This window comes from Vulpes lagopus, chromosome 4 (genome assembly GCF_018345385.1).
Source record: "Vulpes lagopus strain Blue_001 chromosome 4, ASM1834538v1, whole genome shotgun sequence".
NCBI classification, from domain to species: domain Eukaryota; kingdom Metazoa; phylum Chordata; class Mammalia; order Carnivora; family Canidae; genus Vulpes; species Vulpes lagopus.
Window position 1 is genome coordinate 147,631,009 of NC_054827.1, and position 288,358 is coordinate 147,919,366.

The following is a 288,358-nucleotide window of genomic DNA, read 5'->3' on the forward strand; positions in this document are numbered from 1 at the left end:
AAATAATGATGACTTTCAAATTTGTATTTACCGCTCCAACCTTTACCCCGAGCCCCAGACTCGTACATCCCACCGCCAAATCAATACCTCCACTTGGATGTCAAAAGGGCCTCTCAAAGTAAACATGCCCAAGACGTTACTCCTGATTTCTTTCTCCCCTTGACAGATTCTTCTCCTCCCAGAGTTGTTTCTAATTCAGGAAATGGCAGTTCCATGTCTCCCGTGGCACTGACCAAAAACCTCCGAGTCATCCTTGACTCTAGTCTTTCTCCCACACCCTCTATCTCGTCCTCAGTAAATATTATTAGTTTGAACTTCAAAATACATCCATTAAGGAGTGCACTTGTGATGAGCACTGGGTTTTGTGCGTAAGTGTTGAATGACTATATTGTATACCTGAAACTAGTATAACTACACTCTGTGTTAACTATACTGGAATTAAAATAAACATCAAAATGTGTACATCCGGAATCTGCAAAAGAAACAAGGCTTTTTGGAACTGCTTAGCACTCCACACCATAAATAGCCATAGAAGTATCAAGAGCCCTCAACAGTATCCCAGAAACATCCTAACTGATCTGTGTCTGTCCTTGACTTCTGTGACAGGCTGCTTCCGACATTGCTCTCAGTGAACCCACCTCCTGGTAACCATGTCCTCCTCTAACCCTCCTCCCCTTGAATGTGGGCTGGACGTAATGACTTGCTCTTAATGAACCAAACATGGTAAAAATGATGGGGATTACTTCTGTGATTAAGATACAAAAGACTCTGACTCTCATCTTGCTGAGATCCTGCTCTCTGTTCTTCATGCTTGGTAGCCCTGATGAAGAAGACTACCTGGAGTGGCACAGAGGACAGCCTCTGGTCATCAGCCAACAAGGATCCAAGGCTGTCGTTCCAATAGCCCGTGAGTAAATCAACTCCACTAACTACCACTCAGTGAGCTTGGAAGCAGATCCTGCCCCAGTAGAACTTGAGGTTACAACCCAGCCCACACCTTGAGAGCAACATTGTGAAGCCCTAAAGCAGAGGCCTCAGTCATGCCTGAATTCTTGATCCATAGAAACTATCTGAAAACAAATGTGTGTGTTTAGCTCACTAAATTTTGAGGCAATTTGTTACAGAGCAGTAGCTTACTAACACACCTCTTCAAATCAATTCTAATATAGCAGTCAAATGACTCTTTTAAAAGTCAAGGCACAGGATCCCTGGGTGATGCAGCGGTTTGGTGCCTGCCTTTGGCCCAGGGCACGATTCTGGAGACCCGGGATCGAATCCCATGTCGGGCTTCCGGTGCATGGAGCCTGCTTCTCCCTCTGCCTATGTCTCTGCCCCCCTCTCTCTCTGTGTGTGACTATCATAAATAAATTAAAAAATAAAAAATAAATAAAAAATAAAAGTCAAGGCACTCCTCTACTTAAAATCATTCAACAGTTTGCAATCTCACTTGGAACATAAGTAAAAATCCTACGACAGCTTCACATCGGCCTCCTGGCTTTTGTTTCTTTTTCAGAATATTTGCACTTACTGATTCACCTGCTTGGAAGACTCTTCTCCAGTAGCCATGGGGTTTGCTCCTTCACTCCTTTTAGTCTCTGCTCAAAAGTCTCCTTATCGGTGTTACTTTCTCTGATTACCCTATATATTATCAATGATTTTTCTCCCTAATACTTCCTATCTTCCTTCCTTACTTATTCTTTCCTGGCATCTGACCTATACCTTTACTAGTGTATTCGGGTATTTCCTCCTCCCCTTACTAAAAGAAAAGCTCCAGGAAGAAAAAGGACTGGGCAGTCCGGGTGGCTCAGCGTTTTAGGGCTGCCTTTGGCCCAGGGTGTGATCCTGGAAACCCAGGATGGAGTCCCATGCCAGGCTCCCTGCATATGGCCTGCTTCTCCTTCTGCCTGTCTCTCTCTCTCTCTCTCTCTCTCTCTCTCTCTCTGTGTGTGTGTCTTTAAATAAATAAAATCTTAAAAAAAAAGAAAAAGGACTAAGTTATTCATTGCTATATACCCAGCACAAGAACAGAGCTTACTACAGATACAGAGTAAGCACTCAGTTTGTCGAACAAATGAATGAACTCCTGGCTCTTTAGAGGTGGAGCTGGTACATTTAAAAGTTGTAAATGTTCAATGGGAGAAAAACAAGAATGGGACCCGGCCCTACTCAGGAGCTATATAGCAAACAACACATAAATAGCCATAGGAATATGAATTGCTATTAACAACCTACCATTGGTTAGGATATGAAGCAAAACTATAATTTAATGCTATTATAAGCTGGTAATTTTTCACATAAAGAAAAAAATCTGTTCCATAATCACAGACTGTACCCCTAACCTTGGCTAATCATCTTGCAAATGCATGCGATTAGTCACAATGGATAATGTGAAAGGGAGTGCCAGTGGCTCAGGCAGCACAATCCATCACCAACACAGGGGAAATAACTCAAATTTCGTGTCCTACTAATGGCGGGTCAGTAGCATCAATTTTGTATTTGAAGGGCAATCCAAACCAAATTCCCTAAAATGCACCAAAATTTTGATAACTACCTTCTGCTAAAATGAACATTATCTAGCAAAATAACAGATTTAACATTGAAAGATTTTGTAGCAATTGGAAAAGCGACTGAATTAAAAGCATAAGAGCAAATCATGCACAGCAATCTTGTTGGTTGTTTTGATAGAACGTCTAAATGTATGGCTATTTAAGGGAACAGTATTTTATCAAAATGTCAGAAAACCTCACTCCTTTTTTATGGAATCTAACAATTTGACTCAAATCACCCTTCGATACAAAAAACACATATTGAAAATGAGTCAAAGGTACAATATATGGCCCTGTGTGGAATTACCATTGCATTAGTCTTATGATAGAATGTTTTAAGACCAGCAGGTGAATATAAAAGAGTAAGAAGAACCTTTAAAAATAGTCGGAAAGGTAAAAAAGCTAAGTAAATTAGGTTATCGAAAGACATTAAAGATGACAGAAAAGGATTTTTCAACTGTTTGGAGCTAGAAAAAAATGAAAGGATAGGCCTACCCTGTAAAGAATATAATGTTAACAGGTTATAGAACACTAAAATATTTCTATTTGGTCTCTTTCGGGTTGAAAAGGTCCAATTTTTAAAAAGGAATTATAGCCCAAGATAGTTGAGAGGATAGTAAAAAGGGCACATGGCCACTTTCAGTGAATTTAAGTCTGCAAGACCAAGCAAATTACATCTTCATAAGCTGAAGGAATTTGTAGATGGAATCTCAGCACCACTGTTTGGTATGAAGAAAGGAGTAGAAGCCAGAAATTGAAGATAGCTCTATGGTGCTCTGTTTTTTCAATAGGAATATTGGAGTGTTTCTGTTTTGTTTTAAGGAGCAGACATAGATTGCAGCCAAATCTAAGAGTGGATTTATTAAGCGTATTCATTTCAAACACCTAGCAAACCACATGGTGATGGTTATACACCAATAAAGGCTTATAAGCACAAAGTTTAACCTAAACTCATTTGCGTTCTTATTTTGCTTCGGGTCTGTTGCTTTTCTTTCTTCTTTTTAGAAGGTTCAGATTCGCTAGAAAGAAGTCCTGAGCATCGTAGGGCAGGGACCTGGATATAGATTGGGATCCTGGCTCTACCCTTTTCTTCCTGGGAAATCATAGGGAATTCTCTCCCTCATTCTCTGTCCTGTTTACTCCTAAGACTGCCTACAAGGGCTATTGCAAAGATCTCATTACAGGCTAATTGAAATAAAGCACCTTGCCCAACTTGGGACACATAGTTGACTTAGTATTATGTGTTAGTGGAAAACCTCCATTTCTCTAGTTCTATATTCCTTTTCTCTTTTGGAACTAGCCTGTTTGAAGGATATGTGCATTAGGGTTGCCTTCTATGCGAGCAGAAACTTATCCAGGCAGTTTCGGTTCCCACGAAGGGGAGCCGGATGATTGCCCAACACTGCCTACGACCAAGTAGATACAAGGATCTAATGTAAGAGGATATCAGAAAGCCCCGGTGGCCACAGATTAAACCACATTCTTCAGTTTTATCGACAAGAAAGCTGATATCCTGATCTCTATCTGACTTTTGCATCTCTGTCTTTAGGGGGGAAATGTGGGGTCTGGGTGAAGAATAAAGTGTACCAGCCAACGAGAACCTCAACGAGATATGACAATGCTGAGGAGAACACTAGGAAATAGAGATAATTCTTAGACATTGTACACTTGGATCTTAGTTCCTTAAATGACAAAACCTTTGACTGCATTCCAATGAAGAAAATGGCTAAATGTACATAGATAGGTAAGCAAAAAACTATATACCAAAAGAACATCAATTAGTAATAGTTAATATTTCCTTAGCCCTTAAAGCCTCTTAAATACTTAGCTAAGAGCTTCATCTTATTCTTCTCAACAGTCATCAGATGCAGATACCGTAATTCTCCATTTTATAACTGAGGAAATCAGACCTCAAAAAGGTTAAGTGATTTGCCCCCAGTCACACAGTTACATAGAAAATAAGGACACAAACTCAAATCTGCATGATTCCAAAACTCATATACCAGCCCAGGGCTTGGCAAGTTACCTCCCTCAGGCCCAATTCAGCCTGTTGCCTGTTTTTGTGAATAAAGCTTTATTGGAACACTCAGGTGTGTTTGTGTACATATTGGTTCTGGCTGCTTCTGCACTACAAGGGCAGAATGGAACCATGTGAAAGAAACCATATGGCCCACAAAGCAAAGAATGTTTACTATCTGTGTCATTATGGCAAAAATTTGCAAACCTCTGCTCTAGTATAAACCATTCTTTCAACTTAATAACTTGAGGGTTTCCATCTCATGCCATAACAATGACTCAAATATGGCCCCTCACTTAACAGGGGGTGATGAGAAAAAAGCTAGGAGTCATTCAGGTGTACTCTTTTATTCAGAAACTGAAATTGAACAAAAGACTCCGTGGCCCCCATACTGTTCTTTTTTACTTTCCCCCCCTCCCTAGAGCTTAAGCATTGTTCTCTAATTACCATAAATTCCTTAAGTGGTATCACTTGACAATACTGGATTTGACCTTTTGGAAGAACTAAGACAGTTCCTAACTGTTACAACTGTTTCAAACTGCATGTGGGTTTTTTTTTTCTCCCACTTTATATTAGGAAAAATTCAAATATAGACAAAGTATACAGAGTGAACAGCATACTAAAATTCTACACATCCATCACTTGGCTTCAAAATTATCACCTTTGAGGCTAATTTTATTTCATCTATAAACTCTACTTCCCCAAGTCCCCACCCCCAAACCATTTGGAACAAATTGCAGACATCATTTCAACCACAAACACTAAAAGTGGTTTTCAACACAGACCAATAGGTTATCAGTGCATAAAAACCACACGCTCCTTAATATCTGCAGACCTGTAACTCTGCTCAAATTCAGATATTTACACTAAGTCTCTGCTTCTAGCATGATAATGTATACTACATTTTCTGTCAAAAAAGGGTCACTTTAAGAGGACATGCTGTTCAAAAATCCATTAGGAAGAGTTCAGAAACCATTCTAGTGGTTCATATCGTGTGGTAGCAGGTGATCTCAATTACTCCACCAGTGCAGCTCCAGGGGGTCACGAATAAGAGTCTATGTAATAAATGAACATGAAGGAAGAAAGAAAGCAATCCCGGTCTTGATGTGCCAACCAAAATAAAAAAATATAACATCTGCCATATATTCTCGAAAGATCCTATCCCTAAGTTCCTGAGACCATTATGTATTTCCCAAGACCTCAATGATGAAACAGCTGTCACTGTTGGAAGCTGTCTTGTAAGTGTGCAGGGAGAAGTTATAATCTATCTTTTAAGGAAGCCAGCACAATTAACCATTTATAGTTGTGCTTGAGAGCTAGAAGTGTAGTTTTGCTCTATGCAAAGCAACTAGAAAAGATCCTCAAATAACCCCATACACAACTGGTGGATAAGACAAAGCAAAATATGTTGCTTATATATTAGCAAAGAACACACCTTTGGTTATGTCTCCATGGGGGAACAGATTCAGAATTAATTGAGAATCAGAGATTTCATTCAGTGTTTCAGTGCAAGGGGGTTTGACATAGGATTAAGAGACCATAGTCCAGGATTGTCAAAAACAGCAGGCAAGGATTTTTGTGGCAAGACATTCAAAAAACTCAGGATGCAAACAGTGTATCGACATTTTCCATGGAAGAATCAATGAGTCTTTTGGAAGTCATATCAGTGAAGACAATGGAGGACAATGGGAGACAATGGACGAGGCATGTTAAAGGAAATGGTTAGCTCAGCTGTGGAGCAGAACAGGCATTTTAATCCCTCAGTGTCCAAACTGTGGGTAAGGGTTGGAAGTTTGAATTCTCCACCTTAATCTTCAAGCCAGAGGAGTTGTCTTCAAATCAGCCATAGATAGGCGAATGAGCTAGACGGTGGATGAATAGATAATCTGTCTATACGTGTATGTTTTTAATATACTGTAATCCATATAGTGTTTAATTGCTCTACCAGGTTTGTGGTCAAGATGCAGTAGAGACTGAAAATGATTCATTAGATACCTTTCTTTTTCTTCATTTTGGAGTTCAACTAATCTTTCTTGTGTTTCCTGAGGCATGGCCCTACTTAACTTTCAATATCCTTAGTCAGAGGTCTCTTAGCAATTCCAGAGAATTTCCAATGTCTGCACATGCAACTGTTCAAAGTTCAGATGCTTAATGCAGACACATCATCAATTGTAATAAAAGTTTGGCCTTTCATTTAATTCTTGCCACTTAATGCTGGCCCCTAGTTACTAAGGACCCACAAATATTTTTTTTTAATTCCTCTGTGTTAGACCTACACATGGCCAACAAGCATGTGAAAAAATGCTCCACATCACTTGGCATCAGGGAAGTACAAATCAAAACCACAATGAGATACCATTTCACATCAGTAAAAATGGCTAAAATTAACAAGACAGAAAACAACAAATGTTGTCAAGGATATGGAGAAAGGGGAACCCTCTCACATTGTTGGTGGCTGCAAGCTGGTGCAGCCACTCTGGGAAAGAGTATGGAGGTTCCTCTAGAAGTTAAACATAGAGCTGTCCTATGACCCAGCAATGGCACTACTGGTTATTAACCCCAAAGATACAGATACAGTGAAACCATAGGACACCTGCACTCCAATGTTCATACAGCAATGTCCACAATAGCCAAACTGTGGAAGGAGCCTCGATGCCCTTTGACAGGTGAATGGATATAGAAGATGTGGTTTATATACACAATGGAATATTACCCAGCCATCAGAAAGGACGGATACTTACCATTTGCATTGATATGGATGGAACTGGAGGGTACTATGCTGAGTGAAATAAGCCAGCAGATATGGACAATCATCATATGGTTTAACTCATATGTGGAATACAAGTAATAGTGAAGGAGACCATAAGGGAAGGGGAGAAACTGAGTGGGGAAAAATTAGAAAGGAAGACAAACCATGAGAGACGCCTGACTCTGGGAAACAAACAAAGGGTTGCAGAAGGGGAGGTAGGTGGGGAGATGGGGTAACTGGGTGATGGACACTGAGAAGGGCACATGATGTGATGAGCACTGGGTGTTATATGCTGGCAAATTGAATTTAAATAATATTAAAAAAATAATTCCTCTGTGTTATGCAGCATTTCTTGGAGGTCATGGACATTAACACTATTAAACCTACCCAAGAGTAGCAGTGTAAGGCATAGAGTTTAGTGCTTCTCCTTCCTAACTTTAATCCAATATTTTTACACCATATTTCTGGTATTCTTGAGATATAGAAGCAGAAAAATGTTCACATTTAGCCCAGAAAGCTGACCTATAGCCTGCAGTGTTCTGATAAAGATCAAATACGTGCTGGTTGCTCCATCCTTAAAGGATCTCATGGCTGCCTCTATATCTCACTGATAGTTAATATCGAATTGAATGACAAGCATCAGAGAAATCTTGACAAAGTAGTTTTCTGAGTGGAAATTTGAAGAAGACATTTATGATCTCCTACTCCCTGCAAGTTCCCTCCCCCTCAAGCACTAAGCATATAACCAATAACCACCAGCTTAGTACCTTAGAACTGTGGCTCTTTCTGCCCTCAGGTCTTGTCCCCATGCTACTCGAATGAACGTAACTAAAGTTGCACTGCAAACGTCTTAAGAATTCTTTCTTGGCTATAGCGCTTGATGACCTCAGCACAGAATCAGCAGATGATGAATTACAGAGACATCTGGGAGGTCCTAAATCATTTTGCAGTTGTAACAGTGGGAAAAATGTGAAAACTTACATTTCCAGTGCCTCTTCCTTAAGCGATAGTAGAAATGTGGCTAGTGTTCACGCATACTGCAAATATTCCCCACCTACCCTCGATGTAAAGAGAAAAACCCAAGTGTTCTTCAGGTTGATAGTGTTTTACTTAGTCCGATTCACCTGGAGGATTTGGTCTCTTAAATCATGGAGAACTAACTCTGGAGGTGAGACTCTTCCTGAACCTTACCCTCAAGGCTCCAGTGCAGTTAGATCCTGGTTAATGTGAACATCTTCCACAGCAGGCCCTCGCAGCTGCCTTACCTGACTGATCCAGCTTTTAGCCTTAACAATCTTCTCCCATTAATAGACCATAGCGTCTCAATTATCTGGCCATCTGTTCTGTGTTTATCTTGTGCAACCCCTCCATCTCCCTGTTAGTCAGACCGTGCTTCCCAACCACCACCATTCTCCTGTTGATTGGATGCCTGGGTCTTGGCTTTCATATTAATGCATCTTCTGTATAAGGGATCACCAACTCTGTTCTTTTCTTGTGTAAGGAAACTGCTTGTCATGAAATCCAAACTCAACTCATCACAAATTGGCAACTCAGATAGAGTATCTGATGGGGAGAGAGGTAGATCTCAAAGACTTTGGACTTGTCCTTGGAGATTTCTCATTAAATTCTTCTGCTACTTAAAGAAGGTGTTACTACCGGGGCACCTGGCTGGATCAGTCAGTAGAGTGTCTGACTCTTGATCTCAGGATTGTGGGTTTGAGCCTCATGTTGGGTGCAGAGATTACTTTAAAAAAAAAGAAGAAAAAGAAGAAGAGGAAGAAGGTGCTTCTTCCACTTTGGAATTTTCTTTCAAGATGAAACACTATGGACTCTCCATAGTGCAGCTAGCCCCACATTGAAAAATTAAAAAAAGAATTTACTGGGTAATTAAGAGTGAGAAGACACTAACAGGGATAGAAATAGCAGAAGTAACCTGCTACAAAATAATCAATTTTACACTATGTAATTTATCTATCTTCTACTGGGAGCTTCTTGCAGAAAGTTCTCCTTGATGGGTTCCTAGTCATTACCTAGCCCCAGATCTGACTCAATGGAGCAAAAGTCATTTTCTCCTGACTATGTGGAAATATACTAATGCATGATCAGACTCTTTGGAGATCAGATGCAGTAACAGTATTTCCAAAGAAAGATGAAATGCTCCTTCCCACCTGCCTGAGCTCTGTCAAAGACAAAAAGTGAACAACTAAAGAGAATGATTTTATTCATCCTATTGCAATAAAGAGGGCATCTAGATCTGAAGATGAGTTCCTCAGTCGGATGGTTTCACCATACACTTTTAAAGGGAGAAGTAGCTAAGTTACAGATGGAGTGATTTACTGTTGAAATGGTTTTGCAATCAGAAGTCTCAGTCCGCTCAATAGGAGATGTTATGTCTGTGTCTCTCTAGTTTCAGGGGACACACATTTTTAATGTTAGCTAATCACTCATGAGACTGAGAGTTAGAAACTGGCTAAGGGCAAAAGGGGAGGGGTCTGTGTCTGGCCTTGTTAGGAGGTTCAGGCAATAGGTGTGTTTGATCTTGTCACACCTCCCTTGCCTCTTACTGAAGACAACCACAAGGTTGTCCTTAAATAGCTACAAGGGAAACAAGGCAATAGGGAATGTCTAGATCTACCCCTTTGTCAGTCCAGATTTGATCTTGGTGTTTACAGCTATCAGCTCAAAATCAGCCTCTGTGTGAGAAGTTAGTTGGAAGTGCAGTTGTTTTGGGGTCGGATGGATCATACACATTGTTGAATCATATTTTGAGGCAATGACTGCATAGTAGCATTTAAGACTGTGGACAGGATGTATCACTTACCTGTATGGCATAAGATTGCAAGCGGAAGGAACAGAATTCTTGCTATATACCTCAAATCCAGGTCCTGTTTTTCTATTTCTCATCCAGAAAAACATGCCTGATAGGCCATTTGGGTCAACTTTAAGAGACCCAAGTAGGCTTTTCCTTGAGTTTAGTGGTCGACTATTCTTGTCTGTGATCTTTATCCAAGTGCAATAAGAAGTATCGGCTATGGAGCAGATACCTCCCTAACTAGCTGGGAAGAAGTTGAGAGCTATGTGATCTCCTGAACAACACTAGCCAGCGAGTTTAGGGTTATTGGTTGTTTCTATGGCAGAAATGGTATCATTTATTACTTCTGCATAGGTTAGGAGAGCTTTCTTTTTCCAAATTGTGTAATTCCCATGGTGGAAATAATGGCCTTTATAGCACACATAAAGAGGCAATTGATAATCCTCTCCCCAGGAGTTCTCCTGAATAGCTTATAGCTGCCTCATTTTGAAGTGACCATTTAAACCTCCAGATGGACACATGACCAACAGGTAGCCTGGTGAATTTAAACAATTGGAAGTCTCAGATAAGATTCCCAAACATGTAGGGAAAAAAATTAGTGTGGGCAAGGCAGGTGCAGGCTTGCTGCCACATAAAAAGTAATATTCTTGGCAGGGGGGCAGAGGCACTTTGGGGGGTGCAGGAATTAATAATAATAGTTGGAGCCCACCATGTGGTAGATCTGGCAGGAGGCCATAGTCATGGCTTAAAATTCAACAAAGACTGCAAGGTTAGTTGAAAAGTAGTGAAGGAGAAGATGGTTATCAGAAATAAAAGTGCTGATGTGTTTGGGTTTTTTTCTTACACCTGTTCCTGAGCAGGTAGAGTCGTGAATTCTGGAGATTTTAAGAGAAGCATTATTTACGCTGGGAATTAAGTTCCAGTTAGAACATGCTGAGAGGCTGAGGTTGATGTAGTGGAGTAGTTCAGTCACCAACATAAACCACGAAGGGGAAAGACTCCTTCGGATGTGTTGAGGTCAATCCTGCTGGTCAGGTGAGGGATGGCTTGAGCACGTAGGGACATTTGGAAAAAATGGAAGAAACTGAAGGAAGGAGCTTTGTTCTCTTTTTGTTTGTAGGCTAGGGCAGGTAAGGACTGAGAACAAAGAGGAGCAAAATCATTTTCAGATATCAAGTGATAAGGGGAACATTGGTTCAAAGATTGACAGACAAGAAGAAGCAACTTGACCAAATGTAGACAAAGATGCCAGGGTGTAAGCAGAGAAACCCTGCAGGGTCTTGTTTGGGCAGCTTGGGTAGAAGCCAACCACTTTGTGATACTGTGTCTCCTTGGTGAGTCTTGGGAAAGCAGCGTACTTCATGCTTGTCTGCTTCCTGGGGCTCTGGAAAGAGCCTCCATTTAAGGCCTTCCGGTAGATCGGTAGATCGGTAGATCGGATCTCTATTCAGAGTGAGGCTGATGTTTTCCTTAATGGTGCAACATGAGCCCAAGGCTGTACTCCCTGCTGCTCTGCAGCAGTCCCGTGGTTAGGGGGACAGAGTCAGGTCCCCTCTACGTGGACTCAGGATCAGATTTTCAGTTCTGTCTTTTCCAGAAAACGAGGTATCCAATTGGAAAACCACGTAAAGTCTGTGCTGAGATGTCTGGGGGAAAACAGAGTTGGCCTGCTGGCGAGAAGCAGGAGTGTGTTTAATCAGACGTTGGCAGCATTTAAGTTTATTGGATTGAATCAAATTAGATCTCCTAAGGTCCAAGAGGCGTAGTGGATCCTCACTGGCCTGCCTGTAATTATTTCATAAAGGCCAAAGTGGGAGAAGCAAATAAGGATCAGAGCTAAAGGCATGACTCTGATCCCAGGCAAACGTGAGTTCTTCAGGGAATTTGGCTGATTTGGCCCATTCCCTTTGTCCAGAGGACTAAGAATGGTAAGAAGAATGTGGAAGTACCTGTTGAACATCCTGAATATCTTACCGGTGAAATGAGCGGCTCTATTGCTAGAGAGGAACAAAAGGGTTGTCCAAGTGGGTCCTCTTAGCTACAATGGTGGCGGTCGCTGTTTGCAGGGAAAAAGCATTCAACCATCTTGCAAATATGAAGACTATGGTTTGGAACATATTCCTATCTGCGAAACATTGAGTTGAATAAAAACCATTTACCAGTGAAGAAATGAGCCAGAAGGAGCTGGCTCTCATCCTTGTCCCACTTTTATATACTTACCAGGATTGTGTTTCTGGTAGATTGAGCAAGTGGAGGTTACTCGCCCCATATGAAGGCAGGTGCACTCCTGCTGATATTTGTGCAGGAGAACTTTACTTCCTCAGTCATGGTGTGTAGTCCCACAGAGGCTGGAAACTAAATTGTAGGCAAGGGAAGAGCACAGACCAACCTGGGTGTCTCCAAAGCTCTTTGGAGTGGGTAAAAATCCACCATTTCCCATTAGCTTTATCAGCTTCAGGTGCTACCAGTCCTTATGCCTTAAACTCCTGGCTGCCTCAGTGGGTAGAGTATGCGACTCTTGATCTCTGCGATGTGAGTTCAAGGCCCATGTTGGGTGTAGAGATTACTTAAAAACAAAACCCCGAAAAAAATTCCTTAAGTGGAATTTCTGTGTCTAAAGGAGAATGAGCAAGGGAGAGAGTCAGTGGTGACTAAGGAAGAAGGTTCCCGGGAAGGAGCTACGTTAGTGTGTTTGTCAGCCAAGGAATTCTCTTTAGCTTCAGGAATCTGGCGACTGACTCATTTGAGGTTTGATTTTGAGAATTCTCCTTGGAATGCTTGGTGATTACAGACTTTTATCTTCCCCTTGCCATCAATGCCTGAGGGCCTCTGAATGTTTATGTCTTTAGGCTGATCCTAATACAGAATTGTCTTTCTAGAAGGTCCCATTTGGTCTCCGTCTCATATTAGGTAAAGAGGGGGAATGTGAAATAAAGACTTGATCCCAAGGCATCACCATGAGTTAGTTTCATATAAAGGATGCGTTCTGTAGAGAAATAATATTGATTTTTTTGACAGGGGGTCATCAGATCATCTTGGGTGTAAAACACATAGAAGAAATTTGCATGACCTCATTGCTTAAATTTAGGCCAGGTGGCCTGGGGGGCAAAAACAGCTAATAATAGACTGTAAAAAGAGTTGTACCACGTTCTGGCCTACTTGATGTTATTGGCCCAAGGTCACTTCAGGCTAAGGGCTCCAGAAGCATTCAAAATGCATTTCAAGAATTCATATTGATTCTGCAGGCTGATACCAAAAGAACTTCTTGGGTTAGACTCTCTCTCAAAATGGCTCTAAGTGCTTATAATTACATTTCAAACATCTGCTGCGACAATCAGCTCTGTGCTAGTTTTTGCAGCGCATGGATTGACAGACACCGTCCTTACTGACAATAGTTCTGATTCAACCTCAGCATGAGTGGTGAGAATTTGTAGCTGGGAACCTTATCTGAGCTGTCACCATTATGTCTTATCAACCCCAAGCAAATGGCCATCCCTGGATGGTGCAGACTACTGAGATTGCCTTAAATAAGAATGTTGGAAGAACTGGACTCCAATATTTGCCAGATTTTTTTTGTCCCCAGGGTTAACATTTTCATTTTCAACAACTGGAATTGAATTTTTTGAATTAATTATTGGGGAGAGGGAAGGAGGGGAGTGACACTTCAAGACCTGCTATGATGGCCTCGTCTAGAGCAGAAGTCGGTCTACCATCTATTCTTACGAAGTCCACAAGCCAAGATGATTTTTGCATTTTTAAATAGGAAAAAGAAATCAAAAGAAGAATAATACCTCGTGACACATGAAAATTATCTGAAATTCCAATTTCTGTGTCCGTAAGTAAAGTTTTCTTGGAACACAGTGGCACTCATTGATTTATGTATCATCTATCACTACTTTTCACCATGGTAGTTGTAAGAGACTCCATAGCTGGCAAAGGCTGAACTATTTCCCACTTGGTTCTTTACAGAAAAAGTTGGCCGACCCCTACTCTAGCTCGCAGATGATAAAGAAAAACTCCCTCTGGAAGTCAGTCCCATATTTTTACCTATTTTTGCCAAAGGGAAAAATTTTGCTGGAGACTATAGAGGACTAGACTAGGTACTTGTCTTTAAAAGACATAAGTGGGCAAAGGGCCCCACTTCAATGGTTGATCAATCAGGTCTTCTTCATTATGACTTGGTGACAACAGTATCCTTAGATGAGCCTCCTTGGGTGCCATCTGGCATGGAATTTTTAGCTCTGTCTTCTAAAAACTGAGCAGAGACACAAAGAAAAAGAAAAGAATAATTTTCCTTGATTCCTGCAATAGCTGCAGAGAAGTCAGCTGGAATTTCCATACTTATTAGTAAAACTCAGAGACACACTCATAAAAAGCTGTACCATAAATGGGAAAAGGACTCTGTTAACTCACTGCTGGTGGGGAGTGGGGGAGGACAGAGTGCAGCAGGTATGGTATGTGGGACAGGTGATTTTGTGCTTTTAGTGTTAGTGCTCTGAGATCCTCTGGTGTTTAAATTGGCGTTCAGCATCCTTTGTATTCCAGAAGGTAATCTAAGAAGGGTTCATTTAAAGTAGATACGGTTCTTGATAAATAACAAATCCCACTTGTTGCTAAGTGGCCTCATTAACTTTGTAAAACAAAGAGACATTAAATGATTATAGGGGCTAATCAGCAATCATTTATTATTATATTATTTGTTTGGGAATGGGTTTATTCTATTTGTCTCTCTTTCTCTGCTGGCAGTTCCTCCCCTTATTCCTTCTCTTCCATCATTTATTTTTTTTTAAGCTTATATATTAATTTATTTGAGAGAGAGCAAGAGAGAACACAGAGGGAGAGGAAGAAGCAGACTCCCCACCAAGCAGGGAGCTCGATGCAGGGCTCAAACCCAGGACCTTGGGATCATGACCCGAGCTGAAGGCAGAAGGCGGACACTTAATGGACTGAGCCACCCGGGTGCCCCTTCTCCCACCATTTAGAAGTTGATTTTCTTTAGGATAGAAGATCACCAATCCCTTTTCCTTTCTCACTTTAATTTTTCGACTTAAGAAATCTTAACCTCTCTTATGCTTCAAATAAAATGTTTATGTGCTGGCTTTTAAGAAAATTAATCTCCAGCCCTTGCTGAAAACTCCAGGCTCTACTGATGCCTACTCAACACTGCCACCTGAATGTTTAAAATGGACTTCAGGAGGGCCTGGGTGGCAGTCAGTTCAGCTCTGACTCTTGGTTTCAGCTCAGGCCATGATGTCGAGGTATTGAGAGCCAGCCCTGTGCAGCTCCATGCTCAGAGCAGAGTCTGCTTGGAGTTTCTCTCTCTTGCTCCCTTGGCCCTCCCCATTGCACTCGTGCTCTCTCTCAGACAAATGCACACATCCTAAACAAATAAAAATAAAATAAGATGGACTTCAATCTCCGCATGTCCAGTGAATGCTCCCGATCCTCCCATGCACACGGGTCTTCCTCTGGGGCTTCCTGTCTCAATGAATGTCATCCCTGTGCAGTTGGGCAAACCCGAACCCTGGGAGTCATCCTTGCCATCGCCCTCTCCCTCATGCCCTCCATCTAAACGACTATAAAAAATGAGTCTTGTAGTTTTTAATATATTGTATCATTCATATATACCCACTTCTCTTCATCTCCATCCCCATCCTCCTCGTTCAAGCTGCCAGAATGATCTCATCTCTGGCTATAGACACCTAGTTGTTCCCCAGAATCTTCCTGCATGCTCTCCATTCCCTTTCCAACCTCTATGGAGGAGCCAAAAGAAGTATATGAGACTGCAACTTCCATGTGTCTTCCTTCTCCTGTAAACCCTTCAGTGCTTCCACACGTTATTTAAGGTGAACAACATCCTCAACTACCAAAGCCACAACCCCTGCAAGATCTGACCTTCGCCTACCTCACCGGTCTCTCTGGATGGCAGTCTTCTCTCTGTTGGAGTCCCTGTCAAAACTGGTCTTTTCTCATTTTCCCAAATGTTCTATTTTCTTGCAGGCTGCAGGAAACTTCCACAGGCAGCTCTCCCTGAGTTTAGCTAAAATGCTTTTTGCAGTAGAACCCTCTGAAGACCACGAAGTCCATCAGAAACAAAAAGCCTGGGGCCTCAGAAGGGTTCTAGTCCTCAAGTCTCCAATCCTAAGCTCCCAGGAATCTCCTTTGTTCTCATGCAAATTTACTCACCTTGTCCTCAAAGGCCTGATCTACATTGGGGGGAATATTCAAAAGAACAGTTTTGTTCAACCCATTAAAAAGGGGGAGAGAGGGGACTCCCTGGCAAATGGATACCTTCTTGCTTTATAGTTTTTACACATGTATCATTAAAGAGTCTTCCTTCAAGATATTCTTCTTGGAACAAATATGATGATGTGTTGTCTACTGCTGCCAAAAAAATCGAAAAATGTATTTACAATGGTTGCTCTCAGTCTATTTTTAAAATCAGTCTTTTTAATAAAAACTAAATGCGTGTATAAAACTTGTAAAAATCAAATAATAAAAAAGCACTACAGTATGAAATGTAAGTTTCTTCACTGCTGATCCCTCTCCCAGAGGTAAGATTTCATTATTTACAGTTTCTTTATATCCTTCCAGAAATACTCAGTAGGCACAGTACAAATGCGCACACACATTTATTTATAGAGGTGGGGATCTACTATATCTCTCTCTTCCCTTAACGAGGAGATCATCCCAGATCACCACATAGGGCTCCTCTCATTCTCTTTCCTCAAGTAATAATTTGAAATGAATGACCTCCATTTGTAGTTTACCGTAACTTATTGAACCGACTCCCTTTTTTTTCAACTTAATAGACATATAGGTTCTTTCCAGTCTTTTGTCATTACCCAAAAAAAAATGCAGCAATGCTCCATGTGTGCTGTCATGTTATAAAGGTGAACAACATGTGGGTCCTGAATCTGAGGGAAGAAGTCCAGGGAATGGAATTGCTAGGTCAAAGGATATTTGCTGTTAACCTTTCTGAGAGATGATCCCAAATTGTCTTATAAAAATGTTGTATCACTAATTTACCACACGGTGATTATAGCTAATAATACTGTATCCTACACTTGAATGTTGCTAAGAAAGTGAATCTTAAATGTTCTCACCACACACATCAAAAAAGGAAATTATGTGATGGGCTGGAAGTGGTAGTTAACACTATGATGACAGTCATTACACAATTCATGGATGTATTCAATTAATAGGCTGACACCTTAATGTATATAATGTTGTGTGTCAGGTACATCTCAATAAATAAAGCCGGGGAAGAAAGCAAAACAAAAACTATGGTATCAATTTATATGGCACATAATCACTTACGTGAATGTTGGCTTCTCAACATTTAGAAGTCACCAAATAATAACTAACTCTGATTTTTTTTTTTTAATTTGAAGGGTAAAAGTTATCATCTTGATTTTTGTTGGTAGGTTGGTTCATTGGCTTGCATTTCTTTAATGATTTAGCAAGGCTAATCATGTGCTCATGTCAGACTTTCATATCATTTTTATTTTTCTCTTTCTGTGAGCTAGCTGTTCATATAGCTCACCTGTTTTTCTTAAATAGTTGAACACTTTTTCTGATTTCTAAGTTTTAAAAATATTTTAATTATTCCTGTACCATATATATTGCAAAGTTTTTTTTCTGTTTTTGTTTTTGTTTTTGTTTTTTTTTAGCAACTTGGCTTTTTATCTTTTATGGTATTTGGGCAGAATTTAAATTTTTATGGGACAAAATGTATCATTTTGAGCTTTGAGTCTTGCAGTGGCATATATGTGGACACACATATCATCTAGATGATGATATACATGCATATAAATATTATTTTTAAACATATTCTATGATTATATTTATACATTTAAATCTTTGATCTCTCTGTTATGAAAGAGGGATTTGGTGATAAGCAGTGAGTAACAATGACTGGTACCTTTTAAATAGTAATTATCCCTTTGCCAAAGGAATTTAATGAGCTCCACAACAGTAATTAAACAAGTACGTGTTTGACATCTCCTCATCTGATAACAAATACCATGATGGTAGTGACCAAGCCTATTTTATTCATTTAATTTGTCCTTAGCGTTCAGAAAAGTGCTTTACACACAGCAGATTCAGGAATTACATTCATTCATTTATTTGATAAAATGAATACATTCCTAAAACAATATTTAATTTTAAATTCATATTAGTAACTCATGGATGCTATAAAAATGGAAAATAACAAACAATATAAAAAGAACTATAAAGAAGACGTTAAAATTTGCTTGCAAGCCTCCCATCCAGAGGTACGTATGACTCACAGTTAGTGAATCGTCCTTCCTATCATTTTCTCTATGTAATATACTATTAGTGGTAAAGATAGCACAGTGGGAAGTTTTCTTTTTCTGCCATCAAACATGTATTTGGGAAACTCACTTTATCCTACACTTGTTCCAGTACATGTATTTTCTTTCTTTCTTTTAAATACGTTGTTCTAAAGCTTGATTTTCTTTCTTCTTTCCTCCCACCTTTCCTCCCTCCCTCCCCTTTCCTTCCTCCCTCCCTCCCTTCTTCCCTCCTTCCTTCCCTCCTGTCTTTCTCTCTCTGTGCTTTCTTTCTTTCCTTATTGAAGTGTAGTTGACCCACATTACATTAGCGTTAGTTGGGGAAGTGTATTTCTAACTCAGGCCAGGTTACAGAGGACTTCTTGCCCCCTCTTTTTTCTTCTCCTGTGACCCACAACAGGCCAACCATATCCCTCACTGGGAATGCTGGGAAAGGGGATTGTTATTTTTATTTTTTACTGGGATTTTACAATGTGAGAATGACGTAAAGGTGGAGCTGTTGGTGGCTTTCCAACTGTAGAGTGAATAAATAGTTTTTGCCAAATAACAAAGCCAACAAAGTGCAAAGAGATGGAAAGGGAGAGAGATCTGGGAAAAACTCCTTCAGCACCTAGATCCACCTATGCCTGAAACAACTTCCTATTTGTATGACCCAATATGCTCCTTTTTGTGTTTCAACTAGTTGGAGTTGTGTTTCTGTCACTCTTACCTGAAATAATTTTGACTAAAATAGGACTTTCATGGTGTAATGGGTAACGACCTACAAACACCTCACTCTTGACTTCCTCCTCTCAGAGTTTTGCAGGGAGAAGGTTAGGGGTACAAATACACAAACAAAAGAAGACAAAAATCAGAAAATACTCTTAGTTGATTGAGTAACAACCCCCAAAGGGATCAAGTAAAGGTAAATCACAGCACTGGACAGTGCCCTAGATGGAATCTCTCTTTTCCCTTAAGACTATATATTGCAATATTAGCTGCCAGAGAGTTTGTTTTTATTATATATCGCCATCAGAAGGGACTGGGTTTTATACAATGAAGATTAGAGAAGCTAATTAAGTGGATTTAGAATTTAATATACAGAGTTTTTACAACCAAACAGGCTTCAAATAGATGGGTAAGTTTTCTTGAAAGGGACAGATGGAGTCAGGCTGCTGGAATTTTATCATTTATAATCTAGCAGTGATAGCATCATATATTGAAATAGGTTTCTTAAAAAATATTTATTTTAGGGAAAGAGAGAGAGAGAGCAAGAGACCATGAGTGTAGGGAGGGCCAGGGAGAAAGGGAGACAGAGAATCCTAAGCAGACTCCATGCTGAGAGTGGAGCCTGACACGGGGCTTGATTTCATGATGCGGAGATCATGATCTGTGCCAAAATCAAGAGTTGGACACTCAACTAACTGAACTACCCAGACACCCCTAATATTCAAATAGTTTAAAGAGGTAAGTTCAAGTATGAGAAATTTCAATACATATTCAACTGAGGTAAGAGTAGAGTTCATAAATAAAATTTTTCTTTGTTACTGTACAGCAACTACCTTGGGGTTATTTGGTCATCATGAAGAGACAGATTAATGAATGGAGAAATGCTATCCATTCTTTTATTTACTTTTTCATTCATTTATTCATTCAACAAATATTCATGGAGAGCCTATGGCATGTTAGGCACTGTCCAGGTGCTAGGGACATAGTAAGAAACAAGACAAAGGCTTTCCCATCATGGAACAGACATTCAGAAGCATTTCAGTTATGTTGAACAGAACTTAGAATGCACAAATATCTGTATGGTGGCGGGTATTCACGTGCAAAGAGATGAGGTCAGTTGAGGTAATTACCTGGACAAAGAGAACTGTAGAAGTCCGTCTGAGTGGAGAATATGGGCTTGCTTTTTCCTGAATTGTGAGTATGATTGCCTCAATTCCCCATCTTGCCTTCCTAGGAGAATCATTGCCCCAGGATGTCCACAGCACTAATTTTCTTGGAATTTAGAGATCTAGAGATGAAAGGAGCCGTACTTAAAATTGCAATGCAGTGTTATTAAAGATGAGATGCTTTTGCAATTTCTACTGTTTATAATGATATGTTATGGTTACACAGAATGTTTTCCTCAGTGATTTCGTCCATGAATTACTTCTTTGCCTTTCCAATATCACTAGAATATAGGGAGTAATTATTAGTCCGTCGATTCTTCAGGTAGGGAAACAGAGATATTTAGTAGGTGACTTAATTTAAGTTATAACTCATGACCAGATTATAAGAAAGTCTGATTACAGGTTTATAAGGGAAACCAGCTCTAGCTGCAGTTTTCCCAGCTTTTCTGTTCTGGCTTTCCCATGAACTAAGGGTATGTCCAGAGTTATGACCTTAGGTACCTTCACATAACCTCTAGGTTTCATGGTCATAACCTTGGTTGTGTGCAAGTCATGTGCCAGGAACTTTCAGTGTTGTCATATTAAATGAAATTAAATTTTAAATTAAATTTAAATTGAACCCCACAACAGGAGCACCTGGGTGGTGCAGGCAGTTAGGTGTCCAGTCATGCTCTCTCTCTCTCTCTAGAGTAAATGAATCTTAAATTAAACCTTACAACAAATGAGAAAATCCAGGCCCCAAGAGGTTAAGTAGCTTTGCCTAAGGGATTCCAACTAAAGGTAGAGTCAATTTATTAATCCAGATCTCCTGACTTCAAAAATCAATGCTTTCTCCTCCAGATTTTTGCATTTCCTATTTCAGCATTCTATGAGGTTATATAAAAATACACATGCTTTTGATTTATCGGCATATAAACTAAAACAATCCCGTGACCCAAAATACATGTAATACCGTGTGAGAAATACTTAACCTATCTAAATTAAAAGTCAAAAATTTAACTAAGTTTACATAACCTAATTTTATGAATTAGCATTATTCAAGGTTCTCGAATATTAGGAGGGTGTTAAAAAATGTTACAAAAATTCAAATACCAAGATTCAGTATGTTATCAATACACTGATTCAGAGGTTGATTCAAAGAAGTGACTACTTTGTTGAGAAATGTATAATTTCAAATACACCTTCCCATTCCATACAACTCGACAAATGGATTTTGGTATGTTAATTGACACTAAGGAAGAAGGAAGCTACTGGGCTTTTAAAACATATTGATGGAGGGTTTTTTTTTTTTTTAAGATTTTATTTATTTTTTTGAGAGAGAGCAAGAGAGCACAGAGGGAGAGGGAGAAGCGGATACCCTGCTGAGCAGGGAGCACAATGAGGGGCTTGATCGATCCCAGGACCCTGAGATCATGACCTGACCTTAACTAACTGAGCCACCCAGGTGCCCTGGAAATTTTTGATTGACATATCTGGTACTTTATCTACAGCTAATAGTTACTAGTTGGTCGATAGATTGTGGTTGCTATTGTTGGTACATAAGACTAAAACTTACAAGAACACAGCTGATATAACAAGACAGGTTATTTACCTTGTCTTTGGGACATACTCAAGCAATACTGCTATTTGGGGAAGCTAGCTACATCTCTGGCGTGCATTAAATTTCTAAATTTCCGTAAAGTCTGTTGTTTCATCTGTCATGTAATGTGTTTTCTGTGTTATTTTAAAATATTTAATTCTGCTATAAAAATAGGAAAAAAAGAAGGGGACTAGATGACAGTAAGTAGAGGAGCAAATAGCTTATGACACATGGTAGACTTTGGGAAAGAAAGTAAGGCACGTGTGTGCTAAACAGATAAAAATGATGGGACAAGTGAGAAAATGACCCATAGGTAGGAAAGGATGGAGGAACCGCTACGCACCAAGTATTGACAGCTCACTAAATACGCATAAGGCATATGAGGCACTCAATATGCATTGGGTTGGAAATCGGCTCTCCATTCGTGATACCCAATCTGGCCCTATGTGTCCTCTGTCCAAGACGCACAAATAAAACCCATGGCCGCTTCTCAGGCAGGTGATAATCATGGTCAGGCACGATGGCCCCTGCATCTAATAGAGCAAGTGAGATGTTGGCCCCAGATACCTTCCGTCTGTTGGATCACCTTGCTCAAACCTCAGCTCTGGTCCTTGCAACCATATCAGCAGTAGGGAAGATTGACGTGTCTGAGTTGGAAGGGAGAGAGACAGATAGATGGACTCAGATAGTTCAAATGAACACCAGGTGGCCCAGTGTGCAGGTGATGTGATCTTTCATCTACATTCCATCCTACGTGGGTTAGCCAACCTCACCTCTTTCCTCTGCTTCTCACCAGGTGCTTTACACGGATGCGATCAACTGGCCGATTTGAGTATCTTTATTTGAACGGTGAGCCCATCTTCTGTTCCACAACCTCTGTGTAACCGGCCGGATCGTGCACTTGGAGGCTACTACTGCGTTGAGGTAATTCCCCATGTGGCACCGCAGGCCAATTCTTGCCTCATATTTCCTCTTTACATTTAGAACTAACGGTGATTACACGGGAGTGGGCAAAGAATATACTGTTTCGGAAAGATATTTGGTCATCCAAAGAGAGCATTTAACTGTCACAGGGATACATTCCAGTAATAGTCTGGCTGCAGCAGACAAACAAAAAGAGAATTCATGGTTGGGCAGAATAAAATCATAGTGAGTAAGAGCTGGTTCTAGTTCAAACTCATTTTGGAAGATAAGATTTAGTGGCTTGTCGAAGATCACTAATTCTAGTAACTAGTCAGTCTGAACGGGAGCCAGTGCTGTCTAAAGAGGCTGGGGGCTTGTTTGAGATGCCACTGCTGTTCCTACCTGGGTCCTGGGTAATGAGCGAGCATGCATTCTAGCGCATGCGACGTAACGACTCAAAATACGAACTACAGCTGTCACATTTAATAGATTAACACTAACTGGTGCAAAAACACACACAGAATGTTTGTTTACTAACAGGGTTTAGAGAGGTGTCGCTGAGACATTTCGAGTGCTGAAAATTGCTCTTCTTTCCTGCTGCCAATTTAATCATGACATTACATGGTGCCCTTTGATTCTCGAAGACTGAACTTCCATCATTCGTCTCAAGTTAGTTGACTTCAGCTGGAAGTTCATGCCCAGTTATCGAAAATATTTAATTCATCAAGGCTTTTTCTCACCAGCTAATATCTGTGAAGAACTGTGTTGGATATTGGGAACTTAAAATGACCAAAATTTAAACTCTGTCAATCAACCAACACTTTGGACTTCCTCGCAACGTCCACTGTTCTAGGAACTAGAAAACCATAACAATGGGGTGTTAAAGCAGAGAATATGCATTAACAATAAAAATGAGTCCACAGGCTCGATTGCCAGCTCAAGTATGATCTCAGTGACCCAAATGGTGGTTTTTGTCCTTCCATTCATTCCTGTTATTTTTGAATTTTCCTTTAGGCTTTTTACCTGGTGGTCACAAAATAACCTGCTTCAGATCCAGATCTCCTGTCCCCACATTATCATCTCCAAAGCAGGGCGGATGGGGGTGGTGGGAGAGATGTCCTCTTGTAAGAGAAAATTTTCTATCTTAAGGCCTCTCTGCAGACTCCCCCTCAGACTGGTGTTGATGAGAAGAGCTTTCTGAGATATTGAAAGTATCCTATAGTTTGCGCCAAAGTATCCTATAGTGGGTCCAAAATGGTACCCACCAGCCACGTATAGTTAGTGGGCACTTGGCTTGTTTACTGTGTTGAAAGGACTGAATTTTTAGTTTTATTTGTCATTAATCTAGACTTAAACACTCACATAAAGCTAACGTCTATCGTATTGCACAGTATAACTTTTGGTTCTTTTTGGCTAGAACGAGGTTGAGGCCACCCACGTTTGCAAAGGAGGCTGGGAAAATGATTAGCTTTTTCAGTCTTTAAGGGAGAAAAGGTTTGGCAATGGCTCTTTGGTAGGAGCAACAGTGTCTGCGATAAAAAGTAGATAAGAGTGTCATAGAGCTGGTGTTGTGGTGTGGGAGGCGAACAACATAAAAATGTAAACAAATAAATTTTAGAAGGTAGCTATCTTCAGGTTTGAACAAGCCATGTTATCTAGACTCAGTCCAGATGATTGGTCTAGATTTTCGAGTAACTTAATGGGGAGTGATTGGAGGTGGGAGTGATTTAAGAAGGCGGTTGGAAAAGCCTCTAGGAGCTCGTGGTAGAGAAAGAAGAAGACAAGCACGTAAACAAGGTGGCATATACGTGTATCACACCCATATTTATTATATTCCTACATACGTAGCTGTACCCTATCCCTAATAGGAGGGACGATGCATTTGGAACGCTTCTCTGGTGTCTCCTACAAGCCTTACATAATACTGCAAGACTAGATTCATAGCATAGAAGCTTTGGAATGTGGTCCATCTACCATCCTTAAAGCAACAGCTGGTGCAACGCAGCTTTCCTGGATGATGTGTACACAAATACGGTTAATGAGGGATTTCTCAAGGTGTTTCTATCGGATGTTCTAACGTGGGACGATCACAAACACGGTGAAAACTCTGAAAGGACCTATTAGGTCCTACAACTTCAAATGCTAGGAGGTTCGCGAAGCCTGAGGGGGTATCAGCAGTAGATGGACCTGTCTGGCAAGAGGCTGTCAGGGCTGGGGCAGCTTAATTAAAGCGAAGTTTCTGATTTCACTGGGGGTACGCAGTCACCCAGAATCATCCTCTGAGGTTTTTCTAAGCGTGGAAAGGATGACGTGCCGCTTTTATGAATCCATACCGGTACAGAAATGAGGATAAAGGAGGGTGGTATGATTCAAAGGATAGAGTGTTGAGAGCTATGCTCTCTAAAGTTCTTTCCGTCTTTCAGATACCACTCTCTCGTGATCTCTAAGGAGTTTTATTTTTCAAAGATAGTATGATTTCTGTGCAAGAATGGCTGAAATTGCCTATACAATAAAACATTTCATCTCTTCCATGTTTCTTCTTGGATTCATGGTACCACCTGAGATTCTTTTTCTTTTTTTTTTTTTCAACTTTTATTTTATTTATTTATTTATTTTTTATTTATTTATGATAGGCACACACAGAGAGAGAGAGAGAGGCAGAGAGAGAGAGGCAGAGACACAGGCGGAGGGAGAAGCAGGCTCCATGCACCGGGAGCCCGACGTGGGATTCGATCCCGGGTCTCCAGGATCGCGCCCTGGGCCAAAGGCAGGCACTAAACCGCTGCGCCACCCAGGGATCCCCTGAGATTCTTTTTCTTATAATTCTATGCTTTATATAACTTTCGTGACGGTAGTGAAGTAAAGAGGATATGTACCTAATTGGTGCTGGTACTCGTGGCACACAAATATCGTAACAGACACGCACAGTTTCAACTATAGGCTGAAATAGAACATGTGAAAATATGCACAGATTCTAAGTTCACATGACGATTTGTAGCCATGATGCTAATAACATGGCTATTGAAAACTTCCATTTTGCTTCTATTTTTTTATAAAGAAAATGGATGATAATGACAATGATAGTTTTGTTAGTGGATAATAACTCTTTACATGAATTCAAGAGAAATCTGAGCAATTTTGCCTACTTAACACAAACATTTATTTTTGCCTTCTAGCTGATTTACAGATTTATGTATTTATTTTTTATTTTTCGTTAGGCTCCACGCCTAAGATGGTGCTTGAACTCCACAACCGTGAGATCAAGAGTCCCATGCTCTTCCGACTGAACCAGCCAGGCACCCCGACTTATAGATTTAAAGCTACTTAATGGTAATGATGATCTCCCATTTTTTCTACCCATTAGTGTGGAGGTCTATGAGGTAGCCATTGGGCCCCTTGGGCTTTTTAAACTCTAAATCAATTAAAATTAAATAAACCAGGGACGCCTGTGTGGCTCAGTGGTTGAGCATCTGCCTTTGGCTCAGGGTGGACCCCGGGGTCCTGGGATCAAGTCCCGCATCTAGTTCCCCGCAGGAAGCCTGCTTCTCCCTCTGCCTGTGTCTCTGCCTCTCTCTGTGTGTCTATTCATGAATAAATAAATAAAATCTTTAAAAAATTAAACTGAAAAATTATCTTACCCCACACTGGCTACCTATCAAGTGTTAAACAGCCACCTGTGGCTGCCATATTGGACAACACAGACCTAGAATATTTCTATCAGAGAAGGTACCATTAGCAATGGTTACTGTTGGGTTGGTTTATGTAGTTGAATCTCAAAAAATGTTGGTCAAAGGAAGTGCTATTTAAATATTAATGCAAGCGGGTACGTTAAATGGAGATTATCTGTTTACTATTGAGAAAATTCTAATCATAGATTCCTGGGAATTGGTCCCTTTGACCAACTCTGCCAAGGCCTCAGGCCCACACAAGAAAGACTCTGCACTGTGCTCTGCATTTTAGAGGGCACCATTTTAGCTCCCCTCTGCAAGAGGTAACATTCTCCAGGGCCAAGGGCTGTGTTCCCCAAGAGCTCGCGTCCCTTTCCTGCTTCTTGCCCTTATCCAATTTACCCAGGACCCAAGAATTCACTGATCAAAGACTCCTGGGGTGCCTGGGTGGCTCCGTGGGTTATGCATCTGACTCTTGGTTTCCACTCAGGTCATGATCTCAGGGGTCATGAGAGAGAGCAGAGTCCCCGTCAAGATCCTTTCCCTTTGCTCCTCCTGTACTTGCCAGCCCTGTGGGCAGGAGAGCTCTATCTCAGATAAATGCATTAATTAAAAAAAAAAAAAAAAATCCCCAGGGTATTTCCAGGTCCTGAGCAGGTCTCTTTCCAGAATCGTCCTCCCAAGGGAAGAGCAGACCACTGCTGTGTGCACTGCTAGGCCGAAGGTGACCATCTGAGGGCCTGGATAGAGGGTGGTTGGGGGGGTGCTCAGGTTGCATACTTGGGCAGAAAGCCCCTCCTGCTGAGGAACAGAGCTGGCCCAGGAAGCAAGCGGCTGGGAGCAAGCGGGAAGGCTGAGCACTGGGGTCTGGGTCTCTCCTGCCCGCTGGGTTTCAGGCTGGAGCTGCAAGGGATCTGTAGTAGACACACTTGGCCTTGGGGTGTGTGTGTGTGTGATTAAGGTGTGCTTCTCGAGGTAAGACAACAGAATAGGTTTTGTTAGCTTGGAGTATTTCTTGTAGTTAAAGGTAGAGTATGTCAGCCCTGGTCTTGCAAACATGGGGAGGGGGGTGGAGCCCTGCATAGAAGAGAGCCGGGTTCAGCTGCGGTTCTTGGCCTGTCTGGCCATTATCACTGCTCTAACTGGTCACAACTCCGGTATCTGCGGGTGTCAGGGGAACGTTTCTTTCAAAGGGGCTGCTGGTCCAGCCACCCCCCCCCCATGCATCCTTCCCAGGGAGCCCAGCTGGAGTTGCTGAAGGCCAGAAGCAGCTCCTGAGAGTCCAGGTTCCAGGAGGGGGGGCCTGTGCCTTGCTCGGGTGCATGTGGGACAAATGAAACTTCGTGTTCCAAGAGAAGGCGTGAAATGCTGGGGGGGGGGCTGCGATGCACCCCGTGAAAGTGTGATTCAACAGCAGGTGGTGCATGAGGCTGGCAGGGGCATCCGTGCCCTGAGGATGCTGGGGGGTGACGGAGAGGGCAGCCCCTGGGGGCAGGACGTGGGGTGCGGAGGTACAGCCCGTCGGGGGCCGTCCCCCCGTCCCGTCCGTCCCCCCGTCCCTCCCGCTCCTCTCAGTCCCGCCCCCGGGGCGGGGGGTGGGGGGCGCACGCGGCGGCTTTGTCCGCGGCGGCGGACGCACGCGAGGGAGGGCGGACACCGTGGCTGGAGTTTGCAGTAGAACTTTCTTCCGCGCTCGGCGCCGGCTCCCGGGCTCCGGCGGGGCGCTCCGGGCTCCCGGCTCCCGACTCCCGCGCGGGCGAGGGCCGGGGCGGGGGCCGGGGCCGGGGCGGGCGAGCTGCGCGGCGGGCCGAGGGGGCCGAGGGGGCCGAGGGGGCGGGGCGTGGGCGGGGCGGCGGGAGGGGGCGTGGCGAGGGGCCCGCGGCGGTGGGAGGTGGGGAGGGGCGTGGCGGCGCCGAGGGGGCGTGGCCAGGAGGGGCGTGGGCGTGGCTGGGGGCGTGGCTGGGGCGTGGCGAGGGCCCGTGGCGGCGGGGAGGAGGGGCGGGCGGCGCCGGGGGCGTGGCTACGAGGGGCGGGGGCGTGGCGAGGGGCGTGGTGAGGGGCGGGGCGGGGCGGGAGGCGGGAGGCGCCGCCGCGGGCAGCGGCCGGGGGAGGCGGCGCCGGCGGAGGACGAGGAGGCGGCGCTCCCGCGGGGCCCGAGAGCGGCCGTGACCCCGCGGCTCCCCCAGGCCGAGCGCGGCCGCGGCGGACAAAGGAGCATGCTGGCGCCGAGGAGGGCCCGTCCTGCGGCCGCCCCGAGGCCCCGGGCGCCGCCGGCCCCGCGCCGCGCCCCCGCCCCCGCCCGCCCGAGCGCCCGCCCGGCCCGCTAGGCCCCGGCCCGCAGCATGGAGCCGCCCGGACGCCGGCGGGGCCGCCCGCTGCCGCTGCCGCTCGCGCTGCTGGCGCTGCTGGCGCTGCCGGGAGGAGGCGGCGGGGCCGCGGCGCTGCCCCCGGGCTGCAAGCACGACGGGCGGCCGCGGGGGGCGGGCAGGGCGGGCGCCGCCGAGGGCAAGGTGGTGTGCAGCAGCCTGGAGCTGGCGCAGGTCCTGCCCCCCGACACGCTGCCCAACCGCACGGTCACCCTGTGAGTAGCGCTCGCGCCGGGCCCTCCCGGGCGCCCCCTCGGAGCGGGGTCCCCGGGCCGCGCTTTGTGCGCTGGCTCCGCCGCGGGGCTCGGCGTCCGCGCGGGCCGGCAGCCCCGGGGCCACGTGAGGATGCCAGGGACGCCGGACCCGCGACGGGGCTCCCGGTCCGCGCCTGGGCTCCCCGAGCGCCGGCCCCGCCCCCCCGCCGGGCCCCGGCCTGCGGGCCCCCACCTGCGGGCCCCCCACCTGCTGCTCCCCACCTGCGGGCCCCCACCTGCAGGAGCCCCACCTGCGGGCCCCCACCTGCGGGCCCCCACCTGCGGGCCCCCCACTTGCGGGAGCCCCACCTGCTGCTCCCCACCTGCGGGCCCCCACCTGCTGCTCCCCACTTGCGGGCCCCCACCTGCTGCTCCCCACCTGCGGGAGCCCCACCTGCGGGCCCCCCACCTGCTGCTCCCCACCTGCGGGCCCCCCACTTGCGGGCCCCCACCTGCTGCTCCCCACCTGCGGGAGCCCCACCTGCGGGCCCCCCACCTGCGGGCCCCCACCTGCTCCCCATCTGCGGGCCCCCACCTGCTGCTCCCCACCTGCGGGCCCCCCACCTGCGGGCCCCCACCTGCTGCTCCCCACCTGCGAGCCCCCCACCTGTGGGTCCCCCACCTGCTGCTCCCCACCTGCGGGCCCCCACCTGCTGCTCCCCACCTGCGAGGCCCCCACCTGCGGGCCCCCCACCTGCGGCCCCCCACCTGCTGCTCCCCACCTGTGGGTCCCCCACCTGCTGCTCCCCACCCGCGGGCCCCCACCTGCAGTGCGCACGACGGGTGACGGGGCGCTCGACCCCCCGCGCCCGCAGCTGCCGGGCCCCTGGGCGCTCCCCGCCTGTCGCTCCCCGCGAAAGCGCCTTTCAACCCGGGGTTGTTCTAAGGGCGAGAAAGGCAGGTGAGCGGGCACCCTCCCGCCCGGGTTTCGTGCGCTCCTGCGCTCCTGTTCGAAAGCCCGAGGACTTTGGGATTGAAACGGGGCTAGTGGATAAGCCTCGCAGCGCGGGGCTGCCTGGTTGTTTCCCACCTGGAAGGAAGCGATTTTGGGCTCGTAACTCCCATTCGTGCCCGGGTTCACGGCCCCGTGTCGCCAGCCGGGCGCCTGGAGGCCTCTTCCCGACGGTGAATCGGGCGGTAAAGTTCGTTTCCGATGGGTCTTTCGTGGAGCTGAGATAGGAGCCCCTCGGCCCTCTGCGTTCTTCTGGCTGGAAAGTTTCCTAAAGAAGAATCAAAAACGCGAAGGCCAGGGGAGCAGGGTGACCCCGGAGAAGCTTAAAACGGGGTTTTTAATGTGACCCCAGTTAAGCAGGATGTATGGGTAGGGGAGGATAAATCTCATTACACCCTCCTTCTCCTCTTTCTTTTTTTTTTTTCTTTTTTTTTTTTTTAATTAAGGAAGGTTCTGAACACAGGAGAACTGTGTTTCTGTCTTTGGAGAAGTGAAAAGGGGTCAGATAGTTTTTGTTTGACTCCTCTACTGACGCTTGACCATTTGGTAGTGGCAGCAGCTGTATTTATTTATTTATTTCGTAGCCGGATTCTTTGAAGTGGAAATTTTGGGGTATGGGACCTTTAATTACAGTCTCAAAAAGAAGAGCCCTGTGTTGGAGGGATCCCTTTATAACTTTGCGGAAATTAGTCATCATGCATTTGGGTTCAGCGGCGCTCCAGCTGATTCAAGTTTAGGTCGAGTTTTTTTTTTTCCCAGAATGTCAACAGTTTCAGCTGTATTCAATCAGCTATCTGTGAATTGGTTTTGCTCTGCAGATTTTTAGGTGGTGGCACAGAAAATCCCTCTTGAGCGTATTATCAGACTATTTGTCAGTGAACTTTTCACGAACGGATTAAAATATAGGTGCCTTTGGAAAGTCACGTTAATCCAATATTTCTTGCCGCCTGAAACCTCTCTAGAGGAAAATGAAATTAATAGAATTTAATGAATGGGAAGGACCTATCGGCGATTTAAGGATCAGCTGATGTTCTGGATTCAGTTGGGTCAGGATAATTCAGACCTGGTACAGGGTCTTCTGGACCAGCCCCCTCATTTTACTAGGGAATAAATCAGAGTCATGCACACTTAAGTGACCCAAGTTCCCAAAGAGATTGAGCGGCAGGTCCATGGCCCTGCTGTGCTGTGTGCAGTTCAGATGCTTTCTCATCTTTCCCCCTGGCCTTCCTCTTTCCTAGTTCCGTGTGTGTGTGTGTGTGTGTGTGTGTGTGTGTGTGTGTGTGTGTGTAGCGTTTCCTAGGTAGCAGGCGGCACTGAGGTTTAGACTAGGTCTTAGTTTCCTCGGAGTGTGGCAAATTACCACACATTTGGTGGCATAAAACAAGAAATTTCTTTTCTCACAGCCCTGGAGGCAGCCCTGGAAGTCACGGGGTCATCAGAGCCGCGCTTTCTGCAAAGGGTCTTTCAGCTTGTGGGATCCCAGTGCCAGGCTCTGCCTCTGTCTTAAGGTGGCTTCTTTCCCGTGAGTCTGTGTTTCAAATATTGTCCTTCCTCTAACAAGGACACCGGTCACTGACTTTAGGGTCGACCCTAAGCCCAGGATGATCTCATCTAAGGACATTTAACTTAATTACATCTGCAGAGACCCTATTTCCAAGTGAGGTCACTTTCAGAGGCACCAGGGGTGAGAACTTTGGGCCTCTCTTGGGGGCATACTCTTCAGCTCACTGTAGAATATAAATAAAAACTTGTTCTTTCTTCAGGAATTACAAGTATTGGGAGAGAAATATTCATGAATTCAGAACAATATGGTAAATGCTCTAATACTGGGGTGGACATGTAGCAAAAGAAACTGAGGTGGGCAAGCCAAGGCCCCTTGGGACATAGTTGTCAGGATCCAGGATCTGAGGATCCTGAGCCAATTCGAGGAGGATGAGATGGGGAACTGTGTACGATTTAGGGGATGGGGGGGAGACCCGCCTCCCCATCCCTCCTATCCCCAGGTGTGCCCACAGGTTTCCAGAGGGCAGTGGTGCTGGCTGTGCTGGGCTGTGCAGTTGACGTTGCTAAGATGTCAAGGGCAAGTGTCCACTGCCTGGAGTGGTCAGAGAGGAGCCTGTAAGGGCCAGGTCAAGGACAGGAAGTCTCTCTGGTTTTAATTTTAATCCCTTGGGTGTGGCCGTGTTCAGCTGAGCTGTGATGTGGCTGCTGCAAAGAAAATGAACGGGACAGAATTTTTCTTTTTCCTTTTTTGTTTAAATAATGGAAATAAGGTCATTTCTACCTAGTGGATGAACTGGACGTCAGCATAGCCAAGAGCTCGGACCCTTCAGCTACCGTAGGGAACAAACAACACGTTACTTTCTTATTTAGCTGTGTTTGTGGGGAGGCCCGGGAGAAATCCTCAGCTTGACCACACTGGTTTCCTAGATCATGTAGTCTTTGGTATTAAAGAATTAAATTCTTTAATTCCTGCCCCCCCCTTTTTTTATACCCAGATTGAATGAAAATTTAACTTTTCAGTGTTTTTGTTCGAAATATAAATTAGTCTTGTGTTTTGAAGTACAGCTCGATATTTTAAGTGTTAACAATTATGAGGACTTCAGTGATACAAAGTTTTACAAATTTAGCCTTGCTTTTCAGAAGTGTGTGAGGGTTCCCCCCACCCCCCATGATGCTGCATAGTGATTCTAGGTAAAGGATTTTTTTTTTAAAGAAATTTATGATTTGTCCAATACTTTAGGGGAAAGTCCAGGTTTTTCTCAGACTGTTCCACACAAAGTGATGTGTGGGTTTTGGTTTTTTACTTTTTAAAAAGCGATACTCTTTTTTTTTTCCCCCCATCGGAGACCTGATCATCATTCCTCAGCCAGCGCATGCACCCGGCTCAGTGTCAGGTAGACGAAAGGGAGTGCTCGGATTGTTTAGAAACCTACACCTAGTTGGAAGGAAGGTCTTGCACAAAGGCAGCATTTAGGGAACAACTGCAGAATGTCTGTAATTAAGCCCTAAATCCTGTGCTGCCGCCTGTTTAAATGCTTTAGGAAGCCTGCAGAGTTGAGGTCGGTGGGAGCTGCGTGTTTCCTGGAGAGGTTCGGGTGAGCACGCCCGAGGGACAGGAAGGCCGGGCCCAGCGCGGGCGTCCGGGGCTGCGGTAGCGGTGCGGGCCGGTGCCCTGAGCCGGGGACCCCGACCGGGCTTTCATGACCAGGTGTGGTGGGGTCAGCTCGGGAGCTGGCGCCGCGGGGACACGCGGGAGGGTCCTCGGAGCCACGGCGTGTGCAGCGCCCAGGGAGGAGCGGGCGCCCCGCTTGGGAGATGCGGAGGGTGGAGATGGAGGGGGGGGCAGGGAGTAGGGGGCCGTGGGGGGAGCAAGCGCAGGTGCAGGTTGTGCAGGCACTGTGGGGCACTGTGCATACTGTGGGGCGCTGTGCATAGTGTAGGGGCTCTGCATACTGTGGGGCACTGTGTATACTGTAGGAGCACTGTGCATACTGTGGGGCGCTATGCATACTGTAGGGGCACTGTGCATATTGTAGGGGTGCTATGCATACTGTGGGGTGCTGTGCATAGTGTAAGGGCACTGTGCATACTGTAGGTACTGTGCATAGTGTAGGGGCGCTGTGCACACTAGGTGCTGTGCACACTGGAGCACTATGCATACTGTAGGCACTGCATACTGTGGGGCACTGCATAGTGTAGGGGCGCTGTGCACACTAGGTGCTGTGCACACTGTGGAGCACTATGCATACTGTAGGCACTGCATACTGTGGGGCACTGCATAGTGTAGGGGCGCTCTGCATACTGTGGGGCACTGTGTATACTGTAGGAGCACTGTGCATACTGTGGGGCGCTATGCATACTGTAGGGGCACTGTGCATATTGTAGGGGTGCTATGCATACTGTGGGGTGCTGTGCATAGTGTAGGGGCACTGTGCATACTGTAGGTACTGTGCATAGTGTAGGGGCTCTGTGCATACTGTGGGCCACTGTGCATATTGTAGGAGTGCTGTGCACACTGGGGTGCTGTGCATACTGTAGGCGCTGTGCATACTGTAGGAGCGCTGTGAATACTGTGGGGCGCTGTGCATACTGTAGGGGTGCTGTGCATATTGTAGGGGTGCTGTGCACACTGTAGAGGCGCTGTGCATACTGTGGGGCACTGCACACTGTGGAGCACTGAGCATACTGTAGGCACTGTGCTTATGGTGGGGCACTGCACACACTGTAGGTGCTGTGCAACTGGGGCGCTGTGCATTCTGTGGGGCACTGCATACTGTGGAGTGCTGTGCATACCCTGGGGTGCTGTGCATACCCTGGGGTGCTGTGCATACTGTAGGCACTATGCTCAGTGCTAAGAGTGTTCAGGGATAAAAATAAGACCAGATTCTTTTCATCTGAGGATCGGTCCTATGGACAAAGTCTCTGCCTAATGCAACGTTCTCGCACCGTCCCCCCAGTAGAGTTTGGGCCGGATTCCCTCGCACCATCCCCCCCAGCAGGTTTGGGCCGGGTTCCCTGTACATCTGGGTAGGTCCCTCACTCTTGCCTGGAGTCCCGATCCTGGTAAATTCTGGGTTCTTCACAATCCAGCTCAACCGCTGTGAGCTTTTCTCTCGCCCTCTGACTTCTGATCCATCCCTTCTCTGAACCTGGGTGGTGTTTACTGTCTGTGCTCCCAGGTCACTTTGTGTGACACTTGGTACTGCTCTCCTCTAAAGTGTGTGCTGATACCCTTGAAGGACCGCGAAACCTGGCGTAGTCCAGTGCCTGGAGTATGGCCGGGAACGTAGCTACTCTACGTGATTGACAAGAATCATACCCACAAAGATGATACCTACCGGATGGTGGGACAAGAGGACAAGTGGAGGGATGGGGGAGGGATGTGAATGCAGATTTTTACTCTGTTATGGCAAATGAGGACAATTCTTTATTTAGGTCAGCATTTCATGGCTGTAGGGTCCCCAGTGCAAGAAGGGTTTATTGTATCTGTTTACAGTTACACTAAAAAAAAAAAAGTTTGTTTAGAGAGAGAGCTCACATGCACAAGTGTGCATAAGTCGGGGGGAGGGGCAAAGAGAGAAGGAGCGAGAGAGTCTCCAGCAACTCTTGCTGAGGGCGGAGCTCGACCCGGGGCTCCGTCCAGGACCCCAAGATCCTGACCTGAGCCAAAATCAAGAGTTGGCAGCTGAACCTACTAAGCCACCAGGTGCCCTTTACAGTTAGTTGGATGTAAGTGATCTTATGTGTGTGGTGACTACACACACACCAGTGTGGAGGCAGGTTGCTCAGAAAGATTGCAGGATTTGGGGCAGACTTAGGCATTTGGTCCATGAATGCAAATCTTAAGTTTTTTCCAATATGATGGGAAGGTTTTACGTGACCCAGCCTCTGAATCTTGTTGCTTCTTGCCTGCTTGGAGTGCTCCAGCATCAGGAGTGTATGAGTGGAGTTGGTGGGTTTGGCAATAAACCAGAAATTAAAATGCCAGGAACAAAAGAACACAGGAGCCTTTGGAGATCCTTGCTCCAGTTCAGCTGCTTTTCCCAGGAGCCTGTAAAGATGGTTTTAAAAAACAGGCAACCCCCACGCCACCCTCCCCCCCCCAAAAAAAAATACAACCAGAAGTAAAAGCTCTTTAAAATAAGTTAGAAATGACAGTGCAAAGTTTTAGTGTAATCAGTGATTTTTTTTTTTTTTTTCTACTTAGCTGCATGTGTGAAAGCCATTGTTTTCTATATTGGCTGTATTCCTGTGGAGGAATCTTAAGTCCAGAGAACACAACTCGTTTATTGTTGTGTCAACATTTTTTTTCCATAAACAGACAAAAATTAGGATACAGAGTCCGTTAAATTTCAGTAGCTTATTAAGTCAGTTTTTGCAAAGACAAGGAAGCGATAGATGCATACTTGGTCAATGAGGTTTTAATTGTTGCTGACTAAATTTATTTTAAAATTTAATGTAATTTTAATGCTTTATGTGTGGTTTGGCTTACATTTATGTTCAAATGCAGACAATTTTAGTCTGAGGAGAGAGTTTTAAAGAAAGTAAGCATCGTTTCCCAAGCCGTGGTTTTCTTTTTTTCTTCACGACTAAACTTTTCAGAAATTTTTCATGCCTGGTAAGGGAATGTCAGCGTGGGGGGAACCGAGATGTGGAGGGCACCTCCCGGAAGGCACGTGTGTGTCTTGGCAGCCTTTAGTACCATGTCGAGCCCATGGGCTCGTCACCCAGGGAAGCATGTCCTGCCCTCAGATCCCTCCTGGACAGGGTCTAAAGGGAACAAAATGAAAGTCTAAGGGATTGGTCTAAGATTATTCAGAACAATTTCCTCCTCTCCCCCACCCCCAACACTCTGGTCCTCTTTTTCCTTTTTTTCCTTTTTGTAAGCTGTAAGCCCAGGCTTAAATCTGTGTTTTCCCACATACAGCAGGGTCTGACCAAAGACCAGAATCTACTGCAGGCATTTACTGTTCTCTAGTGGCATTTCTTTTTCTTTTAATGTTTCTAGTATCCAGCTTTAATAAATTTATCGCATTCTCTTATGGCAGCTAATATTTGGGTTTCATTATTCATTTCATTGGTTTAAAAATACAAAGAAAACTATATAAATTATATATAGGAAGAAACTGTGTTCCCCGATGAACTGTAATCTTATAAATCCTTAATAAAAGGGAAAGTTAAAAAAAAAAAAAACTCGTTGAGGTTAAAATCAGGAAAGAAAAGGAAAAACATACAGCCTTTCAAGATGATCTTGTTTTGAAGAGATATAAAATGGAAAAGTATTTTTCCTAAAGTATTTGATACTCACTGAAGTAGTGTATTTTTTTAAAAAAATAATGTATAGTTTACATGCAATATTAGTTTCAGGTACCCAACATAGTGATTATACAGTTTCATACACTGTGCAGTGCTCAGCGCACTAAGTATAGTGGTAATCGGTCACCAAATTCATTACGATATTGTTGACTATATTCCCTATGCTGTACTTTTCATTTCATGTAATATTTTATAACTGGAAGTTTGTGCCTTTTAATCCCTTTCACCTATTTTGCTCATCCCTCCTCTGGCAACCACCACTTTGTTCTCTGTATTTGAGTCTGTTTCTGTTTTTTTGTTCATTTATTTCTTTTAAATTCCACGTAGGATGAAATCGTATTTGTCTTTCTTTGACTTCACTCAGCATAATACTCTAGGTCCATCCATGTTGCTGTAAATGGCAAAATTTTATTCTTTCTTATGGTCGAGTAATACTTTTTTGTGTATATATACCACATCTTTATCCGTTTGTCTGTTGATGGACAAATTTTAAAATTTTAAAATTTAAAATTTAAAATTTTTAAAAATTTAAAAGTTGCTTCCATGTTGTGACTACTGTAAATAATGCTACAGTAAGCATAGGGGTGCATATATCTTTTTGATTTTGTGTTTTTGTTTTCTTTGGGTAAATACCCAGCAATGGAGTTACTGGATCATATAATATTTCTATTTTTAACATTTTGAGCCACCTCCTGACTGTTTCCATAGTTCCTGCACCATTTTACATTCCTACCAGCTGTGCACAAGGGTTCTCTTTTCTCAGCATCCTTGCCGACACTTATTATATCTTGTCTTTTGATAACTAGCCATTCTGACAGGTGTGAGGTGACATCATGTTGTGTTTCTGATTGCATTCCTTGATGATTAGTCATGTTGAGCATCTTTTCATGTGTTGGCTCTCTGTATGTTTTTCTTTCTTTTTCTTTTTTTTTTTTTTTTTTTTTAAGATTTTACTTATTTATTCATGAGAGAAACAGAGAGGCAGAGACACAGGCAGAGGGAGAAGCAGGCTCCATGCAGGGAGCCCGACATGGGACTTGATCCTGGGTTCCCAGAATCACACCCTGGGCTGAAGGCAGCGCTAAACCGCTGAGCCACCTGGCACCTCCCCCCCCCCCCCCCCCCCCGTATGTTTTCTTTGGAAAAATGCCTACCCAGCTGCTCTGCTCACTTTTAATTGGATTATTAGGTTTTTTTTTTTTTTTTGAGTGTTTTATGAGTTCTTTATATATTTTGGATATTAACCCATTATTGGATATACAATTTGCAAACGTTTCTCCCATTCCGTAGGGTGCCTTTTCACTTTGTAGATGGTTTCCTTTGCTGTACAAAACACTTTTTAGTTTGGTTTAGTTTATTTTTGCTTTTATTTCCCTTGTCTGAGGAGACATATCCAGAAAAATGTTACTAAGACCATTGTCCAAGACATTACTGTCCATGCTTTGTCTTAGGAGTTTTATGGTTTCAGGTCTTATATTTAGATTTTTCTTCCATTTTGAATTTATCTTTGTGTGTGGTGTAAGAAAGCAGTTCAGTTTCATTCTTTTGCATGTAGCTCTCCACCCAGTTTTCCTAATACCGTTTTTTTGAAAAGACTGTCTTTTCCCCATTGTATATTTCTGCCACTTATTTTTGTGGATTAATTGATCTTATAAGGATGGGTTTATTTCTGGGCTTTCTATTCTGTTTCATTGATTTATGTGTATTTTTATGTCAGTATTGTACTCTTCTGATTGCCAAAGTTTTGTAGGATAGTTTTTTAAAAATTTAATTCCAGTATAATTACCGTACAGTATTATATTAGTTTCAGGTGTACAATATAGTGATTCAACAATACTGTAAATCACTCTGCATCTTGTTAAGTGTAGTATGTAGTTTTTCAAAAAATTTATTTTAGAGAGTGTGCATGTGAGCACAAGTGGGGGAGGGGCAGAGGAAGAAGGAGAAAAAGAGAAGCTCAAGCAGACTTCCTCTTGAGCACAGAGCCTGATGTGGGACTCCATCTCACGACCTTGAGATCACGACCCAAGCTGAAACCAAGAGTTGGATGCTTAACTGGCTGAACCACCAGGCGCACCTTGTTCCTGATTTTAGAGGAAAAGCTTTCAGTTCATCACTGAGTATGATGTTCGCTGTGGGTTTGTCATATATGGCCTCCATCGTACTGAGGTGTGTTCCCTCTAAACCCACTTTCTTAATAGTTTTCATCATGAATGGTTATTGTACTTTGCAAATGTTTTTTTCTGCATGTATGGGATGATAATATGAGAGTTCTTGAGAACTTTCCCATCAAGAATTTCGTAGAAGCAGGTATACTTTTATCATTTTGATATTTTTGTTACTGTTTCCAAACAATGTACTTTGAAATCAGAATCACTTCTTGTTCGTTTTCATGTAATTCTCCTGATGCTCTTCATCATACATTAGAGATCAGAAATGAGATGTAATTCCCCAGTCCCTGCCCGTGAGACCTGAGTAGGATTACTGTAAGTTGAAGGGAGTTCTGCCCTAACTCATGGATTGCGCAAGAATGAACTGCTGTTGGGTCTGACTGATTGTAGGTGGGTCGTGGCATGCTGTTCTGGAGGCTATCGAATGCAACTTACAATGCTTAATAAAAATCTTTATTCTTTTAGTATTGGAAAAAAAAAAGAAAAAATACTTTGGGACACAATGAAAGTGGTTCTAAAAACTTTGGGACACAGTGAAAGTGGTTCTAATAGAGAAGTTTACAAGACAGAGGCCCACCTCAAGAAACAAGAAAAATCTCAGATAAATCCAAACCCACACCTGCAGGAACTAGAGAAAACAAAAACAAAAACAAAAAAAAATGTGGTGTATCATGTTCATGTGGTATATCATGTTGATTGAGCTTGTGGATGTTGAACCATCCTTACATTCCTGGAATTTATCCCACTTGATTGCAGTAAATGTACCTTTTAATGAATTGTTCAATCCAGTCTGCTAATTTTGAATTTGTTGAGGATTTTTGTACATGTGTTCATCTAGGATTTGGCCTGTACTTTTCTTTTTCTCTTCCTCCTCTTCCTTCTCCCCCCCCCCCTTTTTTTTTCTCTTTTGTGATGTCTCTGTTTGGTTTTGGTACCAGGATAATGTTGGACTTGTGGAATGAATTTGGAAGCCTTCCTTCCTCTTCTAATTTTAGGAATAGTTTGTGAAGGATAGGTATTAACTCTTTAAATTTTCAGTGGACTATATCTGTTTAACTGTGTGGTCCTGGACATTTGTTTGTTGGGAGTTTTTTGATTACATATTGACTTCTGTTACTAGTACTCTGTTTAGGTTTTCTGTTTCTTCCTGATTCAGTCTTGGAAGGTTGTATGTTTCTAGGAGTTTATCCATTTCTCCTAGGTTTTCCAATTTGTTGGCATATGATTTTTTTTGTCTTAGTTTCTTACAGTCCTTTTTATTCCTGTGATGTTAGTTCTCTCTGATTTCTGATTTTATTTGAGTCCTTTTTTCTTCATGAGTCTTACTAAAGGTTTATCAATTTTCTCAGAGAACTAGGCGGTAGGTTTCATTGATCTTTTCTATTGCCTTTTTCAAATTCTTTCATTTATTTCTACTTTTATCTTCATTATTTCCTTTCTTCTAACTTTGGGCTTTTTTTTTGTTTGTTTTTGTTTTTTTTTTTTTTTTTGTTTTTGTTTTCTCTAGTTCCTTCAGGTGTGGGTTTGGATTTATCTGAGATTTTTCTTTTTTCTTGAAGTGGGCCTGTGTCTTATAAACTTCTCTGTTAGAACCATTGTCACTGTGTCCCAAAGTTTTTAGACCGTTATGTTTCCATTTTCATTTGTCCCCAGTAGTTTTTTGATTTCCTCTTTGATTTCGCCATTGACCCATTGGTAGTTCTGTAGGGGGTTGTGGAGCTCTGGTGGAATTTTTGGTGATTCCTATTACTTTAAAAATTGCTTGGTTTTGCACTCATTCAACAGAGTTATTCAGTCTGCTATGCTTGTTATAGACTTAGGTGGGCTTATGTGACTTTTCATTTCTGGGCATGACTTTTTCTTTAGCCATTAGATCAGTTTTATCCCAGTCTTGTATGCTTGCATTCCTTTCTGGAACTCCAGGTCTTGCCCTTAATCTGACAGTAGCTATCCTACTTTTCCCAGGTTAGACATGACCATCTGGCTCTTTTTGTTATGATTCAACCGGCATCTCACTCTGTTGCTACACTCTGCTAAGAGAGCTAGAGATAGCAGAGGGGTAACTGGTGGATCTGTAGAAATTCTTACAGGTATTTCTAAAGGGAAATTTGTAAGACTGGCTTAGGAAAACCTTGCTAAAGGAGCTGATAGACTTTTTTGTTTAGTGACCATCACTGCTTTCCCTTCACGTCCACTCGCCAGGTACAAAACCTTTACCCAACCTAGTGCGTCTCAGATCTCTTATAGTACATAATCACTTCCATTATTTATGGCAGTTCTTTCTGAGAACTTCCATGCCGTGACCTGTAAAGGCAATGGTCATGTTTGTGTGAATGATGCCCCAGGCCCTGCATCCCATCCCTGGGGGCCGATGGGAGCAGCTGTCTCCACCTTCCTGTATAACCTGGATGGTGAATTTGTTGTTGAGGTTTTCAACCTTGCGTGGAATCACCAGGGAGCATGAAAAGTTCAGATGCCTGGGCCACAGACCTATGCTCTGATTTAATTGTTTCAGAATGAGGCCTGGACGCTGGTGTTTTTCAGAGCTCTGCAGGTGATTCAGATGTCACTTGAGTTGAGAACCTGTTGTCTAGTAGCCTAGTGACCTGAGGGTTAACCATCTTGACCAGCTGTTCTCCACTGTAGCAAAAGTAGAAGAATGAACAGAGGAACAAATTGAGGGCAGCTGCCTCACATGGGAGGGACGGACTGTTTTAAGTGGAGCAAAGATGGATGAAAATCAAGAGATGTTTTTGGGACAGATAGCTGAGAGCTTTAGGGGGCCGTATTTATAGGAGACAAAAAAGATGAACATTTATAAGGTGGCAGGGAGAGTGATGTGCTGAAAGGTGAATTTAATATCTGGTCTTGGGGTTAAGGACAGTAAGGTTTTAGCATTGTATTGTGGCACTGAGTGAACTGAAAGGGCTTAACCGCAGCAAGCATTTGTCCAAACTAGTATTTGAGGGCCTGGTACTGGGGTAGAGCAGGCGACAGATCGCTTAGTGTACCTTAAATCCATTGTTGTGGATTTATTTTTATTTTTTGAAGATTTTATTTATTCATGAGAGACACAGAGAGGCACAGACAGAAGGAGAAGCAGGCTCCCTGTGGGGAACCCGATGTGGGACTTGATACCAGGACTCTGGGATCTCACACCCTGAGCCAAAGGCGCGCTCCACCGCTGAGCCACTCAGGTGCCTCCATTATTTTGGATTTAAATTAGAGATTTCCTGGCAGTCAGTCAGTTGAGTGTCTGACTCTTGATTTTGGCTCAGGTCATGATCTCCTGGTGCCGGGGGATCGAGCCCTGGAACGGACTCTGTGCTCAGCAATGAGTCTGCTTGGGATTCTCTGTCTCCTCTTCCCCTGCATTCTCTTCTTTTAAAGTGAATAAATAAAATAAATATATATATATTTTTTAATTTTTTTTATTTATTTATGATAGTCACAGAGAGAGAGAGAGAGGCAGAGGCACAGGTGGAGGGAGAAGCAGGCTCCATGCACCGGGAGCCTGATGTGGGATTTGATCCGGGGTCTCCAGGATCGCGCCCTGGGCCAAAGGCAGGCGCCAAACTGCTGCGCCACCCAGGGATCCCCCTAAATATTTTTTTAATAATAAATATTTCGTGATCATAATGCATTATTGATCTAAAAGGATGGAGGAAAGTATGAGAGGGCCCAATTTTCCAAGTATATATGTGCTCTGGGAATTTTTTTTTTTTGAAGGGGGGTGGTCTTTACTAGTTTAAAAAAATAGAAAGAGCTTATTTTAATTTGCATTGTGATTTTTAGTGAAGTTTAATATAATTTGGCATGTTTACAAAAGGGTGGTTTGTATTTGACCACCTTCTCTGTACATTATTGCTTTCTAGTCCTTTTTTCTCCCCACTTGATATTGAGATTTTTAGAGACCAGTAATCGTCTGGTAACATTTTAAAAATTATTTTCTTGATGCTCTGGCTCGGACAAAGGATGCCAGTGTGGGCAAACTTGTCATATTCCTGCCTTGATAAGTGACAGGTGTGTTGGGCAGACCAGGATAGATTTTCTCTATTCTAGGTGGTGAGCATGAATCAGCTCGTACAGCGGACCTTTCTAGTTGCTTTTAGCTGTTTATCAATTCAGATGATGGACATTCCTGGTTTAAATAAAATAAAAAAAAATACATCTTTTGCACCCCCTCCTTATTTTGCCTTAAGTTGAAATTACATAGTGTTTGAATTGTGCATATTTGAATTTTTTTTTAGTAGTTCGTAATTTCAAGGGGGGCAGGTCTGCAGAATTATCTATTCTACACAAAGAAAACTAAATTATCCAGACCCTAAGAATCTTTTTAGAATTTTTGTTTGAACTTTTTAGATGACAGTGCCCTGAGCATAAAGGAAATCTTTTGGCAAAATTGCAAGCTCTCCATGAAAAAGCCCCCTTTCCTCCCTATTTGAGAATGGTATTTGCAGGCCAAGATGTCTCCACAGGAGAGGCATAAGCATGCCCCCTCCTGAGGCTGGGGAGCCTTAGGGGATCCCTGGGGTTATCAGAGCCCCCCTAGCCTCCGCTTCCCCCTCCTGCATCTATAGGGAGTAACGCACAGTATGTGGTTGTGAATTATATTCATTCCCTTTGTGAAGATATTTCTGAATTAGGATATATAGTTCCAAATATGTGACCTGGCCTCCTCTGAGATGCCTGTTCCATGGAGGGCAGAAACTGTTTTGCTCCTTCTTGCAACTGTAGCACCTGGAATAGTGACACGTATTTCACAGGCACTTCTGTGATGGCCTCAGAGTGGGAGCTGGACAGAAAGCAGGTTGTAGATTGTGTTGGGGATGACACTTTGGTCTAAACCCTCCTTCAATTTAATCGAAGGAAGCTTAGAGCGGCCTTAGAGGTGTAAGTGTAGTACAGATTCTTTAATGCAACCGTTAAACTTTTCTTTCTTCAAGTCTGCTTGAATCTAAGTCTAATTAAATTGATTCATTTCCCATCAAGATAAGACTTAAAAGCATCCTTTGTTTTATTGTGCAATGTTCCTCAGCTCTTTTCTCAGGAAGAGGCAAAGAGAAATTGAGGAGTGCTGTATTCGTCTCCAGGACCATGTTTAAGACAAATGTGCTTTCTATTAGATTAATCTTTTTTTTTTTTTTTAACCTGCCTTTTGTTTGTGTTTTAAGCAAGACCAAGCATAAACTCTCCCTTAATGGCCAAGACTCGACTAGAATCCTCAAGTCGTGACAATACCATGGGACTTGCAGCCCACCTTGCCCATGCTAGGCCCACTCTTCATTCCTTGCGACTGGGTCCCGCCTCTTGTTTGATCACAGCAGGGCAGCCGTCGTGCTGGTTGGAGCTATTTATAGTCCTCACTCTCTCACCAGATTGTGAACTCTGGATGGTGATATTTATCTCTCTATTTCCAGTGTCTAGCACATAAGCACTCAGTAAATCTTCGTATAAAGAAGTCTCATTTTCCCCACCATTTTTTCTCCCCAGTAGGACTGGGGGAAGAATCCTGGCATCATGCTTAACGAGGGGTGAATTTATCATGGGTGAGTTTGGGGTTCAGCAAAGCAGAGTACCCAAGCTCCAAGGTCAGGGCGTCACCTCCCCCTCTTCATTGGAGAATGAGAAGTGTCTTAGCCACGTTAGAGTTGGCTGGCTGCCTCCCTCCCGCCTTTCCTTGATCCCATCCCCTCCTACCTCTTGAGACACCAGCACTGGTTTTTCTTGTGTTTTTGAGTTTCCTCCCTGGTTTGTGATGTTTCTCCTGGGCATACACAGCCATGCCCTTTTCTCTTCTCTGCAAAATATCCCCGAGTCGCACCGTGTTGGAGGGGTCACTCTTCCTTCATGATAAAGCTTCTTGAAAAATGGCTTGAATCCATTGTCTTCTACTTTTTATTTCAGTTGCAGCCCGTTGCCCGGCTCCCCTGGGGTGTCCCGCCTGCAGTCTGCTCCGTGGCTCGTCCCCCGGCCCTTCTGTCTGATGGCCACCACCCAACGATTGAATCTCGGCTGTTCGGGGTTTGGGCCCAGAAGCTCGGGTAGGGGAATGGCTGGCTTGGCTGCGGGGACATGGCCCGGAGAGCCGTCGCCCCAACTAACGCTTCCCGGGGCCCTGGGAGGGGGTGTGTCCGGGCCGAACCTGTGACCCATCCCGTCCACTTGAGATTACTGCCTGTTTAAAGAACCCGAGAGAGCTGTTCTGCGACTGGATTTTTCAGGGCTCCTTGCTAAAAGAAAGAAAAAAAAAAGAGCTCTGTCTCAGGGGTAAAGTTGAAAAACTTGTCCATTAGCTCAGCTTAGAAGTTGCCAACCACAGATTGGGACCATGAGTGTAAAACCTTTGTCAGACTTTCCCTTGTTTCAGCTTTGTAATGTTCTTAGGTACTTGCATTAGTGTTACCGTCTTTTCCCATTTGAGTGATCATTATTATTATTATTTTTTTAAGATTTTATTTATTTACTCAAGAGAGATGCAGAGGCAGAGGAAGAAGCAGGCTATCTGCTGAGCAGGACGCCCGACTCGGGACTCGATCTCAGAGCCCTGGGATGATGACCTGAGCCAAAGGCAGACACTTAGCCACCCAGGCGCCCCCCACTTGAGTGATTATAAAACCTCTTAAATTGCGGGTGTCCTGTTGACGCTGTGTGAGCAAAGGTGAGGGGGGTTATGGAGGCACTCTGTGTGGCCTCAGCACGTTAAGTGGTAGTAGGTGGCGACAGCTGTCGAATGCAAAGTGTAGGGACCTGCAGCCAGTGAATAGGAGGCTCCCCTTGTGCCTGGAAGATATTTCTGGAAGGTGAGCATCATATTGCTCAAGCGGGTTGTCTCTTGCTCCTTTATATTTCTTTGTTCTGCTGGTCTATGAAACAATGCATGTTTTATTCTGACCCTGAGTGGTTTTATTTTTAGTTTTATTTTTTATTTTTTAAAAATTTTATTTATTCATGAGAGACAGAGAGAGAGAGAGAGAGAGAGGGAGAAGCAGGCTCCATGCAGGGAGCCCAACGTGGATCTCAATCCCGGGACTCCAGGATCACGCCCTGGGCCGAATGCAGGCACTAATCCGCTGAGCCACCTGGGCTGCCTGTTTTTAGTTTGTTTTAGTATAGGTTGGGTTATTTTTTAGGGATGTCTTTCCGTTGGGATGTTGTGGGGTAATAAAATCAACGCAGAGATTCTGGGTGACCTCGTTCTCTTTCAAGAGCATGGGGAAACCCTGCTCAGCCTTCGATGGACACAGTTTGATAGACCCGCCGTTTCCAGTTTTGATATGACTTACAGGATTCATGATCGAGTTCCATGGTTACAGACTGTTTCTCTCGGTGGTTTAACTTTCTCCCTAAACGGGTTTGGTAATTACGTGGAAATACAACGACTGGAGGACCTCAAGCTGTCTATACGGCTCTTTGGCTTTCAGAAGTGACTTTATGTATAAGAACCTTTACCTGATTGAAAAGTCGTAATGGCAGCCAACATTCGGATATCTCTCACGTGCCAGGACCTCTGCCAAATGCCTCGCCTACTGCATCTCAGTCATTGAAACCGCTTCATGGACATGGTGTTGTCCCCATCTGGCAGGTGGGCCAACTGAAGCACGGACAGGCACATTGGCCCTCTCGAGTTACACGTTTTGCAGGCTTCTGCCCCAGGACTGTGACCTCTAGGCCTGTCATTCTCAGCATTATGTCCCTAAAGGACGTAACCGACAATTTAGGTGCTCACTTTGGTGGTGGGGGTGGGGTGACGTCTTTGTGGGACAGAAAGTTATGGGACCTGTTCGCTTTGAACCATTTCTTTAGAGGCAGCTGGCTGATGGGATAACAGGGTAATGAGAATCCTCACCTGGTGCGCCTCATGCCCAAGGAGCTGTCGAAGGAAAGGATTTTAACATCCCATTTTACTGTCGTCGAGTGGTTTGGGAGTGCCTGGGCGGTCACGCTGAGGCCTGCAGCGTAGTATTACTGATGATGAAATGATCGGTCCTTTTCTTGTGTGCGTTCTCGAGGTTGGAAATTTTACCCTGGAATAATAATTGACCCTATCTCAAGCTTAACTGTCCTGTTAAGATGAAAGAAATACTAGCAGCATAGGGAAGCAGTTGCCTTTTGGGTAGGTTTCCATTTTTTAGGGAAGGTTCACACCTCCATGTCACAGTTGTGCTGGATAAGCAGGGAACTGGCATTTTTATGATTTGATAGAGACCAGCAGGAAGGAGGAAATAACAATGAGACTGAATGGATATGGGGGCCTCGAGTTAGCTTCGTTACCAAGAAGAATTGTGACCCTTAGATCAATCATAATTTTCCAGGCCCTCCCCTTCCTCGAGAGTAAAATGGGGGTTTTGCAGGAGATGATCTTTAAGGGACTCTTGAACCTCTAACGTTCTAGGATCTTTATATATCCCACCGAAGCAAACCAAACCCAGTAGGATCACAGAGGCATATTTAAAAATGCACAGACATTACACACACATTTCCTGAAGCTGAAATTGTTTTATTAGAATTGATCCTCTGCACCGTACTGGCAAGTGCAGGGGCAGTTTTCTGGGTGGCGGGGCTGTGGCGTTGGGTCTGTTCAGTCCTTAGCGCCTGGCCTGTGCGATTCCTGAGTCTGTGTGCCTTTTTTCCACCACTTTCGGGCTAATTGCCCCTCACTTACAGGCTGAGACCTGTCCTCAGTCCCTAGGGCTACTCCCAGCACTGGGACCTTGTGCTCCCTTTCTGTTAATTGGATTTCTATTTTATCTCTTGAGGTCCCATCTTTAAGATCTTGGTAGGCTTTTTTAGCATCTGAACTCTATCGTCTCTTTGTATAACCCTATTCTTTGCTACAGAAATACAGATTTTTTTAACCCCCCAGCTCAATGAGTTGGCCAGCTTGTGTGAATCTCTGAGTCTCAGAGGAATTTACAGGGTGCCCATACCATTTGGACACATAGATTTTCTTTTTTCTCTTTAGTATAGGGAAGATGCCCTTCATAACTTTATATGCACAGACCCGTGTTTTTTCCTTTTATCTCCAGACTTAATGGGGATCTTGCAGACGGTGTGTCACACAATTATTTTTCCTGCTGGCGTGGCCCCCTCCCACCCCCGTTTAGGGCTTTGCTGGTCTGACCACATATTTACGACGGATCTTTCGATGCCAGTGTGCTGCCTCGTGCTATTTCACACATTTCCCTGCTCGCCCTTCCCTGACTGCTCCCTAGGAGGCTGGTCAGGCCCTGGTCACGATCCCTCCACCAGTGAATGATAAAAGCACCTTTGGGGGTTCTCAGTTGCCTATGAGAGACTTCTGCCCTAGAACCAGGGTGGCAAGTAGATTTCTGGAACGTCTGCCCCGGAGAGTTGGGAGTAGCGTTGCAGTAGTGTTGTGTGAGCTTATCAGGAAAGAGCTAGGACTGACTCACGACCTGCCTTGGGCACAGGACAGGGAGGTGATGATGGCACACGTGCCATTGTTTGCCGTTCGCCCTGGAAGCCTGTTAATGACTATATTAGTCGTTTCTTTGGTTTTATAGTCTTGGGATCATATGGCTTTTTGTGCATCAGTGTTCTTGACTGTTTGGGAGTTTCAACAGCTACTTTAAAAGAGTGGCTTAGCCACCTAAATTTACAAACGGTCTTGAGAGATTTCTTACCAGGAGAATTATTTAGATTCTATGCTTAGTGGTAAGCTCTATCCTTGTCAAAAATATTGATTCCACTCCTCAGAGTATTTCTAAAATGTGCTTGCCAAATATCTTCTAGTGGAGTGGCTCTTAGCATTTGGACTGGCAGCCTAAGGATTTGGGGAGATTGGGTGGGAAGACAGTGGTGGTTACCATATATTAAGAGCTCCTACAAATTAGTTTAAAAAAAAAAAAAAGCCATGATCTATCAGAAATATGGCCAGTAATGGTAGGTAATGTCTGCTGAGCGTGCCACATCCTGCCTTGTGCTTGAAGAGTTGTACTGGTTAATTCATACACTTCCCTAATGAGATCATTCTAATCGCGATCTGTCTTTTGTGTCTGAGGACGTGGGGCAGAGAAGCCTACTCATGTCCCTGAGGTCACCAGCCAGTGAGCCACGGTACCAGGATTTGGGCGCAGACAGCCTGACTCTAGAGCCCAGACTCGTAGCCAGCGTGTTGCGGTGGACCAAGGACACTCCCAGCGAGGCAACCCAGATTCATAGCTGCAATTTAAAATGCAAATTAAAATTTCCACCCTATGACCCAACAATTGCCCTGCTGGGGATTTACCCCAAAGATACAGATGCAGTGAAATAGCAGGACACCTGCATCCCAATGTTCACAGCAGCCGTGTCCACAATAGCTAGACTGTGGGAGGAGCCTCAGTGTCCATCCACAGATGATGGATAGAGAAGCTGTGGTCTGTGTATGCAGTGGGATATTCCTCAACCATTAGAAACGACAAATACCCACCCACCATTTGCTTCAACGTGGATGGACCTGGAGGGTATGATGCTGCGTGAAGTAAGTCAGTCGGAGAAGGACAAACATTATATGGTCTCGTTTATTTGGGGAATATAAATAATAGTGAAAGGGAATAAAGGGGAAAGGAGAGAAAATGAGTGGGAAATATCAGAAAGGGAGACAGAACATGAGAGACGCCTAACTCTGGGAAGCAAACAAGGGGTAGTGGAAGGGGAGGAAGGCGGGGGGACAGGGTGACTGGGTGATGGGCACTGAGGGGGGCACTTGACGGGATGAGCACTGGGTGTTATGCTATATGTTGGCCAATCGAACTCCAATAAAAAAAATAAAATAAAAAAATAAAAGTTCGAGGTGCCACTTTCCACCCCTCAGGCTGCTAAGACGCGGCCTAGTGGACAGGTGTCCCTGAAGCCTGCGGCCCGAGCAGGGCCCCGCTCCGCCCGAATGGCCTGAGCAAGTGCGTGCCGCACCGCAGGTGCTCACGGCGAGCACTCAGCTTGCGCTGCAGGTTATGCAGCAACAGAAACAGGCCATCGAGGGACATTTATTCTTTGTTTAAAAGGAGTTCCCCCTTCTTTTTTTTTTTTTTTTTTAAAGGAGTTCCCCCTTCTTGCCCGTTCTTTGAATTTCTACTTGCCTTTTTTTTTTTTTTTTTTTTTTAAACAAAGCTCAGAAACCTTTCCCTTAACCATTCTGCATTTCAGCAACATTTAAACTCTGTGTCGGGCACCTGCGTGGCTCAGTGGGTGCAGCATCTGACTCCTGGTGTCGCAAGCCGTGATCTCATGGGTCATGAGATTGAGCCTTGCACCGCGCTCCATGGTCAGCAGGGAGTCTGCTTGAGATTTCCTCCTTCTCCCCCCTCCCCATCTCCGGCCTGTGCGTGTGTGTGCTCTCTCAAATACGCTTAAAAAAAGAAAAAAAAAAAAAACCCTCTCTTTTATTTGGATCCATCATGCATCTGACACTTCAGACCTCAAGGGCTAATACGACGCATGAATCTATCTCTGTGTCCTTGGTGTCATTCCTAGCACACAGTGAGTGCTCAAATATGCTCTCAATTAATACGTAGCAGGTCCATCATGACTTTTAGCTTTAAAAAATCAAAGATTCAAAATTCTGGAAAGACCTCAGCATGGTCCCTGGAGAGCATTCTCTAGTTGATTAAAATGCCAAATAACTTGCTTTTATTGTATCATAAGTATTAAGTGTCCAGTGTTCTTTATGATGTATAGAAACCTTGAAAAATGGGCTCCCCTTTCTCATGGAGCTTGTGTGTTCATAAGATAAGATGAAGCATTCTTTATTAAAGAGTTTTTCATTTTTAGGGATTTCAGACATATATCTAGTATGGTGTAAAAAACCATTTAGTTTTTCTTAACCAAATGCTATTTAAATACACGTAGACTTACTGTTTAATGCCAGAGCAGAAAAATAGATTCTTTCCTTTTTGTTTATGAAACCACTGAATAAAGACTCTGAGATAATTATAAGAAAGAATAGGCCTTAAAAAAACGTCAGGTCTTTGATTAAAAATGCATGGAAACTTGAAAGATTATTTAATGAACCATTTGAATAGTTAAGCATGACCATATGCCCAGGTTGACACCTGTTGTCTTAGTGTAATTATTAATGGCACCTTGTGTTATTCTCAAGTGTCTGTTTGATGATAAATTATATTGTGACCCTGCAATAGTATGCTAGCAGTTGATGTTTTTGACTTGCCGTCTCATTTTAATAATAATTCACGTCACAGAGATTAAAGTTGGAAGTACTATTGCATACAGCTTCAGGAAGGCAGACGAGTTTACTGAACTTCTTCCCTAATTTGCCAAGTCTGTGGAAAAGATATTAAAACCAAATGATAAAAACACTTGCAAGTTTTCATGTCTGTTTGGAAACTTAGAGGGTTTTTATTCTTTATCATTCCAATTCAAACATTTTATTAGAATATTCCTGGGTCTAGGGAGGCCCGGACAGCTTAGCGGTTTAGGGCTGCCTTCAGCCCAGGGCGTGATCCTGGAGACCCGGGATCGAGTCCCACGTCGGGCTCCCTGCATGGAGCCTGCTTCTCCCTCTGCCTGTGTCTCTGCCTCTCTCTCTCTGTGTCTCTCGTGAATAAATAAATAGAATCTTTAAAAAAAAAAAAAAAAGTCTGTTTAAAAAAAAAATATTCCTGGGTGTATGTGGTTTTTGTCTGTTTGTTTTTGTTTTTAAATTAGTTTGCCTGGCATATAGTTTTGTAAGTCTTCAAACAGGAGACCTGCCTCTTTTTTTTTTTTTTTTTGTTTATATACATGTTTCTTAGACATTAATTTTTTTTTATTGTGGTAAAATACCCATAACATTTCACCATTCGTAGGTGTATAATTCAGTAGCGTTAAAGGCCTTTGGAGTGTTGTGTATAAACACCCTCACTACCTGTGCCTACAGCATTTTCGTCGTCTCCAACGTAAATCCTGTACCCACTACATAATAACTCCCTAAACCCTCTTCGTCTGCACCCTGGTGACCTCACTTCTATTTTCTGCAGAGACATTTCCTTTTATTTAATTGTAGCCATTTTTCTAGCAGTTATCTTTTTTTTTTTTTATCTTTTTAAGTAATCTTTCCACCCAATATGGGACTTGAACTCAGAACCCTGAGATCCAGTCCCGTGCTTCACCAGCTGAGCCAGCCAAGCACCCCACTACCTATTCCTTTTCCTTCCTACCTGCCCCCCCCCCCCGCCGCCCCTGGGCTCCTGTTATTTGCGTATACTCCAGATTTTATGATTTGCCTCCCAGCGGTGTCTGTCTTGGCTTCTATCTACTGAATTTGAAAAGTCAGGCCCTATGATCTCACTCATATGTAGAATTTAAGAAACTAAATGAGCAAAGGGGAAAAAAGACAAACCAAAAAACAGACACTTGACTACAGAGAACAAATTGATGGTCACCAGAGGGGAGATGGCTGGGGTGGAGGGGGCATGGGAGCAGGTGATGAGGATTAAGGAGTGCAGTTGTGATGAAAAAATAAGACATTCAAAATCATTATTCATTAGGAAAATGAAATTAAAGCCATAGTTAGAAACCACTGCACCCTGGAATGGCTTTAAATCAAACAAATTCTGACAATCCCAAGTGCTGGGGAGGATGTGCAGCAACCTTCATTCAGTGCCCGTGGCAGTGCAGGATGGTTTAGTTCCTCTGGGAAGATGGTTTGGTGGTTTCTTACACAGTTAAACATGCAGGGACATCTCGGTGGTGCAGTCAGTGAAGCATGTGACTCTTGGTTTTGGGTCAGGTTGTGATATCGAGGTCCGGGTCTGGCTTTGTGCTCAGCATGGATCCTGCTTGCGATTCTCTCTCTTTCCCTCTGCTTCCTCCCACTCATGTGTGCTCTCTCTCTCTCTCTCTCCCCCCCTTAAAATAAATAAATCTTTTTTTTTTAAAGTTAAACTTGCCCCTAACTATATGAGCCCGCAATCAGAATTCTAGAAAGTTACTAAAAGAAAGACATATGTTCACACAAAAACCTTTCTTTGGATATTTATAGGAGCTTTGTTCATATCACCAAAATCTGGAAGCAGCCCAAGTGTCCTTGGGCTGGGGAGTGATAAGGTGTGGTCCGCCTCTACCGGGGAATACTACTCAGCAAGAAAAAGGAGCAAAGTGCTGACACGTGCAACACAGATGAATCTCAGATACATTAAACCAGAGGGCTAGGATGATGAGTTACCACCTATCACGCTGCAGGGGTTAGAACTGATCTTTCTTGTAGCTTTCCTGGTTTCTCTTACCCACCACACATACCACGTAGCATTGTGCTACGAAGGCTTTGTTGCCTTTTATTCAGTTAGGTGTTCACGTCTTCCAAGCTCCAAAAACGAGCAAGACCTTTAAACGGAAAGCTTATAAAAGGATGCATGTGAATGGTCGATAAGCACATCACCAGAAGCTCGACATTCTTTATACTGACAAAATTACAAACGAGATGCTGCTTCAGACCTCCTAGAAAGGCCAAAGTCGAACAGACCCTCAGATTTCGGAGACAACTGGAGTTATCACACACTGCTTGGTGGGACTGTAAGAGGACGCAACCACTTGGAGTTTAACACCTTATACACAGAGTCCCAGGACGCAGGAATTCCAATCCTATGTATTTATTCAAGAGAAGAAAACGCAGGTTTGCAAAAAGACACACATAGTCTTGCCATAGTCAGAAACTGGAAACCCACATATTGATCAATAGGGGGTTAGCACACAAACGGACGTGTATCCATGTAATAGAATACTACTCGGAAATACAAAGAAACACTGAAGACAAAGCTCTGACTGAGGTTGAAGACTTGACCGTGCAGCTAACAACCCCTCTGCGCCGGATTGTCCCGATGCTGACGTTCCCTCCCATCTTCCCCCAACTCCCCAAACCTCCCAAGTTCCTGGTATCCTGGAGAATAAGGACGTCCCATGAACTGGGAGGGGAGATCTCAGCTACAGCAAAACGTAAACCCTCGTCTTCAGCCGAGCTCTGATTTGTGAGGGATTGTTCAGGCCTAACGACGGACCAAACTAAATTAGTTAAAGACTTCCAGATTCTTCTCGGAGCTTATGATCCTGGATTTCCTGATTTTTACCAGTTCATTCACCTGGGGTAAGGGGTCCAGGGGGTGCCCAAAGGTGGCTCCATTGCAGAAGATTGGAAACGCCCCTCTACAGGTCTTGGAGGATCCCACCCAACATGCCTCAAAAGAACAACAACAATTAAAAAAAAAGAGAAGTCGGCCAGTCACTCCTTGAAGCTATACTCAGGGTTTTTCCTGTGGGAATCGACTGGGCCATGATACAGTCCTGTAAGGAAAAAAGGGATGTATCAGTTGCAGACTGGTTTCAGGGACCACGAGGCTGATAGTACCTTGTCTGCTGGTTCTGTTAATGGGCTGCTTCTCCCTGAGCTTAATGATTAATTAAAGAAACATAAATCAAGATGGGAGATCACTCCCCTCTCTGAGCTCCAACATCTCGCGAGCATTTCTAAAGAATTTTAGGACAGATAAAGGGTCATCAAGCAAATAAACTCATGGCCTTACAGTTACAGCAGCCACAGGGGCGTGGGCCAAACTTGGGAGCTACCTTTGAACCTGCCCCTGTTGACAAGGATACTTGTCAAGACTGTAAGCAAAAGAGACATTGAGAGAAGGACTTTGCCCACAAACAACTTGATCATCCAAGAAGAGGCACTCCACCTTCAGATCCTCAAGACAGTAACACTGATGGGGCTGAGGAAATGCCTGTTACGCTGCTCCCAGTAATTCCCAGAAATGAAATGACACTTGACACAAATGAGAAATGTGCCCTGACCTGGCGGATAGGAGAGCTGCTCTTTCTACTTTAAACCCCACCATGGAACACCAAGAACTTCCTCAGGGCAGCCACACTGTTTCGGTGATGGGGTCAAGTTCCAAGACTTCCTGAATCAGAACCCATAACTGTTTCCTTGTCTCCTTCTCTGGAAACCAGGGCCTTGCTCTTAGGAGACGCAGATCTGTAAATCTCCTGGGAAGAGACCTATCTCTCTCCTACATTTGGAGGCCAAATTCATGTTGTCTTTCCCCAGCCCCGCACATCTGTTACCTTCAGTTTGCGGACACGGGGATCTGACATCCTGTAACTCCCCCGCTGAGCTTTGCTGGTGCCTCTGTCACCAGAGCTGAGACCACTGTCGAGCCCTCCCTCCAGTCCCAAGGTCAGGCCGCCCCAGGAGCCATGAGGGGTTTGAGCTGAACACAGCTGTGAAGCGGGCCGTGGCCAGACAAAGGAGACCACGACCACCCCAGAGGACCCAGCAGCCAGAGAGAATGCGGGAACAATCCAGAAGTCTGCTTCTAATGACCGGTGTCGAAAGTTTATAAAGAACGGAAAACCAATGAATCACCAAAGTAGTAATGAGTAGAAGTTGACCGTGCACACACTCAGAGGCTTTGCACACCAGGAGCACTCAGGCCAAAACGTGGGCAGCAGCTCCAGGGTAGCTTGCGGGAGTGTGAAGGCCGGAGCGTTCTCTACTGTGATTGATGATAAAATTGAAGAGTTTTCTTAAATGTAGAGGAACCGGTTGGTGGTTACCTCATACCCGTTTGGGGGAAGCTGAGTTAGTTTTGCTTACGGTTTTCAAATGCATGAGCAAGAAGGGACCCAGGTTGACCTGGAGCTTTTGCTATTCATGACATTTTACCCCTTTATCAGTTGCTTTTTCTTTCTGTGTGTGATAAATGTATTTTAAATCATTTGACAGTATAATGCTCACATCATAACCCACTGATGTTTTTATTAAGGTGATTTTGACTTTTTTTTTTCCGTCTTTAGTCTTGTTACCGTCCTTGGACTATCAGTGAAGATAGCATTTGTGTTTGCACCTTTTACTCAGTGAATTTATAAAGCTCCCCCCCCCCATATAATTTAATCACGTATCACCAGAAGTTTAACTGCTTCCCTTATAAATGAGCCAGCAGCTCATGAGAGCTGTGAGCTGCGCGAGTGATAGTTCTCCATGACACATGAATGAATCCCACCAACCTCTCCTAAATGTTAAATTCTGAGAGATTTAGCATTTCTACTGCCTTTAATTACGCCGACTGCCATATAATATGCAATCGTCTATTACACAACTTTTTATTTCAGTGCTGCATCATAGTGAAACCTTAATGTGTAAACATTAAGCCGTAATTAAGGATCCAGACTTAAAATTCAACCACAGTTTGTGTGTGTGCCAACAGTGACAACTACTGATAAATTCTTAACTTCTTTTCCCAGCAGCTGGAAATTTCTTTTGATACCAATTTTAAGAGGGTCTTAATTTTAGAAGGGTGAAAATGTGGAGAACAGTAGCTTAGGACTCTGCTCTTGCAGTATGAAGAGACGAAACCTAGATGTATTCTGCTAGAATTTTTTATTCCCCCCCCCCCCCCGCCAAAAAAAGAAATTCCAGAAGCCTCAGGAAGAAGAAGTAATGAGAGCAGCACTGAGCTTTATACTCCTCATCAGTACCAATGCACAGGTCCGTTGTAGATGCTGTGTTATTAATTCCGTGAGAGGGGGTCTTTGAATGCAGAACTTTAAACCCATGTTTTTATTTTATTCACTTATTGAACACATACTTTCTGGGCATCTTGCCAGTTGGATCCTCTGGGAAGCACCCGCCAAGTGTTTAGAAGGGGTTAGAAGTCCAAGATTTTTACTGATGGACGTACGTGTGGAAGATGAAGGGAATGAAGCAGAAGTGGGCATGGGGACCCTTCAGCCTGGGATGCAGGTGCGGGCTCGGTGAAGGGAGAGGGGAGGAAGGACAGCTGGATAGGACAGTGGTATGGAAGCTGGGCCAGCCCCGGTGCAGAGATTGCCCCCCAGGGAGTCTGTGCTGGGCCGGAGTGGGGAACCCCATCCTCTGTCCGGCTGTGCCTGCAGCGTGGATGGACTCTGCTTGGAAACTGAGGCAGATCCTCTAGATGGCTGCAGTGGGATGCTGGCTCTCCTGAAGGAAGATCTGAGGAGCCCACGTCCACAGCCACAAGAGTCTCCTGTTCCATACCGGGCGTCATTGGAGTCTTAACGCTGCCACTTGGTTTGAACCTGAACTGGGGCAAGGCCCTGGACTCGCAAATCTGAGTGTTAGAGAAAAGAATAACTGATGTCGTAGAGGGTCATTAGGAAAGAGCGACTGCTGCGGTCTTCTTCCTGGGGGGTGCAGAGATGGTCAGGTTCCAGAAGATCCCGGCGCAGGTTTCAGCCAGTGGTGGGAGACGCGGCCGAAACCCACACGTAGCTGCACGGTGGTTGCACAGAATGAAAACTCCTCGTCCGAGCACAGGCAGCAGGGCTGAGGGCCCAACATCTTCTGACCGCGCTGGAGCTAAAGCCTACCACACGGGATTCTCCCGGCAGAACTGAATGAACAAATGCCTCGAGTTTGGGGGACGCGTTGGTGACCAAAGTGGTGATATTTAGGGCAAGGTGTGTGTGTCACCTGTAGGGAGCTGAAGTAAATGTGATTTTAATATCACATGGCTCAGACGGACGAGGAGTTTTGCAGTCTAGGAGATATTATTCGTACTTGCTAGGAAGAATTAATTTAGGAAAGAGCACTTGATTTTCATTTGCCGGAAGCCAAGGAATAAACTGGGACAGCATGCTAAATAAAGCAAGGGTTGACAGACTTTTTCCTTTTCTGTAAAGGGCCAGATAGTAAATATTTTAGGCTTTCCTGGCCACGACAGTCTCTGTTGACACTACTCAACTCCGCCATCATAGCACGAAAGCTGCCACAGACAATATGTGAACAAATGGGCATGGTCGTGTTCCAATAAAATTTTAAAGACATTGAAATTTATATTTCATATAATTTTCATGTATCATAAAATGCCATTCTTTGGATTTTCTTTCAACCATTAAAAATATAAAACCATTCTTAGAGCCCACAGGCTGTCCAAACAGGTGGCGGGTTGGATTTGGCCACCCCCTGGACCAGAACTTCGACGAACGTGGGAGTAACCAGTTTTTATTAGTGGGATAAATGAAGCAAAGCACTAAAATTCACTTTTGAGGAGTTAGTATTTCTGATTTTAGCTTATCACAGGTGGTCCTAAATTTTTAGAACGTGTGCCTACTGGGGTTAGTGACTCAAAAGCTTAGCCTCATCATATTGTCTATTTTTCTTATATTTGTTAAAGATGTAGCACTAACAAGTATTCTACGTAATTAATCATTTAATACAGCATCGGTATGTGTTACTACAGTTTGTATCGCTTGAGCAAATCAGAAATGTCAAGGGATGGAAAATTTTAATATGTAAACGCATACTTTCAGTCCTTAGTATGTCTTTGATCTTTCTGCGTGAATAGCTGAGAGGCATCTGTCTTCCCGTTCTGCAGCCCTTCATCTGCATGGTATCCCATTTTGTGGGTAACTAACCAATCCTGTGTTACCTAATCAACCTGAATATCCTGTCATTAAGTTTTACAAATAATACTGCAGTGAATAATTTTGCTGTATAAATACATAACTGCTCAATTAGATATATAACATGTAATAGATATTGCCCAACTGCAAGGATGTCTTTAGGATAAACTTCCAGAAGGGGAATTAATGGATCAGACATTGTATACGCATTTGTACTTTTGTCTTCCATAATGATTGTATTGATTGATAGCAAAATATGAGTGGTTGTTTCCTTCTGAATATAAATTATGTTAGCACATTTTTCTTGGCACTCCTGAAGTGAATTATGGTATCTTGTTTTAGTTTTAATTTGCATTCTCTCATGATTGTGGTCGTATATCCCTTCATACATTACGATCCATTCGTATTTACTTTTACTGTCCTTTTATGGCCTTTGCTAGTTTTTCTATTGGGGATTTTTTTTTAAATTTTATTTATTTATTTGAGAGAGAGAAAGAGTATGAGCAGGGGGAGGGGTACGGGGAAAGGGAGAAGCAGACTCCCTACTGAGCAAGGAGCCTGATGTGGGACTCGATCCCAGGACCATGACCTGAGCCGAAGGCAGAGGCTTAACCAATTGAGCCAACCAGGTGCCCGATTCTTTTTCTTTTAAAGAGCTCTTAATCCATTTGGGAAATGAAGCCTTTGTTTTTGGTAGTAGTCGAAAGTATTTGCTGTTTATCTTTTAACGTTGCTTATGATTTTTAAAATACCAAACTTTTAAAAATACAGTCCTGGTTACTCCTTTTCTCAGTTGTAGAAAATCTTTAGTTATTGTGGCTTCTAAATCTGTCTGCCTTTCATTTTCTATTTTGTCTCTATGAGACGGCCCTTGTTTTAAATATGACATCCTCTTCTTAGTCTTCTCCCTTTCTTTTCCAAGGATACTTGTCGTTGGATTTAGGGCCCCCACTAATTGGGGATGATCTCATCCCACACCTTTCAACTTAATCACATTTGCAGACATCCTTTTCTTGTTAAGGTCATAGTCTTAGGTCCCGGGTGGGCATATCTTTTGGAGGACCACTGTTCAAACCACGACAAGAGCCCTATTTGATTGTTTTCTGATTTTCTCCTCTCCAAGGGTTGCCTTCGAGAATTATGTTCCTAACGTTTGATCTGAATATTTAAAGCTCTTGAAGTATATTTTCAATTCCTCTCGAAAGGAAAATTATTCTATGCCTTCTGCTATACAGGGTGTGGGTGCTATGAATAGCATTCCATTCTGGGACTTGCAAAAGCAAGCGGCTGAGAACTTGTAATACTTAATTTTTTTTTTCCTACTCCATAAACTTCTGATTTTTTTTAAAGGCATGTCTACATTAAGCCTTCCTCCTTTTTTCATGTTTCAGCATAAATGATATATTGAACTAACCTGACACTGTGTTGAATGTAACAACGGGTATCAAAGTCTTCTTACAGTGTTTAAATTCAAGAGGCGTGAACTCAGAATAGGGTTCCTAAGCATTGTCTATACATCAGGTGGCGTTATAACATCGTTAGTATAGAACAGAAATGGGTATACATAAGCTTTATAACTTTGGTCAAGTTTTATACTTTTCATTTAGTTACCTCCTGGAAAGTTTGAAATTTCAAAGATGTCAGCAAAAATATTGATTAGAATGGGTTTTTGGTTTATAATGATACATGATATTATGCATTCGCTAGCTCCACAGGCCCCAGTCTCAAAAATGAGCATAAAAACTGTCTGCAGACAAGATTTATTCATTCCTATCCTGTTTTCTTGCACAAAATCCTTAAACACAACCAAGTAATGGATAGACTGAATATATTAACATGAGGTTGTAAACTGTATTTTTAAGGTTACAGTTATAACTTTTTAAGTGTGATGAAATGTCTTCCTTTTTACTCTTCTCAATAAAATCTATCATTTATTGTACTAAAGCCTTTATGACTGAGCAAATGACAGTCCTTTTGCTGCAGCAATACTGAGTGTAATTCAGCCGGCATCCTGACAGTTTTTCATAAGCTACTTCCATATTTGGGGATCATTCTTCACTCAGACACAGGGTACTCATGTCGCTGAGCCCGTTACCTGCTAGATTGTGTGGTTTTTCCTTTGTTTCTTTAGTTTTTGGTTTATCGGTGATAGATTCTCCGTAAAGTTGCCGTAAAGTTTAGTTTTGTTCATGAAAACACGAAAGCAGAAAATTAAAAGAAGCTAGAAGGGATCTGGATGGTCATTCTGCTCGGATTTTTTTTTTTTTTTCCCCTATCTTCAAAGTGATGAAATTGAATCTTGCTAGAGAAGTGGCCCAAATCATTTATTGCTGGGTCTCCGTTAAAACCCTGGGCTCTGGATCTCAACACCATTGTTCCTTCTTCGATTTTAGTGCCTACTTATACTGCCTGTGAAGTCGCAAACTGTTGGTACATAATAAACATTTCTTGAATATAAATAAGTGTGAGTCTTTAATCTCAAAGCTTGAAGTATTCCTTCAGTGTTTATTTCTAAGATACAATTATATGCAAAATTAACTCAGTTTTAACTCTACCTCGTTATGAAGATTCTGGTGTTTATCATCAGCTGGAAAAATACTTAAATAATAAGAGTTGTCTGCTAGATACTCCGAAAGATACTATAAGATTATAGAGAATAAGAAACGAATAGAAGCCTCATCACAAGGATACTGATCCATTAGGGTGTGTTTTTTCCCCTGTCCTTTTGTGTGTGTGTGTGTGTGTGTGTGTGTGTGTGTGTTTGATCTCTGCATAGATTCTTTTCAATTAGTGATATCAGGGGATCCCTGGGTGGCACAGCGGTTGGCGCGATCCTGGAGACCCGGGATCGAATCCCACGTTGGGCTCCCGGTGCATGGAGCCTGCTTCTCCCTCTGCCTGTGTCTGCCTTGTCTATGCCTCTCTCTCTCTCTCTGTATGACTATCATAAATAAATAATAAAAAAAATTAAATTAGTGATATCAGTTTTGTTGTTTGCTTTCAGAACTGAGTGTAGGAATTTTCCTTTGAAAGAATCCTTTCTTAACGGATGCATGAAGGTTTGTTTGGATGTACCATCATTTCACTCTTCGTCTTCTATAATGCTGAAATAAGCCACTGGATACACCTCTTGTCAGATCCGGTGACTTGTCGGAGTGATGCTTTGGACAGCAAGGTGGGAGGCTCTTGACTCCACACCTCCAGGGCTACTGGGGAAAGCCTAGTTCAGTGACCTTGGTGGCTGTGAACGAGACTTGAGTTTGCTTTTTGCCCAAGCCGACCACCTTACTTGTAAAAACCTTTGTAACTTTGATCAGAGAAAATGATATTGTGTTTTAATTGTACTGCTTTTTTTTTTTTTTTTTTTTGGTCCTAGTGGTTGACACCATGTCCTTCCTTCAGCAACAGCTTTGGGGAGAGACAGAAAGTTACGCAGCGATATGCTTGGATTGCAAGAAACATTAAAATGAGGCAGGATGTGTGTCTTAGAACCAAGGAAACAGAGTCTGTAATTTAATGAATACTCACTGAGAACGTCATGCATTTTGTAATTTCTTTCTGGTGTTTATGAGGTAGATACGATTCTTCCTGTTTTATGAATGAGGGAATTCTTACAGAGAGGTGGAGTGACTTGCCCAAGTTCAATGCAGCATGCAAGCCATCGAGCTGAGCTTGAGACACAGGCATCCTTGACTTGAGAAGCTGCTAATAATCATCCCACAGAACAGGCTCTGAAATGTAGATCTGCGTGAACAGGGATTTTTTTTTTTTTTTAATTTCACTTATATCAAAAGAAAATCAGATGTTGAATAGCTATTTCTGTTTTAGGACAAATACTTAGAGGTCTTCTTTTACAATAATGAAAGTAGATAAAATGAGTACTTGGACTCTTAGGACCCAGAGGCATTCTGTTCTTTGTACATACATGGAGTTTCTGTGTTGCGCTGCCTGGGAGAGAGCGGGCACCATGGACTTTGTACCCAGTGAGAAGGGTGCCCCCAAAGTACAGCACGGTGTGTGATGGAGAACCTGCTGCCCGTGAGGCCAGTGGTGTGGCTCTGGACCTATGTTGACATATGTTCAACGTCAGGTTTGGAGCAGAGATTTTTCTGGATCTGTGATCTGGTTCTGGCATTTGCTGGTGTAACCTTGGGGCCATTAACCTAATTCCTCTCTGCCTTGTTTTTTTTTTTTTTTTTTTCATTTTCTTATCTCCTTGCCCTCACTCCTCCAAATCAGGCAGCTTTAGCACTTTCCACTTTCTTTATGGGAAATCTTTATGGGTCCTTTAGCCGCAAAAGGCACATAGCTCCAATGCCTAGAGAGGAAGCAAGAAGCAAGATTATGTACACGTACTGTCTTCTTGGGCAAGTCCTAACACAGGGGGGCTTGACTGTGACTTCTTTCGATAAATTCTCGTTGTCAGGTCGCATCTTAAAGAACGTTGTCCTGATACATGAGATAGATACTGTGATGTGAGGGTGTGCAAAAGCTTACTTTCTCACAGACAGTAGATTTGTATACTGTTAAATTCCAGATAATATTCAGCATTCATATATCTAGAGGATGCTTTGTTTCTTTGTAAGATCAGTATTTTCTAGAGCATGTTACATTCTTCCATTAAATTTCTAGTTTTTAAAATAAGTGTTCAACTTACATAAGTTGATTAATTATATAAATGTACGTGGCGTTCTTTTCATATTGAGCTTGAGAGCTATTTTCTGTTCGCTTCTCTCCTTTTTTACTTTAAAGTTTGTAGTCATATGTGATAGGAACGATTTAAGAGGTGACAGGATGAGTGAGTGAGCTATTTTAGGTGGTTTCTCAAAGAAGGAGAAAGAAGCTCCTGTTTTTGTCAGGCATCTCAAAAACTATTTGGCTAATAAATGACTTCTTAGGATTCCTCATAGGTTTAAAAATAAGGAGCTAAACTATTTTGATACTGGTGGTGTACATATATTATTCTGCAACTTACTTTATTTTTCCCCCTGTCATTTTTAGGATTCTGAGTAACAACAAAATATCCGAGCTGAAGAATGGCTCATTTTCTGGGTTAAGTCTCCTTGAAAGACTGTGAGTATTTTTTTATTATATCTTATTGTTATTTTACTTACTGATTTTTTTTCATTTATTATGAGCTTTATTTGAAAGAGAATACTTACTGTATTTTTATTGTAAGTCTGTTACTAAACTCCCGACTTTTCAGAATAAAAAATCTGAGTTTTTCCCAACATTTTATTATGAAAAACCTCAAGAATTTAATTCCAAGAAACAATTAGCTAATTAGATGTTGGCGGACTTTCTGTAAAGGGCCACATAGTAAATAATTTAGTCTTTGTGGGCCATATGGTCGGTGTCACGATGCCCCTATTCTGCCCTTATAGTGGGAGGGCAGCAATAGACATTAAGTAGTAAATGAGTCAAAGTGGAGGTGACTTTATTTGCAAAGCAGGCTGGGGATCATGGTTTACTGGTCATTGGCTTTTGGAGCATAGATGCTGTTTTGAAGTTTTGTCATGAAGGGTGTGCCTTATAAAACAGTTAAGTGGAATTTAAACACCTCAAGGAGGGAAACTTTTGGATAGACTTTGATATTCTATTCAGATGTCTTTGAATGTGATCATTTTGTCTTGCTTAGAAACTAGGTCTAGTTGTGTTTATGACCAGATATAAGTAGTGCTTATCTTTTTGCTTTGGATTTGACACAGTGGATATTCAATTTGCTTGTATTATGAATGATAAGCCAGGATCACGTTTCAAATTCCCTTATCATCCATACATTTATTAGGATAGCATTTCAGGACATTCTTCCTTTTTCCTTTTTCTTTTTTTTTTTTTGAGGAGGCTCCATGCATGGAGCTTGAACTCACGACCCTGAGATCAAGAGTTGCGTGCTCTGCCGACTGAGCCAGCCAGGTATCCCTACAAAAACATTTTAGATGTTAGGTAATAAAAGGAGCCTCCCCGTTTCTGTTGAATTACAGATTTTTGTTATTTTCTTAGTCTCTTTACTCTGCTGCACTTTCTCTGTGTGTGGTCTTTCCTTGACCATTTTACGTAGTGGCCTTTACAGTCAGACTCCCTAAGATGTCATTGCTTTGATCACTGATGTGTTATTTAAACATATACCTAGAGTTTATATTTATCCTTTTATATATGTCTGTTCTTTTCACTGAGCATATGTCTTAAATCAAGTCTTTGTTTTTGAGGCTCCATGCCCAGCGTGGAGACCAACACGGGGCTTGAACTCACAACCCTGAGATCAAGACCTGAGCTGAGATCAAGAGTCAGACGACCAACTGAGCCACCATGAGCCTCTTAAATCAAAAGTCTTAAAAGTTAGGTTTTCACATATATTCATATATATAAAAACATATATAGAAATAGCACATTTTTACATACATAAAGTAGCAGTACATTCAAGTTTGCATACGTATGCATATGCAAGCATAAATATATACATATGTGTGTGCAGATATGCACATGTAGAATGTTCTTGGTGCAGCAATGTTTAATTCTCAGATTTTCTCACTTCTGTTTTCATTCAACTATTCCTCACATAGGCCATGTGCTTCAGAGGATGCTGGGCATACCTCTGCGCCAAGCCTAACTAGGCTGAGGCGAGTCCTTCACTCCTCTTGCATGGGTACAGGTTGAGGAGCGGGCACCCATCACTTACTGAGTAAGGATTTGCTCAGGACATCTTGGGAAAGGAATTTCCTTACTGTCATCAGAACGGACGATTGTGCGGTCTAGAAGCCGTCCTGCCACTGGCCTGGGCTGGAGCCAACAACTGTAAGAGCCTGGGGTAGGGCCCATCATGGTGAGCAGAGGGCAAGCTGAAAGGACCTTGCCCAAGCATGACTGCCTCTGGACTGTTACTGTTACGTGAGGCTGTGTGTTCCCATTCGGTTTTCGTGTTTCTTGTAAGAAAAGTCATTGTAGGGCAGCCCTGTCTTCAGCCCAGGGCATGATCCTGGAGACCTGGGATCGAGTCCCACATTGGGCTCCCTGTGAGGAGCCTGCTTCTCCCTCTGCCTGTGTCTCTGCCTCTCTCTCTCTCTCTCTCTCTCTCTCTCTCTCTGTCTCTCATGAATAAATAAATAAAATCTTAAAAAAAAAGAGAAAAGAAAAGTCATTGTGGTTGACAGACAGCCTTAGCATGTAGCTCATTGTCAGGCATTGAGTACGTGCTTGGTTAATGACTGAGGGATCGGTGGGATCTTTTCTTTCCAGAGGAAGGATGACAGGGATGACCACGTTACATAAATGGTGTCTGTTGTGTTTATAAACGTGTTTTCTTTTTGGCCACTAGAGTTGCTGTGGTTGTTCATGCACATCATAAAAAGTATGGACAACGGAGCTGAAAGTATGGACAACACATGCTATGCTGTGAATTACTACAGAGTTTTTACCTTTGCTTTTTAATTTCATTTTGGTCTTTGACCAGCTCTCCATCATTTATTGATGATAAATCCCTATACATGAGAAACATACTAGGTTGCCACAAATATATTAGGTGACACTAAGATGCTACTGTGATTGTTTTCAGCTGGGGCTTGTCTATACCTGAATCCCAGGACACTTCATCTCCTTTGTAGGACCACAGATATAGATAGATAGCTAGACACACATACATACATGTATACATATGAGTGTGTGTCCATTATATAAATGGACTAGGACCCCAGTGATGACTTTGGGACCTGGGCCATCTCTGTTGGGAAACATTTTTACTTCAGCAGACCCTAAGCTCAGCATTTCCTACAGACCCTTCAAGGCCCAAACCTCTGTCTCGGCCTCACTGCCTCTGCGAGGGAGGCCATGCGTGCCTGGGTGGGACCTGCCCCCCATGCTGTCTCCGTGGGAGAACGGCACACTTCAGAAAGAAAGAGAAAGAGAGGATATGGTGAGGCTCTTACTGTTCTGGCTTTGAGAAGGAAGGACAGGGGAGCACGAGTTCCAGAGGAAGCGGCCTATTAGTAGGGCCTTTGCCTGTGAGCATGAGCTCAGATAGAGCTCCACGTTCCTGCTGGGACCAGTGGCTGGAACGGCCTGAGAGAGCCCGATTGCTGGGGGTGGCTGGCACCTTGTGGAAACACCCTGGTGTTTGGTTTGTCTTGTGCTCTGGGAATTAGGTAAAACAGAGATCCCACAGCCAGTTGCTTGGGAGTTCATGACCAAACGCTGGTGAAGGTCAGCCCCATTCATCCTCTGTGGGCATGGAAGGTGGGCTGTTGGTGCAGGGTCATGGGGAGGAAGGCACAGGAGGGGGCTGGGGCCGGCCTTCCCCTGGAGCCCAGCGCTCTCTCACAGTTACACTTTCTCCTGCCTTGCTCTTCTCTGATTTGATGCACTACTGTTGAAGCTGAGGGCTCCGTGGATTTTGTAATTTCCATATCAACTCCTGGAATAATCTCTTGATTCCTGCTTTCTGCGGTTGCCACAGCCCTTCTCATTTTCCCTCTCTGCAGGACATCTAACTGACCTGCTCTGCCTCCATGTCCCACTGTCCCCTTCCTGTGACCATATACAAAGACCGTCTTGTCCTTGCTTTATGGCTGTCAACTCTACTTTGTATCCTTCTGTGATTTTCTTCACTGTAGGATTCTTCTCATGGACTCTAGTTTGCTTCGGGACCTCGTCATGCTATCTGTGAAATCTCTAGGGGTCTTCTCTTCCGAGACTCTCCAGGGACTTTTGGACTTTGTCTTGGTCTCTCTCTGCATCAGTCACAAGCTGTGTGAATGCAGTGGTTCTGTTAATCTGCCCTGGCTGGCATAACAAAATACCGTAAGACCGGGTGCCTTAAACAAAGACATTTATTTCCTCCTACTTCTGGGGGCTGGAAGTTCAAGATCAAGGCACTGGCAGGGTTGGTTTAATCTAGGGCCATGAGGGAAGGATCTGTTCCAGGCCTTTCTCCCTGACTTATATATATAGGTGGCCGTCTTCTCCCTGTGTCTTTCTGTGGTCTTTCCTCTGTGTGTGTGGTGTGTGTGTTTTCACATTTCCTCTGGCCACATTTGGAAGTCACACTGCTCACATTGGATTAGGACTCCAGTGTCCTCATTTCAAGTTGATTACCTCTTTAAAGAACCCATCTCCAAATACAGTCCCACCCATTTGGAGGGAAGAGTAAGGGTTAGGGCTTCTATATGGAATTTTGGAGGACACAATTCATCCTACGACAATGATGTGGCATTTTTGTAGATACGCTAAGGTGTGTTTTCCCTGCCTGTTCCTAATTACTCTGCCATGGAAGGGATGACACCACAGATAAAAGGACTCCATTTTTGGCCATTGAGTTCCAAAAGTCCTACCTAGTCCAATATAGAAAAGAAATTTGAGTAAAGGTAACATAAGAGAATCTTCCTCCTTTTCTAAATACACATTCAGTGGGCTCACTGGGGAGTTAGAAGGAGTGTAGAAAGAGCTTTTATGCTGGTGGGTCCCTAAGAAGGATCTCTGTCTTTGCTTTCTCATCCATACTGGGTTTAGAGGAAGGATGGGGAAAGAGAGCATGGAATAAAACCAGTATATGGTTCTGGATCCTAGGGCAAAGGGCCTCTGAGGCCGCTTTCCTGGAGAAGAAGCAAACCCGTAAATTTCCCAGGACCCAGTGCAATATAAGAGCAGAAGAACTGGTCACATAGCCCTGGAGGGGCTGTGTGTTTCCCAGGGGAACAGCGGAATGGCTGTTGCTCAGCAGAGCGATGGGGTTGTTTGCAAAGATGTAGTTAGTGCTCCTTCTGTAGGAGACTCCTGATTGTCAGTAAGTGACATCGAAGGGTCTGGGCTACTCACGTTGAGCTCTGGACTGAAGCCGTAGCTAGCCAAATAAGTGACCTAAGGTCTTTGTAAATGACCTCAGTTTCAAATTTTTCAGAATCAGTTGAGAAAAACAGTGTGTAGCTGATTTTATTCCTTCATGGCTGGTCGTTCCCGTGCATCTCTCCTTAGGTATTCCACGTGTGAACCCGAGAGCTTTCTGTGCTCCGGCACTGGGGTGGAAACCCTCCACCAATGACTGAGAGCAGGCGGTGGAGAGCCACCGACCACCTCCCCTCTCAGGAGGGGTGTCCCTGCGGCATGCTCTACGCGCCGTCTTCCACCGTTCGCCTCACCAGTGCCCCTTGAATTGGCTTCCTTGTCCTTAAGGGCTGGCCGGGTTGAATTAACTAGCAAATACGCTTCAGAGATTAAGGAGGTCTGCAGGTCAAGCTGTCCCTGGTGGTTCTTTTGACTTGAAGAATAGCTTCTGAAGGGGATTCATTTTCTCTCTCTCTGATACAGTAAGACAAGCCTGGGTGCGCACATCCTTCATTTTAGAGTATTGTGATTCCCTCTCTCTCTCTTTTAAGATTTATTTGAGAGAGAGAGAGAGTGAGGGAGCATGTGTGTGGTGGTGGGGGGGGTGTCAAGGGGAGAGAATCTTCAAGCAGACACCCCACTCAGTGCAGAGCCTGACGTGGGACTTGATCTCACAACCTTGAGATCATGACTTGAGCGGAAACCAAGAGTCAGACTCTCAATCGACCAAGCCACCCAGGCGTCCCTAGAGTACTGTGATTCTTGGCATGATTTGTCAGTATTTGGTGACATTCCTGTATAACCTAATTACCGACATTAAAATGTCACACCAGGCAATGTGTTGGACTCCCCAGCTTCTATTTCATCCCAAATGATGGATCTACCTATTGTCAGAGCCACTCAGAGTGATGAGGGAGTATTTAGTTGTGGGGCTTCGAGAAAGATTTCCTGGCCCCTAAGGAATTACAGGAAGAAGAAATCCACTCTTTGTCATGACTCTGTGCTTGGAGGTGATCTGTGGGCCTTGGCGTATCCCATCACAGTTGAGGGTCAGCCTGAAGGCCAAGGTGACATTCTGAGAAGGGCAGCCCTGAGAGATGGGCGGCACCAACCACCTTAGGCTGCCGTCCGTCTCGATCTCCCTTAATGCCAGAGAATTTCCTTTATCGTCGAAGCCTTTTTGAGTAGAAGTTTCTGATCCTTGAAAAGCGTCTCTTCTGATACACTTGGCGTTCTTTTCTAAAGGAGCTTGTTCTTTTTCCAAGAACTATTAACATACTCTTTAATTTTGTTTCCGCAGTCCTTCTGCCCTTTTTCATTTTTGTTTTAACGATCCAACATATTTAGACTTAGCAATAGACCCTGAAGTCAGACTCCTGTTCCCTAGGGAAGCTGTGATTGGGGAAGGGAAGGGGGAGATGTTAAATGAACAAATCTGACTATAAATATCTTTTGGCAATACCTGATTAAAATGGCTATTACTAAGTATTATATTATATGTCAAGGAGTTTTTATTATTAAAGGAAAAGTGTATCTTTAAATCATATTACAGTGCTCAGTTATTCATGAGAAGTATAATGTAGAAACACATGCAGTACATCATCAGCCACAAATTTATGTACTGCTTTAGCTAAATCAGTTCTTGTTGTAGATGCAGTTAAAATCTGAAAAGGGAAACATATGTTTCAAAAAAATGAAACTGACATGTATTTCTGTTCTCAGAGCTTTTTTGCTTATCCAGTACACATCAAGAATATGCCGAGTGAATGTTTTCCCAAAATATCATTTCTCTTTGAGGTGTAGGATTGGGGTCAGTTGGGCCAGGGGGAGATAGGTCAGGCCCCATGGCTAATTATACTTCCTTAGATGTAAAAAGCTGGGGATAAAAAAAATAAATTTAAAAAATAAAAATAAAAATTGGGGACAAGAAAGACTTTTTATTATGAAAATTTTTAAACATACAGACAAATTTAAAGAATATTGTAATAATCTCCTATATCACCAATTTACTTACCCAGATAGAATAATTAGTAATGATTTGCTGTCTTTTTTTTTTTCTTCTTTATACTGGAACATGCCAACACATAAACACACTTGCTGAATTACTTGAAGGTCAATTGCAGGCATCATGACCCTCTGCCTGTATTAAGAAATGTAAGTGGTTATGAATGAGATGCAGCCGCCTCTGTGTTGCCTGAGTTTATGAATATCGTAATGATTTTGTAGCTAACTGTAATTTACCAAAAAGATTTTTGTAGTGAAGGTCAAATAACGTAATTCTGTCTCTTAGCCATGGTTTACTTTTTTTATCCATTTGTCATCTGTCTTCATCCACTCTGGCTGCTATCACGAAATACCATAAACAGGGTAGCTTGCAAACAACAGACATTTATTTTTCAACAAACATTTAGGTTTCGAGGCTGGGAAGTGCAAGATCAAGGTGCCAGCAGAGTCATCGTTCAGTGAGAGATCCGTGTTTAGTTGGCTGTAACCTCGCGTGGTGGAGGGGCACGAGGAGGCTCTGGGGTCTCCTTTACAGGGCGTCAGCCTCATTCATTACGTCTCTGCTCTCATGACCTAAGCACCCCTCAAAGGCCCCACCTCCTAATCCCCTCACTTTGGGACTCAGGATTTCTGTATAAATTTTGGGAGGATACGGGGATCCCTGGGTGGCTCAGCAGTTTAGCGCCTGCCTTTGGCCCAGGGCGTGATCCTGGAGACCCGGGATCGAGTCCCACTCCCGGTGCATGGAGCCTGCTTCTCCCTCTGCCTATGTCTCTGCCTCTCTCTCTCTCTCTCTCTCTCTCTCTCTCTCTCTGTCTCTCATGAATAAATAAATAAAATCTTTAAAAAATTTTTATTGGGGGGGAGGATACAAACATCCATATCATAGCAATATCCGTCCACATTCTGTATTGTGTGTCTGTCTCTCACACTGAATAGATGGACGTGGACCCTGCCCGTCTGTCAGTGAAGATGTTTTAAACAGCAGTAGTGAGTGACAAGGGTCACAGCAAGGAAAGTACAGGGCCCTGTTGTTCAGAGATATATTTTTTTGTTTTTTGGAAAATGGAATGCTGTTCAAGACATAAGGGATAAATAGGAGTTAGGCAAGAACACCAGGATGGAAGTGAGGATAGATGCTGGGGAAGATTGGGTGTGTCAAGGACGGAGCAACCATGTGCCAACGTCTGGAGGTGAGAGACATAGGACTCTTCCTAGAAACATCTTGAAATAGGACTCATAGTATGAAGAGAGAAAGGCTGGATGAGCGTTAAAGAAAGGTGTGGAGCGGAATAGGAAGTCAGAGTTAGGGTAGGCAGGAGGGCCAGGCCGTGGAGGGGCTTGCAAGTTACCTTAGAGTTGGTGCTTCGTTCCGAACTGAAGCTTTTGGAGGTTTTAACCAGCACCGAGACATGTTCAGATATATGCTTAGGAAGATCACTTTATTTTTTTTAAGATTTTTTATTTATTAATTTAAGAGAAAGAGTCCAAGCTAGAGCACAAACGGGGGAAGGTCAGAGGGAGAAGCAGACTCTGAGGCGCAAGGGAGCCCAACATGGGACTTGATCCCAGGACCTTAGGATCAAGACCTGAGCTAAAGGCAGATGCTTAAACAAATGAGCCACCCAGGTGCCCCAGAAAGATCACTTTAAATGGAGAGTGGAAATAAATAAATAGAGAGAGAGAGAGAGAGGATGAGGGAAGCAAGAACACCAGCAAGCACTGTGTGTGGGTGATGATGGTGAGGAAGAGGCAGAGGTAGATGGCTTTTGCCCAAAGTTGGAAGACCGGACAGTCCCACGTAAAATAACTTTTTCTGACTTAATGATATTTATCAAACATGCAGAGACTTTGAAAGACGATCTCTCTAGAACCTTAATATAACCGTGGCCAACTTCTTGGCTTGTTTGCTTTATCTGTCTCCTTCTTGCTCTAGGTGTAAATTCTGTTAGTAAATCTCTGCTGTTTCAGTCAGAAAGATGTATTTAAATCCTGAACTGTGGTTTGGCCATTCAGAACTTGGCCTAATTTTATAATCTTTTTGCACGTGAGTTTCTTTATCTGCAGGAGGAGTCCCGTCCCTTAAGATTGATTGTGAGATCTTCATGGGACAATAGGGGACAGACACAACTCGCTGGAATTAGTGATGGTGTAACAGAGGAGCCCAGAGAGTTAGAGCTAGACTTCAGGCTTGGCTGGGTCCAGGGGCTCAGCATTAATTCTCTTTTTCTGTCTTTTGGCTTCATTAGACTGGCTCTTAGTTAGTTAGTTAGTTAGTTAGTTAGTTAGTAAGTAAGTAAGTAAGTAAGTTCTGCAGCCAACATGGGGCTTAAAAACTCATGACCCTGAGGTGAAGAGTTACCTGCTTTACCGACTGAGCCAGCCAGGTGCCCCCTAGACAGGCTTCTAAATCATGGTAGCAGGAGGGCTCTGGGGTGACCTCTTGACCTTTAATCAAACCCATGGAAACGACCATTCCCTTTCTCAATCTGTCTCTTCCCCCACTAGCCCAGGCCCTAGGTTTAGTTGGCCCAGGGTCATGTAATCTGGCCAAGTTACTGAAACAACAGTGTCTGAAAAATCTGGATGGAGGTTGATCAAGGGCCATACCTAAAGGATCCCGTGAGGTGGTTTGTCGTGGGCGTTGCTCTGTGTGCATCGCTCTGGATAACGAGATGTCACACGTGGAAGGGGCAGTGTGGCCATTGTTAGGTAAAGAAGGGAGAAGGGAAGGACAAGAGAAGTCGCAAAGAATTTCTGCTCATAGTTTGACATCAGGTGCCCTGAGACATGAATGGAAACCATTCGTGACTTCAGTGGGTCAAGGTTGTGAGTGAGTCTGGCTCAGGGTCTGACGCTGAAGTATGGACCAGCCCCCAGCAGGACTGTGACCAGGGACTGTGGGCCACTCTTCTGCTTCTCAGTGCTCCTGTAGTTGACTGTCTGCCGTCTTTGAGGTCTGTGTGAACATCTGTATGCGGCCACTTGAGTCCCCAGCTGGGCCCAGGTCCCCATTGAAGAACAGCAGCCTTAGCAGGTGGCCCGGATCCTCACTGGTGGAGGGATGCGACTATGGCACTCACCTCTGGCCCCTGGTGACAGGGCTGCATGCCGCAGAGAGTAAATTGAGCCTGTCATCAGATGCCATAGCCCTGGGGGCTGGTGGATCTTTGCCTTGAGAGATATGTTGTAAATCATCGCACTTTTTATAGGAATCCTAACCATAGAAGCTCAGGGAGGGAAAAACATGAAAAGCTAAATGACATGAATTTTAGAGTGTATATTTTTGAGGATGGTTTTTAAAAATTCACTTTAATTACATTCACATATATAACCTCTGATTTATTTTGATGGCTCAAGTGTAGCATACTAAAGAGGAAATTGTAGAAATTATGTATAGGATTGAGCCATAACTGAATTTGAATAGTATAGGGACATACATATCTTTTTTGACATATGCCCTTATCATATTGACCGAAACCAGTGGTTTTGGAACCAGATTTCTTGAATTTGAATTCTGGCTCTGCCACTTATAACTGGGGTTAACCTTTTTTGGCATTAATTTCCTCCCATTAGTGTTCTTTTCTGTATAGCAGGTAAGTGTGGTTTGCCTAAATATTTACCACAGTGCTGATAAGTGAGTAACTTTTATTCTGTTTTTAACAGGGACCTCCGAAATAATCTTATTAGTAGTATAGACCCAGGTGCCTTTTGGGGACTGTCATCGCTAAAACGATTGTAAGTATTTGAATTTCTTGCTTATAAGTTTGAACTGTTCTTTTCTTTTTCTTTTTCTTTTTTTTTTAAGATTTTATTTATTTATTTTACAGCTAGATAGAGTGTGTGTGTAAGAGAGGGCACGCACGAGCAGGGGCAGGAGCAGAGGGAGAGGGGCAAGCACACTGCACACCACTCATGATGCAGGACTTGAACCCTCGACCTTGATATCATGACCTGAGCTGAAATCAAGAGTCTCATGATCTGAGCCAAAACCAGTAATCAGATGCTTGACCGACTGAACCACCCCAGCCTCCCCTGAACTGTTCCTTTGTAAGGAACTGTTAACCTACTTCAAGCTTTAACGTGATTTAAAAAGAAAAAAAAGGGGGTTTTAACAAGTTTCAGTTTATTGGCCAGGTCAGCGATTAAAAAAAAAAAATAGTAGAAGTAGCATAGAAAGTGGTTAGTTTGTGCGATAATTTGACTTGTTTGATCTTAGATGGTTGTGTCCTTCTCATGCTAATAAAAGGATTACTGTATTAGCTTTGTCAGTGATCATAACATCATATATAGAGGATTTTTAAGTTATGAATTCTTTTGAACTCTATTGTATATGCATGTCAGTTGAGGCCCCTTTTTGTCAGTGATTTAAAGTCTTGCTATTTGCATGTATATTTTATCTATATTATTATTTCAAAACTTACAGAGCAATTTTTATTACTTCTGAGGCAAAACAACTCCCCTTCCCTCCTTACTATGCTGTTTTTGCACCTCCCGTGTGAGCGTGCTCACATTTGAGAGGTAACCCTACACACAAGCCCTGTGCACTCTCCCACGATCCCTTATTCCTTCATCAGACATTTATTATTATTAAGGACTGGCTGCTTACCATGGTCTGACTTCTTGGGAAGCGCTCACAGGCTCTTGGGGGCAACTAGATAATGAAAATACCCCCTAACACATGCACATGTGAGCTGTCACAGATAAGGTAATAGTAATAACCTGCCAAGGAAAGGAGGGGCCACCTGGGAGGGGAATGCCCTGTCTTGGGAGCAGACCTACAGGTTCGACCTTGCTTCTGAAGCATGAATAGTACATGCCGAAGAATAAGAAAGCAGGTGTTCCTAGGTGTGGTGCCAGAGCATAAAGTACAAAATGGGGCAATGGGTTTTGGAGGTTAGGCTGGTCATGGAGACATTAGACTTGTAGGCCTAAGAGGACCTGCCGTGTCAAAGATCTCTGAATCTTAGTGTGGAGCCAGCAGGGCTGTGGTTCAGAATGTTTCTGTTGGCAGGAAGGAGAAACCACATAAGTGCAGAGATCTGGGGACAAAGGATGTTGGGGATGACACGATGCTTTCATTCTTCTTAACAATCATCCTTTCCTCTGTCCTTGTCTCCCCCACACCCCCCTTTTTTGGTTCTGTTTTGCTCACTTATTTTTTTAAGATTTTATTTTTCAGCAATCTCTGTACCCACCATGGGCCTCGAACTCACAACCCTGAGATCAAGAGTCACATGCTCTACTGACTGAGCCAGCCAGGTGCCCCTCTCATGCTCTCTTGTTATCTGATGTTTATACTATATTGAGGGTGCATGGGTATTTTTTTTCTTTTTTTAATGTCTTCGTTTCCCATATTATTTGATAATAAAATTGGCTGTTTGAGCTAAATCCTGCCAGGACCTACATAAATGCTGACAGGAACCTTCCCTCCTAATGCTTTTGACATTTTCTATGTATCCCTTATTGTCTCATTCAAAACTCTTTTCTTTTTACAGCCAGATCCAGCTGTAAGAGTTGGCCATGCTGTTTTCACAGATTTTTTTTAAGAATTACTTTTGCAAATAAATTTTTCTTTCATCTGAAAGGTATCCTCTGGGGTACCTGGGCAGCTCAGTCGGTTTAATGTTTGCCTTTAACTCAGGTCCTGGGATCGAGCCGCATATCAAGCTCCCTACTCAACGGGGAGCCTGCTTCCCCCTCTCCTCCCCACTTGTGTGCTGTCTCCCTATCTCTGTCTCTCTCTCTCTCTCTCAAGTAAGTAAATAAGTAAGTAAAATCTTTTAAAAATAAAAAAGAAAATAAATAAATAAATAAATAAATAAATAAATAAAAGGTATGCTCTGAAGCTCTCCTCTCAGTCCCTCAGTGTTAGTGTTCAGAATCCTGGAAGATGAGGTGTAGTAGGAGCTAAACGATTCTCTTTTCTTTGGGTACAATTGTTTGAAATTTCATCCCGACCCTGTAGGAGGGAATGTTCTCACCGTGGTGGTTGTTGTGGGGGCCGGATGGTGGCTCATTGTCTTTATCAGACTTCTGTGTGCTCAGAACGCCCAGGGATATCCAGAGGAGGTCTTGCCCTTGATCCCTTCTCTTCCCCGTGCCCTCTGCTCTCCATTATTTTCCAGTTAGGGCTCTTTCACGAGGCAAGTCAGGAAAACGGGCCCATCGGGAGCAGGTCAGTGGTGTTAAGAGAGACTGGGGTTCTGGATTGAGCAGGCAAGTATCGGAGAGGAGCGAGCATCACGTGGGTGCCAGAGTTCGGCTCCGGGGTACAGTTAGGTTTGGAGCCCAGTGTAGTAAGTAGGGACAGTGGTGGAATCAGGTGATGAGAGAGATCAGCATCGGTTCCGTTGCATAAAAATTGAGTCTACTTTGGGTGCCCGATAGCGCGCCCGGCTCCAGAGATCTGGGGGTCACTCAGCCCCTCGAGGGGTTGGCAGTCTACTGGAATCATATGCACCAACCAGGAGCCTGGGTGTGGACTTGGAATCCACTGGTGGAGGTCAGCTAGATGTAGCTGCTGAGAGCTGCTGGGACTCAGCCTTCTGACCCAGGCGAGGTGCGGGCTGTGTGCACCTCTAAACAGCTGTAGGTTAGAGGAGGAGCAGCGCTTCATAGGCTTGGTTTCCAACGGTGAGTCACTTTGTTGGTGCTTCTTGGAGGTGCACATGGTCACTGTGATTGGAGGGGTCACTGTGAGTGCAGGTGGAGGGGTCACTGTGAGTGCAGGTGTAGGAATAGGAGTGTTCAAGTCGAAGCTGGAGTGCTGGTGAGAGACCCACCCTATCAGGAACTGGGGCTGAGGCTGAACCTTCTATGTTTTTTTTAGTCCCTCCTGGCAATTCTGATGCTAAAGTTTGGGAACTTCTAGAATATTTTTCCCTCCAGCTTCTTCCCCCCCCCCCCCACCCCCCCCCGTCCTGTGTGAGGGCTGTGACATCATATTGCCAGACGAGACAGACAACTTAGTCTCCCTCTTTGCGATTGGCTCCACTTTATTCCCAGCGTTTTGGGGAAGGAAGGCTCTTGTCAGGAAGATAAATGCGAATAATACCTTCATGTTGAGATACAGGTCGAAGAGAACTTGACTGTTCACAAAAAGCAGTTTCATCAGGATGTTGTAAGGATAATACAGACTATCTTAGCTTCTCTATCCGGTTCTTTCTCCTTCAGTAAATAATTTCTCAAGTACTTCCATCCAAAATAAATAAATAAATTTCCTGTTCAGTAGCATTTAATTACTGGTATCATCCCAGGCATTGCCTGAGCATTTTTTTCATTGCATTTCACATTAAGTAGTCTCTTGTGTTCTTGCCTAGGAAGGTAATTGCCATTTATAATATTCTCCCCACTAGAAAATACATCCTTAATTCCAAACAGCTGACTCGTAATGGGACTTACGGTGTACGACTTGCAAGCTGAGAGTCCTATATGTAAACTCAATGAGATACGAAGATTCTCTGCAGTAGTGATGTTTGCTGGTTGCTTATGGATACAGGCGCTTTTTCGTAGGAGGTTCTCCATCACTCATTTCAATTGTGTCTCTCACTCGACAGCCACACATAAAGCGTTTTTGTAAGTGTACCATGCCTTTGCCTTTATTTTATAGATAATTTGAATCAGGAAGATTTAAGTGGCTTTCTGAAGGATAAACTACCCAAAGTAGGTAACACCTAGACCCATTCAGTTTTTCTTTTGCTTTATCAACAAATTCAAGCTGATTCTCAATCTCAGTGAAAACCCATTATCAATACCTAAATACCACTTTAAATAGGTATAGCTATAATGAAATTGTTTCCCAAAGAATCAGTGGTAATTACACCAGTGAAAGCTCAGAAGTGAGACAAGATAATGAATAGAGCCCAGAAATGCTTAAGCAGCAATTCACAAAATGACGCCTAATTTTCTTAAACAGTAAAACCCAGAAATAAAAGAAAAATCAGCTGGGATTAAAAACCAAAAAACAAAAAACAACTCCCACAGGATTAAATACTTCACTTTAATATCCTGAGGAACAGGAGCTAGAGCACAGGAGGCACAGAGAAAGTTTTGTTTTGGTTAAGATTTTTTTTTTTTAAATCAAAAGTTGTCATAAGATAGGAAAGACAGAGCTGTGAAATTAGGGAGCTCGGAATTACCTAAGCTGGTTTTGGAATATCTAGGGGAGAAACTATAGTGTAGGTAACTGATTCAGATGCCGTATCCTTATCATTTCTGATTTCTAGTCTGGCTGATACACAGTTTCTGCTGTTACCAAGTTCTACAACTTAGAATCCAAGAGTTTTAGTTCAGAAATGGGTCGTGCAAATTTACTTCTGTAGAGAGTAGGTCAGAGCATGACTCAAAGAATAGCTGCTTTTCCACTTAATAATATGGACATCGAAGAGAAGATGATAAAAATATCACTGGAAGTTTGGTTTAGAATCTTGTAATTCTAAGGGGTGATTCCTCAGTAGGAACTGATAAAAATTAAGATTTGTCATTTGAGGGTTTTCTTGCATACAGTTTAATAAGTCGAGTGATGGACAAAAGTGCTGAACGCCATGCTGTCTTACTTGAAGGTTACAGAAATTGTCATTCATCATCACGCATTTGAACTGTAATCTCCTGATTAAAATGTAAAATTGTGTTCACTCTGGTGTGGAGAAAAATAGTGCAGAAAGGACACAGTATCTACTAAACATGTAGATAAAAAGAAGTTTCACGGATTGAGGAGAAAAAAAATATTTAGAAAGTAAGATTTGATAGGAATTATAAGAAGTTAAGAGTGGGATGGGGCACCTGGGTAGCTCTGGTTAAGCATCTGACTTTGGCTCAGATCATGATCGCAGGGTCCTGGGATCGAGCCCCGTGTGGGGCTCCACCTTTAGCGGGAAGTCTGCTTCTCCCTCTCTCCTTCTACCCGTCCCTCGCCTTGTGATCTCTCTCTCTCAAATAAATAGAATCTTAAAAAAAAAAAAAAAAAAAAAAAGAGTGAGGTGCCTGGGTGACTCATTCCGTTAGGTGTCCAGACTCTTGGTTTTGGCTCAGGTCATGATCTCAGGGTCATGGGATCGAGCCCCCCCTCGTGCTCCACTCTCAGCAGGGAGTTAGTTGGCTTGGGATTCTCTCTCTCCCCGTCCCCCTCCTCCCCGCTCTCTCTCCCTCTCTTTCTCTCACTCTCTGAAATACAGGAATCCATCTTTAAAATGAAAAAGAAGTCAAGAGTGATGGTAAAAAAAAAACCAAAAAACAAAAAACAAAAAACTAGGCCATTACCAAATGGGAAAAAAAATAACTAGGCCGTTACCTAGATAATGCTGAAGTCATTTGGCTTGGAGATTAGGTGTCAGATCTGTGAGGTAAAAGCAAACTCAGTTTTCTCATTATAGTCAAAACTTGTGACTATTTAAAGAATGACGTCAGAGAGCGTGAAGTTTCAGGTATTCTTGAGGAAATAAAAGTTCCGGCATTTTGGTAATTTGCCCCTTCATCAGTTGTCTGTCAGGTGTTCACTGGGACCGGGCTGTGTCCTACCTTCCCCAGCGTGAAGAACGGCGTAGGTCATCTGAGGGCTTGTGTCTCCTTTTCACCACTCCAGTTGTGTCAGGACTCGCTTCACAGGAGTAAATGCGTGGACTAGGAGGGCTCCCTAACTAGACAGCGTGCGGTCCGTGCGCCAGGAGAGGTGAAAGCAAGGATCGCTTTTCCTCTCACGGCTCCCCTTAACTCACCTGAGGCAAGTCAACTTCTCGGCCATGCTGAAAAGAAAGGTCTCGTGTGACACCTGGGTGCTGTCCTTGAATATCCTTGAATATGGAATGTATGAAACCTTCCTCAACCAGGAGAACTAACTGAAGATGCTCCTTTCCCCTTTCTCCTCAGGGATCTGACAAACAATCGAATAGGATGTCTGAATGCAGACATATTTCGAGGACTCACCAACCTGGTCAGGCTGTAAGTACACCTTTCTCTTCCATTTAAGATGCAAGAAAGCGTGTGAGCTAGTACCCAGGTATTTGGAGGCACCTATGACATGTTAGTAAAGTCGCAGCTGTCAGGATTACAGGAGGAGGAGGAGACGAGGAGCTGGAAATTCAGTCCTGGGGTGTAGTGCCAGCAGAGCATCACGTTCGTACGTGTGCACGCACAGCCGCCCAAGGTGGTAGATGCCTCAGAGGACGTGGTCCTGTTGAGAGAGATGGTCGGAAGCATTGCTAGTCTGGGTAAAGGTCCAGAAAGAGGTAAAACTTGACCCGATGGTCCAGAGATGGCCGAGATTTGGTTAGTTAGAAGGAAGAAGAAGCAGAGCAAATGATGCAAGAAGGTGGAAGGAAGAACAACGCCGGCGTCAAGGGGAAAGCCGTTGGTGTGAAGAGTACAATGACCATTGGAATCATGCCTCTGACTTTGTGATTTAAGGTGAACTCACTTTTCTGAGCTTTTCTGTTTTTTTTTTTCCCCTTAGAGTACCTCAAAGTTATTATAAAGTTTTTTTTTTTTTTTTTTAGGATTTTATTTATTTATTCATGAGAGACACAGAGAGAGAGGCAGAGACACAGGCAGAGGGAGAAGCAGGCTCCACACAGGGAGCCCGATGTGGGACTCGATCCCGGGTCTCCAGGATCACACCTTGGGCCAAAGGCAGATGCTTAACCGCTGAGCCACCCAGGAATTTCCCCCCCCCCGCCCCCGCCATGTTATAAAGATTAATTAAAATTTGATCTATCTGTATCTCTCTCTTATAATTTACATGTGTTATAAATACAGGAGAACGTTGTATAAGCCATTGAATACATTTTTATTTTCTTTTTAAAATGAAGAGGCTCTGTTGGGAGTAACTAGAAATCAGGCTGATTATCTATGATAGAACTTTATCTGAGGCTTCAAACTGATTTAACGACACGAAGCCCCTGAAGGGCATTTTTGCTGGGGAAGTGGCATAAAATCCTGTTTTAGAGAAGAGTTGTCTGGGAATAGGGTGTAAGATGAAATTTGGGATTTAGGGTAGAGAGTGTAGTAATGCGGATTGTCTCTGCCTGGTTCTTTCTGGCTTTTCAGAATGTTTCTGTAACTTCATTCATGTTGACTTTGAAAAAGCTCTTAGGGACTTCAATAGTGAGATTATTTCATGTCTGCAGTAGGGGAGGGGACTTCGGATCACTTGTTAGAATACCACAGAGTACTCCAGGTTCTTAGTGGACTTGTATTTTTCAGTGAGCCCTTTGAGTTGGGAGGAGAGAGAGATATGGCCAAACTTCCGTGTTTATTTTATTTTATTTTATTTTATTATTTTTTTTTTAATTTTTATTTATTTATGATAGTCACAGAGAGAGAGAGAGAGAGAGGCAGAGACATAGACAGAGGGAGAAGCAGGCTCCACGCACCGGGAGCCCGATGTGGGATTCGATCCCGGGTCTCCAGGATCGCGCCCTGGGCCAAAGGCAGGCGCCAAACCGCTGCACCATCCAGGGATCCCCAGAACTTCCGTGTTTAAATACAAGATTGATTTGGTGTACAGCTTTGCTCATAACTTGAGATTTATTAAACCAATTGCATTTTTGTTTTTTTGTGGCTAGACTGCAGCAATTTTATTTCAGTGCTTTTGTTAACTCTTCTTGAGAGTTTTGTATTTTTGGTTTTGAGGACTGCATAAGAATTGGCAAAATGGGGCATTTATGAAGGAAAACTGTTATATTTTTGGATAGCTGTGACTCAAGTTATGAAAGCGTCTGCAATTTACTGTTTTGTCGACTTTAGTTCCAGATGCATTTATAACGTGGCCCAGGGATTCTTGACCCATCAGCAAATATTCTTTAGGGAAGAGCTGGAAGGGATAGTCTTTACTTTTTAGGGTCAGTTACAATTTCCTTACCTTTTTTTTTTTTTTTTTTTCTTTTTTTGCCTCTTACCTCAGAAGCTGAACAGGCATATAGAAGGAGGGAATCCAGAGTGAATCACTCTTTATAGATATTTCCTTTACTGCTTCTTCAGCTGGATTCTCTGAGTTGCCTGGGATTTAGGACTGGCGGGGCCTCTTAGCCAAGGAGGCGGGAGTAGAGGCCCCCAGGGCCTGGAAGAGACCTTGGCAGACAGACAGTGGCCTTCTCATCCATGCTTCTCATCATTTTGAAACCAGTTGTGGCTTTGGAGGTTTAGGTTAAGAATTCAAAAATAACTTTAAATATGTCTGAGGCTTCAGTAGACATGGATGTGGGAGGTTTAGTTGATTATTCCTGTACATGGATCTCTGCCTTTGTTGATGGAGAACTGTGTTGGAGAAGTGAAGACCTCCTCCCAGAGATTCCCACCCCATCTCTCTCTCACCCGTGGAAATAACTGGCGAACCAAAGATGAGGAGCTGAAAGTGAACTTTTGTGCTCTCTGCCCTCGCCGAAGAAGTGAATTTGCAGAGAAGTTGTCAGGAGATCAACAGATCAAAAGCTTTATTTTTTTTCCCCCCATTTTTAATGAATTTTGATCAATTTAAATCTTGCATTATTTTTCTAAGAATTATACCTTTAGTATTCTTCTAGCAGAAATAATTGGTGAGTAGGGGCGTCTGGTGGCTCAGTGGGTTAAGCATCTGCCTCTGGCTCAGGTCATGACCCCGGGGTCCTGGGATGGAGCTCCTCCCCCTTCTTCCTCTCCCCTTGCCCCTCCCCCTGCTTGTGCGCTCTCTCACGCACTCTTTCTCTCACTCTCTCTCCTATAAATTAAACATGAAGTCAAAAAAATATAGTGAGTGATATTTATAAGAACTTCCTTTATACAATTGAACAATTACTGATGTCATTAAGTCATAAAACCACATAGAGATTTGAAGGAAAAGTTAACCCCCCTTCCATCTCTTCAGACATCCCACTGTGAGCTAAGCCTGTACTATGTGGTGTATTATTTTCAGTGTCTTTCAGGTGTATTTGTTGTGTTGCCCCCACAAAGGTACAGGCATACATACAGGGCTGTACATGTGTGCTGTACTCAGCAATTCACTTAAAAAATTGCCAGCATATCATTAATATCTTTGCAAGAGAGTACCTGTTGACACAGTTCATGTTTGTTAATACTTACGGAAGATTCCGAGTACAGAGCTGATTATAATTTAGTTCTTCATTCTTCTGTTGAGGGAGATTCTATTTGATTGCATTTTCCCCTCCTTTAGCAGATTGGCCCTGGTAAACTTCCCTGTATGGTCATAGGTGGTGCGTCCTACATGTTTAATTTATAGGAATTAGGGCAGCCCTGGTCGCTCAGCGGTTTAGCGCCACCTTCAGCCCAGGGTGTGATCCTGGAGACCTGGGATCGAGTCCCGCATCGGGCTCCCTGCATGGAGCCTGCTTCTCCCTCTGCCTGTGTCTCTGCCTCTCTCTCTCTCTCTCTCTCTCTAATAAATAAATAAATAAATAAATAAAATATTTAAAAAAATTTACAGGAATTCAAATATATCTGTTTAGCAAAAAATAAGTAAATAAAGCAAAATTAAGGTATGAAGAGAACAGCGTAAAAGGGTGGAGTGGGGATGGCTGGATAACTGATCTGCTGTTCCATTCAGTGAGCTGATAGGACTTGGGAGCAGTGACTTTGCTGTGCACTTGCCATCCTCTGTTCCCTTTTGCTTTGTGTATTATCTCAGAGCTGCAGTGTGATTCTAGTATTTTAAAATGTGTGTAACTTTTTATGGTCCCCAAACCAAAACCAGTTACTCTGTTTGGTGTTCAGCCAGTCTGTTGCAACACTGGAGGAAAAATTGGTTTATGTGGGGATTTACTGGGACGATGGCACGTCTCCAGTGTAATTCCTTCCTCTGTGGTTTTATAAGGAAATAGCTAATTATATCTAATAATTAAAATAAAATAACATAATAATTAGAATCTAATGATCCCTGTAAGATGCCATTATTTTGTTTATCCTTAAATCCTCTATTTGTATGATAAGAGTTTCATTTCCAACTTACTGTTATGGGATCTTTCAAACTTGTGAAAAAAAAAAAATTAGAGACAGTCGTATAAGGAATCTTCATGTACCCATTCCCCAGTTTCAGCACTTTAGGAACTTCATAGCCAACCTTGTTTTAATTCTATCTCCCATCTTTTTGTCTTCCTGCTTATTTTATTTATTTTTTTAAGATTTTATTTTTATTTATTTTTTTTTTTTTTAAATTTTTATTTTATTTTTTTTATTTATTTATGATAGGCACACAGTGAGAGAGAGAGAGAGAGGCAGAGACACAGGCAGAGGGAGAAGCAGGCTCCATGCACCGGGAGCCCGACGTGGGATTCGATCCCGGGTCTCCAGGATCGCGCCCTGGGCCAAAGGCAGGCGCTAAACCGCTGCGCCACCCAGGGATCCCTAAGATTTTATTTTTAATGAGAAACACAGGCAGAGGGAGAAGCAGGCTCCCCGTGGGGAGCCCGATACAGATCTCAATCCCAGGACCTGGGATCACGACCTGAGTTGAAGGTGACACTCAACTCCTGAGCCACCCAGGCGTCCCCCTGCTTATATTGTTTAAAACAGATCCGAGTAATCCTATAATTCCACATAGGATAGCTTCATGAAAGTACCGTTGTTTTAATTGCATCTAGGTTACTTTTTAAAAATGCAAGGGTGAGTCACGCTTCCATCAGCAATAACCTCTTCAAAATCTACATTCACTATCCCCACTGATAAGCCCCCAAAAAAGAGAAGGGCATCTCTTTTACTGTTCTTTTAATTGACAAATATCCTTTGTTTACTTAAGTTCCTAGGCAGTTCTCCTATGAAGATCAGAGTCCTCTTATCCAGCTTTTCCTATAAAAAATTTGTACGCTATATTTAAAAGCCAATCCAGGGTTGTTTTTACTGAATTTCATTGCATGTTAATTTGTGAGGGATTGGCATTTGTGTCACATTAGGTTTCCCATCGGGGAATACACTGTTGCAGAATTCACAGGAATAGCTGACCTTTCCCAGATCAACTCTGTCCCCACTCGGGAGTTCCTCTATCTGATTGTCCCTTCCTACCACACGGGGGGGGGATTCACTAAGACTCCAGAGGAGAGGCAGGCCTCTTCCCAGGTCTCAAGACCTCTTCCTTGAGAATTCTGGGTTTAAATCGTATCTATCCTTGATCCTGCAACAGGCACAGAACCGAGCCTGTGGTGGTTAGACCATCCTGTCATTTTCTCAGAGCCCTCAGTCCTGTTTTAATAGTAGAAGCTTCCAGAAGATGGAGTGTACATCCTGAATAGTCAGCCGCCACTACTGAGCACCTACTGTGTACCCCGGCTGCCACCAGCTGTCAGGGGCACCCCAGTAGATAAGACCCCCAAGTCCCTCTGCTCCTGGAGCTTGTGGTCAAATGTGGAATCATTATTGTAACACACCACTCGAATTGTAGCATGGGGCATTCTGGGTTTGATTCATAGAAAACTCTGCAAGGGTTTAGGTATTTCCTAAAGTCATCTGATAAAAGGAAACAATCAGGTTAAGTAATTTGCCCAAGTCCAACATTGAATTACATCAGTTTTAAACCCTGGGCTCGTTGTGCTCTGTTGACATATTTTATTCAGTTCCTGTGGGTTGCTGCTGCTGATCATTCAGGTTATCCTCGGCTGTTTCTTGTTTTCAAATTTCTGCCTTCTTAAATGATGCTAAGTTAACACATGAAGAGTAATCATTACTTGTAACGAGAGCGTGGCTGAAGTCCAACTTAATAAGGTAGCTTTCGGGTTCATTCACCTGGTCTTTGGTAAAATCCTTATCTGATAGTACTAGCTTTAAAATAATTTTATACTTTTTATACATTAAGAACAAATTTCTTCAGCCTTGGATAAAATATTCCCTTTTTATTAGATTTAAAACAACTTTTATGAACTCTTCATAACATTATAGGACACTTTAGGAAATTGTATAAAATGACATGTAATTGTTAGTATTTTTTAAATGAAATAATTTCCTTTCTTTCTTTCTTTCTTTTTTTTTTTTTTTCTAGAAACCTTTCAGGGAATTTGTTTTCTTCATTATCTCAAGGAACTTTTGATTATCTTGGCTCATTACGGTCTTTGTAAGTAAGAAATTTTTTTCTGAAAAAAATTTTTTTTTTCTGGTTTTGGTAACTGTATCTTGGTTTTTAAAAATTAAAAACAGTTATTAAATGATTTAAGAGACTTCATGGGGAAAGTCTGTTGATCTTGCAAAAAAGTTAGACTCTCACTTGAGTGCATGCATTCTCATTGAAAAACATACTGTAAACCTGAATAAAGTGTTTCACACTGAGACAACCATTTTCTCCATAGAATACCATATCTCTCTATATTTAGAGTAAATAAATTGGTGATTCTTCCTTTTTCATTTTATTTTCAAGTCAGAAAATATTTTACTGTTTGACTACTTGAATCCTCAAAGTATAAAATATCTGACCCTATAGAGTCTATAGTTAAGAATATTTTATACTTCTGAGATTTACCTTTGTCCTGTTACCCTTCCCCTAAACTGAATTCACAGCTTATCACTGACATTGCCAAGAATGTTTACGTAGAATGGTTGCTTTATGAAATCAGTGCAAGATCGTATGGATGCAGTTCTTTGTAGCTTTAGAATTGGCGGACTTTTTTCTTCTCCCAGAATCGTTTTGTTAACTGAGATAGTAGGGGGGTTCCTTTTGACAGTCGTGGTATTTCCAGCTAAACATAATGTATTCAACCTGTAAGTGATACTAATTTCTATTGGAAATACAGTTAAATATAATGCTTTTCAAAATTTTTATTGTGTATAATTTATGGGGTTGACTGTTTTTCCAAGGAAAAATGTCTTCTAAAGCAGATGCTGTTTGGTGTTTGCTGATTTTCTTACCATCCCTTCCTCTCCCCGCCCCTTCTCTGCTCTTCTCCTTGAATTTTCTAGACTGACTGCTTAGCAATTTTCATTGGGATGTAGCTAATACTTGGGTGGTCATCTGGCTCCTCACCATCATGGCAGACCCATGTATCCCTTTCTGGAGGCATATTAGATGGAACTCCTGTCTTTTTGTTGCTGTTACTGTTTTTTAGTGAAAATATCTCTTTTTGGCATATTTAGTGGGCTCAAGCCAGCCATTTCTGTGAACTTAAGAAAATAAAAATGACTGCAAAAAATAATCTGACTTTTGAGACCCTGGGTAGCAAGAATGTAGGAAGTATTTTTATCCAAAAATTTTTTTTTCTTTCTTTCTTTCTTTCTTTCTTTCTTTTTTTTTTTTTTTTTTTACCCAGTAGTGCTGGAAATCAACCAGAAGGTGGTGCTTAGGAGTTAGAAATCCAGTCCAGTCATCGGTATTGTTTTTTAAATTCACTTTGTCTTTGTGTATCTCATCCCAACTCCCACCTTCTTTTTTTTTTTTTTTTCCCCTTGCCAGAAGTAATCAGATGAAGCCTGGACTGGCACATGATCTGTGTTAGGAGCACATGTTATATTTGCTCTTTGCACTTTGATTTGTTTGTGTAGAACATGTTACATTCTATATTAGTCATGCTTATGTTTTGTTCCCCTATTATATAATGTCCTCCAGGTCGACAGGGGAAAGTATCTGTATTTATTGCTATTATATTTATTGCTATTAGCTGGACTTAGCACACTACGTGGCACATAAATAGGGCTTTGTAAAACCAAGTGTTCAACATGTTATTGTGCTTTTATCCAAGCTTTCTATATTATCCTCTCTTTGTTTCTTATACCCAGGTGCCAAATTATAAAACTCTTGCCTCATATAAAAATAATTCTGTGTTTTCTTTCATATCAAGTATGAGGTATCCTTATATTTTCAGTTGGTTGAGTCTGTACCCCTTCACTCTGTATGTATCTTGGTATCAATTGGTGCAAGCAGAGAAGTGTCAGAAATAGCCTCCACTCTTGATAAACTTCGACTGCAGTCAGAATACAACCGTGGCAAATGGTCATGTATTCCTTTATGTTGCCAAAATTAATAGTTTGCAAGCATTTAAGGCAAGAACACGGCGATGATGTTGGGACAGTTGGGGAAGTCTTCAAGGTCCAGTGTTAGTGTCACCATGCTTTATGACAGGTGGGTAGAAATTTGGTAGACACAAAAGATACGGAGATTTGGTATTGCAGACCCTGGGATTAAGGAACTTGCTGCATAGAAGAGGGATGATGTGTAGATTTTGTTTGCATACCGCCTTTGATCTAAAGCAGCATGTCCTTGGACCAGCAGGGAGGAGTGCTGGGGTCAGCCATTCGGCCTGGCCTCTCCCTGGAAAGGAGAACGGAACCGGTTGGTGGTGCGTGCCACGGGTGGCTGAGGGTACAGAGTGCTGTGCTTGTCACCCAAGGCAGAAGCCAATGTTAAGCAAACATGCTGCTTAATTTTATTCACCATCCTCACTAATTTGTGTTTTGTATGCTACAGAGAATTTCAGACTGAATATCTTTTGTGTGATTGTAACATATTGTGGATGCATCGCTGGGTGAAGGAGAGAAACATCACAGTACGGGACACGCGGTGTGTTTATCCCAAGTCCCTTCAGGCCCAGCCAGTCACGGGTGTGAAGCAGGAGTTGTTGACATGCGGTAAGGGAGAAAGTGTTTGCCATATTTGACTTGCTATGATGTTTTGCTTGACAATCTGTAAAATTCTCCTTATCTGTGCTAGAATTGATTACAACCATTAACCTTCATGGGTCTGATAATATATATTTAGTTTATGCGAACAGTTAAGTCAGCTTGGATAAAACGTTTTTTTGGATTGGTTTTTAAGGTTCTTGGGTTCTGAACAGCTTTCTTTACGAAAAACAATTTCAAAGACTAGCGTAGATATTCAGATTTTCTATCAGTTGGCAAACCAGGAATTTGTTGATAGTAAAAAAAAAAAAATCTGAGGATGCAATCATTATTTGTTGGTAGGAGTGTGAATTAATAGAGCCTTTTTGAAATAGAGTTTAGCAGTACGTTTCAGTGTTCTTACAAAGTTGATAGTTTGATCTAGTAATTCTACATGAGAGTTTAATTCTTAGGAAATGATCAGCATTGTATGTTAATTTTGAAATATAGGCATATCTTCAGTTCTCAAAAATGAGGGATTGATTGAATGACTTGTGACACTATTTTCAATATGCAGCTATTGGAAATCATAATTTTGAATAGTACCCGAAGATTAGAGGGAAATAAAATATGCTTATGAAATGAAGAAGAAAAAAAAAGCCACATGAACCAAAAATAGTGATTAAAATGATCAAAGGAAATTTCAGTTTAGTCTTTATAACTGGAAATAAGCAGTTCTGTACTTGTTTATATTTTCTCTTTATTATCATTATTGTTGTAGTTTTCATAAGTAAGGTGAGATGAATTGGATGAAAATTAAGATCTGTGAAAAGAAACAGCATATACATAAATCATCATGATGTATACTTGAAATAACTTATGATTTTGAATGGGGGAGGAGAGAATAAAATATCTTAAATTTTTTTTTATTTTAAAAAGTTTTATTTATTCATGAGAGGCACAGAGAGAGAGGCAGAGACATAGGCAGAGAAGCAGGCTCCATGCAGGGAGCCCGATGCAGGACTCGATCCCAGGACCCTGGGATCACAACCTGAGCTGAAGGCAGATGCTCAACCACTGAGCCACCCAGGCGTCCCAGTATCTTACAATTTTATTTGTCAATTATACCTCAGTAAGGTTGGAAGAGAAAAGAAATGAAAAGAAAGAAGTAAACCAAAGCCCATGCTTTGCCCATGCAGCCCATGCTACATTCTTATCACTCAAAGGTAGTTGTCTGAGATAACTTAGTATATTTTCTTCATCTTTTTCCTGTGTTTTGACCAAATTGTTATCATATTGTAATGATATTTCATAACTTTTTAAAACCTGACATATTATAAACTCATTTTCTCATTGTATGAAATAGATGCATGCCAATCCATGATACAGATGTGGTTATCATGTCTCTATAGGTTGTTAAATAATTTCTCCATAAATAATTGCAAGGATTAATTTCCTTGTGTGTATGTTTCCATATGTGCTGTTATTCTTTAGATTACTGCTATGAGCAGTAGACGATGGGCTAAATATTATTATTTTTTTTTTTGTGAGCCCATGGCATTTGTGTGTATTTTTGCATAAATATTTATGATTCTTCCCTTTTATTTGTATTACTGGAAGGAAGTAAATCAGCTTTTTAACAGTGATGGTAATATATTGGATCTTAAATGATTTTTCTTTCCCCGTCTTTAAGTGTTCTGAATTTTCTCAATGAGTATGTATTACTTACATAGGCAGAAACCAGTGGTTTAATCAAAGGGTAATATTGTCTCCTGAATGTATTCTAAAATTGTATATATACCAGTATTTACTTATTACCAGTTCCATTCTCCAGATTTAAGTATCATTTTACAATTTGTTTTTTTAGTAATTGCTTAGATACCACCAAAGAGGAACAACTTTAAATGTCAGAACTGATTATGAAATGGTTTCATTTTAATTTTACTAATTTTGTTTTCATCTAGGACCCACTTATCTCTCAGTAGGAGCCTTGCCGGTGGTAGCATTAAAATTCTGGTTACTGAAGAAAATTTGTTTCTCCATTAAAAATTTTTTTAATTAGAATTTCTATAACTTTTTTAAGCTTTTTATTATTTATTTGAGAGTGAGAGAGAGAGAGCAAGTGAGCACCAGTGGCATGGGGAAGGGCAGAAGGAATGGGAGAAGCAGACTCCCCACTGAGCTGGGAGCCCGACGCAGGGCTCTATCCCAGGACCCTGGGATCCTGACCTGGGCCTAAGGCAGGTGCTTAACCAACTGAGCCACCCAGGTGCCCCTCTATAACTTTTCATTCCGGAGTGTGAATAGTGTATTGTATTTATTTGCTGAGTCTTTGTTTTATTGTCTGTAGATCCACCCCTTGAATTACCATCTTTCTACATGACTCCGTCTCATCGGCAAGTCGTGTTTGAAGGAGACAGCCTTCCCTTCCAGTGTATGGCTTCATACATTGATCAGGACATGCAGGTGTTGTGGTATCAGGATGGACGGATAGTTGAAACTGATGAATCGCAAGGTATCTTTGTTGAAAAGAACATGATTCACAACTGCTCATTGATTGCAAGGTAAACTTTTTTAGATGAGAAATTATCTCTGTGGATCATATTTATTTCAGAATTGTAATGCTTAATTACAGTTTAAGTCAATATTTTATCTTCTTGCATTTAAAAATGCAAACATTTGGTTTTCCTTTTCCTGATTGTTACTCATATCCAGAAATCAAATAACTACCTTTTCCATCCAGTTGTGACCAAAAACAAAACAAAACAAAACAAAAAAACAAAACAAAAAAAAAACAAAAAAGCATAGGATAAAAGAGAAACACTGTTAAACTTTTTGTTTAAAATTTTAGGAGGAAAAATGTAGACTTTAAATACCAAACTTCATTTCTAACCATTTCCTACTGCTAAACTCTGATTTTCACTTTTAGCAATCTTTTACTCCCTTGGTTAATGCTACATTTTAAGATACTTCCTTTCCCTGCTCCACTAGTATAAAAGAATATAACACCTGTCCTGTTAACCCCATGACTGGTAGGATCACCAAAATCCTTAATTCAAATGAATTTTATGGAGTATAAAAAACAGAGTAAAAATAGATGTATTATCCTCACTATATATTTTATTTTGGTAAAATCTTAATCTGTAGATACTGAATTTTCTTTTATTATTCTCTCTCTTCATCTCTATGTATCTCTTTTTTTTTTCCCTTCCTACCAATTTCTTAGAACTCAGCTTGAATGTTTAAGAATAGATCTGTAGTTTCCCAAGTGTGCAAGGGCATCTTAGGGTAATATCACTGCAGTTTCCCAGAAGTGCCATTAAAACACACACACACACACACACACACACACACACACACACACACGGAGGGGAGAGGGAGAGAGAGAGGGAAAATAAAGATCCTCTGAGTTGAATCATGTCCAGAGTTTTTGGGGTAGAATATTCTATTTTATAATTTCTGTTTTCCTCCTGAGATTTCCTGTCTTGTTAATGAGAAGCATATTTTCCTTTGTGTCTTCTAACATAGAGTAGATGCTTTTAAATCTTTGCCTGCTCCTTCCAACATCTGGGTCATCTTGGGATCATCACCACTGACTACTTTGCTTTTGTATATATTTTATATTTTCCTATTAAAAAAAAAAAACTTTTTATGTGTCTAGTAATGTTGGATTCTGTCCTGGATAGTATGAATGATTCACTCTAGAGAAGCTGTCAGAGTCCAGCCTATGGGCCAAGAATATTTTTTACCTTTGTAACTGGTTACATTTCAGATGGTTATGTAAGTACCTATATAATATCCTTGATGTTGCTTCTTGGCCAGGAAAGCCTAAAATAATTCTTCTCTGGCCTTTAAAGGAAAAGTGTGCATATCCCTGACTCTGGATTCCCTTGTGTTTGCTTGAAGTCGGCTGGTTTTTGTTTCCTCAAGCAGTTAGTTGGGCTAAAGTCAAACTCCTACTTCTGTCCTTTCTGTGATGTAGCAGCAGCTGAAGTCTGCTCGGTGTCACCCTGTCTTTGGGAAGCAGGGGCCGGTTAGAGATCTGGGTAGGTTTTATACGCAGAAGTTTGGGCTGCCAGCCAGGTTCCTTTCTACCTCGGTCCTCTGATTTGTCAACAGGTTAGACTGTGAATTTCTGTTTGAGTAGGGCCTATCCTTGGTCAGACGCCATTGGAAACGATTTCCTGGTCTTAGTCCTCAGTGCTCATCCCCTCTTCCTAGGGTCACCTTCTCTCTGGTTTCTGCTTGTTGTGGATCGCTGCCCATGTGTTCCGATAGTTGTCATTTTGTAGTTTGTCCAGGGCTTATAAATAATTGTTAGCTGCAGGGAGGGTAGTTTGATAGAAGCTGGTCTGCGACGACCAGAATCAGAGTTCCTCTATCAGGGGGAGAAGATTGTTAGAAACAGTTTACTAGGTGCCACTGAGAAGACTCTTAATTATTACTGTACTTGTAGTGTGATGATAATTTCATAAGCATATACATGTGTTAAAACTCATTAGGGTGTGTGCTTTAAGCAGTTTCTTACGTGAATTAATGATAATTGACATATCATACGACAGTAAAGCTTCAAAAATATATAGAACCCTGGGACGCCTGGGTGGCTCAGTTGCTTAAGTGTCTGACTCTTGATTTCAGCTCAGGTCATAATCTCAGGGTCTTGAGATTGAGCCCCACATTGGACCCCATGCTGGACGTGGAGCCTGCTTAAGATTCTTTCTCTCCTTCTTCTCCTTGCCCTCTGCACCCCACCCCCCACCTGCTTGTGCTCCTGCTTTCTCTCTAATTTAGAAATCTTAAATTTTGCAGCTATAAGATAACTAGAATAACTTTATAAGTTTATTTCTGTGAGTCATAGTTTACGTTCTTTATGGCAGTCTAAAAAATTAATTCTAAGGTTAGCATCCTTGCCTGATGGTTTTGTTGGGAGGGACTCTTGACCAACATGAAAATCTTTCATAGGAAGACTGAGGTCCTCTACCCTGAATTTGCCTCGCATAATAAAGAAGTTGCAGGAAAAGGAGATAACGGTTGTTGCATTGGTTAACCTGAGGCAGTTGTTGATTCTTTGTTGGTTTCCTTATGTCCTCCCTTTGCTAGTAAGAATCAGAGTTTGTGCTGTTCCTCAAAGATGAAATGGAAGAGGAGGAAGCATCTTCCTCCTTAAATCTCCAAGCACGCGGCCTTGAGGATTGCTGAAAATTGTATTCTGATCATTGGTTTTATACGTGGAAGGTATTGCTGAAGGTTTTCTTTAAAAACATGTTGGCAAAGTATGTTAGGCCCTTAGGTCCCAGGGGGTGTGCTGACGTGGGCCGTCACAGGGACTTCACTTACAGAGCTGCTGTGTGGGGTATTTTGAGTTTTGGAAGAAGCGTGGTAATGCTTGACATTTATTGGACACCGCACAGCAACCAGCTCCAGGCAGTTAACGGTGTCATTCGATGGTGCTGCATTCCTTTTGCTGGTGTCATGCTTGAAGGTGACAAATTTTTGGTGATGACTATGATGCGGAGCAAGTACTGTGTGAAAGTCATCGTGGAACATGCAAGGAGGGTATCGTTGTCTGTCCTCTCTCTGACGTTGTTAGTTTTGGAGTGCTCAACAGACACACACAACCCATCGGGAAGTACTTGTGGTTATTTAAGAACAAAATATTTATCTCAAATTGATGTGTGTTATATTTTTCAAATGGCCATGAATTTATTAGGACATAAATACACAATTTGGGGATTTAATTTAGTAAATGGAATTTTAATTTAATTTACTCTGTGAAACAGTTTTCTGGTCAGTGAAGATGCCGTGAACCAGGAAAATTTGGGAACCTCCGCACTGGAGAATGATTATTTATTTCAGAATTTGGCTATTTAGATTTAATATAAAATGCTTTCTGTATCACGTTATCTCGAATGTATTTATTACAGCGTATTGCTTTATTCACTGACTTAATTAACAAGGATGATAAACATTTTCTTTGATTCAGAGTAACAGTGCCTCAAAGTCTTCATTGGAACGTATGATGTTGTGTAGCCATTAGTCATTTAGGAGGCTGGAAAAATGTGTATTAACTTCAAGACATAACTTTGTCGATTAATTAAGATGATACATCCTTTATGTCTAATTATCTCCTACTTTTCCATTTATATAAAAGCATAGCACGGTGGTTCGTGTGGCGGGGAGAAAGGTTAATTGAAGGTTCTGACATCTGCTCTTTAATTAATAGGCTTTGTATTAGAGAATTAGGAGTTCATCTTGAAAATTAAATTTACTGACAGCTATTTAGAAATATAGCCGTCTTCTAAATGGAAGTATGCCTTTACATGGAAAACTCCCTTTGTTAAAGCAGTAATTGGTAATTTATTAAATCTTTTTAGAGACTTGATGAGTTCTTCTGCTAAATATTTTACCTTAAATATTTTCTTAATTATTCACTAACCAATATCCATCTCCTTCCTTCGCGCTTGACTCTTTCCCTCCGAAATCAGTGAAAAGGTAGACGTAACTTGGAAACATCTCCATTAGTTTTGCCCGAGAATGTGATGTTTCTGCCCTTGCACTTGCTGTGTCCCCTCCTGGCTGCGTCCCCCCCACCCCTCCTGGCAGGAGTGTCGGGCATGATGTCCCCTTGCGCTCCGTTCATAGTCCGTCATAGCTCTCGCCACAGTGTTTTAAGTAGCTCTTCACCTGCTTGTCTTGACTTGCCGCTGAGGTACTTACGTGGAGGGATCGTTTTTTTAAATTCATTTTTATCTGGCAAGTGCTGTGCCCACAGCATGCATTCAGACATACTTGCTAAATGAATGATAGGAGCCCAGGGTGTCTCCCTTTTTTGTCTAACCATTATTTTCTCTCTTTTTAAAATCTTTCTTCATGCAGTGCCCTAACCATTTCTAATATTCAGGCTGGATCGACTGGAAATTGGGGCTGTCATGTCCAGACCAAACGTGGGAATAATACGAGAACTGTCGATATCGTGGTATTGGAAAGCTCTGCACAGTACTGTCCTCCCGAGAGGGTGGTAAACAATAAAGGTGATTTCAGGTCAGTGACATGGAAAGTGCTGGAAAAGTGATTTGCCCACATCTGTTTTTATTCTTAAAGGTGCATAATTGGTCCCCTGTCCTCAAGAAGAAAATTTGAGAAATATCTATGTATTCCTCTAAATATCCTTCTATATCCAAGGACTGCCCTTTAGATCAGTGATTTCAGTCATTCATGAAGATGATGAAGAAAAGGTGCCTGAGCTTTATCTCGGATATGTTGATTTAACAGTCTTTGCAGGCAGAGTGTTTCATGTTTAACAGTTTGTTGTAAAAGTTAAGAACCACTACTTTAGGGAAACATTTTGGAAATTCTATTAAAATTGTGAAATTCAGACAGGCTAATGGTATGTCCTGTTTTTCAAGGGCTCTTTTATGGATGAACTTTGGAAGGTTTCGTATTGCTGAGTTACTTTTAACTATCAGCAGTTAAGTAGACATGGTAATTAGGAGAAAGCCATGGTCCATTACCGTCCCGTTTGCTTCTTTTTTTTTTTTTTTTAAGATTTTATTCATTTATTCATGAGAGAGGCGGCAGAGACACAAGCAGAAGGAGAAGCAGGTTCCCTGCAGGGAGCCTGATGTGGGATCCTAGGACCCCATGGGGTCATGACCTGAGCCAAAAGCAGGCGGCTCAACCACTGAGCCACCCAGGTGCGCTCCCCAGTTTGGTTCTAAGCAAGAAGGACTTTGGAAATGAAAGCTTTTGGCTGGCCCGTAACTTTGGGAGCCGTTAGTATTGGCCTCTGTGTTGAGATAAGCAGAATAAGTTAAATATTACAATCTTTTTAAAATAGAAAATTTAGAATTTGTGAGAGGTAACAACTTTTCCCTTAGACTCTCCATACTTTGAAGGTTGTTTAAAAAACATCTTTAAAGTATATTACTTATTTGATGTTTATTACATTCAGGATTTTAATAATGACTTTACAGTTGATGTAAATGAAGGGAACTGTGTGTGGCTCTTTAAAGCAGCGTAAAGTTTGTTGAGTACCCAGTTAGTACTGCCTGACTTTGGTTCTCCTAACTGCCCAAGTTTTAAGGGTAAGAAAACCCTTTGGTTTTAATCTTTTAAATCCAAGGTGAAAGAAGCAATAGCAACATCTTCAGCTCAGCTAGTTCTTCATTACTTTTTTTTAAAAAAACTATCTTTCGTCCTTTAAAAAAAAAACTCTCCCTGACCCGAGTATATGGAAATTAGCATTTATTGTTGCTAATAAAGCTTAAGTCCTTTATGTAGATTAACTGTTAATAGATAATATTTATTCTGTATAGTTTAAAACAGAATAGATAACACTTGTGAATTTTGTTATATTCTGCATCTTTTATTAAATAGTCATAATGTTTTATATTTATGGTGGATTTTCTATTTTTGCTCATGATTTGAGTATTTTACATTTTTAAAAATAGAAGAAGAATCTGATTATTTGACTGATTAATGAATTAGCTTTTGACACTCCTTAGTATATTATGCAGTTCCACTTTCACTGCATTAATAAGATTTTAGTGTTGTTTAATCTGTTTATGCAGATTTTGGTAATCAATTATATTTTGGTATGACTGCTATTATAATTTATCAGTTCCTGTGTTATAGGTCAACTGTAACTTTTATGAAATCTATTCATTTCATTCCCAATTTTGGAGAAATGGAGCTCAAATGGCGAAGATTTCCCCCCACTGTTAGTGACAATCCGTGCCCACAGGTCTGTGTGGTCACTTGCAGAGGCAGTACTTTCTCCCGGATAAGTTCAGTTGTATAGTGTGCTGGAGGTCTGCTAGACCGCCCCCCAGTGCAAAAGTTTGCGAGGAGGACTCACAGGACCCAGCATGTAGTTGCAGTCACAGCTGAGATCTAGTACAGAGCTTTAGGAAGATACGTGGCTGGATAACAAGGGGAAAGACATAGGTGCCTTCTGGAGAGATCCACGCAGGCCTCTTCTTACTCCTCCAGCCGTGAAAGGGCAGCAACCTCCATACATGCTGCTGCCCAGGGAAGCCCGTTGGAGACTCAGCACCCAAAGTCCTTATTGCTGGTCATGTAGGCGCCCCCTCCCCCATCTAGCATGTACCAAAGTTTCAGACTCCTGGGAAGAAAGCAGGTTCCGCATCAATTGTACTGCTTGTCCACACAGTCTAGGCATGACCAACAGCCCTCACCAGTTAACTGTTCATAGGAATACCCCCAAGTCCCAAATTCCTAGGTGCCACTGAACGGCCAGCGGCTAAGCGTAGCAATCCTGCACCTGCTGTGTGACTCTTGTCCGCACTTCTGCTAACTCTGCTTCTGTGCCATCTTTTGAACCGGTTTTCTTTTTTTAATTTTTTTTTTTTTTTACTGGATATAAGTTTTCCTGTGTGTTTATAGCAATATTTAGAACACTTTAAGAAAAATATCCTCCGGTATTAAAATATATGTGGCTGATGGTTTAAAGCAGTTTAGTCCATGCTAACCTTTTCATTTTTTTTTAAGTCTTTATTCTGAAAGGAATTTCTTTCTTCTTTTTTTTTTTTTTTTAAAGATTTTATTTATTTATTCATGAGAGACACACAGAGAGAGAGAGAGAGGCAGAGGCACAGGCAGAGGGAGAAGCAGGCTCTGTGCAGGTTGCCGATGTGGGACTCAATCCTGGGTCTCCAGGGTCACACCCTGGGCTGAAGACGGTGCTAAACCACGCAGTCATCCAGGCTGCCCAAATTTGTTTCTTCTTGATCTCTCTCTGATCAAACATGACCTGTTCTAGTCCTTGATTGACACCTCCGCTGTAATTTGCGTCCGCGTAGGTTTTCTCATCCCCTTGTGTCTTCATCTGCCTAGATGGCCCAGAACGTTAGCAGGCATCACCGCGTATCTTCAGTGTACCCGGAACACCCATGGCAGTGGGATCTATCCCGGAAACCCACAGGATGAGAGGAAGGCTTGGCGCAGGTGCGATCGAGGTGGCTTCTGGGCAGATGATGATTATTCTCGCTGCCAGTATGCGAACGATGTCACCAGGGTGCTTTATATGTTTAATCAGGTAACTACTAAGTCTTCCCATTTGCTGATTTAGCTGAAATACCAGGTATTTGTGTGTGTGTTTTAAATACTAGTAAAGCATAAGGATTTTGTGTGTTTACATTCAGTGGATCTGTCTTCAGGATCAGGCCTGTCAGCTCCTCCCGTATTCAAGGCTCCCTGTGCTGTCAGTCTTCCTTTCCAGTCACTGCCTTTGTTTGAATATCTTTATCATCTGTATCCACTGGACCAAATCCCAGCCATCCTTCAAATCCATCTGGGAAGCCACCGCTTGGGCTTCTTTTATAATCTCTTTGTCACAAGCGATCCCTTGTCATACGTGTACTACTCATACGGCCTTTCTTGTCTTTGCTCCGATGCATCCTTTTTCAACCTGGCCGGATTATAAGCAGCTGGGAGACGATTTCCGTGTTACACATTTTCTGGCGCTCCTTGGTACCTGTTACACCCTTTGCGTAATGGTTGGTGCCGAGTTGTGTTAATCAATAAATAAGCAAATGTAAGACATCACTGGCAGCGCGTGGCAGTACAGATAAATGCTTCCTACTTCCGTGCGTAGGGGCTCCAGGGGGGTTATTGATTCCTCCCAGTTGGAATACTCAGGAAAGACTTTACTTAGCAATTGGAATGGAGTATGTGCAGAATTTGGATAAGGAGAGACGGAGACATGGTGCAGTGTATTCACTAGATGTGTTTTGATGTATGACTATGTTTCAAAGTTAAAAAAAATTCAGGATTAGTTGCCATTATAATTCCAGTTTTCTCAGGTTTGAAAAAGCATTTTTAGAAGATCCTGTGATAAATGATAGAGTTTGAATTCATTGCCGTGTTTTGAAATGGAAAGATAAAATGTCAAAATTCGTTGATAATTTTTGCCTTTTTCTTTTTTTTTTTTTTTTAATTAACTTTTATTGGTGTTTAATTTACCAACATACAGAAAAACACCCAGTGCTCATCCCGTCAAGTGTCCACCTCAGTGCCCGTCACCCATTCCCCTCCAACACCCGCCCTCCTCCCCTTCCACCACCCCTAGTTCGTTTCCCCGAGTTAGGAGTCTTTATGTTCTGTCTCCCTTCCTGATATTTCCCAACATTTCTTTTCCCTTCCTTTATATTCCCTTTCACTATTATTCATATTCCCCAAATGAATGAGAACATACACTGTTTGTCCTTCTCCGATTGACTTATTTCACTCAGCATAATACCCTCCAGTTCCATCCACGTTGAAGCAAATGGTGGGTATTTGTCGTTTCTAATTGCTGAGTAATATCCCATTGTATACATAAACCACATCTTCTTTATCCATTCATCTTTCGATGGACACCGAGGCTCCTTCCACAGTTTGGCTATTGTGGCCATTGCTGATAGAAACATCGGGGTGCAGGTGTCCCGACGTTTCATTGCATCTGAATCTTTGGGGTAAATCCCCAACAGTGCAATTGCTGGGTCGTAGGGCAGGTCTATTTTTAACTCTTTGAGGAACCTCCACACAGTTTTCCAGAGTGGCTGCACCAGTTCACATTCCCACCAACAGTGTAAGAGGGTTCCCTTTTCTCCGCATCCTCTCCAACATTTGTTGTTTCCTGCCTTGTTAATTTTCCAATTTTTGCCTTTTTAATCTAGATGCCTCTCAATCTTACTAATGCTGTGGCCACAGCCCGACAGTTACTGGCTTATACTGTGGAAGCCGCCAATTTTTCTGACAAGATGGATGTTATATTTGTGGCTGAAATGATAGAAAAATTCGGAAGATTTACCAAAGAAGAAAAATCCAAAGAGGTATTTCTCTGGTTCACATTTGGAGCTTATAGCATATCAACATATGGTCATGTGGTATAGTTCAGTCCCTATTTTTAAAGCCTCTTTATGTTTGCTATATTTTAATTAGGTGCACTTTTTAATTTCCAAGAGTGTTTTTGAGAAATTTATGCTTCATTCATTATAATCATCTGTTGTTGGAAGGAATAGAGGGGAGCAATTAGTTCTTGGAAATTAAAGTATCGTGATAGAGCAGAGCCAGCCCGTGAGAGAGCAAGGTCCTCCGTCCACCTTGCGGGTTGGTGACAGCTACTTCTCTCAGGCATTCTGAGATTTTTCTTCTCCCCACAGCCACGTGTTCCTTCTCTCTCTCTCTCTCTCTCTCTCTCTCTCTCTCTTTCCAGTTTTATTGAGAAATAATTGGCATTCATCACTGTGTAAGTTTAAGGTATAGAGCATGATGATTTGATTTACAAATAACTGTGAAATGATCATCACAGTAAGTTAGGCTAACATCTGTCTTCCCATAAAGATACAATAAAAAGAAAAAAAGGAGGGGAGGAAAGCAAACTTCTTTGTGTGATGGGAGCTGTCAGGATTTACTGTAACGACTTTCCTATGTACCATGCGGCAGTGCTAGCTGGATCCCCGTTTGTGTTGTCCTTCCCTCGTTCTTACCTTATGACTGGAAATTTGTACCTTCTGACCACCTTCCTCCTCCTCCCCCTTTCCTCACTCTCTGCCTATGGTAACCGCAAATTTGTTCTTCCTTGTGAGGTTTCTTTTTGCCCACATGTAAGTGAGATCAGATAGTATTTGTCTGTCTGTCTTTCTTTTTAAAGATTTTATTGACTTAGGTATGAGAAACACAGAGAGCGGCAGAGACACAGGCAGAGGAGAAGCGGGCTCCCTGCGGGGAGCCCGATGTGGGACTCGATCTTGGGACCGTGGGGTCACGGCCTGAGCTGAAGGCAGATGCTCAACCACTGGGCTGCTCAGGAGCCCCAGAATTTGTCTTTCTCTGTCTGTTAATTCACTCAGCATAATGCCTTCAAGGTTCCCCCATGTTGTAACAAGTGATAGGATTTCCTCACTTTTTTTTTTATGGCTGAATAATATCCCTGTGTGTGTGTGTGTGTGTGTGTGTGTCTGTATCACGGCTTCTTTATCCTTTCATCCGTCAATGGATACTTAGGTTGTGTCCGTGTCTTGGTTATTATAAATAATACTACTCTGCATGTGGGGGTGCAAGTATGTGTTTTCAAGTTAGGGTTTTCATTTCCTTTGGATGTATTTCCAGAAGTGGAATTTCAGGATCCTGTGGTAGTTCTATTTTTAATTTTTTGGAGGGTCCTCCATACGGTTTTGTGTAGTGGCTGTATAAATTGACGTTCCTACCAAGTGCACAAAAAGGTTCCCCTTTCTCCATATTTTTATTTTTACTTTTATTATTTATTTATTTATTTATTTATTTATTTATTTATTTATTTATTTATTTATTTATTTTTCTCTCCATATTTTTAACAGCATTTTCTTGTCTTTTTGGTGGTGGCCCTTCTACCAAGTGTGGGGTGGTATCTCCTTGTGCTTTTGATTTGCGTTTCCCTGATGATTGGTGTTGAAGATCCTTTCATGTACCTGTTGGGCCTTCGTATATGTTCTTTGGAGATAGATCCTTTGCCTATTTTTGAATTTTGTTGTTGTCATTTGCTATTGAATTTTATAAGTTCTTTATGTATTTTGCATATTAATCCCTTATCCGATTTGCTCTGTCTTTTCTCCACTGAGTGTTCTTGGCTCCCCTGTCAAATATTATCTTCTGCTACCTTTGAGCTTACTTTGCTCTTCTCTTTCTAGATCCTTAACGCATAGAATTAGGTTATGTGCAGTCTTTCTTGTTCCTTAATATAGGTGGTTATTGCTGTGAACTTTGCTTTTAGAACTGCATTTGCTGCATCTCCCAACTTTTGATATGTTGCTCCTGTTTTTGTTTGTGCCCAGAACCATTCATTCATTTATTTATTCATTTATTTATTTTTAAAGTGACCCCTACACTAAATACGGGGCTCGAATTTACAACCCAGAGGTTAGAAGTCACGTGCTCTACCAACCGAGCCAGCCAGCCAGGCGCCCCTCAGGAACCCTTTATAATTTCCTTTAATTTCTTCTTTCATCCATTGGCAAATGAATGTTGTTTAATTTCCATGCGTCCGTGAGTGAATTGTCCAGTTTCCCTCTTGCTACTGATTTCTCGTTCTGTGCTCTTGTGGACAGAAAAAATGATCTCAGTCTTCTTGAATTTGTTAAGACTTGTTTTATGGCCTAACATATGGTCCCTTCTAGAAAATGTTCTGTGTGTACTTGAGAAGAACGTGTGTTCTGCTGTTGTTGGGTAGACTGCTCCGTGTACATCTGTTGGGCCCGCTGGGTCTGTAGTGGAAACAGATCCGCTGTTTCCTTTCGGATTCTCTGTCTGGATGATCCGTCCATTGTTGAGAGTGGGGTGTCAAAGATGGCAACGGCTAGTGTTTTACTGTCTGTCTCTCCTTTTAGTTCTGTTTTTGCTTTGCATATTTAGGTGGTCCAGTGTTGGGTAAGGAGTATTTACAGTTGTTGTATCTTCTTGTTATATTGACCTCTTTATCATTTATAATGGTCTCTGTTTCTCTTTACTACTTTTAAAGTCTATTTTGTCCAATACAAATATAGCTACTTTCTTTGTTTTGGTTTGGTTTTGGTTACCATTTGCTTGAAATGTCTTCCTCCATTCCTTCACTCTCCACGTGAGGTGTGTCTTTAAGGCTAAAGTAAGTCTCTGTGCAGCATCTTGTTGGATCTTGTTTCTTGTTTTGTTTTGTTTTTTTGTTAATGTTTTTGTTTTTGTTTTTTTAATCTTTTGACCCAGTCTGTATCTTTTAATTGGATAGTTTAATTTTCTTACATTTAAAGTAATTATTATAGGTAAGGACTTAATTTTTGTCACTTGGTTCATTGTGTTCTGGTTGTTTTGTAGATCCATTATTCCATGATTCTTATCCTGCTTTTTTGTTTCTTGGTGTCTTTTTGTATGTTTTGACTTCTTAGTTGTTTTGTGTAAGTAGTGCAGGATTTTTCTGTGTGGTTGCCCTGAGGCTCACATGAGATATCTTTTTTTTTTAAAGATTTTATTAAAAAAAAAAGATTTTATTTATTTATTCATAGAGACAGAGAGAGAGAGAGGCAGAGACACAGGCAGAGGGAGAAGCAGGCTCCACGCAGGAAGCCCGACATGGGACTAGATCCCAGGTCTCCAGGATCACATCCCAGGCTGCAGGTGGCACTAAACCGCTGCGCCACTGGGGCTGTCCTCACATGAGATATCTTAAACTTATAACAACTTGAGTTGAGTTTGTCAACTTTACACTTTTCCTTTTCTTCCTCACATTTTAGGTTACTGCCACACTATAGCTCCTGGTACCTTAGGTGCTTTATTTGATACGATGCAGTTAGTAAAGGAAGGAAAATAGTTACATGTGTTTAAATGAGACAACAGGACCACTTGATAATGAGATAACGTTTCAGTGTTGCTATCTGAACTTCAGACCACAGTTTTCTCAAGAACTGTCTTCTTGGTACTTGATGGTCTCTCTGGCCCACAGCCTGCTTCCCGTGATAAATGTTCCCAGTGGTGGGAGAAGCTGCCTGGATGCTGGCTTTGTGGTAGGAATGCTCTCCATTGTTCATCATGATCACAGGTTAGCCACCTGTGGGGGCACCTGGGTGGCTCAGTGGTTGAGCACCTGCCTTTGGTTCAGGGTGTAACCCTGGAGTCCTGGGATTGAGTCCTGCATCGGGCTCCCCGTGGGGAGCCTGCTTCTCCCTCTGCCTGTGTCTCTGCCCCTCTTTCTATGTCTCTCATGAATAAATAAGTGGAATCTTAGAGGACAGGGGTGGGGGGAGAAGTCATTCATGGATGTGGGATGGCTTGAGTCACTGGAGTAATTGGAATATCATTCCAGAACGTGGACATTGAAAAATATTTTGTCGTCATATAATGCCAGTTTATTCTTGTGCTGCCCTGTTTTGCTGTGAAGGAGCTTTGCATGCCTCCCAACTAGTGAAGAGCACTGTGGTGCCCAGAGGTGTTTACTACTGTGTGCAGTGGGTGGTCTGCACTTTGGTGGCATGCTGGAAGCAGATGTGGTTTCACGGGTTACTTTTTAACCCTGGGCCCTTTATTTTTAAAACGGAGATGATGTTTATCCTCCTTAATTTGAAAGTTTGTGTGTGCTAGTGAGAAAATACAGGTGAACCTGTTCTGCAGAACCATTGAAAGCTAGGCTATACTTTTATAAAGTTAGGAAGTTTAACATTCTTATCTCGGAAGCTAAGAAGGAGGTAAAAAAAAAAAAATCACCAGAGTGCTTTAATTATCTAAGAACTGAGTTTGGAGGAGATTGCTGTCCCTTTCACTGATGACATAAGAGGGTAAAGTTTGAATTACCTTTGGAAAGAAATGATGGCTAAAAAAAATTAAAAAAAAAAGGAAACAAATGATGGCAAATTATTAAGTATAAATAGAAACAGTGGAAAAATATTCAGGATTGCATAATTGAAGTATAAATGTAATATTACCTGTGGTGCAGTGACAGACGTTCTATCAGATTCTTTGGAAAGTTAAAGTATAGGCCATAGCTTTCATCATTTATTAGAATAGTAAAAAGAAGTCATGAGGTTTAAGGGCTTCATTTTATGTTAATTACCATGAAATTATTCTAAAGTATCCTAAAATGCGTATGGCTTAGTTGGACAAATAATTAAATTTATTTTTTTTTTTGTTTTTTGCATTATGTCCAAAAAGTTACTCTGCTATGAATAATTCATAAGCACAGTATTGTGAGGCAATTGCTTTTTAACCTGTGATTGAGTCCAGGCAGCACAGACTCTAGCTCTGTGGTCTTAGGGTGGATGCTGAAAGCTCTCAAACTGCCAGGTCTAAATGGTGTGCTTAGTGGGGTCTTTTAAAACCAGATAAAAGCTGTCTGTCAGGCAATTTAAGTGTCCGTTCCATATTTACAATAGTGATTTCTCTTATGAAAGCAGTATTTATGCATTTCCAAAGATGGGAACGTATATAAAGATCAGATTTGGTTATGTGTCCTAGAGCTCTCGCCTTAAATCTGTGAGCAAGGCGTGCGCCCTCTTGCTAGTTGACCAGACTGTTCATTTCGCATATTTTTACCTAGAGCTTTCAGAATGTAAAGTTCTTCACGTACTTATCTTTTTTTATTTTTAAAGATCTTTATTTATTCATGAGAGACACACAGAGAGAGAGGCAGAGACACAGGCAGAGGGAGAAGCAGGCTCCCTGCGGGGAGCCCGATGCAGGACTCGATCCTGCGACTCCAGGATCACACCCTGGGCCGAAGGCAGGTGCTCAACAGCCGAGCCACCCAGGCGTCCCCTTCACGTACTTATCTTAAAACATAATCACTTCCGTGTTAACAGTTGTGTTTTCTTTTTCATTATCACTAATGTTTTTCTTCTTGATTTTTGTCTGACTTTTCTATATTGTTAAACTGCTCAGAGATCCGGCCCTTGGCTTTGTTACCCCTTCTAGAACATTGCGTCTGGAACTGGAGTGTGTGTCAGAAGCCCTGGAAGGTCTGCTAAATGGATCGCTGGGCCGTCCTCTGAGACCCTGACTCCGTGCTGCGGGGGTCTGAGAATTTGCGTGAAGTGATACTGGGGGGCATGTCTTCGCACGGGCTTTGAGAACCACCGCAGTAACTTCATTTTCTTATTCCCTGTCGTGCTTTTTTTAAAAAAGTATTCTTTGGGCCTAACTTCCTAAAAACGCGTCAGAAACGTTTGCATTGGAAAGTTCCAAAAGGGTAGGAGGGGGAATGTTACCCTCTATACTTTAGCTTTCAGCAGGCTTGGAATGTGAAATTTTTTCCCCAAGAATTTTTAATTAATTAATTAATGTGAATTCAGCTAGCCAGCATACAGTGAGCACATCACTAGTTTCAGATGTAGTGTCCAATAATTCATCAGTTGCGTAGAATACCCAGGGCTCCTCACATCCCCTTTTCTCCTTCGTGCCCATCACCCAGTTACCCCCTCCCATCCAGGGACCCTCAGCTTGTTTCCCAAAGTTCAAGAGTCTCTCATGGTTTGTCTCCCTCTCTGATTTTTTCCCATTCAGTTTCCCTCCCTTCCCTTACAGTCCCTCTGGACTAGAACTTATATTCTGCATATGAGCAAAACTGTATGATAATTGCCTTGAAATGGTGTTTGAGCTGTCCACTTACTTCCTTTGTCATCGTTCTCGCTAATCTCTTCTCTCCTTTTTCCTTTCTTTTCTTTGTTTTTCTTTCTCTTTTTCTTCTTTCTTTCTCGTCTTCCTTTCCAGTGCAGGAATATTTGATAGCAAATTCTAGATGTCCTATTTCATCCATAATTTTTCTGAAATGCCAGGAACTTTAAAAACAGAACCATGATATTGTTATAATGTCACCCAAATGGGCTCTGAGTCCTTAATATCATCAAGTATCTAGTCCTTGTTCCTTTTTCCTTGGTTATGGTTTTTTTATTATTATTTTTTTTATTTTTAAGGATTTTATTTATTCATTCATGAGAGGCACAGAGAGAGGCAGAGACACAGGCAGAGGGAGATGCAGGCTCCATGCAAGGAGCCCGACATGGAACTTGATCCCAGGTCTCCAGGATCACACACCCTGGGCCGAAGGCAGCGGTAAACCGCTGAGCCACCCGGGCTGCCCAGTTATGGTTTTTAAAAATACGCACCTTCTGTCTTATTACCTTAAGGAATTCACATAATTTTGTAGTTGGTTATATGGGATTTTCTAGACAGATGTCACCAATGAATTAACCTTGGTTTCTCTGTTCCTATTTAAATCGTATCCTCCTTTTTTTTTTCCCCCTTTTTCTGGTTATGCATTAGTGAGAACCTCTCCAGAGCACTGTTGATTAGTGTTGATGATAAGGAGTCTTAATGTAGGCATAGTTAAATGTATCCTTATTAAGTGTGATATTTGTTTGCTTCTCTCAAGTGCCTAGGCACTTGGCAATACCAAGATAAGGGGTTCGCTTTGAAATTAGTTCTCAGCTTGAGGCTTTTCAGACCTGAGAAATAATGTCATGTCTGACCTTAGTCCTGTGTGAAGGTCAACTAACTGTGTTTATAGATTGTCAGGGAAGAGAGTTCTCACCTCCTACCTTGTTCCAAGGTCAAGACCACTTTGACATCTGCTTGTTGGTTCGCCCTGACCCTGGAGGTGTCCCCTTTTTGGTGTCCGCTCCATGCAGTGATCTCCTAGGAGGCCTGCGATGTGGGGCCTGGGCCGGGGCCTGGACGGCAGATGACGGGCCATGGCCGTCAGAGGTCAACCTCAGGGCTCCTTGGATTCCTGCTGTTGTTCTGCTCTTGGCCTCTGAACAGTCTTTATGTTCTGACTTGTCAGTGGTGCAGTTTTTCCTCTCACTTGTTTTGGCTCAGCATTTTCCACGTTTAGCTGGAGAATCATCCCGAGTACCTCGTTCTCCATCCTCCCCAGAAGGGAGATGCACATGTGTCTTTAGTCCGAAAAAGCAAAATCTGCTTCGCTCGGGAGAATTGGAGTTCCCTTAAGCTCTCCCATTCCTTGGGAAGGTAAGGCTCAGGGTGCTACCCCCCACTCCCCGAATTCTGCTTCTCTTGAGTACTCTTCCTCATGTGTTCAGAGAATTTGTCATAAAAGGAAGAAATGTTCCTTCCCATCTTTTTTTTTTTTTTTTTTTTTTTTTTTTTTAGGTTTCTTTATTTGAGAGAGAGCTGGCAAGTAAGCCAGCATGAAGAGGAGGGGCAGAGGGAGAGGGAGAGAGTATTTTCAAACAGCTTCCCCACTGAGCACAGAGCCTGACATGGGGCTTGATCTCACAGCTCTGAGATCATGACCTGAGCCAAAACCAGGAGTCGGACGCTTAACCGACTGAGCCATCCAGGCACCCTGAAATGTTCTCCTTTCTGTTGATAATTGTGGTGTTGTCCTCATCACTTTGACTAGAAACACCCCGTTTTTCTTGGGTTCTAGAAGCTCTGCACTGATGCATATTTTTACCTCTGTCTCTTTTTTTCTTGTAAGTCTCTATTCCCCATTCACTATTTGTTTTCCTAATTAAAAAGAATAATCCTTTTTTACTTTGCTAAACTACTTTAAATCCTTTTTGTGAGGAAATGGGCAATAAATGTGACATTTATGCCATGCAGTATTATTCTCAACCCCTCCACCCCAACCGCTCACCTGTTGCCCCGGATCCGCCATGGTTGTCCTCATCCTCCTCCTCCTCCTCATTACCTTCTTTGCTCCTAGACTAATAAAATCAGATCTTTAATCTTTGCCATAGGCCCCCGTGATTATCACAGTGAGCCTCTCACTGAATATTGACTGCTTAACTAAGCGAGCTGAGAAGCCCACGGTGGGATCCCGAGGCACTCGGGACACTGGAGCTGGTAGAGATGGACATAAAGACGCTTTTACAACTTGGCTTCACAGTGGGGCAAATGCCTTCATTAAAAGTAAGCAGGGCAGCACCATACTTTGTGATAAGTACGGTCTCACTATTACATGGGATTTGTAACTAGGAGAAAATCACGAGGACTACCTGAACTCAATGGTAATACCAGGTGCTGCTCTTATTATTACCTATTACCTCTTGTATCTAGTCAGGTTAGGACTGCATGTCATTCCTGTACAACCCCTCACCACCTTGGCTGTCCCCAGACAGCAGCCCAGCTGATGCCCCGTCCCACACATGAGTCTGTAATTCTTACTTTTCTGGTTATTAGATTTACTGGGGGAGGGTACCCTCTGCTGCTTTGTGCTGGAAAATGCAAACTGGATGAGGCCTAGATCCCTTGGCTTTTCTCAAAAATGGCATGAATTGCTTCATGAGTTTAGGTTTTTTTTTTTTTTTTTTAAGATTTTTAAAAATTTATTTATTTGAGAGAAAGCATGAGTAAGGGGAGAAGCAGAGGGAGAAGGAGAAGCAGACTCTCCACTGAGCAGGGAGCCGGATGTGGGACTCGATCCCAGGACCCCGGGATCATGACTTGAGCTGAAGGCACGCTAGCTTTAACCAACCAAGCCACCCAGGCACCCTAGTTTTGTTTCCCTAATTTACTTTGGATTGAAACCTCCTGAGCACTTCAATTAGGGTTCTTGGTCTCATTTATAAGCGAGGAAGTAAATTGAGTTTTGGAGATGCTCAGTAACTGATTCGTGGATATTTAACTTGCAGGTGACGCAGTGGAAGCTGTGAGTATTTAACTCTAAGGCATATGAATATTCTTTTTTTTTTTAAAGATTTTATTTATTTATTCATGAGAGCCACACACACACAGAGAGAGAGAGAGAGAGAGAGAGAGAGGCAGAGACACAGGCAGAGGGAGAAGCAGGCTCCATGCAGGGAGCCTGACGTGGGACTTGATCCCGGGTCTCTAGGGTCAGGCCCTGGGCTGAAGGCAGACACTCAACCACTGAGCCGCCCAGGCGTCCCGGCACATGAATATTCTGTCTTTAGGGTTCTACTACTACATTAAAATTAAATACCAAGTTTAGTTTATGTATTATCTTGTGTGTTTCATATGCTAACATACCAGAAATTCATGAAATTTCCAGATGATATGGATCTCATTTTGATCAGGATTCCAAACATATATATTGAGGACACGAAATATTCTTACAACAAATGACATTTAATACTTCCTTTGTTATTCATGTGGCATTTTCATTGCTTTACCCTTTTATCTTTGGTAAAAGTGCATTCGCACATGTTTTTATTTGAGCCTCAACCATTTAGTGTGACAGGTGGAAGAGCAGGTGCATGATCCCTTCTGACCCTTTTGTGGCTGGAGTGGCCTTCAGGAAATGAGGTCAAGGAGAAATACAATGCTTTCTAATGCTCCTTGCAGTTGCCAAACTATCTTTGTGTGTCAGATTCTAGGAATACTCCTTTAATCCAATGTAATTTTTCATTCACTGTTCTTTCTGTGTCCTTTTTTGCCACTGTGACAGATTCAGAGCTGCTTCCGTAACCAAGCTACAGAAATATACAGCATTTTATGATTACCTGCTCTAGGGAATATTTTGGCAACAAATCCCTTTCCTAAGTTCTTAGCCATTTGGAATGAAAAAATGAGAAAGATGGCTTGTTCTCAGCTAAAGCAATCACTCTTGCTAGCTATATAGCTTCTTAGAGATAACTTTTCTTTATAATTATTAAAAAAATGTAAAAGTCCATTGTTAAAGTCCATTACTGGCATTACCTAGTGGGCCATAGCAGTAGCTCTTTGCTCATGTAATAATTACAGTTTTTCAGTAGAAATGATGCATCTGTCGGGTCTCATGGTTGATAAAGTCCATACATTTAAAACTTTAAAGTATGAGACAAGCGGTGTTGTAATGTGCTAATTTGTAAATCCTTATCTATTTATTTCTGTAGTACCTTGGGGTCCAGATTTTTCCATATATTGTCTTTTGGGTGTTTGGAGCCAATGGGAGTGCCTTTGGTAGCCATAGAGCATATTTTACCACAGCATGTCTTCTAAACTTGTTTATTTTTATGTAAACATTTGCAATAGCAATAGGTAAGAATAATGGATACTTAGCCAAGTTTTTCAGCTACTCTGAATTCCTGTTACAAGTTGGCAGGTATTATTCCAATTGCTATATAAATGGCTGATTGACATATTTGGCAATTGGCATATTGGGAGTCACTGTGCTTCTTTATAACTCCAGAAATAAGGGCGGCGGCAGCTGCTGCTTCTAATTCTTCTTCTTCTCCTCCTCCTTCTCCTCCTTCTCCCTCTCCTCCTCCTCCTCCTCCTCCTCCTCCTTCTTCTTCTTCTTCTTTTCGTCTTCTTCTCTTAATTTTATTCATTTATTTGAGATAGAGCACGAGCATGGGAGAAGGAGGAGAGGGAGAAGCAGACTCCCCGCTGAGCAGGGAGCCTGGTGCCAGGCCCCATCCCAGGACCTTGGGACCATGACGTGAGCCAAAGGCAGGTGCTTAACTGACTAAGCCACCCGGCGCCCCAAAGGACTTGTGTTAGAATGCAACTCACCTTCATACCTGTTTGTTAATAGGAATATGTAGAATATATATGCTAAGATGCTAATAGTCCATGAATTGTATAAAGCCAATAGGCTCTGGATTGCATTGAGGTTGATTACCGGCCTTTCTAATTCTCAGTTGATCTTGTTAGTGTCTTGGGTTTGGGGGAAATGCCCTTTGAGCCTGTCTGAGTCTATTAAAATAGGGTGTTTGGATTAAATCCTGTTACTCTTCATCATATATCCCTCTGGTAGATTTCTTCACTGCAGTTATCACAATCCAGTCACTTATAAGAAATATGCGTACTTGCTTGTTTTGTATTTTCCTCAAAGATCGTAAGCCCCGAATAGATCTTGTATATTTCTCTTACTGCTGTCTCTCCATTGCTCCGGACAGCGTCTGGCTCACCTTGGTCCTCAGTAAATATTTGGTCAGTGAGTAAACGGAACTGTGCAGTTATTGGCTTCTATACCAGGAGTTTGACTGATGAATAAGGGTATAGATATAAGTAAGACATTGTGTCATCTCTGCCCTCGAGATGTTTACATTGGAAATAAAATAAGGAAAGAATTGTGATATACTGTGTTAGGGGCATTAAGAAGTCAGTAAGCTATTTTAATTGAATGAGGTAGCAGCACCTCAGAGAGTAAAGAAAGGCAATTTTGCTCTATGCTTCGGTCCTATTTATATATGGATAGACTCTATTTAAAAAGGCACCCCTCATTTTAAATTTAATTTATTTTTTTTATTTTTTATTGATGTTTAATTGACATATAACAGTATATTAGTTTTAGGTGTGCCGCATAATGATCCAGTATCTGTGTATATTATGAAATGGTCACCAAAATAAGTCTAGTTAATATTCATCCCCGTACAGTCAAAATTTTTTTTTCTCGTCATGAGACAGATCTACTCTCTTAGCAACTTCCAAATATGCAATACGGTATTATTAACTACAGTCACCATGCTGTACAGTACGTCCACATGACTTACTTATAACTGCAGGTTTGTACCTTTGGATTCCCTTCACCTATTGGGCCCACTCCTCACCCCCACCTCTGGGAACCACCCATCTGTTCTCTTGGTGGTTTTTTGTTGCTTTTTGAAGATTCCACAGGTAAGTGAGATCCTATGGTATTTGTGTTCCTCTGACTTACTTCGCTTAGCATAATACCTCCAGTTAGGTTCCACCCATGTTGTCATAAATAGCAAGGCTATTAATATTCCGGTCTGTGGGTGTGCGTGTGTGTGCAGGTGCGTGTGTGCACATGTATCATGTCTTTATCCATTCATCTATTGATAGACACGTAGGTTGTTTCCATATCTTGGCCATCATAAATAATGCTGGTATGAACATGAGGTGTGTATCTCTTTTCAAATTAGTGTTTTCATTTTCTTTGGCTACATACTCAGCAGTGGAATTGTTGGATCCTATGTTAGTTCTATTTTTATTCTTTTGAAAAACCTCCATACTGTTTTCCATAAGTAAGTGGTTCCACCAAATTGCATTCCTACCAGCAGTGCACAGGGCTCCCCTCTGTACATCTTCCTGAGCTCTTGTTACCTCTTACCTTCTTGATAGCCATTTTCACAGGTGTGAGGTGACATCTCACTGTGGTTTTGATTAGCATTTCCCTGAAGACTAGCGATATTGGGCAGCTTTTCACATACCTGTTGGTCATCTGTACATCTCCTGTAGAAAAATGTCTATTCAGATCCTCTACCTGACTTTAATCAGATTGTGTTTTTTTTTTTTTTTTTGGCTGTTGACATTTATGAGTTCTTACATATTTTTGAATATAAATGCACCACCCCTCTTAACACTTCTTCTAGAGCTATCTTCAAAGAAAGGTCTATCCTGGGATTGAAATGTTTCAAAAAGAGAAAAAGGGAGCAATGAAATAATGAGGAGAGCCAACCAGGCATGGTTTCCGTAACCTACTGTTTATTATAGGAACTGAATCTTCACAATATTCACAAAAGACAGGATCATTTGTATCCCCCTTTTACAAATAACAGAAGGCGCAAGAAGTTAAGTGTTCAGCTCAGCCAGCGCGGTCAGATTTGAAGTCCTGTTCTTTTACCCCTTACTCATTTAGTTGCCTCATCCCATTGCGTTCCAGCATTGTGGTCTGGTGCATTTCCACAGGCTTGTCTCCTTTGTGAAGCGAACCATGGGTGGGATGGACTGAACAGCTTCTAGGCCCACCTCAGCCTCATAACTATGCATCTTGGGAAGAGTACTGGATACAGAACAGGGTTGAAAAACTCATCTGGGATCTTCTGGGATGATCAAAAGACATCTGCTAAAATGGCCTTAGCTTTCTCACTCGGGGCTTAACACCTTTGCTACTTGCTTCTTGATCCGAGGACCAGCCAGCTTGTAAATCCTCTGATCTTGCCTCTGGATTGTTTCTGTAGTTCTTTCTGCCATAGATCTCCCTCTCATGAACATTTCTCCTTGATACCAAACCCCCTTGACACCAGTGTGTCTCATTAGCCTGGACTATTCATTGCATTTCTCTGACGTGGGACTTACAAGTCAGCATCGACAATAGTTAATTGACACTTTGCTGGCATTGCTTGACAGATGTTTATGTCTGTGGGTAAGGAACTGATTTAATAAATGGAATTCAGTAATGAAACAAAACAAGTGGTGGAAAAGTGAGCACCTCATAGGATCCATTTATTTGTGGTACTGGATCTTAAGGCATTCATCAAGCTGCGAGGAATGGAAGACGTTCATTTGGATAGTGGAGACCACACGGGCTAAGCCCCATCCAGTGGCCCAGCACATGTGGAGGACTCCTGGTAGCTGGACATACTTAGGGTTTTGGACATGACAGGATACTAAAGAGGTGGCCCTGTTATTTCTTAATAATAATAATACCGAGTTAACATTTACACAGAAAGAGGTGTTTATAAATGTCTTCCCAGCTAAAGAGTGGAGATCTCTTTATTCTGGGAATCATGTGTTATCTTTCCGTTGCCCTTGATTAATTTAATTGCCTTTTTGTACCACCTGCCGTCCTTCACCAATGAGTTGTTGGTGGTTTAAGGACAGTGTTTTGAGCCAGATGCTACCAAATGGTCATAACCGAGTGTGCTATTCCTATCCAAGAACATTTTGATTAAAAAAAAAAAAAAGGATCCATTGGGTTATCATGTGAAAGTGTAGACTGCGGGCCAATCTTGGTGTCTCATTGTGATTTTTATTATGTAAAACTCCTGTATTGGTTTTAAAGGTCTTTTCTTTACTCTCCTGCACACTTGCTAGCTAGGTGATGTGATGGTTGACATTGCAAGTAACATCATGTTGGCTGATGAGCGTGTCCTGTGGCTGGCACAGAGGGAAGAAAAGGCCTGCAGTAGAATTGTTCAGTGTCTACAACGCATCGCTACATACCGATTAGCAAATGGAGCTCATGTTTATTCAACAGTAAGTGAAACATTGTCCTAGAATTCTAATAAAAACGTTCATTGGAAGCAACTGGAACTTAAGAAAGATAGAGTCGTCCCCCCCGCCTCCCCTCCCACATGACAGGGTGGGTATTTTCCATTATTGCTGATAATTACAGAATTTCCTGTTGTCTAACGGTTTAAGAGCTCATTTTGTTTTTGAGTGATCCGTCTTTGCAGTAACTGGAAAATACTTTCTTAATTTGCCATTTGAATGGTTATCACCACTTAAACTAAAACCAAATAAACACCTGGTAGGTTTGCTGTACTGTCACATACCCAGCATCCAGCCCGGCTGATGCTGTGCTCTGGGCTCTGAAGGATGTTTGGAGAGAGTGATTGCTTGCTGGGAGGCCCTCCAGCCCTTATGAACGATTGGTATTTCCAGGCAGTCTCGCTCTTGGCATGAGTAGTTTTTAGATTTAATAACCACTTGGTTAAATAGTATTAAATTTTATTTGTGCTAAATTGAGCTGTTGTACTGCTGACTTTTTCTAAACATGTGGTAAATATGATAAATAATGTGTCATTCCCTTATTACACTCTGATCTGGTCCAAGGTTCTCATTTCCTAATTATTTTAGTGGGTTCATAGAACATTCTACATTTCCTCCTATGATTTTAGACAATTAAAGATTACTGGTTTTCCAAAGATCAGTGGGATTTCTTTGATGATACTGTGTTTTATGGTGCCTTTTGCTCAATTACATTTAGGATTACCTCCTTGAATAATAAACATATTGGAGGGCTCCCATGGCTGCTGTCCTGACAGCATAGTTCAGGGTAATTTCTCTCTCAGATACATGACCTTACTTGAAACCAGCTTGCCATTTGGGTGGCCACCTTTGGTCCTCCCTGGTCATTTAGATCCATTTTAAACCCCATGCTTCAGCCTTACTACTCAGCTCAGCTTCTCCCTTTCTCTGCACCATACTGGTTCTTGAGAGAACTCAAGGATATACGTATGAAAGGTGCATTGGAGGTATCTGTGCTCCACTTCAAAGTGTAAAGAAGGTTCTGGGAAATTATGCATCCACTTATAATATGATAACAGCTTCCAGGGCACCTCAAAACTGCAGTTTTCTTTCTTTTAAATGAGGTTTCACATGTTTGTTGTAATCATACATATCTTTGATCAGTAAAAGAATGGAATATCACTGGTTAACAAATATAATTGAATTTAGTAAGATTTTTCACACCGTGTCATCTGTGCGACAAAAGCCGACGCCAAGATTTGTTAGTCTTGGATATTTGGGGAAACCACCAATCTTTTGTACCATGCGTATGGTGCTTGGTAGAATCTTCCTGGCGTTTTATATTGTTTTAATTTGTATCTTGTCTTCCTAATAGATTTCACACATCTCTCACAGATGTTATACGCTTAAAAAAAAATCGAAAAAGAGGACGTTGTCCATATATGGTACTTAGAACGGTGCTTGCCTACACAGTAGGCATCATTTCATCATCCTTAAAGACAGACTGGAGATGCTGTCTACCTGCAAAGAGTTAACTCAATGCCCCCGTAATAGAAAAAAGTGAATGTGGCATGAAGTGTTGGAATGAGGAGACTTTTATTTTTTTTATTATTTATTAATTTTACTTTTTAAATCTTTATTTAAGTACTCTCCACACTCAACGTGGGGCTCAAACTCATGACCCCAAGATCAACATTCGTGTGCTCTGCCGACAGAGCCAGCCAGGCGCCCCAGAATGAGGCGACTGTTAAAATTGTATTTCCGAAACCCTCATACTCCTCTTATATTATCATTAAGAGAGTCCACTGATTTCTCTAGCTGATTTTTTTTTATATATAAGACACTTTGATTTTTAGTGTATAGTTTCCGACAAAGTGCTCTTTATATGATTTTTTAATTGATTTCTCATCTATCTCTAATCTTCCATACTTTATGACTTATTTCCTCAATTGGAATCTCTCTAGTTTTGGGTACCCTTTTGTTTCCAGCATCCTTTTTTGTCTGCCTGTTACCTGCACAGTGTCTTTGTTAAGTAAGAACCTGAGCTTTTGCCTATAGCTTACGTACAGTGTTTTGTGTTTGAAAACTGTTTCAAAGTGCTTTTTCTCTTCATACTGTCAATCTTTCATAACTCCTGTTTGACTTTTGAAGTATTCACCCAATATTGCTCTGGAAGCTTACGTCATCAAGGCTGCGGGCTTCACTGGGATGACGTGTACCGTGTTTCAGAAGGTAGCGGCCTCAGACCGCACAGGCCTCTCCGAGTATGGGAGGCGGGATCCGGATGGAAACCTGGATAAACAGTTGAGCTTTAAGTGCAATGTTTCAAATACGTTTTCAAGTCTGGCTCTGAAGGTATGTTATATTCCGTAAGCATTTAAGACTCTTTCCTGTTAGTACTATTAGACTAGAATACTCAAAATGGTTTGCTTTGCAAAATAACCTTATTAGAAGCTATTTGGGGGTGCGACGGAGTGGGGTGGGTGTTGGTATTGTTTTGGCTGTTGTTTTCAAAGAACTTCAGACCAGGAAGGGACATGTCATGATTTTCATGGACCTAGACCCTCTTGCCCTTTGCACCCCATTCTCCACACAAAAATATCAAAATTGTATTTTATGGCTACAAGTGCTAAAAAGATGAATATATTAATACATATTAGAACATTTTCTTTGACCTTAAAGTTCATTTTTATGCTCCTGATTTTAAAGACATGAAAACATTTCCGTAGACCTCCTCCAAGTACTGCGTGCCCTTGGCTCTGTGCCCAGTGGACCTAGTGGAAAAGCCAGCCTTGAGATTGGGCATTTCATCAGGCAAGCTGTAGATCAAGATTTTTGGCCAAGAAGCACAAACACGTGATCTGTCTTCCAAAAATGTGTGTTTTATTGCAGCCCAGCAAAATGAAAAGCATTTTTATTGAGTTTTAAAATTTGGGATATAGATGTGTTTCATTAAACTACCTAGAAGCCCGTAGTGGAGGTACAATGCCGACACCCTAATGGAACCACATTTTCTCATTTAGCTTTGTGTGGCCATGTGTAACTGTGTTCTCTATAGATTTTAATTACACAGTTACTTTCTTTGTTTCTGGCTTACCCCTGAATTATATCACAAACAGTATTGCAGTCACTTTAAAGGCTGCGTGGTAATTGATCAAATAGGTGTTAGGTGTCCTGGTACTTTGTGGGCACTCAGTACTTGGAATAAATGAGTGAATGAATGAATGAATGAGAACACTCAGTAAATATTGAACAAAAGAAAGAAAGAAAAAAGAAAAGTAACGTATTTTGTTGTATCTTGCCATCAGTGACCTCCGTAAGGAGAGCAGGTTTGCCAAATTTAGAAGTAGTCCACCTTCCCCCACTGCCCAAGACAGCCTCAGCTAGGTCAGAATGTCTAATGATACTATATTTACTTGATATAATATACTCAGAGGAAAATTGGCAAGATTTATTTGTTCCTCTTCGCTCTGTGAGGGTGCTTAGCGCACCCAGCCGTGCCACTGCAGACCTGCTTTTTTCCTTATTGTGTTGTTCATCGGCAAAAACATACCACAGAAGGCAGAGAAACAGCATGGCACACGAGCCCAAGAGAGAAAGGCACGTGTCTTTGAGGAGCTCTTAAAATTGATGAACCCTTCTATCTTAGATGATCATAGTTGGTAGAAAGGGATTACAAATGATGAAACCCTACATTTCATCAATTTCACAAGCCACCCCTCTGGGTGAGGAGAGTTTCTACCTGCCAGAGTCGAAAGCTTTAAATGAACACACTCAGATTTGTCAATTTCATACTCTTCTCTCCTTATAAGATCATCTGTGGCCAGAAACCAAGGACACATTACACTATTATTCATGCTTCATTGAGGGACATGATTAAACCGAGTGAAAAAGGAATAGAGTCTTCGTGACATAAAATTAGTTAAAAATTATAACATCAACAGAGCAAAATGCTTTGGCACTTTAATATAAAACTTACTTTACATTTTTAACTTTATGCAGGGGCAATTTTTACTCATTCTGCATGTCTTCTTTTTTTTTTTTTTTTAATGCCTTGAGTATACTAACTAGATAACGCAAACGCCTCCCAAATGATTATATTACCCTCGAATGAGAGAATATGCTAACATATGAAGTTAAATCTATAAAAAGGCAATTCTCTGTTAGCAAGAGGAGCGTTACCTGAATTGCTTCCGACATATTTCTTCGATCTCTGTCCTTCTGTCTTTGCTACCATCACCGCCTGGGTTGGACGTCTCTGTTACCCAAACCACTGTGACTTCCTATTTAGGCTGTGGGTCTCCAGACTCATCCTTAAAAATTCATCCTTCTCAGGACGCCTTAATGGCCCAGTGGTTAAGCGTCTGCTGTTGGCTCAGGTCGTGATCCTGGAGTCCCAGGATCGAGTCCCACATCGGGCTCCCCACAAGGAGCCTGCTTCTCCCTCTGCCTGTGTCTCTGCCTCTGTCTCTTTCATGGTTAAATAAATAAAATCTTAAAAAAAAAATCCATCCTTCTCATATAGATTGGTCTACCTAGGCCTGGTGTTCGACCAATGCAATCATGACAGTCAGTAAAATAATGAAATACTTCCGTACCCTGTAGCAAATTTTTTTTAACTTGCCCTTTTTTTTTAATTTATTTTTTATTGGTGTTCAATTTGCCAACATATAGAATAACACTCAGTGCTCATCCCATCAAGTGCCCTCCTCAGTGCCCATCACCAGTCACCCTACCCCCGCCCACCTCCCCTTCCCCCACCCCTAGTTCGTTTCCCAGAGTTAGGAGTCTCTCATGTTCTGTCTCCCTTTCTGACATTTCCCGCTCGTTTTTCCTCCTTTCCCCTTTGTTCTTTTTCACTATTTTTTATATTCCCCAAATGAATGAGACCATGTAATGTTTGTCCTTCTCCGATTGACTTATTTCACTCAGCATAATACCCTCCAGGTCCATCCACGTCGAAGCAAATGGTGGGTATTTGTCATTTCTAATGGCTGAGGAATATCCCACTGTATACACAGACCACAGCTTCTTTATCCATCATCTTTCGATGGACACCGAGGCTCCTTCCACAGTTTGGCTATTGTGGACATTGCTGCTAGAAACATTGGGGTGCAGGTGTCCCGGCATTTCATTAGCCACCGTGCCAGTTCCCCGAGTGCCTCCTCTGCCCTGCTGGCCCTTTGTGGGAGCACCACCCAGTCTGTCCACCTGTTAGCAACTGAAGGGCCTCCAGGAACCCTCCTGTTTGCTGAAGCTATGCAGGTTGTCCCTGTGCAGGTCATTCCGGGTGCTTAATATTGTTAGTATTATCCCTGGATCTGCCCCACATGGAAATTGACCTTGCACATCCGCTGAAAAATACCCTGTGTCTCTCTGGAGGCTGGCCATCCGGTAGTGTCTTCCTTTGGCATTTATCCCCCCTCCTGCCACACATCTCTTCCTGCCTCCTCTCTCTTCGGTCCAGTAACAAGCCTCCCTTGGTTCCTCTTCCAGCCACTGGCCGTTCTTAGGCCCAGTCTCATGCTAGTTCTTCTAGAATTCCGGGCTTTCCTCCTCTTCCCCTTTCCGACAGTTTGGTTGCGTGCAGAAATGCCACCTTCAAGAAATCTTAACCTAATACCGTCCTGTCGGTCCTCCCCTACCCTCATCTTCTTTATTTCTCTTCCGTACTTTGTCTGCCCCTCTCTTTGTCATTTCCTGTGACACACGGGAGCCAAATGGGTTTCGTGGCTCCGACATCGGCCCGAGGATTGCTAGAGGCCGAGCTGGTGTTGGAGTCGGCGTGAGTTCCCGTGCCTGTCGGCCAGGTGGGGAGTGAATTAGCTGTCATCTGACCCTGCAGCACCAAATCTGTTCTGTTTTCTTAACCAAATGATTCACTCCCCCGACGGTACCATAACAGATCACGTTAGTATCACCAAACAGTAGCTGCTTCTGATAAATGACCAAGAGCTTTTAGAAATCGCTAAAAGCTTGAAATCCAGCTGTAATATAGCCCTGAAAGAACTAATTCTTTAAAGTTTTCTTGATTGGAAACTAGAAATCCGTTTTTCTGTATGCATCCCATATTTCCCTGGTCCTGGACACCGAGGGCTCTCGCCCACCTGAAGTGCTTTACCTCTCCAGATCTGTTGTGTAGATCCTCATGCCCCCTCCCTCCCTCCCTTTTGCCCCTTCTGTCCTCAGCTGTACCCCTGCCTGGGGAAAGCCTCACTGCTCTGTTTCTAAGACTAAGTACCTTCCTTCTTTCCCGAGAATTCATCCCTGCCTGCTAGTTCCATAGTGCTTTGTTCGTTCTCCAGAATAATTAGAAGCGGATAGTATAGCAAGCTGAGTTATAGAGAGAAGCCATGGGATATGGTGACAGTGTGGTCTGCAGCCAGACAGCCTGGATTCACATTCTTCTCCTCCACTTAACTCCTGTGCAAACTTGGGCGAGTTCCTCAAGCTCTCCGAATGTCAGTTCCTAACTTGATACCTAAGCATGAAATAGTACCTACCTCGAGGGTTATTGGGAGCATTCAAGGAGGCAGATGTGTAGACGTTTATATAATAGTGCCCAGCACAGAATAAGCACTTAATAATGTGCTTGTTATTGTTTTTATTGTTGTTCTCTCTCCCTCATTAGATTATGAATATTCGAGGCAAGGACCATGGCTTACTCATTGTGTATCTCCAGAGTGCCTAGCACAGAGCAATGACACATCCAATAGATACTCTTGGATAAAATTTAACAGCCAAAGCTTAATTAGCAAGGAAAGTTAGTTAAAAACTTGATTCTGAAGGCAAACATAACCCCTTCATCTTTTAGCAGTGAGATAACCAAAAAGTGGTATGCATCTAATAACTAATTATACATCGGAAAATGAGGACATATCATATCCATCTGTTTAATATCAAGTGTGTAGAATGTTAAGACAACATGAGTAAATTAGTATTTTAAAAAACATTTTTATTTTATATTTTATTTTAAGGCAGGTGCCTCTTTGACTCATTCCATTTATAGTGTTAGGATTTCATAGAAGTGAACAAAATTAGGATTTCAGGAAATTTTATTTTATTTTAATTAATTAATTTATTTATTTTAAAGATTGTATGTATTTATTCATGAGAGACACAGACAGAGGGAGAAGCAGGCTCCCTGTAGGGAGCCCAATGTGGGCCTCAATCACGCCCTGAGCTGAAGATAGACGCTCAACCACGGAGCCATCTAGGCATCCCGGATTTCAGGAAATTTTAATTTATTAATTACACAATGACAGAAGTTCAGATTGTTTCATTAGGAAAGGCATTAAAATCTAGTGGAAGTATTTGAATTAATAACCCTTATGGAATGTGTTTTCTTCCTGGCTTAATGTCATTATAAGTAGGGAAATACTCATGAATTTTGCAAATAAAATAATGTGTTCTTTGATAACATTCATGTGTTCATGCTTTGTCAATTTTTAGTCTTGAAATTAATACTTAAAGTGAACTGTGTAAGTCAAAGTACATTGAGGTTCTAGATGATTGTTGGTAAGTCTGTTGGTTTAAGGCATTTTCTGCGTCCCCAGCCTCCAGATAACCACCTGCCACACCAAGGCAGTAATAGTAATAAAAATACCACCCGCAGTCACGTAGTCTCTCGTGCTCGTCATGGTCATGATCCCATGGGGGCCTCACAGCCATTTGTTAGAAAGATCATTTGCAGCCCGTGGCAGGTGAGACCCAGGGAGCGTAAACACAATTGTGCCGTGTTAAGGGGCCACGGAGCGGTAAGGCTGGGACCCGTATCCTGGTTTCTTATTTCAGATCTTATGTTCCTTTCCCCAGGGGTGGCATGTGACCTGCCATAATTAACATTAGACTACCCCCACTTATTTCCCAAAGGGTTTTAAGAACGCTTTTTCTGATTTATTAGCTATAATTGCCGTGTCTGTTTCCATTGCTGTGATCCCTGCATTTTAAAATGAATAGATGGGGAAAAAAAAATGAATCGATGGTTAGATGAAATGACAGACGGGTTCCTTGCCTTTTAGGTCAGGTGGCAAAAGGTAAAGTCGTGACAGATGTAACAAATGGGTGTTCCTCGGTGATGTCGTTCATTAGATTTACAACTTTTCCGCAATAAATGATCACTTCTTTTAAAGAAATATACAAATATTGTAGTCTTACTATGAAAATCCAAACATTATTCATTATTGATACAGTTTTCCCAGCACTTTCAGCCACCCTCTGTCCATCTCAGAGCCCTTGTAATTATTATTGAGCAATATTCCATATTGGACTTTAAAGGGTATTTTAGAAGCCAAACTATGTAGCTTTCGTCTCTCTCTGATCTGTTCGTACTCCTCTGAGTTTCTGTAATTTGTTGTCGTGTGGATGGTTTTTACAAGTTTAAACATCGGTCGGAAACATTTTCTGACTTCTGAAAATTATGGATGTCATTTCCTTTTTCAGCTCTTTTAGAAAATGCCAGTATGTCTTCTTTTTAAAATTAATTTTAAAATTAATTTGATAATCTGTAAGTAATGTTTTCCTAGATAGTTTTACATTGATTTTGAGTCATTTTTGTGTTCACAGTAAAGTTATTTTATTGAATTTTATAGTTCTTAAGTTTTAATAAATGTTCAGTATGTAGTGCTTTATTGGGATTTTGACCTTTTACCTAGTCAATCTTTTATTTTTTCCCTTTTTTGCATACCTCATTATATATACTTAAGATAAGTTTATATACAGAATAGAAATTGATTAGATTAATAAATGGATTTATAAAAAAAAAAACACTTTGTGTCGCCCTCAGGTCATTAAATGTTTAAGTGAGAGTAGTAGAAACCTTTTTGTGCATTTTTCTTAGGCAGACTATTTCTACCAAATATCTTCTTAGCATCTTCAATTTAAAAGGAGTATTCAGACTTCCAGTATTCAAACTCTCAGAATACTTTATTCAACAGAACACTGGTGTGTGTCCAATGTGTTCCAGCATTGTTCTAAGCACAGCAGTTAAAAACTCATTTTAAAGTTAATCACTTGCTTAAATAGAACCTTTTTAAAAATATCATCATGCCACACAGACTTTCATTAGTTTTACAAACAGTGGGTCACTTTTATCGAATACAAGTGCCAGGAACTATTATTAACATAATGGGTCCATAAAAATAAGTGAGATCCTCTGCATTAGAAAATCCTGCTCCTCTAGTGAAAGAGGCAGACGTTGAGTTACCTTGTGGTGTTGGTGTTGCACATGTTAGTTGTGATGGAGATGCCTGCAGCGTGCCCGTGAGGCCGGAAGAGGGAGCCGCCTGCTGGAAGAGCAGCGCCCAGAGGAGTCCTGTAATCGGTCATCCCAAGACGCCCCATTTTTAAGGATGTCTTTCTCCTGTCAACCACTCATTCTGATCCCTCTTTGACATTGCCTGCAGAATTTTCTTTCTTTCTTTCTCTTTCTTTCTTCCTTCCTTCCTTCCTCCCTTCCTCCCTTCCCCTTTCCCTTTCCCGATTTTATTTATTCATGAGAGATACAGAGAGAGAGAGAGGCAGAGACACAGGCAGAGGGAGAAGCAGTCTCTCTGGAGGGAGCCCGATGTGGGACTCGATCCCAGGACTCCAGGATCACACCCTGGGCCAAAGGCAGGCGCTAAACTGCTGAGCCACCCAGGGATCCCCACCTGCAGAATTTTCTTGCTAGAAATCAGATTGGCCCAGTTCAGGAGTTTGCCAGACAAAAGAATAGGAGAGCATTTCAGCGAGGGATCCTGGTGGGAGCAGCACCCACAATGGCATCAGAAACGTAGGATATCTCAAGGACGGAGCAAGTCAGGGTGGCCGGGCTACCGGTGGCGGTAGAGGGAATGTTCGAAGAGGAGTTTGAGGCGTAGATTTTAGCGAAATCACAGGATGTACTTAGGTTTGGGGGGCAGGCAGGGTTCTCTAAACATTGGAGAACTGGAGTGTTCTTTAAAACAACAAGATCAAATTTGTTTCTTGGAAGGAAATTCTGTTGGGAACGGGGACATAGGATTGGAGAGACATTGACATCAAGAGAGAAACTTTGGGATGAATTGTTGAAACAGATTTTTTTTTTTTTTAAGATGGCTAATTATTTGCCTCCTGAGTACATAGATTTATTTTTTATTGAATGCTGAATAATTTATGATTTAACAATCCCTGATAAAATATGTAAAACACTCCTTGATCAGCCCCAAATCCAGCTGTTCTGTTTGTTACCATGTTTTTCTAACCTGATTTCTAACATATTTCTTAGTCTCAGGGGTACTTGGGCTGAGATCAGAGTTTGCTTGAATCTAAGTTTCTATTAAGTCTGTGTTCCTTTTGTTTGTATGGAGTCTGAATTTCTTTTTGTTTCTGTTAAGTCTGAATTTCTTTTTGTTGACAGTCTGAATCCATCATAAATCACCTTAGAGTTCCATAAGTCCAAATTAATTAAACTCACATTTGTGGTAGGCCGCTTTGGTGTTTCTGTCTATAATTGATTGTTGTAAAATTGATAGAGTGATCGCCCAGACCCCTGATCTGTTTAATGCTATCGACTTCAGCAGTAGGTGTGTTACCATGGGAAAATTCACTTTCGAGTGTGAAGTAATTCCTTGTTTACTGCTTTAACTCTTGGAAATACAGTTTGCATTTCTCTGTAGTCTCTGCTGCTTTTCTTCTGTGCTTCTGTGTGGTGTCCAGATATCTCATTTAACAAATCATGCTCACTGTTAAGTTTCGTGCACATCACATTCAGCAACCTGGCCGGCAGCATACAATCAGGGACCGCGACCGCTCGTAGCCATCTGAACTGCCCTTTCTGGTTTCTGCATGCTCACGCGCCAACTTTCTTTGATTGTGTTTTTCATGTGTACTCAGAATACGATCGTCGAGGCTTCTATTCAGCTTCCTCCCTCCCTTTTCTCGCCAAAGCAAAAAAGGGAAGTCAGATCACCTGATGACTCTCTCTACAAGCTCCAACTCATCGCATTCCGCAACGGAAAACTCTTCCCAGCCACTGGGAATTCCACAAACTTGGCTGATGATGGAAAGCGGCGTACGGTGGTTACCCCAGTGATTCTCACCAAAATAGGTGTGTTCGGTGGCATATGTTCTTCCTGTAGTGACCGGACAGTGGAACTCTATGATACGCTGTACCAAAAAGTGCTTATTTTTGTTCCTTCTCCTTTTAATGAGTCCCTAGTAAAAAAAAGAGAACTGCAGAGTGCCCATTGGTGTATAAGTCGACATTTAATTGTTTCTGAGGTTTGTTTCAGAAATCTTTCCATCTCCCGTCTTCTCCAGATGGCGTGAATGTGGATACCCACCACATCCCTGTTAATGTGACACTGCGTCGAATCGCACACGGAGCAGATGCCGTGGCCGCCCAGTGGGATTTCGATCTGCTGAACGGACAAGGAGGCTGGAAGTCAGATGGGTGCAATATACTTTACTCGGATGAAAATATCACTACCATTCAGTGCTACTCCCTTAGTAACTATGCAGTTTTAATGGTATGCAGTTGTTAATTTCATACATAAACACTAAATTTCTTAATTTTTCCCCTATGCATTTAGTTAATCTCAAATGAAGATTTTTTTTAAAACTTTCATTATAAGTTGTTACCTTTATTTAAGAGGTGATATTTGGTGTAATTCTGAATTTAAAGGGAATTTAAGTTACTACCAAGTACAATGTATGGGATTGAACTTGGTTATAAGGATTTTCAGTCACCTTTATAAGGGGATCAGTTCAACTAAACGTTGAGCTTCTGAAAATTTGGAGACATTTGGGGTTTTATATCGTCCAACTCCTAGTCAGGAATGAGTGACTCATTTGCCCAAATATACACAGTGCGCAGTGAGAGATTTTCCTTCTTTGCCAGCTAGAACTTTCCCCACGATACATCCTAAGTTTTAGACTCATGAATTTAGAGTAGTGGTGGCAAGTTCAATTTAGTCACGGTAAATGACAGTATTGACATGGGTCATGTCTTTCTGCCTTTAACTCTAATCAAGCTAATGTTATTTTCTGTTATTCACCACTGTTCATACCTGTTAGTCTTTGGTAGCCAATTTCTTTAGTCTTGGGGAAACTAAAATGTGTAGATAGATGTACATAAACGTGTGTGTGAACATACAGAAACGTTCTTTTATTAATGAGTTACTTAAGTGAACCTGGTTCCCAAGCTGGTAAGTGTGAAATGAGCCATAATACTTTATATTTTATGCTACGGTCTATACATGGAGTATGTGGGCAATGAATTTGGAGAACAGTGAAAGGAATTACTTATGAATCTGAAAGACATTTTAGAGAAATGGCACAAGGCTAGCGTGGGAGCGAGGATGCTTATGTTTCTGTTCCTGCCTCCAGCTCTGAATCTGTTATCTAGACAGTATTTTATCAAAGCACTAAATAATCTTGAAACAGGATATATCTTAGCTTTCGTAAATTCTCCTTTAAAAAAAAAAAGCACAGGGCACCTGGGTGGTTCAGTCAGTTAAGCGTCTGACTCCTGATTTTGGCTCAGGTCATGATCTCAGGGTGCTGGGATCAAGCCCTGCCTCTGACTCTGCACTTAGCAGGGAGTCTGCTTGATAGTCTCTCTCCCCCTCTTCCTCCTCCCCTCCCCTGCTTGTGCTCGCTCGAGCACACATGTTCTGTCTCTGAAATAAATTAAAAAAAAAAAAAAAGCTCATTTACCACTAGAAATGATTTTGAAGGCAGCTTGAAGTGGAATAGACTTTCCTGGACTCCTTTTTCGGTTTTCTCTTCGCACCTCAACTAAGTACATGCCTTACCCTGCATCTGGTGAGACAGGCAGACGAGGAAATATATTGTTTATATATTGTTTAGCAGGGCGTGAGGATTGTCTTCAGTGACCTCCATTAACCTCGGTTATTTAGCTCAGCTGACAGTGGGTGGAGTCTACACTAGTCAGACTCAGCATATTTGTTTAAGTCATTTATCCTTTCCTCGTGTATAGTTCCTGTTGATCAGTGTAGGCTTCTCACAAATAGAAGAAGTGCGATACCTGTAAGTCTGAGTCTCGTTTCTCTAAGTTCACATTTTATTATTTTGTAGTAACCATTCACATTTAAGCACGGGGCATTAATTAAAATATGAAACACTTTTAAACTATTTTCTTTCACTTTAAAAGTGTTTTATCGTTCCGGTTTTGTTTATAAAATAACCTGAAACTAGGGAGTACTGGAGGAGAAATAATAGAGCTACAACATTATCTGAACTTTATATAATAACTAGAAAAAGTTGGGCAAAATAAATGAAACAAAACACACAAAAGGCATTTTATAAGCCTCCTTGTTAATGACATGATACTGCACATGTGAAACTTTTATTTTTATTTAATACTAGTTAAAAGCGTCTAGTTTTGAACTTCCTTGCTGTTCTTCTAAACTATTTAAATTGGTATAATCCTTTTCTAGAAGGAATAAGCTTTTTTATCTTTCATGCTTTTAATCTTTTAAAAAATGTCATACACAATTCTTTAAAGCTAAAATACGGTACTGAGATATTTTTTTATTTTCAAAGAATAGCTTTTCTTTTGCTCTTTTAAAATATAACTGTGCCACCTAGAGGCAGCAAAGTGAAACATATCTGAAATTGTTAAAAATTACAGTAAAGTTAGTACATGGGATTTTTAGAGTAGCTAATTAAACACAAAGGCGGAGCTAATGAAATTATACCTACTCTTGAATAAACTTATGTCTGAGATAAAAAGGTATCTTCTAAATATTGGAAATCCTCTTTTTTTCATTACCTGACATCATTTTGAATAATAGATAAAAGCCTATTTTTCTTGAAAGCTGTCTTAATACATGGCTTTATGTAGCCAGTCTAAATTCCTATTTTGGCAGATAAAAAACTTTTTCCTGATCGGGTTTTAAAGGGTTTTTGTATTAAAAAAAACAAGACCGAAAGACTATATCTGTTTGCAATTCCGGAATAGGTACCATAGTTTGGTTCAGTAGAGGTCCTGCTGTCACCAGTTATGCATATCCCGGGTCACAAGGGGAGCCAGAGGGGGGGGAAAAAAACAGAAATCGGGTTTGTTTGAAATACATAATCAGAAATAGTAGGAACTGCGGCAGGAAGATTCCTAGAAGTTGGCGTCAGTAGGAGACAGAACAAAAAGTCGTAGGGCGATAAGGAGTAGGGTCAGGCCGTGTGTGTAGTACTTGATCCTTTAATTGGTGACAGTAGTGAAGGTAAAAAAGGCCTCTGTACCTTGCTTCTGTTTTGTTATTGTGTTCACGCAGAAATACAGCAAAGCGGAGAGCTCTCGTTTGTTTCTACATCCCTCCAGTGTGGCTCTGAAATTTTGTCCGTATAAAACCTGCGGAATGAAAGCCAACCTCAGCTTCATCTATGCTGTAGTTAAGCACGAACGCTAGAGCAACATTTTTTATGTATAATTCTTAAGTAGGTACTGCATTCACAGGGATCAGACCTTTTAATTATTTCTTTTTTAAAAGATTTTATTTATCCATTTATTTATTTTTCTATTTATTTAAGGGAGAACAGGGGCAGGGGTCAGGGGGCAGGGGCAGAGGGAGAGGGAGAAGCAGGCTGCCCGCTGCGAGAGGCAGGGAGCCCGACGTGGGGCTCCATCCCGGGACCCCGGGATCACGACCCGAGCCGAAGGGAGACGCTTAACTGGCTGAGCCACCAGGCGCCCGAACGTTTCCGTTATTTCTACATATTAATAACGTGTAGTGAAAACTTGGCCTCCAGCCTTCCTTCCCGTCAAGGTCATTCTGTACACAGTAGGTGACCTACCACTAATGTTTCTTGTCTGTTGAAGAAGGTATTTTCATGTCTATTCAAACAATATAAAGTCCTCTGTTTAGTTCCATTTTTACATGAAGGCTGCGTGCTGCAAACATTTTTTCAAACTATGCTTCCCCCCCGCCCCCCCGTCCACGAGACAGTGTATCTTGTGACAGAGATGATGCCCTTGGAACAGTATATCTTAGGATACCTTACGATGGTGATACGATGCTCCTGACTAATTTTCATTAACTGCTTATGTCCCAGGCATCCTCCTGCAGTCTATACGTGCATTAACTTATTTGCTCATTCTAGCTACTTCTTGAGGTCTAGTACTATTATCACTTACCCTCAGTCTGTAGATGGAGAAACTGAGGCATTGCAAGATTAAGCACTTTACCCAACTATACAAAGTCTGTGTTGGAACTGGGATTTGAATTCAAACTCCAGAAATCAGTGTTCTTAATCACTCCACTAAATCTCCATTCGGAAATCTTCTTATATCTTCTTCATTCTTTTTTTTTTTTTTAAGGATTTATTTACTTATTCTAGAGGGCAAAGACAGCAGGAGAGAGTGTGGGAGTGAGTGGGGGGAAGGACAAATAAATAATTTCAGTTATTTCAATCTTTCACGTAAAATCTTTTTAAAAATCTGCAGGGTAAGTTTTCTGAAGCGGCCTCAAAGGGGGGACCAGTTTTGTTCAGTGGAGGTAGCATGCAAAGTGCATAGATAGATCTTAAGTGTTTGCCTTCACGGTATTTTTATGTGAAAACACACATTTGGCTACCATCAAGATTAAGATTTTTGCTTGAGCACTTGTTAGCTCTTCTGAGCCTCTTTCTGGCTAATTCCACCGCCATCTCATGAGAAATCCCTCACCCACCCCCACCCCGTGTCCATCACCCTAGACCAATTTTGCCAATTCTTAAGCTTCACCGAATTGGAACTCCACAGTATGCACTATTCTGTGTGTGGCTTCCTTCGCATCATCACGTCCATGAGATCTATCTGTTTTGGCATGTAGCGACAGTGTATTCTTTTCCATTGCTCCATAGTTTGTGGTAGGAAAATACCAGAACTTGTGTGTTCCGCTTTGGATCGGCATTTGGGCTGTTGCTAGGTTCTGGCGATCAAGAGAAACCTGCCCTGAGTAGTCACGTACATCATTTTTGCTGGCCATAGGCCCTCGGGAGTGGAATTACTGGATTGTAGGCTCCCCGTGTATTTAGCTTTGGTGGGCGATGCCCTGCAGTTGACCAACGTGGTGGTTTCGGCTTATAGTCTCACCAATAACGAGCGTTTTAGTTCTTTCACATCCTTGCCAGTGCTTCCTAGTGTTAAGTCTTTAATTTTAGCCCTTGGTGGTGGTATTAGGATGTGTCATTGTGGTTTTAATTTGTCGTTCTCTGTTGACTAGTGATACTGGGCACCCCTCCATTTTCTTATTGTCAGCTGGGGTAGCCCCTATCGTGAAGATCTTGCTCAGATCTTGCCTCTTTTCATCATCTTTGACTCCTTAAATTGTTTTTCTTTCAGTTTTATTGAGATACAGCCAACAGGCAACCCTGTATGAGTTTAAGGTGTACAGCGTAATGACTTCCACGTGTTATGAAATGATCACCGCAGTAAGTTTAGTCAACATCTCTCATCTCCTAGAGGTTCCAAAAAAAAGAAAGAAAGGAACATTTTAGTCTCTACACTCTCAGCAACCTTCAAATACACTGCACACTGGTATCCTCTTATCACTGGGAGTTTTGTACCTTCTGACCGACCTTCATCCAATTCCCTTCATCCCATCTCCTGCCTCTGGTCACCATAGTGATGGTCTCTTTCTCTGTGAGGTTTTGTTTATTTGTTTGTTTGTTTTATTTTGTTGTTAAGATTCCACATATAAGCCTTGCCTATTTTTAACTTGGCTACCTGTTGTTTCCTGACTCACAGGAATTCTTGATAGGTATTGCAAATAGGAAGGAGCGCCTTGTTGGATTTTGGGTTGCAAGTGTCTCTCCCAGTCCATGCCTGTCTTGATGGGTTTGGGCTGCTCTAATGGGCAGTCCCACGGGCTGGGTGGTTTATAAAGAACAGACGTGTACCTCTCACAGTTCTGGAGGCAAGAGGCCCAAGATCAAGGCGCCAGCAGGTTGGGTGTCTGGTGAGCGTCCGCTGTTGGTTCATAGATGGCGTCAGGTGGAGAAGGCAAGGGAGCTCTCCGGGGTCCCCTCTATGAAGGTGCTGATCCATGCATGAGGCCACGCTCATGACCTGATCACCTCCCAGTGGACCCCACCCCTTAACACCATTCAACATAGGGACTTTGGAAGGACACATTCAGTCTATAAAAGTGCCTTTTTTTTTCCCCTTTTTCTCTTAATGTTGTCTTTTTATGGACAATTTCTAAAGTTTTGCTTTTTATAGTTAGTGCTTTTTATATATTACTTAAAAAATATTTCTCAGGCTTCTGGGTGGTTCAGTCAGTTAAGTATCTGCCTTTGACTCAGGTCATGATCTCAGGGTCCTGGGATCGAGCCCCACATCGGGCTCCCTGCTCCACGAGGAGTCTGCCTCTCCCTCTCTCCTCCCTCCTGCTCATGTTCCCTCTCTTGCGCTCTTTCTCAAATAAATAAATAAAATCTTTTAAAAAAATATTTCTCTACATCAAGATTATGGAGAGATTCTTTGTTTTAGGAAGCTTTAATATTTTTTATCTTTAACATTTAAGTCCATGATTGGACTAGAATTGACCATAGGGAGCAAAATCTTGATATTCTTCTTTTTTCCTTAGGGAAAAAAATAAAAGCAGCACAGAAGTCATAGTTTTTTCTTTTGTTTTGTTTTGTTTTTTTCATTTCTGATTTCAGGTCTATTTTTTTTTTTATTTTTATTATTTTTTTTCAGGTCTATTTTTAAATTTTATTTTATTGGTAAACATTTTAGTAATTCTTTCAACTCTGACAGAAGGTATTCCTTTTGACTTCTTTCCATTGTTCAGGTCCTGGCAAGTTTAGGTAATTATTGATTTATAATTATCTGTATTATTAATATAATGGCAGTGGATTATTTAAAACTGCCAGTGAGGGGTAACTGGGTGATGGGCAGTAGGAGGGCACTTGATGTAATGAGCACTGAGTGTTGGAAGCACTTGATGAATCTCTAAACTCTACCTCTGAATCCAGCAATACACTGTAAGTTAATTTAATTGAATTTAAATAAGGTTAAAAAAACAAAAATAAAACTGACAGTGGTTTTATATTTAGTAAGTCTTAGGCTACAAGTAACATGTAAATATGTGAATATCTGTTTATCAAGTTAACAAAAATTTTCATGGGAGACACAGGCAGAGGGAGAAGCAGGCTCCGTGCAGGGAGCCCGATGTGGGACTCCATCCCAGGACCCCAGGGTCTCGCTGTGAGCCACCCGGGCGTCCCCCGCAAACTCTTCCTCTATTTATTTGGGTCCCTAATCGTCTTTATGATTTTTTTAAGCACACTTTCAGGTGTTTGGATAGCCTCTGCATTAGTGACGCTAACTAACTCCTCTAAGACCCTGCACTTTTCATGTCCTTTCTTCAGTGTTTTCTTACACTTCATGCTGCAAACAGAATGACCAGTGTCACCGGTGGGTGATGGGCTGTTGTGTCCCTGCCCAGGCCCAGACTCTTCTCTCTCACTCACTGCGAATGGCTTTACTTCGTGTTCTGGCAGGCGCCTCCCGGTGGTCCTGTTGGGGCAGCGTCTCTCCTGGTATTTGTGTTCCGGAATCACTAAGCTGGTGCGTGGTCACTAGTACAATGGGAACTAACCGGATTCAGATTTCTACTTACGCTGTTGCTTGAGATCTTTCACTTCTATCCCATCTCATTCTTGTCGGTTTTCTCAGTGGTCTCACGTCCTTGGGTTTCAGTGCCGTCAAGACAGGAGGTTTCCTGGGGGCGCCTGGGTGGCTCAGTCAGGTGGACGTCAGACCCTTGGCTTCTGCTCAGGTCACCATCTCAGAGCTGTGGGTTCGAGCCTTGCATCTGGCCCCACGCTCCGTGCAGAGTCGGCTCAGGATTGTGTCTCTGCCTCCCCCTCGGCCTCTCCCCCTGCTCCCACACACACACTCTCTCTCTCAAATAAATACATCTTTAATACATCTCAAATAAATACATCTCAAATTAATACATCTTTACATCTTTGTTCTTTAAACAAACAACAACAAAAAAAAGAGATGTTTCCTTAGCTTAATTTGTTTTCTCTATCCCTGGGGTCTGTAAACCATGGTCAACATCTCACCCACAGGCCCAGTCCCATCAGCTGCTCTATTTTAAATGGTTACATTTCAGGTGGTTAATAAGCACCTGCATAGTAGCCTTAATTTCCCTCTTGGCCCTCAAAGCCTAAAGAGCTTACCGTCTGGCACTTTTTACCCTTTTTTCCTGAGTCACTCTCTCGGCAGGGGCTCTCCTCCACTTGGGCAGGTCCGTTTGTCGTGACAATCCACAAGGGTCCAGTAGAAGCAGGGCCCCGCGGGACCAGGGACAGCAGCATCCGTGCCCCTCTCCACGTGTAACTTTGAATTATAAGAGTCTTTGCCCATTATTTCAACCTCCGGTGTCTTTCTTATATTATGTTCTATTCGCTTGGCTTTTGAAAAATACTCATTTAAGTGTAGATATTACATACAGTGTATTTTGAGAACTGAATGGGCACTTTGGTGTTTCATTAGCTACTATGTGGCCACTTGTGTTGGTAACTGTCCCGCAAGGCCTGAGGAAGGAAGGCACATTTGTGTGCCCACCTCTGGCCCCTTCCCCAACCTTGCCAGGTGGTCGGCGGTATCTAAACTTCATAGGGAGGCAACTGCTCCAGAATCACATAGCCAGGAGGTAGGTTGGTGACAGGTTATTGAACATTTCCTAAAGGAATGTAAAGAAAGGGGCCTAGAGCCCAAATCCTAGATACTGAAGGTTTATCTTCAGTTATCAGTTCAGCACTGAAATGGTAGCTTCTTGTAGAAATTGAGAGGGAGGGGCACGTGGGTGGCTCAGCGGTTGAGCACCTGCCTTCAGCTCAGGGCGTGACCCCGGGGTCCCGGGATCGAGTCCTGAGTCGGGGGTCCCCACAGGGAGCCTGCTTCTCCCTCTGCCTGTGTCTCTGCCTCTCTCTCTCTCTCTGTGTCTCTCATGCATAAATAAAATCTTTAAAAACAAAAGAAAAAAAATAAATTGAGAGGGAATGTGTCTGCTGTTACTAGCATCTAACTGGTTCTCATTGCCCCCGTGTTTTTCGAGTTTCCCCATTGATCCTCTGCACTTCTGGCAAAATGTGAGTGCGGTGAGGCCCTGTACCATAGACTCGTCTCACGGGCATCTCACAGGACACATTGTGCAGGCCTCACGGTGATGGGCTTTTGCTCTTGTATTTTCCCTTTTTTTGGTACTTCGTTTACAGCCTGTCAGCTCTCGAGGGCAGGGACTGCATTCTGCGTTGCGCTGAATATCCGGTGCTTGGCTTAGTGCCTGGCCATGGTGGGTACCCAATTAACATGTGTCAAATAAATAGATGAATTGCAGGTTTGAGACTCATCACAGCGTAGTGGAGCACTCAGACTGGAATTCAATTTCCCATGTTGTATCTCCAGCTTCCTATTAACTGCGATTTCTGTCAGGCTCCGTGGGCCTCTGCTCATCATCTGTTACAGTGAGGGGCTTGTTAAGGTGTCTGATGCGATCTTTTTAGATCTATAATTTGTATATTGTCGACTTCTGATTCTTCTGTGGGAAAATTGGCCCCCCTTCTCCATCTAGCTTTTTTTAAGATTTTATTTATTCAAGAGAGATGCAGAGAGAGAGGCAGAGACACAGGCAGAGGGAGAAGCAGGCTCCCTGTGAGGAGCCCGACGTGGGACTCTATCCCAGGACCCCGGGGTCATGACCTGAGCAAAGGCAGATGCTCGACCCCTGAGCCGCCCAGGTGACCCACTGTCCAGCTTTCCTAGGTGTGTCCGGCATCTCCAGATTAAAGATGCATTTACTGTGAACTACTGCCTACACCCAGCTGTCAGTTTATAGTTCCCAGAGTCAGTTTAGAAAGATAATTTAGGAACAGGATCTCATGACCCTACAACTTGGGCTTTGACAACCCCCATTTTCTGGTGTGGTGGCCGTGGCCGGGGTAGACGCATCGGCCCAGCCTGCTCTGGTCCCTTATAAGGAAGGAAGCCTAATGGTGTTTTCGTTTTAGTAGGGCGCTGTCTGCATTGTGTTCAAGAGCACAGACTTGGGAGTCACGTTCCCTTGGCCCTAATCCTTACGGCGCCATTAACCTCTTTGTGACTCACTTGTTGAAGCTATAAAACGGGGCCAGTAATACACCTAGCTCGTTGTGTTACCCGGTGGAAAGTGCTGGCACGGTGCCCGGACTGTGGTCAATGCTATAGAAATGATTTGCTGTTACCCACACTACTGATTTCCGAGCTCTTTAGTCCCCAAACCGTCTTGCCTTTGCCATCGTCAAACACTGTTGCCATCTGGTTGTGGGTCTCTCTCCCCTGTGACTTGCAGCTCCTTAAGGGCAGGACCTACGTGTTGCCATTACGTCCTCAGGGCCTTACGCAGGGTTTAGTCCACTTGTATTTGTTGAACTTGGCTGCAGATGGTGAGTGAGGCCTGTGTAGTCTGGGGTGACTTGGAGGTACCGCTGTGCTGTGCCCTGTCATGAGGCTGCGGCTGTCTCTCCGTTACCCTTGCAGCAAAGTCCGTACTCAGATTTACAAAGAGGATGCAGAACAAGGCTGCGTGTGTGTGTGTGTATTTGTGTACCTCTGCATGTGTGTCTATACACACAAGTGCATGTGCCCCGAGTACTTCACGCAGTAGAGGTGAGGAGTAGCATGTGCACATGTTCAGAAACGTGCAGCTGGAATCGGTGCTTTCTCTTTTCCCCTCAGGATTTGACAGGATCTGAACTCTATGCCCAGGCAGCCAGCCTGCTGCACCCCGTGGTTTATACGACCGCCGTCATCCTCCTCTTAAGCCTCTTGGCGGTCATCGTCAGTTACATATACCATCACAGGTAAGAAGGGAAACTTGGCCAAGGGGGACTTTGACCGGAAGGAGTTTATTTCACATCGAACGAGGATAAAACTGAGTTTCACACCGTGCTGCCTTCCCAAAGTAAGAGCGGTTACTCTAGAATACATACGAGCCTCCTTCGTGTCGTGCAGTTGGAGACATAGCCCAGGAGATGGTAAATTCACCTCCTACAGCATCCAGTCTGCTCGTGGGGCATGGGGGCTGCAGGGGGTGAGGTGAGCTGGGGACTTGTTACCTGCGGACGTGTCTTCCAGAAGCAGACTCGGCTGATCTTTCTGTTTTATGACTTTGTGCGTGTTGTGATATTCTTTATTTTATAGATGGCACTTGTAAGACAGTCTGTGGCATTTAAACATGAGTATAGTTTCTGTTAATTGGAGGCAGAGCTACAGAAACTTATTTTATGGTCGGCAATAATGAACAGGATTTGCTAAACAGAAATTCACTGTACAAGAGGTTCTGCTAGAAGGTATTTTCCGATTTAAGCTGGACCTAGGTGGCATTTCTTGACATTTAGTTAAGAAACAAAAGGAGGCTTTTGATATTAAAAGAAAGAAGGACTTCAGTGTTTTGTTATGAAAGGCCAGGGAGAAACTGTTCTGGGCATTTAGACCACGTTACCCTAGTAGGTCAGGAAAAGCAGAGATTGGCACCTTGCAGAAACCCCTTGGAAGCAAACAAGTAGTCCAGCTGTCCTAAGATGTCGCGACGAACAGCAGCCCGGATATTTCTTATTATGGAGAATTTGTTTAGCCTTTAGTTGGGTGCAATAGTTTCATAAATGACTTGTCTTTTTTTAGTGCATCGAGTAAAATGTTAAGAAACTGTGTTGAGTTAAATAATGTCTTGAACCCTGTGTGTGTGTGTGTGTGTGTGTGTGTCTGATAGTGCATGTATTTTAAATGAAATGTTTAAGCATAAAACATTTACGTTTGGCCTTTTATGCAGCTGGAATTGCTAACTTGTGGATGAATATCATCCGGCTTCACATGGACCAGCCTGAATATTAATATTTTTTTTTTTCCCTTTTAACAGTTTGATTAGAATCAGTCTCAAGGGCTGGCATATGCTTGTGAACTTGTGCTTTCATATCTTCCTGACCTGTGTGGTCTTCGTGGGAGGAATAACCCAAACCAGAAATGCCAGCGTCTGCCAAGCGGTAAGTCAGAGTGGAAAACTGAAATGGGAAAAAATAATGATATTAGAAAGTAATTTCATGTTTTATTAACTGTAGAAGGAAGCCTGTTTTCTAAAGTCGCTTTTCTTTTTCAACCGAGCATCTCACTTTTACACGTTTTTACCGATATGCTTCTGGTTTTGAACTATTATTTCACAACCGAACATGTGACTTAGGGAGCTTATCTCATTATCCTTGGGAATTCATTGCTTTTTGTTCTGTCTTTTAGAATGCCGAGCCCTTAATTAAAAAAATTGGTAGAACCCTGACGTCAGCTAAGAGAGAAGTGATACTTTCTAACAGTAGGGTCTTAAAAATTACTTCATTTATTTATGGAAACAACAGGAATTTGTGAAAGATTTAACTGTAAGATATAAAAGCCAGAAACCTCTCACGTGTGCTAAATATGAAATATCAAAGAATATGCAACTTTAACTTCAAATAAATTATTACACATGTAGCCTTAGCGAACAGTATTCTTCTGGGATATGTATTTAAAAATCCAAATAATTCAACACATGAATAGACATAAATCAGTGTGCGTATTTCCTAAATGTGCGTATTGTTTTCCATAAGCGTGTCAGGAAGTGGTGCCATGTAGTAATTGAGTTCAAACTGCCTGGATTTGGGTCTCAGGTCTACTTTACTGTTTTTACGGGTAATTTATTTAACTTTTGTTTTAATTGCCAAAAAATAAAAATAAAATAACAGAAGATTTACCCTCCACAGACTTTTTGAGTGTATGGTTTAATATTAAACAAGTACAGTGCTGTACAGCGGATTTCTGGAACTTTCTCTTCTTGCATGACTAAACACTCTGCTAAACAGCAACTTGCCATCCCCCTCCCCTCCCAGCTCTGAGCAGCCGCTGTTTTAGGGTCTGTCTCTGTGAGGTTGACTATGTAGATACCCCATCTGAGTGGAATCGTGCAGCGTTTATCATTCTGCGACTGGCTTCTTTCACTGAGCATAAAGTCCTCAAGGTTCACCCGTGTCGTTGCATCGGATGGAATTTCCTTCCTTCTATGTGGCTGAATAGTATTCCACTGTATGAATACATCACCTTTTCTTTATCCGTTTATCTGTTGCTGGACATTTATTTGGTTGCTTCTATCTCTTGGCTGCTGTGAATGATGCTACCGTGAACATAGGGGTGCAGATACTTCTTTGAGATCCTGTCATTTCAGTGTTTCACTTTGTGTCTCAGCTTTCTCACCCATAAATGGGGAATAATATTTGAGTTGTTGACAGATGACATGATCATTTATGTCAAAAAGAAAACCCTACAGTAATTTATAGATAAATTATTTGAAGTAATTGGAAGGTGTAGCCAAGGGTGAACCTAAGCTTAATGCACAGAAGTTTGATGCAAGCATGCAGAAATGCAACTACGAGAAAACCTAAGTAATGTGAAGATGCTATGTATATAGTATCAAAGAACATCAGGTACCAAGAAATAATGAAAGATGTTCATGATTTACAGGCAAAATCGGAATAGGTCTTTAAGAAGACCTAAATACAAAAATTAAAAAATAAAAAAAATAAAAAAAGAAGACCTAAATGCATGGTAGATATACTAGGCCCAAGGATATGAAGTGTCAATATCAGAAAGATGGCAGTTTCTCTGACATTAATGTGCACATAAGAGAATTTTTCACGGCACACAATAAAATCGTTTTAAATTTGCATTAAACGCCAAGGACCAAAGATAAACATAGCCAGGACACGTCTGCAAAGGAAGAGTAGAACAAGGAACACGGTCCTTCTAATCATCAGAATTTAGGAGGCTTTCGTCATTAACTCTGTGGCATCTGGTGTGGAGAGAGACCTGACCAGCACAGCAGAACAGAGACTCAGAAGCAGACCCATGGGGAACTTCGGTGTGAGACGGAGGTTTGCATGCCTCATCACTTGGGGGAAGAGGGCCCTCTGTGCAGTAAAAAGATGCTGGGGAAAGTCCATGCGTAAGAACCTTACAGTGGACCTGTACCTCAGGCCTTATGAAAAGTGTCAACTGTGCATGGACTAAAAACCTAACATGGCCCAAGCCAAAATGTTAAGGTTTGTATTAGAAAATATCACAGTCCTTGGGAAAAGGGTCCCTTTTTTTCATAAAGATGTTATTTATTTATTTGAGAGTGAGAGAGAGAGCATGAGAGGGGTGAGGGACAGAGGGAGAGGCGGGCTCTCCGCTGAGCCAGGAGCCCGATGCAGGGCTGGATCCCAGGACCCTGGAATCATGACCTGAGTTGAAGGCAGACGCTTCACCGACGGAACCACCCTGGTGCCCCGGGATAGGGATTTCTTAAATGGAACACTAAAAGGCATTGACTAGAAGAGAGATAATTTTAACTAAATTAAAAATAAGAGCTTTTGTTAATTAAGGTTCCTTAATGAAAGTAGAAAGACAAGCAAATTGGAAGACGCTCTTCTTAATACATATCATTGGAAGGGCAGTGGAATAAAAAAATCCATTAAGAACTATAATCAATGAGAATGCCACAAACAACCCAGGAGGAACAGTGGTGAGCATGGACAGGCTTCTGCTAGAAGCGTAGTGTCACAGAGTCCGTGTGCATGGGAAGAGGTGCTCAGCGTGGTTGGCGGTCATGGAGATTGAAATGACGACACTGGGGTTCCACTCATGCCTTTGCTGTCAGCAGAAATCAGTCCTGACCAACATGTGGATGCACGTGGTTACACACCGTGTGTGGGAACGTAAGCGGGTGATTCTGGGCGGCTCTGCGGCCTGAGGTCAAACGTGCCTAGACTCTGGGACCCAGCAGCCCCACTCCGCACCCGTGCACATGAATATTCAGAGCAGCACTGTGCACAACAGAAAAAATCCTGGAAGCAACCCAAATGCCCGTCGGTGACAGAGTGAATGAATAAACTGTGATATTATGCAACAGTCAAAACTAATGAATTACAACAATGTGTAACAATATGAGTAAGTCTTAGGAATATATGTGAAAAAATTAGGTCCCATAAATTACGCCCAACCTGCTGTCCTTTTTTTTTTTTTTTTTTATAAAGCAAGAAGTAACTAAAATGAAACCGTTCGCTTTTAATGAAAATAATGCAGATCCAGTAAACCTGTAGAAGGTAGACAGAGGGATGATAAACATAAGATAAAGAGGGACGATTACCTTGGGTGAAGGGGACTATATTGTTTGATGCGGGTTTTGGTCAAGGTCTTACCTTCTGTCTTGCTGAGAGATTCTCAGGCACTTAGGAATAAGGACTGATTACATAAAATCAGAGTGTGCTTGGTCTAGTCACCAGAATGTGTCCTAAACCTAGGGTTGGCAATCCGGTATTGTAGTGCTGACATCCAGCTCAAACTGCAGGTGGGCGTAAGAATCGTGGAGAGGATTAAGGCACTCAGGAGACCTGGTATACAGTAAGTGCTCAATAGATACTAGCTAGTACTACTCCTACTACTGTCACTATTGACAAAATTACCTCTCAGCTGTGCAGAATATTTCTGTTGCAGGCCAGTGGTATACACGGGGAAGCAAACTGGATTGGAGCCTCTGAGAGGTCAGGGTAATGGGTCTGGAGTCCACCGCCTCTACGCACAGAAGACGGTCGTGTTCTCTGAGTTCCTCCCCACCCCGCCCCCCCCATTTTGCTTCCTACTCATCTTGTTTGTAGGTCTCAGTTTACTGTTAACCGTTGGGGAGATGCTGTCCCTCCCCTCCCTTCATTATCTTGTGGTGCTTGTGACGTCGCCACGATGCCTACCACACTGTGCAGTTGACTGGTGTTTCCGTACTTGCCGTCTCTGGACCCGACGCGCCACAGGGGCAGGAATCCCATTGATCTGATTGACCCGTGTTTATCCAAGGATCAGCATTGGGACTTGACCCAGAGTAGGTGATACTAGATGCCTAACAAATATTTATTGGGCGAATGAACAGAAAGGGCCCCCGATTCACAAATAGTGGGAATCCCTGGACCCTGGCGCCATTTTGAGCAGAGGCTATGAGGAGGGCGCTCTGCACGGTGGCGGTGGCGGTGGCGGTGGTCTCAGTTTTGTGTAAAAGTGTTCCTTGTTTTCACGAAGCAGACACATTTATTTCCTTAGGAAATGAATAGAAAGAGGCCGTTGTGAAGATGACTGCCCTTCACTGTCCTGATGATACACGTGTGCTAGAAAGAAAAGGAGAGGAATTTGTGCAGCGTTCAGGGCCTCTACGTCGAATGTCCGTGACTTAAAGATTTTTTTTTTTTTAAGGAAAGGCAAGTCTTGAGATGTTTTCACACGGCATTAGCTTCTGTTTTTACAATGTTCTCCCGTTCCTCTATGAAAGACATAACATTCTCGCCGTTTCTGACTCAGGCATGACTGGCTTCACTGTGCCGCTGTGATAGTTCAGTTGGGAGCCAGCCGACGGGGGGTGGTGGAAGGCGGGCAGGTGGGTTCTAACCCTGTGTCTGCCGGGATGCCTGGTACAGGTGTAGGAAAGACGTGAGGGTTCAAAGCGGACAGAGAGGATTCCAGAGAGAATCCTGGAGACGTCTTCGGTGCAAGGAGGTGGTTTTATTAAAGCACGGGACAGGCCCGGGGGCAGGAAGAGCTGTCCTGAGGTCATGAGGAGGGGCCCATGATATACGCTCAGGGAGGAGCTTAGGAATAGCCAAAGCCTCTAAGGAATTTTGGAAGCAAGGTTTCCAGGACCTGGAGAGGACTAGCTATTGTGGGACGGGAGGGAAGGTCACCTATTGCTGTCTAGTAAAACCTCAGCCTGAGATCCTGTAGATGTATATTCATGGGTCGTACGCTTGGGGGATGATGGCCAACACGTATCTTGAAAGGTAGAGATAAAGGAGGTTTCCACGGGAATTTTTATATGTTAAAGCAGACTTCAGGCTCCTGGGAGTTGCCCTCAGCAACGTAGGACCATGCAGGCGGTTGAGCCCCTGGAGGAAGGTCCCTCCGCCTGTTTCAAGGACTTGCAGGGGCTGTAGGCAGTAAGGAAATTTAATAATTTTTCTTCTGCCTTTGTTTCCACCTCAGTATGACTAGTCACTTAACCTCGCAGGGCCTTAACGTGTCTTCCCTAACGCGATGGGTTGGGCTCGTTAACCTCTAAGTGATCATTAAGGTTCTTCTGCCCCTCAGTCACCTGTTAGAATCCTAAGGTTCCGACACGGAAGCCTAACGGGTGCGTACCTTACGTGCAGTCTCATGTGTGCGCATCATCGGGGTATTTTATGTCCGTGTTTCCCTTGCGGAGCTCATAGTCTCTGTGGACGGTGAGAACGGGTTCCACTAGGGTTTCCACCCCGCTCTGCGTCCTAGGTCAGTCCCACGTTCTACAGGCTTGGGCTCTCTTTTGCAGCAGGAGTTGAAGGAGACCTAAGAAGCCAAGTGCCAGAGTGGCCGGGGCTGTGGACTCCGGGTTGGAAGGGTCCTGGGTTTTGGGTCATGATGTGCTGCCAAATGATTGTGTCCTCATTCATTTTCTAGTCCTTGGTTTCCTTAGCTATGCGGCGAAAAGATTTGGCCGGATCTTGCTGAAGTCACCTTGTTGGCCTACCACTCCATGATCTACTTTATTAACTACGGCGCCGGCTAACCTTCCCTGGTGTCCTTTCGTGTCTCTCACCCAGAGTTCTTGTGCCGTGGCACGTGAAATGCATTGGGGAGATTTAATCAGTGAATATTCAGGCATTTTGCTTGCCAACTCCTGCAATGTGTTATCTTCACTTTCGTATTAACCCTAGAAGGCACTTCTTCCTCCTGTATTTTATCAGTACAGAGATGGAGTCTTAGGGAAGTGAAGCAACTTGCCCGCAAATCGCCAGGGCCCTTGGGTGGCAGAGGCGTGGTTCAGATGCCGGTCTCCCTGACTCAGGCGTCCCTCAGCGCCCCCTCGCCCCCATCACTGTGCCTCACGATTTAGTGAAGACCAGCATGGCATAGTGGAAGGGGCATGGGTCTTGGAAACCAGCAGACGTGGGTTGGAGATGCAGGCCTGCCACTGAGCCCGTGACCTCTCGTGGACGATTTCATGTCTTTCAGATGCCCTCTCCCTGTCCGTAGCTCAAAGTTAATAATACCCTTCACCGAATGGTGACATTAGGAGGATAAAACGGAAACACATACAAGTTGTCTTAATACGTTTTGGGGGCACGCAGCGGGCATTCGGTAGTGGGAGCTGTTTTTATTTCCTGTGCATTCATACATGATCATATGAATATTAGACGTCTTTTTTTTTTCCCCACACTCACTATATATGCCGTACTCTCTTAGGGTTACTGGTGGTTAAAAATCAATATAATGTCCAGTCTCTAGTTTGTGAGAGCTTATGGTTTAGTAACCTATAAAGTGCAAATTCTTGAGGATAGTTATTTTCATATCCATTTTACAGCTTAGAAATTGATCTCTTGAGGTCAAGTGACTGTCTTAAGTCATCACCTGTTGCATTTAGTTAATCGTTTACAGGCTCCATGAATTATACTTAGTCCCAAACTTTACAACCTTTCCACATGTATTTCCCATTTATGTGAAAGAAATGCGACAATGAGGTCACATATCACGTGTCTGATGGAGAATCCCGGAGGAAGCATCCCATTCCAAGAGAAATACCCTCCCTGCCAGTTCTCTCTTCCCCCTTTTATTAAATCTGGTTCTTGTGGATTACCTGGGGATTTGCTTACATGATGGTTACGAGGTGACATCAGACTCCTAAAATTCTGCTCTTCTTTGTTTGAAGGCTTTAGTATCTTTCAAGCATCAACACTGTAAATTTTGAAGTGCCGTAAGAAACGCTTCAAAATCTGAAGGTTGAGCTTTGCCTCTTAGATCTAAAACAACAAAATGCTCCATCTTGCACCTCCTGTGTTGAAAATGTTTTCACTCCTAGTTTTTAAACTTATTTACTCTACAGTCTGTCTCGTTCTTCTGACCCCGGCCTCTGAGAGATCTCCGCCAGTGGTGAAGCCTACCATTTTGAGTCAATATTAGTGATTTATCTCCAATGTTTCAGTGTCGATGGACCAAATTCATTTACACTATTTTTACTTACAGTATTTGGTATGATTCCAGATTGCTTAAGGTTTCTTTTATGCTTTTTTGTTCCACTTTTCTCCGTAAATTGTGCTTTTACCATACAGACAGTAAAACGAATGGAAACCAAGGAGCCACTTTACTCCTTATGAAGAAAATAACTGAGTTTTCTAGGCTGGCCAAGCCGGATCCACCCTGCCAGCACTTCCCGAGTCAGTGTAAGATTCACCCTGGACAGGGACTGTCCTCTCTTTTGTCTTACAAAATAAGACTCAGCTTTCCACTTGCCAGATTTTGGCTGCACGCTGATTCTCATTAAAATGAACTCTGGGCAGCGATCTAAATGCCTTTGACCTGGGTTTGATAATGTCAGTCAGTTTGATTTTCTTGAGATTGGGGAGCCGTCCTTTTAGAATGAAAAAATTTGTCTTGAAGATTTTCACTAATAGGATTTTACCTGTGGTAATTATATAAAGCGAAATGATCAAAAAGATAGGAAGTAATTAGTCAGATAAGAAAGCTGAATTATGTCCTTGATGCTCCAATGACACAGACACTTAGTTTTATTAAAATAGATTTAAACCTTCCCTAGGCCCTTACGTATCTCCAACTAGAATTTTATCTCCAGATAGAGTTGGTTCATACCACGTGGTAAACATGCCCCCACCACTCCTCTGGGGAAGGAACTTAAGTAATGTGACCATTCCATACACTGCAATTTTCCACTATTTTGGGGGGTACCTGTTGTGTCTCAAATCTTGTGCCCTTACAGTCCCTACAGAAACCCTAGGGATGGTGATTGATAACCTTCCCTCTATTCCAATGAGGAAAATTAATTTAGAGAGGTAACATTATTCACTTAAAAGCACCCTCCTGGGATCCCTGGATGGCGCAGCAGTTTAGCGCCTGCTTTGGCCCAGGTCGCGATCCTGGAGACCCAGGATCGAATCCTGCGTCGGGCTGCCGGTGCATGGAGCCTGCTTCTCCCTCTGCCTATGTCTCTGCCTCTCTCTCTCTCTCTCTCTCTCTCTCTCTGTGACTATCATAAATAAATAAAAATAAAAAAAAAAAAAGGGGACCCCTGGGTGGCACAGCGGTTTAGCGCCTGCCTTTGGCCCAGGGCGTGATCCTGGAGTCCCGGGATCAAGTCCCATATCAGGCTCCCTGCATGGAGCCTGCTTCTCCCGCTGCCTGTGTCTCTGCCTCTTTCTCCCTCTATGTCTATCATGAATAAATAAAATCTTTAAAAAAAAAAAAAAGCACCCTTCTAATAAGTAATGATAAAAACATAGATAGTATTTTTCTTGATTGTTTATATGCCAGACAACATGCTGAATCTCTAGGTAGACTGTCCTGGTTAGCCCCACCCACGGTACCTCCATCTCTCTCTCTCTCTCTTTGCAAACGAGGCAACCAGTGCTTGCGGGGTTATGTGCCTTTGCTGAGGTATCACGGCAGATACCGGTGGATCATCGGTTTAGAATAGAAAAATATGGAACGCTTCACGAATTTGCGTGTCATCCTTGCGCAGGGGCCATGCTAATCTTCTCTGTATCGTTCCAATTTTAGTATATGTGCTGCCGAAGCGAGCACGGATCCTGCTTTTAAAACCAGGTAAAGGGCAGCCCCGGTGGCTCAGCGGTTTAGCGCCACCTTCATCCCAGGGCGTGATCCTGGAGACCCGGGATCGAGTCCCACATCGGGCTCCCTGCAGGGAGCCTGCTTCTCCCTCTGCCTGTGTCTCTGCCTCTCTCTCTGTGTCTCTCATTAATAAATCAATCAATCAGTCTTTAAAACCAGGTAAAGGTTAGGTTTTACACCTCCCCCTCTTACCCACCAATATATTATATCACTGACCTACCGTTACCATGTGTAAAAGCTCTGAATTAGAGCAACTCAGGTCGGTCACACTAATGCTTACTCTCTGTGTGCAGTGACTTCCCCTGAACCTTTGCCCTCTACCTTCCTCCTCAAACGCGGGCCTCAGAAAATGAACCCCAGTGTATGTAACATTGCGTCTGTGAGAAACACGCCTGTGGTTTAATGTCGTCAAAGAGTCAATTAATTCCAAAAGGGAATTACTGTGTATGAAGGGCTCCGTCTCGGGTGTAAAGCGTACGTGGTCTGTGGGCCTCCTAGATCCAAGCAATGGTTTGTCTGTTAGAGCACATCCTCGTCTCTTGTACGTCTGTTAGAACGCTTTGTTTCATTAGCGGCCAAAGGAATCGATCTTCAGAATATCTCTTTATGCTGTTTTGGAAAAAAATTACTTACCAGTTATTTTTGGTAAACCTTGGAGACAGTTAACTACTGGCGAGGGTTTTTTTTTTTTTTTTTTCCGTTTTTAGTTTATATATTCTTCACTCTTCTTTCTAGGTTGGTATAATTCTTCATTATTCCACTCTTGCTACCGTACTGTGGGTGGGAGTGACAGCTCGAAATATCTATAAACAAGTCACTAAAAAGGCTAAACGATGCCAGGATCCTGATGAACTGCCACCCCCGCCAAGACCGATGCTCAGGTACCTGTTATCTCTGTTTACTATATTACGCTAAATGTTCATTAAACTGTTCCGTTGAAGCTGTTTTAAACAGAAGCATGCTGAGGAGGTTTCAGAGAATACAGGGTGGACTTGTCAGCTGGGCTTCCCGGGTGTGAGTACCGGCTGCCTGGCCTTCCAGCTGGGAGCCTGCGTGAAGTGTTGTGGCCTCTCCAGGCCTCCTCCCCCGCCCCCGCCCACCCTCATCTATAAAGTGGGAATAAGTGAGTGTGTGCAGGTGGGACGGGCCATCTAACAGGCTCTAAGACAATGTTAGCTGTTTTTATTGCCTTGAGACCATGTCAGAGATTTTTAATCTCCTTAAATAATGTTTCAATTGAATCATTCTCTGCGAAAGACCACGCGGTGTTGGGAGTTACACCCTTCTTCTCAATTATAATAAAAAATAATGGGTTTTCATGGTGGAGGAGTAAGAGTTGAGCAGTGGTGACTGAGCGTATTGGAGGCGGGCTGTGCACCAGGCCCTGGGCCGGGCACTGAAGCTGTCCTGCCTTTGAGGAGTTTCCAGTCGGCCCGAGGAGACCATGAAGGACCAACTGCAGGCGGTACAAGAGCTGTGGTGGGGATACGTTCTTTTGAGGGTACAAACAGTGGTGCCGTTAATTTGGTGGGATGGCAGGTGTCAGGAAGTACTGACCATTAGTGATGAACCGTCGTTCGTGATGAGGGCAGAGGGGACGGGTGACCCCGCGGATACAGGATGATGTGGGGTGCTGAGCGAACCTGGAGAAATGCACTTTGGCCGGAACCTACAGCATATGGTGGAAAGGGACGAATTCAGGGTGACGGCTCTGCGACAGGCGTCTGGGAGCCATGGTAAAATGGGGGCAGCCGTTGACGTCCACTGTGCCCTAAGGGAGTGGCCCGACTAGGTAACCTTATAGAAGGGCAGGCTTCCATTAGCACGGAGTAGGAATCGGAGAGCCTGAGGTAAGGGGTTCAGCTGAGGTCGTCCGGGTGGTCCCCAGGAGTCCTGAAGCCAGAACCTTTGGAAACCTGGTGCTGGGCAGGGAGGGCGTGCTGGGCGTTTTGCAGAAGCAGGGAGACGTGCTCACGTGTGGTCAGTGGAGCAGTGACGACGAGCCAGCTGCCCCAGGGAGAAGTCTCTTAAAAGCATGATCTTGGGGCCACGTTCACATTTCATAGATGGGCCATAGCACGTAAAGGGAAGAATTGAAAGAACACCGAGACCATGGAAGGGCCAGGGGGCGAGTGGTCCCGTGGGCCCTGACGGGCAGCAGGAGCGCTCGCTCGGCCACGGAGCCACATCACAGGATGTGATCGACTCTTAGGTCACTGGCCTGAAAAGAACTGAGAGACGGGGGTTGATGAAGAGATTTAGGGACCCCAACACCCTTCCTGTTAGGTTTTGAGAGAGGAAAAGAAAAGCACCAAGTACAAAGCGTGAAGTCCTGAGTATGCCTGTGTCCAGCCAGCTCAGGATCCGGGCGCAGGTGCCAGCTCAGGAAAGGTCGTGCCGCCAGCCAGGGGGCCGGCCAGGCCCAGCGGCCCTGCTTCCTCTCATCACAGAGCTCACAGAGCTCTGGCCACTCCGCCCCCACCGCCACCCTGTGTCCCTCCGTTCTTAGGGCACCGTCATTTCCCCTGCTGTCCCCAGTGGGCCCCCGGGACGGGGTCCGGAAGGCCTGAGCGCCCGCAGTCGGGGCATCCCAGGAGGCCCAGGCCTAGCCATGCTCGTGCTCAGTTCCCGCCCTCGCATGTTTTGTCTGGCCTGTGGCACAGCGGGACCCAAGGTGCCGGGTGGGATCCAAGGAAGCCAGTTGGTTCCTTGGGAAGGAGGAGCGTAGGCCCAGGATCGCAGCCTGCAGTGCCCCGGCCTGCCCACAGGGTGGCGGGAGCCGACCAGCTTTCCTCAAGCCGCCGCTGCCGGGCAGCTCGCTGGAGCAGGACAGGCTGGAGCAGGACAGGCTGGAGCAGGACAGGCTGGAGCAGGACGGCTGGAGCAGGACGGCTGGAGCAGGGGGGCTGGAGCAGGGGGCTGGAGCAGGAAGGCGGCCCAGCACACCACGCTCCAAACGTTTTCAGAAAGTCGCTCTTGGGGATCCCGGGTGGCTCAGCGGTGTAGCGCCCGCCTTCAGCCCAGGGCCTGATGCTGGAGTCCCGGGAATCCCGGGATCAAGTCCCACGTCGGGCTGCCCGCAGGGAGCCTGCTTCCCCTCTGCCTGGGTCTCTGCCTCTCTCTGTGTGTCTCATAAATAAATAAGTAAAATCTTTAAAAAAAATTTTTTTTTTTAAAGTTACTCTTAACAGAGCTGGCCCCAAAAGAGACTCTCCGGGTTGTTCTTGGAGTAGAAAATAATAGCCAGTCCTCGAGGAGTGCCGCCGGCGGGGCGGGGACGCTGGGAGGGGTGCCTGGATGCCCGGTGCCGAGCTGACCTCTGCCTGTCCCTCCGTCCAGGTTTTACCTGATCGGCGGCGGCATCCCGGTCATAGTGTGCGGCATCACGGCGGCGGCCAACGTCAGGAATTACGGCAGCCGGCTGAGCGCGCCCTAGTGAGTGTCCCGTGCTCCCTGCAGCCCCGGTCCCTGGTCCCTGGTCCCTGTCCCCCCCCCCCCCCCCATTGCTGGCCCTTGGTGCTTTGCCGGCCCGGGCCTCCCGCGGCTCCTGGAGCAGGGGAGGGCGCGCCCCCCTCAAGCGCTGTGCCCTTTGCTCTTGTAGTTGCTGGATGGCCTGGGAACCCTCCCTGGGAGCCTTCTACGGGCCCGCCGGCTTCATCACCTTCGTCAACTGCATGTACTTCCTGAGCATATTCATCCAGCTGAGGCGGCACCCGGAGCGCAGGTACGAGCTCAAGGAGCCCCCGGAGGAGCAGCAGCGGCTGGCGGCCGGCGAGAGCGGCGAGGGCAGCCGCCCCGAGGCCCTGGGCCTGCCGCTGGCCTCCACGGCGGCCCTGGAGAACGAGCACACCTTCCGCGCGCAGCTGCTGGGCGCCAGCCTCACCCTGCTGTCCTACGTGGCCCTGTGGATGTTCGGGGCCCTGGCCGTGTCCTCCGACTACCCCCTGGACCTGGTCTTCAGCTGCTTCTTCGGGGCCGCGTGCCTGAGCTTCGGCGCCTTCGTCGTGGTCCACCACTGTGTCAACAGGGAGGACGTCAGGCTGGCGTGGATCGCGACCTGCTGCCCCGGCCGGGGCGCCTACTCCGTGCAGGTGGACGTGCAGCCCCCCAACCCCGGGGGCCCGCACGGAGAGGCCCCCAAGTGCGCCCACAGCAGCGCGGAGTCCTCGTGCACCAACAAGAGCACGTCGAGCTTCAAAAACTCCTCCCAGGGCTGCAAGCTGACCAACCTGCAGGCCGCCGCGGCCCAGTGCCACGCCGCCGCCGCGCCCGCGAGCCCCGCGCCGCAGCTCGAGAACAGTCTGACGGAGCACTCGGTGGACAACGACCTCAAGATGCACGTGGCGCCCTTGGAGGCGCAGTTTCGAACCAACGGGCACCCGAGCCGCCACCACAAGAACCGAAGCAAAGGGCACCGGGCCAGCCGGCTCACGGTCCTGAGGGAGTACGCCTACGACGTGCCCACGAGCGTGGAGGGCAGCGTGCAGGACGGCCCGGCCGCGCGGGGCCGCAGGGCCCACCTGGCGCACCTGGCGCACCTGGCCCACCTGGCCCACCGCGCCCGGCAGCACGGCGCGGCCCAGCAGGACAGCAGCGATGGCTGCGGCCCGGGCCCGCCGCCCCGGAGCAGCAGAGACTGCGAGAGGCCCTGGCCCGGCGGCAGGAGGGACGCGGGCGGGAGGGCGGGCGCAGGCCAGCTCGACGGCCAGCACAAGTGCTACGGCCTGAACCTGGCCGTGCCCAACGGCCCCGCGCTGCCCCCCGACGGCCCCGGCAGCGTCAGCACCGGCCTGTGGAAACACGAAACGGCCGTGTAGCCGCGGGCCCAGGCCGAGGGGTGCACCCAAACCGGCCCTCACATTCCTTCCCTGCCTACGGCCGCCGCGGGGATTCGAAGCCTTCGGGGTAAACCTCGGAGCTCGGAATTTTGCATTATTTTATACCCTCCGGTTGTTGCTTTTTTGATGGATTTCAAACCAAAACACACACACACACACACACACCCTCCAAACCGTTGTGTTCCTTGTCAGAGCACCAGCAGGACTTGGAGAAGCTGCAGTGTCGTTTTTTGGGAGATCTGTTCTAGCAACTTAACACTTCAGGCTTGTATTTAATACAATAAATAGGTGTTTGTCATTGTGTGTCAGTCTTACGTTTTTCTACCTCACAATAGGAGCGTGCGCTTCTGTTTTAATCGTGTCTGTCCAAAGGGAGGGTGTCCTAATGAGAATTACACATGAATCAGCTACCAGACTTTCACGTCCTTAACTCCACTGATTACGGCCTGTGTAGATCAAAGCACTTCTGGATGGATGTATTTTATAAATACGGTTTTGAAGGCTGTAAGGTTTTTAAAAGATTTCATGGAATGTTGTATTGTTTTGTTTTTTTGTTTTGTTTTGTTTTTTAACGGAAACGTCTTCAAAGCTCTTTCTAAATTGCATTACTTTCCCATATCACTTTGGTCCTGTTGATATTGTCTTGTCACTTTTGTGGCTTTTCAGCGATTTATATTTCGGCTTAATTTTCTTATTCTTTTTCTCCCCAGCAGCACGTAAGTTGCTCTTGAACGTAAATGAAGAGCCACCAAATGAGTAAGACTCACACTCACTTGCTCTGAGTTCTTCAGTGTTGGCTCTTCCGTCACCTGCGACTTTGTTCTCAGATAAAGTTCTGCAGGTTCGTGCTGAAGGATTGATCTTTGAATTCCATTCTGAGGGCAACAGCTGCTGTGATCCAGCTGTTCCCACCGGTCGTTGATGCACGAGTCGTTGATTGAGTCGATTGGAATTGAGAAAACAAGTCTAGTTTTACACTGATTTTTGTGGTTTCCACTTCAGAACGATCCCAGACCAAAGAGTCCTCCGGTGTCATCTAGGTGTACGTTGCACTATAGCTGCTTCATAGGCTATTTTACTTATTTGTAGCACTTACTAAAAAAAGCTATGTCTGGGGGGCTGTTCAATATACATTTGTAGTTGAATCAGTGAGGTTTTTTTTCCCAGCTTTCTAATTACATAGGTACATTCCTCATTAAATATGTGAAGCCAGTTGGTCAGAGATATTTATCATTTTAATGTCAACCTTAATAGAATATCTAAGGTACCAAGCCTGCTGCACCATCCCGGCTTATGCTAAGCAGAATTATGTGTTAGGGGAAAAAAATAAACCACATGGTCAAAAAGTTTTTGAAAGAGTACACAACCATTGGAGTATTTCCAATTCATGTAAATATAATAAAGTCTTGTGTTTATTTAAAAAGAAAAAAGAAAAAAAGAAAAAACCTTAACCCTCCCTGGTCCCTAGTCTCACTGGAGTCCATTCCTAGAACTCTGTTGTGTTTTGCTTTTTAAAGCCATTTAATGTGTTGCATTTTTAAAAACGATGTTAATTCCAATATAGTTCCCGTGCAGTGTCATATTAGTTTACGTTAGCGCACATTGCATTACTCAGCACACGTCACGACAAGTACTGTTCTTAGCCCCCTCCACTCTCCTGCCCACCTCCCATCTGGAAACCATCGGTCTGTTCCCTAGAGGTAAGTCTGTTTTTTGGTTTGTCGGGTTTTTTCCCCTCTTTGTTCACTTGTTTTGTTGCTTAAATTCCACAAACGAGTTTGACATCCCATGATATTTGTCTTTCTCTGACTGACTCCACTAGCATTATACGCTCTAGACCCATCCATGTTGTTGCAAATGGCAAGATTCCATTCTTTTTTATGGCTGAGTAATAGTCCATTGTGTGTGTGTGTGTACGTCCCTTTTTTTTTTTTAAGATTGTATTTGTTCATGAGAGACGCAGAGAGGCAGAGGGAGAAGCAGGCTCCCTGTGGGGACCCTGATGTGGGACTCGATCCCAAGACCCTGGGATCACACCCCGAGCCAGAGGCAGACGCTCAACCACTGAGCCACACAGGTGCCCCCCATACCACTTCTTTATCCATTCATCTATTGATTGACACTTGGGCTGCTTCCATAATTTGGCTACCGTAAATAATGCTAGAATAAAAATACGGGTGTGTAAATCTTTTGGAATTAGTGTTTTCATATTCTTTGGGTACATAACCCTGTAGTCGAATTACTGGTTCATGATTCTGTTTTTAATTTTCTGAGGGTCTCCATACTGTTTCCCGTAGTGGCTACACCAGATTGCATTCCCACCAGCAGTGCACAAGTGTTCCTTTCGTTCCACAGCCTCACCAATACCAGTTGTTTCTTGTGTTTTTTGACTTTTAGCCATCCTGACAGGTGTGAGGTGAATATCTCCTTGTGGTTTTGACGTGCATTCCCCTGGTAAGTGATGTTGAGCATCTTTTCATGTGTCTGTTGGTTATCTGCATATATTTTTTGAAGAAACATCTGTTCAAGTTTTCTGCCCATCTTAATTATATTTTTTTGTGTTGAGTTGTCTCCGTTCTCTATATTTTTTTGGATACTACCCTTTATTGGGTTTATCATTTGCAAATATCTTCTCCCTTTCAGTAGGTTGTCTTTTAGATTTATTGATTGTTTTCTTTGCTGTGCAGAAGCTTTGAATTTTGATGTAGCCCCAGTAGTTTATTTTTTCCTTTGTTTCCCTTGCCTGGAGAAATAATCTGGAAAAATATTGCTATGGATGATGTTGGAGAAATTACTGTCCGTGTTCCTTCTAGGATTTTTATGGTTTCAAGACTCACATATAGGACCTTATTCCATTTTGAGTTTATTTTTGTGCATGGTAAGAAAGTGTTCCTGTTTCATTCTTCTGCATGTGGCTGTCCAGTTTTCCCAACACCATTTGTTGAAGAGACAGTCTTTTTCCCATTGCATATTCTTGCCTCCTTTGTTAAAGATGAATCAACCATATAATTGTGCGTGGACTTCTGGGCTCTCTGTTCCATTCCATTGATCTTTGTGTCTGTTTTTGTGCTTGTGCTAGACTGTTTTGATTACTACAGCTTTGTAGTATATCTTGAAATCTGGGACTGTGATAGCTCTCCAGTTTCGCTCTTCCTTTCCAAGGTTGCTTTGGCTATTTGGGATCTTTTGTGGTTCCATACCAATTTTAGGATTCTTTGTTGTAGTTCTGTGGAAAAAATGCTGTTGGTATTTTGATAGGGATTGCATTAAATTTATAGATTGCTTTGAATAGTATGAACATTTTAACAATATTTGTTCTTCCAATCCATGAGCATAGACTCTCTTTCTGATTGTGTCGTCTTCAATTTCATCAGTGTTTTATAGTTTTCAGGCTACAGATCTTTCGCCTCCCTGGTCAAGTTTATGCCTAGATATTTTATTATTTTCGGTGCAATTGTAAGTGGAATTATTTAAAATTTCTCTTTCTGCTACCTCATTTTTTAATGTATAGATATGCAATGGATTTCTGCATATTGATTTTGTGTCCTGTGACCTTACTGAATTCATTTATCAGTTCTAGTAGTTTTTAGGATTTTCTTTATATGGTATCATGTCATCGGCAAAGAGTGAAAGTCTTACTTCTTTCTTATCAATTTGGATGCCTATTATTTCTTTCTGTTGTCTGATTGCTGTGGCTGTATTGGGTAAAAGTACCGTGTTGAATAAAATTGGTGAGAGTGGGCATCCTTGTCTTGTTTCTGACCTTAGCGGAAAAGCTCTGGTTTTTCCTCATTGACTATGATGTTAGTTAGCTGTTTTTCATTTATGGACTTTGTTAAGGTATGTTCCCTGTAAACCTTTGTTTAGAGGGGTTTTATCATGAACGGATGTTGTACTCTCTCTTATAATGATCATACAGTTTTTATCCTTTCTCTTGTTGATGTGATTTATCATGTTGAACGCTTCGCGAACATCGAACCATGCTTGCATCTCAGGAATAAATCTCACTTGATCATAGTGAATGATTTTTTTTTTAAATGTATTCTTGGATTTGTTTTGCTAACAATTTGATGAAAATTTTTTCATCTATGTTCGTCAGAGATATTGGCCTGTAGGGCTCTTTTTATGTAATGTCTGTATCTGATTTTGGTATCAGGTTTAATGCTGGCCTCATAGAATGAATTTGGAAGCTTTCCTTCCTCTTTTATTTTTTTGGAAAAGTTTGAGAACAGCTATTGACTCTTTATAAATGTTTGGTAGAATTTACCTGTGGAACTGATCTGGCCCTGGGCTTTTGTTTGTTGGGAGTATTTTAATTACTGATTCAATGTTATTGCTGGTAATTGGTCTGTTCAAGTTTTGTATTTCTTCCTCGTTCAGTTCTGGTAGGTTTTATGTTCTATCCATTTTTTCTAGGTTGTCCAATTTGTTGGCATATCATTTTTCATTATATTCTCTTAAAATCGTTTGTATTTCTGTGGTGGTATTATTTTTCCTCTTTGGTTTCTGATTTTGTTCATTTGAATCCTTTCTTTTCTCTTCTTTTTTTCTTATGATTCCGGCTAAAGATGTATCAATTTTGTTGATCTTTCAAAGAACCAGCTGTGGCTTCATTGTTCTGTTGTAGTTTTTTTGTTTGTTTGTTTATATTTAGTTTATTTCTGCTCTGATCCTCATTATGTCTTTCCTTCTTCTGGTTTGGGATTTTATTTGTTCTTTTTCTAGCTCCTTTAAGTGTGAGTTGAGGTTTTTCTTGCTTCTTGAGGTAGGCCTATAAACTTCTCTCTGTTCCTATAAACAGAGGGAAGCCTCTGAGAACAGCTTTTACTGCATCCCAAAGATTGTGGACCATTATATTTTCATCTTAATTTGTCTCCATGTATGTTTTGATTTCTTTGATTTCTCAGTTGACCCATTCATTGGTTTGTAGCATGTTACTTAACCTCCATATATTTTTGTGTTCTTTCCAGATTTTTCATTGTGGCTAATTTTTAGTGTCTTAGTGGTTTGGTCAGAAAAGATGCATGGTATGACTTTGATCTTTTTGAATTTGTTGAGACTTGTTTTGTGGCCTAATATGTGACCCATTCTGGAGATATACCAGTGTGCACTTGAAAAGAATGTGTATTCTGTTATTATAGGGTGGGATGTTCTGAATCTGTTAAATCCATCTGGTCCAATGTGTCATTCAAAGCCATTGTTTCCTTGTTGATTTTCTTTCTGTTTGAATTATCTGCCCATTACTGTGAGTGTGATGTTAAAAGTCCCCTACTATTATTGCATTACTATTATTTTATGTTTGTAATAGCTGCTTTATGTATTTTGGTGCTCCCATGTTAGGTCCATAACATTTACAATTGTTATGTTCTCTTTTGGATTGTCCCCTTTATTATTACATAGTGCTCTTCTTTGTCTCTTGTTACTTTGTTTTAAAGGCTACTTTGTCTAAGAATCACTACCCTGGCTTTCTTTTCATACCATTTGCATGATACATGTTTCTCCATCTTCACTTTCAATCTGCAGGTATCTTTAGGTCTGAAATGAGTCTTTTGCAGGCAATATATATATATATATATATATATATATATATATATATATATATATATATATATCCATTCTGTCATCCTGTGTCTTTTGATTGGAGCATTTAGTCCATTTACATTCAGAGTAATTATTGATAGGTATGTACTTACTGCCATTTTGTTCTTTGTCTTATGATTACTTTTGTTCTTGTCTTACACTCTCATGGTTTGCTGCTCATGGCTTTCTTTAGTGATAGACTTAGATTCCTTTCTCGCCTCACTCTCTTTGTTGTTTTTTGTTTGTTTTTTCCACTCTTTTTTTTCCCACTCTTAATACCAAGTTTTAATTTGCAGTTATCATTAGGTTTGTGTATTATATACATATAGTAGTCTATATTAAGTTGAAAGTCACTTAGGTTTGAACCCATATGTTTACTTCTCTCCCCTCCACATTTTAGGTATTGGTATCCACATTTTAGATTTCCTTTTTTTTGTGTGAATTATTTTATTTTGTGAATCTGTTAACTGATTTTTGTAGATATACTTATTTTTACTGCTTTGTGGTTCCTACTTTTCTTACTCCTTACTGTCTTTCCCTTTCACCCAAAAAGTCCCCTTTAACATTTCTCATACAACTGGTTTAGTGTGATAAATTCCTTTAGCTTCTGTTTGTTTGGGGAACTCTTCAACTCCTTCTATTCTGAATGATAGCCTTACTGGATACATTATTCTTGGCTGTAGGTTTTTTACTTTCAGCACTTTGAATGTATCCTGCTATTCTATTCTGGCCTGCAAAATTTCTGCTGAAAAATCAACCGATAGCCTTACGAGGTTTCTCTTGTATGTAACTGCTTTTCTCCTGCTGCTTTAAAATTTTTCTCTTTATCACTGCTTTTGGCCATTTTAATTACTAGGTGTCTTGCTGTGGACCTCCTTGGGTTAATTTTGTTGGGGGCTGTCTGTGCCTCTTGGTCTGGACTTCTGTTTCCTTCCCCAAATTTGGAAGTTTTCAGCTATTAGTCCTTAAAATAAATTTTCTACTCCCTTTTCTCTCTTTTCTTCTTCTGATATCCCTGTAATACAAATGTTATTATGCTTGATGATGTTGCTGAGTTCCCTAAGTCTATTTTCTTTTTTTATTTTTTTTCTCTCATGTTAAGCTTTGATTGCTTTCCATTACTCTGTCACTCCAGGTCACTGGCCCATTCTGCTCCTTCTGGTTTACTGTGTGTTCCATCTAGTGTATTATTCATTTTAGCTATTTAATTCTTCATCCCTGATTGTTTTTTTGTTTTCACTCTCTTTGTTAAGAATATTACGAGGTCCCCCACTCTTAATTCTGGTGAGTATCTTTATGACCATTACTTCAAATTCTCTGTCAAGCATATTATCTCCATTTTGTTTGCTCTCTTGCTGTTATTTTGTCCTGTTCTTTCATTTAGGACACGCTCCTCTGTCTCCTCATTTTGTCTAACTCTAGGTCTGTTTCTTTGTATTAGAAAAGTCAGCTATGTCTCCTGCTCTTGAAAGTAGTGATGTTAAGAAGAGGAGGTCCTGTAGTGTCCTGCAGTGCAATGTCCCCAGTTCTCTAGAACCTGATACTTTAGTCATCTGCAATGGTTCTCTGGCTGTTGTGGGCAGGGATTGGTCTCTGTGTTAGTAGGACATTGTGGGACCATGTTAGGCTTAAGTAACTTAATGAGTTAGACCAGGTATTGGCCAGAGATACACAGTATCTCTGGAGATTAAGTAGCACAGAGATACAGTAGCACAGAACTGCTGGATGCGTTCCTGGTCTTGTCCCCTGAAAAGTATTATTTGTTGAATGGGGCCTGCAGTCAGATCAGATGTCTGCCCCCAGCCCCACTACTGGGGCTATAGTCAGACTGGTGTGTGTGGTTATCTTCTCCTCTCCCTTGGGCACGAGTCACTTTGGAGTGGTACTGGCCTCTGTCAGCACTGCTTGCACACTGCCAGCCGTGTAGCACTGTATCCTAGTGCTCCAGACAGGATTAAGTGGAGGGGGTTCATTTGCAGAAGAACACAGTGTTGGTGCACATAGTACCAGCAACGTCTGCACTGGTCCCCTGTGGGAAGGGGTCAAGGCAGGTCAGGTAAAGGGAATGGATCTTCAGAAGTGTACCAGGTAGAAGAGTAAGGGGTGGGTTTGTGTTGTTAGCAAGTCTTGCGCTGCAGACCTGGCTGGAGGGGGTGTATCTGCAGGAGACTATGTGGGTGGGACATGGTGTTAGCAAGTTAGGTAGAGAGTGTTGACATCCTGGTCCTCACAGGCATCCACGTGTCTAGACTGGGCTGCAGGAGGTATGGCACCTCCCTGTTCCTTTGTTCCTGGAGAAATCTCCCAAAGATCCCAGCTCCTCCAGCACATGCTCTGAGATTAGCAAACAAATTTCTCTCCCGTCTGCCCCAGGAATTTTTCAAACTGCTGCCTCCATGCTGTATGTCTGTGGGGCTGTTTGCTGTGCCGTCTCTTTAAGGGTGAGGATTCCAGCCTCTGCTCTCCCAGAGCTGAGCCGGCTGATTTTTAAAGTTCTGGGTGGCTGCTGATTGTAAGAACTCAGAGACATTTGTCTCCTTGGTTTTCAAAGCCAAACATTATGGGGATTCATGCTTCTCATGCAGGCTCACTGGTATGAGAATCTGCTTCTCTCCCCCTCTCTACACCGGTGGGGTCCCTCCTTCCTGTGGGACTGCCCTACGGGTCCGTTTAGCTCCCAGCCTTGTCTCTGCCCTTCCTACCCTCTTCCCTGTGGCCTCTTCTCTACATTTGGGTGTGGAGAGTCTATCCTGTCAGTCTTTGGGTTGCTTTCTGGGTTATTTATACTAACCTGGCCGTTACCTAGTTGTGTCTATGAGATAGAGGCAGCTTAAGGTCCTCCCACTCCACCAGCTTCCCTGGAAGTTGGTTCCTGGAACTGCTGTGAAAGTCAGATTGGGTCTGCCCTGACTCCTTTGTGCATCCAGTCCCTCGATAGGTAAGACAACACTTGAGAAATGAGGCACAGCTCAGATCTGATTTGAGTTTGAATCAGATCAGATTCAAAGTATACATACAAGAAATGGTAAGAATCAGTTTAGCTTGATAAACCTCAAATCTGAGAGATGGCCTGCTTAACCTATTGAGTAATTCTCAGAGACACTGGTAGATCACTTATTAGAATGTAAATGTTCACTTGTCACTGGGTACTGCAATAGAAATAAATTATTTTGCTTTGCAATGATAAAACTGGTAGTTCAACTTTAGCCTTTTGTCAAATGGTAGTTTTAGAGACACTTTTTGGTACGGGAAACCAGGAAACTAAATGGAGAGATTTGACACTTGCACATTAAACTGCTGCCTGGTCCAGGGTCTCTTAGTAAGTTGATGTATATGTGTAGAATAATGTTGAGAAATAACAAAGATAAACTAATAAGAAATGGAGTGAATAATGCCTATTTTTATTGGTATTTTATTTTTAAAACTTGAGAGAGCAAGCGTGAGGCAAGAGAGGGTGTGAGCAGGGGTAAAGGGGTGTTGAGGGAGAAGCAGACTCCTCACTGAGCAGGGAGCCTGATGCGGCACTCGATCCCAGGGTCCTGGGATCATGACCTTAGCCAAAGGCAGATGCTTAACTGAATGACCCACCCAGGTGCCCTTCTTTATTGCTATTTCAATTTTTCTCTCATATTTTGCCAAGCATCATGAGAGTTTAACCTCTTTCTCTGACCCATAGGGCAACTCTACATAGGGACAGAATTTTGTTCTTCCTCTTTTTCCTACCTCTTCACAGGAAGTGAGACATTTCCCTTCCTGGAAATGGTGCCCATTCAGTAAGTTTCTGTTAATTTAAATATAACTTCATAGAGATAACAGAAGACAAGAGGCCTGGGCATATAGTAAGGGTAGAGGACAGAAAAAAATACTTGGAATCAAATGAGGATTCCACTAAAAATATTTAGACGGTGTTGATATTCAAAGTATAGAAAGTGATGAGCAATGACTTTATGCATTAAACTCAGTATTTGATTGAGTCAGAACACAGTAATGTTTGTGTATTGGATACGAATAACACATCGTAGCCCACCCCTTTGTGATTTTTTATTTATGGCTTGTTGCTGGTTGTGATTTCTCTATTTTTCATAGAAGCATGAACTGTTAAGAGGTGTTTCAGTTTTCTCAGAGATTGGCTCATTCATTTTCCCCATTTAAAAATTTTGGCAACTGAAGCTCAAAGAATTTCTGACTTGCTGAGCGTGCTGGCAAGTTATGGCATATCTAGGAGCAGGACCCGTCTCTGATTCCACAGTCACCAAGCTTTGCAGCTCATGGCATTGCCTCCCTGGAGGCGATCCCTGGTGCTCTTCACGATGTTTATGATCTGTAGTTTTACCAAACCATCTTCTCATCCCAGTTATTTAATTTGAGTTTTAATTTCATAATGAGGTATGTAATTGGTCATATTCTGCTTAAGGAAATGCATATGATTTATTATTTTATTCCACAAAAGGTTTTTTAATTATGTTGTCACACACTATGTAATGTAATATAATAGCTTGATGTTATTTGCTAGTGTTAAATGCCAGCCTATGATTTTAGATAACAATTAGAAATCAGGTTTGTGCTTGAGTATTTGTGTGACCAGATTTATATATGTGTTATAAATGTATATTCATATTGCAGGTCATAATAGGTGGCAACTAATTAATTTTTTAAATCTTAGGAATTTTTTTGCACGTGCAACTCAACTCTGTGTCCTTGTTCAATATATTCATATAAATATAATCTTACGAACAGATGGCAACTTATATATAGATGCTGAAACTTACATTTTGCTCATTATTGAAAAATAAGAAAGTTAAAACATTCAGACCTCCATGTTTCAGGCATTGAGTTCAGGATGCCCAAGCTGAAGTTGGTTGAGACCATAAAAAACGAGGCAGTAAAAAAGTTAACCGGAAGCATTTCAGCCAGGAATTAAGCTAAATCGTGAAGAAAAGTGAGTCCTACAAACAGTAATCCAAAATTTAAAACAAACGTTAATTCTCTTCTCTCTTTACAGATTCCCAGAATCACTTAATTATTTTAATATTCACTCCAGTGCTTCTACCTGAGAGATGATTTGATTATTTATAGCACTCAGGATAGTATTTCCCAAACTTGGGTCATTCATCACTGTCGCCAGTTTTGCCATATTTTCTCCAACATTTATATCAGTACTGTCATCTGGGTCAACTCACTCTTTTTCCAGTGAAATACAAGTAATGATAAATCCAATAGATTTATTTGTATCAAATGTCTCAAGGAGACATTTGTAAGGTATTACTCTGTGTATTCACTTAGTCTGGGCTGACTCATCCTGTCTTTCTACCTTCCGGGTAAAGCTGGTGCTGTATGTGAAGCCCCCAGCAGCCTTCGGTCATAGCTTTCCTTGTGCTGCTTTTCACTGGGGGTGCCAGTGGCTCCGAGGTGGACACCAAGTATGAACTTACAGGACCCTTGTTATAATCCGTGATGGACCACTGCCTACGCCAATAGAGTTGGATGCTTATAATTCATTCCTGGCTGAAATCTTGTTAGATTCTTTCCAACCAGTTTTTGCTTTGTATTGTTTGAAACACATTTTGTCCTTCTAATTGTGTGAGGTCTGCAATGTGGTTGAAGAGAAGTGTACGTGAGTGTATGTGTTTAATCCATTACTGGCTGCTGTCATCTAGTTTTGAGAAGGTACCAATGAAAATTTTAAGACTATTCATGCATTTTTTAAAAGTTCAGAATCTTTCTAGAGGGTTCTTGAGATGCATTCACAATGTAAAGAATCCAGCTAATCACACCCTGAATGATGCAATCATTGTGTTCAGTGTCTTTCCATATAATATTGACGAAGGTTGGTTTGTGTGGATCAATTGGGAGTGTCATATGAGCAAATACATATGCAGGATGTGATCGCTCACAAAGCCAGGAGTAAGTAGTTATGGGTCCCCAACTCGGTGAAGATTAGGCCTAGGTGGATACTCTGTGTGACAGTAATGAACCTCTACTACTCAGCAGGGTGTGTGTTTTGTTAGTCATGTCCATCCCTGTATAACACGGCATAAAGTTGTTTAGAGGGCAACCACGACTAACAACCATGACAAATTTCGTATTTTAAAAATGCATCATTTTGAAGGCTTATCATGATAAGAATTTCTTGCTGAAGGATTGGTCTGGTGTATATGTACCTGGCCTGGCAGCCTTCCCCAGGGGCTCTCAGCCCAGCTGTGCACGCCCCAGGCCCTTCCTGAGAGGATGAATAGTGGGTAGCACCTGGGAGCATTTTATGGCTCCGGCCTGGGGATGGCATGTTTCCAGTGTGCCCACAGTCCATTGGCCAGAACACAGCTGCGACCACACCTAACTGCAGAGGAGGCTGGGAAACGAGGTCCAGCTGTGTGCCCAAGAAGGAGGGAAAGATGGTTTGGTGAACAAATAACCAGATAGCCACAGGGATAGATTCCCAGGATGGACAGCAGTGAGCCTTATTCCCACCTAGTCTTCTTACCCATTAAAAACCTTAACTTTTACAAAAGAATAGATCCATTATAAGTTCCAAAAAAAAAAAAAAAAATAGATGTCTTGTCAGTTTGCAGATTATGTAATGGTCAACATTTTTAAAAGAATTCAGTAAATACATGGAAATTCAGTATCCATTCTGATCTGTGTCCTTAATATTCTTATTTCACAATGATTGTATTGCAAGGCTCATTGGCTGAAGTTGAAATGGGTTCACAGCTGTTACGTAACCGATCTCTAGAACTTTTTGGCCTTGCAGAACTGAGACCCTGTACCCATTAAACAAGTCTCCGTTTTACCCTCCACCCAATCCTTGGCAATTCCCATTCTACTTCGTTTCTGTACCTTTGATTACTCTAGGTACCTCGTATAAGTGGTTCACAGAATTTGTCTGTGACTGGCTGATCTCAGCATAATGCCCTCGAGATTCATCCGTGTTGTAGCCTGCGTCGGAATTCCTTCCTTTTAAGCTGAATAATAATCCTTTGTGTGTATGTTCCCCCTTTTCTTTATCCATATATCTGCCGATGGACATTTATTTGGATTGCTTCCATCTTTACGCTCTTGTGAATAATACTGCTGTGAAAATCCATGTACGACAAATACCTCTTTGAGACCCCGTTTTCAGTCCTTTTGGGTTTATACCCAGAAGTGGAGTTGCTTCATCCTTTGGCGATTCTATTTTTAATTTTTTGAGAAACCACCATCATATTTTTCCTGGAGGCCACACCATTTTACATTCTCACCACCTGCACAGGGGTTTCCATTGCTCCATATCCTCACCAACACTTGATTTCTGTTTTGTGAGGTGATAGCTCATTTGGGTAGATTACATTTTGCTAACAGTAAGGTAAGTCATACTGAGCATCATTTCAGATTGTTGTTGGCCGTTTTGTGTATCTTTGGAGAAACATGGAGATGCTTTGTCTATATTTTTGAGTTACTGGGTTTTTGTTGTGGAGTTGTAGGTGCTTTAATATTCTAGATAGTAGAATCATACTTATAAGATGCATGATTTGCAAATATTTTTCTTCCATGTTGTAGGTTGTCTTTTCATTATGTCAGTTGTGTCTTTTGATGCACATAAGTTTTTAATCTGATGTCCTATTTGTCATTTTTTACTTATATTCCTCATGTTTTTGGTATTATGTCCAAGAAATATTTGCCAACTCCACATGATGAAGCTTTTCCCTTGTTTTCTTCTAAGGGTTTATAGTTTAAGGTCTTACGTTTAGATCTTGGATCCATTTTAAATTCATTTTTCTATTTTCCCCCACTTGTTGCATTAGCGTTGCATGAACCTCCTTCTATGTGGTTTCAAGCTACCAGGTCACAGGCCCCCACCCCAGGTCTCCTCAGCTCTTCTGATGAAGAATTTGGCCTTCACAGTGGCAGGTTGTTTGGGGAGCTCTCCCTTCTCCAAAACTTTGCAGTAGCCTGATTGCACCACATCAGTGTTCAGAGCAGCTCCAGGCTTCCTTCTGGAAGCATCCACCCTTGCCTGCTTGCTGACCCAGGTCCACAGTTTCTCCAGGTTGATGGTTGAGCAGCAGCTGTGGCTCCTCTGTTAGCGGTAATGCCTCATACTGACTTTCCCACAGTAACGGGTGCTACTTGTCAAACTTGATCCTGTGGTAATGTGCGCTGCCAGCATCACCCCGGCCTCCTGGGTGCTTCCAGCCTTTGCTGATGCAGCCGTGGTCCTAGCTCCCGTGGCTCCGACGTTTCTGGGTCTTCCTCAGTCTGCATGGCATGTTGGCAGCTCAGATGAAAGCTGTTTTTGTGTGGTTTAAGGTAAGGATCCAACTTTAATTTTTGTGTGTGGGGATATCCAGTTTTCCCAACCCCATTTGTTGGAGAGACATTTTCCCAGTTGAATGGTCTTGGCACCCTTGTTGACAGTCTTGTGACCCTGGATCTGCAGGCTTATTTCTGAGCTCTCGATTCTACTCCATCGGTCTGTTTGTCCTTATGCCAGTACCACACTCTTGATTACTGCAACTTTGTACTAAGTTCTGATATCAGAGACTGTGAGACCTCTAACTTTGTTTTTTCAGGTTTGCTGCATTAGTTAGCTAGGGCGACTATAATAAAGTGCCACAGACTGGGTGGCAGACGTTTATTTTCTCACAGTTCTGAGGGCTAGAAGTTTAAGGTCAGGGTGTCTGCAGGTTTGGTTTCTTAAGGGCCTCTCTTCTTGGCTTTCAAATGGTCCCATTCTTGGTCTGTTCTCACTGAGCCTTTCCTCTCAGTATGCACATCTCTGGTGTGTGTCTGTATCTTAATTTCCTCTGATAAGGACATCTGTAAGATTGGACGAGGGCCCACCCAAAGGCCTCATTTTAACTTAATCACCTTTTTAAAGGTCCTGTCTCCAAATACAGTTACATTCTGAGCTATCTATGTGTGTGTGCTGGGGGGGGGGTGGTGTTGGGGAGAAGAAAGAGCTTCAACATAGGAATTTGGGGGGTACATAATTCAGCAGAAAATAGTTACTTTGGCTATTTGGGACCTCTTGAGATCAATTCCATATAGTTTTTAGAATGGCATTTTGTATTCCTGCGGAAAATACTTTTTGGATTTTGATAAGGATTGCAATAGATCTGTAGATCACTCTGAATGGTACTGATCCTAACATCCTAACAATACTGAGCCTTCCAATCCATGAGCACACGGTGTCTTTCCATCTATTTGTGTCTTTAAACTTTCTTCCCACAGTGTTTTGTAGTTTTCAGCATACAAGTCATTCACTTCCTTAGTTAAATTACATTTCTAAATATTTTATTCTTTTTGATGCTATTGTAAGTGGGATTTTCTTTCAACTTATTTTTGGATTGTTCATTGTTAGTGTATAGAATAGTATATTGTATAGTGATTTTTTTTTGTCTTGATACTATTATATCCTACAACTCTGCTGAATTTGTTTATTCTACGAGGGTTTTGTTTTTGTCTTTTTCTTGAATCTTTAGGGTTTTCTCTATATAATATCATGTCCTCTGGAAACAGAGGTAATTTAACTTCCTTTCTAATTTGGGTGCCTTTTGTTTCTATTTCTTGTCTAATTGCTTTTGGCTAGGACTTCTAGTACTATGTCAAATAGAAGTGATAAAAGTTAGCATCTCTGTTTTGTTCCTGATCTTAGAGGGAAAAGTTTTTCTTCACCATTTAGTAGGAATTTAGTGATGGGCTTTTGATAGATGGTTTTGATTATGTTGAAGTAATTTCCTTCTGTTCCTAGTTGGTTTTTTAAGGGTTTTGTTGTTGTGGTTGTTGTTAAAAAGGGTACTTCATTTTGTCAGATGTGTTTTCTGCATCAGTTGAGATGATCATGGCCCTTCCCCCTTCATTCTGTCAATGTGGTATATTAATACTGATTGATTTTTCATATGTTGAATCATCCTTTTATTCCAGGAATAAATCCCACTTGGATATGTTGTATAACCCTTTCGGTGTGCTATTGAATTTTTGTTGCTAGCATTTTGTTGAGGATTTTTGTACTGATAATCATGGTCTTTCGCCTTTTGATATACGATCTTGAAATAGGTACTCTGTAGGTACCCTCCATGATATGAAGAAAGTGTTTTTATTGCTTAGTTAGCTGAGTTTTTTATCGTGAATGGGATTTGGATTTTATCAAGTGCTTTTGTTGTATTTGTTGAAATGCATGGTTTTCTCCTTTATTCTGTTACTATAGTCAAGTACTTGACTGAATTTTGAATGTTAAACCAACTTTGCATTCCTAGAGTGAATGCTATTTGGTCATATAATATTACCCTTTCTCTATAAAACTGGATTCGACTTACATATGTACATTCTGGGGTTTTGTATCTACATTTATTAGAGAAATTGGTCTATGTTTTTCTTTTAATATCCTTTTTAAAGGTTTTTAGATTAATGTTGTCTTGGCCTCTTAACATGAATTGTGATACTTCATACTTCTCTATTCTCAGGAGTTTTTGTAAGATTGGTTAGTTTTTCCTTAAGTATTTGAAAGCATTTTCAAGTGAAGTTACCTGGGCCTCAAGTTTTCTTTCATGGGTAGTTTTTCAGTTACAGATTCAATTTCCTGAAAGATCTTGAACTATTAAAATTTTTCCGTATTTTCTTGTGTTCAATTGTGTAAGATGTCTTATTTTCTTTGAGAATCTGGGCATTTCATCGAAAGTTAACATTCATTGTCATAAAGATATTTCTAATTTCCTCTGGTCCTTTAAACTGTATACTAATTTCACCTATTTCATTCCTGATAATGCTACTTTGTGCTTTCTGCACTTAAAAGGTTCCGTCTTAGAGCTTTGTCACCTGTGTTAACCTTTTTAAAACCCCAACTCCGGTGGTGTTCATTTTGTCTATTTTATGTTTGCCCCACTGCTGTTGCCTTTTGTTCTTCAACTATTCCGTCTCATGTTTTGTGGTTTGCCTTGCTATTCTTTCTCTGGCTTTTAAAAAAAATTATTATTTTATTTATTTAAATTTTGAAAACTAGGTTCCACACCCAGCATGGAACTCAACTCAGGGCTTGAATTCAAACCCTAAGATCAAGAGTCAGATGCTCAACTGAGCCACACAGGCACCCTTTTCTTAGGCTTTTTAAAAGGGATTTTTTTAACTTTCCCGTTTTTAAAAATCTAAAATTATAGCTGTGTATTTCTCTGTGAATGTTGTTTAGAAATAACGAAGACCATAGTATTTATCAGTCTAAACCTTGTAAACTATTTATCAGTCTAAACCTTGTAAACTATAAAGATATCTTCATGTTTTTCTTTTCTTTTCTTTTCTTTCTTTTTTTTTTTTTTTTTTTTTTTAATAAGATAATATGGGCAACCCGGGTGGCTCAGCGGTTTAGCGCCGCCTGAGACCTGGAGACCTAGGATCAAGTCCTGTACCGGGCTCCCTGCATGGAGCCTGCTTCTCCCTCTGCCTGTGTCTCTGCCTCTCTCTCTCTCTCTCTCTCTCTGTCTGTCATGAATAAATAAATAAAAACTTAAAAAAATACCAAATCTTATTTTAAAAAAATAAAATAAAATAAGATAGGCTATTTCTGTTTACCGTATAGTGAGAAAGTGGTTTTTAAAGTGTATTCATCCTTTCTGTTTTTAACCCTTCCACCAAGGATCCCCTTACCTGCTTAAGTTTCAGAACTCCTCATTTTGACACGTTTTCCTTCTGTTCTCATGCCAGTAGACATTTCTGGGGTGAATGGCATGTGGTAAAGATGCCAGAATATGCTTCCATTTGAGGTTACATTGCCTGAGAGACTCCTCGGTGTAGGCAAAACCAGAAGAGAATATCTTGCTGTAGAAAAACTCTAACTATGATTCAGGAGACGTGGAGATGATTTGCTCACATAGAATATTGCCTGAAATAGTTTAGTTTTATGAAAAGTGAAGAAAACTCTGAAACATTAGAATTATTGTAATAAAAAATGGAAATTTTAAAATAAGGAAGGGTTTGAGTCAGACTTCTCATTACAGCATAAAATTCCTAAGCATTGATTGTGGACTGTGTCTGATAAGTTGTGTATATATGAGATTCCATACGTTCTACTAACGTCAGGGTTCCCCTGGCAAGCTGACACCGGGGCAGGCCTGGAAGGTTTGACTGGTTTTCTTGACAGGAGGCCTGGGTCCCTACAGAGACAGGAATTTGCAGCCAAGATCACTACACAAAACTGAGTCCCTCGTGGGCTCCGTTCACAGGAAGAAATCTCTACCCCACGTTCAGAGATAGAAAACAGAGGAGTTTATCAGTCAAGGCCTGGGCTCTGGTTTATCCCCTCTGCGAGTTTATAACCACATGGGTTGGTGTTTAAATTTTTACTGCCTGTGTCCTTCCATGAATATCCCCAACCAGCGATGGTAAAATCAACAGGACCTTGCGAGATACCACTTCTGCGGATGGAAGAAGCAAACATACTACAAGCCTGAAAGTACACACTCCGAGCGACCTACAGGATTCAGGAGTCCAGATGTGAACAGTCTCTTAGGCATTCAGCGTTATGCTATGCTAACACGTTGGAATGAGCTGTCATAGTTGTCTTTCTTTCACCTCTCCATCTCACGCTCATCTGCAGTGGATACCATCTTCGTGCGGTATGATCTCCTGGCCATAGTTATTACCCCAGGAATGGGTGCGTGACCCAAGCCAAGGTCGGCCATGTCTTCCTTGGGAATTTGAACTAAAAAGAAATCTCGTCTAGTCATGTGATGGGTAATTTAAAGAGTTCAGATCCTTTGGCTTTTATAAATTTGGTCATGTTACCCTGCCGCCAGAGAAAAAAGTGCAGAAAACCAGAAGGAATAGAGACAAGAAACTATCCTCCAGTCTAGCTGCATTCCTTACCTGCCAGTTCTGTGCCATACATTCTATTATTGAGTCTCTCCCTCTGCCCCCACTCTTTTTTTTTCTTTTTAGCTAAAGCTGTAGTTAATTTTGTTACTTGCATCCCCAAAAGAAATCAAGCTAATACAACAACAGAGCCTCATTGTTTTGTGTGTTCGCAGAGATTAGATATCTCTGTTTTGATGGAATGTTTGATAGAAGAAATATGCCAGATCTGACGATCAAATGCTACAGTTTCATTTTTCCATAAACACTCTGTTCATTCTCATTTGAGTAGAAATACCTAATAATATATATATATATACACACACACATATATATATACATACATATATATAAATTATGTCACCATTATTTTGTGGGTTTTATAAGTTTTAGCATCACACTATCCGAGAGAGCTTTAAGAATGAAAAAATGCATTTCTTTAGGCAAAATGGAGAATGGCAACATCACATATCACATTTATTGTTTTGCAGGTGAGGTTTGCTCTCCAGCTCAAATTACTCTTTTTCACATGAACAGAAGATTGGTTGAGTGATAGTTCTTATTTCAAGAAGGAACAGTCTGACTGAAAAGCTATTCAGAAGCAAAAATGCTCTCCTCAAAGTATTTTTGTGTTCTGTAGAATGTTATTCATTTAATATTCACCTTTGAATATTGAAATTCCTTTTGACTCATTAAATACATTCTGTCACCAAATAGAAGACCAGCTTTAAGAATTTAACAATTCATGAGGATCTATTTATAATTTCATGTTTCTGCCTTAGGGGAATAGTTATGTACAGGATGTTAGAATGGAACATTCCACGCCTCAGCTTCAACCAAGGTGCTGATTCTATGAATATCAAGATACCAAGTGGAGTGAGAGCATTGCAAATTCTGTAAAAGAAGTGTGAAGGGATCTATTCCACAACTCTGTATCTGTCTGACAGACCAAGGATCAGAGAAGAGGTCAGATTGCCCTTTGGGTGGGGACAGGAGAAGAGAGTTCTTTGGAGACCTCTTGCCATCCCTGGGGAAGGAGGAGAGTGCTACCTTCTTTATCTCAAGCCTGGTGGGAGGGACTTCCATGAAGAGACCAGGGAAGGCTGCTTTGTGTTCTTTGAAACAGAAGCAGAATGAATCAGGGTCCAACTATTCCTAACCCCTGAAAAACATAGAAGACAGGATGTCATAGGTAGAAGATCCCCCCAAAGGTATCTACATCTTAATCCCTAGAACTAGTGAATATGTTACCCCACTTGGCACATAGGACTTTGCAAGAGTGGTTAAGGGTTTTGAGGTGGTGAGATTATCCTGGATAACCAGGTGGACCCAGTGGTATCACAAGGATCCTTTGAAGAAGAAGGCAAGATGGTCAGCCAGAGGTGATGCCATAATGGAAGTAGAGGTCAGAGCAGTGTGGCATGAGCCAAGGAGTGCAGGTAGCCTCCAGGTAGAAAGGCAGGAAGTGGGCTCTCTCTGTTTCTTCAGTGACCTTAGAAGCAGTGCAGCTCTAGTGGCTCCTTGGTTTTTAGCTCAGTGAAACTGATTTTGGACATCTCATCTCCTGAACTAAAAAATAATAACTGTGTGATAATTTGCTGCCGTGTAATAGGAAACTAATATACAGGTTGTTGCTTTGATGACAGGCTCAGAGTGCGGTTGCTGTGATATAGGTTGACAGGCACACACTGTGGGGACATGGAAGGGTATTTTCTATGGATCAAACGTGGACCTCACAGGAGACATTGCTGGCGAGAGATTTTCACGAGGCCTGTCCAGTACTGCCCTGTGTGGGAGCAGGGAGTCTCAGCCAGAAAAGTCTGGAAATGGGCCATAGACTTTCTGTTGTTAGGAGGGAATTCCAAATGACCATATGCCTCCATCTGTGTCAGCAGAGTTGGGTCCAGAGAGCTCAACGCCAACATATGACCGTTCTAGTTCAAGTAAAACCTTTCTTACCCCTGACCCCTAGCATGTCAGTTATGATGGAAGCGAAAGCCGCGTGTAGATAGATGGGGGAGAGGAGACGCAGCAGTGGAGTAGCTGGCCGCCCTCTCTTTCCCATGACAGACTGGGAACTATAGTGTTACCAGCAACCTGGAAGAAAGTAGAAGATTTGACATTAAAGCAAATGCACAGCTTTATTATTTTGAACTGTAATTTCTAGTTACCTAGTCAAGATTTTAAGGGTATCAGGAGACCGTAGAACCTTCTGGGGTTTTCTCTTTCTCACAAAATAAAGCATAAGTGCATAGGAGCCAAAATACATTTACATCTTCTAAATCTTATGAAAGTTTTCAAATGTAAAAAAATTAGAAATAATAGTATAATGAACCCCCTTGCTATGAATTGAATTATGTTCAATTCATAAAATTCCCAAATTCATCCCACATTCATCTGTTGAAGCCCTCACCTTCAATGTGACTCTAGAAATGGGGCTTTTGGGATGCAATTAAGGTTAAATGACGTCAAGTCCTAATCTCAGGATTGTAAGGTGAAGAGAGTGATCTCTTGCCACACAGGAAGACCACGTGAGGACACAGGTGACCACCCGCAAGTCAGAGGGCTCTCCCCAGCAGTCAACCATGCTGGCACCCTCATCTCAGACTTCCAGCCTCCAGGATTGTGGGAAAATAAAAAGCTGTTGTGTAAACCAGCCCATCTGTGGTATTTTACTATGACAGCCCAAGCAGGGGGCCTGTGGGTGGCTCAGTCGGTTAAGCGTCTCCCTCCTGCTCAGGTGCTGATTCCGGAGTCCTGGGATCAAGCCCCGTATCGGGCTCCTGCTTCTCTCCCTACCTGTGCTCACTCTGTGTGTGTGTGTGTGTATGTGTGTGCATCAAATAAATAAATAAAATCATTTTTTAATAACTGACAGCCCAAGCAGATGAACGCACCCTCCGTCCATACCTGCATTCAGCAAGCCTCGGTCACCTGTTCCTCTCCCTTCTCCCATGCGCCAACTAGGTATCACTGTGTAGTAAATCAGCCCACGATTTAGTGGCTTCACGCAGGCGTCATCCCCCATGGTCCTGGGGGTTGGTGGGCATGCCTTCTGGTCGGAGACAGCTGGGCTTATCCCAGTGGTCGGCTGCCAGCCCGGTTGCGGCCGGCTGGTGCAGGAGAGCGTCCGGCGGCCTCATCCTTTGCTCTGCATGTCCTCCCATCTGGCAGCAGGCTGGCTCTGGATCCTCACGCCGTGGTCCCAGGGTGCCGGAGAGTGTGAAGAGAAAATAAACTCCAGTGCCCAAGCGCTTTTCACACCTTTGCTTCTGACGCATTTGCTGAGTTTCTCCTAAACCCTAAGCCATGTGGGCAAGCCCATGTGCAGGGACCTGAGCGCGGGCTCTCTTGGAGGGGCCGAGCTGCAGTCACACCTCACAGGAGGGAGCCCACAGGATGGGGAGGGTTTGTGGCCGGTTCTGCAATCAACAGGTGATGGGAGGTGCTTCCTGAGCTATGATTGCCTGAGGACTTCGATTTGAATGCGGTACATTCAAAGGCTGGATAACAAATTAACAGCTGGGAATTGGCAGTGGGACAAAGCAGAACAAGACTGACAGAGAAGGAACAGTTTCTAGTTGTTTAATTGACATACAGAAGAGCAATGCATCCTTATGGAGTGATCTTGCAAACTTGCTAAATTTACATGGCAATTATGGTGACTTCCTTGTAGATTGTTTAGGATTTCCTATATATCGGGCAGCCCGGGTGGCTCAGCGGTTTAGTGCTGCCTTCAGCCCAGGGCCTGATCCTGGAGTCCCGGGATTGGGTCCCACATCAGGATCCCTGCATGAAGCCTGCTTCTCCCTCTGCCTGTGTCTCTGCCTCTCTGTTTCTCATGAGTAAATAAATAAAATCTTAAAAAAAAAAAAAAAAGCATTTCCTATATATCATGATCATTTGTAGAATATATATAGAATATATAAAATATAACATGATCATGTTACCTGCAAGTAAGGGCAATTTTCATTTTCTTTAATCTCTCTAATGTGTTTTATTTCATTTTCTTGAAGCCATTTCCAGTCTGAAAGGAAAAACATTTGTTCTTTTGCCATTAACTATGAGTTAGGTAGAGGGTTTTCATAGATGCCTTTTATTAACTCAGAGCTATTCCTTTCTATCTTAAAATAGAGTCTTTGTTCACCATCGTTAGACATCATTTCTTCTTCCCTAAGTTTAAGCAATTTTGGAGCTATAGATTTATCTTTTAAATTCTACGTTAGCTGGATCCCCTCAATTTTCATTTTCATTTTTAGTCATTTTGGAATATTCTCTAATTTTCTTCATTTCTTTGACCCATGTAGTGTTTGGAAGTTGGAAGATTTTTCAGATGTGATTATTATTATGGATTCCCTAATCCAATTCTTTTGTTATCAGAGAACATGCTTCATAAGTCTTTAGGCCTTATCAATTTGATACTCGTGTTATGTCCAGCCTTTGATTTCTCTTGTTGAATGTTTGGTGACCACGTGTAAAGAATGTACATTTTATTGTTGGTGGATAGAATGGTCTATAAATGTCAGATCAGTTAGATTGACAGTGTTATTAAGGATGTCTGTTCTTATTTGTCTTTTTGTTCTATTGGTCATGGAGGGATATCAAAATCTCTAGTGATAACATTTAGTCTATTTACTTTCTGTCATTTTTTTCTTCACGTATTTGAAACTCTGTAATTAAGTGCATATATAAACTTAGAAATGTTGTGCCTGTTGATGATTTTATTATAAAATATTTGTCTATTTTCAGATTTCTATCATTGGTTTTCAGCAACTTCATTCTGATGTGTTTGGTGTGGTTTTGTCTATACATTTCTTGATCTTGTTTATTGTTTTTATCAAATTTGTAAAATCTGCAGACTGTTTCTTTGATTTTGCCTTACAGATAAATTAGCAAGATGTCCAAAAATCACTAAAGTTCCGTTCATTTTTTGTCTGTGTTACTCTCTGTACTTCAGTATGGATAGTTTCTATTTCTCTATCTTCAAGTTCACCAATCTCTTCTTCTAAAGTATCTAATCTCTATTAAACCCATCCAGTTTTTCACTTCAGATATTACATATTCCATCTCCAGGACTTCATGTGGTCTTTCTTTGTATTTTTCCTTATGTATATGTTTTACTTTAAAATAAAATACAGTAGGTCTCTTAAGTCCTTGTCTGATAGTACCATTCACTGTCCTTTCTAGTATCTTCTATTATTGACTGATGTTTTCCCCTTCATCCCGGTGACATTTTCCTGCTTCAGTCTATTGATTTTAATCGAAGGATGTACATTGTGATTCCTACCTTGTTAAGTGTTGGATTTTGTTGTCTTAAGGAGCACTGGAGTTGTTTTTTTTTCTGAAAGACACTTGGGGGTTTGCTTGATCCTTTAGAGGCTGGTATTTCAGGATTTGTGGAGTGTGGACTTCACCAGGAGACTGGGTTTTCCCCTACCACTTAGCAGTAACCCTCAGGTCTCTATTCTAGGTGGGTACTCTGGCCTCCCTGCTGTGCCTGGATAAACTCAGACCCCTCTCAGTTCAGTGTAAGAGCTCTTACACTTTCTCAATTGCTCTTTCCTGACTTGGTGAAATTTCACCTCCTGCATGCACAACTTAGTATTTAATTATAGCCTGGAGCAGATCTCCATGCACATTCCTGGGGCTCTTTGTATGGTGCTCTCACTTCTGCTTATTTTCTACAAGTGAAACCTCATGGCTCCACTGAGTGCCTGTCTTTTTCCTTTGTGGACTCTGTGACACTCCTGTGAGCTCTGCTTGGAGTTCTCTTTTCCAGCAGTCGATAAAGTGCTTCCAGGCAGAAAGTTGGGGTGACTATATCATCCTTCAAGATGTTGCCCTTCCTTTAGAGACTGTCCTTTGCTGCATAATCTCTAATGTCCACAGACAGTTTCACGTGTTTTGTACATTCCCCTACTTCTTTACTGTGCGTGGATGAATCTGATCTCAGTTACTCCAGCATTGCTGGAAGTGAAGCCCCCTACTCCATTAGATTTTATTCAACTTACAATGTCATTTGTTAACTCCTTCTAGAAGTAACCAAGGTATGTCAGGCTGTTTGCTCAAAATATATTTTCTATTCATGATATGCAAATTTTATCAACTCTTTAGAAAAATAGGAGAACTAATTGTGATAAAGCTACAGCTCTTAAGGTAGCAACAGAGTTGTTAGTAGCTATTAAGAATGTTTCTCAGTTAAAGAGACAAAACCGTATAATTAAGACCATTAGATCGGTTGAGGGAGCATTGTTGTGCATCTCTGCAATTTTGTTCTCTTCCGAATTTGGCAGAACTTTTTTTCATTGTCCATACCTTGTAATAATGTCATTGATTTTCATCATTTTTTAAAGGTTGAATTTGATTATATTTTGTAGAACCATTAATTCTTGGTTTACGTGGCTTGTAGAAAGCCTTATTTTTCTGGATCAATTTTTCTAATTTGAAGTGATACAGATTTCTCCTTTCCTTTCTTTAGCTTTATTTAAAGACCCTGCAGGGACATTGATTTGGAATTAATTCATTTATTTAGAGAAATCAAAGAGCCTGCCAGAAATTCTGTTTCTTTTCATGTTTAGTATAGAAATCCTGTTTTTATGGAGTTTGACAATAAGTGAAAATATAAAACGCTAGAGTTTCTGGACAGGCAACAAGAATCTTTGGAGTTAAAGGAACCCATATTATTGCAGATTAAAAAAACAAATACAAGCCAAAGAAAAGGCTAAGCGTACCACACTCTGTGCTTACTGTCATACCCATTCCTGACAGCTAATACCCAACAGAAATTTCTTGGTGAACTGACCATAATAATACCTTTTACACTGCTGTCACTAGCGTGGACCCAATCATCCAGGAACAATCAGCATCAGAACCAGAATCACATCTAGTGGTGTCTAATTACTCAGTTACCCTAACATGTGACCCGGTACAAAGAAATCTCTCTGGAAGAATTATGGATGTGGCTTTTGGAGTATAAAATGAACCCAACTAATTTTCATAGGACATGCACATAATTTTTAAGAAAATCATGCTAGGAAAGATACTTCCAGCTTAGACTGAAAAGGACAGAGACAGCTGAAAATAAGAAAAGACCTCTAGGATTCCAACCTTCATGGCTAAAGAGGAACCTCAGAAACATTTGTCTTCTTGGAAAATGGGGCGTTTCTTATTAAAAAGGAAGTCTATTTTAGAGGGAGAAGATGAGATCAAAAGGTCCACAAAGAGTAACCACTGCCAGGAAGAAGATCTAGACTCCATCCAAGGAATATTTCTGGCTTCCTGCTTTTCCTCTTTTTGAATGGGAGTATCCACTATCGTTGTCCGATACTGGCCTCAGCAATGCATTTTCATTGAAAGGAGGTAGATAAGTTTGTCTTTTTAGTTCACCAGGTCTCTGGACCCAGAGAAACTATTCTTGACGATTTGAATCCAAATGGCCTCATCTGCATCTGGACCTGATATAGATCACGAGATGGTGCTATATTTGTGTGGTTTGCAGCCACTTCCTTGGAGAGTTACAGTATCATTAGCTGGCCCAGGGTAGGGGTGGCCTCTAGGGCCACCCAAGTGTGTGGATACTGGAAAAGAAAGACGGTTTGAAGTGTGCAGAGCCAGAAGCTGGACTGCAGAGTCTTTCAGTGATCAGATTGGAGTCCGAGGTTTCAGTTTCGTTGATGCCTAGTCAAAATGGCAGTTCTTTCCCATCTGGAATACTTCTTCGAAAGCATACAGTTATAAACACACGATGCATTTTTCTTACCTTGGTGAGAATTGTATGAAATTGAACTGACCAGAATTCCTGTGTTTGTGGTGCAGACATCTTTACCGGTTCTATAAATAGAACATTCATATCTTAAGTTCCGTGTTTTGTACATTTCAGATTAACAAATGCTGCCTAACGCTGAAATTACCGACGATGGGTTGTGAAGCTAAAAGGAACTTTTCTAAATTATTGATAGTAAAATACAAATTTTGATAATCCATATTAGAGGAAATTATTTTTCTATTCTCCCAATACAAATAGATAATTATAGACTATTGTGTGAAGAAGTAATCAAAATATACAGGGTCATGGGACACCTGGGTGGCTCAGTGGTTGAGCATCTGCCTTTGGCCCAGGGTATGATCCCGGTGTCCTGAGGTCGAGTCCCACATCGAGCTCCCCAGGGGGAGCCTGCTTCTCCCTCTGCCTGTGTCTCTGCCTCTCTCTCTGTCTCTCATGAATAAATAAATAAAATATTAAAAATATATATGGTGTAAAAAATATAGGAAAATACTATCATGAAGGTTTGGTGGGATTTAATACCATTACTTTTCTGGATTTTGTGGCATTTGTGGAGATTGACAGGTTTTAAAAATATATATATTTTATTCATTCTAAATAAATACTAATGTTATTTCTTTGAAATCTCAGATACCACAAACTTGGATATTTCCCTGGATATGTGACTAATAATCTCTGGTTGGTAGAACAGGGACAGAAGGATATATATGTATGATATCAGAGACACATTGTTCAACACATGTTCTTTCTTCTTTCACTCTGAACTGGAATGAGGCCTTGGTGGTACTGTGATGGTTAATTTTGTGTGTCAACTTGGCAGGGCCATAGGGTGCCCAGATACTTGGTTAAACATCATTCTGTTTGTGTCTGTGAGGGTGTTTTTGGATGAGATTAATATTTGAATCAGTAGACTGAGTAAAGCAGATTGATTTTCCCAAGGTGGGGGTGGGTGGGGTTTATCTAATCCTCTGAAGGCTTGAACAGAACAAAAAGGCAAGGCAAGAGAAAAGGTGGTCTGGGATGCCTGGGTGGCTCAGTGGTCGAGCGACTGCCTTTGGCTCATGTCATGATCCCGGGGTCCTGGGATCGAGTCCTGCATCAGCCTTCCAGAGGGAGCCTGCTTCTCCCTCTGCCTGTGTCTCTGCCTCTCTCAGTGTGTCTCTCATGAATAAATAAATAAAATCTTCTAAAAAAAATAGAGAAGTCTCTCTGTCTTCGAACTGGGACACAGACTTTGTCCTACTTTGGAACTCAGTTTTGGACTAGAACTTAGGCCATCAGCTCACCCGGTTGTCAGGCCCTGGACTTGATTGGAACCATACCATTGACTGTGCTGGGTCTTCCTCAGCTTGCTGACTGTATAGATCCTGGGACTTCTCAGCCTCTGTAATGATGTGAGCCTTTTCCTTATAATAACTTGCTCTCACTAAATGAGTTATAAAATAATGCTTTTATCCTTGAGGAGTTAATATTTTAATGAGGGAGAAGAGATATTCATAGCTATAATTCTCCAAATGGCAGTTCTAATAAGCATAGTATTAATAGCGGTTAATTAAATTTTAGAGAGAAATGGGCAGTGTTTCATGAAGCAAGTAAAAAATCATACAAAAGTTACTTCTGAAATGCCTGAGTGGCTCAGTGGTTGAGCATCTGCCTTTGGCTCAGTTCATGATCTTGAGGCCCTGGGATCAAGTCCCACATCAGGTTCCCTGCAGGGAGCCTCCCTCTGCCTGTGTCTCTGCCTCTCTCTCTGTGTGTCTCTCATGAATAAATTTTAAAAATCTTTATTAAAAAAAGGTTACTTCTACATAGATTTGGAATGCATTGAATTGTTTGTACCAGGATCACATTGGAATCTTCTTTCACCCTGGGCACAGGGAGGCTCCGGGCAGAAGGCTTCTCTGTGAGGTGTGGAAAATTGCTGTTAAGTGATAAGTTATTAATGACTCTCACAGTTTGGGGGGTTAGAAACCTGAAAACCAAGATGTCATCAGGGCAATGCCCCCTCTGAAGCCTCCAGAAGACTCTTCCTGGCTTTTCCGACTTCTGGTAGCTGTAGGCATTCCTTGGCTCATGGCCACACAACCCTAATGGTCTCTGCCGGCATCTTTACGTGGCGTTCTTCTCCCTGTGTGTCTCTCCGTCTTCACATAGAGCTCTCCTTCTTCTCTCTGTGCTTTCCTTTCTTAAAAGGACACAAAAGGCGCACTGGATCAGAGCCCACTCTAATCAAGTTCCCTTTTGTTCACTGATATGTTCTTCATTCTCTTCCTCTGTCTTTCCTTATCTTCATTCTTTTCTACCTGTTTGCACCATGTGTTCTACTTCTGGTTAGCCCCAGATTAGGGAAGCCCTTCATTACTGTATCAGTTATAGTTTCAGGACCATTGATTTCGATATCACAGACTCAGAGGTACTGGACTGTGAGCCCCTGAACTTCTGGGATCATGCCTTGTTCATGGTATAGTAAGGAAGTAAGTTCTGGTAGCCAGAACTTACTTCACCTTTTGCAGTCTTGTTTTAATCATCCATCAGATGGACACCATAATAATGGGACATATACCTGCTAAGGACCTTTGATAAGTGTTAACCCCTTAGTATCTTAATGTTCCTTCTTAGTCACTACCTACTAAGCACTTGAATGAAAGAACAAATGTGTGCCTCAATGTAAACCAGCTATCCAGGAGTCAGAGGTTGTGATTTCTAGAGCCAGACAGATTTCTAGACGGTACAGTGGTGTATAATGGCGGGTGAAGTTTGCTTGCACAACAAAGGCTTAATAAAGGGGATCCCAGGCGCAGCGGTTTGGCGCCTGCCTTTGGCCCAGGGCGTGATCCTGGAGACCCGGGATCGAATCCCACGTCGGGCTCCTGGTACATGGAGCCTGCTTCTCCCTCTGCCTGTGTCTCTGCCTCTCTCTCTCTCTCTGTGTGTGACTATCATAAATAAATAAATAAATAAATAAATAAATAAATAAATAAATAAATAAATAAATATTTTTAAAAAGGCTTAATAAAGTATGAAATGAACTTGGATAAGAGTGAAAAGAAGTTCAAATGGATGAGAAGATTATAAGGCAACAAGCAACAACCAGCTGCTGTAAGTCATAGCTGTCTTCCATTCTGAGGAATGGAAGACTCTGGATGAATCAGAGTTGGGTATATTGATTTCCAATTTTAAAGAACGAGAAGCTTCCTTACATTGTCAAGCTTACCCACACTTAGAAGGCAACGCAAAGCCAAGACCCAACTGGTCAACCAGTAGAAATACAATGGAGCCACTTTTAGAGTTTGACAGTTTGTTACAAATAACAGGAAGAAGAATAAGGCAGAGAGGTGAGCTGTTGCCGTATACACCAAAAAGGATGACACCCAAACAAGGGGCAATGATTGCAAGACTAGTCATGTGGTGCCCTGTTGCTGACTTGCCTTTGCTTCCTCAGAACCCAGGAGATGATAAACTGTCTCATAACCTCCTCGTAAGGAGATAGAGAAGTGGGTGGGAGAGGGCTTCCCAGCAGCTCCTTCAAGACCATCCACCGTTTCTGCACTTCAGGGTGGTGTTCCACCAGGACTCAGATAAGCTGCAATTCAATCTTTGTTTATACAGATACCTGCATGGTCACCAGGGTGGACCAATTCCCTTATACTCATCAGTCGGTTTGGATGGACCCAAACAAAGCTCGGAAACAGATCACTGATGAGCAAGATGATGATTTGTGAACATCTAAAGAGAGAATGAGCTGATGGTGTGATGCTAACAAAATAAAATTTGATATAAATGAATGTGCCATCATGACTTTGGTTCTAGGAAACTGACCTTCCCATTAGGTGACAATGGGACCTGGCTTGGCAGAAATCTCCAAAGAAAAAGACTCATGAGTCAGACTCATTGGGTTTTACTGGATAACTTATTGTGATCTGAGAGCCAGAAGAGAAAGTGCACTGTTTGCTTTTAGTATTAGGTTGTATGTTTCCAACCCCATGGAAGTGGTAGGCTTAGTGTAACCCACGTGCAGGGACACACAGTTTAGCTTCAAGAGACTGAAAGCCCTTTAAAAAAGTAAGGGTTTCTTAGGCTAGAGGAGAATCAAGATGGATTATTATCATTAGTATTAAGTAAACCCCTACTGTGTGCTGGATATCCTGTTAAGTGCTTTACATGGATTATGAATTAAAGCCTCATAATACCATATCGAATAATTACCATTATTCTCATTTTCCGTATGAGGCAGTGAGAATTCTACAAGGGTCAGTGGCTGCCCTTAGACATCTTGCTAACTAGTGCCTAAGTGGGGGATGTGAACCCAGGACTAACCCCAAGTCCACACTCCTGACCAGTACTGTGATATCTCACTGCGGTTTTCCAATATTTGAAAGGATTTAATGCTTGAAATTGTGCTCCCCCCCAATTCACATGTCAAAGCCCTAATCCCCAATGTGGAAATAAGGTCTTTAAACAGGTAATTAAAATGAAATGAGGTTATAAGGGCGGGGGTCTAATCCAGTGGGACTCAGGTCTGCGTAAGAAGAGGCGCTGATACACACGCCTGCCGAGGAAAGAGCACGAGAGGACCCGGCGAGAAGGCGGCATCTGCAAGCCAAGGGCAGAGACCTCGCTGTATTGTGTGCTGTTACGGCAGCCCCAGCAAACTACAGAAGATGTTGGATCTGTTCGGTATTCAAAAGGTATTGAACTGGGGGCACGAGATGGGGGTCCCCTGCCGACGAGGACTCCAAGGAATAGCTCCAAACTGGAATCTGCAGAGAAGATACCTTTGCACTCGATAATGGGGGGAACTTTCTAAGGAGTCTCCCAGAAATGTGCTTTTTGGGTTGCCTTGGCTTAGAGCCTCTCTGCCTGCAATACAATTCCAGTGTGTAGCCTGGATGACCCTTTTTTCAGTGATGTTGACAGATTTCAGTGCTCAGCAGTTGGTTGGACTAGATAATCTTTAAAGTCTCACTTATCTCTCTTCCTTGTACTCATTGAGCTTTTTTTTTTAAAAAAAACGTTTTTGTTTTTGTTTTTTAATAATCTTAGATTTACAGAAAAGTTGCAAGGATAGTACAGAGGGTTACTTTATACTGACAGCCAGTTTTCCTTCACGTTAATATCTTACTTCACTGTGGATATTTGTCACAACTAATGAACCAATATTCCATTGAGCTCTTGAACCTTTTTTTTTTTTTTAGAAAAAATGACGAGTTTGTCTTTAGCTTAATCAAAGTGAAGTGTTTATTTGCTCTGAAAATAGCTATCGAAAATACAAATGTTGGTTCTGAGAACTCTTAACTGAGCAAAGAAATTTCAAGGAAAAAGCAAAAATTTACCCCCCAAATTTCACACAGGTGGGCAGAACAAAAGCTTTAGAGACTTGGGAATGGTTAGAAATCTCAAAAATAGGGGGATCCCCGGGTGGCGCAGCGGTTTAGTGCCTGCCTTTGGCCCAGGGCGCGATCCTGGAGTCCTGGGATCGAGTCCCACGTCGGGCTCCCTGTGCATGGAGCCTGCTTCTCCCTCTGCCTGTGTCTCTGCCTCTCTCTCCTCTCTCTATGACTATCATGAATAAATAATAAAAAAATTTAAAAAAACAAATCTCAAAAATAGCTAATAGTGTAGAACTTAGGAAATTGGATACATGTCTGAGGGGGGATGAAAAACAAGGTAGCTGCTCTGAAGCCCTGTGATTGACCAGAATGTGGCTGGAATGAGCCAAAGGTTAAAGCAGGATCCAGGAACCCAGAGAGTCGCTTCCATTCTTGTTGGGTTTGGTTTGGTTTGGTCTGGTTTGGTTTGGTTAATACAGTAACCTTAATGGGAAAGCCAGATCTTATTTTGCTTTCTTTGTAAGATAAGATTTCTTCCCCTACTTTTTAAGGGAGCTAAAATACAGAAATTCCTTCTCATTGGCCTCCAAAGCTTCCCAGACATACTTTTGAGTGCCGATGTTTGACCCTGAGGCCTTTGGTTCCACACATGGGGCCACGGACCCACAGGAACTGCCATTTCTGTGGTGCACGTACATTAAGGATTTTTGTCAGGGCACCACTTCCTGAGACAAGAGGTTCCTGTTGCGGAAGCACAAGAGGGAACTACCTGACTCTTCTTCTTAGCACTGTTGATGAATTGCGAGTTTTTAGGATAAAAAAAAAAAAAAACTATACAATGAAGAATATATAGAAAGATTTCATCCTGTGTTTTGTTTTCCTGGGAAATTATCAGTGGAAAAATGGATTGAGGCGCACCTGGGTGGCTCAGTCGGTTAAGCATCTGCCTTCAGCTGAGGTCATGATCCCAGGGTCCTGGGATGGAGCCACTGGTTAGGGCTCCCTGCTCATTGGGGAGTCTGCTTCTCCCTCCCCCTCTGCCTGCTGCTCCCCCTGCTTGTGTGTAGTGCTCTCTCTCTTCCTCTCTCTCTCTCTAATAAATAAATAATATATTTCTTTAAAGAATTGGATTGAAAACAGTTATCAACTAATGGTCTATAGGTCTTGGCATGTTGAAGACCTTTCATTTTCCTAAACCCACTTAAAAAAAAAAAAAGTACTCTGTAAAATTCCAAGCTTTCCAAAGATACTAAAAATGTATTTTTCCACTACAAACTGCAACCCCAGCAAGTAGATCTTGATGCAACTCTGTGTCACAAAAGAACCAACATGGTAACATAAACTAAGCTCGTAAAACCCACACAGAAGAGGGAATGGTATGTTTAAATAGCAGCATCCATTTGGGCGTCGGATTATGTAATGCACACTGAAAAAGTGAAACCTTCTGCCGATTGTTGGAAACCGTTTCAGACATCATTCGGTTTGGCAGCCCTTCTTATCTTGTGAAAAAGCGAGGCTGCCTCTGTCATCTTCACTTTGTCATAACAAAGATGGTATTTGTCCCCATACTGTCATAACTGGACATGGGAGCGTGTTCGCCAAGTCAGAGGAGAAACAGATTTTAATTCTACACAGATCTGTGTAGTAGCTAAGAAAAGTTGGAACAACCACTGTTACAGATGAATAATTGGCGAAGACCTTAATGAGTGATTACAGATTGTATAAAAATATTTTTTAAATTAGTAGATGCCTGAATCAACGTTAACACCCATGAGACAAGAAGGGGATCAGCAGATTCCATTAAAACTAAGACAACAGGACAAAAACGTTACCCCTCATCTCTCTGGATATAATTTTTGTTAGTCTTTGCTGTGAGGAGGGATTAGATGTTAATAACTGCGCCTGACAATTTGCCGTCGATGTGTTTGCCTGATGCACGTAGTAAATTGGTATTAACCATTGGGTAAATAGCAAATATTTCATTCTATCCAGGTTCAGTTTCAACGGATCCTTGTGTTGGTTTTCTGAAATCCCAAGTCACTGAATTCTTGGACGGAGGTTAAGGGTGGTCACTCAAGTGGGTTGTCACAAACTGACCGTTCAGCCATTGGCTGTGGACCAAACCAGGTACAAGGCCTCCTCTCCAGGTGCTGCCGAGCAAAGGATGCCCGTCTTCAGGACGTAGACCTACATTGCCCTGAGTTAGTCTGTCTCCGATCGGTGTTTCTCAGAGTGTGGTGGGCGGGTCATCAGTGTCAGAATTCCCAGAGGGACTTATTTACAACACAGGTTCTGGGGCCATGCCCAGCCCAGACCTCATGAGTCAGAATTTCTGGGAATGTACAGGATCTTTATTTCCGAGACACAATTGTCACTTTGGATGAGTGAAAACTACTGTCTTAGATATTGTCAACATGCAGGGGAATGGATTCTATGTAGAAATTCTCTGAGAAACCAGAAGGTCATTACCCGTGTTTAATATTTCCTCAGTAACGCCTCTATTTATTTGTATCGATAGATGATTCTCTAGGAAGGCTTCATTTGGATGTTGGGAATATTTACAGTCTGTGTATGGAGATAACTGTAATGAGCTACCTCAGAACCCACATGACATAACCATGCTGTGTATCTGCAGATGATTTTCGGATTACTCAGGCAACCTGTAAAGTAGTTATATAAAAACTTAATTAAAATCATACAATTGAGACAGACCTATTTTGTCAATTCCCACCTTTCTCTATGTACCTAAGAACCACCTACATGCTCCCATGGCAAGTCATATGTGGTTTTGTAAACCATCCAGGTAAACTACTTAACTTTCACTCACTCTACTTCATATCCAACAGATAATATTCTCAATGTTGCATCCATGAAGCATCCACAATTACACTTCGTACTTTTATAGCTGGACAAGCACGGGGACCTTAAAGAATGTTGATTTGCATGAAATAATCTTCCTCGACAGGGTAATAATAATAAAAAATAATGTCTATTTTTGAAATATCCAACAGTGATGGTGGTTTATTTTGGAGAAGCGTTATTTTGGCTAAGCGAAGAACATTGTATCGCAGAAGTATGGTGTGGTGATTACAAGTGTAGACTCTGGGACAGGACAGGCCAGACCCAGAATTCAGTTCTAGCATTTCTTAGCAGAGTTATCTCGGACAAAATATTTAACTGTTCTGTGCTTCAGTAGAATGGCAAAAAATAATTGCCCCTGTCTCACTGGTTTGTGGCTGATTACATAAGTCATATACATAAAGGCTGAGACCAACCAGTGTCTGGTAGGTGATAAGCACTCAACGTCAACCATCATTATTATTACCCTATTTGATAACATGCCAGAATTATGCCTCAGGTCATTCATCTGTTTCTGGTATATTTTTCTACTCCTTTTTGCTCTCACCAGAATCTTGAGGTTTCTTTTTAAAAATTGAGATATAATTGACGTACCATTATACTAGTTTCAAGTGTACCACTGAATAATTTGATATTTGTGTATATTGCAAAAGGACCACCACAGTAAGTTTAGTTAAACATCCATCACCATACGTAATTGCAAATTTTTTTCTTGTTGTGAGAACTTGGTTCCAGATCCACTTTCCCAGCTACTTTCAAATATGCAGTATCCTATAATCAATTGCAGTCCCTATGCTGCACGTTACATCCCCATGACTTAGAAGTGTGTAGCTTCTGACCTCTTCACCCATTTGCCCACCTTACACTCCCCGTTTCTAATAACCACCAGTCTTTTTTTTCTGCATCTCTTAAGGGTTTTTCCCCTCTCTCATCTCACACAATGCTGGAAAAAAAAAAAAAAAAAAAAAAACCTATTGACTTGAATTCTAAACAAAGATTCTTGGGTCTGTTTTTGTCCTTTTTTTTTTTTTTTTTTTTTTTTTTTTTTATGATAGTCACAGAGAGAGAGAGAGAGAGGCAGAGACACAGGCAGAGGGAGAAGCAGGCTCCATGCACCGGGAGCCCGACGTGGGACTCGATCCCGGGTCTCCAGGATCGCGCCCTGGGCCAAAGGCAGGTCTTTCTCGTAGACCATAAAGTTTGAGGGCTTGAGGCTGGAGAAAGAGGAAAGGAAAGGCAGGGTGGCGACTTTGGAAGGAGATAACTGGAAGAAGGAACTAGGAATCCCCAAAGGATGAGGGGAAGGAAAGGCCCTTCATCTGGAAATGACCCATGACACACACACACCCTCCGGTGCGGACACCTGCCAGCGGCCCTCACAGGGAGAGTCAAGCTGCCCTCCAGCAGTCCTGCACACCTGGAAGCCTCTGCTAAAGGGCTGGGGAACCTGGTCATCCTGAATGGATCTGGGAGCTTGAAGGGAGAACTGCTTAGAACCAGCGGAGAATTTCCCTAAGAATGGAGCAGAGGGCAAACAATTGCTGTTGGAATTCAAATAAGTGAATCTAGCAATGCAATGGGAAAAGGCTAAACTGCAAAAAGGTCAAGCTAGCGTTTGGGTGATTTTAATTTCCACGTTCTGAAATTGCAGGAATTACACAACCACATTATTAAATTACAGAGTCAAGTTTTGAGTGTAGTTAAAAAAAATATCGGTTCCTTCTCCAATAATTCTTGCTAGCAATTTTAATATGCCCCCTCTTTAAATGAATCATTTTCCTTTAACTTGTAACCAAAACAGCTTTTTAAAAAAATCTTGCAAATTACTTTCTCATGACATAAATCTCCTCAACCTCCCTCCACCAGGTACTATGTCTCATAGCTTTTATTTGCATTTTCCAAAATTACGGATGACCTTGACTGTACAAATCTCATTTATTGTTTCCCTTGACTTCTTAGAAGTATTTGGCACCAAATCCTTTGTCCACTTTCTTGCAATGATCTTCCCTTAATTTCACAATATTGCAATATGCTAATTTCTCTTCTTTTTAGTTTGTCTGTAATGTCTTAGGAGTCATCCTTGGCCTCAAGAAACTTACAGTGTAGTGCCAAGGCCAACATTTTGGCAGACCCTTGCTAGGCGATTGGCCGAGTCTCAGTGCACAGAACTCTTCTTCCCAGCCATTTCCTTCTGCACATCTGTTAGTACGCAGGTGTACCGCCAGGCAGTGACCTTTACACAGCAAATTAATGCACCGTGGGAGCATGGGCAGAGGAGAAGTAATCCTAATGGAGATAAGGGAGGTTTATACAGGAGATGACACTTGGGATGGATGCCTAAGGATGAAGAAATTTCAACAGAAAGAAGTGGAGAAAAGATTCCACGTGGATGAGCTGCTCAAGCAGTGACGCAAACGTAGAAAGATATTATTCTGGGATGAAGAACTGTCACCAGGATAAAGCAAAAGACGTGAACTCTAGTAGATCGGTGGGGACAGGGCGCAGGTAGATCGTGGGTGAATGCTGTGGACCCCGGACTGTTTTACGTAGATAACACAAAGGGAGCCGTTACAATTCGCAGACGCAAGAGTGTCCCTGTTAGACGTGTGTTTTAGAAAAAGAAACTCCAGTGTCCGTGGGGAGAACATGTTAGTGGGAAGTGGAGACTAGTGGTGGGATCTCTGTTTATTTATTTATTTTTTTATGTATCTCATTCAGCATCCGTCATGCATTGCTTTCTTGGATGACTTATCTTTTCTGTGCTAACTATGTGTATGCCTTGCCCTCCGAGATAAGCTATTTAAGGCAGGGGGCCACGTCTTGTTTTCCTCGTAAGCGTGCTATATAGCCTACACGGAAGGCATCGCCCTGCCTCGAACGTTATCATAATTTCCACTCTTGTTAACATCTGCCGAGCACTAATGCAAAGTCGATTGCATGTAGCATCTCATTTAATCTTTGTAATATGGTTGTCCCCATTTTATACAGGTGCAAACAGGGATTTAGAGAATTTCGACGTTTGCTCCAAGTCATATACTTGGGAGCCAGCAGAGCCGGGATTCAAAACAAGTTCTTTGTGATTCCAGAGTTACCAACAACGTTGTTAAATGGACTCTCCATGGTGGCCAGTCAGTGAATACTCTTGAGTGACTGGATAAATAAAAATGGTGAATCACAGAATAAATTCTTCTTGGTTTGAGTTGATCTGTATAGGCAGTTAAATTTGTCTGTTCATACTAGGAAGATACATCCAGTGTTTGAATTGTGCAAGTTTGTCTATCCCATATTTTCAGATAATAAAGTTAACGATAATGGCACAAGGCCTTACTTATATGAATAAACGTCGTTAAAGAACCAGATAGTATACAACGTCAGTCCTCTATCCGGGTTCTGTAATATCTCTTTCCACTGTTCCGTTGGGTCTGCAGAATCCAGTGTACTTTTATTCCCATCATTCATAAGCTCTAGCGGTTTGGGGGAGGACCTCCTTCCTTTAACTGGAGCCTTCTTTCAACGTGGGAATATATGCTGCCCCCTGGGTTAATCCCTTGGCCATGTTCTTTGCCAGTGGATTTTCAGAGCCCTGATTCCTCGACTCAGGTTAGAACAACTCTCAGGTGATCATTTCTAACGTCCCCTGTGGGACTAGGCTGCGTGGGATTTCACTTGGGATCATACCTTCCTCTGGCTTCCTGCTCTTTGTCCTTTTTCCTTCAGTCCTTCAGCCTTTCGTTGGTTTTACTTATGAGCATTTCCTTGATAAATCCCTTGCATGTGAACCTTCGTCTCAGGATCTGCCTCTGGGAAAGTTGACTTAGGACAAAATGCACATTAAAATCTAATGAGTGTGCTCATGTTTTTCCCTTTCTTTTTGTTGTTTAACATGGTGTGTATCCCTTTCTAATTCATTGTAGGTTGGAAAGAGCCCATGACCGACATTACACGCAGTGTCATATTAGGATGCCTTCCGTTACTCTGTGACTTTGCATGAAATTTGATTTGACATTTGATACTTTTTGTAGCAAGCCATGCAGAAAAGTTTTCTGCTGAATGTAGTCATGTATAAAAGTGCAGCTTATATGTATTCGTTGTATGGAAACTAGAAATTGCCCTAAAAATTCCACTATTGAATTTTCAGGAGTTTGAAATTCTAAGTTCTTAAGTTGTACTCCAAATATAGCCAATGTGCTTTTTAAAAATGGGTACATTTTGAATTCACATGGTTCCGATAATTCTGTTTCTTTCAGCATTATGAGCAAAACATTGATATGTTTTCTTCCTTCATTTCTCAAGCTGCGCATTTTATTTCCTCCAGAGGACCATGGGTAAGCAAATCATTCCAAATTTAGCACATTGGAAATGTCTCATGTTTAAATCATAGATGTTTTTATGGGTCGTGTGCCTTTTGCTAACTCTATCTCCCACTTTGCTCCAGGTAATATTCTGAATAATGGCAGTTTCTTCTGCATCCAGACTGGTGATGGTGTTCAACCCTCCAAATGGCCAGGTCATAATAAATAGACTTTAAGGAGAGCTCAGCGGTGCTCATGATCTGCAAACTAACTGACCCCTCTTCCCTCCAGCCTTAGATTGTAAGTGATTAGACTGTGAGTGATTAATGTGACCCAATCAGCATCCTAATCCTCTTTAGGTGACTGACTGCTGTTGGCGTGGAGTGGAGCTGCCTAACCTAGAAATTCTTCAACTTGGAGGGAAACAGACATGGGGGAGGGGGCAGGAATTTAGTTGAAGAAAAGACATATTTTCATTCTTAGTCCTTTTGCAATACTTAGTTACTTCCTGTGTCTTGGAGGTTACATTTTAAATCCCAATTGGAGTACATTCTAGAGCCTTGCAGTGGAATAGATGCTCTCGTATTAACTATTAGCTAATCCCCCAGGACAGAAGGCCAGTATGGGGTAATGCGTAGAAACCACTGTAAGATGGAGAGACAGGTGAAGGGAGGAGGATGGGTACCCAAACCTGAACAAGGAGAAATCTGTCAAGTTCTAGGGCCTGTTGGATGCTCGGCATGAGAGAGGAAGCTAATAGGGCCAGGCCGTGAATGCAGGCAGGGATGGAGGGGAAGGTGATGGGGAAGGTAGGGGCAGAAACGAGGCAGGAAGACTTGGGATTTTGGCAGTATCCTGAGCTGAGATGGCAGGGGCTGCCTTTTGATGCCTTGGTGCTTTGATCCATGTTAAAACCCTAGGACCAGGCAAACAAGTACTATATTAAAATTCTCTTACATAATAGTTAAGAGTGATTCACTGTTTATAATTAGGGGCACTGCAGTAGGCAGTGGGGTTACAAATAATAATAATGATAGTCGGCATTGTTGTGATAATAATAGTAATAAAAATAGCTTACACTTACATAGGGCTTACTTGTACGGTGCACATTATGTGCCAGACACTTTTCCAAGGGCTTTGTGTATATTAACCCCTTGCAACAGCTCTCTGAGATGTTACCATTCTTTTTGTTTCTGTTTTTCAGTGGTTACCATTTTCATTCCCATCTCACAGGTGATAAGCCAAGAGCCCAAGAAGGTGAAGTGCTTTACTCAGCAGGTAAGTGGTGAAACCAGCATTCAAGTCTCAGGAAGTTTGGCATCAGGGCCTACAGAAAACTGTCCTCAAATAATCTATCAGGTAGAGCGGCAGGAAATGCATTGACTATGTAAATGGCCATATAACCCACTCTTTCCTAAATATTGAATTGGTGTTCTACACAGTAGGTGTCTCAGAGCCCTGGGGCTGGGAGACAAGGTTGTGTGTGCCTATTTCTAGAGGTGATAGGACTTGAAGTATTCAAAAATCAAATTCAAACTTCCGTGAACAAAGGGCATCATTGGTGATATAACTGAAAAACCCAGGAGTTCATCTGGCATGGGCGTATCCCCAGACGCAGATGATGACATCAATAATATTTGTCCTTCCTTCTGGATTTCCTCTCTTCTGTTGGCTTACTTCTTAATGAAGTCCTCTTCATGCGGGCCAGATTGCCCCTAACAGCTTCAGGACCACATTCTGCCCACTTCACACCCCCAGTAACAAGCTTCTCCACCCCCACGTTTCTAGAACCAGTTCCAGGACTCGATGCTCCCGGATTCGAATTTCCATGGTTTCAGTGACGTATCTGCTTCCTGAGCCAGTTACTACACATAGGCTTGGGTTATGTATGCATCCCTTGCCCAAGGGTGCCCCTCCCAAAATTATATGGATTAAAAGTGTAGGAGAGGTGGTTTTCCTAAAGGAACATCTAAGTGCAGTTGCCAGAGGAAGAAGAGATGATGGACTGTGGGGAGAAAAGAAAGCAAAAGCATCCAATCTCTTGCTCCTATGTTACCAGGTGATGTGCTGACTGAGTCAAGTACCCAGACAACTGGAATAAAGGAAACGTGTGAAGGTGCCAAAACTCCTTGGCCCATCAATGAAGGACGGTTTCCTGGAGAAGTTGGGGTTAGTGCTGGATTTTAAGGACACAGTTGAGAGGTAAGTCTGGGGACGTAAAGAGAAGGTAGAAATCGTCTTCGGTGTATGGGAAGGCGGTATTAAAGCCCTATAAAGCGGAGCAGGACATGTTCTGCGAAGGGCAAATAGATCAATATGACAGGAAGAAAATGGGAGAGAGAAGATAAAGCTGAAAAGTTGGATTTGGGCCGGATGTGGAGAGACCTTGAATGCCAGCCTTGAGAAATATTTAAATTTTATTATGGAGGCAATGAATAGCCGCCGTACGTATTTCTGCAGAGAAGTAAAGTAAGCCTAACACTGATTTATTTTATTTTTATTTTTATTTTTTTATTTATGATAGTCACAGAGAAAGAGAGAGAGAGAGAGAGAGGCAGAGACACAGGCAGAGGGAGAAGCAGGCTCCATGCACCGGGAGCCCGACGTGGGATTCGATCCCGGGTCTCCAGGATCGCGCCCTGGGCCAAAGGCAGGCGCCAAACCACTGCGCCACCCAGGGATCCCCCAACACTGATTTAAGAAGGTCAATCTAGAGATGGCCAGCACATCAGGGATTCGCAGACCCTTCACTACTCTCATGACTGGTGGCACCCATGCATCTAGAGTTGTTAGAGGAGATCGCACGGTGGGGCAGACTGATACATTGGCAAGTCCTGTTCGTCAGACTCAAGTGGATACACAGCACTGCTGGACCATCTTATTAACTTTCTTATTAAAGAAAATTATTAAAGTATTAATAAGTAACTTTCTGGAATAAATATCTTATATATTTTCTGCTTTGTCTAAACTCTTTCTCCTGCCTTTCAAGTCTTCCTCAACTCTGACTGCACCACATCCGTCCACAATCGCTTCCATTTCCCCCCGGACTATTGAAATACCGTATTCCAAGATGATTCCACCTTTGTTTTGGCTTTGCCCCATCCTGTGGCTCTGGCCCAAATACAGGGTCCTGGGAGTAATGTGGGAGAGTCAGTGTTTGAAAAATAACTTAGCGAAGCCAAAGAAGAAAGGAAAGGACGGAAACCAAAAGGTGGGGAGAAGGATACTGGACATGCTTCTAGGCTGAAGAGGTGAAGCCAGCAGAGAAAACGATGACGCAGAGAACACCACGGGAGCTAAGTTCTGGAGCAAGGGCCCAGAGCGGAGAAGCATCCCGGTTCTGCGGCAGAGACACCCGTTACGCTAAAATGGGTGAAAAAGAGCAAAGACCTCCTGAGTGTCTTAGCTGGGAAAATGGTAAACCTACCTGCTCCGCTGGCTCCCTGCCCTGGTCTCAGATCTGGGGCTGCTCCAGAGGTGAGTAGATCCTGGAGAAATGTATTCAGTACTTTGTTTTAATCACCTTTTAGTGCTTATTGGGATTGACCTGTGACCCACTGAACGTTCTCCCTTGGGGAGCACACATTGTACTGGGAACCGAGAAGCTCGTGTCAAGCTCTGAGAATCTCCTGGGAGATCTAAGGAAGAGTACGGAGTAATCGGCCTGGGAAAGAGGTCTTGGGGCATCTTTTAAATTTATGTTCTTTTTCCCTTGGTGGTTTATCGTTTATGCCTGAGCCACTGGGGGGCCCCAGACCCACAGATCCAGCTCAGCCTTGGCCAGGCTTTGTGGACTAACACTTAAATAGTGTATTCTGACATGAAGTAGCCTGTTTGGGAGCGTCCAACGCTAGAAGCAGGCAGAGGGGCTGAGTCCAACTGCACTGCCTATGAGGAGACAGTGAGGTAGTGTTTTAGCACATGTTTCTTGGAAACTTAGCAAATAGATAAAAACTGAATGTAATAGAAGATTAGAGGGACACTGGGGTGGCTCAGGGGTTGAGCGTCTACCTTCAGCTCAGGGCGTGACCCCAGGGTCCTGGGATCGAGTCCCACATGGGTCCCTGCAGGCACCCTGCTTTGCCTCTGCCTCTCTCTCTGTGTCTCTCATGAACAAATAAATAAAATCTCAAAAAAAAAAAAAAAGATTAGAATAACATATGCTCAGAATAATAGACTTATACAGAAATACAAATAAAAAATAAACAGAAAATTTTTAGCATTGCTGAATGCTAAACTGAAGAAACTGGAAATGCTAAAAGAACCTGAAAATACTAGGGGACAATAAATATTCATTTATTTTTATTTTTTATTAGTTTCAGAGGTAGAATTTAGTAATTCATCAGTTGCATATAACACGCAGTGCTCATTACATCAAGTGCCCTCCTTAATGCACATCAGTCTATTTATTTGAGAGAGCACAAGTCAGGGGAGGGGCAGAGGGAAAGGGAGAGGGAATCTCCAGCAGACGCCCCACCGAACGCAGAGCCCAATGTGGGGTTGGATCCCAGGGCTCTTGAGATCATGACCTGAGCTAAAAATCAAGAGTTAGATGCCCAACCGACTGAGGCACCCAGGTGCCCTGGTAAAATAAATCAATGTAACAGGAAAATTCGATCAAATTAGAAATCAGTGACAAGGGGCACCTGGGTGGCTCAGTTGGTTGGGCGTCTGCCTTTGGCTCCAGTTGTGGCCTCAGAGTCCTGGGATCCAGCCTCGTGTCTGGCTCCCTGCTCAGCAGGCAGTCTGCCTGTCCCTCTGCCTTTCCCTCTACTTATGCTTTCTCTCCTTTTCTCTCTCAAATGAAAAATAAAATCTTAAAAAAAAAAAAAAAAACAGTGACAAAAGGAAAGTTAGAAAACCGACACACCTTTGGTAACTATAATCAATATTAAATAACCCTTGGGGACAAGGACATATAATGATAAACTGATGAAATAGGATAGTTTTATAAAATTATTATATGACAATTTGTAGAATACAGCTAAAATAGTATTCAGTGGAAAAATATATAGCTTTAAAGACATTTACCACAGAAAACAACTGAAGTCGAAGGACCTGGTTGTTCAATAAAAAAAAGTAATTAACAATGTACAACGTTAAACCCAAATAAGAAATAAAACACAGATAATGGCAAATAAGTTCACATTAATATTATAGTTGTATTGCTCCCCAGGCATTGTTACTGATGTTTAACTCACGTGCTCCACAGCAATAAAGATAAGTGCAGAGATCCATGAAACTGAGTAAAAGTAATCCAGAATATTAAATCAAAGATTAAATAATTAAATTATTTAAAAATATTAACTAAGATCCATTTTTGCTTTGAGCTTCATCAAACTACCAAGGAACAGATGATTCCAACCATACTGATTTATTTCCAGAAAACAGAAAGACATGCCCAATTCATTTTTTTCCCCCAGTTCTATTTTTTTTTAATTTTTATTTATTTATGATAGTCACAGAGAGACAGAGAGACAGAGAGAGAGGCAGAGACATAGGCAGAGGGAGAAACAGGCTCCATGCACCGGGAGCCTGATGTGGGATTCGATCCCGGGTCTCCAGGATCGCTCCCTGGGCCAAAGGCAGGCGCCAAACCACTGCGCCACCCAGGGATCCCCCCCCAGTTCTATTAAGAGATAGTTGACAAGCATCACTGTATAGGTTTGTGGTGTATACAGCATGATGGTTTTGTTTAGACCCAATTTGTTTTTTTTTTTTTTTTTTTTTTTTTATTTTTATTTATTTTTATTTATTTATGATAGTCACAGAGAGAGAGAGAGGCAGAGACACAGGCGGAGGGAGAAGCAGGCTCCATGCACCGGGAGCCTGACGTGGGATTCGATCCCGGGTCTCCAGGATCGCGCCCTGGGCCAAAGGCAGGCGCCAAACCACTGCGCCACCCAGGGATCCCCCCCCAGTTCTATTAAGAGATAGTTGACAAGCATCACTGTATAGGTTTGTGGTGTATACAGCATGATGGTTTTGTTTAGACCCAATTTGTTTTATGAGACTAGAAAAATCATTCTTCCAGACACAGAAATATGAGAAAGAAAATTATGGACCCTTTTCACTTGCAAACATAAGTGACTAAATGCAAATGTGGCATTAATTAAATCCTACAATGTAACAATGTATCATGATTAAGTACCGTTTATCTCAGGAATCTCAGTAGGGTTTATAACAGAGATTCGCTACACCAACTGGATTGAAAGAGAAAACCTCATGTTAAACTGAAGAGATGCAGTAAGTCCTTTGATAGCATCCGAATTCCTATTTGTGATGGAAAAAAAAAATCGACAGGACAAGTAGAAATAAATGGAAAATTACTTAACTTGATTAAAAGCTACTACAATGTTATGTAATATGCCATCGAATAATCTGAGGATCCCACTCCAGCATTAGTCTTCATCATGGGATATGGGATTGGAGCTCCTGACCGAGGCAACACGATGGAAACAAATCAGGGACATCAAATCAGCGGTTGAAGTTATGCCTCGCTTCATAAAACCTAAACATTTTAGTTGCTTAAAAAAAAACCACAAGAGGGTTTTTTGTCATTTTAATTTTTATTAAATATACTCTCGGCACAAGTCTTTAAAATATATGATCCAGGTGTCTTTGTGACATCAAAGGTAATTCCAGATCAGGACGGACACCAGTGGGAGGAGCGTGACCCTGTGGGGCACCAGCCCAGCTGTGTGCGCGGACCCAGGCTCAGCCAGATTGAAAAGCAAAACCACGAGAACTCAAGGAACCCCAAGCCTCATTTGGAAATGGGTGTTTCTGCGTCACCATGACACCAGCAGGCCCCAGGGGACCTCTCCAGGAGACCAGGAGGGGTACCCGGACTCCTCCCAGCTTCCTGCCCCCAGGCCACACATTGTCTCGGGGGCTCCCACTCTGGGAAGATCAAGTGCCCACTGCCTCCAAGCACTCTGTTCGGGGAAATCGGGCGACCCTGTGGGCCTTACACTGCCCTGTGTCTTGGCCAAGTGCCCCCTCACGGGGGAGCCGATGCCACAGGTCCCCCAGGAGCTGCCGTGCCTCCCAGCACAGGGCCAGGGCCTCTGTTGGGACAGCCTGTGGGGCAGGGGTAGGGACTTCCCCGCCCAGAGGAAGTGACCTGGGAGCCCAGTTTTCAGTAGATGCTCCCAGGTTGGGACTGAGACCCCAACCCATGGCGATTCCTCAAACCCTGCTGCCTGGGGGAGGCTGACCCTCCTGGGGCCAATACAAAGTGGGTGGGTGGGCAGCAGGGGAAAGGGCGCTCCTGGGGCCCAACTTTGGCCCTGAAGTCCAGGATCCAAATAATGCTCTTGGGAGAAGCTTGTTCCCCAGCAGAAGGCCCTCATGGTGGAGGGGCTGTGTCCCTGGGGAGTCATGGTAAAGGCAGGACCGGTGGGGCAGCCCCCCGGAGACCCGCCAAGAGGCTGGTCCACCACCGGCCCCAGGCCGGTGGCTCTGCCTCTGGGGCTCCCTTACCCCGTGGAGGGTCCCCATGATCCTACTCCATGTCCCTGGGGAGGGGGGCGGGCCTCTCACCACTCTGGGGGGCAGCTGTCGAAGGGCCATCACCTCTAAGGGCATTAGGGGGAAGGGGCGATGACAACTGGGCCAGGCTGCAGCGCTCAGGGCTGTGCTTGCAAAGCGCTACGGGGCACTTGGCTCACAACTCACTGGGCCAGAAACCGGGGGCGGGAAGGGAGACCCTGATATGCACCCGCAAGGGGAAGCTGTGGAAACATCGGTGGCCCACTCTGAGCACTACCAAAGGGAGACAAGGCACAGGTCCTCCGTAGATCTGAGTTTTTTACAGAAGCCAAAGAGTAAAAATACAAACAACCAGGGAGGCCTGGGGGGCTCAGGGGTTGAGCACCTGCCTTCAGCTCAGGATGTCACCCTGGGGTCCTGGGACCCAGCCCCTCATCGGGCTCCCAGAAGGGAGCCTGCTTCTCCCTCTGCCTGTGTCTCTGCCTTTCTCTGTGTTTCTCATAAATGAATAAATAAAATGTTTTAAAAAATACAACCAAATTATTATAACTGGTAAGATCTTGTAGCAGGGTTGCTGAGACATTAGTTAAAAAAAAAAAAAAGTGTCACAAACATCATCCATCATGGGTATTTGATTAAGTAGATTATTTTCTTTTCCAAACACTCAATTATTCACTTGGTTTCTCTAAAACTGTAGCCTCCTGGTCTTACACCATCTTCACTGGCTGCTCCTCTTAAGCTTTTTTTCATTTCCTCTGCATCTCTGTGCCTTCTTAATATTGGAAGGTGCCAACATCAGTCCTTGGACCTCTTTGTCCTCTTCTCTCTTCCTTGGTGACTTCTAGTCTTTTAAGGTTTTTTTTAAATTTTATTTATTTATTCATGAGAGGCACAGACACAGGCAGAGGGAGAAGCAGGCTCCCGGCGGGGAACCCGATGTGGGACTCCATCCCAGGACCCTGGGGTCATGAACTGAGAGGAAGACGGACACTCAACCACTGAGCCACCCATACGCCCTTAGTCTTTTAAGATAATGTTACCCGAATTTGTCTATCTTGGCCAGATCTTGCCTCTGAACTCCAGACTCACGTAGACAACTGCCTGTTCAGATCTCTCTTGAGTGTCTGATGACATCTAAAAGGGACCTTTTTGATCCGTTTATAAAATGGCATCTAAAAGATCCAGGGGGTTTCTTCTCTTCCTTGGTTCTTCAGGCTGTCTTCCCCATTTAGTAAATGACAACTCCATCCTTGAAGTCATTCCAGAGAAAAACCTTGGACTCATCAGTGTCTCTTCTCTCTCTGCAATACTCCACTCTCTGGTTGTCAACAAATCCAGAATGTGACTTCCCTGACCTCCCGCGTTGCTACCAATTAGTCCAAATCATCATCATCTCCTGTTGAACCTACTCAGATAGTCCCTAACTGGTCTCCTTTTTCAACTTTTGCCCACCTACAGCCTAATTTCAACACAGAAGCCTAAGGAAACCTAACATGTGGCTCACTCATGGCATCCGGGCGGCGATTTCCCATCCCAGGCAGAGACCGCACAAGGCAGTGAGTATGAGCACAGGCTCCAGCCACACCCATTGGGTTTGAATTCTGGCTTCGTCCCTCGCCTGTTGTATGACCTTGGGCAAGTGACTTAAGCTATTTGTGCTGAGGTTTCTTCATCGGTAAGGTGGGGAATAATAGTAGTAAGGCTATCACAGGGTTGTTGAGAGGATTAGGTAAATTCCTATGTGCGATGCTCTAGGAACAGTGCCCAGTGCACGGTAATGCAACATAGGTGCCAGCTGCTATTGTTATTTTACTAATCGCCAAAATTCTTCGAGTGACCTTTAGGGCTCTACACTACCTGCCTACCCTAAGATGAGCTCTGTGGTAGTCAGGACCTTTTGTCTGTTTTCCCAGCACATAAAATAATGTCTCAGTTATCTCTGTCTCTAAACAAATAAATAATTTTTTTTTTTAAGATCTCAAAAAAAAAAAAAAAAAGAAGTGGGTTGGATAATGACTACAACAAAACTAAAGATTTTTGGCAGTGAAGGACAACGAAGGTAACAAAACCACTTACATATTGGGAACCGGGAACTATATTTGCAACAACTAAAAAGCCAAGGGATTGTTATCTAGGGCATAATAGAAATGTCTGCTGATCTGCAATTAAAATAAAAGTAGGAAATAATGAACAGACGTGAGTTGGCAATTCGCTAATGCGGGAGCCTAAATGCTTTTAAGTATCCGAGGGTCTTACGCTCGCTAATCATCAGGGAACTGTAAATTAATATAATAATGGTATAATCCTTTATACCCTTCAGATCAGTAATGGGATCCTGGTACGATCCTTTATACTTCCGAGATTGGCAATGAGGAAAATAGCAAAGCCCTGGTGATGGGAAGGGCATGGGAATTCTCATACTCGGCTGGGCAGGCCTTACCTGGTAGAAGCGTGGGGAGGGCGACCTAGCAGAGCGAATGGAGCGGTCTACGCGTAGCCCCTACCTGTTCCCCGGTTACAGACGCCTCTTCAACGTGTCTAAGCACCCCCGCTTGCACCACTGCTACCGGAGGAAACCTTCCCTGGGGAAGAGCAAGTAAAATGAGACCGGGGCGCGCTGAGACCTGCTCGCCAGCATTAGGAGGCAGCAACCAGCGCGGCCTGCAGCCACCGTGTGGGTCCCGAAAGTCGTATTAGTGAGAGGGAGATAATAAAGGGGAGCGGCCAGTGGATAGGTCGGTGCGATTCACGTCAAGTAAAACTGTATTTGCAGGAACGAGGAGTGAGAAAGGAGTCGGCTCCTAGTCCGACGGCCTGTTCTTGGTGGGAGGCTCTGCACCTGCCCATTTCCCAGCGTGGGCGCCCCCCTCCTCCTCCGGGGCCGCGAGGGCGACACCTGATTGTGTTCATCACGGCTGAAGGCTTCCCTGCAATGCAACCCACACACCTGGAAAGAGGGGGGAGGCATCCCCGGAGCCCCCTGGCGTGCAGACTCACGGGACCTGGCGTCCAGGGCCAAAAAGGACACTGAAAGCATCGAAGAAAGAGACCTCCTTACACCTGAGTAACTAAAACGGGGCAATAATCTGAAATCTTGATGAAGAGCGATTTCTAAAACCACCGCTGTGGTGTCTCGGATTTCCCCCGTCAGACATTAACCGTACGTAGTCTTTGGCCTTTGTCATTCTTAAAATACAGCCGCTCTTGCTCGGGCTCTTGCTGTGCGCTGGGTGGCACCAGCTGTTAGCCGTGTCTTCTCTGCCCAGATTTCAATAAAACCAGTGTAAACAGTTCATAAATTGCCCGGGATACTTGTCAGAACACGTCTTCGCCACTATGATCTGTGATTTATTGGCCTTGTGTTTCGAACTTTAAATCTCTAGTATTCTAGGCGAGTCCCCAGTTATGAACCAATTTTGCTCCAAAATTTATCCTGTGACCTCACTGTTTGGAAAGGAGAATGTCTTTTCACGTGAAAAGAATGGTTCGAGTGGTCTAACCCCCTTCGCTGGGCACTGGGTTCACAGCCCAACGTCGGGAAGCCTGACACTTATCCTGAGCAGCTTTCCTGCGACAGTGGCAGGTTTGCTTCCTAGGCCTTAGCGCGCCCGCACGTGCGTGCACATCGCACACAGGAAAAGATGCGATTAGGCTAAAAAAATATTGGGGAGGGGCCGCCTGGGTGGCTCAGTCGGTGAGGCATCTGCCTTCGGCTCAGGTCATGATCATGGGGTCCTGGGATCGAGTCCTGCATTGGGCTCCCTGCTCAGTGGGGAGTTTGCTTCTTTATTCCCACCCCCCTGCTCATGTCTCTCTCTCAAATAACTAAAATCTTTAAAGGAAAAAAAAAGAAAAGAAAAGAAAGGAAAGGGATCCCTGGGTGGCACAGCGGTTTGGCGCCTGCCTTTGGCCCAGGGCGCGATCCTGGAGACCCAGGATCGAATCCCACATCAGGCTCCCGATGCATGGAGCCTGCTTCTCCCTCTGCCTATGTCTCTGCCCCTCTCTCTCTCTCTCTCTGTGACTATCATAAAAAAAAAACAACTAAAGGTAACATTACTAATTATCAACAGGGTGAGGCCTAGAACCCACTTACTGACTCTCAGTTCAATAGAACCTTCCTGACAAATTCTTAATCAAGTTCTCTCTTTCTTAAAAAAAAAAAAAAAAGAAAAGAAAGGAAATATTGAGGAGACACTGCAGGCAAGGCAAAGAATAGGGATTTACTGTTTCCCTAAACCGCTGGACCTCAGCCTTGTCTGGGTGTTGCGATGCCCCTAAGCGTGTCCCAGAGGAGGCCATCGGAATCCTGGCAGGCGGGTGGGTGTCGGGGGCAGGAGCTGCACAGGCGACGCCGCTGCATGGCTGTGTTGCAAGGCAGCACCGTGGTGCCTCGGTGTCCTCTCTCGCAGGCTCACCGGCTCCCCCCAGGCAGCCTCGGGCACCTGGAGCCCAGCATGCAGGTGCTTGGGGACCTTGTCCTTGCAGGCTTGCAGACCCTGACCCATGCCCAGACTGGCAAACTCTTGACCACAGCCTGCCCTTTGGGGCTCGTCAGTTGGGTGTCTGACTCTTCAGCCCGGGTCTTGATCTCCGGGTCATGAGTCCAAGCCCTCCAACGGGCTCCAAGCTAAGACAAAGACACACCAAAAAACCTGCATTAGATACAACCTTCCCTCTGCGTGGTGTGGCCTGTATAGCTCTGGGATTGTCCTGAAGGTGAAGGTGACCCTTCCTTTGCGTTCAGGGATGGGGATCGGGACGTTGGCTGCTGCTCTGAGGGACAGAAGGAGGTCAAACCTCAGGGTCTGGAGGGAGAGAGAACAGGTCGGATATTGCAATCGGCTCCACGGGGCACCATGCTGTCACCCGTTCATCCCTTCACACGCGTCAGGGGTCTGCTGGGGCCACCGCGAGGCTACGCGGGGGGACAGGGAGACGGAGGTCGCCTATATGTCAGACAAACATGCAAGCACGCCAGCTGGCAGTAAGTCAGAGCAACGTCAGGAACGGGGCTCCGGGACCTTTCTGAGGTGGGGGTGGGACAAAGGAGGCCCGCCGTGTTGCGGGTGACACGTCTGGGATGGCGGAGGGGCGAGCGGCCGCCGCGGGAGGGCGGGTGGGGACCCAGGCGGGAAGGGCGAGGACGAGGGAGGGAGGGCCGACCCGCACACTCGTTCTGGGAAGAAAGGACACGTCCCCTCCGGAGCGTCGCCCCCTCCAGGGTTCCAGCCCTGCCCCAGGGCCGGTCGTCCAGGTTGCTCGTTCCCTCCTCCCCTGGTGCCTCTTAGCCCGGGACGCCCTGTCTTTGTCCCCACGTGGCCTGTGTCCCCCGGTTGGCTTCTCCTCTCCCCGTAAGCAACATTCCTCGGGTGGGAAGAGATCCGTGGGATGGGGTCCTCGCCCTGGTGCCCGTGGCCCGGGTGGCCCCTCCTGAGGCGGGTCCGGCCCGGAGCAGGGAGCCCGGGGCCCTCGGCGGGCTCGGGGTGGCGGCCTCGGGAGCTGGGCCCGGCCCGTGCGTCTGGCCTGGCCTCCTGGGGGAGCGGCCACAGGCTGCCCTGCACCCCGGCAGAGAGGCCACAGACCCGGCGGCGTCGGGGACAGCAGGCCCGTGAGCCGTGGACGGGACAGGGACATCCCAGCGGCCCCGGGGGCGCCACAGCAGGTCTCGGCTCCCGCGGCCACACCCAGGGGCCGGTCGGTCGCCGTCGTTCTCCTCTGTCTGTGGTCCGCCCGCCCCATCCGGCGGTTACCGCAGTCTCCTTACCTACGGGCGACAAGGACGCGTCAGCCCGCGTTGTCTGAAGGAGAGGCCATGGCGGCGCGTGAGAGCTGTCCCTTTGGCATCTGGGTGGCACCGAAGGGACAGGATTCCGTCTGCGGACACACACGTCCAGGGCCCTGTCCCTCCCGGTCAGGACGGCCGACAAACACTCGTTCTTGCAGGCCCCAGGCCCCTTCGGAGACTCAAGTGAGAAGCACAGTCTTGGGGTGTGTGTGTCGGTGGTGGGGGGGGCAGTTAGAAAAGATAACGATTGTATTTCTTTATTCACGAGGCACACGCAGACGCAGGCCGAGGGCGAGGGCGAGGCAGGCTCCCCGCGGGCCGGAGCGGGACTCGATCCCGGGACCCCGGGGTCACGCCCTGGGCCGATGCTGCACCACTCAGCCCCCAAGCGCTCCAGGCGCCCCAGAGGAGTCAGAAGTCCCAAGTACATGGGCGTCCCCCCGGGCTGGAAGGGAGGCTCCCCGGGGCCTGGGGCACCGCTCTGTAGCCCCGCCGCGGGGCCTGCAGTCTACGGCCGTCCGGGGACAATACGTGGGCTGGACGCGACACTGCTGGTGGGGATGTGTCACTGGGAGGGTCCCCGAAGGACGGCCGGGCTGCGGCCCATCCTCAGGGAGCGGCTGGCACAAAGCGCTTCTGCTGCAGGCGGTTCCCGGTGACCGAGGACAGCCGCCTGCACGGCTTCCCCGCCTCTGCCCCCAGCGCACTCCTCGCTGACAATCCCGCCCTTTGTGTCCTGTTCCTCGACTTACCCTAAAAACTGTGACACGGGCCTAGCCCCCGGGGCAGGGGGGTCAGTGGCCAAGACACCGGTAGGGAGGCTGGGAGGCCGCTGACACTTGCGGGCCGTGGCTGCAGAGGTGGTGGGACTGTCCCCCGAGACACCAGCGGAGACCTGCCCCCCACCTGCGGCCACGGCCCAAGGGGGAGCGAGCAGGCCCAGGATGTGCTCCGGGCTCCCGACCCGCAGGCAGAGCAGGCCGAGCAGGCGCGGGGAGTGGGCTCTGGCCCCGCGGGGGGCGGGCAGGTGGCTCCGCAGAGCTGCAGCCGGGCCGGACGCGCTTCTCCACCGGCCTCGTCCCCACGCGGAGGCGCCCGTGCCCCAGGAGACCAGCGGCCCAGCTTCCAGCCAGGCGCCCTCCTCGCCGGGGCGCAGGTGCACGGGCTGCTGGGGGGGGGGCATCCACTTCGGGGCTCCGGAAATCTCCCGGCTCTCCTCCCCTTCTCCGTGCTTCACTTCTGGATGAGCCGGGTTGTTGGTTCTGCCTTAATTTAAGATTTTGCTTATTTATTCACAGAGACACAGAGACAGAGAGAGGCAGAGACTGAGGCAGAGGGAGAAGCAGCTCCCTGCGGGGAGCCCGACGCAGGACTCAATCCGCAGGACCCTGGGGTCACGGCCTGAGCCCAAGGCAGATGCTCAACCGCTGAGCCCCCCAGGCACCCCGGATGAGCTGATTTTTAACTGAAACTTGAAAGACAAGTGAGGGACTGACCAAGGGAAGACTTTCCCAGCCGAGGACGCGTGCAAAGCCGGCCACCCCGAGGACAGACGGCCCCTGGGTTCCTCAGTTTACTCCTGGGCCATGGGACACGGGGCCCCCTCCGGCGTCCCGAAAGCAGCACAGAATCATGACACATTCAGATTTGAGTTTGAACATCTGAGGGCCTTTGGTTTGCCCCACGGCCACTGGTGGAGGTAACGGAGTGTGTGACAACCTCCGTGTCCCCGTCGGTGGAGCAGGTGCCGCCGGACACTGGGCGATGGGGGATGAGGCGGCCACACGCAGCTGCTCACCGAGCGCAGGTGTCCATGTGACGTCACCGACCCCTCAGCCTCTGGTCGTCGAGCGCATCTTTCCTGCTTCTAGAATCGTCCCTTCCTTGCGAATCCCGCCCCCTTCCCCCTTCTCCATCCTTGGCCCGGAGAACCCGCTCGTCCGCTTACTCTCATCCTTCAGGTTCACCCAACAGGCTTGCACCTCCCAGAACAGCGTAGCACGAACCCCAGGGCGCCCGGAGGTCCCTCGGCCCCGACCGCAGAGCACCCCGAGAGTGGGTCGCGGGGGCTTCCTGGACGCCAGGCCGCAGGAACGACCCTGGCGCAGGTGTGTGTGCGACTGCTCCAGGCTCCAGGCTCCAGGCTGCAGACGCGGGGGGCCCGAGGGGCCGGGGAGCCCAGGCACCTGCTCGCCCACCGCCTCCTTGGGGCCCTCTGCTCGCCTGGGCCGCCCGGGGTTGGGGGGCCCTGCCCGCGGGATCAGGTGGCTCGGGTCGCCTGAGGTTCCTTTCTCCCAACTCCCCCAGGTCCGTCCGGAAGACAGCAGGGCTCGGGGGAGGGAACTGAAGTCTTTCGGGAGCTCTGCTTGCGGAACAGGCCCGCGAAGGACAGTGAGGCTGAGGGCTCTGCTCAGGATGCGGCCACGTCGTGGGTGACAGCGAGTCTTTCTCCCCAGGCCCCGGCAACAGGTGCGGCTGAGAGTGGCTTCCAGGCTGCCTCGTGCCCGGCCTGACGTCGCCTGTTCCCGCACCACCGCCTAGTTCAGGGCGGGGTCCCAGTGCAGCGCAGCCGGGTTTGGATCCTGGCCTGCTTCTCCCTAGAAATACGGCTTTGATCCTCCTATAGTTTCTCGATCCTTTTTTTTTTTTTTTTTGAGCTGCCCTTTTCTTCTGCCAAAAGCGGGGGGAGGCGTGTAACACACGCACCCCACGAGATGACGGCGGACTTGGCGACAACCGGTGCAAACCTGCGGCCGTGTGGGCGCCACGGAGATTGTTTAGTCGAAGACCCAGGAAATGATACTTTTGTTTTTCGGTGCTGCTGTTCTTTCTGGGCAGTCTTTGCCGTGTCCCCCCGCACCCCCCCACCCCTCCACCCCGTGACAGGTGGGTCGGGTCCGGATGGACAGGAATGCAGAGGTCATGAGGTCATGCCTTGCAGCGGCGGCAGCGTCCAGCTGCACACCACGGAGGCCCCATCGGCCCTATTTCCCCATCTGAGCCCTGCCCGGGAAAAAACCTCGAGCCTGCGGGCTGTGTCAACACTTCTCCCCCTGGATGAGGGTTTAATCCAAACCTGACGATGTTTTATCTCCGCACCGCCTTGCTTTTTACACCTGTCGGCTGAACCACGTGGGGTTTTGTGGTTTAAACACTTCATTTTCCTAAAAGTATGAGATTTAGGGAAGCAGCCACCACAGACACAGCAAGTCACCTGCAGAAAGGGTCCTCTCCGGGGCTCAATTCACGGGAGAGGTGACTCTTGGGTTCCTAACTCGGGTCTTTAAATGTCAATGTCTCTCTTTTTCCAACATGGCAAATTTAAATCCTCCCAAGATTTTAACAGTTTATTCTGAAGTACTCTGCTCGTATATCATTTTTATAGACCGATGAAGGCTTTTAGGTAAAACACCCCATCACTTTCAATTCCATTTATTAATTAAATATGTATGGAAACCCTACTAAATTTAGAGGGACTAACCCAAGCCCTGTAGGGACTTCGAAGTTTTCTTGTTTATAATCAACTTACGTGGTTTCTTCTCTACATAAAGGATGACGTGCTTTAGGCATAAATACGGGTTTATTTTAATTATGGGGCATCTAAATCACAGTCATAGCTCTTTTTTTATTATATTATGTATTTTCCAGGGTGAATAAAGTAGTTCGTAAGTCAAAGCAAAAGGAAATACCCAATTATGCAAACACCACTTTTCCGGAAAGACAAGCAACTGGACTTGAAGCGTTTTACTTCAATTCATGGCTTATTGACTAAGTGTATCTTGAGCACCTACTATGTGCCAGACGCTTTGGTAGTCCCTGGGGTGTGAATAAAACAGGACCCTGTCCAGGGACCCAAAATCTATTAAAATGCAAGTTACAATAAAACATGGCACACCCGGCCACAAGGTGTGTTTAAGGTAAAACGGGTAAGAAAGGAGTTGGGGGGGCGATCTCTTGGTTTCCTGCTCCAACGCCCCCAAACAGTCCCCATCCCTCTTAGTCTTCCCAGCTGATGAAGCCAAAAATGTAGGCATCATCCGTGAATTGGCCTTTCCCCTGACCTCCCACATTCAGGACATCAGCTGGTCCAGCCAACCCCAGGGGAACCTAAATTGCATTTCCAACGTGCCGGCTCACCTCCATCCCCCCTGTTTTCTCCCAAAATCAGGTGGCCGTCCCCCCTCCTCAGGTCCTCGCGGGTAACTGGCTGCACTGGTCTCCCTGCTTCTGCTCCTGCCACCCTGCCTTGCGTTCTCTGCACAGGGTGAGCAGGGTTTAAAAAAAAAAATACAGAGCAAATCATATCCTGTCCAAAGCCCTTCGGTGGCTTCCTGCTATGCTTAAAACCCACCCCTGATGGGTCCCCGATCTGTCCCCCACCTTCTGCATCTGCTCTCCCCCCCTCTGGGCTCCCCACTGTAATAGCTGCAAAGGAGACAACTGGTCGCCACTGGGGGGCTGCAACCTGCAGCGACAGCCGAGGGAATCTGGAGCTCCCTTCTCTTTCTACTCCGGTCTAGCTTGCTCTCTCCTCCTACCCTCCCCGTGGACTCGCTCCCCGGGTAGGCCCTCGGGACCTGAGCTCAGAAATCCCCTCCTCACCCTCCATCAGCTCACTCTCTGCTTCCTTCTTCACAGCATTTGCTGATATCTGAGATTGTCCTGGTCTCTCTTTTGTTTGTCTTTTCTTCCCAAAACCCCCTCACCCTGGCCCTCCACATGCGCGCACGAGCGCACACACACACACACACACACACACACACACACACACACGCTCACAGGTGTAACCTTCCTGAGATCAAGGACCTGTTCTCTCTTGTTCAGATCTATCCGCCCAGCACTTACCCTTAGATAGTTGTTGAATGGATGGATGAATGATTTTCTTTTTTTCTAAGTGATCTCTATGCCCAACTTGGGGCTCGAACTCATGACCCCAAGATCAAGAGTTGCATCCTCTACCAACTGAGCCAGCCAGGCACCCCTTCCTCTCCTTCTTCCTCTTTCCCCTCCTCCTCCTCCTCCCCCCTTCCCCTCCCCCTCCTCCTTCTCCTCCCCTTCCCCCCTCCCCCTCCCTGTCCTCCTTCCCCTTCTCCTCCTCTTCTGCTTTTTCTAGTAAATGAATGGATGATTTCAGAAGGAAAATGGCACTGAAACTAGGTGAGAGCATGTCAGGCCACAATGATGGAGTGAGACTTTAAAACCATAAGGCATTGTTTCTTCCTAAATTGCCTAGTGAGAGAGACACTTGAGGAACTGGCAATACCATGGTTAATATTCCAATTGGGAATAACTCCCCCAAAGCAGGTATATAGTGTGGACTCAAATATGCTTCACTCAAGGCAGCCAGACTAAGACTGAATACTAACACTTGGAAAACATTTTGATTTTTTGTTTTTTTTAAGGTTTTGAGTATCAGAACCGGTGTCTGCAGTCAGAAATTATTGCATGGATTATATCTTTACAATTATACCTTTACGTGTCTGGTATTTTTAAAAGTGAAATTGCAATTTGAAATTTAAATATTTTTGTGGAGTTTTTCCCTGTGATTGGGAAACAGGAGTCATGAGAGTTTACTGGCAAATACGTTGGTATACGTGGAACATACTGCATGACAGCATCACAAGTCGTTTGCAAGAGTCTTGGAAATAAAAGCTTGTTATCTGTCACAAAGGCTTTTAACGCAGGGGGCCTTGAGCTAATAGTGACAAGAATCTGGGGGGAAAAACTCTACCTTTACTAAATTGTCTGGGGCCATTTCTGTTCTTAATGAAATATTTCAAGTTTTCTTATGATTTATGCAGCTGCTGGAAATAAATCAGCTTCCATCTTCTCATTGTCTTTATGGGGAATTTACTATTTTCCCACAAATCATTAGCATTTGTCAGGTAATTATGGAAGCTGGCCTCTTCCAAGCCAACAGTGTTGACCTCTCTAGAAACCACAAAATTAGAATGTGAGCAACCCTTAATGAAGAGGGTTTTTTTTTTTTCCCAAATTAGCATTTACATTTTCACAAGAAATTTCTAAGCATAGTAAATGCCTGATGTCAGTGGCATTGGGCATTCTTATCATCTGAAGTCTAATTATTCTGTTTTTGTTATTTCTAGTAGATAGTTACTGCTAACTTTTTTTTGGCTTCTGAAAGTTTGGGTTTGTCTCTGCATCTCCTCCATCCGTAGAGCTCATCTGTTTCAGAGTTGTGCATCCCTCCTGCTCTGTGACCTCCTGAGGTCCAGGCCGGACTCTTGCCCAGGCACCAGGCCCATGGTCTTAAACAAACACAGGAAGGTTTCGTGCAAAATTTCCACCACTAAATAAAATTCAACAAACTCCAATTTAACCAAGACTCTTTTGCTATCCTTTCGTGTCTGTCTTTCACTCCGTCACCTCCCACATTCCCTGGCCTATATTCCCGTCCATCATTCCTTCATCCCTTGCCTTCTTCCGTTCAGCACAGGCTTACATATTGTCTCTTGGATTCATTTCTTCTGGTGCCATTGGGTACACGCTTGTACAGATATCATCACACCTAAATCAAATCAACAATGTTCTCATCTGTCTCCCTGCCTCTTATTTCTGTCCTTGAAATCCAGATACCGTTCAAAAATAATTTTTGCAGCATAAACAGAACTAGAAAGGGATCCAAGAGCTCCTCACTGACCAGGAAAAGAAGAGCTTCATGTTATCTGTCTAAACAATTCTCAATAACTGATCTTAGCACTTAACTCCCTACCTTCCTTTTTACTGGGAGGGGGGGGGGGGGGTAAGCATGCATTCTAGATAACCCTAACTCTTTGCTGTCTTCTCTCCAAACTTTTTAGAAGGTCCTCTGTCATTTCCACCCCGGATGACTTCTTCCCATCACTTATCCAAGATTATTTTTTCTTCAAGGCACTTTTCAAACCTCATCTCCTCAAAGAAGTCTCCCCTGGACACGAAAATGTCCATTGTTTTTTACAGACGATATAATCTCATGTATTGTTCTGTGTGCTAGGTCTTGTCTCACAAGAACTTAAATTCTGCAGGGGCAAAAAAAAAAATTCTGCAGGGCCAGAAGTGTTATTTTCTGCAGCAACTGCATCTTTGGCAATGCTAAAAATTTTAGGAACCATTTGAGGAATCATATAGGAACAAATAATCAGCCTAATCCATAAGCTCCGTGAGGCTGAAGTCATGCCTGTTTTTTTGTTTTTGTTTTTGTTTTTGTTTTTGTTTTTTTCCCCAGCTGTGTATTCAGTAGGTAACACAATGCCTGGCACATGGTAGGTATTCGAAATACATTTTGTGATTGAGAGGATAAATACTGAAGAGCTAGGTAAAATAACAGTGAAAACCTTCCTGTGTCCATTGGCACAGCGCGTATTCAACAAGTTAGAGCAATCAAGGGAAAGGAAGATACCTGAGATAGAACATCAAATCCAAAGACTCAGATCCATAGGTTAAAGATTGAAGCTATGGCATACGTATGTTACAATACTAGCAACAGAGGAGGCATCATGACAATCAGAATCCAAGCACTTGTCAAACCCTCAAAGCTTTGAGATTTCTGTAATCTTTGGTCTGGTTTGGGTATCATGGTGCCAAGATGCACAGTTGCTTCAGGCAGTGAGAAAGCCGGGGGAGGGGAACTAGTTCACACCATCCAGAAGCAAGTGGAGCTGCCTACAGGGGGACCTGCACAATATGTTCTTAATAAAAAATATTTTAGTTTTTTTTTCTTCTCAATTTTGGGTTAGATCCCCACGTTTGGGGCTGTCATTTCACTCTGCCTTCTACTCCAGCATTCGTTGTGACTGTAACAGATGATTTTTCTGTTTGATACGTTTCTTTAATACCTGTTGCCTGAGCAAAGTGCAAGCTTCCTGTAGGTTTCTTGTATCCTTCGTGCCTGGAATGGAGCCTGGAGCAGAGCAGGTGTTCAGTACGCGTTTGTTGAACGAGCGGGGGAGTTCGAAGTCTGTAGTCAAACAGGTGTCCGTGTGTCTGTGTGCGCGTGTACGCTCTTGCATGCGAGCAACAGAGGACTAGACCCACGGGACAGAACCGAAGACTCTAGGAAGGTCTCAGGAAAACATCCAGACTCTTTAGGGGAACAATGGAAAATAAGTGCTAAGGAGAAAAGGTAAGACTTGGCGCTGCGGAATTCAGAGATAAGAATGTTGCAGGGTGAGGCAGTTCTGAGAAGGGGTGAGTGCCTATGCCTAGCTGTCTCTTCTTTGGCATCTGTGAAATGGGGAAAACAAGAGGATCCCTTACATGAGCATCAAGTGGGGTTATATTTGTGAGGCATTGAACCCAGTTCCTGGTTCCTACACAACATATTGCTCACCCTTTTGGCAATTTTCCTTTAATTCATGAACTCCTAGGCTAATCTTTCTCAAGGGAACATCATGAAACAAATTTGGGGAAAACAAAAGAGCGGGAGATACAAAACACAGCATAACAGAATGGGTTACACATGCTCGAAAGCCATTCAAATCCTTGCAAGAAGGAACTAGAAAATGTTGCCTCCGACTTCGTCCTATTTTCAATACTACATTTGTGTGTGTGCGTGTTTATACAGTGTTTATCTGTATCTTTCTCTTCATCCATAGCTCAGACTGCATCTGTCCATATTTGTCCATATATTTTACTTAGAGATAGATTCTTTTGCAAGGATGTGTAAATAAGGGAAAAGTGAGATTTTTAATCACAAATAAAAAAAATAAAAATAAAACAAAAAATTGAAATAATCTCCTTCTTCATTCCTTCCTCTCTCCCTCTCTCCTCTCTCTCCCCTTTCTTCCTTCTTTCCTTCCTTTCCTTCCCCTTCTTTTCCTCTCTTCCTTCCTTCCTTCCTTCCTTCCTTCCTTCCTTCCTTCCTTCCTTCCTTCCAAGTGATCAGATCAAAATAAATACCAGAGTACTTTTTTTCCCCATTACTTTGTAATATAAGTTCTGCTGACCTAGATCTGACAAGTGTTGATATTTTTCCTTATTCACTGGCTGGCAACATTAATTTTTGTAGAGAGATTCCTCTGTGACCCAAGTGCCCGGTGTGATGGCATGAACCATCAGTGTGCTCTGGAGCTGCTATCTTGTACTAGGAAACTGAGGGAGCAAACTAAATCTTGGACGGGGATCTGTTCCTGAAATATAGAGTCAGGTACTTGAGATTTCCCTCTTGAAATTAAAATCAATGCAAAAATATTGGAATTAAGATCTTGGTGGTAGGGACACTTGGGTGGCTCTGAGGTTGGGTATCTGCCTTCAGCTCAGATTGTGATCCTGGGGTCCTGGGATCGAATCCTGCATTGGGTTCCTCACAGGGAACCACAGGGAGCCTGCTTCTCCCTCTGCCTATGTCTCTGCCTCTCTCTCTGTCTCTCATGAATGAATGAATGAATGAATGAATGAATGAATGAATAATAATAGGTAAGTAAGTAAGTAAGTAAATAAATCTTGGTGGTAATATTGTCTGCATCAGTCGAAACCTTTTTTCAACCATGGTCCCAAAGGAAGCTATACTGTGGTTGAAAAGAATAATGGTTAGAGGTAAAGTTTAGGAGAGGGGGTGAAATGTGAGCAAAACTTGTGGAAGAAGAGCATTTTCCTCTAAATGGATTCTGTAGACTTTGTCATTTAACACCGAGGTAACTGTTAATGCCACTTATTGGACATTTAACAGGTGTCAGCAATCTAGCATATGTTACTTAATCTTTGTGGCAATTCTGTGTGGTACATTTTATTATCTTTATGAATCCTCTCTTGTAGAGGAGCAGGCTGGAGCACTGAAAGGTCAAGGAACATGCTCGGGCCATGCAGCCACTAAGTGGCCAAGCCAGGGCTCTGAACCCAGGACAAAGGACTCCCTAGGCCATAAGCTCTGCTGTGCCCCATCACTGGCTCATGTCTGTAACAGTCAGAACCTGTCCTTAGGACGGGGGCCACCAATGGGCTGATTATCTCTAAGTGGGTGATCTTTTTATGATCCAGATGGAGGAGTCATGTCTTTATTCACTCTTGATGGAAAACAAGTGCATGTTTTCTCTTGAAGAATGAAGAAGCTCAACCTCAATAAAAGCTTTGATACCTGATGTGGCCTATATGATAATTTACTTTATTTGCAGTTTACCTGTCACTGACCTACAACGGTAGCATCTGGCTTTGCTTACTGAAAAGCGGGCACTCGTGATTAATTGCCTTTGACTATGCTTTTCCCAGAGCCGTCTGCATCTGCTGTGCTTTGCAACTGGAATTTTCGAGGCAATTCCTCCTGACATGAAAATTAGGTTATATAAAAAAACAGGAGTTTCGTATCAACAAAGGAAAATGAGCGAGATCGTAATAATTTAGATTTCCAAAGAAGCAGACCCCCAAATAATACATGGACTGTTTAGATAAATCAGTTTAGATGAAGTCCCTAAAACAAACAATATTTTAACAGGTAAAATTACTCTTCTTTTCTGGTTTCTCTAAACACTTGACGTTATTGACCACACTGTCAGTGTGTGCAAGAACATGGGGACCAGAGAAATCTTCCTGAGGGAGTTGGAAAGAAAAGGACCTGTCAACACTAGAATACGGGAGGGGCAATGTGTTTTAGGTGTGGGGGGGAGGGGGTGGGGATGAACAAGAGGATAAAGATGTGGGAGGAAACAAGTTTAAGAAGGCTGGAATGCCAGTGGGAGAGGCTGAATGGCTGGCCAGGTAGGTAGGAGGCAGATCCGGGAAAGTATTGTGCATTATGTAAGAGAGTCTAATTTTATTCCACAGCCACCAGGGAGCCATGAAAAGATGCTACGCAGAGTGGTAGCATGGGTAGTTGCAGATATTAGAAAGCTCTCTGGGAACATGGTGTTCATTAGATGGAGAGAACGGAGAATAGAACAAGAGAGAACTAATCAGGAGGCTACTGGAATGACCGTTGTAAGAAAGGATTCAGGCTGGAGCTGAGGCAATGGCAATGAACCCAGACCGCGGGGGACGTAAGGGGTCTTCAGGAGTTTGGATCTATATGTACGGTGACTGATTAGACACGGAGGAAGGGAGAAGAGTCAAGGATGGCTATTAGGGTTCTGATGTGGACATCGGGAGAATGAGAAAGACTTGTGTGTCTGTCTGCTAAGAGCAAGGACCCAGAGACGGTGGACAATATTGGCTAGCTAGCACAGGTGGGGGCTCTTTGGTGCGATGAGGTCTTGGAGAAGCAAGAGGATATGGGGGGCCAGTGGGAGTAGAGACAAAGAGGGGAGAGGGTCCAGATTAGCCTGTGCCCACAGTAGATGGGGCAAGAGGGCTCGGAAGATTAAGGGGCTTCTTAAACTTTCTCTAAGAGGTGATGGACAAGGTTTTGGCTTAGCATCAGGATGGAGGTATTAGTAGGAGAGAGGTGAGGGGGGATGAAGGTATGAACTGTTGTGGACAATAGAAAGGAATGGATGTTGCCTTGGCAGAGGCAGAGGGGTGCCTGGATAGGTTAGTGGCTTTGCAAGGGCCGAAGGAAGCCATAAACAGGTAGTGGCACCTTTCTGCTCAGTCAGTGATGCATCACTTTACCCTATTGCATTTTACCTGGTTATTGTATTATAACTCACTATTCTTAACACCAAAGTGATGGCAGGTACCGTGTTTCATTTAACCTGGAGAATCCGCAGTGTTCAGAACAGGGCGTGACCTGTATTAGATGCTCGATATACTTTTGTTGACTTGAAATTTGGGCAGCTAGAGAGCAGTAGACATGAAATACTATTAGCAAACAGCACATTTTTTTTCCAAGTGCATTAAATGGCAGTACCTTGGAGAACTCTGAAAGTAGAACAGTCAATATTTTAGGATGGTTCTCCCAGGAGTGACACTTCTCTGCATGAACAGGTGTATCTGAAAAGACCAATTTGCTGCCAATAGTCACTTTCCTGCTGCAGACGGGGGGTTTAATGATTTAAGGCAATGCAGAGCACCTGGCATTGTTTACAGTGCTCTTTCTTCACAATGACAATCTAAAAGAGTCTGTGCAGGGATTTCAGGGAGAAAAGTGAAGGGAATTGGAAAAAAAATGATAAAAAGGGATAATGAAGGAGAAGAGTGAGCCGAGGACAAGGGCTGATTGAAAGTCGTTGATTGACACAGTATATGCTCTCAGGCAAGGAGCACAGAGTGGAATAAAACAAAGCAAAACAAAATACCCGCCCCCCCCCCACCGCCGCCCCAAACCTCACCTAGGTCCTAGTTTCATCTAGTCTCCAACCAATTATATGATCTTCAATGTGACCTTTGAGCAATTTTCTGAGACTCAGTTCTTTGTTATCAAAGAGGGGTCATACTTCTTGCATCAGATGATTCTTTTAAGAAACATTTTGTGAGCTGCCCAGCATTTCAAAATGTGTAGTCAAGGTGACTGATAAGAACAATGATCCTAAGCGAACGTGCTTCCATGGGACATCCATCTTTGCCTCGCTGCTTTCCCTGTGTTCGTGCTCCCACTCAGCTCAGTCATCTGTTTCTCTTTCTTCAATCTCTTCAGAAGGACGTTTATCTCCAGAAAATCCTTACATAGAAGTTGGAAGTTAAATATAATTCAGTATTTACTTCCCAAGGTAGTACATTTTCAGTGTATCCAGGATGATCCTCCGCACACCATCTTTCCAATTTCTAAAAATTTGCAAATACGAGCTCATTTGTCAATGCAACCCAGTGAATGGGTTTGAGCTGCTGTTATGTTCCAAGCCCTGTGTTAGATGCAGGGATACGGGGATGAGCTACAATAGGAGAGATGAGCACAACTGATTCTATTCGAAAAGATGCTAAATGTTCATAGTAAAGTATAAAATATTAGTAGAAACTCAGAAAAAGGATTAATTTTGCCCAGAAGTTTAGAGAAAGCTTTCTAGAAGCTGTGATACCCGACCTGGGCCATGAAGAATGAACGCAACTGATACAATTGCATCAGACATAGAAGGGAAAGACATTTAAGGTAGAGAAAACAGCATGGACAAAGTCCTAGAGATAGCAAGGAGCGCAGTGTGTTGAACAGGCAGGTGGTTTAGCATGGATTGTTCATCCTCCAATGGTAAATTCTCATTAGAAGTTAAAAAAAAAAATCAGATGTGGACATGAGGACCTCAAATATGGCTATTCCCATTGCTTTGGGAGAGTTAGGGTTCCCAGAGTCTCTGGAAGAGTGACACAGAAGGGTAGAGACAGCCCTGTTGTGTGTACAACATGAGCTATTAGCAGCAGTGACATGCCGAGGCCAGTAGACTAAGCCACATCATTTTGTGGAAAATCCCAAAGATGGCTAAAGATTTGCTGTGATTTAGGAAATGACAAACAAAAGAGAAGAAAAGAGCGTATGAGCCGGTGTTTTACACACAGACAGGTGGACACACACTTCTCATCACTGGAGATGTTGAGATACCTGTAAAGTGTATGAAAGCCCACCTGTTCCCCCTAAATTCTTCTAAGTCTCGTGACAGTTTACATAGCTACAGCTTGTTACTAGGCATCAGAGGTGAAGCTGGATTTAATTCAATTGCAGACTCTGTTGCTTGTCCAAACTATTTGACGCCCATAAATCTCAGTTGGATCTTCGGTGTGAAAAGATGGGACTATGAACACCGACTTTACAAGATGGCAGTGAGGGTTTCCAGTGAGGCATGTAAAGCACCTGCCTGGCATCTACGATGTGCTCGATAAACAGTGCAGGTCGCTATTCTTGTCTTAATTCCATTGCCTTTTCTCTATATTTAATAAGCATGATGGTTTAATTTGGCCAATTTCACCACCAGATCTCAAAGTGTGTTTTAGAGATTGTTGTTCCCATCTCCCTGGCCTTGCCAGAGCCAGAGTTCCTGAACAGGAATTGATGTGGGTGATAATTTTCTTGTGAGAAGATAGATGATGAGCCGTGCTTTACCTATTTTATAGATGCCCACCCTGAGGTAGAAGCCTTGGATGTGCCCCAAGAAATTCAGACTCTGAGCTAAAACTATAATTAAATGCCTCTACCTCCAAGCCAGCAGGCTCTGTCATTTGCCTCTGCAATCTCGTCCCCGCAACCGTATGTCATCTGAGTGCTGAAAGGAGCAACTTTCGTGAGGCTCTCTGTGCACCAAGCAACGTCGCTGCGGCTAACACCTCACAAAGAATAAGTCCTTTAGAAAAATCCAATTTGAGAAGTGTGAGAGCAATAACAAAACAAGGGATTGTGATTTAATCACATCAAACCAAAGATAAAGCATCTACCATGACCGAATGGTAGCGGTAATGGTAAAAGGAAAGAGTAATTCATTTTTTGTGGTATTAGAATTGGATTTTTCCCGAAGATCAAAACAGAGCTCAATTCTTTGGACTCATGTTGATGATACTGTCACTAACAGAGAATGCTAGCAGCAAGAACTGAAGCCACTGCCTGTTGAATAGCTTCCCTCAAAATTTATTGTCCCATTTATGTATTTGAAAATCTGAATCGTAAAAGGAATGATGTATGTCTCAGTTAGGTATGGCCTTATATAAGATTTTTCATTTTGGAAATTTATTAATATTCCTTAGGCAATTCATCCTTCATGAGAAAGGCAGTGGTGGCATGGCATTTAATAAGTTTGCAGCAACATTAAGCTCTATTGATCTGAATTGGTATATCTGCCTTTTGCCTTGATAGTTTATTACTATGATTCGCAGGTAGCAAGATGTACAGTCACCCAGTTTCTATTGACTAAGCTAGAAAATATATTACATGTCATTGAATATATTGCAAGTCCTGGGGATAATTTACACAATATATTTTGTTTTTGTATATTAAATTATTTTATCCTGGCATTAATGTCGGTACATAAACACATAGACCGGTGCTCAGTGAACACTGAATGAATGAGAAAATATCTTGTATAATATCAAAGAAAATAAATGATGGATTCTATGTTCAAGTTTTATGATTGAGAATGTTTAAGTCCTTTGGTCAAGGAGAATCACCTGGTTAGGCCAGGGGTAAGCCCAACGGCTCACAACTCAGATCTGGAGGCACTATTTTGGCTGCCCAGCCTACTTACTTACTTGATCTAAGATGGAAGAACTGATGGAGTTAATCTGAGTTCGATTTCCTGAGGCAGCATTAGAAGCTAGGAAAACCAGAGTGATAGAATGAGCTAATTGATGAGAAATTGACTGGGACCTTGGTGGGACAGATTTTCAGAAACCGATTGACTATAATTTAGGAAGATTCTAAGAAATCACTATGAGCATAGGTAGGTGGTTGTGGTTGGTTTTACTTATTGGTAGTTACGTGGTTATGTTCTTATCAGCTGAAAGTTTATCACGTCAAGATAAACTAAAATTATTTTAGGATTTAATTTAAATATATAATGACAATGGAAATTATTAGGCAGAGTTCTAGGTTTTTCCATGAGTTATCTTACTTAAACCTGGTATTATTACTACCTTCATTTTATAGTTTCCTGAGGCCTAGAGATTTATCATGCACAAGGTAAAGAAGGTGGTAGACTCAGAGCTTGAGCCTTGGAAGCTAACTCCAAGGTTTGGGCTCTAAATAAGCAGTTTCCAGAAGTGGGATCTGCCTTGGTATCGCCGGGGAGCATTTCCTGTTGTTCTGCATCCCATTTATCTGGTTCCACAGAGTTACTGGTGGTCATTTCTAGGATAGTAAATAAACAAATAAAAGATATTTTACCCTAAACAAACAAAAAAGATCATCCTCTGAACACCATTCTACCGTTCTCCATCTCTCTCTGTCAAGATCTTCTATAGTTGCCATTTTGTGTTGATGTTTGCACTCATTTATTCATTAAATATTTTCCTGAGATCTCACAACATGCCAGACACTGTACTAAGTGCTTAGATTCCATTATGAATGAAACCCACCAAGATCCCTGTCCTGGTGGATCTTATGGATCTTACTTTCTACCAAGGAAGACAGAAAATAGAAAAGACAATAGAATATATGCATAAACTACAGGGTTTATTAGAAGCTGGTGGTTACTACAGATAAAAGAGAAAAGTGAATAAAAAACATCAAGTGTGTCTTGCTGGGGGGGCGGCGTGTCATTTAAAATAGAGTGATTGGCACACGCGTTATTGGGACAGTGCTAATTAAGCAAAGGCTTGAAGGAGGGAAGGGGTGCGCCGTGTGTGTTTAGGTACAATGATGGTCATTGTGCCCAGGAAACTGGGTGATCCCACGTGCCCAGTCTAGGACACTAAGGGTGAACCCGTGGTCACGGGTGAAGTCAGAGCTAAATGATCTCTGTGTAGGTTGGTCCCATAACCTTGGTCTCATCAGTCTCTTGATAAAACTGAAGGTGTAACCTGTCATTTCTCAGTGACAGAGTAGCTTTGTCTTTGGGTGGTCCCAAGCTTCCTCCTGAGAGCTCATAAATCCTGCAGTCGGCATGAGCCATCAGTAGGCCCCAGGATACATCCATTCTGCCTAATATGGTGGTTTTCTATCAGTGAGCCCCAGATGTGAGGGGTCACCACTCTGGCCTCTAGAGGGAACGGGAGATGTCCTCTTCCTACCCCTTCCTCCCCTCTCTAACCCCTTCCCACTCCCCAGTATTCTGACTTTCTCATCCTTAACCTCCTCACTTGAGATGTGCACATCTAGGACAGTACTAGATCTTGGTGCCAGGGGTTGGAGCTCTACATTAACTCAGAATGAAAATGCCAATGAACTTCCAATCAAAATCTGACTGGCGTTTACCTGGGTCTGCAATTAAGGAAAATATAGGATGGATTATTACTTTGCAAATGTAATAAGGAGGACCAAATATTTCAAAATATACGTTCCTTGGGGGGAAATGCCTCTTTACCAGATGAGGGGAGCTTCCTTTTCAATCTATAGTTTTTATTGCTCTCCTCTTTCTTCTCATACTGCTGGTTTGGCCTTCAACTAGAGTTGGCTATTTGTCTGCAAACCACCGAATCAGGATAAAAGCCAACACTGACGAGAAAATAGCCATGGCAGGATCACTACCCTGTTGAGGTTGGGTTGACAATCCGGGAGAAGTGATTTTTGCTCTGCAGAAACTTTTATACCAAACCTAGCCTGCTTGACGATGAGTTTGTTTTACGGAAAACAGTTATGAAATAGCAGCCCAGCCTCTGAAGAATGCTGACATAGGCCCCCTGTTCAGGGCCCTGACAGCACGTAGCGTCTAGCAGATGAAAACTGATTTTCAATTATTCATAGAATCTTCTGTGAATAGAGAACAAATGTGTGTGTGTGTGTGTAGTATTTTGAATCTGGATCTCTACTGAAATCCTATATTTGAATAATTTAGGATAAAACGGAGAACTTTCTGTCTCAGACACGGTGGAAGAGAGACTGGTAGCGTGGTTTAGTGGGAAGTAGAGATTTTGGAGTCAGACCTGGCCTTAGACTGACCTGCGTTGTGATCATGGGCAAATTGCTTAATCATAGGAAACCACAGTTTCCTGATTTCTAAGAATCAGTATTGCAATAGCTTCCACCTTGAAGGCTTTTTGTGAAGAGCAAATGAAAACAGATATGGGTAATGAGGTAAAGAAACCCATGAACTTGTCCAAGGCCCTCTATTACAAATAAGGAAACTACGGCTAACTTGTTTTCGAGGTGCAAACCTGGGATTCTATCCTCATGTACTTAACTCTGAGCACAGAGGTCTTTGCGCGGCAACATGCTGGAGGAGAGAAAGGTACTTGTAAACAACACGTGTTATATAACTATGCAGAGCTCAAAAGAACCCACATTCTCTGTTTAATTCCAACTATATAAAGCTGAATTCCAACAGGCTAAAGTCTTGGAGGAGGTAACCATACCCAGTGGGTCTCTAAACAACGCATCTTGGTTGAAGGATGGGATAGTGGCTTGACAGGTGGCCTCCAAAAAGAAATGTCTGTGACTAATCCCCAGAATACAGAAATGTGACCTTTTTTTTGGAAAAGGGGTCTTTGCAGATGTAAGTAAGTTATAGATCTTGAGATCAAAGGATAATCCTAGATTATCCAGGTCCTAAGTCTAATGACAAGTGTCCTTATAATAAACATACAGAGGACAGACACAGAAGAGGGGGGAGCAGTGTGGCCGCAGAGGCGGAGACTGAGGTCACGTAGCCACAAAATGCTCAGAAATGCCCACAGCCATCAGAATCTGGAAAAATCTCCTCTGGAGCCTCCGAATGGATCCTGGCCTTGCCAACACTTTGGTTTGGGGCCAGTGATACTGATTTCAGACTTCTGGCCTCTGGAGTGGTGAGAGAATCCATTTCTGTTGATTAGAGTCCCCGGGGTTGTCTCTTTTTTTTTTTTTTAATTTTTTTTTAATTTTTATTTATTTATGATAGTCACACACAGAGAGAGAGAGAGAGGCAGAGACATAGGCAGAGGGAGAAGCAGGCTCCATGCACCGGGAGCCTGATGTGGGATTCGATCCCAGGTCTCCAGGATCGCGCCCTGGGCCAAAGGCAAGCGCCAAACCACTGCGCCACCCAGGGATCCCTTTTTTTTTTTTTTTTAATGGCATATTAACAGCAGCCCAAGGAGACTAATATCGGAGGTCAAAAAATCTGAGACAAAGAACCGAAAACAAGCTGGGTGCCAGCTACGAGGTGACGCACCTGCAAGCACTGGTGGGCGGAGAGGGCGGGTTCTGGGCCGCCTTACCCCGGGCAGTCCAGATGCTGCCCTGGAGCTGGAGTCTGGGCCCAGAACTTCCGTCAGCACCTGCGAAAGACAGGACGCCTGCCTGCGAGCTACCCGAGGCCTCGGTTAGGGAACAAGCCAACCCACGAACCAGCTATGCTGCAGCCGCACACCACTGGCTGCGGTGAGGGGGCGTCGGGGGCTGTGAGTCACTTGGAGACGTGAAGCCCAAGCCCAGGTGGGCACAGGGAGATCCCCAGCGCTGGCCTCTGAGAAGCCCTGATGCCTGGGCTGGGGGGCCCTGAGCCGTTGGCTTAGGGGAGGGAGGCTCTTCTTACAGGAGGAGCAGGGGTGCCCTTGCCCCACCCTTTATATAGAGGTCCTCAAGGCCAGATTTTCTATTTTTTTTTCTTAGATTTTCTATTTATTATAATGTCTATTCTCTTTTGCGTGACCTAGTATGTCCACGTCAGGAGCAGTGTAGCTGTTGGCCGGGTTGAGATGAACATTAGGCAAAGAAGTGTGACTAACGCATGGGAGCCAGGTGTGCTGGAAAGATGAGCTCAGAAGTGGGTAAACGCAAAGTCTAGAAGATTTCAGGCTTCCGTTCACCTGATAGGAGCAGGTCCAGCTCTTCATTCGTCAGCTCTGCCCGTGGCTTCATTGCTTCTGCCTCCGGGGCCCTGCCCACCACTCGTTCTGCCCTAGCACTGCCCTCCGGGGCAGCCCCGAACTCCCAGGCTGGACAGGCCCGACAGTGGGGCCGAGCAGGAGAGAGGGAACAAATCTCTTCACGTGCATATGTGGTCTGACTTAGCCTGCCTCGTCTTCCCCCTGTGAAACGTTCACTCTTTCCATGTTTCAGCAGAGGAAACAGTATTTCCTGAAGTTGAGAAGCCTTTGGGGATCTGGCTTATGCATACCTCCCCACGTCTGACACGAGCTGCTCTCTGACTCATGATTTACCCCCCAGCTCTGCCAACCTGCTTCCAGGTCTTCCATGCTTTGCACAGTGGTTCTCAAAGAGGGGCAGCTTTGTCCCATGGGGTAACATTTGATGCTGTCCGGAGATATTTAGAATTGCCACAACTGAGGAAGGGGATGCTGCAGTCCTCTAAGGACAGAAGCCAGCGATGCTGTTAAACATTGTGCAGTGCACAGAACAGCCCTCCTCCCCTGCAGGAAAGAATTATCTGGCCCCAAATGTGGGCAGTTCTGAGCCTGAGAAGCCCTGCCTTAGTGCATAGCCTGCCCTCAGCCTGGTTTGTTCCTGTTCCTCGTCCCTTCTTAGCTGGGTGTCTCCGTCTCACGTAACACCCAGCTGAGGTGTCACCTCCTCCACCTCTGTGCTCCCCCCACAGCCCGCCCGTTAATATCTCTGCACCGTCCTGTCCTTGAATCAGAGGCTCCCACTGGGTAGGAAGCCACGTTCCATCCGCCTTTGTAGCTCTAGTAGCTACTGGAAAGCCCTGGCAGGTTGCCTAAGATATATTTGTTGGATGAATGAAGTGGCGCTATGGGATTTATATGCTATAAGAAAGGGAAAGCGAGGGGAGTTGAGAGAACTGTCCCCAGTGCATAGAAATTGGCAAGAGAAAGACATGGCGGAAGAGCCCCTGTGTTGACCGACTTCCTGCTGGTTGCAGTGCTGGTTTCCTGAACCAAGAAAGAGAGAGAGAGAGAGAGAGAGAGAGAGAGAGAGAAAGTCCTGGAGAAAAGAAAAAGTAGCGGAACATACCAGATGCATGTCCTTCCCTCCTTAACTCCTGTTTAGTTTGTGAGAACTAAAGGGACGACAGAGCCAACCTAGCAAGAACTGAAGCTGGCTGCTGCAGCTTGAACAGCTACCAGATCCAACGCTGGAAGTGTGGGGACGTGGCCCTGATTGTGCAAGGACACGGATGCAAGAAGACCTAGTTGGCCGTTCCCCGCTTCCGTCAGAGAAATTCAAGTGACAGTAGCACTTGTGCCGCTGCCACAGGAATCGGCTGGAGCAGGAGATGCTGGAGGCCGTTGACATGCTGTGTCTTCTCAAGAGCGGGCCTGCGACAGCCTTCGAGCTCCCTGGCTGCCTTGGGCCCTGGGAAGCAATGGCAGTCGAAGGACCATCGGGGACCAGTCCTCACCGCTCGTCCTCTGTGCGGTCTCAGCATCCAGCAGGGCACAGGCAATGGATGGAAAGGTGACGGAAGGTGTGTTAGCAGCAGAAGAGGAGCTGAAGACGGGGACGCAGGACCTGCATAGACAGACATAAGCACGCAGGTGACTCCACGGGCTCGAAATCTGGCTCCAGCATTCCTTACGAGATTTCAAATGTATGAATCTTTGGAGACCGTGTTTTATATTTTAAATTCATTTCTGTTTATACACAGAGAAATTTTTGAGCCTGTTTATATGCAGGCTTCAGCTTGAACATAAAGTGACTACAGAAGACTCTTAATTTAGTGTAGAGCAGCCTGGTGGAAAAGATCGATGACCATGAGCATCTTCCCTCTCACGCTGATTTTCCGTCTAATCCCGAACATCCCTGCTTCCCAACGCACGTCGAAACCCCTTTCTTCCCAAAGTAAAAATATCATGGTTGGGAAGATTATCACAAGGCCTGTCAAGGCGATTCTTTCATGGAGGACATGCTACGTCGAGCGGACGCTGTCCCGCAGTGTCCAGCACTCAGTGATTACACGGTTGGAATGCGAGCTGCTTCCACCAGAGAGGATGCCTGCTGTCCATCTCCTATGCAAGGGGCCATCTGCCTTCATTGTACAGCCAACCCCAAAGTTATTCCTTCTAGCAGGACAGCATCCACATAATCCTCCACTCCCGCAGCCACAGAGAGGCCAACCTCGGCGGGAGACGAGGACCGAACACACACACAGCTGAGTGGGAGTCAAAGGGAAACCAGAGACTTTCAAGTTTTAATGCAAGATTTAAATTTTCACCTGGCTAAAACCCACACTTTTTTCCTTTAGGATATGTACCTAAAAAAATCCCTCTATGTCCCAAGGTTATAAAAAATAATTTTTCCGTATTTTCATCTAAATGTTTTTGAAGTTTTGTTTTTGTATTTGGCTTTTTATTTGACTGGGATTTTGTTTTTTTTCTTTTTGTAGAGGTGATGTAGGGCGTTTCTTTATTTCCTTTGCCCATATAGCTAACAAATGGTTCCAGCTCACTTGTATTAAGTAGTCATCTTTTGCTCAGGGGCGGAACTACTACAGAGCTAATGCAACATAAGTTTTAGGTATCTTCATTTTTACCAGACAGACCCTTCTAAGCCCCCAGGAAGAGATTTAGCACTGTGGTCACCTAGTCGTATATTTCTATAAATCTTCCAAAATATTTTTGCATTCTTTTTCTTAAAGAGAGCACCTGTTCTAATCGCATAAGCTTCAGGCTTCACTAAATCTAGATGCATCTAGTGCCCATTGTTTTTTTTTTGTTGTTGTTGTTGTTTGTTTGTTTGTTTTTTAATGCCGCAGGAGACAGAATAACAGTCCTTCAGAAGGGTTCACACCCTAAATCATTAGAACATGTAAATATGTGAGGGAACATGGCCAGAGGGAATTGGTATTGCAGATGGAATTAAGGTTGCTAATCAGCTGACTTTAAAATACGGAGATTATCCTGGGTTATCCAGGTGGACCCAGGGTGATGACCAGGATCCCCAAACGTGGAAGAGGAGAGCAGAAGGAGATACGACTCTGATGAGAGAAGCAATGTGGCTGGCTTTGAAGACAAAGATGCGGGCAACAAGTCAAGGAATGTAGGCAGCTTCTAGAAGTGGGAAAAGGCAGGACTGCTGATGAGCGATGCCAGAAACAAGCACAGTCCTGCTGGCATATTTCTATGGGTCTGATGAGACCCATGTGGGATTTCTAAACTGTGGAGATGTAAGACAAACATGTTTGTGTCATTGTAAGCCCCAAGTTCCTGGTAATTTGTTATAGCAGTGATAGAAACCTAATACCCTGTCATCATATAGGCAAGGGTTTGTTTCTGTGCTTTTTATTCCTTTCGGGTGGCCTCCCCATCTTCTCCTGTGCCAATAGCAGACTGTGTCAGTTACTGTCACTTAATAATGATTCCTGATATCAGATACAGCAACTCTCCTACCTTCTTCCAATCTCTTATCTTCCATGTGAAATGTTCACTGGACTGTCCATATTCCACAAAAGCATAATGCTTGAAGCAACAAGCCCTGTGAAATTTTGATTGAAGCCTCATTGTGAAATTATGATTGGAATTCCATTGTATTGAAGCCTGAAGCTTATGCAATTAGAACAGGTGCTCTCTTTAAGAAAAAAAATACAAAAAAAATAAATAAATGATGGGGATAAATTGACATTTTTAGGATATTGATTCTTCCAATACATGCACTCGGTATATTTCTTCATTTATTTGGGGCTGTTTCTTTGAATTTTTCCCCTTTTAGTAATGGTTTTTAATTTTCTTCATCAAGGTCTTGAAAATCTTTTGTTAGATTTATTTCTCATACCTTATTTTTTTTGTTGATACTCTTTCATATATTTCAAAATATTTCATGTATCTTTCTATTACATTTTCTAATTGATTATTAGCCATGTAAGAAAGGCTGCTCATTGTTCTTGCTGAAGTTCATTGAGAAACCTTGCTGAATAACCTTAGTTCTGATAAATTGTTGGTATGTTATTTAGGAGTTTTTTATAATTATATTGTTTGCAAATCTAGACATATAATTTCTATTACTTCTCGATTCTTATATCTTACTTCTTTATCTTGGCTAGGGCTTGGTACATTGCTGAATGTAAATGATCTTAGCTGTATACATGTTTTGTACTTTTGTTCTAAGACATTCCTTTTTTTTTTTTTTTTAAGATTTTATTTATTCATCCATGAGAGACACACCGAGAGAGGCAGAGGGAGAAGCAGGTTCCCTGCAGGGATCCTGATGCAGGCGTCTATCCCAGGACTCCGGGATCACGACCTGAGCCAAAGGTGGATGCTCAACCACTGAGCCATCCAGGCGGCTCTCTAAGAAACTCCTTTAATGTTTGGTTGTAAGGAAAGAGATTTAGTGTAATTCCTTTCATGTATAACTTTTATTAAGAAAAATAGTTTCCTTATTTCTTAGTTTGTTTAGAAGTTTTCTTCATGAAATTGTTTTTGTCAGGTGATTTTTCCTTTTTTTCTAAGTTTTTACTTAAATTCTAGTTAGTTGACATATAGGGTAATATTGGTTTTAGGAGTAGAATTCAGTGATTCTTTATTGATTGAGATGATTATTTATTTTTTTCCTTAACACGTTATTCTGATGATTATAGTAATAGATTTTCTGATGTAGAATTATCTTTGCTTTCCTGAGATTAACCCATTTCAGTTATTATATGTTTAACAGACATTTAATTTATTATACTTATATGTGTTTAAAATTTTGCCTGTATATTTTAAGTGATATTAAATTTTTATATTTAATATATTAAATATTAATATTTAATTTTTTCTTGTGATGGTCTTCTCTAGTTTTGATATCAATGTTACATTAACCTCATAAAATGAGTTTGTAGCTTTCTTTCCTCAATATTCCGTGATGCGTTTTATATAAGACTAGAACTTTTTTATCCCTCAAATTGTTAATAGAAATCCTCTATAAAATCACCTAAACCTAGTATCTTTTGGACTTCATGATATTTCTCATCTGCTCAGCTCTGCCCTGTATGTTGTATCTTGGAACTTAGACCGAAGGGTCAGATTTACTTGAGATATACTGTTCTCATGGGAAGGGAGGAGGAGCAAAAGGCCAAAACAAACTGTGCAAGCGTGTGTATGTTTAGCTTTTTCTCAGAGGTGGCAGGGAAAAGTACTGTGCCTGCCTGGGGAGTGGTACCAGGATGTTTGCTTAGCAGTTGAGTGGCAGGAGTTGAGAAAACAAGAATAGAAATCTAGATGGCGGGAGACCCACATATGTGGTGGCAAAACTCAGGTAAAACCTGTAGTCACTTGAAAAGCTACCTACATGCTGAGCATACAGTTCTTAAGGAAGGGATTGAATGATAATGTTAAGAGGTTTATGTTGGTTATTATTAACTACACTTTCCAATACACTTTGTTATTTCTATAGTTCATAGACTATGTTATTCTATAGATTGTAAGACACACCTTTTTTAACGTACTACTCAGAAAGGGAAAAATAAATTCGATAAACTCTCCCATAATTACTTTTTGCATCAATTATGGCATGTAGCTGGTCTCAAAGTGATTAAAATGAGAAATGAATGGGCATCTTATAATCAATAAAATGTGGTGCAAAAAAGAGATGAGCTCAGGAAAGAATGGGACAGTTATATGCTAAAATGAAAGAGAATAAAGCCTACAAAGCCAGGGTCCTACATAAGTAGAAAAGGAAGAGATGCAATTTTAAAAGGCTTTGGGAGATGAAGATGCAGTGAGAATTCTTAGTTGAATGGAGTGACTCTGCTTTAAAGCAGAGATCAGCTTTGAGTCAAAGAAATGGCCCATCTAGGGGCATCTGGATGGCTCCGTTGGTTAAGCATCTGCCTTCAGCTCAGGTTAAGATCCCAGGGTCTTGGGATCAAGCCCCAAGTTAAGTTCCCTGCTCCGTGCAGAATTTGCTTCACTCTCTGCCTCTCCCCTCACCCACGTTCGCTCTCTCTCTCTGTCTCAAATAAAATCTTAAAAAAGAGAGAAAGAAAGAAAGAAATGGCCTGTCTATTCAAGGCTAACAGTCTCAAGATGGAGAGAGAGGAAGGAAAGAAGGTGCAGTGAGGAAGCAAACAAATAGAGAAATCTGTGATCCAAACCTACACAATTACCTTGAATATAATTAACAGCTCATGGATCTTACTAGAAATAAGGCAATCAGAAGCATAATGATTATTTGGGGGAGTTTGCTGCCAGAGGATTCTTGAGCCTGCCTAAAAGAAAACCTAAATGTTCAGGGAGCCTTAGAATAGCCCTCAGGCAGGATGTGGGTCACGTGAGCTGTGCAGTTCTTGACAAGGGCACACTCTCCAACACCCACATTAGATGTGGTCAACATGGGTTTAAAAATCAGGAAGAATGGGCAACCTGGATGACTCAATGGTTTAGTGCTGCCTTCAGTCCAGGGCGAGATCCTGGAGACGCGGGATCAAGTCCTGTGTCGGGCTCCCTGCATGGAACCTGCTTCTCCCTCTGCCTGTGTCTCTGCCTCTCTCTCTGTGTCTCTCATGAATAAATAAATTTTAAAAAATTTTTAAAATTCAGGAAGAATGTCCTCAAGTGAAATCCAGAATAATGAGGAACACAGGGTAAGTGAGTATCTCCTTTAGAGAGAACTGGGGTCTATTCACTTCTTTCATAGTAGACCTTCACGAAGTCAGTTTCAATGGTATTTCAGAGTTACTACCAACCAGTGGCCTACTAACCATCTCCCAATTTTCCTTTTTTTTTTTTTAAGATTTTATTTATTTATTCATGAGACACACACACACACACACACACACACACACACACAGACAGAGAGAGAGAGAGAGAGAGAGAGAGAGGCAGAGACACAGGCAGAGGGAGAAACAGGCTCTACACAGGGAGCCCGATGTGGGACTCGATCTTGAGTCTCCAGGATCACGCCCTGGGCTGAAGGTGGTGCTTAACCGCTGAGCCACCAGGGCTGCCCAATTTTCTTTTTTCTAACTGGAAGTGTCTACCTGGTGATCCTTCCCTGTCCCACCACTGCACACTGTAGGCAAAAGTGGAGGAAGGTAACTTGTCTTTTTAGCTCATAGACTATTGTGCAATGAAAGCCACATCAGAAATGGAGGGGTCACCAAGAAATCCTGGTCTTGGAGCTAGTTTCAGGAAGATTGGGTCTCTGGGTTGCCTCCTTGAGGAAGGGGTGAGTATGTTCTGTGTGTGTGAGAAAGAATGAAATGAATATTTGGAAACCACAAAGTAGGACACTTGCTGTGACAATGAGAGGTGTTTATCAAAGCCAATTCACTTCGCTGCTGATTACATAGGAAGATCGTATCCTCATTATTCTCATTCTCTCATTATGTTAGTGGAGCCGTATGACTGAGTTCTGGCCTGTAGGATGTGGGTGAAAAGTAACCTATGCCACTTCTAGACCTTACCCTCAAATCCCCTGCATGCACCTCTCTCTCCCTTAAAGGAATTTAGAGGGTTTATGTTGAGATGGCAGGAGACCCTTTGAATGACCACAGAAAACCCGAACAGAGAAATGCACCCTCACCCCAGTACTTCTTCCACCAGTAAACTATGGTTGAAAATGAGCAATTCAATTGTATTCTATTCAAAGGAGATTTTGTTTTCTAGTTCTTATTGCAGAATAACTTAGCCTGGCATAATTAATATAATCAATCAACTTCTCTCCATTGGATTATTCTCATTTGGCTTACCATATATTCATAAATATCACCCTACTAGAAAATAATCTTTCTCTTGGCCTCAGAGTCTCCTCAAGCCCATCTTGTTGTTCTCTATTCAAAGAACAACTTCATGAGTCATCTTCTCCATTCAAAGTCTCCACCTCCTTCCACTCCCATTAATTCCAAACCAAAGGTCAATGCTTTGTTCTTATTTAATTTGAATTCCGAGCAGCAGTTGTAATGGTTGACTATGCCCTCTTCATTGGTTTTATTCCTATTATATTGGTCATTTCTTCTCCGCCTTCCTTGCTGGCTTCATCCCTTCACCAGATCTCCAAATGCAGAAGTAACTCAGCTTCTCTCAGCATCCTCAGTCAGACCCTACATGATCTCATCTATATTATGTCTCTAAAATGTGCCATATTTATGATAGTGATACCCAAAAAGGTAGGTTTATTTCAATACTCTGACCTGAGCCCAAGATTCATATATTAAACTACTACTCACTATCTCTATGTGGAAGTCGACTTGGTATCCCAAATTTAACCTGAACAAAGCAGAACTAACTGTTGATAGTCCCTCCTATCAGATTTGTTCTTCCCCACGGTTTCCCATCTCTAACAATGGTATCACTGTCCTCAGGCCCTACACCTAGGATCCCTCTTTGACTCTTCTATAATTCATCTTTTTCTCACACCCTTTAGTCAACCCATCAACAATTTACCTCACCAGCACAATTAACCAAATTGTAATTGAGCCACCTTCATCATTTGGCTTGAAATTACCTCCTACATAGTCTTGTTGTGTCCTTTGCAGTCCTCCTCAAAGCAGCCATTGGGGTCTGTGGGAAAGATAAATCAGATCATATCATTCTTCTGCTAAAAATCTTTAAGAGTCTCTGATTGCAACTAGAGTAAGACCCAGATTCCTTCCTTTATCCCACAGGGTCTTACTTGGTCAATAACCTGACTCACTCTCCAATCTCATCTCCCCTGTTTGCCCCTTCATACACTGCATTTCAGTCTTATTGCTTATTAATGCTTATTATCATCACTCAGTTATGTGAGGTTCATTCCTACCTTAGGGCCTATGCACTTCCACTTCCTTCTGACTGGAATGATTTCCTTTTGGATCTCATCATGCCTGCTTTCTTCTCATCATTCTAGTCTCTGCTTAAAGGTCCTTGTCCTGGAGAAGCAAGTAGATAACCCCTGAGTTATTTTCTATCCCTAATTTAACCAGTTATATTGTCTTCATAGCATGTATGTGGTTCTGGAATTACATTTTTTCCTTACATGTGACCAATTCACTTTAAGAGGCTTGATTATATTTTAGTAAGTGATACACTTCCAGTATTTTGGCTTAAATCATTGTATTATCATTTATAAACAAGTAAAGGAAGCTGGACATTTAACCTTTCTAATAAGGTAGGAATTGAAGAGAAGTGTTGGCTTTTGTGGAGAGAAACTTAATAAAACCATTGGTTCAAAAATTTATTTAATTATAACATGCCCGAGTCTGAATGTCACCCGATTATGGCTCCATTTCAATTTACAGCTGAGAATCTGGTGCAACCAGCACTTTGAAATGTCATGGCAACGTTGCCTGCTGGTGCATCTTTTTTTTTTTTTTTTTTTTTTTTGGTGCATCTTATTCTTGGTGGAAATGCTTTTTTTTCTTCCTAGCTACTTGAGCATCACTTCATTCAATTGCAGTCAAGTCTATGCCTTCCAGTGTGTCTATTTTCAGGGGTAGTTCACCCCCTTTAAGCACTCATATTCTGTGAAATAGGGTGTGCTTTGTCATCCTTTAAGGGGATACCCATGCAGACCTTCTGTGATGGAGGATTTAGAACTGGCTTCAGTCCTCACTTCCCTTTGCTGATCCTTACCCCTCAATGATTTCATCTCTTACAAGAACTGTTCCTCTTCCTACCTTTGTCTCTCTAATCCTGATGAATACAACGTGGCTCAGTTTTCTCAGCACCAACTCTCTCTGGCTGGCCAGGAACTTCTAAGGGTAAAAGAAAAGTCTAGTCACCAAGCTCTTCTTCATTACAACCCTGTTACCTTTTACTTTTAGACACGATTCCTGGGCAATTCCCACTGAGTACACAATCTGCAGGTAAGACTCAGAGGTGGTCTGACTTTGAGCATGTTGCCCCCAACCAGAAGACTTGGGAACCTCATGATGGTAATGAGAATTAAAGTGCTTGGTAGTTTATCAGATGACCATTCTGTATTCTTTCCCTAGAATCTTAATTCCTGCTATTAAATCCATTCATAGGAAAAGTTAACAATCCTGTGTTGGTCAGGATGCTTTGGAAGATGTCACCCGAGGTTCAACTAGTCCAGACACCTCCTAGAGAACTCGTTTGCTTTTGGACTTCTTCTTGTTTGACCAACCCCCTTGACAAAAGTCCTGGGAGATCTAACCTGAATTAACCTTTGCTATCCCTTTGGATATTTCAAAACCTTTTCAGAATGAACTTTTAAATTCAAATAATAAATAAACCTATCTGAAGGGAAAAATCCCTTTTTATTCTTGAGAATGTGGTCTGTATCAGTTTGCTAGGGCCACCACAACAAAGTACCACAGACTGGGTGGCTTACCCAACAGAATTTAATTGTCTTACAGTTCTGAAGGCTGAGTGTCTGAGATCCAAGTGTTGGCAGGGTTGGTTTCTTCTGAGATCCATGGGGGAAGGTCTGTTCTAGGCCACTCTCTTTGATAGGTGGCCATCTCCTCCCTGTGTCTTCATGCCGTCTTCCTTCTTACATGTCTGTGTCCAAATCTCCAAGCATATTGCATAAGGGTCCATCCTAATGACCTCATTTGAACTTAATTACCTCTGTAAAGACCCTGTCTTGAAACACAGTCTCATTCTGAGGTCCTGGGGGGTTAGGACTTCAACATATGAATAGGGAGTGGGGCATAATTCATCCCATAAGATCCTTAGCCTTTTGAAAAATATTCCATTGATAGTTACATTCTGTCTCTTACATGACCACCTGTAGCTAAATGACAGCATGGATATGAATACCTTAGTTAATTTCTGGATAAGAATGAATGTTTGCACTGGCCCCTTCCTTGACCTAGAATGTTCCTCCCTACATGTCCATGTGGCTGGCTCCATCACTTCCTTCAGGCCACTTATTAAATATCACTAAAGTGAAGAATATCTCTCAGACCAACAACCAGTACCATCCTCTTACCATCTTATTCCCAACACCTGCTGCTACTTATCATGTTACCCTGCTTTGGTTTTGTCCATAGCACGTAGAACTATATGAAATTAAAATTTTTCTTTACTTGAAAAAATGAAAAAGAGCAGTGACAACATCATATATAACATTCACTGAGTATTATATGCTAGACCCTTCTCTAAGCACTTTATATGTATTATTGCATTGGATTTTACAGCAACCCAGTGAGGTTGTCACTATTTTTTTTCTGTTTTTTTTTTTTTAAGATTTTATTTATCCATTCATGAGAGATACAGAGAGAGGCAGAGACACAGACAGAGAGAGAAGCAGAGAGAGAGAGAGAGAGAGAGGCAGGTTCCATGCAGGGAGCCTGACATGGGTCTTGATCCAAGGTCTCCAGGATCACATCCTGGGCTGAAGGCAGGCGCCAAACCACTGAGCCACCCAGGCATCCCGGTTGTCACTATTTTTAACACCATTTTGTAAATGAGGAAAAGTGCTTATCATCTTATTTATGAGTGTTCACTGAATAATAGATATAGGAACTTATACATATTTGTTGAATGAATAAATGAGGGACTACAAATGCAAAGCTGAAACAAAGGGGAATAAAGTGTGCTGGCAGGGCTTGGTTATCCAGATCCAGAATTAACTTTGAGAATAATTTTTTTAAATTTCTCATATATCACCCAAAATGTCTGAGAATGCATATATGGATTCCCTGTGTCATAGAATCACTAAGTCATATGATCAGTGATTCTTGTTGGAAAGTGTGCATCAAAATCAACTGGAGGGGGGGGATGGGACTTCTAAAAACTATACCTGCCTGGCTCCCAGACCCATGGAATTAGAATCTTTTGAGAAAAAATTCAGGCAAGTGAGTTTTGAACTCTAAACTCACCCTTCAAATTATGCCTAGGGTGGAAGAAAGAACCCTATGGCCTTAGAGGTCAGAGTGATCCTAACTAATGCAATGCAGAGCATAGAGTAGCATATTGTTGTCTACATGGCCTTTGGAAGTCGTTCAGTCCAGGGCTCAATTTCAAATCCTAGTTCTGTCCTTGCTTTTGGTATAAATAATTTAAAATCCCTGACCCCAAAATTCCTCAAATGTTGAATGAATATAATATTTCCTATCTTCAGTATCATCCTGAATGTTAAGTGAAATTACCTGCTGTTTAGTACAGTTTCTAGCCCAGAAGTAAATTCTCAATACTTAAAAACTGCCCCTAGGGTGGCTCAGTGTGTTAAGCAGCTGCCTTCAGCCCAGGTTGTGATCCTGGGGTCCTGGAGTCCAGTTCCACATCAGGCTCCTTGTTCCCTAGGGAACCTGCTTCTCCCTCCATCTCTGCCTCTCTCTGTCATAAAAAAAAAAAATAAATAAAAAATAACAACAACAAAAAAACTTACTCTAAATAAAAAGCCCATGGGAGAGTGAAGGAATGGTAGAAATACCTTTTTTTTTTTTTCTTGGCAAACTCATTAAAACCAGTCTTTGAGATATCTGAAGGATGGCTCTATGCCAGCATTTGCTCCTCTAGGCACACCAGAGCCTTTGTAGATGTCCCAATTTCGGTGGGACCCCTGGCCCAAGATTTCAGTTGCAGAATCTTCTCCTTGGCCATGCTCAACGGACTCTCAAGCCTCACGAGAAGTTAGGGATGATTTGTCTTTACTCAGAGTTTCCTGGAACTTGCCACGTTGCAGCAGCATCTCCCTCTCGGTTACCAAAGACCAAAGGCAGCTTTAGCCACAGTTGCAAGGTGTTTTACAACCACGTCTTCATTTGGTCCAAGTTGAGCAGTTTGAGGAAGCTCACCAGGCATCCTTTCACTGCCTCAAATCATCTTAATATATCAGCAGAGGAAATTGTCACCCATGAAGTGAAATTCAAGTAGTGGAAACTCCTAGTAGCGCAGAGAACCATTTGGTTCTCTATCAAATGGACGGTCCGACAAGGCTTCCACCCTCAGGATGCTGCAATTCTAGAATCTTGCTGAAATTTTGACCTTGTGGGCTTGGCTTCCCTAGAGCTCAGTAGATGTGAAGGTGATTAGCATACAGTTTGAATCACTACACTTCCTGTTGTTCACTGAACACAGTTTAAATGGAAATCATTTGCATAACTGCATATTCCTTTCTTCCGTGTTTTTGAAGGAGCTCCTTGTTGTGAGCGATTCCATAAGGTGAATTATCTTAATGGATTCAGTGTGTATGAAAAATTAACAGATGTTTGTGGAAGTCTAAATCTATTTTGCTTTGTTTAAAGATGTGATTTAAGCTCATCTGTCTTCAAATAGCTCCTAAATGATTCAAATAAATAACTAGTCAACCACCAAGAATGTTATGAAGGGAAGGTTATGCCCAGAGAAAGTATGCATGCCAAATTGTATTTTAATTTTTCAAGGAAATGGATGATTTTCATTGTTTGAGGTGTTTACCATTTCTAAGGTCTGAGCCTGTACCTATGCTGAGCTTTTCTGTAGCTTCTAGAAAATTGCGGAAATGAATTTGCCTGCGGGAACAGTGTTCTATATTAGGAAACGTGCATATTGGCAGATGGTCAAGGGAGTGCTACCTGAGTGTAGAGAGCTATTTAGGACTATTCAAATTTAAATCTCGGATTTGAGCTGAACACAGCGGAGCAATAAACCCATTTGTTGCATTTATGCTTGGCTGAAGTCAGAGGAAATGTAATATTGGTATTATCTACTCTGGTAGCTATAGACATACATATTTGCAAATAGGTCATTGTTTAAGCATATTTGCATAGCAATGAAAATATAACCTCCAACTGAATAACTTAATGGTGATAATAATAACACTTGTCACACATCTATTACAGAGTATTCATGGTGGGGTGGGTGTGCTCAGAAACAGGGTTATATAATCTAGGAGACTCTTGTATAACATGGCATACGGCCCCCTGGGCTCCACAGGGCTAAGAAATAAATGCAGATTCAGAGAAACAAATCTACTTTCCTTTGAAAACCCATTCCTATTAGTTATTCTATAAAAATTTCTGAAGCAAGCAATTTAAAAATGGAAGAGTTAAGTACTTGTTAAAACTTTTAAAGATCCAAAAGTGGTCTTAAAGGCAATTTGGCTATAACCGGGCACTATAGTTTGGACTTGTTAGCAACAGTAGAAAAATAGGCAATTGTGAAACCCACACTTAATCAACTAAGATATTAATTTTCCATTTACCTCCCTCCCCGAACTTAACTGAAATCTTTAATGTTTAGTTTATTAGTGATTTTGTTTCTGTAGCTACTATGGTGGGGCAAGGGAAATTTAATATGTAAGTAGATTATAACTAAATTTTAATCCATACTTCAGAAACACAAATATTATTGGGGCTGAAAGAAAACTTTGAAGGCTTTCTAGTTCAACTTCATCATTAGTAAGGACAAGAGAAAGAATGACTTGCGTAAGGTTAAATCACTGATTAATGGCAGAACCAGAAGACAAGGCCAGGAGAGCCCAGATTAATTAAGATAATTAAAATTGACAGCAAAAACAAGACCTATCCACAATTTTCTTGACAACATTTCACTCCATTGGGTTTTCTTTCTTCGCAGAATCAAATTTTATCAAAACTCAAAATTACAAAGAAATCAGTGTTCATTGTAAAACCATGTTAAATTATATTTGAACATTGAATTAACTAGAATTTCTGAATAAGTAAGGATTTCTTGAGACATACATAGAAGCATCTGTGAAATGACATTGTTTTCTGATGTTGTTTTTTATGGACCTCCTTCTAGGCTTTTCTTTTAAAGGTCAGAATTTGGACTCGGAGCTAGTCATGTCTGTGTGTGCATGCATGTTTGTGTGTTTGCATGTGTTTCCTCCTCCCCCTCCAGGGTGAGCAAACTAAATCTCTAGCCAAAGGCATGATTATGCTCTTAGAATTTCAGAGTTTATAGAGTCAGCTCATACAGCAAGCCAGTCCTACTATCCACCAATAACACTTCTTAATCAGATTTTTTCTTCAGGTGAGTATTTTTATTTTATTCCACCCTTAGCATACATTTAGGGTGTATGTGTATATCTTTTCTATATCTTTTTTTTTTTTTTTACTGCTGCGTGACTGGATGAAGAGGGTACAAAAAGTTTGTAATTATTTTAGCTTCCTGAAGGATTGATCTTTTTATCATTATAACCTATTCTTTGTCTCTAGAAATAAATTTTTAAAACATTTTATTTATTTAATAGAGATGGAGAGAGAGCACGTGCACATGTGGGAGGATGGGCAGAGGGAGAGGGACAAGCAGACTCCCCAGTGAGCATAGAGCCTCAGATCATGACCTGACTTGAAGTCAGATGCTTAACCGGCTGAACCGCCCAGGCACCCGGACAATTTTTATCTTAAAGTCTATTTTGTCTGATACTAATATTGTCATTTGGTTATTGTTTGCATGCTGCTCTTTTACTTTCAACCTATTTGTGTACTTTTTTTTTTTTTTTATGATAGTCACACAGAGAGAGAGAGAGAGGGGCAGAGACATAGGCAGAGGGAGAAGCAGGCTCCATGCACCGGGAACCTGACGTGGAATTCGATCCCGGGTCTCCAGGATCACGCCCTGGGCCAAAGGCAGGCGCTAAACCGCTGCGCCACCCAGGGATCCCTATTTGTGTTCTTTGAAACAAAAGTGTGCCTCTTGTAGACCGTCAATAGTTGGATCATGTCTTTGTATCCATTCTGCCACAATGCTTTTTGAATGGAATATTTATTCTACTTATATTTAATGTAGTTCCTGATAAGATAGGATTTACATCTGTCATTTTGCTGTTTCTTTTCTATATGATTTATGTTTTGTTTCTCTATTTCTCCATTACTATCTTCTGTTGTGTTAAATAGATACTCTCTAGTGTTCACCTTTAATTTCCTTGTGATTTTTCTCTTCTATATTTTTTGAATTATCTTCTTAAGAGCAACTTTGGAAATCAGATCCTCCCCTGCTACCTAGAGTTTGTTGTTTTGCCATTTGTTGTTTGTTTAATGACTTTCTGAACTAATTTTGTGATATCTGTATCCTGTGTTTTGTGCCTCTGCTCAGTTAGTGTAGTGGTCAATTAATGATTGGAAAGAAATTTCCTTAAATGCCTTGAGCTATATAAGTTGTCATTATTTGCCAGGGGACGCTGTATAGTTTGTCATGGCGTGCCTTCAACACTTTGGCAATTTACTGCTCCACTTTATCTTTCTCTTACTATTTCCAGAGAGCCTCAAGGTTAGCCAAGGATGAAAGCCTAGGGTCTTCTCAGATCTTCCCTGGCAAGGATATGGCCTTCTGGATCCCCATGAATATGCCAGAGATTTTCAAAACCCCCCATAGATATTTCATTCCCTAGGATTTTCTTCTAAGTTTTTTGGTAAGCCTTTTAAGTCCTGATTTGTATCCCAAGTCAGGCAGCTATGATATTAAACAATTGCTGCTGATTACTTTTGACAAACGCCCCGGGGTTAAGAATTTTCCCAGAAAGTCAGAGCTGAGTCAGGTCACCTGAGGACAAGTCCTGTGACTGGAGCAACAGAGAGGTTAAATAGTGACAACTCTCTGGGGATGAGGATTTTTGCAGTGTTTCAAATCTGTTCTGTTCCCTACAGCGTCTGTTAGACTGCTCTTTTTCACAGCTACCATGGCTGTGACAATGCTAGTTTCAAGGCTAGTGCCGAGCTGGAAGAGGGATATGGGAAAAATGTAAGTTAAAGCACAGTAAATCTCACTTTTCTTCATCTGTTTTTACTTACTAAAAACACTCCTCATATCATTATACACCTTTAGTTAATTTCCAGCATTCTGAAAAAGTTGCTTTTGCAAATAGTTTTCGTTTTCTCATTGCCTTTATGGAGGAATGGCGTTTTGGAGGTCCTTACCTTGTAGTGGAAGTGTTTCTCCCGTACTTGAGATATTAAGACTTAGCTTAGACGTTATCTCTTCCAAGAGGTCTACCTTGAACTTCTAGGATGGACTAAATACTCCGATGCTGAGCCCTCATGGCATCCAAGGCATATCTTTCCACTTGCCATATTGTATGAAATGATGGTTCTCTGTTGTTGTTTTTCTTTCATTAGTCCATAAGTTCTTCAAGAATAGGGACAGTGTCTCATTGCTCTTTGTGGCTCCTACTCCTTTTGTGGTATCTGACTCAGCTTATTTATTCAGCCGTGTTCTCTTTCTTTAGGTATATGCCAGCTTCCCTCATTCTAAGATCATTCAAAGCAAATAAGAATATAATAGTAGAAGTTAAAATGAATATTTGAGTGGATTCAGAGATAGGGAAATATATTTAGGATTAAGGTTCTTACTGCACGTAATCACGTACAATTATCAGGTTTAGAAGGAAAGTTGGCCTTGAGATGCCTATGTACAGACTGATCAACTATGTTTATGGTTTCAAATATAGTTATGATTATAAAGTAGAAAGATGTAAAAAAGTATTATAATTTATATCTCCAAATATCTGTTATGCTTTTTTAGGATCACTGTAGGAATTGGACTTATTTCCAATAATATTTCCCCAACACAGATCTCTCCTTGAGAACCAGTTCTTGCCAATATAGTCCCATTACCAAAAGTACCCTGCATCAGGTTACCCTGGACCGTTGGTTCATATTTAATTTGCCCCATTCTCTGTGCTCATTCCCTCCCTTTAAAGAATGCAGATTTGCATATCAAAGTGATATGAGTGAAATACATACTGCCTGAGGGCCCAATTCTTGGTCAAAAGAGACTCATGGTCAATGGTCCTCTTAGTTGCTCATGGCGGCCCTGCCATGCCTTATTTTAGCTGGTGTTCAGGAAACTCTCTCTACTTGGAGTGACATGGCCAGAGTGGCTAAGTGCTTGAGGTCCAGCCTCTTAATTCGTGGAACAGGAAGGACTGCAAAGAGATGAAGATAGAATTAAACGAATAGCAAAAGGCATTTGCAGAGAAATTTAATTTCTTGCCCTTATACCAAACTATATACTTGCCTACAGAGGAAGGGTACAGTGGTATTTTAACAGGTATGAAGTCCTTTGAGATGGTGATGAAATGATCTATAATACGGTTCTCATTATTTTGTGCAGCCCTGGCATTGGGCTCAGCAATTCAGAGCCTCAAGTCTCTCCTTCGTGAAAAAAAAAAAAAAAAAAAGAAAGAAAGAATATAAATTAACTCTTTCTTACTCCAAAGGGAAAGTGAAAGGCTGGTGACTCAGGGTCAGAAGCTTTTAAATTTAATAACGATGACTTCCTGGCCACCTGCTACTCCACAAGACTTTAAAGAAACAGTTGCAATTTTTAGGACAAATTCATGAGATGAGCATACTGTCCCTTTGAATTTTCTTTTAAAAAATGAGTGGTTCATAAACACAGTATTATCAAACTGCTTAATTTCCATTTCTTTTCAAATCAAATTTTCTTTAAAAAATGATAACATTTTGAGAATTCTCCCCACGAATGTTGAAACTATAACAAAACTGCTCTTGGGTGAAGGATTAAGGAAGTGCTTTTTTATTAATAACGGGAACTGACAGGAATTGGGAGTTTTAAAATTCTTTCTCGTTGTTAATGGTAAGTGAGTCTAGGTGAAGCAGGTCAGATCCAGTTAAATTTAGAGCCAAGTCTCCAATTTCTGTAAAACAGGATTAAAAATTGGAATAGTTTTATGTCTGGAACATTCTGAATATTTTTCACTCCTTTTTATAGCAAAGATTTGGTATGTCTGATTGACTGGTAACGTTTTTTGCCTTGGTATAGCTCAAGGCATAAAACAAAGAAATTTTAAGCAATAAACAATCTATTTTGAGTTTATTAAGATCCAGAAATAAGACCGAGAATCAAGAAGAAAAGAAGCAAGAAATATTATGAGAAAGGAGAACATAGAGCAAATCATCACAATATTCTTATTTTCTCTCCCGTGAAAGATGATTACGTGGTGATGTTTTTCAAGTTCAGAGTTGACATGGCACCTGAACCAAATTCCAACTGTGCTCACTCCGTACCTTGTAGTAATCTATAAGTAAGGGAAAAGGCCAAACTCCATTAACCTAAATGGTTTAACTGGAGCTAAAAAAAAAAAAAAAAAAGTGCTGGCTACTTCGATTCAGCCGGGGCTTTGTCCTTCCTACAATTTATAAGCTCCTGGGCACAGGGAGCAGTGGGCTGAGTCCGTTGGCATGAAGGGCAGGCAGGAACACAGGCCTATGTAGAATTTTGATGAGGGAAGGAAGGAATGAGAAATACTAGCTTGGTTCAGGAACAATGCCTCAGAAGAATCAGAGAAGAAGGAGATTTGGGGTACAACGTCTTTATCTTAAGCTCTCTCCCAGCCCAGTGTCATGGACATTTGAGCGTTCTGAAGAAAGGGCTACAAAGAGCCAGAAGGGCAAGCTCATCAAATCCTCACTGAGAAGGGGGAGCATCAGACGCCTGGTGCCAAGACCCACAGAGCTGAGTGCAACACGAGGGTGGTGAGAGCCTGTCTTCCCTTCGTTACGGAGGTGACAGCTGACAGCACTCTCAGCTAACATGGGTGTCTTGAGACAATACCGTAAACTAGGTTAAAAGAAAAAAACAAAACAAAACCGGGACTAATTTCCAAACAGAAGAGATGCTGGGCTGATGATAAGAAGGTGGAAGCAGGACCAAAGGGCAGGAGCAGAAACTGCAATCAGCAACACCTTTCCATGCTTGTTTTGAGCCATTGTGGTTCTCCTAGAGAGGTGTCCCCAGTTGCGGTGAGGGCTTTGGGAGCCTCTGAATCCTTGTAGATTATTACAGAGGGACGGAGCAATAATAACCATGGCCAGAGCCACCTTGTATCTGAAAGGGCTAATCTAGTAAGCACTCAGGGAATACCTCTGAGAACTCCCAAGAGTTTACAAGAATACAATATTCCATAAGGGGAACGGGAAGTCTTACAATCATGGGATGCAACCCTCATTTTTATCACCAGCATGTTGAGGCCAGGAAGAATTTTCTAGAACTTAAGGAAAATTGTCTCTATAAACACGAAGCTTAAGGAGAAATCAGAACTTGAAAAAAGCCTTTTGTATACAGTTAAAGGTCGCTCTCACTTAAGCTTTGATGCGTTTTTCACTAGGGGTGGTTACATGAAGGAAACGGGCCTCAGTTTCCTCGAGCGGCTAAGGTGTTGAAGTTTGGGAGTGGGAGAGTTTGCATTAGCCCTCGGAGCTACAGAGGTGTTCTCTGAGAAGCGATGCTCCAGTAAACCCTTTAGGATGGGGGCACGAGGGCAGACCTTTTTAGTCTTCAGGTTAGGAAAGACTCTAAAACTTGCAAGAGCAAAGGGATAGTTACAAAATGAAATTCCAGATTTATTAAGTTGTCTACGATGGTCTTTAAAAAGAATAACCAGAAGCACCTGCTTTCCTTTTCTGGAGGTTGGAGCAGAACCAGTGGGAGCAGCAGGCATGTGTGGTGGTCCCTGGCAGGCCCCGAGAGCACCAGTGGGATGGGATGGGCATTGCCCAGAAGAGCCTGAATCAAAAATTATCTTTTTTTTTTTTTTTAGCAAAGTGATAATCCAGTGTTTTATTATTTTTTTATAAATTTATTTTTTATTGGTGTTCAATTTGCCAACATATAGAATAACACCCAGTGCTCATCCCATCAAGTGCCCACCTCAGTGCTTGTCACTCAGTCACCCCAAAAATTATCTTTTAGAAAAGGAATCCTCACTCCAGGCACTTGTGTCCTCCGGGGAGCCACCAGAATAACATAGAGATTGAGGAATCTCAAAGAATTATCTAGTCACTTTTGTGTGTGTGTGTGTGTTTTCTGCTTTTTGCTGGTGGCTGGCTCAAATGAAGCTTAGTCAATACTGCATAGGTTGTCCAGCTCCTCGGGAATCTCGCAAAGCCCCGTCTATCCGAACCCCTTTCTGTCCCTGGATGACATCTAGGCTAGTTGAGCTCTTCTCTGGTGATGTGTGTCCTGGGTCTCTGACTGGCTAGTACTGTGGACTCAGCTGGGTGATGGAGAATGGCCTCCATCTCCATCACTCACACAAGGGGGGAGGGTGGGGATGGCAAGTTGTCAGCTGAGGTGCCTCCATTCTCCTCCGAATTGTGAGAATTAAGAGAGGGAACCCTCAGTAAGGCGGATTTGGGGGGTTGGAAGGGGAGCCATGCCACTCGATGTCCATGGAGGGAAGAACTGTGGATCACAGGCGCCAGCAGAGAGAAGATGCACACCGCGCCTCCTAGCAGAAAACGACTGCCCCTGCCCCTCAGCCAACGAGAAATTACTGTCGTCCTAAACTTTCGCTTCCCTCCAATGCACTTTGGCTCAAAGGCCCTTCCCAGTTCTCCTCCTCCTTCTCCCTACGAGACTTCCTCTCCTTTGTTCGTCCAGCTTGCCTATAGTTCTGCCGTAGCTTGCTTGTCTTGGATTGCAGTTCTCCGCGATTCCTGAATAAATCCATTTTTGCAGGTGAAATAGCTGACAGTTTTCTTTTTAAGGTTAACCGTATGGACTCACCTTCAGGACTGGGGCTCAGGTTCACCCCCAGGTCTCCAAGGGCAGCGCAAGAGGGAAAGGCCCCACCAGCAAGCACTTGCAGGCCTTTATTTGCTCGCTGTTTTCTTGCTGAACCTAGTGGGTCCTCCTCCTTCACTCAAATTCCCACGAAATCCCCAAATATATGGTGACGTAGTCAATGTTCCGAACTCTTGAAATTGTCAAACATAAACCTAGTGCAGCGAAAATAGAGAAAACGGTGCAGGTGAAGCTCCACGCACGGCGCAGCTTCAGTGACTAGCCCACCGAGCACCCCTTGCTCCACGGGGTCACTCTAGGCTGTGCGCTGCGGCACCGACTGCTCGTGGCCCCGGGGCCACCCCCTCTTCTTCGGTCACGACGGCAGCCAGGCTCACAGCTCAGAATAGAGAGCACATTTCCCGTTCTAAGTGTTGGCTGGACGTGACCCTGGGGCTCATGTCTGGTCAACGGGAAGTGAGCGTAACTTCTCGGTGTGCCTTAGGTGGGCCTAAGTGGGTATGACGTCCAGGAGCGCCCGTGTGGGAAGCAGCCCCCCGTCCCCCTCTGCTTTCACAGACACAGACAGGAAGCCGTCCTGGAGCAGAGACACAGGCCGCGCCGTGAAGATGAGACGGTGCCAAGATAGAAAGTGTCCTGACCCCTGAAGACTTGGTGGCATTGAGCCGCCCCGCCGGGTTGGATTATCACGTAAGGGAGAAGCGCACATCTGTCTACTTCAGGATGCTTGGCCTCTAGCTTATGCCCCGGTTCACCGGGTCTCCCTTAGCAGCGGAAACCCCAGGGTCCTAACCAACAGCCTTGGTAAGCTCCCCACGATGCTCGGAGAGAACAAAATCTCATCCTAGAGACTCATGTCACAACTCCTGTGACTTGGTGACGGCCTTCGTACTTCAGCTCAGCAGTTGCATTACAGACCGTTTCCCCTGTTCTTAGTAAATGTTGCCCGAGTGATTATTATGTGTCAGGCCCTGTTCTAGGTGTTGGGACTACATCTGTGAACAAAGAGAGGCAAAAATCCCTGCTGTCAAGCTTGCATCCTGTTACGGACGGAACGGTATCCCCTCTGCCCCGTTCCTATGTCGAAGCCCCCCAGCCCTGCCCCCAGGATTTGAGGGAAGGCCCCTGGGATGTAATCATAGGTTTAGGTGAGATCATGAGGGTGGGGGCCCCGTGACGGGGTGGCTACCCTCCAAGAAGGAGAAAAGCGAGAGATCTCCTTGTTGTACTCAGAGGAAAGGCAATGGGCCCCACAGCAGGAGGACAGCCCCCCGGGAAGTAGACCCTCACCAGGAGCTGAATCCGCCCGCTAGCATCTCCGACTTGGATTTCCCAGACATCCGGACCCGTGAGAAGTACACGTCTGCCCCTGAAGCCCCCGGTCTAAGTGTTCTGTTATAGCAGCCCGAGCTGACCAGGATTCATCCTAATAGGGTTCCTTCCTGCCCCAACATTTTATTATCGGGTCATTTATTCATTCAGCCAACAAACATGTGTTGAGTACCTATCATGCGACCGGCTCTGCCCTAGGGGACAGAGCAGTGAGGAAAGGAGGCAAAATTCTTCAGTTCACGGGGCTTATATTCTGAAAGGGGAGACGGGCAAGCAAGATCCGTGACTCTTACTAAAATACAGACGATTACAAATGGTGATAAACACTGGGGAGGACAGTAAAGCGCGATGGGAAAGCAAAGCGGGGTGGGAAGCAGAAGGAAAGGAATCGTACTTTTCAGATGGAGTCATCAGAGACCGCCTCACTGAGAACGGGATGTGGGAACAAGGACACGAAGGAGCAAGGCATGCAGATGCCCGAGGGAGCAGCGGTCCTGGGAGAAGGGATGGCGAGGGCAAAAGCTCAGTGGGGCTGACGTGTTCTAGAAGCTATGAGGAGGCCCCTGCAGCTGGAGCTGAGTGGGCCCAGGGGAAAGGAGCAGGTGATGAGGCCTTTTAGGGTTTACAAGGCCCAGATGGCTGCAAAGCTGAGCCATCACTTGCTTAAAAGCCGGGTATCTTTGCCTCATGCTCGTACCATTTCTTTTTCTCTGTTTTTATTCCCTCTGCGATTCTTATTCCGACAAACCAACCCTCTGCACGGTCCAGCACGACTGGGGCTGTGGGAGCAAAATCAGGTTTGACGATCCGAGAGGTGAGCCTGAAGCCAGACAGGTGGGCCAGCATGAGGAGGTGAACACGGGAAGGAAGCAGGAGGTGAGGGGGTGCGAGGTGAAGGGCTTTGGAACGTGAGCAGCGGCCTGCCACGGTGCCAGCTGTGGGCGAGCGGGAGGACTCGCTCAGAGGACTGCCAACAGGGGCGCGGGGGGGCAGCAAGCGGGTCCAGCCGGGGGGTCTAGCAGCAGCCATCCAGGTTAGACCCGTAGGGAGAAGTTGAAGACACGCTGCCCTGGGATAGTTGGCATGTCGTGAGCGTGAGGGCACAGAAAGACGGCGACCACAGTGGGTAAACGGGCTTGGCCAAAGCCCCTGTTGCCCTGGTTTGAAGAGGTGTCAGCTGACCCCAATAGGTGCATAACGAGAAAGGACACCTGCACGGAGGAGCCAGGAGTCATGGAGGAAGGCCCACCTGCCGTGGGAGTCTTCCTGCGGGAAGCTCTGGAGAGTTCAAAAGGGACTGGGCCCAACCGGGGAACGGGGAAGATTTGGGGTTCGTGGGAAAGGCCTCTTTAGTGCCGTGCCCTGGAGAGAGCCCGTGTGCAGCTGCCCTTTCATTTCTGCTGACCCTGATCGCACCACGGTAGGAAATAACTAGCGCAGCGGCGCATCCACGTCCTGCTGCGGGCCCACCTCGGCAGGGCCGCTTGGAGAGAACCACGAAAGGTGCACCTGCGCCCTGGCAGCGCGGGCGGCTCACCCTGCGCTAGTGGACTGGGCTGGGCCAGACGGGACAGCAGTGCGGGAGGGCCAATGGGGAGCAAAGAGGCTGGGTTGGGTCAAAGAGCTGATGGAAAATGGAAAGTATTCCCATTTATTCTATTTTTTAAAGGATCTTATTTATTTATTCATAAGAGACACACACACACAGAGGCAGAGACACAGGCAGAGGCAGGCTCCATGCAGGGAGCTCGTGCGGGACCCCGGGGTCACGACCTGAGCGGAAGGCAGGTGCTCAACCGCTGAGCCATCCAGGCGTCCCACCACTTATTTTACTCACTTTGCTCTATACCGCAAGTCTTCCTGAAGTGCTGTTTGACTAGAAGATGGGGGGTGACTGGGGGGGTCAAGCTCCCCAGAATGGAGTCAAACATGGAGCTGATTTGTCATACCAGCTCTGGGCATCACAGCGAAGGGTGGTGGACTGTGGGCTACCTATTTGCCATCTTTACACTAAATTATCGTTTCTGTGTTTGTTTGTTTGTTTAATAGGGGCTTAAATATTTCAGGTAAAGCTATTTTTTCAAAACAGGACATATTTTAAATTTGAGAACAGTGGAACTCTGCCCAAAGAAAGACTGGAGATACCAATACCAAAAAGTATGCACGTGACTTGGAGAAAGGTTTAATTGTTTTATTTACAAATTTCTTTTCTTTATTTTTTATTTTTTTATTTACAAATTTCAACCAGTGTCCCTTACTTCAAATTCACTTAAATTGTGATTCAGTTTGTGTCCAATATGAGCAAATGAAATAATCTATATTTATAGAAATTCATTAGGGCCAGAACCTCCTGAAATAAGGTGGTGAATATACAGTCTCAGAAACAAATATTCTTTGTATCTGTAGAATTTATTGAATTATACATGTGGAAAATGAAAAATTTAGATGGGTGGAATAAAAGAGTAAGAACCCATTTGTGTTGCCACTTTCTCCCAATATCCTGTCCGTGGGGTGCGTCTAACCTGCTGTGGGTTTTTGCGGATTGATCACTCTCACTGTTGTGCAGCTTTCCCAGTGTGAATACGCTACAATTTGATTATGGATTATTACGCGCATTATCTTCCACTGTTGTTTTCATTTTTGTGAGCACAGAAGCCCGATTGCGCTGGGTGTTTAACTAGGAATGGAGTTGCTGGGTTATGGAGCAGACACGGGGTCGAGCTGGATAGATGCCGCGGAACATTCTATACAGGGTACTTGTACGAACTTACTTACCGCGGCAGTTATGACCCTTCAGTTGTCTTCCATATTTTACCAACATTCGATCTTGTCCATCTTCTTAAAATTTAGCCATTCTGTTGGGTGTCATTTTGCATCGTGGTTTCAATTTGCATTTTCCTAATAACCGATAGACTTTTACTCCATTTCAGAAACACGTGTATATGATAACAACTTAGGGCAATTTTCTGGCCTCATACTTAAAAAAAAAAAAATCTGAGTTAGACGCACCAATGCTATAACGTAGTGTTGGCCCACTTTTGGTCTCATGGTGAATCTCAGTATGAAGATAAAATAATTGGCTCTGGGAGGTCATGTTTTCTCTGCCCCGGTAGAGGCCTTGAAGGGAAGGGATTCCAACAGTGTTTGGAATCCAAATCCATTTCGATGCCTACTTCAATGGTGTCTTTAAAATGTTAAGCCTGCTGCTTGGTTTTTCTTAAACTCTCAATTTATTTTACTAACATCTTGATTTTCTAAGGTCGTGGTCCACACAGATATTCATTATGGATGGTCCCTCTTTCCAGTACTAATTCAGTAGAGCCTGAATTACTAAAAACAGATCAACTTAGAGAAAAATTTATAGCGTTGAAGTATGTCACATGCATACATGGCAGAAATAATGGTACGTGAGCCTTCTTACAATAATATTTAAAGAGAAATGGGCCCTTCGTCGCTTACATTAACCGTGCAAATGGAGGATCCTTGGTATCCTACTTCTTTCTATGGTCTAATGTTCCTTGATGAATGCTGTGATAGTCCATCGGGGCCCCGGAAGTTACGTTGGCAGTGGAGGTTATGATTCATAAAACTTTGGAGACTGCATTAAATGCTGTTCATATGTTACATCAGATATATCGCTGCTTTTTGTTTGTTTTCTTCTGCCTTCTGAGGAAAAGTCTAGTTTTACTGCAATTTGCTTCCCTGCAGAAACTCAGGTAGCCTTTGGTGCAAGGGAAAACTCTGGTTAAATTCTTGCCTCCGTTTTCACAGAGTGCCAGCCTTCACTCCTTCCTTTTTTTTTTTAATTTTTATTTATTTATGAGAGTCACACACACACACACACACACACACACAGAGAGAGAGAGAGAGAGAGAGAGAGGGGCAGAGACATAGGCAGAGGGAGAAGCAGGCTCCATGCACTGGGAGCCCAACGTAGGATTCGATCCTGGGTCTCCAGGATCGCGCCCTGGGCCAAAGGCAGGTGCCAAACCGCTGCACCACCCAGGGATCCCGCCTTCGCTCCTTCCTGTGTGATGTTTGAAAACCTCTCATTCGTTGAGGATTTCTTGTGTGTTAAACACGTCACATCTGTTATTCCACGTGATCCTACAACAACCCCAGGAAGGAGGGATTGTTATTATCCCATTTCACAGATACAGAAACGGAGGCATTTAGGTAACCTACCCTTGGCCACGCAGCTAGTCGGCGTGGGAGCTGGCATTTGAATTCAGACCTGGCTGTGACAAGTACCAGCTTTATGTCTTCAGTAAGTTGCTTTAACTCTGTGGATCTGTTTCTTCTTCCGAAGAAATGAGGAAGTACTGATAATATCGGATTATTATGAAGATTAAGGACGATGATGGCCCTGTGGGGCTTGCCATGTACATGTGAGCATAGTGCAAGGACTCTACTCTTTAGAGTCCTACAGAGTCGCTGTTGTTACTGTTATTGTGGTTGCTATCTCTCGGCGTTATTGTTGGTTATCATTGTGAATCCCAAGTGCTCATAACAAACACCCTGCACAGCGGTTACTATTGCCATATGGAAAGAAGCTAAGCAACTTGTCCATTGTCTTATCAATTACTATGAGACTCAGTTTTTCCTTCTTAAATACGATCCGGTAACCCTGTCTCTTCATTACCTCAAAGGAGGTGTCTCCAACCAGCCACGGAGAATCGTCGTATTCTAGGCTGGATCAGAGCCAGCCTTGCGCCCTCTGCCTCCCAGCCCCACACAGAAGCCCTCCTGAAGGAGGACGAGCTTGTAGGACATGGGGTATGGACCATGCATTCCGTCACCCTCCCGGCCAATCTGCGTTCTATCATTATCCGACTGGGCCGCTTGAAGGTCGCGCATGTGGTGTTAGCTCATTTAGCCTTTTAGGAATTGCTTTCCTTGAATTATTGTGCAGCTTTACCTTCATCTTCTGTAGAAAGTCACTTCAAAGTGACTTCAAGACCTTTTGAGACTTACTGCCATTGCCTCTGAGACCATTGCCCTCCATAGCGCTTGGTGTCCCATTAATAAAGTCTTCCTTGAGATGATTTTTCTGGGAAAAGCTTATGCTTGTGCTGAAGAACTTGTAAGTTCCATTCTTCCTTTTTTTTAAAAAAATATTTTATTTATTTATTCATGAAAGACACAAAGAGAGAAAGGCAGAGACGTAGGCAGAGGGAGAAGCAGGCTCCAGGCAGGGAGCCCGACGTGGGACTCGATCCTGAGACTGCAGGATCATACCCTGAGCCAGGGGCAGGTGCTCAACCGCTGAACCACCCAGGCGTCCCTCCATTCTTCCTAATACTAAAAATTCTATAATTGCTTGTGTCACAATATTTTTTGGCTTCTTTTCTTAAAATTTAAATCCAATTAATTAATATATAGTATATTATTAGTTTCAGAGGTAGAGGTCAGTGACTCATGAGTTGTATACGACACCCAGCGCTCATCACATCACACGCCCTCCTTCACGCCCGTCACCCAGTTACCCCCTCCCTACCCCCCACCCCTCCAGCGACCCTCAGTATGTTTCCTATGATTAAGAGTCTCTTATGGTTGGTCTCCCTCTCTGGTTTCATCTTGTTTTATTTTTCTCAGGTTTGTTTCTTTTAGTAACCAGAATCATGCTGTATGTATTGTTCTTCGATATGCTTGGTGGAGATGTTCTCAGCCTAGCAGACCCCTTTTCTCCATTATATCTTTGGGTCACTCTTTGGGTTGCTTCGTTCTACTGTTTATATATAAGGAAGCTCCAAATCAAATTCCCAGTTAAAGTACGATAATTATTTCAGAATATTTAGGTTGTGTTATTGTAATAAGCTGCCGGAAGAGGAGAATGTTTGAAAACTATCAGGATAGTACAACTTAGAGCTTTCCTGAGCATAAACTGTTATTTTGGAGTCATTCTAGATTTATGGAAAAGTTTCCAAGACTGTATGACCTGCATAAAAAGATACTGTGTGTGTGGTGGTTAATACTGTGGTATTCGGTGGTATTCACCACTACGGGTGTGACGGTTCCTGTCACTATATGGGACAGTAATTCACAATGTAGTGTGTACACAAGCACACTCTGTAATTGTCTACGTGGTTTATCGGTTCACACTGCTCCTCTGTGCCCTACTGCACACTGTCTGACAGTTTACACTCCTATACGGTTGGCCCTTGAAGATGGGTTTGAACTGTGTGGGTCCACTTATATGTGGATTTTTTTTTGTTCAATATAGTATAGTAAATGTATTTTTTTTTTTAGTGTGGGTTTATTTTAGTAAATGTATTTTTCCTATGATTCTCTTAATAATATCTTCCCTAGCTTAGTGAATTGTATCAATACAGTGTACAATACATACACAAGATACATGTTAATTGACGTATGTTATCAGTAGGGATTCTGATCAATGGTAGTCTATTGACTGTTACGTTTTGGGAGAGGAAGACGTTAAATGTGGATTTTTTCATTGGGCAGGGTGTTTGCGCCCCTCATCCCTGTGTGGTGTGAGGGTCAAATATACTGTGTGTTAGTTCGTACGACTACACTGAATGACTTCGCACGGTTGTGTGTTAGTTCTGTGTGTACGTCACATTACCATACTGGGTATGGCATGTGGTTCACAGTTCTACACTGGAGGGTAGCGCTCACTGCGTGCCCTTCCCACTGCTACACTGCGTGGTGATCCACGTGGAATGCAGCTCAGTGGTGCTGGGTTTAGCACTTTTATAGGTACAGGCCTGAAGGGTGGACACGGCTCTTTCAAAAAATTGCTAATAAGAAAATGAGAACCTTTCTAATTTCACACTTTTTTTTTTCCCTCCAAATTTTTATTAAAATTTCAGGTACTTAACATACAGTATAATATTAGTTTCGGGTGTCAAATGAAGTTATTCAGCACTTGCCTATATCACCCGGTGCTCATCACAAGTGCCCTCCTAAATCCCCATCCCTATTTCATCCATCCACCTGCCCTCTTCCCTTCTAGTGACCATCAGTTTGTTCGCTATAGTTAAGAGTCTGTTTCTTGGTTTTCCTCTTCTTTTTTCCTCCCTGCGTTTGTTTATTTTGTTTCCTAAATTCCACATATGAATGAAATCATATGGTATTTGTCTTTCTCTTACTTATTTTGCTTAGCATAACACTCTCTGAGCATAATACTCGCTTAGCATAATACTGTCTAGCTCCATCCATGTTGTTGCAAATGGCAAGATTTCATTCATTCTTATGGTTCAGTCATATCCCATTGCATATATATACCACATCTTCTTTACCCATTCATCAGTCAATGGACATGGGCTATTGCCATAATTTGGCTATTGTAGATAATGCTGCTATAAACATCATAGTGTGTGTATCCCTTCAAATTAGTATTTTAAAAATTTTTTTTAAGATTTTATTTATTTATTCATGAGAGACACACACAGAGAGAGAGAGAGAGAGAAGCAGACACAGGCAGAGGGAGGAGAAGCAGGCCCCATGAAGGGAACCCAACATGGGACTCAATCCTGGGTCTTCAGGATCAGGCCCTGGGCTAAAGACGGTGTTAAACCGCTGAGCCACCCGGGCTGCCCCAAATTAGTATTTTTGTATCCTTTGAGTAAATACCTAGTAGTTCAATTGCTGGGTCGTAGGGTAGTTCTATTTTTAACTTCTTGAGGAACCCCCCATACTGTTTTCCAGATTGGCTGCACCAGCTTGCGTTCCCACCAACAGTGCCAGAGGGTCCCCCTTTCTCCACATCCTCACCAACATCTGTTTTTTCCTGTGTTGTTGATTTTATCCATTCTCACTGGTGTGGGGTGGTGTCTCATTGTAGTTTTGATTTATATTTCCCTGATGCTGAGTGATGTTGAGCATCTTTTCATGTGCCTGTTGGCCATCTGGATGTCTTCTTTGGAAAAGTGTCTGTTCATGCCTTCTGCCCATTTCTTAACTGGATTATTTGTTTTCTGGGTGTTGAGTTGTATAAGTTCTTTATATATTTTGGGTACTAACCCTTTATCAGCCATGCCATTTGCAAATATCTTCTATTCAGTAGGTTACTCTTAATTTTGTTGGTTGTATCCTTCACTGTGCAGAAGCTTCTTAATTTGATGAAGTCTCTCTCAATGGTTTATTTTTGCTTTTGTTTCCCTTGTGTTTGGAGACATATCTAGTAAGAAGTTGCTACAGCTGATGTCAAAGAGGTTACTCTCTGTGTTCTCCTCTAGGACTTTAATGGTTTCCTGTCTCACATTTAACTCTTTAATCCATTCTGAATTTATTTTTGGGTATGGTATAAGGAAGTGGTCCAGCTTCATTCTTGTGCATATCACCATCCAGCTTTCCCAACACCATCTAAGTTCATACATCTAAGAATCTAGTGGACAGAATAGTTATTTTAGTATTTACATGGTTTTTCTGCAAAGTCTGTAAGTCAAGTTTTCAAAATACAACTCAGCACTGTGTGTGCTGCCGAGAGTTTGGGTGTGAGAGCTTCCAGTTTTAAATCATCTGTGTGTGGCCTAGGTGAAGCTGTTAATTAGAATAGCATTGACAAACAAATTAGGAAACCCTTACTCTTGGATTTGTGATAATCCACATGGATAATGAGGCTTATCCACAAGCTCTTAGAGGTCACTCCCCAACAGGTGATCTGAGTTTGGCTCTGGCTATGTCAGCTGCCTTAGCTACAGCCCAGGTCTCATACTCTAACACCCAAATGGTGGCATCACCCTCAAGAGGCCATATATTTGTCAATAGCTGATACAATTTGGATGGAAAATAGAATAGAAAGTGGGTACCGTTTTCATTACTATATTCTTCAGAGCCATCTAAAATTCTCCTGGGGTCAAAGTGTCCTAAAAGTACTCAGGGAGATACTCAAATAAGGAGAGGTGGTGTTGGATTCAGGACTTCTGAAGGTCAGAGCTGGGTGGTACAGTTTGCTAAGCCCTCCCAAGGCAGATGGCTGCACGACCCTGACTGACCTTGGGTTAAGAAAACAAAGTACAGGGCGTGTAGGGGAGGGTTGCTTATTCCTACTCTGGCAATCCAAGACCATGAATTTTCCTTAAACAATCCTGGCCTCTATCCTTGCCCTGATCCCCTCAGGCAGTGGGGTGAGTGGTCCCATTGGTGAGTGGTAATAACTGGTGCAAGGTTTCTGGGCCCTGTTTGCACGTCCATTCTGTGCAGTCTTGCTAGGAAAGTGTGTCTTTCCTGCAGCTCAAACCTCAAGCAGACTGTAGCAAGGCAGCCCACTGTTGCCATACACCTGACCCCACAGTGCAGGGCAGCTTTTTATCCATCTCTATCTGCCTGAATCCTCTGTATTTTTTCAATAATTCAGGATTCAGGTAGTGAGGATTAAGCTAATGGATTAGCCTTCCAAGCCACAATGCTTCGTATTGCTTAACTATAGTTTTCCCTGTGACTTTTTGGATATGATTCGTATATATGATTACTATCTGCTTTCTTTATTAGTGAGCAAGATGCATGGGGAGTGAAGGGGTGAGCACACCTGTGATTTTTAAGGAGATTTTATTTATTTATTTGAGAAAGAGAGAGGGAAAGAGAGCATGAGCAGAGGGTATAAGAGCATGAGAGAAAAACATTCTCCGGACTCTTAAACAAGTTTCCTATAGGGACCACTGCGTCGTGCCAGGGAACACGCCAGGGACTCCCTACGGGGGTCACACACCCCAGGAGCAGAGCGAAATCCCACCCGCAGGTGCTGCGGACACACCCCAGCTGTTGTCGCATCTCCCGTGATGTGACCTCTCACGACCTGGCAGTTCGGGAAGGTGTCAGCCTGGCCCCCACCCTGCGCCCGGCCCGGCCCGGACCTCAGCGGCCTGGTTCGAGCCACTGGATCACAAAACCTCCTTGGCCTCTTTGGTTCAGGGCACCATCAGGTGCGCCCTTACTGCTGTTGGGAAGACAACCTGAAGACCAGACTCCGTTGAGACTCCATCAATCCAGCAATTCCTCATGCAGCACCCACGACCCGCCAGACCCCGCTGCAGGCACCGTGGGCAAGCAGCCAGCGGCAGAGTAAGTCTCTTGTCTTGTGGGGCCGCCGTTGGGGGGGGGCAGGAAATAAGGGGAAATATTGGTGTGGGGACCCCCCCTGGGGCTCAAGGGTGGAACATCTGCCTTGGGCTCAGGCCATGATCTCGGAGTCTTGGGATCCAGTCCCTCTGCCCCTGCCACACCCGCCCCCGTTCATGCTCTTGCTCTCTTCCCTCCGATAAATAAATAAAATCTTTAAAAATATGCCTATTAAAACATGGGGTGGTGAGCTAGACAGGGACGAGACAGCCACTCCAGCCTGAGTAGTCAGGGAAGGTTCCTCCGAGGAGGTGACATTCAGCCGAGATGTAAATGACAGGAAGGAGCCAACCACGCCACAGGGACAGGGCGGCAGGGTTGGGGGGTGGTTCAGGGAAAGGGGACATAAGGGCAAAGTGCCAAGCGGGGAGGATGTGATTGGCGTGTGGAATGAAGCCAGCGGGGCTGGGGCTGGAAGGTGAAGCGCAGGTTCAAGAAGTACGAAGGCGCCGGGTCACCGAGGGCCCCATCAATCAGGGGAGCAATTTGGACTGGGGACACACTGCGCTGCTCTTGGCCCGAAGGTGCTCTTGAAGGAGGGGCTGCTCTGAGGAAATGAGGTGCCCGGAAGGTTCTGGGGTAACCCATTTGCTCCTGACGCTGGAGGTTGAAGGGGGAGGTTTATCACAGGTGCTGAGCCAGTGGGTTTCTATGCTGGCGAGTGTCTACGTCAAACGGGAACCCGGGTTGGTGGGGGCTCCCCGTCCTCCGAGAAGACACAATCAGTGGCTGAGCACAGGGGATGACAGGAGGTGGCCGTGGGGTTCACAAAAGGCACCTTAAAATAGGGTCGGCGAGAGAGGCAAGCGGGGCTGCAGGCAGGCCTCCGCCTGGAGGCCGTGGACTCCCGGGGGTGGTGGCGGGGGGCCCAGCCGAGCCTCGAGCAGGAGCTGGCGGCTGTCCTGCAGTCAGGGAGGCTTCACAGACGAAGGAGCCCCGGAGCCGCCCGGTTTGCCACCCCCTCCCCCAAGGCCCCGGAGGAGAGGCCGCTGGAGCTGCCCCGGTCAGCGGCTCCCCAGGCAAGCCCGACGGCCTCGGGGCCCAGCCGCCCAGGTGAAGCGCTCCTGCGTCCTGCTCTGCCTGCCCCGGGCTTCCCCAGCTGCCCCCCCTTCGCCTGCACCACGGTGGGACATCCTGTCACCTCATCCTTAAAGCCTTTGGGGTTGGGACCCCAGGTGCTCGGAGGTTTAACACCACCTTCCACCCAGGGCGTGACCCCGGGGACCCGGGATGAGTCCCACGTCGGGCTCCCTGCAGGGAGCCTGCTTCTCCCTCTGCCTGGGTCTCTGCCTCTCTCTGTGTCTCATGAATAAAGAAATAAAATGTTTAAAAAAAAAAAAAAGTCTTCAGGGTTTGGGACCCTGGGTGGCTCAGCAGGGTGTGACCCGGAGACCCGGGATGAGTCCCACATCGGGCTCCCTGCATGGAGCCTGCATCTCCCTCTGCTGGTGTCTCTGCCTCTCTCTCTCTCTCTCTCTCTCTCTCTCTCTCTCTCTCTCTGTGTCTCATGAATAAATAAATACAATCTTAAAAAAAAAAAAGTCTTCAGGGTTTATCTCCAGAAGGTCAAAACTGTCCCCCGGGCCGTCGTTGCAGGTTGGGTTCCCAGGAAAGGCAGCTCTGAGATGAGGAGTGGCGGCAGAGAGCTTTAGGACGATCAGGATTAGCCTCTGAAGAGGGGAAAGGAAGCCCGAGGGAGCGACACGCAGGCCCCAGGCAGCCCACAGCCTGTCCCCGGTGGGGACAGTTTGGCCTTCACACTCCTGCAGCGCTCGCCCCCCCCTCCCAGGAAGGGGGCCTAACCTTGGCGACCGTGGCTCTCTCCAGCCCGCAGCCGCTCGACGGCCGGGTCTGCGGAGAGCCCAGCGCAGGTGCCGTGGGCCGGCAGGGCTCCCAGGAGCCGGGTGGCCTTCCACGCCGATGGCCGAGCATGTGGCTCATCGTGGCATCTGGTCCAGACATTGCTACACTCAACAAAACTAACAGTGATTCTTCACCGTCACCTAGTGTGACGTTAACACGTTCCATAAAGGGAAGAATTACGCTAAATTAAATTAAAAGACCCCTTGAGAGCAGGTCTTTCGTGAATTTTAAACAGGCCAATGAACACAGTGACTTTCCAAGAAGGTTTTTAAATGTGCAACATCTCCAAAGTTTATCTGACCACTAACATGTTTTTGGTGGTGCTTCTATTTTTATTTTTGGGGACGTAGCCCCAAAACGCAATGCCCCAGAGAATTAATCAACAGAGGAAGCAGCTGTTTTTATTTTTCAGTGTTTGCGAATAGCTAAGGCCGGGACCATCTTGCAAGGTGAAGACGCTGAATGTTCGGAGGGCGGCTCTATAGGAGGAATAACGACAGCGAAGTCTACTTGATGATACACCCCGTTCCGAGACAGTGGCGGGTTACCTGCACATTCGGAGATGTTTTGCAGTTGGCCCGGGACGTGTGCTAAAAAATACAGCGCACTCCATCACACCTACAGCCTTTCACCACAGGGCTTTTTGATGCGGTCATTTCCGCACAGTGGAAGGGGGCAGGAAGTGTGGTGACCGATCAAGAGTCTCTTCGTGGATGTTGTGAAGCTATTTTTAGGTTGTTACGAAGCCTCATTTATAACTGCTTCCCCAATCTTAAGAGGTTGGTGTTGGAGAGCAAGGAACTGGAAACAAGTGGTATTCTAGGATTTGGTGAAAGGTTCATAAATCAATAGACTCCAATCGTGCATACAGCATGGGGCCAGGCAGTGGAATTGAGAAAGGAGAGATAGAGTCTGTTTCCCTAGGAATTTATGTTGAAAGGATGAAGGAAAAGAATGAACACAATGGAGCAGAACAAGTACACACGTGTGCAGTTTTCATTTTGCTGTATGGTTGGTTCTCTTGGGCTTTTTAATTTTCTTTCTTTTTTTTTTTTTTTAACAAACACTGCCTCGATAAATGTGAATATGCAAGTGTTAATATTCCTATTTTATCAAGAGGGAGGCAGAAAAAATTATTACTCACACAGCTGATAAGTGAAAAATTTGGAAACACAATCCAGACATTTTGAGGGTAACCTTATTCTGGCTCTAGTAGACAATGATTAGGGGTTCAGAACCAAGAAGAAACTGAAGGGGAAAAGATGGGGTTACCTGGAATGGGGGAGACAATTGGCATAAGATTTGTCTTGGTTCTGTGACCTAAGGGGTTGGGTCCCCTCATCTTAGAGGTGAGACACTAGGCCTACCTGTAGGAGTTTATGATCTGGGAAGAACGTTTCTCTCTCCACATCTGTGGGTTGACTTAGGTGTTTTCGAAATACGTAGGGGTGGCTATACTGGTCCATTGTGAGATGGGACACTATGAAAGAGAACACGGATAGGAGAGCAGATATTACTACTTGTAAATCCTAGCTCTACTTACTACCACGTGTTTCCATTCATTATATTTGGAACTTTAGTTTTTGGATCCATTAAATGGGCATAATGACGCCTACTTCCTTATAGGGCGTTTGTAGGGATTAAATGATGTGTTGTTTATGATAGTGCCTAGGACAAGCTTGACACCTGGCTGATGCTCAGTAAATATTAATTTTCTTTCATTATCCCGCATTACATCACTTTTTTTTTTCAGTATAAGAAGTTATTAGTATCAGAAACAGTGAATAGCTTTCCAATGAAACCCAGAATGGCTAGCCTTCCTTTCCCCCCTCCCATTTCATTTCCTGCAAACCCATGCAACATACACTGCTAAAGGTCAGTTACGCATTCTACTGAATTCTTTTTACATGTTGGTAGATGAGTCTCGGAAAGGTTCATGTTTCTCTGCCTTATCTAATTAAAGATCTCTCAGTAAAAAAAATAAATAAAAAAATAAAGGTCTCTCAGTAGTGAATAATAATTATGGAGACTACGATTTCCTGGATGTTTACCACATACTAATTAATTAAATGTTGGACAGACAGTAACAACTTTATGAGTCAGGCCTTCCCATTATATATATTCCCATTATAGTGATGACGCTTTTGAGACTTGGGTCAAGTTAATTGCCCCAGATCATAGACCTGGTAAGTAATGCAGCAGCCCTTGAAACTGGCTATTTTTGACACCAAAGTATAGGTAAAACTTTCATGAGTGGCAAAAAGCCTGTGACATGGACTCTTACGATCCCAAGAGGAGGCTAGGACTATGGGGTGTAGCGTCAGGAGACAATTGGCTCTTGGAGGACCTAGATTTGATTATAGACTTAATATACTCTGGCCAGATACTTAGGCCAGAAATTCAGTTCAAGTTTGCATCAGCAAATAAATGGAATCTCATTCTCCCTCTGCCCCTGGTTTTGTTGGCCAGCCTTCTCACGTTGAAGATATCATCCAAATTTGGCCCAGAATTTCAGGGAAAACTTTGGCTTAGTTTTCCTTGAAGCTTGTGATCTCAGTGAAAGACCATCTTCCATAAGATCCACCAAATCTGAGTCTTCAAACTAATCTCTATGGTCAGGAGAATGGAGAGGTCTCAGTACCTTGGCTACTAAGCCTTGGGATTGGGATCCCATTGAAAATACCTGCAAAGGGACATTGTAGATGGTAGCAAGCAATACCATGTAGATGGTAATAAGCAAGAGAAATTACATACAAGGCTTGTCTTGGATGGTTGCAAGATGAATAGATCTCCACACCCACCCACCTAAATCTCTAAAGTTTATAGAGGCTTTAACTGCAGGTACATAGTCCAGATGCTCTCAAGAACACCTTCCTCTGTCAAGGCTGCCTCCTTGAAAACAGCTCTTACTGTGGGATCTGGGGGCAGAAAGTAATTCCAAGGACAGGGGAGGAGGGGAGGAGCCCTCCATTGCCCAGGTCTTACGTGTGGGGCAACCAGTGGTAACATCCGCTCAATGACCCCCTCCAACATTAAGTAGATTATTTTTTTGTAAACTCTAGTCTCTTCATCTGTGGAATGAGAGTAATACTTTTCCTTAGAAGGTTGAGGTGAGGGACAAAGGAAATAGATGAGAAGGAAAATATTTTGCAAATTTATAGGCCTGTTGGTAACACTACTCCAAACTAGTATCTCTGGAAACCTGTTGTTTCTCTAGCAACAGGTTGCTTTAACATAGGACTTATTTTAGGGGCTTCCTTGCCATTCAGTGATTGCAAGTCATGGGCCACGGCAAACTAATGAAAATACATGCATTTGCATTAGGATATGTGTGCTCACATTGGTTAGCTCGCAGAGAAGTAAAAATGAGGCATTAACAAATCTGGAATACAATTCTTTATGTCTCACGTCTGCCAAGTTCTGTGTCAACGTACAGCTTAATTCCAGGTTTACCTCAAAATGTGTCTGCTAAAAGGTAAACAAGCCTGCAGATAAAAATAGAGGGTTTATACAAAGGGAAAATACAAAGCAGGTGGGTGAAAAGCGAACCATGAGAAGTTTGTACATTTTAAGGTAAGTTGGGACGTTGCCTAAGGTTAGGAGCCAAGGGGAGAGGGCCGTGCTTCCTTCTCCAAGTGATTAAGCCTTAAAATTACATCGGACTATAATGCACCAGTTAAGTGAACCTTGGGTGCCTGGCCTCCCAAGAAGAAGGAAAGCCTGAATTTCTGCAGCTGCATGCTCTAGCCAAATAATTTGAAAACATATCTACAAGAAAACTGCTTTTTGAGAATTTTCCAGGCGATGAATTATTTTCTCTCTGGTTCTATGGCTCTAGAAAGATATTAGGTTCACTTAGGAAGTTGTATGTGTCTTAACATTGTAGCCATTGCTTTTAGATGCCTTAGAAATTGCTAGGTTCCTTTACTATTAGCAGATGAAAGACTAAAGAAATGAAGAAGAAAAATGACAGGGCACCGTGGCTGTGAATAAAAGGACCTGCAGTCTAATTCTCATTCAATCAATATTCATTCAAAGAGTAAATATTTGAGCATTGGGCTCCATCCTAGGTGCCAAGGGCAGGATTTTGAACCGAATATTTGTTCTTGCCTTCGTGAGGCTTGTATTTATCATGTAAGAGAGACTCATCATAAAAATCACATAAGCGGTGATCACTATGATGAAAAATCAAGTAGGGCAGGGGGATTAAGGAGGGTGCTGAGGGCTCTTTTAGAGAAAGGGGTCAAAGAAGAACTCTCTGAGGGGTTGATATTTGAAATAAGCCTTGAAGGAAGTGAGACAACACGACATGAATTTTGGGAACAAATGCTCCTGGAACAGAGAATTGTATGTGCAAGGATCCGGAGGCAGGAGTGGACTTGATTTATCTGAGGACCTAATAAGGAGGCCAGGTAGTTAGGATTAAGCCAAGAAAGAAGGGATGATAGATAAATAAATTTGAGAGAAAGCTGGAGGCTATATTACACGGGGCCTTATAGGGCCTTGACAAGACTTTCCCACCTCTTGATGGGTAGTAGAAAGCCATGGGAGAGTTGAGCGAAGAATGAGACTATAGGATTTTTGTCTTAGAAAGATCCCTCCAGGGCTGCTTGGGTGGCTCCGCTGGCTTAGCGTCTGACTCTGGATTTCAGCCGAGGCTGGCCTCCCTGCGCAGTGTGGGATCTGCTTCTCCCTCTCCATCTGCTCCTCCCCCAACTCATGCTCCCTCCTTCTCTCTGCCAAATAAATAAATAAATAAATAAATAAATAAATAAATAAATATTTTTAAGAAAGATCATGCTAGCTGTACTATGGAAAAGAGTGAAGAGTAAAGGGAGAATCAGCAGAGGAGTATTACAATAATTTAGGACATACATGGCTGTGGTGAGAAATGGTTTTATTTGAGATATTTTATGAAGGTAGAGCCAAAGGATTTGACGTGGCCTTTCTGATGTAGGACTCTAGTCATACACGTGACTTTGGGAGGGGACAAAATAAAGCGAGAATCTTCAAACATCTACAAAGGTAAGGTGACTAGTAGAGTGAACTGTGTACCTACCCCCCAGATTTAACAAGTATTAAGATCTGTTATGGGCGAGATGGGTGAAGGAGGTCAAGAGGTACGAACTTTCAATTATAAAATAAATAAGTCGGGGGGGGGGGCAGCCCAGGTGGCCCAGTAGTTTAGCGCTGCCTTTGGCCCAGGATGTGCTCCTGGAGACCCGGGATTGAGTCCCACGTTGGGATCCCTGCATGGAGCCTGCATCTCCCTCTGCCTGTGTCTCTGCCTCTCTCTGTCTCTCTCTGTGTCTCTCATGAATAAATAAATAAAATCTTTAAAAAAATAAGTCATGAGATGTAACATACACAATGAAGGTGAGAGTCAGTAATACTTTAGTGCATATTTGAGAGTTGCCAAGAGAGCAAGTCCTAAAAGTTCTTATCACAAGAAAAGAATTTTTTTGTAACTTTGTGTGGTGACATTTGGTAACTAGACTTATCGTGGTGATCATTCACAAGGCATGTAAATATCAAATTATGTTGTATACCTGGAACTAATATTATATGTTAATTATATCTCAGTAACAATAAAAAAAAGATTTTGCCAATCTTGTTTTCCTTATGTCTTCCTATAACTTTTTTTTTCTCTTTCTGGATATTCAAACAAACCCGAGACATGACATCATGTCATTTCACCCATCAATACCTTGGTGAACAAACCAGAACTACAAATAATAAATAAATAAATAAATAAATAAATAAATAAATAAATAAACTCTCACAAAACCCCACAATACCACACCTAAAAATCCCACAATATTAACCTAACAAAGCAATAATTATTTATTGCCATCTAAAATCAACGGGTCTTCAAGTTTTACTAATGTTTTTCAAAAATGTATATTAACAGTTAGTTTGATCTATAACCACCTACCTCTTTGCACCCATTTGTTGATTTATATTTAGAAATCTTTGTTTTATTTTACTTTGTGCTTTTATGATAAGACTGAGACTGTATCTTTTTAGGGCAGTTTTAGGCTTATAGCAAAACTGAGAAGAAGATGCAGACATCTTGCTTGCTTCCAAGTATTGGCATTTATGAGTAAAGTTGCTATAAATGCTTATATGCAGGTTTTATTTTATTTTTTTTATGGACATAAGTTCGCAACTCCTTTGGGTAAATACCAGTGAGTGTTACTGCTCACCATATGGTAAGAGTACATCTCCTTTTGAGAAATTGCCAAACCGCCTTCCGAAGTGGCTGTACCCATTTTGAATTCCCACTAGCAATAATAAGAATTCCTGCTGTTCACATTCTCTTGGGGATTTGGTGTTGTCAGTGTTCTGAGTTTAGCCATCCTTTTAGTTTCCTTTGCCATTTTGTTGTTCTTGAGAATCCTGAGTCATTTGCTCTGTAGAATTTCCCATATATTCGGTGTGGCTGACTGCACCATGTGGCATTTGAAAACACTGTTTCTTTACCCTCCCAATTTACTGTACAACTGTTAGCTAGATCTAGATGCCAGGGTAATCCACAGATGGTGCCATGTACTATGTATATCATTGCGTTGTCAACCTAAATAAGGAGGTAAACTGAGGCAAGTTCGAAGGACCAGAAGGCTACAGGTGAGTCTCTGAGGTCTCGGGGTAAGCTGGTTTTACCAGCAAGGAGTGCAAAGAGAGGGGAGGTTAGCTAGAGTTCAAGCAGCAAGTTCTTTGGCTTGGGGAGGGGCGGAGGGTCTTGGTGGCCTTCATTGGCTGAGGGATGTTTCAGTTTTTGGGAAATGACAGGGAAACCAGTCTGTCAGTCTGTCAAGGTTCATTTTCCTGAGGGTGTGTGTGTGCAAGAAATCCTCCATTTCCTTGCCTTCAGCTCCATTTCAGAATGAAATCCTTTCACAGCATGGCCAGATATGTGATGGCCGCGGTAGAGAGGTTGACCTTGGCCAGCGGTGTGCTGGACCAAGCATAGCCCCACTTTCCAAAGACGTCGGTGCCCTGGAACCTCTGCGAGGCTACCCAGCAAAGGGGATCTTGAAGGTGTAATGAAGGTAACAGACCTCCCACGAGGAGAAGGCAGGATTGCCCAGGTGGGTTCAGCTGAGGCACCTGAGCCTTCAACGCAAGAAGCCTTCCCAGAAGTCAGAAGTGAGAGAGATGGTGAGCTCCGGAGGTGTGGGGTGCCCTCGCGGGCTGTGATGCATGGGGGCCTGAGCAAGGCCTCTGGAGCCAAGAGCAGCACCGAACCCAAGCTTAGTTGGCCAACAGCTTGCATGAACCTGGAAACGGAGGCTTCCCAGATCTCCCCAATTTCCAGGCTGGATGACGCACCATGGTTCTGGCCTCCGAAAATCTGCAGCCAGGTGAGCAGCAGGGCCCACTTTTCACTACAGAACGGTGAGGTCCAAACAGTGTGTTGTCTCAAGCTGCTAAATGGTGTTTATTAGGACAGCAATTGTGATACCTACCCCAAGTGGTTGCAGGTGTCGCGAGTGGGACCCATCACGTTTTCGGGGACCTCGCCCAGTGGTCTCAGCAGCTGTTGACAATTGCTGTTCAGGCCTGTTGTCATTCATGGTTACAAAATGCTGATTTTTTTTTTTTTTTTAATCATTCCTTCTGCAGTCATTAGCTGGAATTCTTCTCTGAGGGGGAACTTTATCAATAATTTAGTTTCCATGAAAAAATTTGGCATATGAAAAGCAGAATAAATGCCAGAGTTTTTTTCCTCTTCATTAGGTTTCAGAATACGGAGAAGATGGTTTTGCTACGACTTAAGGTGACCCATTAGATTTGGTGTGGTTGTCGGTGGTGGTATTATTAGGAGGTGGTTGAAGTGTTATTTGTGTGTTTTGACCACATCGCTATCATTAATTTCTTTTTGGTGCTTAAATGGTCCCATTTGTGGCCCATGGGACCAAATGGCCCATTTGAAAATCCTTTCAAGTTCATTCTTCTTTTTTCATTAAAGCCTTGTTATTTATGATGGCATTCTTTCTGGTACTAGAAATTATCTAGTGTTCATATTGTATATTTATGCCCCAACATTGCATTGTACATTTCCCCAAGAGTCCTTTGTTTTGGGGGTGGGGGTGGGGAATTTAAGGACCACAATCTGGGTGCTTAGGGGTGTTCTTATCATTGCACCAAGGCCATCTCTGTAGACACAAGGCATAGTATTTGTTTTTTAGAGATTTAAAAAAGTCATGAGTTTATATTACATTTCTAACTCAAAGGCTACAGTATGTGGTTCATACTTTGATTTTTATACTTGAATCTTTTTGTTAAAAATTTTGTGTTCTGATGACATTAATGGAATTTATTATTTTTTCTTTATAATCTAACAATGCAAGTATTATTACTACTGATAATAAGATTGCTGAATTTGGTTTCAGGTGTCTTTTCTGTTTGCAGTTGTTGTTCTTAGAATTTATTCCTTTAGGGAAGTACAGTGAAAATATGTATTTTAATGAGTCAAAGTATCTTCACAAAGGGTTTATATCACTGATTTCCTTTAGTTATATGCATTTATTTTTGTTGTTTTTTCTTTTTACTTTTGGAGGGTTTTTTTTAGATTCTGTTTTTTTTTTTTTAATGTTTTAAATTCTGTTTTAAATATTTGCCTAATTCCAGACTAAAAAAATAGGATGAGGGGTATTTTGAGAGTCCTAGCTTCTTGTTTACTTTCCTAATCTAGCCTTTTTATTACTTCTTAGTTCCTGGTCATTCAGTTTTTAATTAAAAAAAATAAGGATATGTAAAAAAAAATAATAAGGATATGTATGTAGATGAGTATATACATATAGTTTTCTTTACCTAAATAAAAGCTAGCCCTTTTAGCACACCGTTTTTCTTACTTTTTTAGCTTAAAGTGTCCTGGCAATCACTCCATGGCAGTATATAGAGCTCTTCCTCATTCCTTTTTACAGCTAGAGGACATTCCATAATTTATTTATACTAGACTTATTCAAGCTGTCCCCTTTTGTTGGACACTTGGGCTATTTCCAATCTTTTGTTATAATAATAAATAGTATGCAATGGGTCCTGTGCCTTCCCCTTACTTGGTTCCGTACATTTAGAATATGAGGCTGCTGAGTCAAAGGTAAATGTCCAAGTTATTTTGGTGGATTTTTCCAGTTTCCAATTTTGAGAGGAAGAGGATTCACTCTCCCCCCTGCCACCCTCCATTTCCTGACTATGTAATTCTTGCCAAACCAGGCATACCCTTTGGGGCCTGAATCTCTACATGTAAATTATGGGTAACAATTCACATCTTGCACGGTAGGAGGAGAAACATAGAATGAAAGGTAAAGGCTTGATACAAAGAGTACGCATAGTAGACGGGAGCTTGCTTGCTTCCCTTCTTTCTTGGACAAATCATTTGACTTGTTTACTTCATAAATGTATGTTGAGAACCATGTGGTAGATGCTGTAGTAGGAACAGATATAGCAATAAACAGACCGACAAGCTCTTTCCCTCATGAGACAGCATTTTGTAAACAGATAAAGATGCATTCCAGTAGTGCTGTGACATGGAAACAGCTGAGGTTGCCAAGAACCCTTTTGTCTTTAACTTTCTTATTAAAACAATATACGTCTATACACGTAACACACACACACAAGCACACATAGTTTCACCTATTCCACAAGGTTGTTTGGAAAATGAAGTAAGTTTCTGAACATTTGAGTGCTTTCAAAAGTTGTTTAGCAATTGTTTTTAGTATGGGGTAAGAAAAAAAAAATGCTCTATTAGTTTCTTACAGCTGCAAGTACATGGCAAGTTCTACAACCTGAGCGGCTTAAAACAAGAGAAACTTACTGTGTCATGGTTCTGGAGGCCAGAACTCTGAAGTCAAGGTGTTGGCAGGGCCATGCTCTCTTCGAAGCCTGTAAGGAATCCTTCTTGGCTTCTCTTAGCCTCTGGTTGCTTACAGGCAATCCAAGGCCTTCCTTGGCTTAGGGACACATCACTCTCCAATCTCTGCCTTCATTGTTAATGTGGGACTTCCCCTCAGTGTCTCTGTGTCTTCATGTGTGTGGTCTTCTCATGAGGACACTGGACATATTGGATTGGAGGCCACCTTGCTCTAGTCTGATCTCCTCTTATCTTAAATAATAAGTCATCAATAACACTATTTCCAAATAAGTTTACATTGTGAGGTGCTGGGGATTAGTACTTCAACATATCCTTGGTGGGCACCGGTTGGGGGGGGGGGCACAGGAAGCACGATTCCAACCATAACAGATGCTAAATGCAAAAAATCAGCACTTGAAACAAGCCCCAAATGTCTCCTAGCAACAGAGTAGGGATAGAGATGGACAAAGGGTAAGGGGCTTCTGACTCTTCCTCTTAAGAGGTCTGAGGGAGCAGCTTCCCAACAGAGCTGCCCTTCCTGTGTCGGTTCAGTGACTGGCCACTCGGCTTGGTTCCTCCGCTTCCTCCCACAGCAGAACTTTATCTGTTTCTCCCTGCACATGCAAGGGACTTTTAAGGAGAAAGTTAGTTGTTCTTATGAATAAATCATCTGATACAGCCCAGACAATTAAAATTTGTTCTTTCTGAGATGAAAAAAAAGTGCTCACAGTTGTTTATGATTCTAACAATAATACAGAACAAAAAAGCATAAAGGAGAAGCCACCAGATACTGGGGAAAGAGATTTTTACTGTTAACACTTTGGCAAACACACTCCTTTTTTTTTTTATAAATTTATTTTTTATTGGTGTTCAATTTGCCAACATATAGAATAACACCCAGTGCTCATCCCATCAAGTGCCCCCCTCAGTGCCCATCACCCAGTCATCCCCACCCCCTGCCCACCTCCCTTTCTACCACTTCTTGTTCGTTTCCCAGAGTTAGGAGTCTCTCATGTTCTGTCTCCCTTTCTGATATTTCCCACTCATTTTTTCTCCTTTCCCCTTTATTCCCTTTCACTATTTTTTATATTCCCCAAATGAATGAGACTATATAATGTTTGTACTTCTCTGATTGACTTATTTCACTCAGCATAATACCCTCAGGTTCCTCCTATACCTGTTGTGTAGGTGTGTGCCTTTGTGTATGTGCATGTGCGTGCATATGTATTTTGTGTCCACGAAGAATGCATCTGGCTGGTAGTAATAGAAAACCAAACTAAGGTAGAGTTTAACAAATAGATATTTACTTTTCTCACATTTCAGGAACTCTGGAGGTAGGCTGCTATTTATTCAAGGGTACAGTGGTGCTAGGGCTAAGACTCAGCAGTTCTCTTGTCCTTTCCATTATGGTTTCACAATGGCTGCTGCGGCTCCAGCCGTATTAATGGTAACCCAGGAAAGAAGAAGAAGAAAAAAAAAAAAAAAACACAGAGCTGTCTTCCCTGCTCTTTTGTCAGGAAAGCAACAGCTATTCCTGCAACTATCCTGTGCCTCTCCTATGCAGCCAGCCATTAGGCTCACTGTCTCATTTTTGGTACAGAATTACCTGTTTCTAGTTGTGTAGGGAACTAAGAATATGGGGAACAGGATGGCTTAGATCAGAGAATTGGCAAACTATGGCTCCTAGGCTGTATCTGACCATTGCTTGCTTTTGGAAATAAAGTTTTATTGCAACACAATCACACCCATCGACCAACACAATTTCCATGGCCGTGTTCACACTATAGCAGCAGAGCTGAGTAGTTGTGATAGAAATCGTATGGTCTCCCGAATCCTAATGTATTTATCATCTAATCCTTCAGAAAAAAATGTTTACCAACCCCTGGCTTAAATCAAATAATGATCCATAGATGAAGGCTGGAACCGTTGTTCTAAACAAAAATGGGTTTTGTTAGCAAGGGAGAAAGTGGGAATGGACGTTGGACAGGCAATTAAAAATGTCCATCACAATGTTGGTGATGGAGGTTGGAGGTATCACAGGGATGAAAACAACAAGGTTGGAGGTGAAGGAACCTTTGCGGGGGCAACGGTTTCTCTCTTGACCAGTCACCTACTTCTTCAATGTTTCCTTCCATTCATGACTTCTATTCCTCCTGTATTACTCCCTAACCCAACCTGGATGACATCACCTCTTCCACCATCTTTGAATACTTTACTTCTGAAATGGCTCTAATTTTACTGGTGTATACCTTATAGTAAATTTAAGGCAGTATATACTTTTCTATGGAGCATATATGCTTAAACCTTCATCTTAGATGCTCCAAAGAACATGTAGAAGTCTTCCTTTGTTCTTCCTCCCTCCATTCCTCTCTTTCCATAGATATTTATTAAGCATCTGTACATTCCAGGCTTTGTTCTAAATATGAGAATACAAGAGAGAGGACAGATGAAGTCCCTGCCCTCAGAACTTACACTGCACTGGGGAAAAACAGAGTGTAAATAAACCAGTAAATTATAATGAAAAAAAAAAAAAAACTTAAGTGGTGTGAAGGCCTGGAGAGTGAAAATGGGCCTATTTTAGAGTGGGTGGCTATTGAAGGCTTTTCCTATGAGGAGACTCTCCAGCCTGAAGGAAGTGAGGCAGGGAGCCCTACATATACATGAGGAAAGGATTCCAGGAAGAGGAAAGTACAAGTGCAAAGGCCCTGAGGTAGAGCCTTGGTTGGAAGTGTCAGAGATAAGGATATAGGACACCAATGCTTGGTGAATAATGAGCAAGAAGACTGATACCAGATGAGCCAGAGGTAACACCCAGGTGTTAGACCACACAGGGACTGGTGAGCCATAGAGGACTTGGGGGTTTATTCTAATGATGGTGACAATCCATTGGAAGATTTCAGCCAACAGCATAAAGTGTTCTGACCCATGCTTAAAATGATCCTCTTGCATTACTCTGGAGCAGAAAGCAAATTTCCATTTATAAACTACGAAAATAGGTAATTTGTTGAGTTGTGAAGATGCTTTATAAGCAATGAATTTCTGTTTGTTTAATAAGTAAATATTGAACAACTGTTATACTGTGGGCACCTTTTTAGGCTCTGGGGATTGTGTGATCAATGTGACATACGCCCTAACCTTGTAGAATTTATAATCTAATAACTAAGCTTTAGAAGTAAATAGACTATTGTAAATAGTGTAGTAAGTGCTGTAGAAAGGGTAAACATAGGGGGGATGCTAAAGCCCATCAGGGAAGCCACACAGCTCAGACTTAGGTGGATGGAGAAGGGAGGAAGATGTGTTCACTAAGTTGTGTACTGACGGATGGGCTGTAGGGTTGAATGGGCCCAAGTCTGCCAGATAAATACAGGATGCCCAGTTAAATTTAGACCTTATGTAAGCAGGATCATTTTTCAGTATAGGTATGTCCTAAAAATATTGTAAGGGGCATGCTTATACTAAAGATTTTATTGAAAATTTAGATTTAACTGGTCATCCAGTATTTTTTTTTTTTTTTTTTTTACATCCTAAATCTAGCAAACAGGGAGGATGCTCTGCAGGGGAGTTGCAAGTGTTTGGGTAAGCATGGAGTCCAGAGCTGGAGACAAGAGTGTTGAAAGAGACGTAGTTTGGGACCATGTAGGTTAGGCCAAGCTTGCTTTGTTGTGTCAAGATAAAGTCCAAAAGACAGATAGTGAGGAGTTTGAAATATGGAAGTGACATGCTCAAGTTTAAAATTTCAGAAAAAGCACAATGCTCTGGCTCTAACACGCAGATGATGAAATGGGGGTTGGGTAAGGGAAATGGTAACTTGAAGGGAGGAGATAATGAAGAGGTCCTGTTTATTTTTATTTTTTTCTAAATTTTGGCCATTTGTTTTATTTATTATTATTATTTTTAGGTTTTATTTATTTATTCATGAGAGACACAGATTGAGAAGAGGCAGAGACACAGGCAGAGGGAGAAGCAGGCTCCCTACAGGAGCCGACGCGGGACTTGATCCCGGGACGCCAGAATCACACTTTGGACTGAAGCCAGGCACTAAACCGCTGAGCCACCCAGGTGTCCCAAGAGGTCTTTTTTAGACACAAGTCTTTAAATTTATTTTTTATAGTTTCTTTCATATTCCTTTGAGGGAGGATGTATTCATATGCTCTTTCTCATTAGTTCATGCTAATTTTAATCCTAAATCAGCAGAAAGGAATGTTGGAAAGAAAAAAGATTCTTTAATAAAAAACAAAAATAAGATTTCATGAAAAGAGAGCTCCTTCCTCAGGAAGCTCTCAAACTTTTCACAGGAATCATCGCCTTTGCCCTCAGATCACTCCCTGCTTTCCCATTGAGGGCGTGGAGTTATCATGTGTCAGAAGCTTCATCTCATGCTGTGGCTCATTCTACCCTCAGGCAGGGATCCCAAGGGCTTCTCTGACAAGCAGGACACTGAGATGATTCTTAGAGGCCAAGAGGACACCCCCGTGAGGGCAAGGCTACGTGCTCTCTGGTTGGTGGGAGAGAGAGACAGGCTCTGCTCTTTGGCAACACAGCCATGCTTCAGCCGACTTTGAAACTGATTCATGAGGGCTGGATGAAATTTCTTCGGAGATGAAAGTGCAAAAGGCGTCAAATGCAATGCCACAGGACACAATAATTCTGAAGCATGATTCCCTTCGAGTAATTTTTCATTCAGATTATCTTTCTGCCAGAATTTGCTGGCCTATGAAACTCATTTTTCTTAATCCAAATCTTGTTCTTTCTTCCTCTCCCCTTCTACCTCTTCCCAGTGATCCACCTCAACCTTCTAGTTCTTCTACTTTGTTTTTTACACTCATTTGCCCTTTTACTCGTTAAATATCAGAGAATCTACCCTGAAGACTATTTCTGTCCTAGCTGCTGAAGAATAAAAGATTGATCAAAGAGTGGCCTTTTCTAGAAGATATTTATAATAGTTGGGAGAAGCCAAAGTAAAAAAAAAATAAGTAACAATTATTATTGTAAAATAGTAAACAGTAAAGAATAATTTACTTATTATTGTAAGAATAATAAGTAGTGAGAATAGCAACAATTTAGTAAATGCTTACCCAATGCCAGAGACTCTTCTCAGAACTTTATATATATTCATTCATTTAATATAGAGTTTGTGTGTTGTTTTTTTTTTAAAGATGTATTTATTTATTTTTGAGAGAGAGCGAGATGCATGAATGAAAGAGGGAGAGAAAATCTCAAGCAGGGTCCCCACTGAGTGCAGAGCCCAATGTGGCGCTTGATCTCACTACCTTGAGGTCATGACCTGAAGGGCAACTAAGGATTGGATGCTTAACTGACTGTGCCGCCCGGGTGTCCCTGTGTTCTTAGTAGTATGTTTTATAAGTGTGTACTGTCATATAAATATACATATATGTTTTATATGACTCATTTTATAATTCTGCTAGTTCATTATTCGTGTATAGAACCACTAACAGATTTCTGTATATTGGTTTTATATCTTGAAATTTTATTGAGCTCCTTTCTCCTAATAGTTTTTTGGTGGAGGTTCAGTATTTGAAGACCATTTTCTTTGGGTAGGAATGCTGTTGTGTAAACATAAGGATAGAGGTAGCTTATTACTTGGCGATAGATCATCTGCCACAGACCAGTTGTGCCAGATGTGGACATGGTACAGACATTTGGGGATATTCACCATGGAATGAATGGTATCTATCAACCCGAGGGGATATGTGATGTGAAGAGTAAAACTCTGAAGCCTCCACACTTTGAGGGTGGACAGAAGGAGAACTGAAAATAAAGAAGAGAAGGGAAGGTATGGGTCAAGGAAAGAACAGGGAGAGAAGACCCTGGAAGACAAGAAATAAGAGTTTCAAAAATGGAATCATCCATGTCAATGCAGCAGACAGATCCATTTCCTTTCCTTACCTTCATGTAAGGAAGCACTTACATGATTTGTCAATCAGCACTTGACAAAGTGGAGCAAAAATGCTGCCCAGCAACTGGCCTGAGGTGACTTGGACCGGCTCTGTCCTGGGGCGGGTGCTTTCCTCTTTTCCTTAACTGGGTTGGGTGCTTCTCTTTCTCAGAAGTGCTTTCATACGACTGGAGGCCATCTGACCTTCTACAGACTTCCACCTACTCCATTCCATCTTGATAAGCACACTGCCCCGCTCCCCCCGCCCCAGAAAAAGGGCAAACTAGGGCCTTTGATTTTGCTTGTGTTCAGAGTTTGCTTTTGATGGAGGAAATGAGATTAAGTGATTCACCCCCAGAGCAGTAGAGGCTGGACTGAGCTCGTGATAAGGAGAAAAAGAGGGAGAGAAATGGGAGTCTGAAGAGGAGTAACACTGCTTACAGGAGAATTAGTAAAGTAAATGACGTAGAGAACAAATGCTTGCTTAGGGAAATGGTGGCACGTGACCATTCCAATCTTATAAACCTTCTGAGGTTCCTACCACACTTCTCTAAAAATTCTGAGAGAGGCTGATTTGATTGTCTTTCTTCCAATTCCGCCAAGTATCCCTCAGGCATAGTTCTGACACAAAGACCTTCCAGGACAGCCCTGGCTATGCCCAACCTTCAAGCCAACCATCCATCCCTGTCAAGAAGCCAAAGGTGTGAATGAAGAAACCATCTTGGAAACGGACCCTCCAGTTTCAGCCCTGTCAGACCCCAGATATTTGAGTCTTAGCTGAGGCTCCAGACATTGCAGGTGGAGGAAAGTTATGCTCACTGTGACCTGTCTGAATTCTTGACCCGTAGATTCTGTGAGCATAATAAAATGGTTGTTAGCTTACACCACTAAGATTGAGGATGGTTTGTGAGCTAACATTATTAAGAGAGACAAATGGAATCTACTATTATCAGTGGATTAAAGGTGTTAAAATTGGTAAAACACTTAGAAGAGTGCCTGGAACATCGTAACCCCTCGATAACAAAATTACAGTGATAATGGTACTTTTTCTTTTTCTCTCGGTTCTCCTTTTTCGCCTTTTCCTCCCTGCTCTGGGTCTCATGGTTCCTTGCCTCCAATTTAAAATTGCTACCACCAGCACCTGTTGGATTTCTTTTCCCTTAAAACTGGCTGCAGAGGGATCCCTGGGTGGCGCAGCGGTTTAGCGCCTGCCTTTGGCCCAGGGCGCGATCCTGGAGACCCTGGATCGAATCCCACATCGGGCTCCCGGTGCATGGAGCCTGCTTCTCCCTCTGCCTGTGTCTCTGCCTCTCTCTCTCTCTCTCTGTGACTATCATAAATAATAAAATAAAAAAAAAAACTGGCTGCAGAATTGGGTCTAGTACCTCTTTCCTTTGCTCTCACCCTAATATCTTTCTCAAAGCGAGGACGTGTGTCTTTATGATTGGATGTCTTCATAATGGATCACTATGAGGAATATGCAAAGGAAAACCAAAACAACAAATGCGCAAAAAAGGTACAATGCTTTCTGAACTTCACAAAGATTTGAAAGTCATTGTCTCATCTAGAGACCTGGACCTCTGAGATCGTCAGTGGGAGTTTGGTCTACTTTCTGCTCTCTGTCCTTATTCTTAAAGTAGATTCATCTCATTCCCATCCCCAGACGTCAGGAGGAGAACACGGTGACCCATTTGTTCTGAAAGGAAGGTTTCTAAGGTGGGAATGGTCACGTGCCACCATTGCCTTAAGCAAACATTTGTTCTCTACCTCATAGAGGATCGGTGGGTTCGGAGGGGAAGTTGCACCTCTCACATAGCACTCAGTGATCCGGGCAAGGAGGTGGGAACTATGCAGCCTTTTATGAAATGATCTGGGAAAACACGTGGTGTCCATGGGACCTGGGGGTGGGGGGTGAGGAAGCAGAGGCCTTGCCAGACTCCAAGGGAGGGAACATGGACTCCACCTGTTGATAGGAACGATGTCAAATCATTTGTTACCAGTTAAAAATGCTACACTTTCATTATTACCGTATTACAGATGAGGAATAGAAAACCTGGGGAAATTAGCTAATCAGCCAAAAATTACCTAAGCCAGTATGCAGCGGAAGTAGGTATCAAATCCAGGTACCCTGGTACCAAAGCCAGGGTTTTTGTTTTCTTTTTGGTTTTGTTTGCTATCAGTAGGAAATTTACTGGTTTTAAAGAAATCCAAATGCCGGCATTGTCCAGAAAAATGTAACAGGTTTATTTATAATTGTTATAAAGCTGAACTGCTGAGCTTCTTTACTGAAACATCGCAACTTGCCTCAATGCTTTATGTCCCTGCATTTATTTTAAAAATTCACACAGAAATGAAAATGGAAAAAACCACCAACACCTGATTTGTCCCCTATTTTTCCTGCAATCAAATGCTTAGGTATTTTTTTTTCTTTCTTTTCTTTTTTTTTTTTTAGGATTTATTTATTAGAGAGAGCATACTGGCATGTGCATGGTGGGGAGGGGTGGAGGCAGAGGGAGAGAATCTTAAGTAGGCCCCACACCCGGCGCTGGAGTTTTGAGCTCCGTTCCACAACCCTGAGATCACGGCCTGAGCCAAAATCAAGAGTTGGACTCTTAGCCCCCTGAACCACCCAGGTGCCCCTGCTTAGGTACCTGTTGACCCCATGGAAAAAAATACTTAACATTCAGAGCTATCGATAATGCTAAGAAGAATTTTTTTTTTTTTTTAAGAAGGAAGTGTTTTCCCGTTCTATGGATTCTTAAGCATGTTCTCCCCACATGCAGCACCTGAGTTGAGCATCTTCTGGCACAGCTGTTATGGGTTTAGCGTAAGTGGTGCACACGTCCTATAACTGAGCTCCAGGGGTTCCCTGAGTGAAGTACATTAAATTGAACACAAGGTGAGGAATGGGGGAGGGAGCTCGATATATTCGGGAACTTACATTTTGTTACTTAGGCTCTTCAGTTTAACTGAATGATTAATATGTCAACGTGCCTGGGGTGCCTGGGGGGCTCAGTGGCTGAGGGCCTGCCTTCGGCTCAGGGCGTGACCCCGGGGTCCCGGGATCGAGTCCCCCATCGGGCTCCCTGCATGGAGCCTGCTTCTCCCTCTGCCTGTGTCTGCCTCTCTCTCTCTGTGTCTCTCATGAATAAATAAAATAAAACTCTTAAAAAACTACAACAACAAAAAAAAAACCATGCCCGTGCATACATTATACGTTCAAAAAGTAGCTAGAAAATCCCAACCATAGGAGGAGATCTTAGTATTAGAATGGACTAAAGGAAACTTTAGGGCAACTCCGCGGGCTTCCGCACCGTCCCCAGCTCCAGTCCAGCTCAAGCCGGCTCCCCCAAGGGAGTGTCCGCTGAACACCCGGCCGTAGGTCTCCTTGGTAGGAGCTGCTTGTTCTGGGAAACATTCCTTCCTGCCTCAGTTCCTTCCCCGTCTCCCCTTCTGCTGACGCCTGCTTGCAGCCCTCTTAGCCCAGTAGCTACCCGCTGGGTTCCAGCTAACGGTGTCTTAGAAAGGCGCACCGGGTGGGCCTGGCTTGCCTCACTACCGTACCCTGGAAGTGCATCTGTTTTGAAGTCCTGAGTAACGTCTCACACCAGACACTGGAAAGGAAGTTTGTAAATCAGAAGTTCGGTGGCTTCTGGAAGTGGCTAGTTCGGCAGAGTGCCCAGCAGCAGGCCTGTGACGGTGAGCTTTCTTCACCGCCCCCCCAAGAGGACACACGTTCTGTTGTGAGTGGCTTTTGTACCCAGTTGGTATTACCTTGGTGCCTCTGCCCCGTCCATTCGTGGGCAGGGATGTGTGCTCTGTACGAGCCATGGTATGCAGATCTTCTTGCTTCACCCCCTCTCCTTTGGCTGGAGCTCCTGAGAACCATCAGCCCTGCTAAGAACAACATTTTTGTTCCTGCTCTGACTGCTGCTACTGCTATGGCCACCATCTCTTCTGGGACCGTGGCTACTGCTGCTGTCTCCACCGTTGTGATGGGTACTAGCATCGCCACAACCACTACCCTGGTCGCTACCTCTCCTGCCCCCAGCAGCCCTTCCCTGGGTATAGTCGATAACACTCACGTCGGCCTGCGTGATGATGTTTGATGTGCAGCATTGTCTTAAAACCATACGCCATGAATGAGGAGACTAGGCCAGAGGTTAGGAATTTGGGGAGTGGGATGATAGGTTGGGGAGCCTGGGTGGTCAACCACCCTCAAATGCTGCCCCCAAACGCTGGCCTGCATGGCAGCTCAGGGCTTACCCCCTCTACCACCCTGGTTTATCCCTAACCTCGTGTAACGTGCTGTCTGATTTGGGGAGGACCGGCTCTTTCTACCATGTTTGCCTATAGAGAAGGGATGTAGGGATCCCCAGGTGGTTCAGAGGTTTAGCACCTGCCTTCGCCCAGGGCGTGATCCTGGAGACCTGGGATCGGGTCCCACCTCGGGCTCCCTGCATGGAGCCTGCTCCTCCCTCTGCCTGTGTCAGCCTCTTTCTCTCTCTGTCTCTCATGAATAAATAAGGTCTTTAAAAAAAAGAAAAAAAAAGGGACATAAAGAGGCATTTTTGCTTTATTGCTGGGGGAAAGGTGCTGGTGATACAGTTGCAGCATAGAGGGTGGGTGGCGGGGAGTCATCCGGGCCTCGCAGACGTTGAGAGCCTTTGGGCAATCACTTCCTCTGGCTGCACTCCCACTTCTCTCTGGCCAAAGGGCTTCGTAAAGCCTCCTTCAGCTCTGGTATCTCCTAGTAGGGAGCGTGGAGGGATGAGGCTGTCCTCAGGATGCCCATGTTGGGAGCAGCTTCTCAGTGTATCTGGTTTTGAAACCACTTAAAAATGTAAAATTGAACAGAAATCAAAATGGCTGCACTAAGGCTTCACGAAGCTCCGTTAAGTAACCGCTTTTCTCTCTTCTGCAAACCTCCCCGCCTCCCTTCTTAGCCTTTTGTTTCAGGAACCTGGTACCATCCTAAAGACATAACGAAAGAGGCTGGCAGCAAGTGCACAATCCCCGTCAAAACCAGCTAGATTTGTATTTTCCCATAAAGCCCCCGCCCCGACCCCCGGCCCCTTCCTGAGGGGGAAGGGCTTGCAGAGCTTTGAAGGCCAGAGCGGGCTGCAGCCTCCTTTGCCTGGCAAAACAACAAAGCTCTTTGTTCCTCTTTATCCCAAACTCTGTCTTTGAGTTCTGTTTTGGCTCTGGAGCAAAGTTTGGCGACCACCAAGGGACCCTGTGCACGATCCCCCATCGAGACTCTGTGGCTTGAGCAGAGGCTCCCAGGGTGGTTTCTGCGCCAGCTCTCCCTTGGGCGCGGCCTCGGGTGGAAAACGTGCTGTGGAGGCCAGATCGCTGGTGGTTGGGTTTCCCAGTGGGGCGTATGGTTTCCCAGTGGGGTAGATGGTTTCCCAGTTTGACCTCTGGTGGGAAACAGACCAGGACTTGGAGGAGCCCCTGGGAGGCCGATTCTGGGACCATCCCAGCACCTGCTCATGTCTGTTTGACCTCGAGGACCTCCCTGTTCTAGGCCTTCTGTGGCTGCCCAGATGCCGAGTCACAGGGAATTTCTTTCAAGAAAGAAGGAACATAGTGAAAGGAGAGCATTGAGATTCCTCTGCCATAATTGGGTAAGTCCCCCGGTGCGTGTGTACTGAATCTTGCTTATAGTTTGGGAGAAGCAATCTCCACTGTTTGATGATTCTTGAACCCTGGAAGACAAAGCGAATGAAGACATGTTGACTCTGAGTGTAATGAACCCTTTTAATCCAAATTGTGGTCAGGCCTCTGTACCATCACCCCCAGCAGCCCTTCCTCTGCCACAGGGAGAAAAAAAATATTAGGGTTGAGACTGTTTCTCTGGGGACTCCTGGGTGGTTTCATCAGTTAAGCATCTGCCTTTGGCTTAGGTCATGACCTCAGGGTCTTAGGGCTTCCTGCTCAGTGGGGAGTCTGTTTCCCCCTCTGCCCTGCCTCTGCTATCTCACTCTCTTGTGCTTTCTCAAATAAATAAAATCATAAAAAAAAAGACTGTTTCTCTGGAATATCTCTGTCCTTTGTTGCAAGGTCAAGGAGTGGAAGGGAGGGTGCGATCAATGAGAGGCACCCCCAAGTTATGACTCCAGAAATGGGAATGGGTCTCCCCATTAAAGACCCAACAGGGCACCCAATTCAGATGGGGCCCACCTGATGTAGGGGTAGGGCAATTTTTGGTGTGCCAACTGCCTGTTGGAGTGAATGGACAAGTCCAGCTGGCTGCTTATTATCGGACCTATAGTCCATTTTCTACCTTGGATTTGTTAAATTGGAAATCTCAAAACCCTTCATGTTGGGATGACCCTAAGGAAAAAAAAATAGCTGAACACACCAATTTAGACACCAAGGCCCTTGAGAGTACATAGCTGATCAATATGTCCTTCGTTAGGCAGAGTGCTCCTGACACCAGGCAAAAGCTATGAAAGTGGAGGGTGCCGTGACTCTGAGTTTGGCCCATTTGGTGCAGATTGCTTACAAGACTTATAATGCTGAGGAAGAACAAAAGGCGAGGCTGATTCAAGTTTTGCTTCTGGCACCTGGTAAAGGAGACATCAACACAAAGGGCATGTCAGGTTGAGCAAAGGCCAATTATAAAGAAGGGCATTGGGAGTGAGGTTGCCCGAAGTTTTCTAGACTGGAAATGGAAGGCCAGGCTGAAAGGTCTGGGAAACAGATGGTCACTCGAAGTGAAGGATGGGACAAGGATAGTGGATGAAGGGACCCGGGGCTTCCAGCCAGGTCAATGGCCTCCACTAGCATAGCCCTATAGAAGCCCTGGTGCAGTAGCAAGTGGGGTCCCGGTTAGTGGACATCTTGGTGGTTACCAGAGTAAGCTACTCGGTCATAAATAGTAAACTGGCTTCATTAGTCCCTTGACCGTGTCTGTGGCAGGTGTCGCTGGCCAGCTCCCTGTTAAAACCACTGGAATATAAATTTAGGTGAACAGAAGTTGGGTCATAGCTTTTTTTAAATACATGCCTGACTATCCAATTCCTCTTTTGGGGCAAGATCTTGTATGCAAATTAGCTGCTCAATTAACTTTTCTCAGCTGAGAAATGCCAATGGTGGCTCTAAGTTCCACGTGAAAATGCCTTATGGCTCCAGCTACTGCTGCTGAGTGAAGAAGACAAAGGAAGAAGGCCCAGGACCACCTGGATCTAGAACAAGTGAGTACTACCATTTGGGCAGATGGGCTATCTGGGCAAGCCCAGTCAGCCACCCCAACAGTAGTTTTGTTAAAAGAAAGAGCGAAATGGCCTTGTGTTAGAGTTTCCTTTAAAGTAGGAAACAATAGAAGCCATGAAACAGATTCTCAATCGGTTTTCACAACGTGGACTGATTCATCCCCGTCAGTCTCCCTGTACCACTCCCATTCTACCAGTGAGGAGGCCCCATTCGGAGGAGTATCACTTCATTTAAGATTTAAGGGCTTATCCATGAGATAGTACAGCATATCCATCCTACAGGACTCACACCATATACTCTATTGACTTCTGGCTGTGCCAGGAGACTGTGGATGGTTTACAGTGTTGGACTTCAGAGATGGATGCTTTCTTGGGGTGTCTGGGTGGCTCAGTGGTTGAGTGTCTGCCTTCGGCTCAGGGTGTGATCCTGGAGTCCTGGGATTGAGTCCCCCATCGGGCTCCCTGCATGGAGCCTGCTTCTCCCTCTGCCTGTGTCTCTGTCTCTCTCTCTCTCTGTGTCTCTCTCGTAAATATAAATGGAATCTTAAAAAAAAAGGTGGGTGCCTTCCTTTGTATTCCTTTCGAAGACAAGTCTCAATTGTGTTCAGTTTTGAATGGCAAGACCCAGAGATGGGGGGTTATCACCCAGCATTGTTGGAGTGTGTCCCCTCAGGGCTTCAAAACTTCGCATTAGTTGAGCCCAATGTTTTATATGTGCCTCCCCAAGTATCAGTATTATAAGAGCAAAAGCGGGGAGGGGCTATTGGTTGGCCACAGGCCAACCAAATGGGAAAAGAGCAAGCCCCTCTTTCGGATCACCCAGATGTCACCGAGAGCTCTTCAAATCTGGACAGTCTGCTGCTTTCTCCTTCAAATGAGTCTCTGTCTTTCGTAATTGTTTGGAAGTTTGAAACTGTCTACTCCAGTGGGCTTGATTTATCTGACCAGCGATTGGCACAGGCTGATTGGGGCTTGTTCACCGATGGCAGTCGCTTTCTTGATCACGGACAGTGCTGAGCAGGATATGCTGTGAGGAGTGGCTTGCGAGTAATGGGAGCAAGAGCACTTCCCTTGGGTACATCAGCGTGAAAGGCTGAATTGATAGCCCTCTAGGACATAATACCGAGGTATGGACTCTCCTTCTCTCCGAAGTGATAATGGACCCTCTTTCATTGCAGGAGTAACTCAACAAGGGAAGAAGGCCTTGGGTATGAAATGGAAATTACATGCACCATGGAGACCCCAGTCTATGGGAAAAACAGGGAAAATGAATCCTACTTTAAGAAGGACAGTTGCAAAGCCATGCCAGGAAACACCCCTGAAATGGGATCAGGTCCTACCAATTGCCCTTCTCTGCATCTGGGTGGCCCCAGAGGTGGGCTCCAATGAAGCCCCTGTGAAATTCTGTATGGTAGACCATTCCTAGCTCTCCAAGATAGGGGAGAGGATATGCATTAGGTTCAGAAAATGAAACTAAGGCAGAATGTTCGATAGTTGAATCAGTTCTTAACAACTATGCATGAGTTTGTTTTTCTCAGAAAACCACCTCAACTGGAAGCACGACTGTACCCTTTTAAGGCTGGCCACTAAGGTGCTACTCAAGGCTTGGAAAGAAGAGGGCCCAGATTATCAGTGGGAAGAGAAGTGAAAAGGACCTTAGAGTGTTCTCTTGATAACCCAAACTGTCCCTCAAATTGTCAGGAATTACACCTTGGGTGCACCATACTTAGGTTAAAGTGTCCTACACCAAATATTAAGTCAGACGACCAATCCCAAAGGGAAATTCAACCCTTAGGAGATTCAAGATACGTATTTAAGAAAAAAGAAAAATGAGTGTGCAATGTTATTTATGCTTGGTCTTATACTGGCCTTCCCTGTGGGATGGAGAGATAATGTCCTAGTTCACATTGCTCAGACCTTGGCTCATCTACACAGGTCGTTGAGTGATTTGCCTTCCAAGGGCAGAGTCTATTCTGGTTGGCCATGACCCATTCATACATCCAGTAAAGAATTTTTCCCAAGTCCGTAATGGACACCGACCTACTACTGAGGTTTTCCCAATCCCAAGCAGTGATGGGTAGGGTCAGAAAAATCCATTATCCTCATAAAAGTAATTCAGAATCTTGTGGCCTTAGATTATACGTTGGCCAAGCAAGAGGATATCTGTGCCATTGCAAATACATCCTACTGCACACATACAAATATCTCTTGCTGCTTTGAGAGTAATGCAGAAGAAAATTGGCAACAGGGCACCTGGTTGCAACAATCTCTAAGTCACCAAACTTCTCTTTTGGAGGGAATGGGCACAGGTCTCACTGACTGGCTCTCAGGTCTTTTCTCATGGATCTCAGATGGACTTAAATCTATCTTCTTGGGCATTTTTTGTTTGTTTGTTTTGTTCAAACTCTTTTGTTATTGGCCCCAGGAGTGTACGTGCTGCTAAAGGTCATCGTTTGGGGTGTGCCTTATGTCTGCAAACACAGTCTATCTACCTTTAGAGTTCGGGTAATTGTGAAAAACAAGTACAAGCCTTCCATGGTAAAAATCCCCCGATGATGCCCCTGGCCTGTAGAGATCTGCCGGACAAGTAGGACACCCCCTCCCATAGAGATGGAAGGCTCGGGGGCACCTGGGTGGCTCAGTGGTTGAGCGTCTGCCTTTGGTTCAGGTCATGATCTCTGGGTCCTGGGATCGAGTTCCCCGCAGGGAGCCTGCTTCTGCCTCTGCCTCTCATGAATGAATAAATAAAATCTTATAAAAAAGAAAGGGAAGGCGTGAAAGTGGGGAAATGGAATCACTTAAAAACATAAACGAAAATCACTCATGCTTCAGGGAAGCTCGATTTTAAAGTAATTCTTTTCCTCGCTTCTTTTTTTTTTTCTTTCTCTTTTTTCTTTCTTTCTTTCTTTTCCTCTCTTCTGCAAGCCTCCCCTCCTCCCTTCTCAGCCTTTTGTTTCAGGAGCTAGGTACCACCCTGAAGACGAGACAATGGAAGCAGGTGGCAAGTACACAATTCCTTAAAAAAAAAAAAAAAAAAAGTTATTTATTCATGAGAGATGCAGAGAAAGAGGCAGAGACACAGGCAGAAGGAGTAGCAGGCTCCATGCAGGGACCCCGACGTGGGACTCCATCCTGGGTCTCCAGGATCATGCCCTGGGTGGAAGGCAGGCCCTAAACTGCTGAGCCACATGGGGATCCTGCAAGTACACAATTCCTGCCCAAATAAGCTAGATCCCACATTTCCCTATAAAACCCCCCAGTCTTTTCCTAGGGGAAGGAGGCTGGAGGCAGGGGGACTAGGAGGGGGCTTGCAGTTTTTCCAAGGCCAGAGCCTATGGGAGCCTCCTTTGCCCAGCAAAGCAATGAAGCTCTTGTTCCTCTTTATCCTAAACTCTGTCTTCACCTTATGATTTGGCCCCAAAGCACTGGGGGGAGGTGGGATTGGTTTTTGAGCACGGGATGGGTGAGCCCAGCTTGTCTGGATCTCAGATTGGGCTGGGACAATAGACCTCTTGCCCAGTGAGGAGCATTATGCATCCAAAAGAAACACGGGTGAGAATGGGTTTGGGGACGTTTACTACTCTGAAGTTGGAGACACGTTAGTCCTGGAAGGTGTTGAACCAAGTGCAAATTATATAAAAACCACGGGACTTCACAAACATCTTAATGAACATTCTTCCGGTAATGAAATTACTTTGGATAATGCATTTCTTGGATATGTTTTATGGAAGGAGGGGAAAATAAAATTGTGCCAGTTAAAAAAAAAAACAAATGAAAATGAACTTGATGAACTACTAAATATTTAAAAGCTCTAAACTGTGGTGACACTTACCTTGTGTTTTGTCTTAACATTTTAGTGGATGTTTTTCCTTCACATCTGTTAGCCTAACTGTGTGAACATTTATACAAATAAGCACTTTATTGAGGCAGCTCACACGCAGGTGGGTTGACTTCATTTTCCTGCTCAGAAGTTTGTTTGGGGATGTGTGTGCTCTAATGCGGTGTTTGGGTTTTCTTCATTGAGAGCTTCGAAAACCTGATTGGTACCAAGTATCTCTCATACTTACAAGGTCAAAACCACCTCCTTGAGTGGCTTTCCTTGAGTGGCTTATAATTTCTGGGTTGGATAATAATAAAAGCAACCACAGTGATGATTACTGAGTGTCTATTTTCCACCAGGCACTGGGCTGAGCATTTCTTATTTAGGTCTTCCAAGATTCCTTACGAGGTAAGTATAATTATTTTCATCCCCATGTCAGAGAGGAGGAACCTGAGGGTCTGAGGCATTCCACGAATTCTCAAGGCCAGAGAGCCAGGATTGAGCCCTCCCTCAGGCAGAAGAATCTGGAGCCCTAGCTCCTAAGTGCTGTGCAACACTGGTATCTCCGGTGCCCTTCGGGTCCTGCAGTGTCTGGGGCACAGACCTGGGAGCAATGCTCCGCTGCTCTTCTGCAGTGTGTGGTTCGTGGTCTTGCCTGTAGATTTACCGCATCAGCTCCCTGCTGTTGGTGAAGCCGAGGGTTACAGGCTGAATGTCCGTGTCCCTCCGCCCCACAAATTCATATGTTGAAGCCCTGCCCTCCAGTGTGATGCATTTGGAGGCAGGGCCTTCGGGAGGTAGCTTGGCTGTCGATGAGGCCCTGAGGATGGGGCCCTCATGATGGGATTAGCGTCCTTCAAAGAGGAGGAAGAGAGAAACAGAACCCGGTTCTCTCTGCAGTGCATGTACAGCAGGCGCCCAACCTCTGACACCTTGATCTTAGACTTCCCAGTCCCTGGAACCATGAAAAATAAATGCCTGTTGTGCGAGCCCCCTGCTCTGTGGTATTCTGTTTCCGCAGCCTGAGCTAAGACACCAGGGGTGAGCTCTCTTGTCCATAATACTTCCAATTAGAATGTCTCTGCCCTGTGCACCTGGCCCCACACCTGCCTCTTCTCCAACTCAGCAGACCCCCTCTTTAGCAGCACCTGGCACTCTGTACCTGCCCTCTGCAACCCCTGATAGGGGCCTCAAGGTCTTCACTGATTCCTGCATTTTTTACTTCGTCTGGGCCGGTCCCCTTCCCATCTTCATGCCTGGCAATCTTCTACTGATCAGTCGCGGTCCATCCTAAGTGTTCATCCCGTGGGAAGCCCTCCCTGATTGACCTCCTGGATAGCACCTCCTGCTCCCTCCATGGGGCCGACACCCCAGCCTGTATCCTCAGCACTTCTCTAGCAGTGCAGCCTTCCCAATTGCAATGACTTATTTTTTTATTGTAGCAGGAAATAAACACCGCATGAAATCACCCAACAATTCCCAGGTGTGCAGCACAAGATCATGAACCACATACATGCACACCCTTGTGCAGCAGGTCCACAGGTCCCTCCCTCCCCGCAGGAGAGAAGCTCTCTCTGTACCCGATGAACAACTACTCTCCATTTTCCCTTCCTGAAGCCTCTGTAACCATCTTTCTCTTTGTTTCTATCATTTTGCCTGGTTTGGATACTTTATAAGAGGGGAATCCTGCAGTATTTGTGATTTTGTGACTGGCTTATTTCACTTAGCATCATGCCCTCAAGGGTCATCCGTGTTGTAACATGTGATAGGATTTTCTTCTTTTTAAAGCTGCTTAATATTTCATTGTGTGTATATATATATATATCTCACATTTTCTTTATCCATTCACCAGTCCATGGATCTCTTTTTTTTTTTTTTTAGGTAAACACTTCTGTTAATAATTATATTTAGTGAGATATAATTGGCATACAACATTTAGGTATGTGCGTAACATGTAGGTTAAAGGAATACAGTGGGTTGATTTGATACGTTTATATATCGCAAATCTTACCACTGTAGCATTAGCTACTTCTGGCACATAATTGACCCTTTTTTGGGGATGAGAACTATCAAGATCTAGTCTCTTAGCAGCTTTGAGGTTTATAATGCAGAATCGTCAACGACAATCACTATTCTCTGAATTAGATCCCCAGGACTGACTTACCTACTGCTTGTAAGCTGGTACCCTTGCAAGTGTCTGACCACTCCCCAATCTCCCTAAACCCCAATCTCTGGTACCACCATTCTACGCTCTGATTTTATAAATTTGGCTTTTTTAGATTCCACATTTAAGTGATAAAATACAGTGTTTGTCTTCCTCTGGCTTCTCTCACTTAGCATAATGCCCTCAAGTTCCATCTATGATTTGCAAATGACAGGATTTTCTTCCTCAGGACTAACATTCCATTTTATGTACGTGTCTGTGTGTGTGTATATATATATACACACAGAGACATCTTTATCCTCTCATCTGTTGACAGATACTTTGGTTGTTTCCATGTCTTGGCTACTATGAATAATGCTGCAATAAACATGGGAGCGCCGTTATCTCTTTGACATATCCAGGGACCCATTGCAATTCATTCTGAGGCGGGCCATCTGCATGATTAAATCCACTGATGGGAATGACCATCTCTTAATCCACTTTGTATTCCAAGTTCTTGACACAGTGTCTGACACACGGGGGTGGGGGACTTGCAAAACACTTGAAAGAATGAATTTAAATTCGAGCAAACAGCAAATATTTGGGGGAAAAAAGAATGTGCTTCCAATGAAAGGAAGTGCAGATATATATATATATTTTTTTAAATGAACAGAGCAGGGATTTGGAGAGGAATCTGGAACAAGGAAATCAAAAATTAATTTCACATTTTGCTAAGCTTTAAAATCATTCCCCAAACCACAATGATGTAACTACTCTCATAAATACATTAATACAGTTTGGGCTAGTGGTACCTGCCTCAAGGAAATTCCCTTGCCAAATTGAGAATTATCCTAAAGCCCCTGAGCTTATTCCCCACTCCTGACTTTAAAAGGATTGTGCACAACTCCAGACAGAAGAAAGTGGTCCTCCCAGTTCATCTCTTTCCACCATTATTTTAATGCATGCTGGAACTGGTTCAGCCTTGGAATTTAAGTGTTTCTAGAATCTCTTGTCAGCATTTTTAAAGATCTCTTTGGATATAAGTAATTCATATTAAAAATTCAAACATAATTTTCTATTCAGAAAAAAATGAGCCCTATAAAAATTCACTTCTCCAATAAGATAAAATGTCAGCATTTAGGAATTAAATGTCTGGTGCTATCCGAGATCGCTAAAGCCTTATGCTTTAATATTTTTTAAGTCCTAAAGATGGATCTACTTCAATCAGTTCTCACATTTTCATCCTCTGACTAGGGGGCATAAATTTTGTTAGAAACTTGGATGGTCCAGAGATGTCATGGGAGTTCAAATCTCACTGATGTTCAGGGAATGAAAAGGAAGGGGAACTGACCTTTGTTGAGGATTCATTTACTATGTATCAGGAGCAGCAAGCACCCTGAGGCAGGTGTCTTGTTCCCATTTCACAGATTATAGCAAGCAAGTAAGAATCAAACCCAAACCACTCAAAATGACAAGTGCTGTGTAATCTGTAACTGACCATAGTTTAGCCTTGTAGCCTCAAAGTAACTGAACTGAGTTGTCCATCAGTAGCAAAGTTGTCTTGCTTTTCTTTTTGGGGAAGAGTGAAGTTTTGGAACGTTGGGTATAGGACCATAAAGGAAACTCTTGAAACAAAAATCCTCATTGACATTTTTTTCCAATTAGTTTCAGTGTGAGACATACAGAAGCAATTTTCTTTCATTCCTTGGTTTATATATTTTTCATAGGGGCTCTGATTACAGGGTCTGTGGACTCCCAAAGGATTCTTGAATAGCCTACTGAGGTAGTAGGAACTTGGATGGCAATAATATTGTGCCTTTAATTTCACTGATCTCTGACTAAAACCAGTTTTTCATTATGAATTTAGGCAACATCCATCTATCATGTTAGCAGACCGTGTCATCTAATATTAATATAACACTATTA

General features: G+C 43.4%; 1 protein-coding gene and 1 non-coding gene across 2 annotated transcripts; one reads left to right on the forward strand and one right to left on the reverse strand.

The window, feature by feature from the left end:
• Positions 1–28,808: 28,808 nt before the first annotated feature.
• Positions 28,809–151,880, forward strand: ADGRA3 (adhesion G protein-coupled receptor A3). The gene is made up of 19 exons (XM_041753108.1): positions 28,809–29,047; positions 63,413–63,484; positions 73,895–73,966; positions 80,096–80,167; positions 86,184–86,255; positions 88,596–88,756; positions 91,077–91,290; positions 95,603–95,767; positions 98,582–98,783; positions 100,405–100,560; positions 114,914–115,075; positions 117,221–117,424; positions 125,924–126,137; positions 126,350–126,558; positions 136,764–136,888; positions 137,944–138,067; positions 147,480–147,625; positions 150,084–150,179; positions 150,346–151,880. The coding sequence occupies exons 1-19, from the start codon at positions 28,809–28,811 to the stop codon at positions 151,559–151,561; spliced, it is 3,921 nt and encodes a 1,306-aa protein (XP_041609042.1). The 3' UTR covers positions 151,562–151,880.
• LOC121490323 lies at positions 146,590–146,696 on the reverse strand. The gene has a single exon (XR_005987628.1). It is a non-coding gene; the product is annotated as a U6 spliceosomal RNA (small nuclear RNA).
• Positions 151,881–288,358: the final 136,478 nt, after the last annotated feature.

Coding starts and splice junctions, on each gene's coding strand:
- ADGRA3 (XM_041753108.1), top strand. CDS start 28,809: ATGGAGCCGCCCGGACGCCGGCGGGGCCGCCCGCTGCCGCTGCCGCTC. Junction 126,138..126,349: donor AGTGATTCTCACCAAAATAG/GTGTGTTCGGTG, acceptor CGTCTTCTCCAG/ATGGCGTGAATGTGGATACC. Junction 150,180..150,345: donor AGCCGGCTGAGCGCGCCCTA/GTGAGTGTCCCG, acceptor TTGCTCTTGTAG/TTGCTGGATGGCCTGGGAAC.